Raw genomic sequence first — 288,358 nt, 5'->3', positions numbered from 1 at the left:
TTTTAAAATTTTTTTATTATTTATCCTCTAATTTTTGTCACTTTCTCTCTCCACAAATTTTTTTTTTTTCAATTTTTTTAATTTTTACATTTAACATGTCTCCCCTTTATTTTGGATGCAAGATGCTCCTGCATCAATTAAAAACACGTATTGAATTCATTGAAGATGTGAATTTTTACAAATTAAAAAAGTATATATTGATAGAACTTTATATCAATACTTGAAGTTCTTTTAAGTTTGTTAAAAAACTATCGAATTACATGTATATGTGAGTTTAGAATTTTTCCATTAATTATAATATTAAAGATACATATTCACAAAGAAAAATGGCCTGAGAGTATAAGATCACACCATGAGTTCAAATGACGCAAGGCTAGATTAACAACTATTCATCAAAAAAAAGAATAAGCAATAACTAGAAAAGTCCTCAAGCTGCAAGACCAATGCCAAACAAGTGTGGATCTTTATCACAAAACCCAAAAAGTCCTTTGGGTCAATAGTTGGCTTAGAGGGAGTCCAGCTGTCATCAACAGTAGCATTAACATCTTTATTGCCCTCCTCTCTAGGTAGAGAAATGGCTATGTCTAAAGAATGGAAAGCCCATTTTGGGTTACATTGCGCAAATGAACAACTTGTATTAGGGGTAATAGGAGGAGCCACTGAGGGCCAACCTCAGCCCAACCTTTGTGGAAGCTAGGCCGAGTGGAAATGACCACCAAAACCACTAGGAGAGTGGTGATGGGGCTAAGACTAGGAAATATGTGATTAGTGTGTAGATATACTCCAACCTTGCTGGTAACCATGAGGATGAGTGTAGTCATTGGATAAAGCATTCAAAGGCATGCAGGAAACCACATAGGGTACATTTCCCTACTGAGCTAATAACTCTCATAGGTGAGCCACCTCTAGTGCAATTTTGTCAGTTTGTACTTGAATATGCATCATGACATTAATAGATACATATTTTAGAGTACATAGAAACATGAATATCAAGAAAGTTGTGAGAGAATAAAACAACATTGTGGTCCTTCCAAATAGTAAACAAAATCTTCATTCTAAAAGAATGACAAATCTGGGCATATCTAAAAGGAAGCCAAGGCAGATCTCCTAGAACAACCATATGCCAAGTGAAATCCTCTAGATGATTAGGCTTGAAATAATCATGAATCTAGAGTCAATACTTCTGGGCTCTTCTACAAAACCATAAAATATGTAGGAAGCTCTCAAGCTGGCCACAAAAGGGGCATCTAGGATCTGGGACTCCTAGATCTTAGATTCGAGAGCCCAAAGGAAAGCCTTGGAAGAGGAGGCACTAGGAAAAGTGAGCAATATTCAACTCCATAATGGAATGCCAAATAGTGGTAAATCTATTGCTCCAAGTCTTATAAGAAGAATGCAAATGCTAGTGCTGATTAAGAGTATCAACCATCGAAAGATCGGGCACCGACCATCAATACCCTAGCTTGGGCTTGTAACTAGTCATAGGAGTGGTAGGATACCACTTCCCATCTTTCTACCATGGGTAAGATGAGTAAATACCAAGCTTGTTTAACAAATTGGGAGGCATCAAAGAAACTAGAAGATCAACTATCTATCAATCTAAATGGATAAGCTTGAATTACACCTCCAAGTCCTTCCATGAGTGAAGGCTCATAGCAACCTAGGAAAATAAGTCCTTGGGATCTTTGATACCCCTTCAAGACAAGCACAGAGTGCTAGCTCCTTGTGTCTTAGCTAAAGCAATAGCTTGAGCAGCAAACAAGGGAGACCACTAAAGGTTTTGTTGTTTCATTGAGAGGCCATCTTTGAATCCATTACATGCCCAATGAAGCCAAGCTTTGAGGGATTCCAAGGCTTTCCAAATGCTCTGAACAACAAAAGTGCCATGAATCTAAGCAGGTTTAGGAGTTACAAGAAGGTTTTGAAAGCCAATCCCCTTCCAATTAGGCTAGTTAACCAAAAATCCTAAAGAAATGCAGTGTCATAGTAAAATTTTCTAGGCCTCGTCTTTAGTGAGAACCCAAATGACCCAGTTAGCACAAAGGGAAATCCCCTACTTGTGAGTAGAAATAAGTCCATGTCCACTAGAATCTTTGGGAAAATAACAATAATGCCTGACAACTCTCTGAAAGACATGATGCATAGTAGAAAGTCCCGAAGCAGACACTCGAGCTTGAGGTAAGAAGATTTAGAAGGGGCCCAATAGGAAGAATAGTAGACATGTATAGCAACAAGCAGTTTAGAATAGATTTGAAACTTGCCCGCAAGGGAGAGTGGCTTAGTGATCCAATATTCCAACTTCTTCTCAATTCATGCAAGAACAACATTCCACAACTCCACTAGGTAGGCTTGAAAAGAAAAGGGAATGCCCACAAACTTAAAAATTTCTCCATGTTGTACCCATTTCCACCCATATTGCTACAACCATAGAGGGCCTAGCAAGAAAGATTGTTTGTAATAGAGGATTTTATGCCATTGAATGGTAGACCTAGAGGCAAGACAAAAATTATCCAAACATTGCAAGGCATTGGAAATATTGTCTTCATTTTCCACCAAAGTAAAGAAGGAATCATCTATAAAATTCCCATTAACGAGCTATGTGGAGGAATCAGGAAGAGAGATACTATGCACTAGACCCCAAGAAATGGCATTGGCAAGAAGATAGCCAAAACTCTCAACCGTTAACACATAGAGTGAAGGTGTCAGAGGGAAACCTTGATGAATAGATCTGAAGAGCCTAAAAGCTTTAGATTGCCTTCCATTAATGATGATGCAAGAAGAGGTATCACCAAAAAAAATCTGCACAGACTACAAAAAGACTAGACCAAATCTTAGAGCTTGAAGCATGACTAGGATGAAAGGCCACTCAATCTAGTCATAAGCTTTGGAAAAATCAATCTTTAGAAATAAAGCCTACTTCTTGGATTTTTGAGCCCATTCCATACCTTCCCAAACAACAATAATGTTATCCAAAATATATCAGGACTTGACAAAACTATTTTGTTTAGGGAAAATAATTTAACGGAGCAAGTGCTGAATTTTAAGAGAGAGGGCTTTGGAAATGATCTTATAGGAGACATTCAACAAAGTGATGGGCCTCTAATTGTAGATTTCCTCAAGATCACCAGCTTTAGATATGAACTTAATATTACCCTTGTTTATAATGTTTCCTAGGGAATTAGAGTTGTAATCTTTGTGACACACCTGAAGCAAATCAAGGTCAATATCATCCCATAGGATTTTGTAAAATTCATAAGGAAAACCATCATGGCTAGGGGCTTTGTCCTCAGCCATAGAAATAACAACTTCCTTGAGGTTTGCAAGCATTAAACTTTTCTCACAAAATTCATATTTCTCAGGAGCAAGCCTATTAGGAGTAATAGCAAGGTAATCTTATAAAGCTTGGTGACACATCTCAGATGGCCCTTGAGCCATAAAAACCTACTCATAGTGGTACATTAAACTGTAGAGAAAGTCTAGTAGGTCAGTAAGAACTTGTTGGTCTTCTTAGATGCATTTGATGCCAATTGCAAAATGATGAACCTGCACAACATAAAAAATTTATTTAGAAGCTTGATTGCCAACCTCCAACCAATGGAGATGGGCATGATCTGAGCTCCTTGAGCAACATAATTGTCTACAACTCACTTCTAGTGCTAAAGATTGGCAAGCCGAACCTAGAGATCCATATCAAATGGATTCATGGCGAGCGCTTCCAAGGCCATACACAAATCTTTAGTTGTAGCTTAAGATCTTCTACAGTAGTTAGCCAACTAACCACCATAAATGCAAAGAAACCTCATAGTATAGAGGATGTTGTCATCCCACCATTGAATCCATCCAACCTAGGTGTGGGGTCAAGTGTCTAGATTCCAGACTTGAAGAATGTGCATAATAGTCGATGGATGGGACAACAAAGAAGTATTTAGATAAAACTAAGTTATAGAAAAGATAATGGGGGAATGATCTAATAGTATTACATCTGGCAGAGGTGTGACAGGTAGGGCATAGTTGTGAGAAAATGAAAAAAAGGACTGTGTAGAAATCATAGCCTTGTCAAGTCTCTTTAAGACTCTGTTAGACCCAGCTCAAAAATTGGACCATGTATGCCAAACCCTGTTTGGGTGGTAGTGAGTAGCATTGGGATTTAAAAGTAGCTTGTTTCACATGTAAAACAAGGCCTCTATTTCACTAGCTACCAATTGAAAAGGAAAAAGTCGTTCCTTGTCAGTGGCCAACTCAAACATGTTAAAGTCCGCACAAAAAAATTAGGTCACATGTGGAAAATGATCTACCAACCAGTGCGATAGGTGTGAACGCTCAACAACATCATTAGGGGCATAACTGTTAACAATACCAAAAGAATGATTCTAAAATGACAATAAAATCCAAACCATGCTTTATAGAGGGTCAAATCCATGTGCAATAATAGAAGAAAGTAAATGAGGGGAAAGAAGAGTAACAACTCCACCTCAACCAACCTCATGCTGAGAAGCAAATATGACATTGTCCGGTCAAATAACCTTATAAACTGAGGTAAGGAGAAATCCAACAACTTCAATTTCTTGAAGATAAAGTACATCAAGATTACCAAGCCGATGTTTGGTGTCATGAATAGAATATTTTTTAGGGAGTTATATCAGCCCCTGCACATTCCATGAGAGGAAATTCATGGTAAACTAGCTTGCATGTCATCCTCGTCTCCAAGAGAGGAGAAACTGCTAAAAATGTGGGAGCATCAAACATGGAGTCGTCAAGAGAGATGACCCTCTAAATCTTCTCCCCATTATCATGATACTCATCATGGCCATCTAGGTTGCGAGACTGATATAAGGTTAGCTAAGCAATCATCGATGCCACTTGCGGTGCTCAAATCCATAAAGGATAGGATCAGGAGTATGAACAACCACTGTCCCTTACACTCCAAGGTTTGAAATAGGAGGCAGATTTTATATATTTGAAACAATGACCAAATTAATAGGTAAAATTTTGAAACTTAATTATTAAAGAGAGTTAAAATTAATATTCTAAGTTATATTATTCAATTTAAAAATTATTTCATTAAACTCTTTAAAGACATGATTTCCTATATATTGAAAAAGTTATGAAAATATATTAGTCTACTAGTTTAAAATTAATATTCTAAATTTTTAAATTCACAAAGAAAAAGATCTATTGATTTATTTAAAACTTGAAATAATAAGTATTGAAAAAGCTGTGTGAAGTGATTGCGTTTTTCCAAATTTTATCTATATGATCAAAAGACCAAATTAATAGACTAAATTTGAAATTTTAGTTTAAAATGTTAAAATTTATAACTCTATTGACCCACCTAGAATGAATTTATTTACTTCGCTTTCCATCCACACAAACAAAAACCAAGTTAGATAATCATATTCCTTACAAATACATCTCTAGTCTCCCATGATAATTCTAGCAATAGAGCTAATGAACAGACGTAGCCTACCTTACAATGGAAATATATTGACTAACCTGTTCTCTTTTATTTCTATTCACACAAACAAAAACTAAATTATAGAGCCCAAATCTTACCTCCTCTCTTCTATAAATACCTCCTTAATCAGAAAATGTTGTCAAATGCATAGCAACTCTTGGGTTTTCTAATAGGAAAAGGTATAATTATCTCTCCATTTGAGAAGAAAATCAAAATGGTTATCAAGCTGCTTGGCCCTACCTAAGCCGCCTGCAGCAGAAGGGTTCTTGCATGTTTCATAGAGAAAGATATTGAGTTCGAAATTGTTCCTATTGATATAATTAAAGGGGAGCATAAAAATCCAAAGTTCCTGGCTTTACAAGTGCGGATCGTTTCTTATAATATAATTTTCTTCTTTTGTTGGTTTTATAATAACCCATTTATACAATTATCAGGTTAAGCTTATTGATTTGAAATTTGTATGATATGTGATGCAGCCATTTTAAAAAGTTCCAGTAGTCCAGGATGGAAGTCTCACGCTCTTTGGTAAAGATATTAATTGTGTACTTATTTATGCATATTTCATTTTATTATGATTTAGCCAACATGCAGTATGCTGAATGTTTTAATTCAAAACTTATGTTGGTAGCTAACATAATTGCTTTCTTGTGATTCATCTACTTGTATATGTGCAAATTTTTATGGGTAGTGCATCTACCATTGATATGATCACTGTAAACATATAGATCTGATTTGGGTAGTGTAAATCTGAGTTTATATGCATTGTGTATGTGTAGAATCAAGGGCTATCATAAGATACTATGCTGAGAAATATGCAGGACAGGGTACTCCTTTGTTGGGGAAGACCCTAGAGGAGAGAGCACTGGTTGAACAATGGCTTGAAGTTGAAGGGCAGTACTATAGCCCTCATGCTACTGCATTAGTTTATCAGCTGCTATTTGCCCCAAGGATTGATGTGCCTCAAGACAAGGCCTTGATTGAGAAAAATGCCCAAAAGTTGGGGGAAGTGTTGGATGTGGATGAAGAGAAGCTTTCAAAGAGCAAATACTTGGCAGGGGATTTTTTCAGCCTTGCTGATCTGTCTCATCTTCCATTCACTGATTATATAGTTAATGCTACTGATAAGGGATATCTGATCAGGGATAGAAAACATGTGAATGCATGGTGGGAGGATATTTCCTCTAGGCCTATGTGGAAGAAGGTTTTGGCCATGTGAAACAATGAATCATGTCGCTTAGGTTTCAAAGTTTCATTTTGTGTTTTGTAAAATAATGACACCCTCATCTAAACTATAGATGATGGAATGTTGCATTTCAGGTTTCAAATATTTACTATGGTATGCAAATTAATAAGACCCTCATCTAGAATGATGTCTTTTGTGTTTCAAATTTTGTTCTAATAGCATAGTTTCCAGTTTTGAATTAAGTGTGCCTTTGAATACTGAACCTATGGTGTTCTATCTTCAAAAATGAAATTGGCTTATATATACTTCTATATATATTATGCCGAGAGTAATCATTCTCGAGGCGGCTATTTTCATTTAATCCCAAAGTTATTTTAATCACAGTTGGGATTATGAAAATGAAAATAGGCGCCTCTAGAATGATTACTCTTGGCGTAATATATATAGAGGTATATATAAGCTAGTGGCAATCGTGGCACAACATGAAAAGTATTTTAAAATTTTTTTCTATTTTTTTAAGGTTAGTGTTGAGGTATTTATTTCTTTTTAAATACAATTGTATAAACTTACTATAAAAATGTAATAGTGTAAACTTACAATAAAATTATTCTTGAATTTTTTTTTAAATTCTATATATGGTGTTTATTTGTATCACTTTAATTCAGATTTTTTTAAGCATAGTGTTATGTAAAATGTTATATTGAATAGTAGAGTTATAGTTAGGGTTAGGGTTAGTGTTAGGGTTGGAACTATTGTTAGGGTTTGATTTATGGATAGGGTTAGAGTTATAGTTAGGAATAGAGTTACAATTAGAGCCAGGATTAACATTAGGGTTAGGGCTAGGATTATTTTTAGGATTACAAATCTTGTTAGGGTTATAGTTAGGGTTAGGTTTAGAATTAGAGTTAGAGTTAATGTTAGGATTAGGGTTAGAATTTGGGTTACAAATATAGTTAGGGTTAGAATTAGAGTTAGGGTTAGGGTTAAGGTAAGGGCGAGGGTAAGAATAAGGGTTTAGGTTAAAAATATAGTTAGGGTTAGGATTAGAATTAGAGTTAGGGTTTGAGTTAGAGGTAGAGTTGGAATTGGAGCTCAAATAATGGCTAGAGTTAGAGTTGAAATTAGGGTTATAATTAGGAATAGGGTTAGGGTTAAAATAAGATTTATGGTTGGAATTAGAGAAAGGGGTAGAGAAAGGGTTAGTTTTAGGGTGATGGTTAAGGTTAGGTTAATATTTAGAGTTAGGGTTGTATATAGAGTTACATTAGGGTTAAGGTTAGGGTAAGGGTATGAGTCAGGGTTAAGGTTAGGGTTAGGTTTAGGGCTATGGTTTTTGTCTAGATTAAAGTAAGGGTTAAGGTTAGAGTTAGAGTTTTGAGTCAGGGTTAAGGTTAGAGTTAGGGTTAGGTTACGGTTTTATTGAAGGTTAAACTAAGGATTAGGGTTAGGATTAGAGTAATTATGGTAGAATTAGATTTTTAGTAAGGGTTATATTTAGGGTTAGAATTAGGGGTAGGATTATGGTTTAAAAGAAGTAATTTTCTTTTTGGTATATTGTAATGTAAAATATTATAGTCAAACATAGATATATGGTTAGGGACAAAGTTACCATTATAGTTAATGTTAACCTTAGGGATAGAATAATGGTTAAGCTTAGCATCAAGGTGGTTGTAGTTAGGGTTAGGGTTTGAGGTATGGTTAAGGTTAGGGTTAGAGTTATGGTTACGGTTAAGTTTTGGATTAGAGTTATGTTTATGGTTAAGGTTAGGGTTAGAGTTATGGTCATAGTTAAGATTAGGGTTAGAGTTATGGTTATGGTGAGAGTTCGTGTTATAGTAAGGCTAGGGTTACGGCTTGAGTCAGGGTTAAGGTTAGATTCAAGGTTAGGGTTTGAGTTAGGGTTAAGGTTAGAGTCAGGGTTAGGGTTTGAGTTAGGATTAAAGTAAGGGTTAGGGTTAGAGCCCAATTATGGTAGAGTTAGATTTAGGGTTAGAGTTAAGGGTTAGAGTTATGCTCATTTGGTTAAGGTTAGGGTTAGAGTTATGGTTATGGTTAGGGTTAGGGTTATTATAGGGCTCTATTTAGGGTTATTGTAGGGATAGGGTTAGGGTTTGAGTTAGGATTAAGGTTAGATTTAGGAATAGGGTTAGGTTTTTAGTTACGATTAAAGTTAGGGTTAGGATTAGGCTTAGAGTCTAGTTATGGTAGAGTTAGATTTAGGGTTAGAGTTAGGGATAGAGTAATGTTTATGGTTAAGTTTAGGGTTACAGTTATGCTCATGGTTAAGGTTAGGGTTAGACTTATGGTTATGGTTAGGGTTAGGGTTATAATAGGGCTAGGTTTAGGGTTAGGTTTAGGGTTAAGGATTGAGTAAGGGTTAAGGTTCTAGAGTTACGATTAGCAAAAAGTTTTGAGCCAAGATTAAAGTTAGGGTTAAGGTTTATGGTTATAGTCCAATTATGGTAGATTTAGATTTAGGGTTAGAGTTAGGGACAAATTAATGTTTATGGTTAAGGTTAGTGTTAAGGTTAGGGTTAGGGTTAGAGTTAAAGTTAAGGTTAGAGTTAAGGTTAGAATTAAGGTTAGGGTTAGTGTTAAGGTTAGGGTTAGGGTTAGAGTTAGAGTTAGGGTTAGAATTAGGCATAGGGTCAGAATTAGGGATAAAGTTAGAGTTGGAGTTAGGGTTAGAGTTAGATTTAGAGTTAGATTTAGGGTAAGAATCAAGGTTAGGATTAGAATTAGCATTAGAGTTAGAGCTAGGGTTAGAATTAAGGTTAGGGTTAGGGTTAGGGTAAGAATTAGAGTTAGAGTTATAGTTAGGGTTAGAGTTAGGATCAGAGTTATAGTTAGGGTTAGAGTTATAGATAGGTTTAGAGCTAGAAGTGAGGTTAGGGTTAGAATTAGGGTTAGAGTTAGGGTTATATAGGTTTGGGTTAAGATTAGGGGTAGAATTAGAGTTACAATTAGAGTTAGAGTTAGAATTATGTTAGGGTTAGAATTAGGGTTACAGATTGAGTTAGAGCTAGAGTTAGGGTAAGTGTAAAAATTAGGGTTAGGGCTAGAATTAGGGTTACAAATAAATTTAGGGTTAGAATTAGGGTGAGGGTTAGGGTTAGATTTAGAGGTAGGATTTGAGCTAGAGTTAGAGTTAGAATTAGAAATAGAACAAGAGTTGGAGTTAGAGGTAGGGTTAAAATTAGGGTTAGGATTATGGTTAGCATAAGGGTTATGGTTAGAGTCAGGGTTAGCATTAGGGTCAGGGTTATAATTAGTGTTAGTTTTAGTGTTAGTGTTAGTGTTAGTGCTAGTGTTAGGGTTAGAATTGGGGCTAGAATTGAGGCTAGGGTTAGGGTTAGAATTAAAGTTAGAGTTAGGGATCAAGTTAGAGTTAAAGTTGGAGATAGAGTTGGAGTTAGGGTCAGATTTAGGGTTAGGGCTGGAGTTAGGGTTAGATTTAGGTTTAGAGTTAGAGTTAGGGTTAGAATTAGGATTGGGATGATGATTAGAATTAGGGTTAGGATTAGAGTTAGAGTTACATATAGTGTTAGGGTTAGTATTAGAATTATATATAGTGTTAGGATTAGGATTATGGGTAGGATTAGGGTTAGAGTTAGGGTTAGAGTTAGGGTTAGTGTTAGGGTTACAATTAGAGTTAGAGTTATAATTATAGTGAGGGTTAGAGTTAGAGTTAGAGTTAGAGTTAGGGTTAGAATTAAGGGTAGGGGTAGGGTTAGGGTTAGAGATAGAGTTGGAGTTAGAGTTAAGGTTAGAGTTAGAATATGGGTTTAAATTAGGGTTAGATTTAGGGTTAGAATTAGCATTAGAGTTAGAATTAGAGTTAGGATTAGATTTATAGTAAGGCTTAGGGTTAGGGCTAGAATTAGGTTTAGGTTTATAATTAGTATTAGATTTAGGATTATAAAGGTTAAGGTTAGGGTTAGGGGGAGAATTAAAGTTAGAGATAGAGTTAGAGTTAGAGTTAGGGTTTGTGTTATTATTGCGGTTAAGATAATTTTTGGGTTACTAATCATATTATAGCTAATGGTAGTGCTATTATTACACTTTAACTTAGTGTTAGGATAACTACCAAGTTAAATTTTAATGTGGGTTAGTTCCATTATAGTGCCCATGATTAGTGCTATTGTGATACAACTTTTTAACTTTTTTAATTATGTAATCCCTCCTCCCTCTCTCTCCCCTCTCTCTCTCCCTCTCTCTCTAACTACACCCATTAATATCTCACCCCATTATCTAAATATACCCTCTCTCTATGTAGTCTCTAGTAATGCCCCTCTAATATGTCTCTCTAATCTCTAGATACACCCACTTATCTCTCCCACCCTACTTTCTAGATACTCCTCCTAATCTCTCTCTCCCTTTATGCTCTCTAGATACACCCTCTCTCTCTCTCTCTATGCCTGCTCCCTAGATACACCTCATAATCTCTTTTTCTCTCTCTCTACATAAAACATCCCTCTATCAGAAACATAATATGATCTCCTTCTTGTCTATAGATATGATCTCTCTCTCTCTCTCTCTCTCTCTCTCTCTCTCTCTCTCTCTCTCTCTCTCTCTCTCTCTCTCTCTCTGTCTCTCTCTGGGTCTGTGTATATACATATTATCACTTATAAAAAAATATAATATTATTTCTAGATACTTGTACATATAGGTTTAGACTAAGGTATATAATTTACTAAATGATTAGTACAATCATATATAGAGTAAGAGTTAAAGTTAGGATCCAAGGTTTACAATTTCATTTATATGACACTCAGTGTTATGGTTAGGGTTAATAAGTGGTTAAATGTTACACTAAAATAAGGGACATGGTTAAGGGAAGTATGGGATTTAGGTGTAGTGTTGGAGTATTTGGAGTACAACTACGGTCAAATTTGGGATATATGTTATACAAATGACTTGAATAGTGGAAAACTTAATTCATGAAAGGGAAGTTATAAGTCCCAACACAAAAATTCAAATGATGTTAAAAGTGTGAAGGAATATATAAGAGTCAATTTTATGGAAATTATTTCTCCATGATGATGTGAGAAAATTATATATTGTTGAATTTTTAATAATGCTAATGCAATTTTTATTGCAATGATTAATAATTTTAATCAATAAATCTCCCTATCATTAAGGAATCTATTTAGACTTATGATTTTATTTCTTAATTAATATATTTAGTAGCCACATCCATTGAAGAAATTTTTCATACAACAATAAATTTATTTTGTCTTGTTCTCTTCTCCATGAAAGTTACATTGAAAAATGGGGAAATAAAATTGCCAATACAACCAATTAGAAGTAAAAATTTTAAGCTAAAGACAAAAATGAGCTATATACAAAAAATATATCTGTGATGGTGTAAATACATATCACATTCTTCAATGATTAGGATTCTTTTGTGACCTTTATTTGAACAATGATTGTGAAATACTTCTTTCATCATTGAGGGAAACCCATCCACTTTTGTAGATGTGTCACACAGAAATTTTTATGCATCTTCCATATGCATTTCTTACATTTCCTCAACATAGTCAATTGGAAATATTGCTTCTCTACAACTTTAATTATAGTTGTGTGCATCTCTTTAATTATTTGTAGGCATTTTTAAAACTCAATCTTGAAGAAATCATTTGAGATCATTGAAGTAGTTAGGCTCTAGTATCCAATAATGTTTGATTCTCTATGAGGTATCCATAACTCAAATAGTAACATGCAAACTTATAAAAAAAAATCAACATATGGAAATAATGATAATGAAAAAGTATTAATAGTTAACATAAATTCTTTCAAATGAATAATGTTCAAAATAACATAAATAAAAATCAAAACTATTTCAAATGAAATAGTTAGATTGTAATATTTGAAATATGGTGGCATTGTCTTCCACTTTTCAAATAGTACAAACATAAATATTAATAAAAATCTATATATATTATTAAAAATATTTAAATAAAACACATATATAATCTAATTAAATAATGAAAATATAAACTAAATATATTATTCATTTATTTTAAATTAATCACTAACTTTAATAAAATACAAATTTTATTGATAAGGTAACGTTGTTGTCCACATCAATGATTAAATTTAATTATGAAACATGAAAAATATAAATATTTTGAAACATGCAAATATAAAACTATTATGAAACATATAAATCTATAAACATGAAAACCAAAAGTATTTTGAAATATGCAAATCTAAAACTAATGCAAAACATGCAAATGTAAAACTAAATTGAAACATGCACATTAAAAATCTGCAAATGAAATGTATTATCAAATTTCTAAATCAAAAAGTTTTTGAATCCTAAATCTAAATCAAACATGCAAGACTAAACTATATGAAACTTTAATCTACTCCTGTTCAAAAACTCTAATTGCTCCAATAATCTCCATCCCTTCCTCCCTGCAAAAACACAAAATGAAAATGAAATGAGGAGCATTTGTTTTATAATTTATGACGAAACCCTCATATCCCCCAATAGATGTCTTTTGATATTCCATGAATTTGTTTCAAATTCCCTCAATCCTCACAAAAAATAAGCATGAATGTGCATGCAAAAATATATTTAACAAAAAGAAAATGTTTTATATTTAAAATTTTAATTAAGTTATTTCAGCCCTATTTTCTTGCTTTCTAGTTTTTTTGGCCTTATTTTTTGAGGTTCTACTATTTTGGCATCCATTTGGCTTAATATTTTTTTGGCTAGCTATTATTTCAAGAATTTTATTTTATTTTACAATTCAATAATAATAAAATATATACTAAATATATGATTTATCTACTTTAAATAAATCATTAACTTTAATAAAATATAAATTGTATTGATATGGTGGCATTCTCATCTAGATTAATGATAAAATTATGCTTTGAAACATGAAAATATAAATACTTAGAAACATGCAAATGTGAAACTATTGTGAAACATTCAAATCTAAAACATGCAAACCAAAACTATTTTGAAATATGAAAATCTAAAACTAATATGAAACATGCAAATATAAAACTAATTTGAAACATGCACTTTTAAAATATGTAAATGAAAAGTATTATAAAATATATAAATCAAATAGATTTTGAATACAAATCTAAATCTAAATCAAACATGTAAGACTAAACTATTAAATGAAAGCCTAAATAGTTATGAACAGAATTCTAAATCTAAATGAAATTAATTAAAATTAAAATCTAAATCATAGTAGAATATTATAACTAATTTTGAATTTCAATTTACATCTACATCTAAATCTAAATAAAAAATAGAAATCTCACTGCAAAAATGTTACTCCAAAACTTCAATCTACTCCTATTCAAAAACTCCAATCCAATCCTCCAATAACATGCACCTCTTCCTTCTTCTAAAAATTATAAAGTCTGAGAGGCTCCTCATATCCCCCAATAGACGTCTCTTCACATTCCATGAATTTGTTTCAAATTCCTCCACTTCCCACAAAAAATAAGTATGAATGTGCATGAAAATTAATATTTAACAAAAAAAAATCATATTGAAATTATTTCGCCCCTATTTTTTCGGGCCCTTTTTTTTGGGTCCTACTTTTTCGGACCCTATTATTTCAGGCCTATTATTTTTGCCTCCATTTGGCTTCCTATTCTTTTGGCCAGCTATTATTTCAAAAATTCTTTTTTAATATTTAATTTGGAAGTTTGTAACCACTCCTAATTCTTTTTTTATTGATGGAGAATCTTTTTTAGCAGATTCTTGTTCTGGGTATTTGTTCTGTGATTGTATAGAATGCCTCTCGGCGTAATGAAAATGTAAATAAAAAATAGAAATCTCACTACAAAAATGTTACTCCAAAACTTCAATCTACTCATATTCAAAAACTCTAATCTAATCCTCTAATAACCTCCACCTCTTCCTTCCTGTAAAAATAGTAAATGAAAATGAAATGAGGAGCCTTGATTTTATAACTTTTGAGAGGCTCCTCATATCCCCCAATAGATGTCTCTTCACATTCCATGAATTTGTTTCAAATTCCCCCACTCCCCACAAAAAATAAGTATGAATGTGCATGCAAAATTATATTTAACAAAAAAAAAAATCATATTGAAATTATTTCGCCCCTATTTTTTCGAGCGCTATTTTTTTGGGTCCTACTTTTTCGAGCCCTACTTTTTTTGGCCCTATTATTTCAAGCCTATTATTTCGACCTCCATTTGGTGTCCTATTATTTTGGCCAGCTATTATTTCAAGAATTCTTTTTTAATATTTAATTTGGAAGTTTGTAACCGCTCCCAATTCTTTTTTATTGACAGAGAATCTTTTTTGGCATATTCTCATGTTGGGTATTTGTTCTATGATTGTATAGAATGCCTCTCGGTGTAATTAATCAAGATGACAAAAAATGAGTTTCGCTTTTCATTTGTTTCTTTTTAACAGTTGTTTCTTCTTTGCAGTTGTTTTTGTTGGAGTTACTGTTGCAATAGTAGTAAATAAACAATTGTTGTACATGTGACAAACCTTCTCGAGTTTATCCAACACAAGTTTAGTTTAGGTGTAAGTCAAAGAGTTTTAGATTAAATTAGGTTCTTATTGTGGATGTGTTGAGTTAGGTGTCCATATGTTTCAGTTAGTTGTCAAGTTTATGTGTGTGTTGTCAATCATGAAGTACTTTGTTCTCAATCTCATTTAAGAATGTTGTTGGGTTAATTGTATAAATTTACATCTATTATTCAATAAAATTAAGTTGGAAGTTCTTTCTTTCTCTGTTATATTTCTGTTGTTCTATTGTTTCAATACTTTCTCTTTCATATAGCATTTTGATTATAAAACATGGTAGTATTTAATTTTTATTCACGTTGACTACTCCTTTTTAAAATTGCAATTTATCTAGATGAAAAGAATTATTTTTCATCATTTGTTTCCTCTTGTTCCTTTGTCCAATTTGATCATTCAATGGTAATAAATTAGCCATTAACTTGGTCAATGTCTGTTATATTAAGAGCATTTAACTAGGTTGCATGTGCATCTAAGTATAGGATGTATGGAGTATTCATTGGAGAGCATCATAGTTAAAGATCTTGATTAAGATTTCTAATTTTTTTCTATTTTTTGTTTGTCTATTAGCTTGGTGCTTATTGAGTTTAGTTTAATATGTAATCAATTAACTTATCACTGTTCAAGTCAGAAGTTTATCATATGTTATTGTTATATGATTTATGATCTACTTGTTCATGTTTAAAACCTACATCTTTGATAAACATTTATTATATATTATTATTGCAAACATATAGCAAATCTGAAAATGAAAACAATACATTACATTTGCAAACTTTATCACTGTTCTGGTTTTGAAACTATTGTCATGACTCATAATTTCAGATTTTCTACAACATGTACCCATACACCCTAAATACTATTTAAGGGTCTGTGATGAAATTATAAAAATAGTGCATGGGATAGTGTACTTGTAGTCTTAGTTGTATCCAATTTGATGAACAAACTTACAAATTTTGATTATTTTAACTGCAATCTTTTAGTATTCTAATATTGAACTTCTCTAAAAAGAAGAGTATTTGAAACCAAGCCTTGATAGATAGTTGGAGAAGAGACCTTTCAATAAGGATCTGTTTGGTTGTTGGAATAGGAATAGAAAATTAGGAACATGATTCTATTTTCCATTTACACTAGTTGGAATAGGAAAAAGGAATACATATTCTTATTTTGCCCCTAAAATAAGGTTATGTCCATTCCAAAAATAGTTGTTATTGGAATAACCATCCCTAACATCAATAAGCCTTCGTATTCTCAATTTCTATAACAGAACAAGTAGTATTGACATTTAGTATTTGTATAACTGTAAGAAATTTTATGTTTTTTGAATACAATTACTTAAAATAATTGATAAGAATGATGGCATGAACTATAAAAAGTATATCACCAAAATTTAAATCCTAAGTACATTTGAATTAGATTCAACCTACTATGCACCTGAAAAGATCTTCATAAAAAAATAAAAATTTAAAAAATATTAATGTGAGTGAAATGATAGAAGATCGTTGAGTTTGTAAGGGGAATTTAAAGCCGTGAAAGATGCAACCCTAATCGGCAACATTTTCAAGGATTCATTTATCAACACTCCCCATTTTAGCAAAGGCGTGAAGGATATGATCGCGAAACTTAGCTTCTAAGTCTGTCCTTCGGTCTAAGGCTTATAATGTATCGAGCCTTCTCTGCGCTTCCACATTAAATTTCTCACATTAATAAATATTTAAAGTAAAAATTTAATTTCCAATTTACAGTTTTCACAATACACGAATTCAGAACACAAGGTCTTCCAAGATACTTGGAAAATATGAGGCAAATTTTACATGTTTAAAATGTATAGTCTTTACTTTCATTTTGATGATAATGTTTAATAATTTTACCAAGAAATTTTTTAGCTTGGAATCTATATAACAATCTGTTTAGGTTGACTTTAAATTTTTACATCTTATTATATGTGTACATCTTAATGATGAATCATAGAATGTGGTAGAAATATTTAAATAGATATAAACATAATCAAATCTAAAAGCACTAGGAGATATTTGATAATTCAAAGGGTTAAATTCCACATTGAATATATCAGCAATCTTGAAAGGTGTGTCTCCTATACTTTAGTTTAATGGAAACTTCATCCACTAGAATATGTATTGCATCTTGTTGTTCTAATCGTGCAAATTAGAAATGAAATTGAATGATATCCTAGATGAGTTTTTTTTAGATGAGTGTTTCTAATCATAAGCACTGAGAGAGAATAAAAACATTTGTAATGTCAAGATTTAATTGTAACTCCACATTCATCAATAGGTCTAACATTCTTTTATGAATAGTAATTTAATCAAATTGTGATTTGTTTTAAGTGGTCATGTATGTGTACTTATCTATTAACTAACAAAAGTATTATTCATATTAATTTGATATAAGGTCTATATCATGTAAGAATTATTTATTTGAACATGTTGAGTTTACATGTTTTGGCTAGTACTTTTATGGTATTCTAACTTTCAATAATTTCCCATCTTAACCCACATTATATGATTTATTATTTTAAATGTTTGGACTATCATTTTTTCCTATTAGGTCTGGATGATTCAATTTTCCATTATAACCTAGGGAAATTTTTAGCTCTAAGCCTACTAAAAAAAGTCAACTTTCTTGGATATGCAATACCCTTGGTACCCTATTTATAGGATCTTTCATTCATTTGGTATTAGATTTCCTTAAAATATTGGAAATGGTTGAATATGCCTATGAAGATAAGAGGGAATTAGTTCAAGAGAATAAATATAAAGCAGTAACATGAACTGAGATATATATAATCACTATTTGATCCTATTCAACGTTTCTTAATGATTGCACAAAGGACTCATGTATAGTAGAAACTGGTTATCAATGGTAGAAACCCTTTTTTTTCATACTTTGGAATACAAAAGAAAATTCATTAGACCAAATCTGACTTTTACAATCGAAAAGGATGGAGAGATACAAATCCAAGGTCTTGCCAAAGGGGCTTTAGGGTATTCCTAATGTGGATAGGAAAAAAAATTGTAAGATTTGTATGATAATGACCAAGGACAAGACACAATAGTAGGTTTTTTGACCTAATATATCAAAGTAAATGTGAAATCTAGAAGTAGGAATGTGTGAATCTAAAAATGAAAGAGAATGAATGCACATGAAGGCTGATTTTTTTGTCTAACATAGTCCAAGAATATTCTAATATATGAACTAGAAAATATTCAACTCACAAACATGAGATTTGCAACTCAATGTTATTCTCTAGGTATAGGTCAAGTTACTGTGGCATGTACCTAGGTAAAGGTCAATTTAGTGTGGCAAGTACCTAGGTATAGGTCAAGTTAGTGTGACATAGACCTAGGTATAGGTCAAGTTTACAACATATATACCCAAAACACACAAAATAAAAACTAGTAAACTTCATCTAGGAAAGTCTTATGAATGGCCTTCTCACTCTACTATAAGATCTAAACTCTAAATATCTAGGTATAGGTAAAATTCACAATATATACCCAAAATTATCAAAATCTAAAATAGAAAAATTGATATCAAAAGTTCTCTTGAATAGGTTCCCAAATCTATAGGGGTGTGTGCACCAAGATGGTGTACAATTTAGTGAATAGGTCATCCAAAAAAAATGAAACATTTCAATAACCCAATTAGGTTATGAATAACCGAATCAGGTTATATAAAATTTCAAAAAGCAGCTACGCTTGTGTACCAAGCCTAGCAAAAATATATTAAAAACAAAGCCCGATCAGGTTTCTAGGATGAAAAACTTTTCCAAACTCGATAGGGTTATGCAAAACCTGATCGAGTTATTCAAAACCTGATCTGGTTTTGATGAACTAAAAGCAAGCTTTACTCTGGAGGCCATAACTTTCACAGATGGAGTCTAATTGACTCCATTCAAAATGTGTTATAAATTTATTGAAGAGATCTAAAATATCATGTAGATAAATTAATCCAATGTAATCATAATTTCATTTTCCATCAATTTGAATCAAGTATAATCTAAAATAGGTAGTCATTGTTTTCTAAATGTGTAATCAATAGGTAAACACAAATGTTGATATATTGTTAATTCTCTCCCTCTCAAACACACATAAAATCACTCACAAACAAACAAACTAAATCAAAAGATATCTCTCTTACTAACTCCTAACCTCTCGCATTCTTTTACTAACTCCTAACATCTCTCTCTCTCTCTCTCTCTCTCTCTCTCTCTCTCTCTCTCTCTCTCTCTCTCTCTCTCTCTCTCTCTCTCTCTCTCTCTCTCTCTCTCTCTCTCTCTCTATCTATCTAACTTGTTACCCTTAAGCATTGTCTCTCTCTGTAATCCCTAATCCCCCCCTCACACACACACACACACACACACACACACACACATCACCTCTCTCTCTCTCTCTCTCTCTCTCTCTCTCTCTCTCTCTCTCTCTCTCTCTCTCTCTCTCTATCTATCTATCTAACTTGTTACCCTTAAGCATTATCTCTCTCTGTAATCCCTAATCCCCCCCTCACACACACACACACACACACACACACACACACACACACATAACCTCTCTCTCTCTCTCTCTCTCTCTCTCTCTCTCTCTCTCTTTCTCTCTGTTATCCCATTCTATCCATATTTCTCTCACTCTCTTCATCTCATCCCCTAATCTCTCTCTCTCTCTCTCTACCCCTTATCCCTCTCTCTTTCTCGTCCTCTCTCACCATCTCTCTCTACATGGATAAAGAGAGTGAGAAATATGGAGAGAATGGGATATGATGGAGAGAGACTGAGAAAGAGAGATTAGTAGGGGATAGGAAGAGAGAGATAGATAGAGAGGGATAGGAAGAGGGAGAGGGGATAGGATAAGAGGGAGTGAGAGATAGATGGAGAGAGTGAGAGAGATAAAGTGGTGGAGAGAGAGGGACATAGGGGAGAGAGAGAGAGAGAGAGAGAGAGAGAGAGAGAGAGAGAGAGAGAGAGAGAGAGATTAGGGGATAGTATGGAGAGACTAAAAGAAATATGGAGAAAATGAGATATCATGGAGAGAGAGGGGGATTAGGGATTACTCAAAGAGAGACAATACTTAAGGGTGACAAGTTAGACAAAGAGAGAGACATTAGGAGTTAGTTAAAGAATGTGAGAGGTTAGGAGTTAGTAAGAGAGATATCTTAGGATTTAGTTAGTTAGTTTGTGAGAGTATTTATGTTTTTTTGAGAGAGATATAATTAACATTATGTTATCATTCGTGTTTACCTATTGATTACTATAAGAATTTGGTATAGCTCTGATACCATGTAAGGATTTTCCTAAGGCAATAATTCAACACCAAGATCAAGAAGCTCGGTAGATAGCACAAGATAGAAAAATGACGATTAAATGAGAATGGATATCAGATGATTGGATGAATACATTATAGAAGTGTCTTGTATATAAAGGAAACTAATATGATTAAGACTCGGCAAAGAGATAAGCATAACAACTAAGCACATGTCCACCAAGAGTGGATTATCCTCTATTGTGCATGAATGTGCATACAACAATGAGAGGATAAGACTGCAAACGTGTGTCTCATAAAGAAATGTAGTAGACAACATGTGCTCAATTGGAGTGCAAACTACTGTGTTTTCTACATGAAAACTCATATGAATATGCAAACTCTTAGGGGTCTGCATGATAACTACTATGAATATGCATTATCCTAAATAAACTTAAGTAAAGCGTAATTACTAAATACTTAATTACACCAACACCCCCCCCCCCCCCCTCCCTTAAGTAAAACTTAGGGGAATGCACTTAAGCTCACAAAAGCTAGATGATAATGCAATATGGGTCTTGACTACTAGGCCATGTTAGGTACCCAAGTACATAATTTAAAAAAGAAGGCAAGCTCTAATAAATGGAGAAAGAGAGAAAACCTCATGGGAACCCCCCCACACCCCCTGCCCCTTGCAACATAGATCATGCATATACAATAGAGAAGTATGAGAATGATAAAACCCCATAAGAGGGAAAGGTCCCCTCATAAGAGAGAAGAAGAAAGGAGACATGGTAGCCCCCCCTCAATGTAGCATGCTCATCAGTGATAATTTCTCCAAGATGAATATAGAAGTTGATCCATGACTGCTGAATAATGTTCCTCCCCTTAGGAAGAAACAATGCCATACGTACATATGAGATGCTTCCCCAATGTGTAAAAAGAATCATAAAGATGAATGGTGTCTCTGAAAACTATTCAATTGTCCCTGTGTCAATAGTGATGGTCACCCCTTCCAACAATGTTGAAAATGTTTTTTTTGGATCTAGAAGGATGGATGTAGAACATATCCCATTGAACCAACTGTCTCCTCAAATGATAAAGAGACCTCATACAACTATTGTACGTAAGGATCCACAATCATATTAATATTGTAAGACTAATCATGTAGAGAATGGACAATACAGTTAGAATGTTCCCTCACAACAACTAAAGAAGGATCTTCTTTGTCAAAGAGAAGATGTATATCATCAATAATGTCTCCCAGATCTACTATGTAGGACTCCACAAACAAACCTGATATATTTTTCATGTTGTCATCCCCTGATTCTGGAACTAGAAGATAAGGTGTACTCAACTATACCAAATTACATAGAACTATCATTGCAGCAATGTGTGCATGTGGAATTTGTTGATGTTGTGACCTCATCCTGCATCTATCAAAAGGATCCCCCACAAGTGATGCTTTTGAATCACTATCAATGTTGTCACTATTAGTTTCCACAATGTATGAAGTATGGAGAGGATTAGAGAATAAGCTTAGTGAACTTTCCTCAAAGCGAACATTCCTCTCTATGAATATCTCATGAGCCTCAAGATCCATAAGTCTATATGCCTTAACACTTTCTTCATATCCAATGAAATTACAAGGCCTTGGTGATGGTTCCTTGCATTCCCTTGAAGATATGTGTGCCCATGCTAGACAACAAAAAACTCTAAAGTGGTTAACAATTAGTTTTCTTTTGCACCATGCCTCAAAAGGAGTCATTCCAATACATTATTAGGAGACCTATTAAGGATGTGATTAACACTATTTATAGCTGTTGAGATAATGGATGTTGCACACATTGCATAATATTTCTATATTGTGTTATTTTATATTATCATGTATGTTGTATCTAGGAGCATCTAGATGGGCCTGCAATATGTAAAGATTCCCATGAGATATTCTTGATGAGTTGTATCATAAAATTGCAATAATATTTCATGTAATTATTTAATATTGGGGAAAAGAATTAAAATTCCATTATTAAATGTGGAGTTAGTGGGTTAGGTAGCACATAGTTTTAGCACATGGTTTATGTAATACCACTTAGTGGTTTTGTGGGACTTGCTACTATATAAGCAACCAAAAGGGTAGTTTTTGTTTGTGAGAGTGAGAAAAGGGAAAGAGTCAAGTGGGACAAGGCTTGACAAGTTAGCTAAGGGAGCATTTGTGAAGGTTGGAAACATGGCATGGGATGTATGGATTCATTCTTGTTCACATGGATTGCTCAGTTGTGGTTATGGCTTTGAAGGCTTCCATAGTTGTATTGTAATAGTGCTTTTGCTAAATAATACATGGTGATGGATTCTTTTAGAGGCTGGGTTTTTCCCTCAATGAGGCTTTCTCAGGGTATATCTTGTGTCAAATTTTGTGGATCTATTATGGGTTATGTGGAAATGGTTATATTATTTGTTTCAATTTTCCTTACAAGTGTTATCAGAGTTATGGTTGTGTTGTTGTAACCCTAGATTTAATCCATGGGAATGCATGAGAGGATAAAAGAAAAAGGGAAAGATATATGTGTAATTTTTTACAGATCTGATGGTTTTGGATTTTCTATTGTGAAGGGATGTTGGTAGATTTTGGGCATGTAAATTTGTTGGACAAAAGAATTTTTTGGATGTTTCATTTCAATGAGGTTTTTAGGGGGTAGCTTGCAGAAATGACCTCTTGGGTAAAAATGGACCTCGTTGTTTGATCCAGGTTAATTTTTCCATAAGTTATGATATATAATATGCCTTAATTTGGCCATGTTCAAAGGAAATGAAAGAGTTTTTAGTTTCATTACATGATGGTTGTTAAATTAAATCCCATTGGAATTTTTGTCACAAAAAAAATTTGCAGTGAAAATGGTAAAAAGCCTATCTTTGTAAAATAACCATAAATTTTTCTTAGGATATTAGATTTTAGACTTCTTATAGGCATTGTAAAGATTATTCAAATAATTACAACTTTTTATAGGTTTGGTTCTATGATTTTTATATATTTTTAGGTTTTAAGATCTTCGTTTCACTTAGTTTTGATACTTTGGTTGTATGGGTGTAGACCTAGAGAATCTTCATGTAGGAGATGGATTTTATGATGTCATAGGTGACTTGGTACCATGCTTGAGTGGGAACTTTTGGCATTAATATATTTATTGAGTGTTTGTAGATTTTGGAGGTTTGTCTTAGATCTTGTTGCTATAGAAGCATCTTTGACATTTGCATGGTGCAGTTGGTTATCTTCCTGGTGTGTGAAGATGGTTAAATCTTGATGACTCATGGGGTTCTTGGTTATCTTCATCATGTGTGGTGATGGTTCTTCATGGTAGGTGGAGATAGTTTCTTCATGATGTGTGGATATGGTTGCATCTTAAGGACTTTAGTCCTTTGAAAAGGTGTGGTTTATGCTTTCATTTGACATGTTATCCTTGGTGTGAGGATGGTTTCATTATTATGTCATGGTATACTCTTGATATGCATTTAGAGTTTTTGTATCTTATAGTATGTTTATATGGAGCATGTTATCTCTTTGGTTGAGATGGTTGGATCATGGTGTCATGTTTATGTTCCTGAGGCCATGGTTGGAACTTTGATATTGATCTTGGTTTAGTTTCTTGGTATTCACTACATTGATCATCAGCTGGATATTTCATGATATTACTATGTTGCATTTGGAGTTGGCATGGATTAATTAGTTACAAGTGCTCATGGATACTTAGAGACAATGGTGATGCTGATTTCTCTTGGATTAGAGAAGTGTCAGTTGGAACAGTTGATGGTTTCAGAAGGAAGACTAAGGGGTAGTCACCTAATATGAACTTGAGAGGAAATTTTTCTTAGATGAGTCTTGGTTGGAGACTTGGATGTCTTGATGAGCATTCTCATTCCCCACTCTTGGTCTAATCTGTGGTTTGCTACATGAAAGGTATAGCCCATAATTTTTTATCAAGTGCATTATATTTATGCTTGTCTTTCATGGATATGGATCTTGAATTATGGTACATGAGTTAGTTCTAGAGGTTTCATTCGAGAGATGGTTTAACATTGGTTATCTTCATTTTTATATGTTGTTATGGTGATTAAGTTTGGGAGATGTTTTTATATTGTGCATATTCCTTGGTTTAGGAATAGTTATTCTTTGATTTAGGAATGACTTATGAGTTTGATCTTCTTGTGAGAGGCTTACATCTATGATTAGTTATTTGGTATGGTTTGGGTGTTGTTGAAGCTTCTTTTTGGAATTTTATGGAGGAGATCATACTTGCATAGTTTACATCTAGAGGTGTGTCTAGAAACACATGATACAAGTTATGATTTGCATGGTTTCTCTTTGGTCTTGGTTATTTTCTTGGATGTTTGGTTTTCTTACATTTGATTTGAGATTGGTTAGATATTGTGATCACTAGTTTGTGCTCATATATGTCACGTGAGAGATGGACATGGCTATTTTATCTCTTTCCTTTGTTGGTTGTAGAGAACTTGGAACAGCATTGGAGACTTGTTATGAGAGTTGTTCTTGCAATTTATTGGTTTATGTATTGTGGATATCCTTGATGCTACATGGATTCATTTCTTTGAGATGTTTTTAGTGGATTGGTTATATATTTGACATTATCTGTTTACAATGAGAGCTTCTTGGTATATATAAGGTAGGTATTGCTCTTGAGGCTTGTAATTGTAGGTTACAGATTGGATATGTTGATGATGTGAGATTCTTTTGGTATGCCTTTGGAGGTATGGATTTTTGGATGGGTTTGGCACTTGCTATGGGTGTTATTTCAGCTTTGGATATTTTGACAACTATGAATACATGTGATTACCTAGGTAAAATTACAAAGTTGTGTCACCTTTTAGGCTGACTTATCTGAATGATTGTATTTGAGTATTTCTATCTAAATTTTTTCTTTTCCCAAACATATGATCTTAGATAAATTCATTCTAGAAAACTTCTATATGGTCTCACACTTTTCCAATTGGAAATGTCTATTAAATGCATGTTTTATACTAGTCAATATCCAATTACTACATACATAAAAATATTTCAGAAAAGTGGCATTTTAATAACTCTTACAATTTTTTATGATATTTTTTTAATAACATATAAACACCATTTGATAGAGCTCAGAGTAAAGAATATTCTCAAATAAAGCTTGTAGTGTTTTAATTAAATATAGTATATTTTAATTAAAAAATGCTACAAGCACATATTTTAACACTCAAAAAGATGTTGATATTGAGAAAGAAATAAATACCAAATCATATCAATTTTTTTTAAAAATTATATGATGTTCTAAAAGAGAGAGTCCCTTCTAGAATGTATAATTTTTCTCCTGGTTAGAATAGAATTATTTTGAAAAATGTGGTGGGAGATGAAAACTATCAATTTCAGGTGACTTGAAATTTAAATCATTATTAAAGAGAAAATATAGGTCTAAAGATGATTTTTTATTTTCTATTATTCTAAATATATATGTTATCTATAACATAGACTGAGATCAAAGAGAAATAAGTTTATTTCCATTTAGTTTTGTGGTTGGATCTAGACCCCTAATTTTCAATGTTTTTCAGTAGTTTAAAAATTATCTATAAAAATTAGTAAACTATATCAATTCTTATTCCGAATAGTTATTAAAAATTATATTCCTAAACTTCATCCATTTCTACAGATTTAATTAGTTTACTTCATTTTCAAACTTAAAATAATAATACCAATTTTATGTCATTGAAGGTGAATAGTTATACTTTTGTTAGCCTTTTCCTTTACAAAAGGATGACACAGGTTTATGGTTTTACCCACCTTTGGATTAAGTTTTTTTTGCTTGGCATTTCAGTTGGTATATGATTTTATGATATTCTAATGTGATAGGTTGGGTGGATTTCTCTTTAGATGGCTTCTATATATGTCCAATGGCATTGGCATAATAGAAGGTGAGATCATTCATGTTTGAGATGTTGGATACTTTAATTTTGTCATAGGTGCCAAGATGGAGCACTTTGTGTACTTTGATCCATGATGATGGATGTGTAGGGAGGGATTTTTTTCCCTTGTTCATTTATGTGGCTACAGATTGATCCTATGCAATGCATACAACAACTAAGAGATTGTTGAGATAATGGATGTTGCGCACATTGCATAATATTGTTATATTGTATTATTTTATTTTATTATGTATGTTGTATCTAGGAGCATCTAGATGGACATGCATATGTAAAGATTCCCATGAGATATACTTGATGAGTTATATTTTAACTTTGTGATAATATTTCATGTAATTGTTTAATATTAGGAAAAGAATTAAAATTCCAATAGTAAATGTGGGGTCAGTGGGCTAGGTAGCACATGGTTTTAGCACATGGTTTATGTAATACCACTTGGTGGTTTTGTGGGACTTGCTCCTATATAAGCAGCCATAAGGGTAGTTGTTGTGTGTGAGATGAGAAAGGGAAAGAGTTGAGAAAAACAAGGCTTGAAAAGTTAGCCAAGGGAGAATTTGTGAAGGTTGGAAGCATGGCATGGGAGGTATGGATTCATGCTTGTTCACATGGATTGCTTAGTTGTGGCTATGGATTTGAAAATTTCTATGGTTGTATTGCAATGGTGTTTTTGTTGAATAATACATGGTCATGGATTCTTTTGGAGGCTAGGTTTTCCCCTCAATGATGGTTTCTCAAGGTATATCTTGTGTCACATTTTGTGGATCTATTATGGGTTATGTGAAAATAGTTATATTCTTTGTTGCAAGTTTCCTTACAATAGCTTCTACCTTAAGTGATGGATCAAGAGACTTATCTTGAATCATGTAACTTGCTATTGACTTAAGAGTTTTAATCCTCATTGTTGCAACACTTGTCCTTTGTGGACTAAATGCTATAGAATTCTGAAGATCAATACCCTCAAGTTCACAAAAAATTTTAAGTCTTGAGTTCACATATCCACTTTCATTGTCCATACGAAGAACCTTTATGGCTTTACTTGATTGCTTCTCAACATGACTCTTAAAGGATAGAAAATTATCAAACACTTCATTCTTGTGATCAAGAAAGTAGACCCATGTGTAGTGTGAAAATGGATGTCACTGAAAAAGGGCCTCCTAGAATTGTTTAAACCAACTCAAGAACAACTAATGCTCTTCAAGACTTCCCTTTGTCAAAATTCTCTTCTAAATGCATATCCGTTGAACAAGTTGAATATTTATGCTTGGAAAAGTTGATTTCAGGTAGAGATTTGACCATATTTCTTGAGCTAAGTTGACAAGGATAGTGGAAGGAAAGATTTCCATACTATTCATGCCATAATTTACTTTGTGATTTTGAATGTGTCAACAAGGCATGTGTAGGAGACTTAGGCACAAAGAAGGAGAAATAATAAAGCCTTATGCCATGATTAACTTTACCCACAGTAACCAATGAATCATCGTTACGATTTTGCACCATTACTAAATGAAGAAGGAACTCAACTTTATTTCCACATCCATAGTGAGTGATTTGGTAAATTGAAAAGGGATTAGTGCTAAGGTGAGGAACATAGAGAACATCATTGAACTCTCCATTTTCCATCTTAACTTGTCCTTTCCCTTAAACTTACACTTATGTATCATTCCATACAAATATGTGAGGTACCTTAGATTGCTCCAATGAAGAAAAGTGTCCTTTTGAAGAACCCATATGATGTGAGTGTTGGAAATATTATGACAAGATAAGTTACTAAGAGGGGAGGGGTAAATCAATAACTTCTAAAACTTTTATCCCAATTATCAATTAATTATTTATATGAATTTTGATCTAACTTCATGCATGCGAAACTGAGAAAATAGGAAATCATACATAACACTTTGACACATAGATTTGGTGAACTAGAAACCTTCCAAATATGAAGTAAAACTTGGGTGGTGATGATACCCACAAGCTTTAGTACTGTAGTATAAAGTTGGTCAGTTAAGGCTTAAATTGATCACTTCTAATGATCTACCCTGTTAGGAGTAATAAGGACTACTAGGTCCACCTTGCAAAATGATTTACAAACATACAATGAAGTATGCAATCGGTAAAGAGATTTACATAAGATTGTTAGGTCTACATTGTTAAAGGATTTGACTGATCCACCTATTAGGATGAAGCAATAGTTGATCTTAGATTTGTAACTTGGTTTGCTAAATGAGATTCCTCTATGTGTACAAATCACATTTTGATAGATGAATCTTTGTTTCTCCTTATAGTATTGTAGCCTTTATAATTCACACTTCTATTCTTTTATGATGATTACTTTTCAATACCATACATACTTTGGATGTGATAAAATACATTACATATATATCAATCCAATTACACAATTACAAATTTGGCCACAATAAAATTTTACACAAAATATTACAAATTTGGCCAAAGTTTAGTAACTCAAGCTCTAAAGACTGACTCGGTGAGGTTCTAATACTTGGCATCTATTGTCACTACTCAACATCGTCATGCACTTAGTAGACATAGAAGCTCAATCCGTTTTGATCACTTCCAAGTAGTCTTGAACTTGGTCTACACTGGTGACTTGATGAATACTATGAAACTCATCATATAAACTGAGTCTCTTGGTTACCACTACATAGCTTGGTAAACACTATCACCTTGAGCTCACTATAAACTAAGTCACTTGGTTAACACTGAGTAGCTTAGTTAAAATTGGACTCGTATTGCATCAACTGTGAACTCGGTAAACACTGCATAACTTGGTTTACACTAGCAAACTTGGCATACACTAAAATGCTAAATTTACACTGCTAATCTTCACAATAGTTGTAACTACTCGACATACACTAGAATTTTTCCAAAGGACTCAGTAGGAACTATAGAACTTAGTAACAATTGAAATTCTTGGTTAACACTGTTAATTGTACAATATGCTTGGTATGAACTAATAATCAAAATAAGTGTATGCCACTAATAACAAACATGAATAGAATGTTAACAATCTCCCCCTTTGGCATTAGAAAAAAACACTTATCAATTGAAACTGAATTATTCATCACCTTATATCTCCAACTTGGTAGAGTATACTATTTTTGAGATTTTTCAAAATTGTTTTTGTGAAGGATACATTTCTATGTTAATGCTTCCTCCAAAGATAATATACAATATACTATACATATAATATACAATTTCTTTAAACTTTTGTTACAAACTTCTCCCCCTATCTTCTTACATCTTTCTCCTCATGGCTTCTATAGATCATCTTATATTCTTATATCTCCTCCAATATCTTCTCCCCCATTTTTGACATTAATGCCAAAGATCTATGCTATATTTATTTAAATATTAATGTCAAAATGAGATAAGAAGTCTAAATTTACCTTTATTATTATTTCCAAATTCTTGTCACAGTTCTCTTGCAAGAACCTATTTGTGTGCAATGTCACCTGCACTTCTGCTAAAAGTTCAATCATGTGGTCTGCAATAGAAAAATTATTGTAATGGATCAGAGTTTTTGAATAGTCAATATGATTTTGTAGTGTATCCATTCTAGGGAGTATCATATTTTCAATATCTACCAATGTAGATATGTTTCTAGCCTCTTCTTTAAGCAATTTTTGCCTGCATGTTTTTCAAAAATCTAATCTTCATAAAATGTGTAGCGCTTGAACTTGGGTCAAGTTGCAATTACTGAGCACTTGCTTTGAGATCTCTATCAATCTTAGAAAATTTTTCCTTTATTTTCATAGTAAATCTTTGAATATCACATATTTTACCAAAAAGTAAAGTTACATTTGTACAAGAAATTTCTAGAGAACCCAAAATAGTAGATAATTCTACTTGGTAAATGGAAATTTGTTAGGAAATGTTCTCTAACACTTTATTTTCAAACTTTTTCTATACTTTCTATGATAATTTATACTTTCCATCTATATCTTCATTATACTTCTAGATTGCTTCTACTGACTGAAATAAAATTGGCTGAGAAGAATCAATCTCTATACCTAAAGCCTCTGCTAAAATATTCTTGGCATCCTCAATGATTTTAAATTCTTTATCTCTTTCTTCTCTTAGTCTCTACTACTTGGCTTTCTTTTGGACTAATTCTCTAAAGGTTTACATTTGATCAAAAGTAAGTTTTCAAATATCCCAATTTGGAATCATAATTTCCTCATCAAGAACATCCTCATCAAGTTTTGAAATATCCCAATTTGTAATCACAATCTCCTCATCAACCTCAACATCATCCTCCTTTTCTTTACTTTTAAGCAAAAACTTTGTGCTTGGCTGAGGCTTGGTCTCAACTTTCCTTGCACTTATTTCTTTTGTACTTGGAATGGAAACAATAGTAGAAATAGTGGGGCTTGCTGCAAAAATTGATACTGCACTTATTGTAGAAATACTAGTATAAGTACCTGTTAAAGCCAAAATTGATGTATCTAAAAATGTTGAAGAGGGAAGAGTCTATAGCCTAATAGATGAAGTAGATGACACTTTATTCAATGATGTACTGAGCTATACTAGTGCAAAGATTGATTGGCTATTTGTTCTTGGAGTGCTAGACACAATCAATTCTACAAAGGTTGTCTCTATGCTTGATGTTGTCAATAATTTGCTTGGAGAGTGAGGAAGTGAGGCTATAACTACTGCAACAATCTTAACTAAGTTGGTTTCCTCTATATCCTAAATTTCTTTCTTGGTAGCCTCTTTCTCTTTTTCCTCTTCATTATCAATGTTATCTAAATGTGTTATCTCTTCATCATTTTCCTCTTTGTCTTTCACTTCTTTATCATCATCATCATATTCTTCTTCTTTGTCAATTATGCTGACTAGAAAATCACCCAGTTTATGAAGAAGATATACATTCTTCCATGTATATGTTGCATTATTCACAACATGCTCTATGTCTTTCATCAATACAAGGCAAGTGTTGAATTTCAAGGTTAGTTTTTCTTCATTCTTCTTCATGGATTCCTTCACCTCTTTGTCAATTAGGCTTGGCATAAGCTACCTTAGGGTTTGTTCATATATATTTTTAGCAATTTTTTTTGCAAATTCCCATCTTGTCTTGATGTTATCCATCAAAATGCTAGGATTTGAAGTGTAAGTTGATTAGGTGAGTATTTTCATTTACCCATTTTATCCATCACTAGATCTTATATTTTCTTCTATTTTTCTTCAGTCCTAATCTCATACTTCAATGCCTCGAAGTTGGTTATGTTGGCCTCTAACTACAAATCCTTCAATCTATCCTGGAATGTGGGTGGAGGTTTCTTGAATATTATGTCTTCTCATTCCTTGTCTGATTTCTTCCTAGAGAACCTCCTGGTGAACACTGCAGTGGATGGCTTAGTAGACTTGGTAATTATTGCCTTGCCCTTTTTCTTTAGTGGCTCTTCCTCCTCTAAATTTTCTTCATTCTTTGCTTCTTTGTCCTCACCTTTTCCCTTGGTTAACAAAAGAGTAGAACTTGTTTTCAATTTGGCAATTCTCTTTTTGCCTTTATTTACTACCTAAGGTAGTTTGATCTCCAGTTTGATCTTGTCCTTGTCTTCATCATATGTACCAAAATAGGTTTCCTTAGGATCAATTAGTTCATTTATTAGTGTCTCAATAATATCTCTTGTTTCATCAATATTAACCTCATATCCAAGAGTTTTCACCCATGCAATTCTAAGCCTAACTACTTGAATGTATACTTTATCACTATCTACCATAAAAACATATATCATCCTTGTAATCCTCAACTAGTTTCTTGGGGATTTAGAATCTATCATACATTTTCTCCTTAAATGCATCAAAATAATTATCCATAATACTATTATAATTTTCACCCATCTCAGCAATGTAGTCAATAATTTGATAGAGTACAACCACATCTTTTCTCCATACAATAGTGTCTTTTGAAGGGAAGAATTTTTGAACATAAAAGAATAAGTATGTCAATAGAGAGCCAAAATTAAAAGGATTTTTCTTTGATGTCTTTTTGCTCTCCATGTTCTTGTTGAATTGATTCAAAAACCACTCAGCAAGGTCAAGAGATAAATTGTTCTTGACTATCTTATATGCCAAGTCTACTACCTCACATGATACACTATTCAACTTGCTTGAACTATAGATCTTGTGTAATATGATATAGATGCCAAACTTCAATTTCATATCAGTTATGCTACTTATCTTCATACCTCTTCCATCCCACTATGCTATGGTTTTCTTTTCCAATTCAGCCCAACCTAGGGTTTTGGTCATCTTAGCTTTTGCCAACATGGGGAGATCAATAGTCCTATGAATCATCTTCTTTGTAATCAAAATTGGTTGCTCAAACCATAGATATTGATTGTGCATCTAACTAAGAATAAACCTAATCCATTTCACTTAAAATTCATGGGGCACATGAAGAATATTGGTTAACCCTTTAGCCTAAAGATGTTGATGTTTAGGTTTCAAAATGCCACTCACACATAACCTTTCTAAGGTTTTGTCCTTTTCTAGTGTACCAATTTCTTTAATTGCACATTTAAAATGAGAATAGATGTCATTGATTAATAGTACCTTAGAAGATATTTGAGACTACACTCCACTCAGGGCTAGGGTTTCAATGATTACAAGAGTGAGGTTGAAGTCTGGTGCCTTCCATTCTACACCAGGAACTAGCATATCTAAACCTCACTTTTCCTTGTTGCTACTGGATGCCATCTTCACTCGGTAAGGTTTGAGAGAATTCAAAATCTTTGGTAACAATTTGCTCAAATTTCTTGAATGCTCTTGAAGATTTCTCTACACAATTTTCTTTCAAAATTTCATGGTAAAAATGACTTTGATTTCATTCCTTTTATCAAATTTTTCCATAAATGCTTGGTATGAATGTGCGATTGAATTGATAGATTGTTATCCACTTCCTTTTATTGAACACTAAGAAAAGTCTTCATGACATGGTAACCATACATATCTTAATTACTCCTAACCTTACTTGGTAGAGTCTATAACCCATCCTTGCTTGATAAGATAGTAACCCAACCTTGCTTGGTGATAACATTCATTTATTACTCAATGATCCCTTTTTCATATTGAATACTAGTTTGGATCTTTCATCCTACTTGACTATAATTTATATTTGTTGTCTCATTTAGTATCAAAATTCTAGCACTCCTTTGAGAGATCAAGTAGAAATAGTGGAGTCACTCAATTCTTGAGTGACTTGCTCATCATCGCTTGGACTTGCATTCTTGGTAGACTTTTGAACCCATTGTTGTCTCATTTTTTTTATGATGTTATCAACTTTTTTCTTCTTTTCATCTTCTATTTTTCCAATTTTCATACAATTCTTGGCAAGATGACCAAGTTCTGTACAAATGAAACTTATTTTGGTAGTATCTCTTTTCCTCATGTGATATTTTATGCAATTCATTCCAATGTGTCAAAATTCTCCATTGTAATGACATCTACACTAGTTGTTGTAGTCCCAACCAAATATAACTTTCATAATTTTTTCTACTAAATTCAACATCTTGGTTTTGCATTCTGATGACTTGTGTCCATATTTCTTACATTTGTGACATTTTCCTTCAAATCTTGGTTTTTATTTGCATTCATTAGCCTTATGACTATGCTGATGCAATTATAACACATTCCATTAAATTTTTCCTTCTCATTGCTCCAATATTTATTTGATGTATAACCTATCATACCATAGTGATTGTAAGTAGGTTTTCAAATTTTTTGAGCTCCTTGCTTGAATGTTTCAGCTTCTTTTGTATATCCAATTCTTTCCTTTCCTTTTTTTCTATAGAGATTTTGCTCATTCAACTAATTCATGTTTACTTGGGATTTCAACATTCTTTCATTGGTTTGTATTTTAGAATTTAGATCATTCTGCAATCTTTCATTTTCTGATCTTAGGTTCATGATTTCTTCATTTGCATTTGTGAGTTGATCAATGAAGCTTGGTTACTAAAGGGATAGGTGTTGATTTTCATTATTCTTTCCTTGTATCTCTTCTCTTATCTTTTTTTTTTCTTCCATGACTTCACACAACCTTACTGATTTAATTGCTTGTTCTCTTCTTAGTTTTCTTACTTCTTCTTGCAATGAACCATTCTTTTCTAGAAGTTCCTTAATTGCTTCACTGGCTTCATTTGGACTACTTGAATGGAGGTCTTCAATGTAGAGATGATCATTCATTTGAATTACAAGATCTTTTTTTCTTTTCATGGATTGAGAGAGTTGCTCCTTTGCTTTCTTGAGTTGGGCAATAGCCATTTCCAAATCTAGCTTCTCATTCTCAATGGCTTTGTCAAGTCTAAATATCTCCATGGCCTTTGATCTTTGCTCAAGTTGTTAAAATTTTCTCTAAGAACCACAGTTCTCTAATACAAATTTTTTGAAATATTATGACAAGCTAAGTTATTGAGAGGGGAGAGGTGAATTAGTAATTTCTAAAACTCTTATCCCAATTATGAATTAATGCTTGATATGAATTTTGATTTAACTTCATACATGAGAAAGTGAGGAAACATGAACGCATACATAACACTTTGACACATAGATTTGGTGACCCAAAAACCTTCCAAATAAAAAGTCAAATAATGGGGGGGATGATACCCACAAGCTTTAGTACTACATTATAAAGTTGGCTGATTAAGGCTCACATTGATCACTTATGATAATTTTCCCTATTAGGAGCAATAAGGACTGCTAGGTCTACCTTGCAAAAGGATTTACAAACATACAATGAAGTATGCACTCGGTAAAGAGATTTACATAAGTCTATTAGGTTTACCTTGTTAAATGATTTGATTGATCAACCTATTAGTAGCTAATGTTGGATCTACAACTTAGTTTGCTGAATGAGATTCTTCTAAGTGTACAAATCACCTTATTGTGATAGATGAATCTTTGTTTCTCCTTATACTATTGTAGCCTTTGTAATTCACACTTATATTCTTTTATGATGATTACTTTTTGATACCATACATACTTTGGATTTGATACAATACATTACATATATCAATCCAATTAAACAATTACAAAGTTAGCTACAATAAAAGTTTACACAATATATTACAAACTCGACGAAAGTATAGTAACTCAGGCTCTGAAGACTAACTTGGTGAGGTTCTCATCCTCGAAATCCACTACCACTACTCAACATCATCATGCACTTAGTAGATGTAGAAGCTTGGTCCATACTAGTGACTCGACGAATACTATGAAACTCGTTATATAAACTAAGTCTGTTGGTTACCACTGCATCTCTCAGTAAACACTATCACTTCAAGCTCAGTATAAATTGAGTCACTTGGTTGCCACTGAGTAGCTCAATTAACACTAGACTCACATCACTATTGGATATAATTTTTAATTGTGTATTGTCTTTGATGTCACACAAATGTCATATTAGCCATCAGACAGAGTCTACCAAGCTCATATGGTTAGCAAAGAAATTTATAGTGACTACCAAGCATTCCTAAACTTTACACAGTAAGTTAGCTCTTACCGAGCTCACTCGGGCATCAAAAGATTTTGCAGCAAAAAGTTAATGTTAACCGAGCTCCCAAGGTTAACAAAGGGAAAGTTAGCTTTTACCAAGCTCACTCAGTAAGCAAAGGAAGGTCAGTGTTTACCGAGTTAACTCAATCTCTAAAAGAAGTTGAGAGGTTTACAGTGTTTATCGAGATTCACTAGGTTTACTGAAATTCACTAGGTTAACACTAGAGAAACCATTCTAGAGAAATGGTCATCAAGTTGGGTTGGGCAGTGTAGAATTTTATTATTCTAAAGAATTAGGTTTAATTATTTTGTGCAATGTTTGCAGCTCACTGATTTAATATTTTTTAGTTGTTGTAACTTGTAATTGAGCCGACTTGATAATTTGTAAGGTATATATGAAAGGTCAAGTTGTGAATTCATGAATATGAAGAGTGTGGATGCATAAGAGTGCAAATGTATGGATGTAAATAGAATGAGAAAATATTGAATATATGAGCGAATGTTGTAGAAGGATTAGATATCCTTATGGAGCTGCAAAGTTGTATTCGATTAGTGAGGATATAGTGAAGCAGAACAAAGATCTGTATTCAAAAAAGATAAGTTGCATATATTTCAGATCACTTCATTATTGCTTTCTAATCATTGTAACAGTGATTCAAAATATCTTAACAGAGTTGGTTTAATAGCCATTTTGTAAATCTTCTAACAAGGTGACAATTCAGTTGAATTGTTCTTAAGACCTCCAACCAGACCACTCCTTACAGGGTGATTAAATCCTCTAACAGGGTCACACCTAACAGTGTGTTTTGTAACCTTTGACAGGGTTGGCTCCTAACAGGGCTCACTTTAGAAGAGTGAAGATTGGTGACTAGTTACTTGGTGGTTTTTCCCATATTGAGTTTCCACGTTAAATTTTTTCTCTCTTGTGTTCATGTTATTTCCTTTATGCATGCATGTTAATCACTTTAAATGCTTAATAAGTTAATAGAATATCTATCAAGTTTCAACATTTATTTATGTGGTTACCAAGTGTCAGTAGCAACTATATTTTAAGACATCTAAAGATCTATGGATTTATTTTTGTGGTAACTGATTCACCCCTCCCCTCTTAGTTACTCCATCTCTATTTCCAACAATTGGCATCAGAGATTTTGGTGCTTGCAAGATAAGATTTCAAGGATCTAAGCCAAAGATCAAGATGTCTTATAAAAGAGAAATTTCAAGACATAATAGGAACAACTTCTCAGCATGTCAAGGGTTGATGAGACTTCATCTAGCTTCTATTGGAGACACATGACTAAAATACCTCGATGAAAAATATGTAGAACTAGCTGGTACACTATATGTCAATGATATTGCTAAAAAGAAGACCCACAACATTATGATGATAGATATAGCATTTTATTTGAGTTATGAAGAATTTGATGATATCAAGGACTACAAATCTGCTTTTGAAATGTGGGAAAAGATGAAAGAGATCTATGGAGGAGATGATAATGTTAGAAGACCCAAAGCCTAAGAGGACAATTTGATCAAATGAGAATGAGAGAGGATGAAAACATTGCAAAATATGTTGAAAGAGTCAAACCATGTGTCAATGCAATCAAAGCATCTGAAGGAGATATCAAGGAAGAGATAGTTATAAGTAAGTTCTCAGAACTCTACTTCCCATTTATGCAATCAGAGTTTCTGCAATTCAAGAAAGAAGATGTGAAGAAAATCATAAGATAAACCTAGAAGCCATAGTTGGAAGATTAACTACATTTGAACTAGACCACTTTGACAACTATGTTCCAGCTTCCTAGAACATGGAATCAGAATTTGAAGCCAAGCTTTCACTCAAGGAAAAAGGCAAAAAGAAAAAGTAATCTTAGTCAAAAAGTGAAGATGAATCAGACTAAAGTTTAGACAGTGATCTTGAAGTAATAGAAGCCCTTCTAGCAGAGGAAATATTCTAGAGGCAGAAGAAAATACAAAGGTAAAGTACCTCTAATCTATTTTTCATGTGAAGAAGTTGGTCATATTGCTACTAGGTGTCCAAACAAGCAGAATAAAGATGAGAAGAAAGGATATAAGTTCAATGGCAAGAAAGACTTCAGATCATTCAAGGATAAAGGTAAGAAAACATGTTTAATGGCTAAAGATTCTAATGATTCTAATGATGAAGAAGAAGATGAAATTGTCTACATTGCTGTGAAAGATGAATCTGATAATGATGAGGAAATGGCACTCATTTCTCATGTAAGTAAAAATGATATATGGATTATAGATAGTGGTTTTTCTCATCACATGACTGGCAACAAAACTAAGTTTGAATACTTTGAAGACTGTGATGGTGGCAGTGTAAGATTTGGTAACAATGAACCTTGTTGTATAAAAGGAAGAGGGAGAATCTCTCTAACCAAAGAAATTATATGTGATAATGCCTATTGGGAGAAGGACTAAAGAATAATTTGTTAAGTGTGGCATGACTACACAATAATCGATTCAAAGTAGAATTCATGCATGGTAAAGCAAGACTGCTGGATGGCAAAGGAAAGCTGATTGGATCAGGTACTCAAACTAAAGGTAACTTGTTCTATCTTGAACTAGGTGAATGTTCATGTTTCATTTCTCAAGTTGAAGAATGTTGGTTATGGCATAAAAGGTTGTGTCATGTAAATTTTGATAATTTTGTAAAGATAAGAAAATTCAAGAAAGTAAGAGGCATTCCTAACATAAAGAAACCTGAGGTCAATCTATGCAAAAATTATTAGATTGGTAAAATGTGAAAGACTAGTTTTAAAAGTAAAAATAATCAGTCTGAAGATATATTAGAAATTATGCATACTGATTTATGTGGACCCATTGGAATTGAAAGCTATACTGGAGAAAAGTTCTTCATTCTTTTTGTTGATGATTACTCAAGAATGATGACAGTAATGTATCTAAGAAACAAATCAAAAGCATTTGAAAATTTCAAATGGTATTTGGCCAAAGTAGAAAAGGAAATAGGGAAAATATTAAAATGCTTTAGGTTAGATAGAGGTGGAGAATTCATTTCACATGAGTTTAATAACTTTTGCATTGAAGGAGGAATCAAAAGATAGGTATCAACCCCTGGAACACCCTAGAAAAATGGAATAGTTGAAAGAAGGAATAGATCTATCATGGATTGTTCAAGAACTTTAATGATTGAAAAGAGCATTGCTATCAAATACTGGAAGGAAGCTATCAGCACTGCAGTTCATACTTTGAACTGAGCACAAGTGAAGAAAGACTCATTCAAAACCCTATATGAGTTATGGTATGGCTATAAACCTAATGTAAGTTACCTTAAAGTATTTTGAAGTAAATATTACATTTTGAAAGAATCTAGAAAAGAAAAATTTGATGTGAAAGGTGATGAAGGTATATTCTTTGGATACTCATGCCAAATTAAGGCATATAGTTGTTTGAACTTGTCTACTCACAAAGTCATAGAAAATGCACATGTGAAAGTTGATGAGTTTGTAGAAAGGACTGAAGAAAAAAGAAAAAGGGAATCAGAAGATTATAAAAGGTTTGTCTTCATTGAACCTGATACAGTACTAGTTACATCAGAGAAATAGGAATATTCAACTCCTGAGTCATCTGTAACTGAGTTGTAGGAAGTTCAAATTGAGCCACAGCAAACTGAGTTAAATTTAGTGACTACCGAGCAAGTATCTACTGAGTCTGAAGGACCTGAGCCAACATTTACCGAGCAAATATCTACCAAGCTGGAATAGACAGAACCTAAAGTTGAAATACAAGAGGATAATAATAAAATTCATTCAAAAGGCAAGGAACTTGTATTAGCTAAGTATGTCAGGAGACACCATTCAGCAAATCAGATCATTGCAAATAAATTTGAAGGAACCATGACAAGAAATAAGTTGAAAGGTACTTGTTTACATACTGATTTTGAACCTAGAAATATCAAAGATGCATTGGGAAATGATAGTTGGATTGAAGCTATGAATGAAGAGATAGAACAAATAGAAAAAAAAAGAAGACATGGACTCTTGTACCTTGACCTAAAGACAAAAATGTGATTGGAACTAAGTGGGTATTCAGAAACAAGTTGGATGAAGATGGTAAGGTATCAAGAAACAAAGCTAGACTAGTATGCAAAGGATATGCTCAAGTAGAAGGAATAAACTATGGAGAAACTTTTGCTCCTGTCGCAAGATTGGAAGGAGTCAGAACCTTACTAGCATATGCTACTCACAAAGGATTCAAAGTTTATCAGATAGATGTCAAGTCAACATTCCTCAATGGTATACTAGATGAAGAGGTTTACATTGAAAAACCTGAAGGTTTTGCTGATCCAGATAAGAAGAACATGGTCTGCATATTACACAAGGCATTGTACGGTCTGAAGCAAGCCCCTAGAGCATGGTATGAAAGATTGCATAACTATCTTATTCAAACTAGTTTTCAAAGAACTAATGATAATAGTAGCTTGTATATAAAGGAAGGATCAAATGATAAGATTGTTTTGGTAGAGATATTTGTAAATGACACTATGTTCACAGGAAATGATGATCTTTGCAAAGAGTTCTCAGAACAAATGAACAAGGAATTTGAAATGTCTATGTTTGGTGAAATCAAATTCTTTATTGGTCTTCAAATTCAATAGAATAAAAATAGTATCTATATCACTCAATCAAAATACATCAAGGAGATATTGAAAAAGTTTGGAATGGAAGATTGTAAACCAGTTGGGACTCCTATGTGTACTGGATTAAAACTTACCAAGGAAGATGAATCAAAAGAAGTAGATCAAACATTGTATAGATCTATGATTGGAAAGTTGTAGTATGTAGTTCATACTAGGCCAAATATTGCCCTTGCATTTGGTATTGTAGCAATATTTTCAGCAAAACCAAGAGAAAACCACATAATGGCAATCAAAAGAATAATGAGATATTTGAAAAGAACTAAGGATTATGGTTTATGGAACAAATTTGGAGGTAATCTAGATTTGAAAGTGTTTACTGATGCTAATTAGGCAAGAAACCTTGATGATAGAAAAAGTGCATGTGGAGGTGCATTCTTTCTTGGAAAGAGGTTGGTTTCTTGGACAAGAAAAAGCAGAATTGTACATCCCAATCTACAGCAGCAGCAGAGTATGTTGCTGCAGCAATAAACTATTCTAATATTGTTCGGTTTAAACATTTGTTGGAAGGCATGAAGGTGGAAATCAAAGAACCGGTTGTTATGTTCTATGATAATACAAGTGCAATCAATATATCTAAGAATCTAGTGATGCATTCCAAAACCAAGCACATTGCAATATCATTTTGTTAGAGAATTGGTGCAAGATAAGGAGATCAAATTGGAATATGTTCATACAAATGAACAAATTGCTGACATATTCACAAAACCATTACCTAAGGATGCATTCTTGTATCAAAGAGGTAAGTTAGGGTTCACTCCCGTATCTGACGTTCACTAAAATGAAGTTTTAGTGATGCCTCAACTCATACCAGGTTGAAGATCTATCAGTTGATGTAGCATAATCAGGAAATATTGCATATGAATCAGTACTAAAGATACACTAAAATTCATTTGAGTTGAGTTGTCTTTGGCATGTGTTGTCAAAGAGGGAAAGTTTTACTATCATACCTCTTTGAAATTTTTTTAAGATAAAGAGTTTTCTATGTAATTCTTTCATAGAGGGAGATTATTGTAAGAGGGAGAGTTTTCTATCTCAGAGGGAGAATTTTTATGTTGACATGTTGTGTTGCCATATAAGAGAAAAACTTGTTTTCAAATTTCATTTTTCTATGACATGTTGTGTTGCCATCAATTCCAAAGAGGGAGATTGTTAGGTGCAATTTTTTATTGTTTATTGTCTTTGATGTTACACAAATGTCATATCAGCCATTAGACAGAGTCTACCGAGCTTAGATGGTTAGCAAAGCAATTTATAGTGACTACCGAGCATTCCTGAACATTACACAATAAGTTAGCTCTTACCGAGCTCACTCGGGCATCAAAAGATTTTGTAGCAAAAAGATAATATTAACCAAGCTCCCAAGGTTAACAAAGGGAAAGTCAATGTCTACCAAGTTCACTTAGTCATCGAAGAGAAAGCTAGCTTTCATCAAGCTCACTTAGTAAGCGAAGGAAGGTCAATGTTTATCGAGTTAACTTGGTCTCCGAAGAAAGTTGCAAGGTTTGTAGTGTTTATCGAGATTCACTAGGTTAACACTAGGGAAACTATTCTGGAGTAGTGGTCACCAAGCTAGGTTAGGTAGTGAAGAATTTTATTGTTCTAAAGAATTAAGTTTAATTATTTTATGCAATGTTTGTAGCTGAATGATTTAATGTTTTTAAGTTGTTGTAACTTCTAATTGAGTCGACCTAACAATATGTAAGGTATATATAAAAGGTCAAGTTGTGAATTCATGAATATGAAGAGTGTGGATGCATAAGAGTGCGAATGTATGGATGTAAATAGAATGACCAAATATTGAATATATGAGCAAATGTTGTGGAAGGATTAGATATCTTTATGGAGATGCAAAGTTGTATTCGACCAGTGAGGATCTAGTGAAGCAGAATTGAGATCTATATTCAGCAAAGATAAGTTGCATATATTTTAGATCACTTCATTGTTGCTTTCTAATCATTGTACCAATGATTCAAAATATCTTAACATAGTTGGTTTAAGAGCCATTTTGTGAATCCTCTAAAAGGTGACAATTCAGTTGAATTGTTCTTAAGACCTCCAACCAGACCACTCCTTATAGGGTGATTAAATCCTCTAACAGGGTCACACTTAACAGTGTGTTTTATAACTTTTAACAGGGTTGGCTCCTAACAGGCCTCACTTCAGAAGAGTGAAAATTGGTGACTAGTTAGTTGGTGGTTTTTCCCATATTCGGTTTCCACGTTAAATCTATTGTCTCTTGTGTTCATGTTATTTCCTTTATGCATGCATGTTAATCACTTTAAATGCTTAATAAGTTAACAGAACATCTATCAAGTTTCAACATTTATTTGTGTAGTTACTGAGTGTCAGAAGCAACTATATTTTAAGACATCTAAGAATCTGTGGATTTATTTTTGTGGCAACTGATTCGCCCCTCCCCTCTTAATTACTCCATCTATATTTCCAACACATCACATCAACTATGAACACAATAAATACTTCAAAACTTGGTTCACATTAGTAAAATTGACATACCCTAGAATGCTCAATTTACACTATTGATCTTCACAATAGTTGTAACTGCTTGGCATACACTATAATTTGTCCAAAGGACTCAATAGAAACTGTAGAACTTGGTAACAACTAAAATGCTTGGTTAACTCTCTTAACTATACAATATGCTCAGTATGAACTCATAGTTTAAATAAGTGTATGTCACTAATAAAAAACATGACCAAAATATCAAAAGCAAGGCACCCAAATCAAGAATCCATTCCCCTGAAGAACTTGAACTTGTTGTAAGATATTTCCCTTTTCGCTTTGAAGTGGATGAATTTGAATCCTTGGAAGCATTTGGAACATTGATTTTTTTCTTCCTAAGTTTTCGAACTCATCTATTCTCTTAGTCTTTCAATGATGCTCATCATGATTTGGTTTCCTGCAATATGAACAAAATAGTTTATCCTTCTTGTTGTTGTTTCCCTTCTTGTTGGAAGAAGAATTTCCTTGTTGTGAGGAGGAAGATTGGTGTGTCTTTGATTGTGGTTTTGGCTTCCACTACATTTTCTTGTTGCTAGTGAAACATTTTTTGCCTTGATTTGTGTGGTTCTCTTTACTAGCCATGAATACTTTAGACTTTGATGACTTGAGAATTCCCATATCTATCAACTTAGATTGTTCCAACATCAAAATTTCTACAAATGCATCAAATAAAGGCTTAGTGAAGGCACTTCCCATGGTCAACTTGTGAGTGTTGTAACTCGAAACAAAAGATGCATACTCTAAAGGTAGCCTCTTCAAGATGTGATGAATAAATATATCATCCTTCATGGGATTACCATGATTCTTAAGTAGTGCTCTCAATTCAATGAATTTGTTGAGATAGTCTTGAATTGTGTCAAAATTCTTAGGATCCAATAGTAGTAGATCATCCTCAATTTGGAATCCCTTTTCCTCAACCACCTTACCATACAACCCTTCAAGTCTTTCCCAAGCACCGTTGGCATCCTTAAAGCTAGAAATGTGAAAGAAGAGATCTCTATGAACACAAATCCTAATAATTCCTAAATCCTAGTTATCTTTAATTTTCCAATCAACTTGTGCATGAAAATCAGTGGGTTTTACAATTCTACCATCAACATATAGATTTAAACCTTTTTCCATTAGTCTACTCCATACAATATCTTTCCATGTAGTATAATTATGTGAAATTAAAAGTAGGATTTTAGGTGAACTCATGATGTAAAAATTAAAAAGGCATAAGAGAGAAAGAGAGACACAAGAACACAAGACACCCCCCCCCCAAATTTCACTCAATCAAAGAATCACCCCCAAAGCTGATTCTTTTGGCACTTTATATATAGTGCATATACAATTGGCCACTTGTAAAAATAGACCAAAGTGGACTTCTAATTTTAATGTTTATAATAGAAAAGATGAAGCTATAGTGGACTCAAGTACATAAGATGCTAGATCTCTCAAGGATCTAAATTAATTGCAAGTGCAAATATAGGCCAAAAATGACCAAATTCTGAAAGTACTATGTCTACCAAAAATTACTCCAAACTGATACAACATCTATAAAGTAGACAAAATATTATGCACTTTCAGAAAAAATAGCACCTAAATATGTGTCTATATGAGCCTGAGCGAAGCCTTAGAAGTTGTAAAAATCGAGATTGGCAATTTAAAAAAAAATCAAGAATAGAGATCACAAACAACCTACACTAATGTGTAGATCACAAAACTCTACCCTAAAAGAAAAAGAAAAAAAAAAAAAAAAATTCTTGAAAAACCAAGTCAATATCAGGGAGATATCACTATTTGAAAATCACCTCTATAATTACTTTTTCTAAATCGCCATCTCACCTTAGATGTCCAATTTTGATGAAAAAAAAGTTTGATTTGGGTTTTTTTTAACCTTTTGAAAGTGATACCAATATCTAATTTGCACTAGCAAGCTCCAATCTTGACCTACAAAAAAAATAAAAAATCTTTAATGGCTATGCAATGAAACTCTTATGGCTCTAGTATCATGTAAGAATTTGGCATAGCTCTAATACCATGTAAGAAAATTTTCTAAGGCAATAATTCAATGCCAAGATCAAGAATCCCAGTAGATAGCACAAGAAAAATAAATGATGATCAAATGAGAATGGATATCAGATAATAGGATGAATACATTATAGAAGCTCCTTCTATATAAAGGCAACTGATATGATTAGGAGTCAACAAAGAGATAAGCATAACAACTAAGCACATGTCCACCAAGAGTTTATTATCCTCCATTGTGCATGAATGTACATACAAAAATGAGAGGATAAGAATGCAAAGGTGTATCTCATAAAGAGATGTAGTAGACAAATTGTTCTCAATTGGAGTACAAACTATTGTGTTGTCTACATGATAACTCATATGAATATGCAAAATCCTAGGTGTCTACATGACAAATAATATGAATATACATTATCCTAAATAAACATAAGTAATGTGTAATTAGTAAACATTTAATAAAACCAAAAATTATTGATTTATAAAATAATGATAACTTGTTTTAAATTATACTTAATTCAAATTGATAAAAAATAAAATTTTGATGACATAGAATTGATTTATCTACATGATAACCTGATTGTTTTGCCTCCACCTTTTTTTTGTTCCTTTAGATGTTTTTTCATCTTCTCAGATGAATTATCATCTTTTCCTTCATTAGGTTTTCTAATCATGAACTGTGTATCACTAAAATTACTGCCATAATATTACACGTCTTCTTAGCTTTCTAACCATATAATTTTTTCTATTTTTTGTACAATATAAACAATGCAAACTTTAAATAATTTTACCAATGCCTTGATATTCCTCACAACCATATGTCTACCATTTAAAAAAAAACTTTTGATATACATAACCAAATCAAAATAAATTTTATATTATTTCTCTACACTTGATTCTATACACTTTAAAAAAAAAGTTCCCATTTTCTATTGGTTTGGTGCAAGTTATGCTCAACACATGAACATGTACCAAAATTTTAGGATGTAGTTAGTTCAACAATTCATAAAAAATAAAGTACTCATAAAAAGCTTACAAAAAAATACACAAATTCTAGATATGACCCTTAACTATCATCCTACCAAAGGGTTATGAAAAATAATAAATATAAATATGCTTTTTGTGTTGCAGATGAAAACAACTATGTTATGTTTTCTAAAAAAATTAGGAACTATTTTTCCTATGTGTAGGGTTTGACCCACCTAATTTTATCCATTTTGTAGAGATTGTAATAGTTTAGAAAGTAGATTCAAAGCACTAAAATTTATATATTTAACACATTTTCATTTTGAGTGGATGAACCTCAAATGTCTCCTCCAAGTTTAGATTTACTTGATTTCAGAGAAAAATAAAAATAAAAAATAAAAGTGTCCACTTATACCCCCCTTTTATACACCATCTTGGTGCACTCACCCATAGCCATGTTTATATTTAAACTTGCACCTATACACAAGAGAGAAGGGTAAATTTTTGGGGGAAGGAACTTCTTTTGGTCAAGGCCTTGTATAGGAATTAACCTTAAAATATAATAAAAAGTAATGTTGGTTAAGATAGGGAAAAAAGAAAGATAGTATATGGAACCATAGAGGAGAGATAAATAAAATTATGGATGGCATGAGATAGGAAATTTTATGATGTTTTAGGAAATCCATGAGAGATAAAGAGAAGAGAGAAGAAAAAGAAGAGTTGATGGTCTAGAAGATTGTGTAATAATAGTCAGCTCCACCTTGAGAGTTTTGTGTGTAATGGCGCATTTGTGTGTATATATTCACTTCATAAATGGATACAGATCACTTATATCATGAAGGTTTGTTTGTATATGTGTACTTCATAGATGGATAGAGATCAATTCTATCATGAAGATTATCTTTTCGCGTGCACCCCATGCATGGATATAAATCACTTATAGTAATTAGGGTTGGTTTATATATGTGCAAACCATAGATAGATATGAATATCTTGTACCATGGGTATAAATTTAAAAATATTCTAAAGTTGTACTAGGGATGCCATATGTATGACCCCACTTCAGATGAAAAAAAGGTATTACTTTATAATCTTAAGGAAAAGAAGAACAAGGATGAATCACTTTTAAAAACAAAATAATATCCACAAGAAAAACCCATTATAAGCCAAAGAGGTCACAAGTATTATGAGTTCATGGAAGGGGAAAATACAAAGAGATACCATGCAAGAAATATAAAAGAGATCCTTGTGAAAGAGGAAACATTGTCTAGTCTCCAAGATAGGGAATTTATTTATCATGGAAACCTAATTGCAAAAAATTAATATGGTTACGATTGAAGATGCATGTCCATAATTTAAATGACTATTTATATGTATGATTGGATGTCACTTGACAAAAAAACAAAATTTAACCAAGGAAAAAGTGGATCCTTGAGAGAAGGGGAGAGATTGATAGGACATTTTTTCCCCAAGTATGGAGAGAAGCATAAAGGCGACCTCTTATGTTGTTGATGAACTATACTACATTATGCAAGAAATTGAGTGCCCAAGGAATAGGCTAACAATGTTACATGGTATGAAGCAACATAAGAGGGAAGTGGATATTGTTTAGAAAAAATAGTATTGAAAAGTGACTCGTTGTGAGATGATGTGTACAAATAATAGTATTATCAATGTATTACTGAATTTTATAATGTAAATATCGATATTTATTAGTAGATTGGTCATTCTAGAAGTGATACATGCAAAAAGGAAGAGTCACAAGATGTTGACTATGTTGTTTTTCCTTTTAGGCCTATAATCACCATATCCCAAAGAAGAATAGGAAAAAACCTTTCTGGATTAATGGCATATGTAGATGAAGTGTTTGATGATGAAGGTGAGGATGTAGACAAAGGAGACTCAAAATGAAACTCTTTCATATTTATCTCATGATTCTCAAAATATTTTTGTGCATATCTTGAACTATGTTAGAATCATTATTTATGATAGTGTTAAAGGTAGCTAGTTATGGTTTCTTATAAGGATTAAAGACTCAATGATAAGAATGATCATGCCCCACTCCCCCCCCCCCCCCAAATTTCCTAATGGAACATAAATTACTTGTTTATTTTTACCACATCTATTCCTATTTAATTTGTGTTTCATTAATAAATGATAACCAAGACCATAACAAGAAGCCACATAAAAAAGAGACAATGTAGCCTTGTTAGTCACTATGTCATCACAATCAAGTTTGATAGTTTCTAGAGATTTATTAGGAGTGGAAGAAGTAGCCAAATTTATACTAATCTCTTGAGAAAGAGTTATTTTGCATAACTAAAGGTCTAAAACTTTCTACTCTACAATTTAAGTTGGTGTGAAATCTAAGGATCATCTATCATCATTTGAAAGAGAACTAGAGGAAATACATGACTATCTTTAGGTTGAGAATCAAATTTAGAATTAGGGTCATTTTTTGCTTTGGTAAATACTAGATTATTTCTCAATTCAAAATTTAAACAATGATTTGGTCTATCATCTATTGTAGGAGTGTACATCACATTGTCATAGATGAATTCAAATTTTTGATGAAGAGTTGAAGAAACAAAATGCATATTATGTAACCAAGGTCTACCTAAAGAATATTGCAACTAGGAGGACATGGAATTGCATGCATGAGAGTATCTAGAATAATTGAACATACTTTAATAGGTTAAGTGATGATGCTTTATGTTTTCTTAGTAATATTGTGTAGTTAGGTTTAATGATTGAAATATTAGCCTTGATTTCTTTGAGCATGTCCATTCTAAAATTATTAAGCACACACCCAAATTATCAACTAAGGTCCTAAAAATGAGATTAATATTGATGAGGTTGGATAACATAAGATCATCATATTAATGTTAAACTCCATTAGGAGGTAAATTATCTTTAGTAAACACCATTTGAGGTGGGATAGGGGTAGCATGCATACTTTGTAAAAAGTAATTGATGTTATCTTGATGAGTAGTTGAAGCTATTTTTAAGGCTTCATGATATGTAAGAGAAGTTTGAAGAAGCTCCAAATAGTAGATCTTGGTAGGGGTATTAATTCTCTAACAAATTATACTCCTTTCCAATATTTTGATGAATGTAGGGTGAAGGAGGAAGCATAGGGTGAGAAGATGGGAAATAGTTAGGAATAATTATATTAGTTGGTAAAGGACTATTTCTTGTTCAATAGGTGTAAGCCACAAGATTGTAGTCATGAAAGAACTCCAAAGGATTTCTAGGTTTTCCTTTCACACTTATAATAGGGATTGTTAGAGTTTAAAAGAAAATGTTTTGATGACATCCTTTAACCATAATAACTAGTGTAGTAAAAATTTGAGGGGTATATTATGGATAACCCTTAATTAAGGTGATAGTTCTATTAGGAGTTTGAGACAAAATTGATTGAGGATATCCTTATATAGCTATCTTAGGTTTATTAAGTATTACTGGTTGAACATGAAATAAAGTTAAAGTATAGTTTTCAATTTGATTAAACAAGAAAATTTTCTAAGATAATAAAATATTATTGTTGTACATGGTGGAATTGCATATTCATGAAACCTTAGTGCAAAGTGCAATCAAAATAACAATGAACTAATCTAGACACAAGAAATCAATGTAAAATAAAGACTCCATGAACATATCATGTTTCCCTAACTAAAACTACTAAAATTTCGTTTAGACCAACATCTTAGAGATAGTTCTAGAATGGAGTATGCTATTAATGCAAATTTGGGTAAGTCTATAAGAGATCTATATGAAATTCCAATTATATGAAGATAATAAAACTAAAATGCTATGATATGTGAATGCATGAGACTAGAGAAATGCTAAACAATGCTAAATAGATATCAAAATGATGCTAAAATGTAGCTAACATGGCATTAATTCTCAACAATAATTATTCTAAATGATAACTCTAAATGCCTATAGTATGGATGCCTACAAACTTGGGTCCTTTTGCTCTTGATTTTCTCTCCTATTTATAGAATTTTAAGAGGTGGTTGGGTTAAGCATTATGATTTTATTTTTCACCAGAGGGTAATGGTAAAACTGAAAATATCTCATAAGGCACCAAGAGGAAAAGTCCAACTTAGTTTGTGAGGATAAATGAAGATTTTTCAATTCTTTTAATTTCAAAAAGGAGGATTTTCACTTTTGAGAGAATAAATAGCTTTTGTTGATTTATTAAAATGTTGCATTTACTTTCAACTTTTTTCTTTACCTTTTTCCTTTATTATTTTGTTTTATGATTTTATGAATTGTTTTTCCTCTTTCTAAAGTGATTTTGGTCCTTTTACATTTGATAGGTGATTGATTGATTTATTTGCTCGAATGACTTGATGTTACCATTGATTTGAAAGTTTGTTATCTGATTTTGTCCTTAATTTTCTTTGCTTGATCAAAATTCTCATTTTTTTAGGTCTTTTCCAATTTTAAGGTATCTACAAATGTCCCTCTTTTACCTAATATGCAAAGCATATTAGTTCAAAATATTATCTTGATTTTTTTATTTTTAGCTAGATTTTGTTGTTTGAGTGTCTAATCAAAGATGCTTGCTTGATTGTCGATCATTTGATGTTTGATTTATGATGCTGATATGATATCTAATTTGATGTGGGTACAATGTCTGATTGTTGATAATTTGATGTCTAATTGTTGATGCCTAATTCATTATTGCGATGTTTAAAATTTTTCATTTAGGATAACTTGCTTGGATGCTCCAATTTTTTTTTGATTTGATGTTCAAATTTAGCTAGGGTAGAACATTTTCTATATTTGAACATTTTGACACCCTAGTTTGATGTATGTTACAATGCACCCTCATAAATTAAATTGGAAAAAAATGATCGGCAATATGGGAGATTCTAATTCAATTTCTAGAAAGATAAACTTTGATAGGAGACCAGGGTGGACAAAATTGTGTCAAGTGAAATGGAATAATACCTAGGTCAAAGAAATGGGTTAGAAGGCATGAATTTGGGCATAACATGTCGAAAAATGTTGTAAAGATGCCCCAAGGGAGGGTTAAATAGGTCAAAATACCTTTTACCCATTTCATTGTTACACTCCCTTTTCACCTTTTTGTCCTAGAGCTCTGAGCCAATCAGTATGGTTATCCCATTGTGAGAGCACAAATTTTAGAAAGGTCACCAATACGAGTGTCGTATTGACTATGTTACCTTGGTAAGTCATTAAGATCCTTTATTATTTAAATTCTTTTAAGTTTTGCACGAGTTTCTATATTTTTGTGCAAATTTGCCCCGTAAATGCTTAGATCCAACATTTTAGTGCATTTAAAATATTTGAGTGCAACCATGACTTAGGATAGCACACCTACTAGGTGGAATAACACTTTTATAAGAAACTCTGGTTTTTGAAATAGCGCATATTGTAAAACCGTAGTGCATATGCATGATGGCATAGCTTATTTAAGTCTTTTAGTGCATATCAGAGGCATTTTAGTGCATATACCTGGTAGAACAACACATCTTATAGTTAGGGTTTGTTGATTCAAAATGATGATAAATGACAAGTTGGATGTATTTTTTGTATCGTATATGCTAGTTTTCCTAGTGATTTTGTTTATTGTAGCACATTCATTTAATTACATAGTGCATATGATGAATGGAGTAGTGCCTTTACATGTCATTGCACATCTAGTCTATTTAATAGCACATACACCACTATTAGTAGTGCTTATAACTATGGTATCACATCCATGTTAGGGAATGACACATTTGATCTAAGTAATAACACTTTTGAATTTTGGAATGCATATATGTTTGGTATAGTAGTGCAAAGAATGAATAAAATTGTGCGTAGAATTCCTATGGTGCATCTATCATCTTGGATAGTACATATGGCTTATTTAAGAGTTGGCCACTAGTAGAATGTTTAGATAGGTAGAATAAAATTTGCATAATATTTCTTAAAGTATAGGACTAGATCCTAATATGGAGTTCAAAATTTGGAGTCATTGTAAGGTCTAATTCACATAACGAGGCAAAAAATAGGGAATATGTGGTCACAAAGAAATTTGGAGAATCAATTACGTGATGTATGATAGATAGAAAAGTGCCTCCCTCAGGATACAAAGTAAGGAAAACTAACATGTATGTCTCTACATACAGAGTGAGACAAATAATAGGTTCAAGATAGAACCATTAGCTAGATAGCTAGATGAATTTTTTTTATTGACATAGGATAATCACTTCTGATGAAAATTTGATGAAATAGATGCCAGAATTATCAGTTATGGAAAATGGCTAGAATTATCAGTTATGGAAAATGCCAAAATTATCTGTTTCAATGGCCACAATTTTTAGTTATGGAAAATGTAGATGTAAGATTATCTATATCAAAAGTATCTATGGAAGCCATTAGAAGGGAAAACGAAGAGACAAGGAACAATTATAGATGAAGATTGGGAGATCTTGGATAGGAAGGCATTGGGATCGATTTGATTGTGCCTTGCACCATCTATAACATTCAATGTATCAAGGGTAAAAATGACTATAGATTTGATGGGACACTAGCTAAGTTATATGAGAAATCCTCATCTTCAAATAAGGTATTTCTTATGAAGCATTTATTTAATATGAAAATGGGTGAGGGAGGATCTATAGAGAATCATTTATATGAGTTTAACATAGTCACCAGTCAATTGTCATCCATACAAATTTCATTCAATGAAGAGGTTAGGGCTCTCTTAATTTTATGCTCTTTGCCAAAAAGCTAAATAGCTTGGTTATGGAAATAAGTAACTTTGTCTCTAGTTAAAATACTTTGAAATTTGATGAAGTTGTTGGTGTTATCCTAAGTGAGGAAATGCAACAAAAAAGCACAATTGAAATGTCAACCTCATCAGGTTTTGCATTGAATGTGGAGAATAGAGGAAGAGCAAGTCAAAGAGGAAGAGGTGATTTACATGAGAAGTCACAAGGGAAGTCAAAGAAAGGACATTATTAGTCTAAAGGAAAGAAAGATTGCTAGTACTATGGAAAATCTAGTCACCTAAAGAAAGATTGTTGGTCTTGGAAAAAAAAAAAAGGTTGTTAGTGTTAGTAAAACAAACAAGGAGATGGAAATGAAGATGATAGTAAGGAAGCTAATGTTGCAAGTAATGATTTAAAAGATGCTTTAATCTTATGTTTAGATAATACTAATGATTCTTGGATAATAGGTTCTAGGGACTCATTCCATGCTACACATCATAGGAAATATTTTCAAGATTATGTTCAAAGTGATTTTGGATTGGTATATTTGGGCGATGATGAGCCTTGTCCTATTGTTGGAAAAGAAAAAATCAAAATCAAGTTGCCAAATGAAAATGACTACTTGTTGTAGTAGTTAAGGCATGTCCCTAATTTAAGAAGAAATTTAATTTCTGTAGGACAATTGGGTAGTGAAGGTTGTGTAGTCATGTTTACAAACAATGTCTAGAAGGTAGCTAAAGGTTGTCACAATGTACTTGTGTACTAGGAACACTTATTCCACTTTAGTTGCTACTAATATTTATAATGCAAGGAAAGCTACTATAAATGTTGCAAGAATGGGTTCAATTATTTGGCACCATAGGCTTGGGAACATGAGTGAGAAAGGGATGAAAATCCTTCACTCTAAATTTATGTTGCCGGGGTTGAAAAATATTGATTTAGAGTTCTCTAAAAATTGTGTTTATGGTAAACAGAGAAGAGTTGGATTTCTTAAAGATGGAAAAGAGAAGAAGAGTCAGAAGTTGGAGCTAGTGCACTCAAATGTGTAGGGACCAGCTTAGGCATCATCTCTTGGTGGATGTTGTTACTATATTTTTTTCATTGATGACTCAACTCAGAAGACATGGGTGTATTTTTTGAAGAAAAATATGATTTCTTTGAAACTTTAAAGAAATGAAAAGCTTTGGTTGAAAATGAGATAGGAAAGAAGCTAAAGTGTCTCAGATCAGATAATAGAGCTAAGTATTATAGCAAGTCCTTTGAAGATTTTTTTTTCTTAATGGAGTCAGAAGGTAGAAGACTATTCCAAGAACTCCACAAAAAAATGGTGTGTTTGAGAGGATGAATAGGACAATCATGGAATGTGCAAGGAGCATGAGAATGCATGTTAGGCCACCACTTCATTTTTGGGAAGATGTTGTAAACATTGTTGACTATTTGATAAATAGAGACCTTCAAATCCTTTGGATGGTGGTATTTCAAAGGAAGCATGGACTAGTAAAAAGCTAAATTATTTATTTCTTAAAAAATTTTGGTTGTGAAGCTTTTTTCTATGTTGATAAAGTAAACAGAACCAAGCTTGATGCTAAATCTTAGAAATGTACCTTCATTGGATATGGAATAGATGACTATGGTTATTGGTTATGGGATTTTGAAAATATAAAAATGATTAGAAGTAGAGATGTTATATTCAATGATAAGGTCATGTACAAAGAATAGTTGTAGGAAAAGAAGCATGAACAGGTCAAAGAAAACTATGTGGTTTTGGATGAGACTCCTAAAAAAGAAATGCCACTAGTATTTGATGCTTAGCAACAACAGGTTATCCCAAAAAATCTTGTAAGTGTTAGACATTCTACTCATTTGAGTAGACCTCTTGAAAGGTTTTCTCCTTCTTTATACTCTATTTTTTTAACTAATTCTGGTGAACCAAAGGAGTATAAAGAGGCAATATTGGTAGATGCCAGATAACAATGGAAACTAGGAATAAAAGAGAAGATGGACTTCTTATTAAAAAATAAGACTTGGGACTTAATCCCTTTACCTGAAGGAAAAAGAGCCTTGCCTTACAAATGAGTTTATAGGTTGAAGGAGAAAGATGGAGGAAAGAAAAGGTATAAGGCCAGAGTTGTGGTAAAAGGTTTTGCATAGAAAAAGGGTATAGATTTTGATGAAATATTCTCCCCTGTTGTAAAAATAACTTCAATTAGAACTATACTAAGTGTTGTTGTTGTAGATGACTTGCATCTTTAACAGCTAGATGTGAAAATAACATTTCTCCATGGAAATTTAGAGCAACAAATTTACATGCAACAACTAGAGGGATATGAGATCAAGGATAAGGAAGAGTTTTTATGACCTACAATAGGAACCCTAATAATGGTATTTAAAATTTGATACTTTCATGGCTGAACAACATTACCATAGATGTCATTCTAATCACTGATTATATTTTAAGAGATTGGATAATGGGAGTTACATTATTCTATTACTCTGTGTTGATGACTTGCTTATTGTTGGGTCTAATATGTGACAGATAAATGTATTTAAATAGAAATTAGCAAGGTCATTTTCTATGAAGGATTTGGGTGCTACTAAGAAAATCCTTGGTATAAGGATCACATAGGATAGGAAAAATAGAACCTTGAATTTTTCCCAAAGTAAGTACATAAAGAAGGTGTTGAAAAGATTTAATATGCAGGATGCAAAAGTAGTCAGTACATCTTTGGCTAGTCCTTTTAGATTGACTAAGGAAATGTGCCCAAAGGCATAGGAAGAGGCAGATAAAATGTCTAACATCCCATATAATCAGCAATTGGTAGTCTGATGTATGCACACAACAAGATATTGCTCATGCAGTGAGAGTTGTCAGCAAGTATATGAGTAATCTAGGTATGGAACATTAGATTGTTATCAAATGGATACTTTGATATTTGAGTGGTACTTGTATGCACCCAAAAATGGTCGCCTAGACTATGGGCCCCCATTATTCAATTTATCAATTTATCAAATTTTCTGAATCAATGGTTTGTAATATATTCAAATCAATTTCCTTGATCAAATTTGATTTATTTCATTTCTAAGATTGATCATTTTATTCCAAGTCTTATTTAATTAAAAGAAAATCTTCTCTTTTAATTAAATAAAATAAAATCCCCATTTAATTAAAAGAAAACCTCTCTTTTAATTAAATAGTTCATCCACATTTAATTAATTAAGAAAAAAACCTCTCTTTTAATTTAATTAAATATCTTCTATTTAATTAAAAAGAACTTGCTCTCTTTTAATTAAATAAAAATCCCACTTAAATATCTATTTTGATGAAAAAAGGAAATAAAATAAATTCTTTTTATTTAATTTCTCTACACTTAAAAATGTGATCTAAGTGGGATTTATGTTTCCACTTTCTCCTCAACCACTCCTCTTTTCTAATTGGTGGAATCTTGTGTCACATGGATCACCACTTTCTTCTCAACCACTCCTCTTTTCTCATTGGTGGAATTTTGTCTCACATGGATCAAGCTCTATTATCCCATATTGGTTGTGAGAAGCCTCTCACCTCCATAATTTTCTTTATAAGGGAGAGCCCTCTCCTCATTTTAGACACCCATGATTATGCTATCGTTATGCTGCAGGTTTGAAGACTAATTTTTGAAGGAGTTTGAATACAAAAGCTTTTTGTGGAGAACTTCTATTTTCTTGTCTTTTTCTCTCTTGCACCCATCATGGGCTTTTAGCTTAGATCTTATTTTCATAGCTTAGATTTTGCATTGATAGATTAGATCTTATTTTCATGCATATTTGAAGATCATGGAGACTAGCATTCTTGCTTTTTCTCTTTGAATCTCTCATCTCATGGTGTACTTGCATGGGCACAAAAATAGGTCAAACTGAGAGCCTCCATTGCAAACCCTTGCACTCTATGAGTAGAGAACTATGGATCGATTTGTGAGGGCTCATTCTTGAGTTTTCTTACATGTAATGATTCATAGAAGTGTGACAACATTTTAGCACACATTTTTGGCGCCCACCGTGGGGCTTGAATCAAGTTTCTAGCTCTATTTGCTTTTATTTTTCATCTCTAATTTTTTATAGCAGCCTATTGGATCTAATCAAGTGCTTTTGTAAATTTTTCACTTTGGTTTTAAGGCCAACCCATATATAGATTGATTTGCAGGAAAAAAATCTAGTTGGTTTAAAGATTCAATCATATCTTTTAAACCACTTAGATTTTGGTTCTGAAATTTTTTTTATGGGTTGGTTATGTACCTAACATGTTCCAGATCGATTTTCAGATCATTTTGAAATTATTTTCGTGAGTTATGAATTTTTCTTTATTTTTCATAAAAAGCTGTTTCTGATCGTAAATCAGTGTATTTTTCAGAAAAATTTACATTTTCAGAAAGCTTTTTTAATTTTAAGGGGGGTTCTTTCTTTGTGTTTTTAATGTTGAGGCTGTATTAAAGATCAAAAACTCGATTTGATGAATCTGGTCTATTTTAAAAAATTGGGTCCCTAGGGCACAAATGAAGAAATTTTTTTGAATTTCTTACATTTTTGGAAAGCTCTTTAGTTTTTAGTAGGGGTCTCTTATTTTCATTTCTATTTTCGGATTCAAAATCATAGCAAAAAAAAGGTCTAATCATGTTGACTAGGTTATTCGTATTTTTTTTGCAGGGATTTTCGTGTTTTTGTGGTTTTTTTCTGTTAACTGCTCATTGTTTTGGGTTTTTTTGTGTTTTCTGATTTTTTTGGAATAGCATAGCAGCAAGTTATGATTTCATTGGAAAAAAGTGCTAAAGTTGTTAAAAATAGGTAAGATCTACTAAGCGCGTTGCGAGGACTTCAGGTATTCTTCTTTGGCTGATAAACACTTTGATTTAGAACCTTAAAATGAACCTCTCATGTATCTAGCTTGTGTGTTTTGCTTATGCTTTTAGTTTTCAAACACATGCATAATTGATACTACGTTGTAATCTCCATTTATTTTTATTTAGCAAGCTTGATTATTAGTGATAGATTTAGATAGCTATATTGGGTTATTGGACTCGCTGAATCCGCCAGCCCCTCATTCCACCTCATGGTTGCAAGATCAATGCCACATTAAAGGGGAGGGATCTACAGGATAGAAGCGTTAAGTGCTCCACTTGGCAAACCTCTTGTGCTTTCTAGAATTTACTAATCTTTGAGTTGTGGACTCATTTTGGCTTATGTGAGGGGTTAAGTGTTCCACATCTTTGGACTCACCTTGCATTAGTTAAAGCGTTAAGTGTACCACCTTATGCTTTTTTATTATTCTTAGATAGATTTGCTTTTGGAGAATTAACATCTATACACACATAGTAATTATGCCCCATGAATACTATTCGTGGATCTTGAGGGAGTGAGTTCCTAGTGAAACTCCTCTTAAAGACGGATTCCTTGTGGGTGGGGAGGATACTTTGAGAATCTCTTAGATAGATGGATCTTCAACTTGTTGATTGAGGCATCCTTTCTCCGGAGAGGTTGATAGATCACTAGGGGTTGATATCATAGATCTTCAGATAATCTTAGTTAGTGTGTCAGATTAATCTACTTGCTTTGATTGGGCTAAAAGTGAAAAGGTGTCAAAACCTTGGATCTGAAAGCTAAGTCCCTTTGTGGTCCACTATTGTGAGTCAGTCACCTTTAGAGAGGGTTAACCATAGCAGACAATCCCTATACAGGGCAAACTGCAGACGGAACCTCAAGTAGTAATAGCCACTTCTACCGTGCTTGCAACAATTGCTATATAAATGTCCTCGTGGAAGAAATCTCCATGGGGTATGGTTCATTGTTGGTTGTCAGATCTCCCTAGCAGCTCTTGAAGATTAAGTTCTCAGACTATGTCAAAACTTCGATGCGCCGAGATTGGAGGTCACCCCTGTGAATTATAAAAGTTGCAGAGTCAAACCATTACTAAAAACCTTAGAGAGGCCAACTTTTATTTTTTAGGGATGTATGCAATGATTGTGAAACTCTTTGAGAACATACATGATTAGCTCTCCTAGGGATTAGCATAAACTAGGTCACTTGATTGCTCATGCACAATGTTGCTTTGCCCCTTGGTCATTGTTTGAAGACTGTTTGCTTGAAATCCCTATTTTCTATCTTGCGTGCTTGGTTTATGATAAAGAATCTATTGATACATCTAGTTGGATATTTAAAATGAACAAAATCTGAGTTCTTGAGTTGAGACTTTACGATCGAATAACTCTGTTGTCCCATTATTTTGAGTCTCCCTAGGTTGATCCTATTTGGATTAGGCTACTTAACCCATTGTTAGAAGCCTTTTTGCACCATGGGTTATTGTGCTTTGACCTCTTGAATTAGTAATCATTGATTTCACAAGAGACCTTGTTTAGAGTTGGTAAGTTAGAAACTGTCCTTATTGAGAAAGATATACACTTGGATCCTTTGATATTACACTTGGAGAGTCTTAGTAGTCTCTTGTCCATTCACTTTCATAAAAATTCAATTTTAATTATTTATAATTTGGGTAAATCATCCTCCTGGTCCATATGTGCTAGGGTATTCACCCAAAGTTGTGGGCACCTCTGTGGCAGTGTTGGTTTATGCCTATTGCAAAATTCTATCTCATCACATCTCTTTTGGACAAGTTAGTGCTTTTACTATCCTAGTTTGGTACCAATGTTTCTTAGGGTTATCCTATCAACTAGTACATTTTCTTTCATGTTGATTACAAGTGCTATTACATGTTGCTCAACATTCAAATGATCTCAAATGGTATCAAATTTTCCAAAATGACTCTTGGTCTTCTTTCTTCCTCATCTTTCATGTCTTTCTAATCTCCCATTTCTATTCTTTATTTTCTTCATGTCTTTTTGATTCTTTTCCTCCTATTATCATATAGTCTACCTTCTTCTATTCATTCTTTCTCTTCTTTCATGCTTGATTCTTCTTCTTCTAAAACCATGGATCTTGGATATCTTTTCAGGGATCCTCATTTGAGCTTAGATGAAATCCACCTCCTTCTTGAATTTGAAAAGTGTTGTCACTCCAATAGATGCATGGATGCTAATGTTGCAACAAAAATGATTTAAAAAATGGATAAATCAGACACCTTTTCTAGGATCATGTGCAAGATCAAATCACAATATCCTTCTTCCAAATATTTCCCATCTTCCAAGTCTTATCATGATTCTTCTAAATATCATACAGATTTTCCATCTTCCAAGTCTTTTAATGATTCTTCTAAATATCATACAGATTCTTCATCCTCCAAGTCTTATCATGATTCTTCTAAATATCATTCACATTCTTCATATTCTAAATCTTACCATGACTCTTCTAGATATCATCCATCTAGGTCTTCACCTACCTCTTTATCATTCTTCTTCTACTTCTACCAAGAGTCTTATTCCTCTTATTAAGACATATGATAATGAACAATATGAAAAGTCTTGTGATATGCCTATCTATAATTCTTCTAGTGACAATGATTATGATGGTGATGATTATTACATTCCAACAGTTCCTAAGAGTCCTCCTAATCTTATGCTTGTGCTTAAAGGGGATGAGTCACAGAAAGATATTGATGGTAATTCACATGAATCAAATCTTGAAAACAACATTGATAAATTTTGTGAACAATACCTAAATGATAAATCTGCATTTTTTGATGAAGAGAAAGCATTTTTTTGTGCTGAAATACAACATCAATGGGATAAGAGTTCCTCTTCTAACAACCCTCATGCTGAAAATAAAGATTACACTCTTGAGCAAGATCATGTTAATGTTGAACCTTTGTCTTCTGATGCCCCCCTTCCATCTTCTACTTCCTCCACTATCCATACATCTCTTAAAGATTCAGAGTCTTTCAAATCTCCTACCAATCCTTCATCCAACAAAGATCCTAATGCTTTTGATGCAGTTCCCTATAGTTATCCTCAAGGGCTACCTCTTAAAGAAACTCAAGCTAACCTTCACTTGGCTACAAATACCTTTGACAATGCTAAATCTAAAGATCCTAAGCCTTCATGTGCTATAATGCCTACTTCAGCTAGTCCTTCATCATCTATTCCAAAGTCTTCCATACAATTCCAACATGCTTCCTTCTCCTTAGGAGTGGTTTCATGTCAAGAGGACTCTAAAAATGATAAAGAAAAAAATATAAAAAAAGATCAAGATCAAGAACCTTCCATGTCATCCAATCCTTTTCATAATTTTTCTGATACATTTCAGGGTTCTTTTGATCCCTTACACCCTTTCTCATTCATTCCACCATGTCTTAAGTCTTCTCCTAAGCAAGATCAAGATATTGCTTGCACCACTGAGCTTATTGACAATAAAAATGACCTTAGTACACTTTCTCCTTCCAAAGATGATACTTCCATTAAGGTTATTAAAAATGATGCTATTACTTCCAATGTTGAGCCTATTGAAAATCAAGAGAACAATTCTATGCTTATGTTATCCAAAGATCCTTGTCAAGATCAAAGTCTTCCATCTTATTGTTCTACCACTCCATGTTCTCTTCCACTTTCTACTCTTCCTAAGTCTTCTCAAGCTATAAGTTCTCCTATCAAATAATTTGCTCCTATTAAAGATGTTTATGTTCCTATTGAAAATCCTGATGCTCACTCTAAAGATGTTGATGTCCTTGATTGTCATATAGATGTTAATGAACTTATTGATTATCCTTTTCCATCTTCCGCATCCATCCTTGGACCTCCACCACCAATACTAAATCCTTCACATTTTCCTTCCATCTTGGGTCCTTATGTACCTTCACTTTCCCCTCCCAACTGTCCTAATTCATCATCCATCTTGGGTCCTTATGTCCCTCCCTCCCCTATCTTTCCTCAAGATCAACATAGATGCATATCCTTGAATCCTTTTCATCCACCCACTCACCTAAACCAGTCATATCATCCTTCTTCTTCCACAAGTCCCAAGTCTTTTGGAAGTAACTTGAATGTTCAATACAAGAAAAAGAAGCAATTCAAGAATCCATATAAAAAGGTAGACCACCATGTCTCATCGAATTGACATGGGGGCATAAAGTCAAAAGAGATATCTAAGAAAAAAATTATAAGACAAGTATGGGTTCCAAAATCCATCATTGAAGATATTATCTCTACATCATCAAAAAGAAATATAAAGAGGCCTACGGCTATATGGATTCCAAAGTCTTTCTTGAGAAAGTCTAATGTTGAACAACAATTGAAGTTGACATTCAAGCTTCCAAAGAATTCCGCTTCATCTTCTTCCAAAAGCATTCTTCCATTCCATGTGCCTAAATTGCAACCTTTTCTATCCACTCACCATATTCCTTCACATATTCCTTCATTCACATTTTTTCCATCCTTTTTCCACCCTTCAAGGTGTGTGTTGACATTGATCTTGCCTTCATTTCTATCTTCCAATCTCACTTGCTTTGCATAAAGCCATATCCTCCATTTTTTTGTCTTCCATCTTCCTTTCCCTATCGGCATCTTTGAGCATATCATTTGAATTCCTTTGTATATCATGGTTTAAACATTCAAAGAGCATTATCTCAAAAGCTTGACTTCTTCCAAAAAAAATTGAAAAAGATTGAAAAAAAAAAGAAAGAAAAAAAATGAAAATTTTGAAAATGTGCCTTGGTGAAAACCTGGTAATTAGGCACCTTGGTAGCAAAAGTAAAGAGAAATAAATTCATCCTATGGTGAAAACCACTCCCTTGTGGTGCCTTGGATAAGTACCATGATGAAAACCTAATAAATAGGCATCATGCATAGTTCTTCTACATCGTTCATTCATTTTGTCTTCTCTCTTTGATCTTGACAATGTTAACCTATAGAAAAACATTTGGCTATCTTGTGAGATATCTTATGATGATCTTGTTTTCATTCCTTTCATGTTTAGCCTTCATATCTATTTTCCTCCATTCATTCTAGTCTTTTGCTACCCTTTTCCCATTTACCCCTTTGGTCTTGACCTAATAAAATAGAGTAAAATATGATGCTATAAAGTCTCTTGACATGTCTACTTCTTTGGATTGCATCTTTCCCACTTTTACATTATGCTTTCTTGAATTATCCTATACTGGCCTTTCATTTCTTGTCCAAATGTTTTTTACATGACAAAGTTTCCCTAGTTTGGGTACTCTTGAGGAGTCAGCCTTTGAAGATCACTTTCACTTGCTTCACACACTCTTTGCTTATCCATCATATCCATTAGCTTATTGCTTCATCATGTCCTCCACCTTGTTAGACATTGGGACTGCATGATGTGATCTTGCTTAAGAGTTTAATGCACATTCTGTCTAGGGGTATATTTGTACATATTTATTGATCCTGAAAAAAATCCAATAAAATTGATATATTTAAAAAATCCAAAAAAATGATATATTGTAAAAATTCTAAAAATTGAAAAATGTCCTGAAAAAATGATCATCTTAGTGACAACCTAGCAAAAGGCACTTTGATGTATCTTCAAAAAAATTATATATTCCAAAAATTAAAAAAAAATATAAAATTCAAAAATTCAAAAAAATAGAGAAAAAGTGCCTTGGTGAAAACCTGGAAACAGGTGTCTTGGTAGCAAAAATACAAAAAAAAAAAATTATAAAAAGTCCTGAAAAAAAAATAAAAAAATAAAAATCCAAGTGGTGAAAACTTGGAAACGGGCGCTACTTGAGGCCTTTGCACCCCTGTTCCTTAGCACATGTCCTTGACAATTAGCCTTTCTCCACCATGCCTTGTCCTTGTTACCTTGGTTTGGAATTAGTCTTTGTCTAGGGAGCATAACTATGTTAGCTTTGGTTTCTTAGATGTGTGAGTCTTTAGGACACCTCGCAAATGGTGTTTTTCAACACCCATTGACATCGAGTTTTTTTCAACACTTATTGGTTTGGTCTTACCCAGTATCATCATGTGATCTTACCTTCTTGCAAGCATTTGATCCTTGTCCTCAGAACTCAGTATCAGTTAACACACTTAAATTTTTAAACGCAACACTTAATGCTTGACTTATGTCATGATTTTTTTTCTCTGTGTACTAACTGTTATTGATTTTTGTTGAGTGTCTTTGTCTGATAAGTCTCTCCATGATGCATTGCTAGAAGACTTGGGGCATGGGACATGTTTTTATTTGTTGTTTGCTTGTGCGTGTGGTCTTGAAACTCTAGAGTGTCTCTTGTTGTTCCCTTGAAACACTTAGGAGATTTGAGGTATCATCCTTGATTGTTTTTGCACAACCATTCTTATGGTCATCTTGGCATCTATGCCTTGATGCGAGCATAGTTTTGGTACATTAAATTGGGTAAGCTAATATCTAAGTCATCTTGATCTTTATGTCTTTGATGCTTATGTTAGAATCTTTCCACATTCCAATCCGATATTAATTACATTCATATCTTCATAGTTGCACTTGTGACTAGTGACGATTGTGTGATTTTTTGATGTCCATTAATAATCGCCCAATGATGAAAATAAGTTCTTTTACATTCTCTAATGAATGATGAACACAAAATCCTATGTTACAGTTGCTCTTTTGCAAGTACACCATTGCATTTCATGTAGCTTGCATTATTAGACTTCATGTTAGTTTGCATTTTTAGCCTGCATTATGAGTTTGAGAGGGTTCTCCTTTCATCTTTATTGTGGACATTTTATCAATTGTGGTCACATTTTGATCTTCATTTCCTTATTTTCTTTCATGATCTCAATCAAAATTTCTATCTTAAACAGTTGATTGATTTTTGCAGCATTTTCTTTTCTTATTTCTATTTCTTTCCATATCTTTCAAACTTCTATTTTTCATTTTCTTTTTCCCCACTTCTTTTCTTCTAAATCACCTTTGGGGCATAATATTTCATGCTTGATGATCTACCTTGGTTCTATGATTCTTATATCTTTCATCTTACATCAAGAACCTTATCTTTTGTTCGATTTGATCAAATTTATCAATTTGTTGTTTCTCCTCTATCTCATTTCGATTTCGATCACGAGGGGGCAGTAATTATCAATTTCAATCCTTGATTCAGTCTTATCAATTTTATCCTCAACTTTTTCAAGTTAAAATTTATTTGTATTCTTTGTCCTGATGTGCTCCCGAGTCGACCACACATCTGGGTTGTTTTGTGATCCCAAATTGACCTCACACTTCAATTTCTTTCTTTGACTACATGTGTTTCTGAATCGATCACACATTAGTCAAAGAGGGGCAAATGTATGCACCCAAAAATGGTCGCCTAGACTATGGGCCCCCATTATTCAATTTATCAATTTATCAAATTTTCTGAATCAATGGTTTGTAATATATTCAAATCAATTTCCTTGATCAAATTCGATTTATTTCATTTCTAAGATTGATCATTTTATTCCAAGTCTTATTTAATTAAAAGAAAATCTTCTCTTTTAATTAAATAAAATAAAATCCCCATTTAATTAAAAGAAAACCTCTCTTTTAATTAAACAGTTCATCCACATTTAATTAATTAAGAGAAAAACCTCTCTTTTAATTTAATTAAATATCTTCTATTTAATTAAAAAGAACTTGCTCCCTTTTAATTAAATAAAAATCTCACTTAAATATCTATTTTGATGAAAAAAGGAAATAAAATAAATTCTTTTTATTTAATTTCTCTACACTTAAAAATGTGATCTAAGTGGGATTTATCTTTCCACTTTCTCCTCAACCACTCCTCTTTTCTAATTGGTGGAATATTGTGTCACATGGATCACCACTTTCTTCTCAACCACTCCTCTTTTCTCATTGGTGGAATTTTGTCTCACATGGATCAAGCTCTATTATCTCATATGGGTTGTGAGAAGCCTCTCACCTCCATAATTTTCTTTATAAGGGAGAGCCATCTCCTCATTTTAGACACCCATGATTATGCTATCGTTATGCTGCAGGTTTGAAGACTAATTTTTGAAGGAGTTTGAATACAAAAGCTTTTTGTGGAGAACTTCTATTTTCTTGTCTTTTTCTCTCTTGCACCCATCATGGGCTTTTAGCTTAGATCTTATTTTCATAGCTTAGATTTTGCATTGATAGATTAGATCTTATTTTCATGCATATTTGAAGATCATGGAGACTAGCATTCTTGCTTTTTCTCTTTGAATCTCTCATCTCATGGTGTACTTGCATGGGCACAAAAATAGGTCAAACTAAGAGCCTCCATTGCAAACCCTTGCACTCTATGAGTAGAGAACTATGGATCGATTTGTGAGGGCTCATTCTTGAGTTTTCTTACATGTAATGATTCATAGAAGTGTGACAACATTTTAGCACACAGTACTACTATGAAGGCATTATGTTTCATAGGATCCAATTATGCTCTAAGTGGATTTGTTGACTCTGATCTAGTAGGAGATGTTGATACAAGGAGGAGTACTATAGGGTATGTTTTTACTGTAGGGGGTACTATAATTAGTTGGATTTCTAGATTGCAGAAGGTTAATGCACTTTCAACCATTGAAGCTAAGTATGTAGCTACTATGGAATCTAGCAAGGAGATGATTTGGTTATAATGTTTTCTTGAGGAATTGGGTTAGAAGCAAGAAGATCACCCATTGCATAGTGATAGCCAGAGTGCCATTCATCTTGCAAAGAATTATTCTTTTCATTCAAGGACAAAGCACATATCGTTTAGGTACCATTTTACATGGTCCATTTTGGAGGATGGCCAATTATGGCTTGAAAAGATTCACACAAGTGATAATCTTGTAGACATGTTCATGAAGATAGTCCCCAAGGAGAAGTTAGTTTCATGCTTAGCTTCTATTGGGCTTCTTGACTGATGATCATGGAGTTAATACACAACAAAGGCTTTTATCTAGTGGGAGCCCCATGTGGTAGCGATATTAGTAAGAGATCAATCTCCAAGTGGGAGATTGTTGTCTAGCGTGGAGTATGATTAGTCCCCAAGTGGGAGATTGTTAGTTTTTGGTGACTAATCAGAGAATTACTATACATACTCCATAATTTTTTCCCTGAAATTTTTTTTTCTCCTATTTTATCATTCCTTATTTAGATAGCCATATTGTAACCCTAAAGTGGGAATATATTATATAAGATAGCTTAGGGTTAAGGATTGTTGTAATGGGATGAATAATGAGATAGGTTGTTATTGTAGTGGTATTAAGCTATAAGGGTTTGTACTATAATCATTGGAGAACAAGAAAGGTTGGATGTCTATGTAGGTGGACATAGCCCAAGATTTGGGTCAACCATGTTAAATCTGTGTGTTATATGTGTTCTTATGCTTTTCTTCTTTTGTTTCTACATTTAACTATTTGTTCATATATTGTTCCAGATTTTTTGAATACTAACAAGGAGGGTTTCTTTTGCCAAATAGGTGAGGAAACAAATATCCCATTGGATAGGGTCATATTATTCAAGATATGATCCACTGATAGTGGATATTTTTACGGGGGAGATGTATATTAGCCCACTTATATCATGATTTACATCAAGGAGTGTATTTTAGGGTTGCTTCACTCTCAGCAGGGGTTGTATTATTATAGATATGTACATGGGAGCATCTTCTCATTACGTGAACAATATGTGTGTGAAAATGGCCACATGATATGTTGTATATTTATGTTTATTTAGGTGTGATTGTGCAACCCCATCTAGGCAAGAAAGAGTACTAGTGGTGTACATTGGATGACCTTGATGAGGTCATGTGGAGACCATATAGATTTACAAATCCATGGGTAGAGGATGATGATGAGATGGTCTATTTATTTTCTCCTTGATATTTGCTTGGTAGAATCCCTACAGTGATTGAGAGATTTTGATTTAGCTGGGTAGTCTAATAATTTACTTATTGATAGGGGATGCCCTAAGGAGTGACACATTATGCCTGAGTTTAAGCATAGAGGTCCATATGGGGTCCAAAATTGGAGTATGAGGCATGTTGAGAGGCATTTATGTAGATGATAGAGGCTCCAAAGATATGGGCTTTAAGGGATGGTAAGGTAGATGTAGGGATGGAGGGAGATAATTCTCGATGGTTCAAAGAGCATCCCTTTCCAAGGTACATAGATCTGGCAGTGTCAATACCTAGGATAGAGGATGAGTCTAGTGGGGGAAAGGATGCTAGTGGTGGTGGATGAGGGAGAGGCAGGGTTAGAGGCTAAGCTAGAAGTAGAACTAAAGTGTGGGGGAGGTATGGGGGCCAAGGCATGGTAGTAGCATTGCCACAACAAAGGATTCTTATGGATGTTGGAGTAGATAGACCCAGAGAGGTCTGAGGGAAAGGCAAGGTGGTGATGAGAGGCAACATAGGTAGTGATGCAGGGTCAAGCAAGAGGACAAGTGATTTGTGTACATGTAGGCTAGCTCATACTAGGGCCATTTTATCAAATGATGTTTAGTTTTTTAGGAGATAGAGGCCATGTGTATAGGTTCCCCTCATAGGGGCACATAGCTCATAGTCACAAGTGCATCCACACATTTTTGTAGTCCCAGAGTCACCACTAGTGAAATCAAGTGGGAGAGTAGTTATTGAGACTGATATGAGTGCCATGGAGACATATGTTGGATTGATAGGGACATAGATTACCCATTTGAGTACTATAGTGCAAGCATTTATATCTTTGATGGTACTGAGGCCTCCACCTCCACTAGCAATGAGGATAGATGAGGTGACTATTAGTCAAGTGGCCTCATCTATTCCTTGGACACATGCTATAGGTCCAGTAGATTAGGGTTCACAAGATGGGATGAGTGCCCCCAATGATCAGGCACTGGCTTATTAGACACACATAGATGATGCAAGTGGTGAGACACTGGGATGATCTATGTATCATGTTTTATTGCATGCTATTGGCTTATCATGTGTATCATTTATGATGATGACCTTTTAATTTATGATTCTTTGATCTTTTTTATGTATGATTAGTTGATCTTTTTGAAGTTTAGACTTTCACACTTTTTGTATCATGGAATTTATATATCTAATGTCATGGATGAATTTATGTGGTTGTGTGATTTTATTTATATGATAGTCATAGATGTTGATGTAATGGGGATGATTAATGTAGTGGATAGATGATTACTGTAATTAAATGATATGTGGATTATCAATGTAGAAATGAAGTGTATAAATGAAATGTATGAATGAAATGTGATGTATTGAAATAACATGAAAAAATAGGATAAGGGAATAGATGGTAATAAAAGTATTTTAATAAATAGATGGCCTAGAAATAAGAGAAACTGAAAAAATGATGACCAAAATGAATGAAATGGGTGGATGTAATAAAAAAAATATGTGATGTAAAATGAATAAGTGAAGAGTGAGTGAGAAAAACCATAATGAACATGAGAATGAAAATGAAAATGAACTAATGAAATTAATATGAAATGAAATAAATTGAAGATGATATAAAAAGAAATAAAAATGAAGATGAAATGCAAATGATTGAGGATAAATAAGAAGAAATATAATGAAATGTAATAGATGACATAAGAATGTAATGAGAAAAATCATAGAAAAATGATAATAGAAGATGAGATGAGATGAAGAGATGTAACTCAACATTTCAAATTAGAAGGCCACAAAGGAACTTCAAGGCATCAATAAGTAGTGTGAAGTAGGGAATTCATAGAACATGATTGATAATGATAGAAAGAGAAGTATAAGATGAGGAAATAGTAACCAAAACTTTTGAGATTTGAAGGTCACATAATGCAATAGATGATATGAAAGGTGTGAAGTAATGAGGGAAATAGTGACTAGAAATTTTCAGATTCAAAAGTCACATAGTGAAATAGGTGGAATGGGTATTATGGGCTAATGAAGTGTGATGAATGGTGGTGATTTTGTGATGAAACAAAGAACACAATACTTGAGTGTTAAAAGCTTGCGGTGATAATGATGTTGTTATGTGTCATTTGATAATCGTATCTTAGTTTTGTTACTAATTTGTTAGATGACATTGTGTAGGCATTCTTGTGTATTCTCTGTGTATGTGCCAACCATTTATTTTTGAGGTATCTAAGATGAAATGAAAACTAGATGGATGCAGTTGACTAGCACATTTTGTAAAGAGATGCAAATTAAATATCATCATTGAGCACCTAAATAAAAAGTGACATAGTGCAACCACCACTAGGTCAACTATGGTAATATGAAAAATCTATCATGTCGAGAATCATGACCAAAAATAAATATTGTAATGATAATCATTAAGAACATAAGTTATTACTATAGTAAATGAAAAAAAAACACACAAATAGGCATATGTTAGATAAATAACCTTACCTAAGATGTCATGCAAAATGGGTCAAGGAACACATGGCATTCCAAATGAGAGGAGGTACTTACATGTGGACACACATAATACGTAAAATCAAAGGATCACTTGATCAAATGGTGAAAACTAAAAGAAAATAAAAGATCATGGCTTCACCCCAGTACCTCTAGTCAAATAAATCATCGAGGAACTAGAAGCTCATAACAATTGAAGAGCCATTATCTATGGATTAGTTTTCCTAGGATTATGGTAACAAGTCATAGGATGTGCTAGTGGATATTATATAGTAGAATGCATGGTGAGTGCATTGGAAGATATGTATTGGTGGAAATCAAGGTGTAGTACTGTAAGAGCAGAGTGGAAAGTGTACTTGGTACTAGTGTTGTAGGTTTCATAGAGTGAATGTGTGGCAAGGCTAGTGAAGTGTAGTGTGCATTGAGTGATGGCGATAAATAGATGAGTAATGTGCATACAAAAGGATACACGATGAAGGTATATGTAGTCCAAATGTTAGGAGATTTATTTATTAGAGAAGCAAAGTAAGTGTGCATTTGTAAGCATGGTGAACTCACTAGATGAGTCATAGTAGGAGGCAGAGATGGGCTATGTTAGCTAGGGAGGATGGGTGAGGAAAGGATAGAAGGAAAAGAATGTTAGGAATATGTCAAGTGAACTAGTGTATCAACCTAAGCTCAAAGCACTAGTTTGTGAGTAGGATGACTTGATTCATATAGGGCTAGCACAAACATAGTTGGGGGTTCTGGAGTTGGGGTGGATGAAACTCCTTTATCAGAATTAATGACTTTGTTAAGGAGTACAGTGCAACAAGCATTGCAGGAGGAACTAGGTGACTATCCCATGATGCAAGAAGAAAGTAGTCCTCATGGGATGACAAAAAGCATGTCAAATGCAATGATGGAAGTGGGGGAGATCAACTCTCTAGGAAAGACTGTTGAAAAATGTCAAAGAGTGACTAAGGATGTCAGTTTGGGTGAGGTGACGAGTGTAGAAAGTCATTTGATTAGTCTCAAAATCCTAGAACAAAGGTCAATGGAAGAGGAGATGGGTGTATTGAGAGTAGTGGAGCCATAGAAAAAGGTAGAGGGTGGAGTGCAAGCATCAAGAAAAGTGAGGATTTGCAAAAAATGTTGGCGATAGAGAGAGTATGGGTAGAAAATGTGGAACAAGAAGCTTATTTTTATTGGGTTTGATGGATAAAGCTCGTGAACATGGAGCACAAACAAAAGCTAGATGACTCCCAACTAATGATGAATATAGAACAAGCACGAGTGCGAATGTTGGAAGATGAGTTGTAGGTGGAATGGTCATGAGTGGAGAGGGATGATGCGGGGACTCAAGCTAAGAGAATGTGGGAATAGAGGTTATAGGAGTCACTGAGGATGGCTCAAGAAGGTTTTGAAGCATACAAAATGAACTTGTGTTACTATAGGTGTAGTCAGAGTCATTTAGGAATGTGGTATCAAAAATAAACACGATGTCATTATAGTTACAAGAGTGCTTAGTGGCTAGCGAGTCAAAGGTGAGGTAGCTACAGCATTGGTTGAGTGAGACAAAAGAAAATGTGGAGCACTAGAGAATGGGGACTGTACATATGCAACATGAGTGGGACATGGCTCAATGAGTGATCATTATGTCAAGTATAAATAAGTTGGTGGATAATGTGTTTGTAGATATGCAAAGGACTATGAAAGTACACCAAGAAGCTACTTATAATATGGGGCTATATTATTAGTCAATCCCCCTAGAGCAGTGACAGGAGTCCTAGTTTATGGATAGACAATTTTTGTAACTATTGAATGTTAAACTGCATAGTGGGAGGTTCTTGATACCAATGGATGTTATTTGGTTACAAGGGGGATCTACACCAAGGGCCTCATCTTTTGGGACTAGGCTAGGGGAAAAGCCCCCAATCAGAAATCCCATCCTATTTCCTCCATAAGGGAGGTCAAAATAAGTGGTCTTCTATTGTTGTGGATGTAATATTTCCTTTGTTGTAGTAATAGAATAAAAAAGTCTATTGTTTGTATGGCAATCAAAAAGAGTGACTAGCACTCATTTCCTGTTTATGGAAAATGTGATTAAAAGCATATGATAATTATTGTTAGTTTTGTTTTGATATTTTGGTGATATATTTTGGATGTTTTTTGTATTTTTTGGAAATATTTGGAAGGTTGTCAATATCCACAAATGTTTGAGTGATGGGATATTTAGAGGAAGATTAAGCTTCACTTATGTCTAGTAACCAAATGTTGATGCCGACTCTCAATGAAAGATGAGTAAAAAATTGTGTAACATTTTGAGAGCAGAAATGCACAACATGGAAAAAGTAGGAAGTGTTAAACCATGAGCTGCAAGTAGAATTGGATTGTAAAATTTTGTGTATATTGATAGCCTTTACAAATAATCTTAGGGCCAAAGTTGGGATTTTTCTTGAGGTGTGTGCCAAGATGGATACTTATGGTGCTAGGGAAAAGGAATTTGGGCCTATAAGAAACTCTAATGGCCTAAAATAAAGGTGCTAGGAGACCTGAAAAGGCATTGGAAGGCCTAAAAAGGTGTTATTAGGGCCTTGAAAAAGGTGTTTGGGCCTAAAAAGGCACTTGTCCCCTAAAAAGGCACTAAAGGGTGTTTGGGCCTAAAAAGGCACTAACGGGGCCTTGAAAAAGGTGCCTAGGCCTAAAAAGGTACTAAAGGGGCCTTGAAAAAGGCATTTGGGCCTAAAAAGGTGAAACATGTCTATGAAAAAGGTGTTTGGGCTTAAATGGGGCTATGAGGCCATGAAAAAGGTGAAATAGGGGCATTGTGGTCTTTAATGAAAGAGTGTGATAGATATCTGTGGTAATTCGAATAGTGTCTAGATTACCAATGTGTCCTTAAATTGTAAAGATGAGTCATGAGATCATAAGGACCTTCCAAGATAGCATTGATATATTTTTTGAAGGGTGCTAGATCAATCATTGTCTTTGCAACATAAATAAGGTTGAAAAACCCATTTGATATTGTTGTGAGAGAGATAGAGACGAGAATGCCTTAGTGATCTACATTGTGCCAAATTTTCCAAAGCCCTAAGATATGTTTCAAGACATAACAAAATTTCTTCTTAATCAATTGATGCATTTTTTTATTGTCCTTTCTAGAAGTAATAAGGCAAGGAATCAACCATAAAATATTTCAATATTTTTCAATATAAGGGGCCTCTCCATTGATTTCATATAAAATTGGTCAAGGTACACAAACCTATCCCAAAGGAGTAGCAATTATAGATAGACACCATCACAACATGAAATCAATGGATCATCAGACTGAAAAATACAAAAATAAATTATGTCAAATTAAAGATAGTATTTATGACATGTATGTGATCACTCGTTTGATTTTTTTGATTTTTTTGTTTATAATTGACATTAGATTTCCACAATCCATTGATAATATTCTAGAGTTTTTCTGGAATTTGATTATGTGGCATTTTTTAGCATCAACATTTTAGATCACACACAATGATCCATTTTTTGTAATTTGTTTGTTGATTTTTTCGACTATTTTTTATGAGTTTTGATATTTTTTACTATTTTTGATGATATTTGATCTACTAGTAGTAAAAGGAGGGTAGAAGTGAGATTTATTGGAATATGGAGATCACCTAGGCAATTTCAAAGCACATAAAGAGTTAAGGAAACCAAAAGTGGGTTGTGAAAGCTAAAAGGGATCTCAAAGAGATATATCTAGAATAATGGAGGAGAAATGGACTTTTAAGACTAAAAATGGAATTTATGAAGGCTAAAATGGATTTTGGGAAATTTTCGTAGCAACAAATATTTGAGCTATGCAATAATTTTTCTATTTCATGCCTATAATATCTTAGAAAATAATTAGATTCCATGTTTCCTTTGAGTTGCTTGTCTTCCCTTTGTTTCTATTTTTTTCAGCTATCTCTATTGTGAATTATTTCTAATGCCAAGAAACCACTGAACTATAATCGACATGTGTTTCTCAATTGGTTATGTGTAAAAGTAACTCAATTTTGCCAAGTAGTGTGGCGATATGAAATGAAAAGGCCACAAACAAGAAAAATTTGGCTCAGACAGTGTTGTTGTAGCCATGTCCTATTGCATTTTCACATTGAGGGACTTGTCTTTAGGGTAAACTTTAAGAAAGCTGCCTCCAAAAAAAGATATAAATATTGGTGAATCTTTCGTTATTTTGAAAAACAAAATAATATCTATTCGTGAATCTCTCAATTTTTTATTTTAAATATGATTAATATTAGCGATTATTTTTGAATCATAATTTTTTTGTATAAAATATTGATGAATCTTAATAATAATAGGAAGTTCATTAATCATCGTGGAATATTACAAATCAAAATTAAATTATTTTTACCTCATGGAGTATTATGAAGATCATTACATAGACTTTAAATTAATAATGAAAACTAAATATTGGGGATATATCCCTAAAGTAACTAATACTTATGATAATTATTGGTGAATTCAATTTAATTTCTCCAATAATATATTATATTTAGGTGACTTAAATCTAATCATGTAAACAATATCGTGGTGAATATTTGAGTTTGAGATTTTCAATAAAATAAATTATTGAGTGGTTTTAAATATTCTAGAACTAAATTTTATAAAACTATCATGATTTAGGTTGTATCAATTCTTAAATTATTAGGCAAATTACTAGTCAAAATTTTCTAAAATTAGCCAATTTTTCAATATTAGCCACTAAAAAATACCTTGCTTGTGTTGTTTACAAAAGTGTAAAGGTGTTATCTCTCACTCCTTTTATACCAAAGGTGGTATATCACTTTTATACTAGAGGTGGTATTTCTCATCTCTATTATACAAGATTTTTTATTTTTATTTTTATTTTTAAAAATGTTTTCTATGTTTTTTATTTTTTATTTTTTTTTAGTTTTAGGTATGAGGTAGTTCTTGAAGGCTTTAGACATAGATTTGTTTGAGATGGATATTGTTAATGGGTTGTGCTAATTCTTCTCCATCACAATCAGAAAGTTTGTAGGTACCTGCTCCAAAAGATATTGTGATGATATAAGGGCCAATCCAATTGGCCTCCCACTTTCCTTTCTTTTCTTTTATTGCCTATTTTTTGAGATTTTCTCATAGGACTAAATCTCTATTTTGAAAAACACAAGGCTTCTCCTTTTTGTTTTAGTTTCTGGAGAGTCTATTCTGATACACTTTAAGATGTTCGTGTGATGTGTGTTGATTTTATTCTAGGAATTCTAGTTGTTCTAACCTAGCCACTCTATAGTCCTCATCTAACATGACATCATAGAGGGTGGGTTTTAGAGATGAGATTTCAACCTCTAAAGGGAGAATTACTTCACTGTCATAGACCAAAGAGAAAGATGTTGAACCTAAAGGCATTCAAACACTTGTTTTATATACCCATAGGGTAGGATTTAACTATAAATGAAAATTCCTACCAGTGTCATTGGCAGTTCTTTTGAGTATTTTAATGGTGTTTTTATTGGCGGCCTCTACTTGGCCATTGCGCTAGGGATTGTAAATTGATAATGAATGGTGGATGATGTGAAACTTTTCATATAGTTTGTCAACAATTTAGTTTTTGAAGAACAAGTCATTATGTATTAAGATGGCATAAGGTATGCCAAATCGACAAATGATATGGTTCAAGATAAATGAGGAGATTTGTTTCTCGGTGGAGTCTATGAACAATGTTGCTTTGACCCATTTGGTTCATTTGTGTTCGGTAGAGGAAAGTGGGTGAATTGAACCAATAAATTCAAAAATCCACTAATAAAAGGGCCATGGTGTGGCTAATGGGTTGAATTCTTGGGCTAGAGCATGAATGAGGTTGTTTTGGATGTGACACTTCTTACAAGTTTTAAGATAGTTGATAGAATATTTTTCCATTATGAGGAGTATTTTGGCTAGGGTGAAACCACTAGAATGTGACTTGCAAATATCAATGTGAACCTGTTGTAGAGAAATATTAGACTCATCAATTTCTAGACATCTAAATAAAGTGTCATCTAGACCTTTCCTATACAATCTATCAACCACCAATGTGTAACACAAGGTTTGTTGGATAAGTTTTGGTTTTAGAATAAGTTAGAGGGAAAAATCAAGTATTCACCACTCTTAGGCTTATTGGGTGATTCAACAAACATTTCTACTAATACCTACAATTTCCTTTCCAGAATTTTTACATTAAAAGGCTTTATGTCCTTCTCTACCATACTTGAAATAACTTCCCTTCAACCAAGATCCTATTCTATTTTACTACTATTTTCTTTTCTAGAGTAACTAGTGTAGATACCTCTAGTGTAATTACCTCTCTTACCAACAGATTCCTTTTTCCATTCTCTTTTACCTTTGTCTTGCATTGTATTTCTAGATCTTCTACTTTCTCCTTAGGTTCTACCTCTTCTTCTTTGAAATCTTCTACCTCTTCATTTTTACTTTGAGCATGTTTCTTTGCCAATGACTCCTCCAATTTAATGGCATACTGATATGCTTTTTTCACACTATACGACATAATAAAACTAATCACATTGTAAATTTATGTCCTTAAACCATTTAGATATCTAGCCACTTTGTCACCCTCATCCTCCACATGTCTAGATCTGATGTTTAATTTGTATAATTCCTCAACATATACTTTCACCATAATATTATTTTTTGTCAAATTTTGCATTCTCCAAAATAAATTAACCTTGTAATTTGCAAGAATGAACTTCTTCATTTGGCTAATCATCTTTTCCCATGCCTTCATCTTTTATTTTCCTCATTTCTTCCTTTTAATCTACACAACCCTTCAACATGGTGATTACGGTATTTATTTTTCTATTCTCAGAGGTACATTCATATTCAAAGACTTTATTCATTTTAGAGATCCAATGAAACAAAATATTAGTCTCAAGCCTTCCATCATAGCAAGAAACTTCAGTAGAAGGTCGAGACTTTTCCATAGATAGAACACTTAGAAGTGTCTCCTCATCTTGGTCCACTTCATGTTTAGGATTAGGATTAGGTGCCACTTCTTCAATACCACTAAAATCCTCAAGATGTACGCACCTATTTTCTAGGCTATATCAATAGCTTAAGTCTTATTACAATTTGTCTCAACATATTCATAATGACATTATCTACATTTCATCTTTCATAGAGCATTTGGACAATATTTCCTACAAGATCATAAGCTCATGCCAATTAATAGGTTAGAATTCAGTTGTGCCATATTACAACCAATCTAATTAAGGTTCTCCATGATAAAAAACTCACAAGGAAAGGAAACCTAGCTCTAATAGTACCTGATGCAAGGTAGGTGCGAGAAAGGAATCAATTCTAGCATCCTAACACCTTGCCAAGAGTACAAATGGATGAAAACAAATATGCAATAGAAAAGAAAAACTTAATTCTTGAACAAATATCAATTGAGTAGACAACCGGCATGATAAAAAATATATGTTAGGTTGTAAGCCCTTTTTCCTTATGGCTAGTTTAATGAATTACAATATCTCAGCTCCGTGTTTGTAATATATGTTACCTTACTTTCCCACATCTAATTTAAGTCCTTATACAACCAACAAGAGAACAAGTCAACATGTCACACAATTAATTACAAAATGATCAAATGATAATCAACACTCTTAAGGATAAGTTCATACATAATCCAAGAGAGGTTCCTCAACTACACTCAATGCCACATCATCATAGGAAATTGTACATAAATAAACTCCATGGTACATTGGATAAAATAAGTAGTGAAAAGTGAGTGGGGAAAGAGGTGCCAAACCCCAAGCACAAAGAACATTAGATTTTATACACTTAGGGTGAGGATTCAAAATTAGATCACATTAAGATGCCAACTGCACACAACTTGAAACCATGAGAAGAAATGACTACTCCTTGAATAGGAAATTGTATAAAAACTAAGAAATCTTTTTTGCTGATGCATGATTGCTCGATGACCCAAGATGTCCCTGAATCAAATTTACAAACTCTCTAACAAGCCTCGTAAACATAATACTTTATATAGAGGTTAGTATAACCATAAAAATTCCATGAGAGGAAGTTCACTATGTGAAATCTTTGATGTCATCCTCATCTCCCAAGGAGGACAATCTATTGGGAAAGAAAGGAGCAATAGGAGTGAAGTTGATGGAAGAATCCTTACAATCAACAAGCATGTACTTATTGGAGCCACCATCTACAATCTCCACATGCCTAGAAGGAGTACAAGAGATATACAGAGTGACAAAGATGCTAATAGCTAAAGCTTCTTGAGGTGTAATCACCAAAGAAGACCACAAATATGAAGGAAAATTATTTATCCCTCTAGTAGGGGTCACACTATGTCCAAAAAAGGTCTCCTATTGATTAGGGTTTGAAATAACTATTGGTTGAGAAATGAAATCTTGTGTAGGATGAGAAGCAATAGTCTGCAATGGTCTAGAAGCACCAAAACCATGCTTAACTTGGGAACTGGGGGTTTCTTTCCTTTGCAAATGAGATTTATTCATTCTTCATTTTTTGTTGCATCAACTGGCTGAGAACTGGCATCCTTGATGTCCTTGGTAGGTGGTATAGTTTGAGGGGTGACCATCATAGAACCCTTGATCTTTTTGCCTTCTTATTGAAAATAGTAATAAGTGTTGGGCAAGCTAATATACAAAACCTTCTAAGGGAAAGTCTTGTTACCCAACTAAATCTTGATATTTTTCTTGAGGTCATGTAAAAGTTAAACCTTAAAGAAAACTCTTCTTTGGGCATGAGTGTTAAAAGTGGTCAAGTTCAAGACTAACCACCAACAGAGCAAGGGAAAACCAAAAAACTCAACCTGGACAAGGACATGAAGCTTTTATTCATCAAAGATTGTAAAGTCTCGAGACAAACATGAAAAAGCAACAAGGAAAAAAAATAGGCCATGTTCATTACCAAGAATGACATCCACATACAAGGGATTGAAAAAGAGAAATAGGAAATATCCCTTAGTGAGGCTTTGGATGACCTCAAGGTGAATTCCATGAAATGGCCAAGCTTTGCAAACCCATTCCTATTACATGCATTCATGCGGGATCCTTCCTAAAAAATAACCTATCAAAGTACAAATTTTAAACCTATCACAAGCTTTATGAAAATCTTCAACATGGAGCAAAACATCAAGAGATACACCTTATGAAAAACCTTTGGGATGAACTTGCGAGGATGTTTATTATGAGGCGATGCCATGAGCATCCAAAGCAACAACTTTAACACCATTACCAAAAAATAGGCTAAAGGAGGCTAAAGAAATTATATAACCTAAAAATCCTGCAATAAATGCAATATTATAGGGGATAGACACAAGAGGTAACTTACAGTACAATGAAAACCAAAACCCCTAGGACAATTCCTGTGCAATTGAAAGATGATCTAAGAAAAAGATATTTTATGAATTGAAATTTAATAATTTAATGTTTTGATTTTAATTATTATTCTAGATTAATTAGATTTAATCTATTTATAATCACCATGTCTTGATATGTGATATATAAATTATAATATATTTATCTTTAATTGATAAAATTCTAAATTTATTTTTATGATAAAATAAATTATTTTTTTGCAATTTTATGTTGCGACTTGAAATATTATTCTAGAATATCTAAATTTATTTATGAATGAATTTGGATTTAGAGAGGTTATATCTCACTTTTAACTTGATATTGGAGAAAGTTAGATTAGGGAAAAATTACAATAAAAAGTATTTTTTTTACCATTAGAATGTTGTGTTGTAATTGTATCACTAAGATTATTGAAGAACTAGTTTTTAAACAAGTTTGCAAAGCAACAAAGCTCATGCCAAAAAGTTGATAGAATTGGTTAATATTAATTTTTTTTTAAATATTAACATGAAAAAAATTAAAATTACATATTAATGTTCGGAGAATATTGAAATAAAAAATGTTAAATAATTTGATATTAATTATTATTATTTTATTTTTAAATTTGAATATGTGAAATCATCATATTAACTTAATTATTTAAAAGAGTCAAAGTTTATATAAATTATATTTGATTCTTGTATATTACATTTAAAAAAAATTAATGAAGTGTTTTATTATGTTCTATATATATATAATGTAATTTATAATAACTACTATAATAGTTACAATATAAAAATAAATGTTTTGTAATAAAAAAATGATTCTCTTTTCTATCATAAAAGTATGATGATGTGAAAAATTAAATGAAGATATATTAAATTTTCTGAAATAATTTATAGTTTTAACTTCTTGATGAAAATATAATGAATGTGTTTAAATATTTGTTAATTTATCTAAATTAAAATAATAATTGATGGAATATATGGAATAATAATGAAAATAGTTCATTTTAAATAAAATAGTTAAAATTTAAAAATGTAATTATAAATGTTATATTTTCATTAATTAATTTCAAATTTAAATGTAACATATTTTTATTATCTATTAATTATAAATAAATATTAAAAAGATGTATTTGATAATTGTTTATAAATTATTTTTTTAAAGTATTTCATAATTTAAAAAACTAACACATACCAATCATATTAAAGATAAATACTTTTATAAATTGAAAAACTTAAAAATTGTGCATTTTACTTTATTAAATAGTAAAAATTCAAATGAAGAAAAAAAATTGTGAAAATGATTGGTTGATGTTCATTAGATTAATCAATAGTTAAAAAAAAATCTGCCTATAGTTCTACAGCCTACAACATGAACTAAAAAGATTAGTCTTCTAGGGGACTCTAGCAGACTAATGTTTTGTGCATCTCTTGTCTAAGATATATTTATCCTAAATTGTAACAAAGCATAAATACTATATTGGCTGGCTATGGAAGCTAAGCATAGATGTTTTTAATGGGCTCCCAATTGGGGTGTTGGGATGGCAAATATCCCTTTCTTCACTAGGGACAAATTTAATTATGTTTCATGAAGGATAAATCCATAAACCAGATTTGGATTAAGCCCATCTATCTTTAGTTCTTTTGGTATCAATTTACATGAGGATTCATTGCTTTTCATTCAAGAGTTCCATTCATGTGACATCTGATTATGAATTGGGATCATCAGTCAAACCCTGTAAAAGGCCTTAATTGTAATTTGATTAGGTGCATTGAAATTTCTCTAGCAAAGGGATTGTGGACATGGAACATAAGAAACCCTCCAAGGAAAATAAGCATGGTGATTGTTTGGAAGTGTGACTGCAACAACTTTTAAGGTTAAACGTGCCCTTTTTTGGAAGTTTGTTTTTCTCTTCATGTTTTTAGAACTCTGGATTTTTGGATTTTAGGAGTACTATTTTACACAAAACCATCTTATATGGCAATGAATGGAACACTTAGCACTCATTGGATCTAGGTGATGCTCCTAGACGTGAAGCACTCACACATCCCTAGAGGTCACTTCGTAGTTAAGCCCGCTTGAGCTAGAGTAGTAGTAGGATGGGTGACCTCCTCAAAATTCTCTTGCTTCACCTCTATGAGCATCACATATATCCAATGAGTACTAAGTTTTCCATTTATTCTCATGAAAGATGGTTTTTTTTAAACTACTAGTCACAAAATATGGGTCAATGAATTTGACTCAAAAACTATAAAGTTAAATCCTAATAGCAATATCACAATTTCAATTACTATAGAAAATATCTCCTACTTATAAATAAAATGATAATTTCATAAATTTGATTAGAAAATTTCTATAGAAAATATTGAAGATCAACCTACGTAGTAGTGGTTTTACTATAACAAAAGCTACATACTAACTGCAATAGGACCAATTTAGAATCTTAGAGATATTCTGATTATGTATTTTTTTCTTGTGACGTGCACCAAATATTTCATTTATTTGAAAAAGAGTAGTAATTGGCTCCACCATTCACACTTATAAATAAAGTTGCATATCGATTGAACTTCTAACAAGTACAAGTACATTGACCAAACACATGCATCAACAACTAATCTCTCCAAATTGATCTTGAGATTCATGAAAAAGTAGCCATTCTCCATAATATACATTCTTCAAAACAATAATAGAAAACCTCTCAAAAAAGTAATCTAAATATGCAAAAAGGAATTCATTCACAATATTTACTCTACATCAACTTCCCTATAATTTACCATAACAAAAAATCATTTTTTATAGTGCCCTAAGGATCTATTTGTGGTTTTGTACTATCATTATATTATTTTGTGCTTGTTCTTTTATTTTAATTTATTCCATTTTCCATTATATATTCTTCAATATAAGGAATCTAAAATAAATTTTGGTAACTATTAATTTTTTTATTAGAAGTTTCAGCACATATTTGACTACTAGAGTGTGTTATATTTTTCTTGAAAAATATGTTGTCTTTATATTCCCAAAATTATCATTTCATTCATTTACATCAAGTACAATTATAATTAATCAAATTAAACAACATATTTCTTTTTAGAGTATACATGAAACTCTTTTAAATCTATCAAAATATTATTGATACAATTTAGAAACTATGAGAAAACATTCATTAATTTAGAAAATATCTAGCTGATATAAATTTATCTTTTATGCATGCATTTCTATAGGTGAAAACAAAAGCATCTAAATATTGGGTGCATCAATATATGCTGAATTTTTTTTGACTTTATATATTTGAGGATTCCCCTAGCTTATTTTAAAATTTCAAAAATATTTCTATTTGTCAACTTATTAGGATCTCAAAAATAAAAATGCATATAGCAGCCCTTATTTTCTTTTAACTTAGACACTTTATCAAGGATATGAGCTATAGGATTGATCAGTATTTTTATTATGTCATCCTTACCCTTGGATGGATGTGAAAATCCATCAATATCCCTCCACAAAAAACCTACCCATCTATACATACAATCAAAATACACTCTTTTACAACATTTTGGTATATCTTTCTCATAACACAAGAAATCTCTAGTTAATTCTTCCATGTGTAGTTGAACGGTAACATTTGCATTATCTAAAGCTTGCTCCATTGTAGTTCCAAGGTTATCTACTACATAACAATCTATCCAAGAAACATTTTTTCCTCGATCTTTATCTTCCTTCAAGAGATATTAGTGAAAGGAAGCAAAGGTGTGTGGAATTGCTTCCTACACTAATCTTTGACAGGACGATTATGCAAATCAAAGTGACCATTGCAAAAATCTCAAGAAATTCATAATAACATAATCAAAATAACAAAGAACACACAAAAGAGTGATTATCATGGGGAAACCCTTCCAGGAGAAAAACCCCACCCTCTAAAACTCGCACAATGTATTATCAAACAAAGATGATTACAATACACTTGCAATGCAAGTTCTTATAGGAGCGCATCACCACAAGTTGAACTTAGAGAGACTCCTTCTAGCACCAATCTTGCAAACTAAACTCAATTACACAAACACCTCCCCAAGCCCTCCTTTTATAGTGATTTTACAACATGGAAACCACTTATGGTTTTACAAAACCATGAGCAAAACTACCATGCCAAATGTTACCCATTTTTGACATTTACATTTCCAATATGGAAAAACAACCAGGTTAAAAATAGTAATCCTCTCCACAATTTTGTCTTTTAGTCTAGACCCCCATAAAAGTCACAAAATGAGTCATCAAGGCCCTAAAAATGACCTACCTATATTCTACTATGGACAAAACTCATTTTAAACACTCACTAACCATTTTCCAATGCATAAACAAGCGGAAAACTTCCACAAACAATTTTTGGAATTTTCTAAGAAAGGATTGCAAGGTTGAGACACATGTTTCTCAATATTCTCCCACTTGTCGAACACCTTGCAAGAGTCAGGGGATCCGAAATATCATAGACTTAATTGCTAGGGGCTGAGAGGCCCATAGACTCTAAACACCATCTGAATTTCTTTGTGCTCATTGGCTTAGTTAATGCATTAGCAAAATTCATCAAAGTCTCTACCTTTTCCAGCTTCACCTTGCCATCCTCGGCCATATCTCTCATAAAATGATATTTTACATCAATGTGCTTGGTCCTCACATGAATAGTTGGGTTCTTCGCTAGGTAGATTGCACTCTAGCTATTACTATAATTTGTCACTACACCCTATTTGAACTCTATATCTAAACACAATCTCTTTAGCTAGATGGCTTCTTTGCAAGCATGAGTAGCTACCATATACTCTGCCCCAATAGTAGACAAAGCAACCACAGCCTGTCGCTTACTCATCCGACTGATTGCACCACCAAATAATGTAAACACATATGCACTGGTGGATCTTCTTCTATCAACATCACCAACCTAGTTTGAATCCACATAGCCTCGAATATCCAAGGAATGCTCACTTCCTATTCAATGAAAACATATTGAGTACTCTTAGGTACCCCACAAGTATCTGACAACTCTTTTTACTGCATCCCAATGTGCTCTTCCTGGATTAGACATATAATGGGAAAGTACTCCCACTACTTGGGCAATGTCTAGTCTTGTACACACCATAGCATACGTCAAACTTCCAATAACACTCTAATATGGTACTCGACTCATGTCTTCCATCTCCAATGGGGATGTAGGACACTATGAGCTAGAAAGCTTTTTTCCCATAGTAATCGGAACACTCAATGGTCTTGAATCTTGCATATTGAATCTTTTTAAAATAGTACCAAAATACTTACTTTGGCCTAGCCAAAGCTTTCTGTTTCATCTATCTCTTATAATCTCCATTCCCAGAATGTGCCTAGCTGCACCAAGATCTTTCATTTCAAACTTTATTGAGAGTTGAGATTTTAACTCTACAATCAAACCTTTTCCTTTGCCAATAAACAACATATCATCAACATACAAGGCAATAATCGGGAAACCATCATCATCAAATTTGAAATATATACAATGATTAGATTTAGATCGCACAAATCCCAAACTCAACACATATGTATCAAACTTATGGTACCACATCCTAGGAATCTGTTTTAAACCATACAAGGATTTCTTCAATTTACAGACCAAATGACTTTTACCTTTCACGAAATAGTGCTCTGGCTGTGACATGTAAATTTCTTTCTCCAAATCTCCATGAAGGAAAGTAGTTTTCACATCCATTTGCTTGATCTCTAGGTCATAAGCTGCTGCAATAGAAAGCAAAAATCTAATGCATGTCATTTTGGCTATTAGAGAAAAAATCTCACCATAATCTACTACCTCAACATGAGAGTAATCTTTTGCAACCAAATGTGCTTTATACTTCTCAAAAGTTCCATCTGAATCCATCTTCCTTTTGAACACCCATTTACAACCAACAAGCTTTCATCCTTTAGGCAATGGTACAAGGTCCCACATTTGATTCCTCTTAAGAGTTGCCATTTCTTCATCCATGGCTATTTTCCAGGACTCTGAATCATTCATACCAAGAGCCTCTTCTAGAGATCTCAATTCATCAATGTTAGCATTCAATGCAAATATGCACCTCCAATCATCAGGAGAATACTCATACCTTTCAGGTGGTTTCCTTTGTCTAGTAGATCTTCGAACAAGATTTGGTTTAGGTTTAGGAGGTTTAGGTTCATGATTAGGTTCTCCATCTTCCTCTGATGATTCAGAACTCATAGAGCTCTCTTCAACATATTGTCTTTCTAAAGGCCTTGATTCAACTTTCTCAGGTATAGCAAGAAGTTGAATCACATCTTTCTTTTCTTTAATTTGTTCAGGCTGCACTGTAATAGAAGAAGTCTTAGTTTCTCTAAAAATAACACTTCTCGAATAAAATACCTTTTGTGCAATAGGATCGCAAAGCTTGTATCCTTTCACACCATAACTATATCCGATGAAGATACATTTGACAACTTTGTTGTCCAATTTTGTTCACTTCTCCTTTGGCACATGAGCATATGTCTCACAACCAAACAATCTCAGATGTCTAAGTGAAGGCTTCTAGCCCGACCATGCTTCTATTGGCATCTTATCAACAAGAGCTGATGTAGGAGACCTATTTATCAGGTAGCAGGTAGTGGCTACAACTTCAGCCTAGAACTTTTGTTCTAGTCTAGCACCACTCAGCATACACCTAACCTTCTCCGTCAAGGTCCTGTTCATTCTTTCTGCAACTCCATTCTGCTATGGAGAATATGGAGTTGTCTTCTTTCTTTTAATACAACAATCTTTACAAAATGTGTCAAAAATATTGGGGCAAAATTCACCACCATTATCAGTTCTCAAGCATTTTATTTTCTTTCCAATCTATAGTTCAACCATTGCTTTAAACTCTTTGAAACAACTGAAAACTTCAGCTTTACTCCTAAGGAAATAAACCCATGTTCTTCTACTAAAATCATCAATGAAAGAAACATAATAAACTGATCTACCAATAGAAGGAACATCAACTGGACCAAATATATCTGAATGAATTAGATCCAAAATACATGAAGACTTATGACAACTCGAGTAAAAATGAATATGCTTTTTTTTACCATTGATGCAATGCTCACAAAAATCAAACTCAAGATTGCAATCATTCAACCCATCAACAAGGTTCTTATTTTTCAAGGTCTGTAGGCCCTTCTCACCTATGTGGCCAAGTCTCTGGTGCCATAACATAGTCTTTTTTGCAGGCAACTTTGATTTAGTAGATAGAGCACCCTTGGGTACCCAAAAATCACGACCATCTGTTGAAAGAGAAACTCTCTCCTTCTCCAATTGAGTAGTCTTTTTCACAATCTTATCAAAAGTACTATTGCACTTGACTGTGCATGCATCAAGTTGGTACAATGTACCCAATCTACTTCCTCTTGCTATTACCATAGCACCTATCACCATTTTTACACCTACTTCAAAAAACTGTACATGCACACCCGCATCTATTAGCTTACTAACAAATAATAAATTCCTTGCTAGTCCAGGGATATGTAAGACACCATCAAATCTTCTAATTCTACCATTAGAAAAATTTTCATGAATACTTCCATGCAAAACAATATCAAGTATTGAATTATCACCCAAATACACCTTACTACCATCAAAATTTTCATACTTACTAAAGTAGTTCCTATTAGGAGTCATGTGGAAAGATGCACCTGAATCTATTAACCATGAATTTTCACCTACATGAGTGGCCAAGGCTGCAATGAAAGCATCTCCATCTTCCTTCTTGGACTCAGAATCAGAATCTTGCTTCTTCTTCTTCTTCTTTTTCTTCTCCTCTTTGTAGTCCTTTTGGAAGTGTCGAGGTTTGGCACAATTCCAACAAATTGCCTCTAACTTACTAGGGGATTTGGATCTCCCCTTATTTTTGGACTTAGAATGGCCATGCTACTTTTCATTCTTGCCTCTTTCTTTTCATTTTTCATGAACACTCAAATCCGCTTTGGCATTCAGAGAGACCTTCCTTCTCATCTCCTCAAAAAGTAGAGAACCAACAATGTCCTCCATCTTCAGGACAACTGAAGTGCTCCCTATAGCAATCACAAGACTATCCTATGAGTTTGGCAATGAACATAGCAAGATTTGACACCTTTTTTATTCATCCATTGGCACCCCTACTAAGGTCAACTGAGTCACCAACATATTAAACCTTTCTAGATGCTCAGAAGTCCACCTTCTTCCATTTTCAAGGAATACAACTTCTTCTCAAGAAAATATTAGTCACAAGTGATTTCACTTGATAGATCTCACTAAGCTTTTTCCAAAGCTTCTTCGTGGTAGGTTCTTCATGGACATTAATCAGAATCAAGTCTGCAAGACACAATCTGATGAGACCTTTAGCTTTTCTATCATTCACATCATATTGTGTAGCTAATATCGGATATGTGGGCCTCAGCTTGTTCTCATCAATCACATCCCATAGATCCCGATCAGTCAACAAATCTTTCATCTTCAGCTTCCACATCTCAAAATTTGTGCCAGAAAACTTTTCAACATCAATTCTCCCTAACATGCTTTTCATCTTTTAATCCTGCAACAAAAAAATGAAATGCTCTACACAAGCTCTCACTCAAACCTTGATTAGCTTAAAAAAACCCTTTACCCAACAAATAGAACCAAAACTGGCCAGGCTCTGATACCACTTGAAAGGAAGCAAAGGTGCATTGAATTGCTTCCTACACTAATCTTTGAGAGGACGATTATGCAAATCAAAGTAACTATTGCAAAGATCTCAAGAAATGCATAATAACATAATCAAAATAAAAAAGAACACACAACATAGTGATTACCATGGGGAAACCCTTCCGGGATAAAAACCCCACCCTCTAAAACTCACACAATGTATTATCAAACCAAGATGATTACAATACACTTGCAATGCAAGTTCTTATAGGAGCGCATCACCACAACTTGAACTCAGAGAGACTCCTTCTAGCACCAGTCTTGCAAACTAAACTCAATTACACAAACACCTCCCCAAGCCCTCCTTTTTTAGTGATTTTACAACCTGGAAACCACTTATGGTTTTACAAAACCATGAGAAAAACTACCATGCCACATGTTACCCATTTTTTACATTTACATTTCCAATATGGAAAAACAACCAAGTTAAAAATAGTAATCCCATGCACAATTTTGTCTCTTAGTCTAGACCCCCATTAAAGTCACAAAATGAGTCATCAAGGCTCTAAAAATGACCTACTTATATTCTACTCTGGACAAGACTCATTTTAACAACTCACTAACCATTTTCCAATGCATAAACAAGTGGAAAACTTCCACAAACAAATTATGGAATTTTCCAAGAAAGGATTGCAAGGTTGAGACACATGTTTCTCAACAATTAGAAACTATGCTCATTAAGGAAAATAATACCAACTATCTTTTATTTAAAAGTATGTAATTTATGGATAATAAGAAGATAGTTTTAGGCAAGTTTGGTTGATAGATATCTGATATTTTTTGATATCATTGATTAGTTGAACAGCAATTGATACATCATATTCAAACTTACTAACCCTTTGTAGAATATCATCAGGAAGAACCATGTCAATTGAAATCATTGGAAATAGTGTGACCATGGGTTTCAAAGAATCATTAAGCGCATTCTTTAAAAATTGATCCAAAGTGGGTAGATAGTCTTTCGTATTCCATTCAGAATTTTGACACACTAACATAATAAGCTTTGTCCACTGCAATAGAAAAAGCATGAAATGTGAAATATAAGATTTATACATATTTTAAATAGACACACAGTTTGATAGATGAATTTGGCTAGTGACATACATGTTCTTGTATCCACTTCCGTGCACGTGGACCATGGATTTTCTCTGCTTCATTAGCTAATTCCATGTATATTTCATGGCAAAATGACCAAGTAATTTGCATATATTGGGGAAGACCATCCACCATAGACATATCCGAGCTAAGGAACACAAACACAAAATTCAAGAGTAAATTAATTCATTTGTTAATAAGAAATTATGATTATTTTAAATAATATTGATAATTCATTGCAAGGCATTGCTATTATAAATAGAAATATAAATGTAAACCGCTAGAATTACTTGATTGGGGAAGACTGTCCACCATAGAAATATCCAAGTTAAGGAACACAGAATTCAAGAGTAAAGTAATTCATTTGTTAATAATAAATTATGATTATTTTAAATAATATTGATAATTCATTGCAAGGCATTGCAATCATAAATAGAAATATAAATGTAAACTGCTAGAATTACTTGATCAAGGCTGTCTCAAAAGGTATGAGGTCATTAATAGTTCCATAACTGTCAAAAATGTCATCAACCATGGTAATCATGACACCCAATTTGACATATCCAATTCATGTGTGAGAAAATTCAAATTCGTGCAATCCGCATGAATATGCAAAGTAAAATTCGACCGGTCGATGTCGAAAAAAATCAAGTTTGTTTACACTTGCTTCATTCCACCATCTACATATTTGTATCGCACCATACATGTTCCAATATAATTAATATTACTAGCAATCTAACATTGGCATAAGAAATTATTTTTTATAAAAAGTATTTTTAAAAAAGACAAAGTGAATTTTCATAAGTAAACATATCACTTTCTTGGATACGATTTTGAGATCAATTTGATGTTGGGCTTGTAGTATGTTGAAATCCACTATTGCTGCTTCCAAAATATTTTAACAAACCTCATATGACATCCTAAAAGAAATGTAGTTAGTACAAAAATTTAGCCATCTACCATCATAAATAAGATGGTTCCTTATATAACAAAATAAATTAGCCATAAAAATAGGAGTTGTAAGACAACATAGTTCCTGCTAAGTGTAGGCAGCACATGTTGATTTTGTAGGAATGATCTATCAAATTAGAAAGGAAAGCAATATCAATTATTAAAGAAACCTAAAGAAGAGCAATGTTTCCATCAAGATCAGTAAATTTAATAATTAGTCTCATCTTGCAAACAAATTATATGCCTCCAAATCCTCTTGCTACCTTGTATAGTAAGCTACCTAGGCTTTGTAAGATGATCGACTACTATTATCCTTTGCAAACCTTTGCAATGTTGTACAAATAGGATAATGATTGTTGTTTAGGACTTAATATTCTTTAAATTTTCATAGCAATAAATCCCAATTTGCTCCAATCATGATAAATTTTTTCCATTGCTCAAACTTGTTTTCATAAAATGAATGAAAACATAGAGTCCATCCTAATAAATCTAGTCTTTTCCAAGTACATGTTAGAAATAGTGTACTAGATTAATTCAGTGAACTAGGGAGGTCTAAAATTATCTGATTGTAGTAGTATTTTCTTGTGGACTATTTAGCACTTTGTAGAGTATGCTGGAAGGGCTTTTTGAAAGAGAAAATTCACGAGGGAAAAAAGGTTTAGTTGAACACAAAAACTATGTATAATATTGAAAAAATTATGCTAATCTACTACCCAAAATGATTGAATAAGATTGTGAAATATAATAAGATGACAACCACGAGGCTAATATTGTGGTATTTTTGTCTTGTGTTCTATTCAAGTCTTTGTAGAGTATGCCCAAAGAGCTTTTAGAAAGAGAAACTTTAAGAGGGCAATAAGGGTAGAAATGTCTTATTATAGTGGTCTTGTAATACTCAAATCTACTAAAATTAGTCACATTACATTTTTACTTCATATATGATCATTTCTTTCTTGATTCAACTTCCTTATGCTTTCTAATAATGTTAACATTTATTTTTATTTTTCAAAACATAATTTTTAGAATTTGAGCTCTTTTCCTAGAAGTAAAAGGGACAATCAAGGAGTATTTACAATACTAAGTTAGTAATACGTCCTAATTTAAATTTGTGGACAGCTACACATTCCTCATTAAAAGATAAGAATCTTGTGAAAGAATTTCTCTAACGTAAGTCTAGTAGAGAACCATCTTAGAAAATTTGAAGTCTAATGGTGATGAAATTATTTAAGTAATTTGAAAATCATGTAGTAATTAATAAATTAATCTCACGTTTGTGATAAAACTTGAAGTAGAGTGGTGCTCAAATTATTTGTGTAATTTGATAATGCATACAATGATTAATAAATTTGTCTCACTTCATCAACGCTATCTTTGCTATAGCACACATTATACCTTTCTTGTCAATTTTTTTTTAGATAATTATAATTTCATTGTTTTTTGTTTTGTTTAAAGTGACAGTAAAATGGATCAGCATAAATCATTCAAATACATAGAGAAAAATGACTACAATGTTCAAGGTCCAAAAAAGCTTCCCAAATATTTTTTTTTTCACTTCCAAATTGGACAATTTTGCAATTTATGGAAAGAAACACAAAGTTTCTTCTTTTATTTGAACTTACTATCATGCTAAAAGTACATCACATACTTGTCAATGTTTTTTCAATAGATAAAGATAAACAATAATAAACATTCAAATAAAGATCACTAACATACTAAGACACAATAACTTATCTTGAGAGAATTCTCCAACTCAAAGGGGAAATACCCAAGCACACAAAAATATACCTCTTTCATGAAATAATAGAGGTCCAAATACAATAATTCTAATTGAATTATACACTCGTTACATAAAGAAAACATATATATCATGAATTGAAAGGCTCTTCATATCATAATCAAAAGTCTCTTTAGTTTCCGAATACGAGATCCTTTATAATTTGAAATACATGCTTATTTACATGAAGCATACAAATTAATATTTCTAAATACGTGTATTTTTTGTGTGCATGTATTTTCATATTTTTAAACATTTGCATCCTTTTAGGACACATGTCTTCATATAACAAAGAACAAATGGATCTCAAGAAAACCAGGACATGTGAATCCTAGGTAGGTATTCTCTTACACAATTATAAAACATCAACACTCCCTCTTAGAAAGAGAGAGAATATTCATACTTTTCTATCTCTAATGAAAAACATAGGGATAAAAAACAACAAATTAGTGACAAAATCTCATAAAAGATTTTCTCAATAGAAAATTATCATCTCAACATGATATTCACCATGGCTAGTCCTAAAGGGTGAAATAAAAGAAAACTAATTCATGGAGTTACATGACTTGCAACATGGCTACTCCTAGAGTGTGGAAACACCATAGCTACTCTTAGAAGGTGGAGCAAGGGACCACACTAAGAACTTCTCCCTCTAAAAAGGAACCCATTAACAAGGGATTGCACCTCAAACTTCTCCATCTTAGAGAACTCATTAGCAAGGGATTGCAACTTGAATGTATCCCTCATAGAGAAGAATTCATTAGGAAGGGATCACACATTGAACTTCTCTCTTGTAGAGAAGAAATCAATAGCAAGGGATCACACCTTGAACTTTTCCCTTGTAGAGAATAAATTATAATAGTACATAATAAGAAATTGAATACTTCATTGTATTGTATAAATCCTTTCACAAGGTGGACCTAATAGTCCTTATTGCTCCTAATTGGGAAGATCACTAGAAGTTATCAATCGTAAGCCTTAACAAAGCAACTTTATACAACAATCATAAAGCCTATGGGTATCATCGCCACCTCAACTTTGCCTTCTATTTGGAAGGTTTCTAGGTTACCAAATATTGTGTCAAGTATTATGAATGTTTTATTTCTTTTAGTATTTCATGCATGAAATTAGATTAGATTAGCTTAAAGAGGATTAATTGGTCAATGAAGTAAAAAACATATCCATTCCTCATTCATGCCCCCTCTCAGTCACCTAGCCTACCTTATATTTCCAACAATTGTTATTAGAGAATTTGGTTCTCACTTTAGAATTTTAGTAGCTTGAGAAAAGATTAGAGGCAATGGAAGTGTATAGATTGGACAAATCTATTGAAAATGTAAAGTTGGATCTAGAATTGGCCTTGGATCAATTCAAGAAAATTAAGGAGAAACTCTCAAAATCTTTGCAAAGAAGGAATAACTAGTATTACAAATGAATGAAAATTTATACACAGAAGAAAGAGTTGAATACATTTTCCAAGATAGAAGTTTAGATGAATTTGATGAAGCAATCAAAGATCTACTAGAGAAAAATCTCACTTTACATGAAGAAGTTAGAAAATTAAAAAGAGAGCAAGAAATTTAGTCAATCAGAATGTGTGAAAACATTGAGAAAAAAGACACATCAATAAAAGAGAAAATATTTCTAACTAAAAGGATAGAAGAAAAGGATAATGAAATTCAACACCTATCTCTTCAACAAGAAGATCTGATAAGTCAACTCAATTATGGAAATAAAGATCTTATCAACTTAAGGACAAACAATGAAAGATTGTAGAATGATCTCAGCATGGAAAGGAAACCAATGAAAGCATGATGAAATATCAAGAAAGCATGAATCAATTAAATGATCAAACTCAAGTTTAGACACAAAGGAAAAGAAAAATTAAGCTATATAGATGAAGGTGAATAATCTTAGCGAGGAGCTTAGAAGAACAAAAGGCTTATATGTAATCATTGCATTAAAATATGGCATACATCAAACAAGTGTTGAAGCAATGGTAAATAAAAATTTAGTGAAAAATATTATAGTTGTAACAACCATGGACATAGAGCTAGTGAATGCATAAAGAAAACCAAGTTTTGAGGAAACTATTTCAATTGCAACAAACAAGGACACAAATCTTTAGAATGCAAGACCAAGAAATGGAACCTAGTAGAGCAAATTATCAAAGCTATGTTTGGTTGGGATTATAAGACATAGTGTAGATTTCACTATTGTGGTGAGCATGGGCATATTGGAGAAAATTGCAAAAGAACTTACATGTAGAAGAGAGACCCTAAAAAGAGATGCTTTGTATGCATAGAACTAGGACATCTAGTGAAGAACTATATCAACCAAGGTAAGGTTGAAGATGAAAAGAAAGCAAAGGATAATAATATTAGAAGTCAAATGAGGTACAAATGGATAAAGAAATCTCCAGAGAATTCAAGTCAAAGTCATAAAAGTGTTGACATTCAAACTAGTTCTCAATGGAGATTAATGGAACTATGATTCAAAAGAATACATCTTATACTAGTTCTAGTCAGCAAGCAAGAATATCCAAATCAACATTCAGATGCACTGGGATCACTGAGTTAAGATGACAGTTGAAGAAAAATCATAGACATTACCGATGTTTCCAAAATGTCTAATCAATCAAGTAAGGTGAGATATATGGTTGTCATTTATGTCAATATTTATTTTGCAATTCAATCATATTTGTTTGTGAAGGAAAATTGTCTAAGTATTAGATTGTGTTATAGTAGTATGTCAAGACTTGTCAGTAGTGGAATATTCATTTGGAATATTCTCTTGCACAGTAAACTAGAGATGCATGACAAAATTCTAATGATGCATACTAGTGTTCATGTCTGTATAAGCTATTGAGATCAACTTATGAAGGAAACAATGATGTAGTGATTGCATAGTCTAGAACAGAGCATGTTAGCAGAATAAGTTAATCGACTTCAATAATTGTTTTGATTATTAATTCTTGATGAGTCGACTCTAAAAATGATTTTTGAGATAACTAAGGAAGAATTTATTAATATGTTTGATGTAAGGAAAGACCTTCATTGGTGAAGATAAAGTGTAAGTTTGTGAGTATGGGAATGAGCAAGTGAAAGCAAGTATGCAAAGTATGATATGTGTGATATATATTATATGCGAATGCAAATGTGAACTAAAAGGAAGATTTTCTATAGTCTACCAAGGATTTTATGAAGAACTTGCAATTAGAAGATTTGTGAAGTAAAGCAAGTGATACAATTTTTTATGTATATCTATTCTCTTGAAGAAATCAATTGTATATTTGCATGTTAGGACAATGGACTCTTCTTTCACACATTTGTATATGATCCACCAACTCCTAATAGGGTTGAAGAAACTCCTAACAAGGTTGAGGCTTCTAACAAGGCCTAGTCTCCTAACATGGTCAATATCCTTAACCAAATCCTTTGTATAGTGAATCATCTAGTGGGTTTGATCCTTATTGGGGTTTTCCCTTGGCCAGTGTTTCCCTCGTTAACAAAATATGGTGTTATGATCTCTCTTTATATATGGTTATTTATATTGTTCAGTATTATTGGTTTACTTTCATATGCATATGGTAAAGTAATTAAAAATATCCAGTTGTGGACAAAAAGATTTAGTATACTGGAAGTTGCGCAATTAGCAATACACATTAAACACTCAGAGATCTCTTCAGTGAAGTGCACATAGCTTAATATGGTCTATGTAAAGTTATGTGAGAAGTATAATCTCTCTATTATACAGAGATAGTATTTGGGCTAGTGGAAGATATGCATTCAATGCAAAGTACAATTTGAAAAAGATTTAAAGGACATAAATTGATTTGCAAAACATCATTTGCTTGTGAGAAGTCTTAAGTGCAAGATTGGAGTAAGACCTTGAGTACTAAAGAAATTTTTAGATACATGAATTTAGTGAAGCCCTATTATGCAACTTGAAGGTATTTTCTAAAATTGTTGAACATATTTTTAGAAATGGAAAAACAAGAATTTTATAATGTAAGCAATATACCTAGATGCAATTTCAAGAAACACCCATTTGATTCTTTGCTTGATGACCCAATTGGGGCATTTTTACAAGTTCCAAAAAATGTACTTCATGTTGAGGATATATTCATTGCAAAATTTAAAGCATGGGTGACATAGAAATTCAAAAGGAATTGAAGAAAATGTGCAGCAAAGATTTTTCATTAAAACCTGAACATAGATACCTAGAATGACTTAACCTAGTTAACCATATGTTATACATGGATTTTGAAAATAATGAATAGACAAGGATAATTTCGAGCAGAGTACATGATGATTTTATATGGTTGGGAGACTCTATCATATGTATTGGTAATGACCTAATTCACATGGTCACAAGTTTGAGCAATAATGGATGCAATCTAGTGAACATAGATAATGTGCACAAGCTAGTTGAGACAAATCCCAATACATATTTTAATGGAAGAAATATGAAAGTCAACACGATTCAAGATGATGGAGTGAGATTAATTTGTAAGATTTTTGGATATAAGTACAATCATGGGTCTAGGATAGATTTAATCCCTGTAGGATTTCTTTATGTAGCTTAATTGGAAATAAGAGGTGAAGAGGTTAATATGTGTGACATTATCGGAACACAATTGTTTGATAACATATCTAGAATCAAGAAATCAAGGAGTGCAGTCTTTAGGATTGAATCCCTATTGAAACATATATTTTTCTATGCTACTAAGAAGTATCCTAGTATCACAAATTGGAATGAGAATGAATGCACAATGCATATTATCACTTGAGCATACAAAACCAAACCTGATACAATCAGAGATAGCGATATTGACAAAATAATGAAGTCTTTCCAAGATGAAATGAAGCAAAGGTATAGGATACCTCCTATGCTAGTAGCGAAGTATAAGGATGAATTATGTTTCATGGTTGAAACAAATTTCACATGTATGGAGGTAGTAATCCCTTGAGTTAAGTTCATTGAACCTATGGGTTATGAAATGAGTGAGGAATTGATTAAAGGTTATGCAAAGATAATCTTACAATCTGAAGTTGATTCTAAATGTCTTAAATGGGGCACATACATTGAGAAGATGAGAGAAGTTAAGACAAGTTATATTATTAAGGACTCCAAGAAAAAGGTGGATAAGGTGATTGATTCTATTTTTAAATAATCAAGAATGATAAGAAATGAATTTGATGAGGTGAAAGGGATAGCTATGGAAATGAATGGCAGTGGTCAATCTAAGCTATTGACGCCTACACACATTATAGTGGAAGGACCTACTAAATAGGTCACAATTGCATAGACAAGTGCACAAGCACCTACAAAGCCTTATGCAATAGTTGTGCGACAAAAACCTTTAATGAATCTAGTAAGGACTAAAGAGTTAACAACTACATGGAAGTATACAAGGCTTGAAAGGACCAAAAGCCCTACTAAAAAGAGTCTAAAGTAGACTACAAGTGATCCATGCAAGAAGGGAAGAACCTTGCATATTAGTTCTTCTAGATTTGAAGAAGAAATAGATGACAGACTAGTTGAGCCATTAGATCAAGAAGCAAAGACTTTAGTAGGATGAAAGAATGGAAGTTAAAGGTAGAGAATCATAACATGCAAATCATTAATGACAATAATTTTGCACAATTGAATTAGTACTATGATTTGTATAATAATATGGATAGAAGACAGCTAGAAAATTTTGTAGTTAGGAATACAATCCTAAAAGATTAAAGATTTGATAGTATAAAAGGTCAAATACCTGAAGATTTGCACAATAGATTGCTAAATAGAAAAAGAAGAGTTGTAGAGGAAGATAAGAAAATAAGAATTAATATGGTGAAAAAGTTATGTTCTATAAATAACAAAGAAGAAATAATAGTTATTCTAAAAGGTGTATCACCTTTATTGAGGAATAAGAAGAGATTCATTCTCCTCATGGGAGGAAATTATGAGGAAGTTAATGAGGAAAAAAAAAATGCTATAGTCACATTTATGTCTACTAGGCCTAGGTAAAAGTACAAAGCTATGTCACCTTTCAAGCTGACTAATCAAAACAATTGAATTTGAGTATTTCTTTCTAAAAATTAATCTTGTTCAAAGATATGATCTAGATAAATTTATTCTACCTAAGAAATATATGTTATCTATTGGAATTAAGGTATATTTTTCATTAGTCCAAACACTTATTTGATTCTAAATGCTTACCAAGCTCATCACTCAGTCTACAGTTTATACTGAGCATTCCCTTGGAAACTAAGCATATGGGTAGTTCAGCAATGTTTACCAAGTTCATAATGGTTACTGAGTAGAAAAATGTTCTCCAAGAAGTTAATGGTCACTGAGCTTCGCAGTGTTTACCAAGTGATCAAGGTAAATGAAGGACTTAGTGTTTACTGAGTGATCAAGGTAAATGAAGGACTTAGTGTTTACCGAGTGATCAAGGTAAACGAAGGACTTAGTGTTTATTGAGTGATCAAGGTAAACAAAGGACTTAGTGTTTACCAAGCCATCAACGTAAACAAAGGACTTAGTGTTTACCGAGTGAACAAGGTAAATGAAGGAATCAATGTTTATCAAGTGAACAAGGTTATTAATGGATTTAGTTTTTACCGAGTGACATAATATTCATCGAGTCACCAATGGTTATCGAGTTCCAAGCTACTTAGAGTGATTAGTATGGACCGTGCCTCTACTCCTACCAAGTTCATGATGATGCAGTGTATTGTAGTGGATGCTGAGTATCAGAAGGTCATCAAATCAACTTGAGAATACCGAGTTTTATACTATCTGGCCAACTCAGTAATGTTTTGATTCACTTGTGTTTGGCCGACCTTACCAGTGTAAATATTAGAATGGTATATATGTAATGTATTATATCATTTTTAAAAGGTGAAAAAATGATTTGTATCTTTGAATTGTTATATTTTGAGAAGAATAAAAGAGAATCAATGGAAGAATAGAGGAATAAAACAAGGTCAACATAGATGCAAAAAAGTTATATCTATCACATCAGGTGATCAATGCATAAAGGATCTTATCAGCAATCAGTTGTAACAAAATCCACTGCTTCATCCTAATAGGTGAATTAGTTTGTAAATCCTTTAATAGGGTAGACTTAACAGTCTTTTGTAAATCTCCTAATAGAGTGCATACTTTATTGTATGTTTGTAAATCCTCTATCAAGGTGGATCTAGCAATCCTACTTGCTCCTAATAGGGCAGATCACTAGAAGTGATCATTGTAAGCCTTAACAAGCCAAATTTATACTACAGTATTGAGGTTTTGTGGGCATCATCCCCACCCAAATTTTACTTTCTAATTGGAAGGTTTTTAGGTCATCAAATTAGTGTGTTCATGTGTTATGAATGTTTATCTTTTTATGCATACAGTAGATTAGATGGATGGATGGGGAATATGTTATTATACTGAATTGACTTGAAGTTTTAGAGTTACTGATTCACCCCTCCCCTCTCAGTAACCTTGTTAGTCTTGATTATTTCCAACAATTGGTATCAGAGCATTATGGTTCTCCGGATAAAATTTGACAACTTGAGCAAAGATCAGGACAATGGAGATATTCAGACTTGACAAATCTATTGAGAATGAAAAGCTAGATCTGGAAATAGCCATGGCTCAACTCAAAAAAGCAAAGGAGCATCTTTCTCAATCTCTAAAAAGAAGAAAGGAACTTGCAAGACAAATGAATGATCATCAGTATGTTGAAGAAAATATTGAAGACCTTTTACCATCAAGTAGCTCAAATGAAGCTAATGAAGCAATCAAGGAACTCCTAGCAAAGAATGGTTCTTTATAGGAAGAAGTAAGAAAGCTTAAAAGAGAACAAGAAATCCAATCCATCAAGCTATGTGAAGTTTTGGAATAGAGAAACAAGGAAAATGAAGACTTATAGGTAAGAAATAATCAATCCCTTCAGCATGAAAATCTTATAGGTGAACTATCTAATGCAGATGAAGAAATTGTGAATTTAAGATCTGAGAATGAAAATTTGAGAAATGATTTAATCACTGAAAGACAAATCAATGCAAGCTTACAAAGTGATCTAAGATCTGAAAGACAAATCAATGAAAGTTTGGAAAATGACTTAAATATTGAAAAGCAAGTCAATGAAAGGATGTTAAAATCTCAAACAGACATGGATCAATTGAATCAGCAAAATGAGCAGAATCTTCATAGACAAAAAGGTAAAGCAAGCCTTGGATACAATGAAGAAGGTGAATCTTCCAAACAAGGTACCCAAAGGAATCAAAGACCCACTTGAAATCACTATGGCAAGATAGATCACACATCTAATAGATGTTGGAGCAATGGTAAAGGAAAATTCAATGGTAAATGCTACAATTGCAATCAACATGGTAACAAAGCCAATGAATGCAAAGAGAAACCAAAATTTGAAGGCAAATGTCACAAATGCAAGAAAAAAGGTCACAAGGCATCTAAGTGCAGATCTAAATCATTAAATTCAGTAGAACATATTGTCAAAACATTATTTCGTTGGGACTACAATACTTGGTGCAGATGTCACTATTGTGGAGAATATGGACTCATTGGAGTAAACTACACAAGGCATCACCTAAGGAAGAAAGATACTACCATAGGATTCTATACATGTATCAAACTTGGTCATATATCCAAGAATTGCATGAACATAGGAAGAGTTGAAGATGAAAAGAAAGCCAGAGCTGACAAAATTCAAAAACATATGAGACAATAGTGGATTCCTAAATCTACTGAACCATAAAGTTCAAATGATGGCAATGTCACTCAAGAAATGGGTGACTCCACCATTTCTAATTAGACTCATCAAGGAGGATCAAGGACTACATCTTCAAGCTATATCGTAAGCAGTTCTAGAATGAAGGAGTGCAAATAACAAATTAGTATTTCAGATACAAGACATAGCTCACTGTGATGCATCTACCGAGCAAGGTTGGTCTCAGACTTAATTGAGCTTGGTCAAGAATATAAAAGGTTTTGTTTGTTCACCAAGTTTTAAGGTTTATCGAGTAAGTTGATGACTATCTAAAAAACCCTAAGTCATCTCAGCTACCTTCGTACCTGAGCATTAATGACAAAATTTTCATCAAAAAGGAAGAATTTGATCTCATTTTTTACCATGAAATTAGAATATATAGAGCAAAGAGATTTCTAAGAGCACGCAAGTGAGTTCAAGTGATTTGAAGTGATTTTTGAGTGAAGAATTTATTTTATGAAATCATTCACGCATAGAGCAGCAATGGCATCTGCGAGCACCAGCAGTCGCAAGGTGAAGAGGGGCTCTAAAATGGTTGTGAAGGGAGTCGAATGGAAAGCACCTAGCTTCAAGCTCGTTCCCGCCATAGTTGAATTGCTCAACTCGCATGGAGCTCAAACAAAAATTCCACCAAAGGTACTCCTAGAAAAGAATCTCTAGAAAATTGAATCTAGTTTCTAAATTACTAGGACTTATCTCAAAAAATTAAAAATTGATTGGTCAAATTTTTGAATATTAATGCAATATTATAAAAATTTCAAAACAAAAATACGAAGTAGATGTATTTCTGACCACCTTAATCAAAACCAAATGATAATATTTTTTAATAATATTCTAGATATAAGTAGTAGACTCATGCTTGGATTTGACACATATTTTTGGGTATTTTTGTTATTAATTAATAATTAATAATTAATTTTTTTCTTTAGTATTTTTAGAATAAAAAACTCGTGTCTAACAACCTTAACTAATTGAAAACTCTGTAAAATTCAATTTTTCATTTTTTTCCCTTATAGTAGAAGAAACATAGAATGTGATGCATCTTTTGGATTTAAAAAATGTTGTACCATTTGAAAGTTATAGTTTTTGTGAAGTAGTGTGTTTGTCAAGACTTTTCTACATAACTCCATTAGAAAATAAGTAATAATTATTTACTAAACTCATAATTTGACAAACCTTACATTTATGGAAAGATAAAAACATTCTTAAGAAAGCATTTTTATTTCATCAAATTTTGGTGAAAAAAAAGTCGTTAGATATATGTTTGAAGTAAAAATCATAGAAAAATAGGCCAAAAGCACATTTATAGGATGTTTTTTCATTTAGTATTAGGGTGGGTGTGAAAAAAGTTGGAATAGATTTTGAAATAGTTTGAGATATTTCAAAACTAAATATTTTTTTAGATCACCACTTTTTGGCACACCATGATCATGCACATACCTTGTTCAATATTTAAAGCAGTGGGGACATTATTTAGTAACCAAGGACTTTTTTTTTGTATACCGATCATAAGACTTTACAATATTTGGAAAGTCATCATAAATTAAATTAGAGGCATATCAAGTGGGTTGATTATTTGGAGAATTTCAAATTTGTGATCAAGCATAAGATAGAAGTCACAAATCGATTTGTAGATGCATTGAGTAGACAAATATCTTTGTTGACCAAGATGAAGGTTGAATTTATCGATTTTAATGAGATGAAGGCTTTGTATGAAACTAAGCTTGATTTTTTGAGTAGTGGAAAGCATGCGTATATTGTAAACTTACAATTGAAACAATTATTGTTTTGTCATAGATGCTAAATCTCTTGATAAGACATATTGCTACTGAATCTAAATGGCATATCTATTTGATTGATGGAGAGGATTTGAGAAATCACTCATAACAATAGCACCTAGAGGAAAGGTTGAGTTATGAAAAAGGAGTTACAATGGACATTTAGCTAGATAGACTTTTATAAAGAGAAGTGATTTTTTATGCCAAGAAATCTAACCCATCTCGAACAATAGAGTAAAAGGCTAAGGAATGTCAAGTGATGCTAGTGTAAACTAAGCTACAGTTAGTTCCAAGTAAATCTAGTGTTGATTGAGAATTAATATCGATTGTAAAAGTTAATTGATGTCGAGCAAAAATGTTTACAACAAGTGAGTACTTTAGTGATGACCTAGTGTCAAAATTTAGATATTGTTAGGTGATAGCATGAGAGTAAATTCAAGGAAATCATGTTTCCTAGTCGACTCAATTGATTTCTGTAGAGATGGAAAGTGTGTTGAAGATAAGATTGATGAGTTGGACCATTCAATTCAAGAAGATGATTAGGTAGAGACCTAATATAAATATTCCACAGAATTTTTTAGAGAATGATGATGAAGATGGATAGATACAATGAATCATCATTTCTCTCATCAATTTTATCAATCTTGATATTTATTTGTAGAGTCTTTATTTTACTTTACCTATTATAATGGTACCTTGTCCATTGTATCAAAAGTTTGAAAACTGATTTGTGAACTAGGAGGTCAATTTATCAAGAAAAGTTGGTTATTTAGACTGTTTATATATTAGCTTAGCTAAAAACAAAAAGGGGTTTGGAAAAACTAGGTGCTAGAAAAGAAATGGTTTTGATTTTATGTTTTTGAATGAAATGATTCTCATATTTCTCTGAATATCTCTAAATTAGAATATCTTGTCTACAAACATTGATTGATAAAATTAATAGATAGAAGTGGTTCAAATCTATATATTTGGATTCATCAAATGTATGTTTCTATGAGAACATTTCATTTTATGTCACGTGTTGTTCCAATTCAGAGTGAGGAGGCATGCCATTTTAAGGTGGGTAGTTCAATACTTTAAAATAATTTTATTCTTTGGAATCATAGATAATGAAGAACTTTGATTTTCTAGATTTGTGATCAATCTCCTTGATTTCTAATATTACACTCTTCATCTAGAAATCATGTAAGAGACCTTAAGTGATTTTCACTTAAATTAAATTTCTATATTAATTTAATAATAATTTATTAAAGTTCTTGTGAAGACAGTTGGACCTTTTAGTAAAATTCAAATGGGAGTGATTATCGCACATTTACCAAATCATTGAATAATTATTTGTAACAAAAAATAGGGTGATAGAGTCAATTTAATATTTGTAAACAAAAGCACATCTACTAATCAACAAAACCCAAATTTGAAAACTAATTAAACACTAAGCCATTGAACCATATTTATCAACTTAAATAAACCTAAACTTGAAACTAAAACATATATAACCACTCCTCTATTATCAAAAAAAATTAAACTAAATAGAACCATATAGCTAAACCAAATAGAACAATAAATCAAATCAACCCATAATCCTAAACCAAATTATATCCTAACACTAAAAGTAGTAAAAAATGAACCATGACCCTGATCAAAATTGAATATAAGGCCTTAAGCTAATGGTAACCTTGAATTTTAACCATAACATCAATTGAATCCTAATACTAATCCTAATTAAAGACCAATCACATTAATCACTAATCCCTACTCTTAACACAGTGGAATATTAATCCTTACAATGCATCAAAAGTTACTCTATTCATCAACATAATTCAGCCTTAACCTTAATAATAAAACATGTTTAGCCTTAATCTTGTGGTCATGAACTCAAAGGTACATTAACTTTTAAGGCTAAGAATAAAGGAATAGAACTCTAGTATGAAACCTAATTAAAAACTAAACAACATTTAACCTTAAACCTTGTTAAATTATACTTATAATTCTCCATACAACATCAACTATAATTCTATTTGAATCTCAACCAAAATAATAATCTAAATCAAACTCAAACTATACCACTAATAACTAATTGACTAAGGAGATAATACTTTAGTCATAGTTATAAAACTCGGATGAATAGAACCCTAACAACAAACCAAATTGAACCTAATAGCTAAACATAACCAAATATTAGAAAAACAACAAATTACAGATCCCATAAAAGAAATAATAATATCACTAGAGTAAAAATAAAATATGAGTTTCCTCTAGTAAAAATCTAGAACTATTGATAAGTAAATATAGATGATTAATATTAAAAAGTAAATATATGGTTATCATTTCTCTCATCAATTTTATCAATCTTGATATTGATTTTTAGACTCATTATTTTACTAGACCTATTATAAAGGTACCTTACTCATTGGACCAAAAGTTTAAAACTGATTTGTGAACTAAGGAAAAAAATATGGAGGCTACATAAACTAGAGAATATAATAAAAATCTGTATAAACAAATGTTAGGGTTTTATAATTAGCTATACAATTAAAAACATTAAAAGAAATATTTGAAATCTGAAAAAACAAACTGAAATGATTATTTGAGGACAATTAATCATAAAATATTGGAATAATAATAAAAGAAAATAACTAAAAATATAAATATAAATTGTGATTTCTAAGTATAATGCAAGAATTTAATAACATAAAAATTGAAAACTAAAATTTTCATAATTAAAAATAAATACATTAAAGAAAGTTAGAATCAAATTAAGATTAAGGAAATTTAGAATCAAATTAACATTAAAAAAATTTAGAATAAAATTAGCAGACTCAATGAATAAGAAATCCCCACTAAGTAGACAAGATCTTGTGGAAGTAAAGCTTTCTGAACCACAGGGCAGAAACCATTAATGGAGATTATGCAAGCCTAATGGGAGGATCTACAGAATTTTGTTCCTTGTGCTGGTGGAGAATGTAATTAATGTATTTTACCTTTTGTGGATGCTCTGCACTCAATGTGCCAGAATAATTTTTTCCATTGCACCTACACTGTAAATTACTCACTCCTCTACACAAGTATAAAACAATATAGAAATATAAGTGAGAAATTCATTGTTCTTTGCATGTGAACACAGAAAAAAAAGGTAAAGAGTGCACTCATGATTCAATTACTATGTAGAAAAGGAGGTACCGTGGCAAAAAAATCAATTGTCGATTTGAAGTTGAAAAATGCTTTGGAGAGGAAAATGAAAGTGGTAGAAGAGATGCTTAGGAAATTGCAAGAGAAAATATAGAAGGTTGAACAATGACATAAAATTGTAGAGGAGACTGGGGCAGTCAAGAGGAAAAGGGAACAAAGGAGAAGGAGAGAATGTGAAGAAAAGTGAATGAAGCGACTAGACGAAGTTTGGAAGCAACAGAAGGAAGTTGAGGAGCAATGACATCTAGAGATTAAAGAAAAATAACACAAACATAAAGCTTTGGTATTAGTATTATTATTTATGTTCTTGTAGATTAGAATCAAGATTTCTCAAACAAGAGTTCACAATTACAATTTTATTACAATTTTATCATTATGTTGTATGCAAAGAGTAGAAATAATTAAATAGGTTGAATATGAGCGAAAGAAGAGAGAAATGGAAGAAGAGACAAAGAAGAAGTGACAAATGGAGAAAGAAAAGGAAGCTTCTGAATGTATACACCACATAGCAAAGGATGTCTCCAAGTCTACCAAATTTTTATCAAAGGATTCAAATCGCAGTGATGAAGTTGTAACATTCTCATGAAAAGGTAAAATGCTAACTATTTTTTAATACATGTGATGTAATTTTGTTTGTAATACTGATAAATTAGAGCTATCTGATATCTGCAATCCATCAATTTTATTTTCTTTCTAGATTTGATTGTGTGAACAATTTTTTAACATAACATTTCCAATCACATTCCATGATCCATCATCACAAGAATTCTCTTTTCTCTTTCTTTTCTTTTGCATGCATCCTGATGATGGATCACGGAAAATTTTATTTTAAAAAAATGTTCACACTTTGTGATCCATCATCAGGATTCTCCTTTCTCTTTCTTTTCTTTTACATGCATCCTGATGATAGATCATGAAAAACATTATGTTAAAAGAATGTTCACGCAATCAAATGCAAGAAACAAATAACATTAATGATGACTATTTCTTTTTTCTTTTTAAATATGTTCTCAGATTATTTATATAAACATATTTATAGTATAAAGTTTTATGGTTAGTTAGTTTTGTTTTCTATAGCTATTGGCTTTGGTTATGATCTTTTTCCCTTCGGTCACTACTCGTGATATTTTTGGAATGTCTGGTTTATTAAACTCGATGTTACATTTTTGTTATGAGTTAGAACCCTTCCCACTTTAATTAATCAAAATAATATTAATGATATAATAATTTTTCAAGTTGTTATGTACTACAAGTGTTAACCAGTCAATACTAACCAATGAAACTACTTCATATGAATTGACATCTGATGAAGGTTCCAAGGAGGAGGATAACTATGATGATTTTGATGATTTTTGTCCAGGAAAAGTCATTCAATCATGGACAAGGCATATAAGGAAGGAAAAGCTACTATTTATATTCATTCTAATAGAGAATATTAAATTTCTTGATTTTATTCTTGTAACCTTTGTTTTTTCAGAAAAGAGAATTTAATTCCTCTACTAATGAGTCAACAATATACTGATCTGGATGAGTTATTTGCTGGTTCAAAAACTGTGAATTTAAATGAAGGTACGTCACTACTCATGTTTGATGTAATTTGATTTTATTTCCTCTTTAGGATGTTATACATTATTTTCTCATTTGTACTTTTTATCAATTAAAATGTTTTAATTTGATAGTTTTTGAATCTTGTGGATCAAATGTGACGGGAGATTTCAAATGGTGTAGTTACAATAGAGAATGGATTAATGACTGTTTAATAGAAGAAGAAAAGTATCTATACAAGTTGCAGATGGGATACATCTCAGTAGTGTCATGAACTAGATTGAAATTTCCTTGTTGTTGTATGCTTATCAGCATGTATATACCATAGTTTTACCTCCAATAAAATTTTTATAACATGATTATTGGAATTAAAGATATCATCTTGAAGTGTAACACATGTAAATAACCCACAAGAAAGCTAGCACCAAAAAAGGAAAAAAAGATATTGAGTATTTATTTGATTCTTTTCTATTTAATTTTCATTTACTTGATTTGTTCTGATGTATAAGGTTGACATTTAATGTATAACTAGTTTAAAATTTTGTTGAAGCATGTGACCGTATGTGTTAATATGTTTAATTACTATATTCAATTCATAATTACTTTCAAATTTTATCATCCGTTACTCTGTACAAGGATGATATTCACTACATAATTTGTTCAAAATTTTATGTAATCATCTGTTCTCAACTTTTGTTTAAGCCTTCTAGTCAGTACCATTTGAATTATTAATCTATTATTGGTTGGGTAACAAACTTTTTTAGCCACTTTGGTCGAGATTCCATGTGAATGGTATTATTTTTATACTTTTATAATGATACAAGGGTTGCGGTTCAGTTTTTTTTTTACCTAAAAAAATGTTGCAAGTAATTGATCAAAAAGAAACTATGCCATCAATTATTGTTTTATTGATGAAAATAATTTGCATTTAAATTACCATTTGCATTGAAATATAGCTCGGTAAACCCGACTTAAGACACAACTTGCATAATTCAACATACTGAGATTATATATAGCTTGCCGAGAATTGGAGAAATTCTAGAAACAAAATACATTTTGGTTCCTAGAAGATGACAGGAATTGGCTTTTTCAAAACCCGGATTTAAAAATTTGTGCATTTGTTTCAAAATTTGCAAAATGGAATTAGCATATGGTACTTCCAATTTTACTTCAAAACCAAGTTTTCCAACATCCTACTAGCAAGTAGGAATTGAAAATAAAAACCTAGTTTTGATTTTTAAGGAGTGTATAAACAATAGATTAGGCTACTTTAAAAAAAAAATTCTTTAACTCCAAGCTTACGCACTTCACGTGCATCTTCCAAGTGAAACAAACAATTTCAGTAAAATCTCAAAAATTGGAATGAAGATATGCAAAACTTTGATTTGGCTAAACCAAAGCTTGTACAAATTTTTGTTTTTTTAATTCCACAAACCAAATAGACAATAGACTAGAAAATACTCATGAAATATTACCATGCATAGAAGGCATAGGTCAAAACAATCGGAGAATGGGGTGAAAACTTGTGAAGAAATAGAAGAGGAGAAACAATAACATGATACTAAGTTGATAGTAGGCTAAATCTAATGACATGATAGGGGATCCCTACTCCTATATCAGATGTACTTTTCATTCATGCTTCAACCCAAATATTTTTTTTGAGGAATCTCCATTGGATTTTTTTAAGAAATAGAATCTTCATTAAAAGATCTATTCCACTTGTGGTAGATTTTTTTCCTTAGTTTCAAAGTTTTAGGATTATTGATCAAACTTTCTGGGAAATTCAGATTACTAAATTCAGTAGTTTGTTAAGTTAGGCAGACATCAACACCAAAGTTTGTCATGTTTGAGTAGTGATTACTCCGAGGTGGCTTACTTTTGGCATCTAGTGAATATCTAACATTAAGTGATTCATAGTTATCCTCAATTAGTTGAATGTCACATTTATATATGTTTCCTCAAAGAATTTAGCTCATTTTTTGTAGCCTTTAGGTTTCTCTCACATAACATTAGGTTCCCTCTAATACAACCTTGAATCCCTTTGACGTGGCCTTAACTTCCCTCTAAATAAGTTTGTGTCTATAATCATTGTGTCCATCATTGTCATCAAGTTTTTGCTTGTCATCATTGATTCTTTGCCTATCGTCATCATTGAGTCTATGTCTAGTACGATCGAGTATGTGTTAGTGATTATTGTTGTTCTTTGATGCAAGAGCATCTAGAGGTATAAGGGAAATCCTAAGTCAGCCAAAAAAAAATGTACTTTGACTTAGTTTCTATTTCATGTGTTTTCATTTCTGGATACCCATTTGGGTCAAATAAAGGTTCCAGCTCTTATAGTTATACTATCAGTGTTCTAGGATAGAGTATTTGAACACGTTGGGATAAGTGTAAATGCCAAAAAAAAGGATTATGTAATTGAGCCATCATTTTGGTGCACTAGAAGGTGTAAATTGGTTGGATGAACATAATTGTAATTTAGAGCATTCCAAAAAAATAATCACGTCAAAAGGCCCCACGGTTTGAAAGCTTTTGCAGTTTTTCAATTTTTGGAGACCTCCTAAGAATGCTTCAAAGTCAAGTTAGGGGTATTAAATTACCTCAAATAGGGCCAAAAAATGGGGGATGAGCAAAGATAGTCCATAGGGCTATAGAGTGCTTCAAGAGCTTTTCAAAAATGTAAACAGTTCATCAATCGGAGCTACAGTTCCAAAGTTATGCCTCCCAGAAGTTCGGTTACCATTTTTGGATTCTTCCAGATTTGCACCAACTTCTAACACAACTTTTGGAGCATTCTACTTGGTCGATGGATGCCTACTAGCACTTCCTAGAATGTATTCCTAATCCTTAACCCTCCAGGGTCTATTTAAGGACATTTTTGGCATTGTAAAAGGAAGTTTGGAGTGGAGTCTAAGAGGAGATATAGAAAGAAGAAATTATCTCCTGATTTCTGCTATTGTAAGCCCATAGGGCATGTTTTGAAGTCTATTTTCTCTTTACTGATTGTATTATCTTATTTACAAAGTTAATAAAATTTCCCTTTCCTATTGGGTCCATTCTGTGCTTGGGTTGTGTCCCTATCAAGTGGTATTAGTGCTGGTTTTCTTGAGTGTGTAGACAGAGCACCGACTGTGAGGCAGTTTGCACCAGGACTGTGTGGTTGAGAGTTTGAGTTAAGAAAATGCCTCCATGAAGAGAGTATGGTGGAAGGGTTGGAGCTAGTAATCCTGATGAGGTTAGAGCCCTCCAAAGGCAGGTACAAGCATTGCAAGAGGAGCTCCAAAGAGGAACAAGTGTTTCTACAGGTGACAAAAGTGAGCGCAAAAATCAAGAAGAAGAAATTGGACCAGAAGGGGAATTTGATGGGGAAGTTCTGAATCAGGCAGAGGAAAGGCTTTCTAGGGCCATTACTAAGTTTGGGAAAAGACCTACAATTGATGTGGGTGTATTTATAGGAAATTTGAAACCAGATGAGTTGATTGATTGGATCAATGAACTGGAAGAATACTTTGAGTATGAGAATATGAGGGATCTAGATAGGGTTAAGTTTGCAAATACCAAACTAAAAGGCCAAGCCAAAATCTAGTGTCAAGAGGTCCAATTGGAAAGAAATAGAAGAGGAAAGGAGAAGATCACAAGGTGGGATCGTATGGTGGACAAATTGAAGAAGCAGTTCACTCTTGTTGAATATGAGATCGATTTGTTTAAGAAGATGCATGGGTTAAAGCAAGTAGGGAGATTAGTCCAAGAATATACAGAGGAGTTTTATCGACTTTTGATTAGAGTAGGTCATGCAGAAGCAAATAAGGAGAAGGTTGCTCATTATATCAGTGGGTTGCCACCTAGCATCCAAGAGGAATTAAGTCTGGTAAGAATGACCAGCGTTGAAGAGGCATACCAATTTGCCCTACTAGTTGAAGAGAAGCTGAATAAAAGGTTTGAAGGAAGACAAAGAGGGCATGGTCATGGAGGAAGGGGTTGTGATAGGTCATCTAGAGGCCAAAATGAACCCCAAAAGAAAAATGAAGATGTGGGTACTAGCAGGAACTAGAGGAACAACGGTTTCAACCACTCCCACGATCAAGACTTTGGAAATCAGAGAGGAAGAGGTAGAGGACATGGACAAGGAAGAGGAGGCTTCCATGGTACCTATTTCCATTTCAATGAAAAAGGTAATCATGCCTTTGAATGCCCTCAACAACAAGGAATGACAAATAGGAGAGCTGAGGGTGAAGCTAGGGTTTCTCATGTGGATGAGGATGCACAGTCATCACATTTAGAGGATGCAGAAAGAGGAGAGACTTTAGTAAATGAAAGGGTCCTACTAATTGGTGACATTGAATGAGGACAAAGGAGGAGTTTATTTCGTACCAGGTGCAAGTGTGAGGATAAATGTTGTGATGTGATCATTGATGGTGGTAGCAATGATAACTTAGTATCAGAGGAGATGGTCTCTAAGCTGAAGCTTAAGAGGGAGAAACACCCCCAGCCCTATCGGATTGCTTGGGTGAAGGATTATCATAAGGTCCTAGTAAGTGAAAAATGTTTAGTGAAGTTCAAAATTGGGAGTTACCATGATGAAGTTCTTTGTGATGTTATTCCAATGGATGTTTGCCATCTATTGTTGGGCAGACCATGGCAGTTTGATAGGCATGTAGTACATGATTGTCATGCAAACACATACTCTCTAACAAAGGATGGAGTTTTCCACAAACTGAAGCCCATTAAAAAGGAAGGTGAAAAGGAATGTAGCAGTGCTAGGATTTTTCTTGTTGATGGAAGAAATTTTTTAGATGGAATGAAACATCAGCATATCTGCTATGCTTTGATTCTTAGGAAAGATAAAGAAGGAAGTAGTGAAATACCACTTGAAGTTTCAGATTTACTAGGGGAGTTTGGAGATATTATCTCTGATAATGTTCTAGAAGGATTGCCACCAATAAGGAAAATCAGTCATCAGATAGATTTAATTCCAGGAGCTAGTTTTCCTAACAAGGCTGCTCACAGGATGACTCCTACTAAAATTGAGGAGCTAAATAGACAGGTTCAGGAGCTATTGAGGAAGGGCTTGATTTGAGAGAGCCTAAGTCCATGTGCAGTACCTTCAGTAATGGCACCAAAGAAGGATGGAGAGTGGAGGATGTGTACAGACTCTTAAGCTATAAATAGTATACCATCAAGTACCGGTTTCATTTGCCAAGAATGGATGATCTTATGGATTGTTTAAGTGGAGATCAGTACTTCAAAAAGATAGATCTCAAGAGTGGCTATCATCAGATATAGATACGAGAAGGAGATGAGTGGAAAATAGCCTTCAAGACTAGGGAGGGTCTTTATGAGTGGTTAGTCATGCCCTTTGGATTCACTAATGCCGCAAGCACCTTCATGCGGCTTATGAATGAGGTACTTAAGAAGTTCTTGGGAAATTTTGTTATTTTTTATTTGGATGATATTTTAATTTTTAGGAAGACTTTGGAAGAACATTTATTGCATATTCATAGTGTTCTTGAGAGGTTGAGGGAAGAGAAACTGTTCATTAATTTGAAGAAGTGTATCTTTGCAAAAAGGGAGTTAGTCTATTTGGGGTTTGTTATATCACCTGAAGGTCACAATGGATCAAGAGAAGGTAAAATCCATCTTGGAATGGCCTACTCCAAGGTCTTCTATCGAGGTAATATCATTTCATGGACTGGTTAGTTTTTACAAGAAGTTCATTAAGAATTGTAGTGGTATATGTGCACCCCTAACTGACACAATAAGAGGGGATAGAAAAGAGTTCAAATGGACTACAGCAGCTGCGAGAAGTTTTGAATTGTTAAAGAAGAAGGTGACAGAACAACTTGTGTTGGCACTTCCAGATTTTAGAAAGGTGTTCCAAGTGGATTTTGATGCTAGTGGCTGTGCTATTGGAGCTGTATTAAGCCAAGAAGGTAAACCTATTGCATATTTTAGTGAAAAATTGAATGATGTAAAAAAGAAGTATTTTGTTTATGGTCAATAGTTCTATGCAATAGTTCAAGCCTTAAAGAAATGGAGGCATTATTTATTGCCAAAGGAATTTGTTTTGTATACTGATCATCAGGCATTACAGTACCTAAATAGCCAAGGTAAATTGAATCAGAGGCATATGAAATGAGTAGAGTTCTTGTAGAGCTATACATTTGTGTTGAAGCATAGAAGTGGAAAATCTAGCAGGGTTGCAGATGCATTAAGTAGGAGGCATTTTTTGCTTATAGTAATGCAAGTTTAAGTAGCTGGGTTTGATGAACTCAAGAACCTGTAGCCTGAGGATCTTGATTTTGCTAAAGTGTGGAAAGCTTGTAAAGAGCCTGTTGCTTTAGATAGAACTAAGTGGTTACACTATCTGATTTAAGATGGTATGTTATTCAAGGGTAGTCAATTATGCATTCCAAGGAGTTCCATGAGGGAAAATCTGATTAAGGAGAAACATAGTGGAGGGATGGCAGGACATTTTGGTGGAGATAAGACCATTTCCATTCACAAAGAACATTATTTTATGACCTCAAATGTCACAGGATGTGAAGAAGTTTGTAGAGAGTTTTCACATTTGTCAAGTTGCCAAGGGATTTAGGCACAATACTGGACTATATCATCCATTTTTTGTTCCATCAAAGCCATGGGAGGACATAAGTATGGATTTTATTTTTGGATTGCCGAGGACATAAAGGGGTAATTACTTAGTATTTGTGGTGGTTGATAGGTTCTCCAAAATGGCACATTTCATTCCATGCCACAAAACTCGTGATGCTATCCATATTGTAGACTTGTTTTTTAGAGAGGTGGTGAGACTACGTGGTCTCGTAAGGAGTATAGTTTCTGACAGAGATACTAAATTTGTGGGGTATTTCTGGAGGACATTGTTGAAGAAGTTGAGAACAGACTTGAAATTTAGTTCCACACATCACCTGTAGACTGATGGCGAAACAAAAGTTTGGGTAATTTGTTGAGATGTTTAGTTGAGGATAAGCCCAAGGGATGGGATTTGATTCTACCAAAAGCTGAGTTTTCTTACAATAACTCTATAAATATTAGTACTAGTAGATCACCATTCCAAATTATATATGGAAGTAACCCAAGGACTGCCCCAAAATTGAGGAAGATAAAGCAAGGGGAGAGGACAAGTGCTAAAGCTGAAGAATTTGCTAAACATATCAAGCATCTACATGACGAGGTTCAAGCACACATTACCAAGATGAATCCAGAGTATAAAGCTAGGGCTGATCAAAGGAGAAGACATAAGGAATTCCAAGTAGGGGATCTAGTCATGGTACACTTACAAAAAGAAAGATTTCTAGCTGGTACTTACAACAAGTTGAAAATGAAGAAATTTGGCCCCTACAAAATTTTGAAGAAACATGACCCAGGAAATGCATATGAGGTGGAGTTGCCAGATGGTATTCACATTTATCCTATTTTCAACATTGCAAACTTAACAGAGTATCATGATGATGGTGCAAATGAGGAGCTGATGTTAGAGCCATGTCCAATTCCTACTTCTAAGAAGGAGGAGATAGAAGACATTCTAGATCATTGTGTGGGTAGGAGTACCAGAAATAGGCAGTATGAAGAGTATTTGGTCAAGTGGAAAGGACAACCGATAGAGGAATCAACTTGGATTTCACCAGCTAAGGTTTCCTATTAGGGATTTCCTCTACCATTCATAAAGTGATAGGGTCACTTTTCAATCTACCCTAGGTGTCTGATGCAAGAGCATCCAGAGGTATAAGGGCAATCCTGTGTCACCCAAAAAAAAATGTTCTTAGACTTAGTTTCTATTTCATGTGTTTTCATTTTTGGACACCCATTTGGGTCAAATAAACGTTCCAACTCTGATAGTTCCACTATCAGTGTTCTAGGATAGAGTATTTGAACACCTTGGGATATGTATAAATGCTAAAACAATAGGAGTATGTAATTGAGCCATCATGTTGGTGCACTAGAAGGTGTAAATTGGCTGGATGAATGTAATTGTAATTTAGAGCATTCCAAAAAAAGAATCAGGTCAAAAGGCCCCACAATTTGAAAGTTATTGCAATTTTTCAATTTTTGGAGACCTCCTACAAATGCTTCAAAGTTAGGTTAGGGGCATTAAATGACCTCAAATAGGGCCAAAAAATGGGCTACGAGTGAAGCTGGTCTAGAGGGCTATAGAGCGCTTTGAGAGCTTTCCAAAAATTTAAATGGTTCGTCAATTGAAGCTATGGTTCAAAAGTTATGCCTCCTGAAAGTTTGGTTACCATTTTTGGAGCCTTCTACTTGGTCAGTGGATGCCTACTAGCACTTTCTAGAATGTATTCCTAATCCTTAACCCTTTGGGGTCTATTTAAGGACATTTTTGGCATTGTGAAAGGCAGTTTAGAGTAGAGTCTGAGAGGAGGTACTGAAAGGAGAAATTATCTCCAAATTTATGCTATTGTAAGCCCATAGGGCATGTTTTGAAGTCTATTTTCTCTGTAATAAATGTATTAGCTTATTTAAAAAGTTAATAAAATTTCCCATTCCTATTCTGTCCATTCTGTGCTTGGTTTGTGTCCCCATCATTCTCATTATCATCATTATGGCTATTTCTATCATTGTCAGCATAGTTGTAGTTGTGTCATCATCATAATGGTTGTCTCTATCACCATTGTGTGTCTATCACTATGGCTATGTCCATTATTGTTTCTACTTCTATCATCATGTAAATTACTAAGGAGATGTTAATTGTCAAGGCTCTATTCATCATCAAATTTTTGTGTTCTTCCAAAGCTCTCTTTGTAGCTGAAATTTTGTATGTCATCAACGTTTTTTCTACCACTAAGGTACTCTTTTTTGAGACTTTCTATGTCAAGGTACTCATGGTCGAGGTTCCCTTTGCTAAGTTACTCTTTGTTGAGGTTCCCTTCACTGAGATACTATTCGTTGAGACTCCCATTTTTGAGGAACCCTTCATTGCTCATGTTTCTGAGTTACTTATGACTGAGGACCCCTTCACTAACATAATGTTCACTAAGACTCCCTTTATTGAGGCACATTCGCTAACTGACTATACAACTTGCCTTTTGTATTGTCTGCATACTATCATCAAGTATCTATCCATTGAGGCTCCCTTCAATAGCGTACTCATGATTGTGATATCGTTATATGAGCTACTCACAAACAAGGCTTTATCCATTGTGAATATTCTATAGGGTTTATTTAGACGGCATTTTCCAATAAGGAGTATAATAGTGGTCATAATGGTTGTGTCAATGGCTAAGTTTGTGCTAGCATCAACATCTATGCCTATGACCATACCCAAAGTGATTTTTGAATATCACAACATAAAGGATTTCATTTATTGTCATCATTGGTATCATAGTGAAGAGTACAATAATGTTTATATTAGAGTTGCATAGCAAAATTTGGATGATTATGTTTTGAAAAAGAGATTTGATGTCAATTCACATCATCTACTTGTGCTTTTGATTTGGGATTGAGGAATTGATAGTATGGATTGGATAGAAAATTGCTTGAGGACAAGAAATTTTTGGATGGTGAGGATTTGTAACGTCCCTTATTTTTAATAAAATATTTAATTAGGTCAATTAAATAAATGGTCCTAAGAAAAACATATCAAAAGGACTTATTTAAATAATTGATTTAATTAATAAAGGGACCTACTCTTTATTTTATTTTATTGTAACTTGTCGACCTGTCACCATTTTTGTAATCCTTTTGGGAAGCTTCCTCAAAGCCTTTTATAAGGTCATCTTGTAGGTTATTTTGGACATGTGATTTGGATTATTTTATTGTATGGGAATTCCTTTCGGAGTTCTATGTTGTTTTCCATTTTGGAAGTGAGAGATCTTCCCTATTTGGCTTTTATAGTTTTAGTGAGATTCAACCCCACCCATTTTCATCCTCTATACTACTTGTTTAGGTGTCATCTTTGTCTATAGTACAATTTTGAGAATTTTCTATAATTTATTACATCTCTATATGTGGCTTACTTTTGGTATCTGGTGAATATTAGGCATTAAGTGATTCATAGTTGTCTTTAATTAGTTGAATGTCACATTAATAACTTCTATCCTTGTAGCCTTTGCCTCCCTTTCTGTAGGCTTTGGATTCCTATTGAATGGCATCAGGGTCTCTCAGATGTAGCCTTGTCTCCCTACAATGCAACCTTGGTTCCTTATGACATGGCCTCAAGATACCTCCCGTGTCGTTCCCTTGCATTGTTTTCCCTTGATTGATTTCTTTAAAGAACTTTTCATTAGGTGGCCTATCTCACATACATTCCCTTCAAAACTTTCCCTCATTTGGTTTTCCTTGGGCACTTTTCCCTTAAGTGGTTTCCACTAGGTAGTTATTCTCAAGTGTATCGTCGAGAACATTACAAAAATTATAATACTCGAGCAAAGAAGATGATAACCATTATGGTAGCAAATGATTTGTGGGAGTTTTTGGTCAATGGATTAAATGATGTGACAGAACCATCTCATTATGATTCCCTAATAAATAATCAAAAGACTCAGTGGAAGGGTTCAAGGAGGAAAGATACAAAATCAATAAGATTGATTGACGTAGTCATGGAAGAGATTATTTTTCCAAAACTTGTAGCAGCTAACTATTCAAAAGAAGCATGGGATATCCTTGAGATTAATTTTAAAGGGAATAATAAATTCTATGTGGTGAAGCTATAGATGACTAGAACAGAGTTTGAGAATCTTCAAATGAAAGAACATGAGTATATTACAAAATTTACCTCAAGAATCTTTGGTTTGATAAACTAGTTGAACTCAAATGGAGAAGAATATGAGGAGAAAATAATAGTGGAGAAAATTTTAAGAAGTCTACCCCAAAAGTATGATAATCTTGTGATGACCATTGAAGAGGAAAAAGTCCTAACCACTTTGACTATGGATGAGTTGATGGGTATTCTCCAAACACATGAGCATTAAATTAATAGATCAGGAACATCTTTCTAACATCAAGATTTTAAAGCTCAAGCCAATGCAAGAGGTAGTGGGAGAGGAAGAAATGGCTTTGGTAGAGGTCATGGTAACTCCAAACAAAGAAATGTTGGAGGAGAAGCCTTAGGACAAGAAGGTAGCCAAGAGGGAGCAAGAAACTCTCAAAATCGCTCTAGAGGAAGCAAGAAAAATAAATATCTAACAAGAGAGATGTGGAGTGTTATTAATGCCAATAATTTAGGCATTATGGAAGTGAGTGCTAGAAAAAGAAAACTAAATAGTTAAGGAAAAGTGCAAATGTGGCTGCTATGAATGTTGGTCAAACAAATAATTTTGTGGCCTTCATAATGTGAAACATTGGATAAGAAGGTAGTTCTGAGGTGTGGTATTTGGATAGTGGTTGCAGCAACCACATGAGTGGTATTGAAATTTTATTTTCTTTTATTGATAAAATTTTTTAACTTGAAATTAGAATGGGGAACAATGAAACCATTCCTATTGTGGACAAGGGATCTATCATGATTCACACCAAGCAAGGTGAGAAGAAGAAGATTCAAAATGTTTATTTTTCATCGGGTATGAAGCACAATTTGATGAGTATTAGACAACTCATTCAAAATGGTTATAAAGTGCTGATGGAAAATGAGAATTTTGTCATCCATGAGAATGATGGGAGTAAGAAAATAGTTGTGACTATTCAAATGACAAAGAATTGCATGTTTCCTTGGAGAATAGAGACATGTTTCTCTTCTCAAATCATTGTTGCACCTCCCAAGAATGTATGCACTATAGTACATAAGAAATTAGATCTAAAGAATGTGATTGAAGACTCATTCAAGCTATGCCATCTTAGGTATGTACATCTTGGTTATGTTAGCTTAAATTTATTATCCATGAAAAACATGGTAGATGGTTTGCCAAAAATTGTGGAGTGTTTATAGGCTGAAAAGAAATATCTATGAGTTGAAATAAGCTCCACTGGCATGGTACAACATGATTGACTTATATTTGATGAGAAATAGATTTAGAAAAAACAATGGTGGGCCCACTCTTTACATCAAGGAAACTAATGGAAAAGTTTTAATTATTGTCTTATGTGTAGACAAATTAAATGTTATTGGGAATGATGATTTCCTCATCACTAATTTCAAAAAGACCATGGAAAGTGAGTTTGAAATGACAAATTTGGGTCTCTTGACATATTTTCTAGGCATAGAAGTAAAATAAGTGCATGATGGCATTTGTATTTCTCAAGAAAGATATGGAAATCAGATCTTGGGGAGACTTAAAATGAAAAAAAATAGTAGCTAAATCTAATAAGGAATTAAAACACACTTTATAATTATCATTGATCCTCACCCTTGGACATAAATACTTATGAACCTCGTGAAAATTAAAGCAAGGCTAGAAATTTTTTCCATGAGTAAAAATTTCCCCTAAGGAAAACCTATAGAATTATCATGAATCCCATTTTATCCCAAAATAATCTTGACAAGGTTCACCAACAAAGCTCTCTAGTGTAAAACATCATTTCAATAATTTTGGTCAGAGTCTTAAACAAAAAAAAAACATTACTATAACCAATATTAGTTATAAGTGACCTCAAAGGTAACCATACCATAACTACCCATGTCCATATCTTCAATCATGTAGTAATGGTTGACTACTTCAACTTCATCAATATTTCTAGAAGTATATTCCCTTGAAGAATATATTAAGATAAAATTTAAGTAAACTATTGGTATCTTAAAATTAAAAATTTTGAAACATTATGTGAAAATATGAAATTTTGAGGGATATAGAGCATGAGGAATGCATTCCTCAAAATTTTATTGAATCCTAAAGTCTAATCAAATTTTCATGAAGATCTACAAATTGATAGCACTTCAATATTTTTAGTCAAATATTCATTTGGATCTTCAAATAGACTATAGAATCTAGAGTTTAGTTGATTTTATTTCAAGTTCTATAACCTATCAATGAATTTCAACTAATAAGAGAATTCAAGGTGAATACATGATAAATGTGATTCCAAAGAAATCCTACTATAAATAAAAACCCTCAATATTGAATCAAAGGTTGACACTTTACAAGAGAAGAGAAGATTTAAGAAAAAATGTTTATTCAATTTCTTGGATGAAAAAATTCCATGAGATTAAGTATGAAGAAAAAGGTTCATGAAAAAATTGTAGATTCTATTGGAGGGGTCATACACTGATAGGTATAAATGTTTCAATTTGATGGAAGACAAAGGACTCACTTGGCTCTTTCCATCTAGCTTAGAAGCTCAAAAAATCACAACAAAAATTGAAGGCAATGGAATTTTTCTTAAATACAACAATAAGATTGATATATCTACATCACTAAATGGTAAAATTTAATTAGTAGTTTTTATATATAACTTGTATTCCTCTGGGTAACCACTTAAGGGAATATAACTCTCCATAATTAAATATATGTGATTTCAAATATTAATATAAGTTATAAGATTAATCTAAATTAATTAAAGCTCCAACATTCCCTCCTTTATTATATAAATTTAGACAAGAGTGGAACATTACAAGGGTTTTGAATCTAATCCTTCCAAAGGCTTTTCTAAAGCATGGTCACCAATCCTTGTCACTCACTTAAAAATTACCAAACTTACTACATTAGTTTATTTCCTAATTATAGAACCTAAAACCATTTCACAACATGAAAATTCTCACCTCCCACACACAATGAGAAACATTTTCTTTGAGATTACATATCTCCTCTAAGTGTATCCTGTGCCTCTAATTATGTACACTGAATTCCCCTCTAGTCCTATAAAAGAAGCACTCATCTGCCACACAAATGATCAATCATATTCTTGCACATCACACACATTTCCTCTAAAAATTGACACCTTAACCAAATGTAAATAACACCCCCTCAATTTCAAAATAAAGAATTAATTAGTTATTCCCCATCCATCTACTCCTTAAGGGACAACCATGATGTCAACCTCCCTCTTTCTATCAAAGACAAATGTAGCAAGCCCTCTCTTTCTATAAGGGAAACAAATAGGGTGTTTCTCATATGATGTATCATTCCTAATTAAGAATTTTTCCCAACATGATATAAAACTTCCTATATTCATTTCCTTCATCCTATTATTCACCCTATTAGTTTCTATCTATTTGTTGGCACATTAAACTCTGTAATTTATAAAAAATTTGAAATTTGAATTATTAAGATCCTTAATATTAAAAAAAAAAAAAATGCAAGTAATGTTTAACATGTATGCAAAGATAAAAATACTGACATTAATGATTTTTAAATCTTGCAAAATAATGCATTCATGATAGACGATTTGAAGGCTTACAAGAAACATGTTGTCTCAAACTATGCTATAGGTCGCATAATAATTAAAAATAATAATAATTGGCTCATAAAATAGATAATATTGAGATGAGATTTTTCTTTGAATTTTTATCCCACGTTAGTTTTTAAAACATTGTATTGTTGTTAAAGTTCCAAAATACTCAACATTGACTAATATCTCTTATCTAAGATTTAGAAATATAATATATACAAAATATGACATCAAATATCATTGATTTAGAATCCTTGACCCATATTGGGGTCTTTAATTTATTTTCCTACCTTGTATTATCAACCATTTCAATTATGATTCTTAAATCACTATGAAAGAAGACTTATTCATTTCATTTAATCATCATTTTTTACGTGCACCAGATCTACTCTATATGCCAGTTATCCATTATTATTTAGTATGCACATAAGAAAGCATACAAGTCATCATTTGAAAGAAAGCTTGTAAGTATTATTCAAGGATTCAGTTGTTCAATTATTAAGGAGAATACTCACATCCATTGTTGGATGATTTTCCAATTTTAGATCTACTACATTTGTGGATAAATCCTACATTCTACATTACACATCTATATTCAAGTAGTCATATATCTTTATGGATATTATAACTGAATCCATCCTTATTGATTTGGTAAGTAAGATGAATATTTACATTTAGCTTACCATTTATATGCATTCTCATTTGAAGTTTAATTCCTAACATGTATTGACTAAGGACATTTCTCCTCCTCCTCCCATGAAAAATTCCAAAGTAACAAATTCAAATTTTATAACTAGGGTTTGATATTTTTGTCAAACTTTTAGATTTATGTTTTCTTAAAACACAAGTTAAGGTCGAGCCATATCTCAATCCATGTTAACCTAGACCCTTCAGGTTGACCTTTACCAAAGAATCCTTGATTTTCAAGATCCACAGATCTTAGTTTTAGGGTATTATATTTGTTTTTATTTGAGATTTTGACATAGTTTGATAGCATATTTTTAGACTTGATTTTGCTTCTCCTATGCGACCTCAAGTTTCATTTATTTTTTCGTTTCAAAGAATGTTTCTTTATTTTTATGGATCTAGTCCTTTTATGTTTTTAGCATTATTATATGCTTCTACATTCACTTACAATTTAATTAGTTAGTTTACTCTCACTAATAAAATCAATTAAATACATAAAATTAAAGAGAAATAATATGTTATAGAAAGAGATCTATTGAGTATATATTTGGAAATATAAATACTAGAATTCAACATTGACACCCTTTGCATCCACTAGTTTGGGTAGTGCTAATCAAATTTGCACCCTTTAGAAGGTTATGTTTGAAGGTCTCTCTTTCTCTTTCCCTAATATACATCATTTTTTTTTCTTAATATACACTATATATTAACTTTAAAAAACTTTAGTTATATCAGATTTATGGTGATGTTTCATGTTAAGATCAAGTCTACTTTCAAAGATATTATTTTATTTATTTATTTATTGGAAGAGGGATACAAAAATTTGAGCTCAACTATGAAGGATTTAGAGGCTTTCAAAATAGTTTAAACTTGTGCATGGCTCACACATGACATCTTGAGCTAGTAGATAACTTTGTGCCATTTCTAAAATGTGTTATATTAATAAATCAAGTCAACAAGTGAAGAGTTATAGTCTCCAAAAGTTACTTTTCTTAAAATAAAATAAAAATAGAAAAATTAAAATCTCTCAAAAAGTCATGTGAGTTTTGAAAGATTTTACGGGATTGTTCCAATGGAAGAAAAGATAAATCATCTAACTTTAAGGATGGTTAGCCTCAAAATAGAGGGTTATAATTTCTAGAATCATCTAGGGTGGTTAAAACCCTCCTATATAATGAAGGTCCCTAAGTTTATCTAGGGTAGTTCTAATGATGTATATGGTAGCTCTAGCATGCAAAGTATTGAAATCAAATTGCCCATGTGGTTTTAGCATGTCATATTTCTTAATATTTTAATATCTTCTCATTGATGATAATAGAAAGTAAGCTTCAAAATTTTATAATTTTTTATTTCTTGTAATTTTAGTTTTATTCCTCTATGATGGTGTGCAAATTTTTATGTCAATAATAGGAGTACCCCTTATTAAACCTATATTCATATTTCTACCTCAATAACTAGTGTATCTACTTATGCTCCACCTCTCATAAATACATGCATTCAACACAATTATCCCTTTCCTTCTATCTTTAAATGCTTTTTTAATCCTATTATTTATCCTTCACAAGGTGCACTAGGTTTTCCCCTTTCTAGATGTACAAACCATGGTGCTTAACTTAGTCAGCACAGTAGCATAAGTGTGGTAAGTGTGCTACAAGACAATTGTTTCTTTTGTTAGTTGTTGACCAATTTTATTTATTTATTTTTGTTAGTTGGGCCTAGTTGTTAAGAATTATGTTTACCCCCTAGCACTAGTATATTGATGGTTATCTTCTATGTAGGTCATCATGGCATCCTCATTATCCATAACAATAAAGATTACTATGGTATATTGGATGTTCATATTCAACACATGTGCCTAAGTATTTCAGATAGAATAAGTAGAAGGATTTCAAGTGAATGAAAATGTTTGAGTATAAAAAGGGCTTAAATCATCAAAAATGTTAGGAATAAGTACACTAGACCTAATTTGAGAAAAACCCAAAAATTATTTTCAAATCTTGAAACATTTATATTTTGTAAAATTGAGTACCTTATGCAACTCCTTGAAGATGTGTTAAGTTAGAAGGTGTGCAAGTAGAAAGGTGCACTAACTTTAAAGGTGTGCTAAGTCTTAAGATAAGCTAGTGTATATATCAGAAACATACAGAGGTCTCGAAGATTACCATGGCTTGCTCATCTTCTGTAGTAGCTAAGATCACACTCAAACCCATGACTTTCAAGTTCCAAGGAGCACCGAAGAATTCATATTTCATTGATTTGCACTTGGCAGTGAGAGATACCAAATGTTTTTATATGTTATACAAGATAATAACATAATAAGATTGATGATTAGATTGAGAACATATAGGTCAATTATAAGGTCATGTTATCTATGTATGAGGATATCCAAGATATACAAATAGAGCATGCCCAACTATTAAAAGTGAATAAATAATATAGTTCAACCAGCTTAGTTATATTTGATGATGACTCCAAAACCCAACTATATTATGTGAAAATAGCTGTACAAAAATTCAAGCATTGTTTCAAGAAGTATCCTCTAAAGATGATATTGGATATATTTTTGAAACCAAGGAGACACTAAGGGATTTGAACTCTAAGCTAGATGATTTTATAGTTGTAAGGAAAGAAGTTCATGATTTCCAAAGGGAAGTGATGGAAAAGTATGAATCTTTAGACTTGTCAAATCCTCAAGAAATCATCTCCATCATCCAAAAGTTCAAAGGAGAACATCCAAACATCATTTTGGTTGAACGTCAACAAGACCTAGATGTTGAAAATTAAAAGTTGTGGGATTAGAAAAAATTGCATCACTTTTGGAAAATTGTTGATCTAGAAAAACTTTTGTCACTTTTGGAAAGTTGTGAACTTACAATTTTTTTTGTCACTTTTAGAAAATTGTGGACTTCAAAAAAATTTGTCACTTTTGGAAAATTATGGACTTAGAAAAATTAACTCACTTTTTTAAAATTGTGGACATAGAAAAAATGCAGTCACAATTGCAAAATTGTGCACATAGAAAAAATTCTACCACTTTAAAAAAATGTGAAACTAGAAAAAAAAAATTGTCACTTTAGGAAAATTGTGGACTTCGAAAAAATTCTATCACATTTGGAAAATTGTGGACTTAGAAAAATTCTATCACTTTTCGACAATTATGGACTTAAAAAATTCTATCAGTTTTGGAGAATTGTGAACTAACAAAAAATTGATCACTTTTAGAAAATTGTGGATTTAAAAATTTTTTATCATTTTTGGTCCTTTTATCAAGGTGTACTTTTCACAAAGGTGCACATTTCATAAGGTGCACCAAATATGAAGGTGTATTTTTCACAAAGTGTTCCAGACATAGAGGTGCACTTTTCATCATGTGCACTAAACACAAAGGTGAGCTGATTGTTTTGGATAAGTTGTAGTGCTTTGACAATTAACTACTTGTTCTGGTTTTTCAGCATTCCATGCACTGAAAGTGTGTTTCAATGATAGTTTAACTCCTAAAATATCTTAGAGAAGGATGTTCTTGCAATTTTTGAAGCTCCAATGGTTCCTAAATCATCTCATGGATTCTATTTTCTTATCTTCTTCTTCTTTTACAATTTTTAGTCATGTAAATGATCATGCACACATTAATTGATATAAACAAGGGTCGAGACCTAATTAGCACCATTTAGAGAGTTAGTTTGTATACAATTAGCTTTCTTTTATTAGTTTTTAGGATACTATTTTTTTAAGAACAACTCTCACTCCTAGTATCATATTAAGGAAAGGGAACACTCTAAATACATGAATGTAATATGTATTGAAGGCTAGTATTTTGATGTAATAAAGGATGCTATTGGTTCTCTTATTCTCTATGTAGTATTTCTTGCTAAATCTATGTTTCTTTTTTTGAATTTATGTTCATGAATAGTAATGGAGCCTACGGTTTTATTGTATTATGGTAATTTTGTGATGTTTTAGTTATGGTGTTTCGCATATGTTAAAAAATTGTATTGTTGTGGTGAATTAGAGAAAGGATGACTATTATTCATGCATATTATTTTTCCTCATGTGTGTGCACTTTTCATGGCTGCAAAATTGGATGAATCATGAAGTATATTTTGTTTTCTATCAAATTTCACATCGATGATTGCATCAGTGGAGTTGATGAAGCACTAATCCTAATTTCTTTTTTTTTTCTACTAGGTCCTTCTAATAATTTAATTAAAAAACATGTTGTTGCTTTGGATTGTGTCCATTAGGACTTCCCCTTTTTAGTAATTTAATTCAATCTCTCCTTACCCTATCTTCGTTATTTTCTTTTCAAATTGGTGATTCAAAAAGAAGTTCATACGGTTTCATTGATTAGAAATTCCATTCATCATAAAAATGAAAAATACAAAAATGTGTTGGTTTTGTTAATACATTTTGGTAAAGTTGTGTAGAATTGAAAGATACTAGAAAAGGCCTCTTTGTGAACATTTAAATTTATCTTCAATTGAAATTCCTAGTAGGTTGAAAAATAACCATCTAGAACCTTGGACTTGGTCATTGATCAACTTTTCAAGACAGAGATTCATGATAATTTTTGTCATTAGCATCATGCTAAATGACTGCTCAACAATATCATTAGTGTTGTAATTCCTCAATGCATGGACATCCCTAACTTTGAGACTTATAATTGTAGAGATTTTCCTTTTGAGTCATGTGAAAACTTCCAAAACAAATTTTTAGAGACCTTTCTCATGATAACAGGTTCATGGAATGAATAGTTACCAAAAAAATTTAGTATAAGGCCTTGCAATGGTATTTTTCTTTTCCTCCTTTTCCATTTATTTAAAATGTTGACAAGGTAATATTTCTTAGGCTAAGACTATTTTTTGTTATATTTAAAGCTTGAATAAATAACACAATAATTTATGATTAAGATTTTAGGAAAATTGTGGACTTTGAAAAAATTCTATCACTTTTGAAAAATTGTGGACTTAGAAAAGTTCTATCACTATTGGACAATTATGGACTTACAAAATTCTATCAGTTTTTGAGAATTGTGGACTAACAAAAATTTGATCACTTTTAGAAAATTGTGGATTTAGAAAAATCTTATCATTTTTGGTCTGTTTATCAAGGTGTACTTTTCACAAAGGTGCACTTTTCATAAGGTGCACCAAACACGAAGGTTTATTTTTCAAAAAGTGTTCCAGACATAGAGGTGCACTTTTCATAATGTGCACCAAACACAATTCTGAGCTGATAGTTTTGGATCAATTGTAGTGCATTGACAATTAACTACTTGTTCTGGTTTTTCAGCATTCCATGCACTGAAAGTGTTTTTCAATGATAGTTTAACTCCTAAAATATCTTAGAGAAGGATGTTCTTGCAATTTTTGAAGCTCCAATGGCTCCTAAATCATCTCATGGATTCTCTTTTCATATCTTCTTCTTCTTTTACAATTTTTAGTGAAGTAAATGATCATGCACACATTAATTGATATAAACAAGGGTCGAGACCTAATTAGCACCATTTAGAGAGTTAGTTTGTATACAATTAGCTTTATTTTATTAATTTTTAGGATACTATTTGTCTTAGAAGAACTCTTACTCCTAGTATCATATTAAGGAAAGGGAACACTTTAAATACATGAATGTAATATGTATTGAAGGCTAGTATTTTGATGTAATAAAGGATGATATTGGTTCACTTACTCTCTATGTAGTATTTCTTGCTAAATTTGTGTTTCTTTTTATGAATTTATGTTCATGAATAGTAATGGAACCTATGGTTTTATTGTGTTATGGTAATTTTGTGATGTTTTAGTTATGGTGTTTCACATATGTTAAAAAAATTTATCGTTGTGGTGAATTAGAGAAAGGATGACTATTATTCATGCATATTATTTTTCCTCATGTGTGTGCACTTTTCATGGCTGCAAAATTTGATGAATCATGAAGTATATATTTTTTTTCCATCAAATTTCTCATTGATGATTGCATCAGTGGAATTGATGAAGCACTACTCCTAATTTCATTTTTTTTCTACTAGGTCCTTCTGGTAATTTAATTAATAGATGTGTTGTTGCTTTGACTTGTGTCCATTAGGACTTCCCCTTTTTAGTAATTTACTTTAATCTCTCCTTACCCTATCTTCGTTATTTTCTTTTCAAATTTTTGATTAGAAAAGAAGTTCATATGGTTTGATTGATTAGAAATTCCATTCATCATAAAATGGAAAAATACAAAAATGTGTTGGTTTTGTTAATACATTTTGGTAAAGTTGTGTAGAATTGACAGATACTATAAAACGCCTCTTTGTGAACATTTACATTTATCTTCAATTGAGCTTCCTAATAGGTTGAAAAATAACCATCTAGAACCTTGGAGTTTTTCATTGATCAACTTTTCAAGATAGAGATTCGTGATAATTTTTGTCATTATAATCATGCTAAATGACTACTCAACAATATCATTAATGTTGTAATTCCTCAATGCATTGACATCCCTAACTTTGAGACTTATAACTGTAGAGATGTTCCCTTTGAGTCATGTGAAAACTTCCCAAACAAATTTTTAGAGACCTTTCTCATGATAACAAGTTCATTGAATGAATAGTTACCAAAACATTTTAGTATAAGGCCTTGCAATGGTGTTTTTCTTTTCATCCTTTTCCATTTATTTAAAATGTTGAGAAGGCAATATTGATTAGGCTAAGACTATTTTTTGTTATATTAAAAGCTTGAATAAATAACACAATAATATATGATTAATTCTATCTATTGTAATTTCATTCTATCTCTGGAATTCTAGAAAAGGAGATAATGTTTTTTTTTTTTATTGTAGGGGGGAGAAGATTTAATACTAAGCCCTTCAAAAGATTAGCATTTCGCAATATTTCTTTGTGTGTAACTTTAACCATCTAGATTTTGAGGAACTTTGAAAAAAAAAATTTAGATGACATGCCATTGTAAATGTATTTGAGAATCCTTGTGGTCAAACATGGGAATATTTAAAAAATATAGAAGAAACATAACCTTTCGTTCAAAGCTTTCTAGAGTTTGTTATAAGATGTAATAAAAAAGGGCCAAATAAAGTGAACCGCAAAAATGCTAAAAATTGGTATACCAAATTCCATACTAAGGAAGGTACTTATTTAATCTATGAAAACTTGAGATCCAATGTAGAACTCATTATGGACAAGGTTTCTTAAGATAAGGGTTGAACAACCGATTATGGTAATATTAAAATTATCTAAGTTTTAGGTATTGTTCTAGCTTTCTTTGAGCCCATAGACAAAATAATTAGCATATAATATGCAATTATGAGTCTATGGTTTATTTAATAATTAAAATATATCTAATTAAGCACTCTCTCTAAAGATAAGTTTATTAAATGATGACATTGTAGGTGGCCTTGTAAGACATATTTTTGTGTTATTAAATGATTATCCTATAAGTTGAAGAGGATGTAGATCTATGTTAAATGTATATAAAATATTAAAATTAAAAAAATAAATTTAAACACTATTTATATCAAACTTTAACATGATTGAAACATTATAAATATATTTCACTCAAAATGCAATATTTTCATATATCATATGATTCATATAAATTATTTTCCTCTCGAAAGTAAGAGAATCTTTTAAAATGAATTGTAAAATATTTAAAAGTAATACAATTGTATCAATAAAGATGAACATAATTATAAAACTAATACCAAAAATCAATGTATGAAACTATAACTAATATAGTCCAATACAAACTAATGTCAGACAAAGGGATTCATATCAAGAATAAGGATTATAAATATTATTATTTATTTTTTCATATGATATAATTTAGATCTACCATCATTTAGTAACATTTAAACTAAAACATTAGTGAGATGCTTAGATTTCTTGAGATATTTCAGACATGAGATATCAGTGAACATTGAACTACTATGTTGAGGAAGGAAAAAAATGTCTATTGTTGTCTTTTCTAGTATTTACTCATGAAGTCAACCTAATTATACTTATGTAATTTTGAACATACATACTATATAATTAAGTCTTAAAAATATAACTATAAAAATAAACTTAAAAAGTTTACCATAATGTTTTCTTATCTATTACACTCTGCGATCCCTCTCTTCCTACTCTTTAATTTATCGTATATACATATTCTTGCAATATTGTTCCCTTCACACATACCCAAAATTGCCAAAGTAAAGTATGGATACCCCTCTTTTCAATTTTCTCCTATTTTATTGAATATGCCACAATTTGTAATAGGAGTATGAGTCATGGTCATGTCAAGCATTGAATTCATCTTTCTCAACTCATACACATACATGTATTTTTTAGACATTAGTTTAATAGCAATTTTCTTGTGCTTTAACTATATATTTTTGTCAACTAGAACTTACTTGTAGTTCCATGACTCATTATAATGTTGGTTCAATGCACTTGAAAGGTCATGTGATTGTACAAAATCATAATTGGCTTGGATGGGATAATCTATTATTTTTGTTTCAATCGATGAGAAATAAAATTTTGTGTGATCTAATAATTAAAAGAATTATGACTTTCTCCCAACTTCTCATAATTTTTTTCTTTCTTTGTCTAGTTTGTAGGATAATAAGATTCTAAGTGGATACTTGATATTTTCTACCAAATCCAAAACTGCTTTTGTTGCTCACATTTCCACCTAAAATTTAGTCCAACTCTATGTTCACCCACTTTATCCCAAATTTTTTTTCTTCCTAGCTTTAAATTAGTTCTCTACTTCTAATATATTTCCAAAATTTCATGAATTTACAAGCATTTATTCCCCTTAACTGATAACATCTAATTTGTACAAAGAAGGAGACACTGATTGTAGTAATTTTATGTACAAGACTTCAAAAAAAGATTGTATGAAGATTGTCTAGGTTGTCAAAATTATCTTTTCTAAATGTAGTCCCATCCATTTCTATATGTAGTTTCCTAAAATTATCTTGGCCCAATTACAATGGTTTTATCAAAGTAGGAAAACTCTAGAGTACAATAGTAGGACATTCTTCACTTTTATTATTGAAAACACAAAACTGAACTAAACACATCTAAAAGACTAAACCATGGTCACTTAGAGATTCAAATTCAAGTGGGAAATTGAATTAGGAGCATCCTAGGGTAGTCAAAAAACTAGTATGTAGGAGCACCAAGATTGTATTTGTGGACTTATGTTCATTCAATTGGAGATGTATTCGAGATATATTGCACAAGTTTGTCCTAGTACGCATAATCATTGAAGTAATCATCTTGGAGTTAGTGTAGTACCTACCCCTAGTTTACATTTTAGCTATCATTGTCAAACTATTTTAGTCTAGTTTTATGTTGATGATTATAAGTAACATTATTTTGAGATTATCAGATATTGTTTCAAATTCAATTGGTATATGATGAGATTACTTGGTACTTTATAGTTCATGTATATATAATGATTAGTATGTGATTTAAGCTATTGATGATGATTAGTTAGATGATTTATAATCATATGTGTTTTCTTATGGATACTTACCCCATACTTTCATGTGTATGGTGTGCATGTTTTTTTTCTTTATGTATGGCATTTCTGATGTGGTTAAGTAAAGGAGTCGTAGTCACCTACTGCTCGAGATCTACACGATTCACCACTTACTGCTATTGCTTGTTTAGTTTAGTATATATTGTGCTTGTACATGCATCAGTTTTATGCAGGTTGCAAGTATCGAGTATCAACTTCCCTGAATTGGCAAAATGAGCGTACCCTATCCTATTATCTCAATGATAAGAGGGGGGAGATAAATACTCAAGTTCAAATCCCAACACTTTAAGCCATTTGTCCTAATTGAAAATTAGGATAAGTATCTAAGTTGAGTACCCTTCGAATGCATCGGATGACATAATTTGTGATATTAATTATTTTTCTTTAATTTTGTATTTGTTTTTCCATGAGATTAAGTCTAATTAAAAGATTTAATTAAATGGAAAATTATTATGATATTTTAATATTTATTTTATTTAATTAATTGGGAAATTAATTAAATCAAAAGAATTAATTTGAAGATAAAAGTTATAAGTTTAAGTTTGAAACATAATAAGTTTAAAGTTATAAGTTATATTTATTCTAATAATAATATTGTAGACGCTAAAAAATGGTTTGCATCTACAGTTTCATCACTTCTTCATACTAATTTGTCTCATTTTCTCATTCTACTAACTTTGATCTTTATGCCAAATTGATCATACTTTATCATTTGTATCCTCTTTCACATCAATTTCATATCAACTCATAATCATATCAAATTTTCTTATCTCTTTTGCATGTCCCTATTTGTCTTATTCGTCATATATTCTTAGATTTAAGTGTGTTGAGGTGTCTTATGACGCGTAATAGATTCTCTTCCACATTTAGCTAAGTTTGACTTTCATGTGTCATAGAATCTTACAATTGGCATATTTTGTCATATGCGTCATGGATTCTCAAAGGAATATCTTGCCACATCTCATATCTATGGGTGACAAATCCAATTCTCTCATCCTCCATGTCAATTATAAAATAGATACTCTTTTTCTCATTTTAGATCTGAATGCTTAAGTCTTGAAAATCCAAATTCTTCAGTCTTTGAGTCCCCACTTCTTTGCATTTACACTTCTTTATCTCAAGCTTAAAATCACACTTCTAGTATTCTCATGGCATTATCCATATCATAGGTTTTTTCTTCAATCTTGTGTGCACTATAGGGAAATTGGAGCTACACTCATTTGGAGAAGAAAGAACGACATGGGAGCTACAAACGAAAGAGGGGGTTTCTATTGCTTTCTTTATTAGTTTGGCTTTCATGGTAGACTAGTGGGTGCTAACATATGATTATTGAGTTTCGTGATTTTCTCATAGTGTGTTATGCATTTTAACCCCTTTTTGTGGTCCTACATTTGGTGAACCTGACGTGAACATGCATATCTAACTTGGGTTTTCTTGTTTTGTGCTTGCAGGTGGAAGAAAGGAGCTCACTTGGAAGGGTATAACAACTATCTACTATTCCTTTTGACACCTAGATTAATTAGGGGGTCTAGTCAAATGCTTATATTCTTTTGTTTCATGCTTTCTATTAGCTTGTTGTCCTAGGGTGCACTCTACTTTGTCAGGGCATACTTGGGACCCCTAGGAGCAATTTTAGGAGTCTAGAAGCCACCAAAACCTCTTTCTATTGTTTCTAACTTACCAAATACACCCAATTGGTGCCCAACTACATCATTGATGCAGTCTACACTATTTGGGTGCACTTGGGAGTGTAGCTTTGAAAATTTCAGTTTATGGGTCTTGTCGAGGCACTATTTCCCTACACTTCACACCTGACTTCCCAACTGCACCCAACTAGGCCCAAACTATGTCTTTGACATAGTCTACACTATCTAGGAACACTTGGGGGATTTCTAAGCCATTTTGGCCTTTTGGGGTGCAATCTACTCTGTGAGAGCACACTTGGGTTCACAATAAGCACATGCATCAATTAGAATCTGCATCTAAGGTTCCTATCACTCTCTAGGACATAGATTAGGTGATTTTGTGTTACTGATGGTCTATTATTAGCATGTGACAATCATTGGATGAAGATGTGATCATAAGAAACTACTAATGTGTGCTTTGCAAGACATTGTCGAAGACTTTGTGTGTCTTTCAAAACTATGTGTGTGGATTTCCTAGATTAGCTAACACTTTGTTTGGTGCTTAAAATGAACCTTTTTCTTTTATACCTAATGTGTCTACATTGTTAAATCCCTAGGAGTTGCATTGTACGTATCCTCTCCCCTCACCATTTGTGGATCTTGGGTGTAACAGAAATCCATGTAACTTCTATAGGAGGCCTACCTTGGACCAAGATACTCGATATTGGGTATGCCATGGGATGACCTCAGAGCGATAATGGGCCAAAATCTAGGTCAACATTCCAGCCACTATATAAAATTCAATTAAGATGAAAGCCATGTTGGCAGTATTGCTGCATGATAGTTGTCTTCCAGTACTCTTGTGGTGCATCAAACCTTGGTTCTTGGGGCTAGGAGACCTTCTACGAAAGTTTATCATTCACTTGATAAACATAATTTCCTTACTAAAAATCGTGTTTTAGTGGCCAAAATCCTTTCTATCCACTAGCTTAAGGGGTCATCCATGCCCATGAAGACATCCTACATTCTTGTGGTCCTTAGTAGAGGCAACAGTCCCTTGGGAAGTCATGTCACTTGGGAAGTAGATCTTGGTAGCCCTAAGAAGTGAGTGCACTGTAAGGGGGAGCCTATGGTGCCAATATTCTAGGTTGTCCACTCTAGATAATATAATTGAACTTTGGTTCAAGTAGGAATTTAGTGGATATAGTCCTAAAAGCCTAGGTTGTGGTGTGTTTGTTAACTTTTAACAATAGCTATTCTTGTCTTAATGTGTCTTGCGTGTGTGTAAAACATAATCAAGATAAAAGCCAAAATATTAAATTTACACCTTGGATATCATTTGAACTTGTCAAAAAATTACACATTGTCAAAACATTTTTCCAAACTTTGGTTCAACACACTCAAACCTTGGAAAACATGGTGACTTGTACTCCTAAATGTGCTTGGCAAAACATAGATATTATACTTGCATAGACTTCGTTTCCATTCACCCTAGTATAGGCCTCATTCATGCATTACATATACTTCATATTTCACCTTTTAGTCCTCATTTAGTATCTATTACCTTTCATATTGCATCCTTTTAGGTTAAGTTTACCTCCCTTAGTTTTTGCATTCCCATCTCAAAATCAACACTTTTTCATTCACCACCTTGCATCTTTGCATAACTATTCATCATCTTGATGAATTTATCCATAATTATAGGTGTCCTAACAATCATTTTCAGCATTCATACTAGTCTTAACACTGTCCCCTATTGTTTACCTCTCTATGATATCAATCTACAAACCATAGCTCCCAGAATTGCCTTAGTTTCAGCCTAGTTTACCAACTGCGCCCTAAACTACTGATTGCATCATAAAACTACCAAGTACATAATTGATGTAATCTACACTATTTGGGTACACTTGATGGTCTTGAGACCCAATTTTTGGTTTTGGATAACATTTTGGGGCTTCAATAGTGTCCTTAGGTACCTGGTTAGCTCCCCTTGTACTAGCTTGTCCAGATCTACATTCGGCATCACCTAGTCTTCATCACCTTCACTTAGGACATCATTCTATAGGTAATAACCTCTCTTCTACACTTCCAAACCCATCCTAACATCAACCCTAGCATCGTAGCTTCCTGGCATATTAGTTTGTCAACCATACCTTTCAGGATCAACAAATATTCTTCCTAGCTTACCAACCATGCCCAAACTAGCCCCAACTATGTCATTGACATAGTTGGTACTATTTGAGTACACTTGGAACTATTAGGGTACACTTGGTCACCTATAGGACCATTTTGACCTTTTAGACTACACTTTAGAACCTTAAAACTACATCCAGGAGCCTCTACACCTCCCCATTCTGCACTTGACGCAAAATCGTATCTTGCACCCAAAATCCCTTTTTAAATCATAGGAATTGTCCATTTCACACATCCACTCAACATTACCACCATTTTGAGTCCTCAAAACATCATTTTTAACCCCTAAAACATTTGAATTTAGTCAAAAATCTAGACAAAGTATGAGTCTTAGAGTATCTCCTAGTGTTGACGGATAATGGATCTTGACTAGTCTTTTTATCTTTTCTTATCACTTTCTTGGGTCAAAATCTATCTATGTCTCGATAGATTTGACCTTGTCATCTTTTATCAATTTGATCTTTTCATCTTTTATAAGTTTTTGGTCAAGATCCAAAGTCCTTTATCACAAGGTTAAACTCCTAGACAAAATACTTTCTAAAATGTTTTACCTAAGTTCAAAACTTTCCATATACCCTTTTCATAGCATAATCATATCCCTACCATCCCTAAAAATCATTTTAACTTACCCTAGTGGTATATCCCCTTCATCTGGCATGGTCCAAACCTTAGTATCATTCTCACTACAAAACCCTATCAGATTACCCATCAACCAAATTGCCTTCTTGATCGTTTACCCTCATTTTGCATATCCTAAATGTCATTATCAACCCTTGGAAACCATCCTTTGCATATTATACCTTGCATACACCTACTTTTAGTGTCATTATAAAATTCAAAACATAACCCTAACATTCATTTTGCATACCCTCAAAACATCACCTTGCATTTGCATTTGCATAACATCCCTAGGACATTTCTCTTTGCACATCAAAACCCTAATTTATTTAGCATTTCCTCACATTGTGTAACACTTATAAATCCCAAAAACACTCATATCTTGCATACCTACCACTCTTAATCACCAAAACACTCAAAAATTTCATTGTATCGACATTCTTAAGTATCACGCCAGCACTTACTAGCACATAATCAGCTCAGAGACCCAAGGAACTTTATTAACCTTTGTTTTCTGAGACACAAGCACAACCAAAACCTCATCCAAGATAGAGAAAGAGCAAGAAAATCCAATAAACCTTTGATGAAGACCAAATTGAGGCATCACAACCATTACTAGCAGACCCCTTGAACATGTATCCACAAGATCCTCATAATCAAGCTATGGCACAACAAACCTTGAACAACGCACCTACCATGAGATTTCCCCCAAACACTTCCCCCACACATGGGATTTGTATGTGTTTTTCCATGATGGATTTTTGTATTTTACTTTATGAGTCTTTGGGGTATTTCCTACTAATTAAGTCGAATTAAAAGTTTTAATTAAATGGAAAATTCTTATGATATTTTAATATTTATTTTATTTAATTAATTGGGAAATTAATTAAATAAAAAGAATTAATTTGAAGATAAAAGTTATAATTTTAAATTTGGAACATAATAAGTTTAAATTATAAGTTATATTTATTTTAATAATAATATTGTAGATGCTCAAAAATGGTTCACATCTACGGTTTCATCACTTCTTCATACTAATTTGTCCCATTTTCTCATTCTAATAACTTCGATCTTTTGGTCAAATTGATCATACTTTATCATTTGTATCCTCTTTCACATCAATTTCATATCAACTCGAAATCATATCAAATAAACTCAAAACCATTTCAAATCAACTCAAAAAGACCACAAATCAACCTGGAATCACTCAAAATCATCCTAATAAACCCAAAGCATATCAAACATCCCAAATCAATCATCATTTATCCACTCCTAGGTATTGTAGTGGCTTTCAATGCCTTGGAAACCTATCAACCTATCAATCTCATCAATCTGACCTTAGTATTGTCGTGGCTCTTAGTGCTAGGTTAAACTATCATTCATGTCATCCAATCTTTGAAATTGTTGAGGCTTTCAATGTCGGATCATGGCATCATCAACCATTTTAATAATATTGGCGGTGTTCATCGATGTTATTATGATCAAACTTTTTCAATCAATTTCAATCCTGTAGCATTTATAATTGCAATTAAATGTTACATATCAACTAATTCATGTCATGTGTCCTTGGCATGTTATCAATTTTGATCTATCATTCAATTTGACCATGGCTTTGGTCTATCTATCATCATCTTATTTGATATCCATTATCATTACATTTTTATCAAAGAGTATAGTTGCATTCATTTAATCAATTTGGCCAATCATCTACCAATTTTCTCTATAGGATTAAATAACCCATAACTTAATCCTATTATTCTTTCTAATTATTCTTCCTAATTATCATCCTCAATTAATTAACTATATTAATTAATTAATTCATTATCTGTAAACCATGGAAATTTACAATTTCCTATGTTCCATTTTCTACTAATTCTTATTTTGTGGAATAAGAGGATTTTTAATTTGAATATTCCATATGACACCTCGTTGATTCTCCTTTGACACTTGGATGGGATATATCATAATCAAATATTCTTATCTCTTACACATGTCCCTATTTCACTTATTTGTCATAGATTCTTGCCTTTAAGTGGGTTTAGGTGTCTTATGATGCATCATAGATTCTCTTCCACATTTAGCCAAGTTTGACTTTCATGTGTCATAGAATCTTACAATTGGCATATTTTCTCATATGCGTCATGGATTCTCAAAGGAATCTCTTGTCACATTGCATATCTATGGGTGAAAAATCCAATTCTCTCATCCTCCATGTCAATTATAAAATGGACAGTCTTTCTCTCATTTCAGATCTTAATGCTTAAGTCTTGAATATCATAATTCTTAAGTCTTTGAGTCCCCACTTCTTTGTATGTACACTTTTTGCTCTCAAGCTTAAAATCAAACTTCTAGTATTCTCATGGCATTATCCATATCATAGGCTTTTGCTTCAATCTTGTGTGCACTATAGGAAAATTGGAGCTACAATCATTTGAAGAAGAAAGAAGGACATGGGAGCTACAAACAAAAGAGGGGGTTTCTATTGCTTTATTTATTAGTTTGGCTTTCATGGTAGACTAGTGGGTGCTAACGTATGATTATTGAGTTTTGTGATTTTCTGATACTGTGTTATGCATTTTAACCAGCTTTCTAGTCCTACAAATATATTTAGAGTTCATTTTTAATAAATGCTAAATAATATTATTATATATTTTAGCAATTAAGTTTCAAAAATGAATTTAAAAATGGAAAAGATATTAAAATATATTAAACAAGTGGATTGATAAAAATGAGTGCATGAGATTTAAAATTAATAAATTGTATTGAAAAGAGTAAAGAGAATATTAAATTAATTAATGTGCATTATTTTAATATTTACTCACATAGGAGTTTGCAAATTCTCGAGAGTTGTCATGTAGACAACACAAGAGTTTGCACTCTAATTATGCACAAGTTGTCAACAACACAGGAGTTAGCACACAAATTAAGCACATGATGTCCGCAACCTTATGACTCATCTAGAAGGTTGGAAAAGAGTCATGCTTAGTTGTCAACACCTTCTGGTTCTTTCTAGAGACATTCTAGGTACTTCATGAGAGTTCTATATATATAGACACTCCTAGAAGCTTAGGGAGCACGTTTGGAGGACTTGGGAACATTGGAGAAGAAAGGAGCTTGCTCTGCAGTTTCTGAGGAGAAGTGATTTAGCATTAGTGTCCAAGAAGACACTTGTGATTTTGGCTTATGTTATTTTGCTTCTTGCACTTCCTGTCTTCCTCGTGTCTTCTAAATGCTTGATGAGGATTTTCATATCTTGGTTGTTTGCATTTCATTATGGGTAGTTAATTCTATATAAGAAATTTTCATATGCATAGATCTGAGGCAATTATGGGGCTATGGTTTTCAGATGCCCATGGACAACTTGTTAGAAGGAGCAATAAGGAAAATCTAGAGAACAATAATTAAACAGAAAATTCTTAATTTATAAAATTGAAAAGCCCTATTTGTTTAAAAAAATAATATTATATTTGCAAGCATTATTGTAAATGTTTTCCTTGTTTAAATTATACATATATATTTTTTAATCTGCATACATATATACATATATATATATACACACACACACACACATTTATATATACATACACACACACACACACACACACACACACACACACACACACACACACACACACACACACACAGATATATAAATACATATATTTATGCATATATATATATACATACATACATACATATATATATATATATATATATACATATATATATATATATATATATACATATATATATATACATATATATATACATATATATACATATATGTATACATATATATATATACATATATATATACATATATATATATATATATATACATATATATATATATATATATGTATATATATATATATGTATACATATATGTATATATATATACATATATATATGTATATATATATATGTATATATATATATATATATATTAAAAAATCAAATATTTAATCCTAGCAAAAAATAATAATGTTTAAAATCTGAAATACTCATATGGAAAATGTGTTTTAGAAAATGATTTAAAAATAATAATAATAACAAAGTAATTTAAAGTGGGGCGGGGGGGGGGAAGTTTCACCCCACCCCACTCTTCATATGTATATATATTTGTGCCGACCTAATGGCTCATTGACCTAGTCATACCTATGACTGTGGTCGCAGGGCTGACTACGACAACGACCATTAGTGCACACCACTACCGCTACAACAACAACTTTTTAAAAAATGGGCCATGGGTATAATATACCATTGATTGGCCCTAGTTAATGGCTATGTTATGATTTGAGTTTGTAATTCGATTTCATATGTGACTAATAATATTATAATATATATATATATATATATATATCAATGAAATTTGTATACTCAAGTTAATTAGATTTTAAATAAATAACATAATTTTAATTTAATCATTTTTAATTATAATTTAGTTTAATTATAGTTAATAAGAATGTTATAAATAAAATATTTAAGTTGTTATTTTGGGGATTTTCAAGAGAAGAAATTGAGTTTATTATTTGTTAATCTTTGTTGGGTCTAGCAAATTATTAAGTAAATAATAGTATAAATGGCTTAAGTAGTTAATCCAATTAAAGTTAATTTAGTTGAGACTAATGATTAAAGTTTTGTAAAATATATTAATCAATTTGAATTGGTTAATTATTGGAGGAGTATTAATTAACTGATTTAATTAATCAATGTACATAGGAGGAATTTATTTGAGATATTAATATTGGGGATTTATTATGACTTTTTATTATTAAAAGTATTAATTTGAATATTTATGGAATGAAATATAGTTGACTCTTAATGTAAAAAATTATGATCAGTTGATAATCATGTAGTTATTGACATAGCTACTAGTTAATTTAATCGTAGAATTAATTAAATCTAATTGATAATTAGGTTATACAATGAAATTTTAATTGATCTGATTTAATTGAAATTTGATAAGTCTTATTTTGGATAATGGGTGATGTCCTTTAGGAAGAAGTGTTAATTAATTTGATTAAATTTAATTGAATTGGCACTGGAAAGGGTTGATTTTAAGATAACATGGGGTTAAACCTTAATCGAATGAACTGTATATATGAAATAATTATAGGATAGAAGAAAGCCTTTCACTTGATAATAAACCTAAAAATGAGAGCATTAGTGAATTGGATAATCATTGAGGAATGTAGCCTAATTAATTGTAGGTTTCCTACATGTCTTTTTTGTGCCTCTGGGATTAGATGTCAGTTTGTGTTGGAACCTTTGAGTTAGTATACTTTTAGGATTTCTGAACTTAGAGAGTATTATGCTACGTGATTTTGATAGCCTATTTGAGACTTGAGATTATCTCCTTAGCGCAGTGGTAGTGGACCATTTAGGTACAACATGGTCGAGTGGTAGTGCCTTTCCACTCTTATTATTTGAGATCCATACGAGACACCGTGGTTGACGCATTCTCTTGTTGGCATCTTCTTCTATTCATGGATTATGATGATGGACACGTATCCTTATATTGATAATTAGTATATGACAGATGATGTTGTTTACTTGCCTTATGCTTTATGTTATATGATTAGATTTCTTATGCATATATTGTAGCGTGTTAGATTATTTTTTGCATATGATGTAGTATGATTTAGGTGTGACATTACTACTATGTTAATACTGATGATCTCTTCGGTGATTTGGAATGTTACGCAGAGAGGGATGGCTAGGGCCCACGATGATCTAATGATTCTATTTATGGTTGAGAGGAACCGTGCACTTAGTTAATTATGTTTGATGCTTTATGGTTATCTTCTATGATGATGTATCATGTAGGACATGTGAGTACATTTACTTTATTGCATCATGGATTAGTACGATGATGTAATTTATTTACATGGATGTATATTCTTTTAAGCCTTTCACACCCTGTGGCATCTATAGTGGATGATTGAGCAATCAAAAATGTAATTTAACAATGTTGGACTTTTTAGTATTATTTTATGTGGATGTATTACTAGATGGAATCATTAATAGTTAAATTTAGATGTGATTCAACGTTAAGGGATCCTTAAGAATGAAACCTATTATGTATGTATGTTTATGTTTACTTTCAGTTGGATAATGTTATTGCTTTTGCTACTATGTTATGAATGGTTTAATTTTATTGATTTTATAAAAAAATTTACCAAACATAGTAAAAATTTTAGGTTAATTCTTTTGATCCCTTGGTGGGGTGTTACAGTTAGAGCCTTTTGTAGCACTTACTATAGCTTCTATTGTTTTTTATTCACAAAAAAGGGATATGAATCAAAGAAAGACACTAGAATCAAATATAGATGTATAAAATTCTAAGTTCCTATGCCACAAAGTGTATCACTAAGCACAAGAATTATATATTCAAAAAGAAAGAAGTCAAAAAATTAAGAATAAGAAGAAGGAAGCACAAGAAATCAAGTCTAACCCTGTAACGATAGATAAATTGATCGTTATACCAAACTGCTATCCAAATACTTTGGATGAAGAGAAAATAGAAATATATATTGAGTTATGTGCTAAACAATTTGAGAAAAAAAGAATAAGAAGAGAGCATAAACAAAAAAATAGTTGTAGATGATGTCAAGGACATATTGCTATATATTCCAGATATTCTATTGAATGAGAAGACAATCATTTTTTATCAACTCATAAAAATTGGACAAGCTTAATGCACCAAAAATTGATACACAATCAAAGCTTATGGAGTGAGAAGAGAAGAAATTTGAGAAACAAGTGTTGGAGAACATTGCTAGTGAAATTGCTATACACCAAGTCTCTTTGTCCACCTATGATACTAGATTGGAAAAATTGAGAAGAATGTTTTACTATTATTTCAAAAATTGTGTGGCATTCCCTAGTTAACAAGTGAAGTAAAAAAAAAATCAAAAGGTTAGTGATTATATGAAGGAAAGTGTTAGTGAATTGAAAACAAATCCAAGTATACCATCCCTGCACTATAACCGAGTGATACTTCTTATAGGTCTTCAACATGAATTGTTAAAAGAAGAGAGTAATTTGAGAGAAAAGATCAATAAAATTAAATAATTAATATAGTAAAATTAAATAATTAATATTATCTCATTTTGAGGTGATGGAGGATCATATTAAATTTGCAAAGAATCTCATAGCTTGCTTGAACTTATCTATTATTGATCACGTGATAGATCTCACTACCAAACTAAGGATAGAAAAGAAGATTATTGACCTGATCAAGTCCAATTGGGATAGTACATTGGAAATTATACTGAAGAATCACAAGGATTTTCTCAATCACTTTGGATTGCATCCAATGTAATTATTTCTATGTTTAGATCTATTTTTACATTAGTGTAAAAATAGTGGGGATAGTATATACTTTTTTATATATATTTATTTGTATTATGTTTATTTACAAAGTTATCAAGAGTTGATATAATATAGAAAAAAAAATAGTTTTGAGAAAGATTTTGAAAACTAGATCATGCCAAAATGTATATGCACAAAGGGAGTTGTATTTATTTCTACACAATGTTTTCTCACTAATGTCAAAAGGGGGGAATGTTACTCCCATGTATAATCATAATACCAATTAGTGTCAAAAATACAACTAAAAGTGAGCATAGTGACTAAATTGTGATATTTCGTGAGAAAAGAATAAAGAGATGAATGAGTTTTACAATTATACTTGAGCTTAGTATTTATTGAGCATTTCAATATACATTGAAAAGAAGCATTCACCAAGCTGGATAGAGTGTCCCAAGAAAAGAGATTACTAAGCTACATAGTTATAGATGAGAAGAGATAATATTGAATGACAACACAAATAATATAATATTTACTGGGTGAAATAAAGACTATGTGAAAGTTTGGATTGGTACAAAATCTAATGAGACATGATCATACCAACTGAAAAATATTTTAAACAGTTCAAGGTAAATATTTACAAATATTTCTTGAATAATGTTAATTGAATGTTCTATGATTATAAGGTAGAAAAGACCAATGAAACCTAGGAAAGGGGAGGAATGAAATCATAGCTTATTGTAGACCGTTGATTTCAATCAATGATGGATTTTGGAAAGTTCCTAGACCCTAATTAGGTTAGATTAAAAAGAGGCAAAAGGAAACTATAAAATAACCTATATGGAATAATTTAGAAGCTTTCTATTATTATTGAGAAAAGTATTGAAGGGTGAAAGGAAAGCAGATGATAGAGTAAAGTACATAGTGTATCATACGTTAGATATCAAAGATTTGAGAAGAATTGAGAGGAATTGCAGATCAATCAAGGAAGGTGATATATGAGTGAGGAGAAGATGGATCTAATGAAGAAAAGTAAGTTTCTATTACAAAGTTAACTTTCTCCTACATTCTAATCAGTGTAGCAGTTATAAATCCTTGAAACAGGTCGACCTGACTTTATTTTATGTAAATCTCTTAACTGCATACACAATTAGAGGACTATTCTAAAATCCTTGAGCAAGGTAGATCCTAGTAGATATTACTATATAATCCTAATACAGAAAGTCACTAGAAGTTACAATATATTATTACCCCGATAAGGAACCTTTTTACTGTAGTAGTGACAGATTTTTTGATACCATCCCCACTACAATTTTCCCTATGGCCAAGTATTTTTGTGTAATCAAATGAATGTTTAAAGTGTTATGTTTTATGTTTATGAGTTTATGATTGATGCATGTGTAATTAGTTAAGTTAGTTTCAATTACAATTAATGTGGTAGATGTTATATAGGATTACCGAGTGATAGAGGAATTAAGGTGAATATTGAATTTGTTTAATGGTAAAAGTTTTTTAGAATACTTAATCATCTACCTCTCAACATCCCACCTTTCCTAATATTCCAACATCTTGTTCTTTTTTTCACCAAGGTGTCTATTTGATTCTTGAGAGATGACTTTTGTATGTAATTCATGGTCTAGATTAAATGTATTGGGTCGATCATTGGGAAGTAGGTGGAATTATTTTTGGTCATTTCTTTATCCAATGCAAATTTGGAATCCTTTGAAAGCCATTTTGGAAAGTATAAATAAAGGGGTCAATTCTTAGGTTTAATATGTAGAGAGAATACGTAAAGGCTAGGTAGAGTTATATCTTGGAGTTTGGAAGATCATAGATTGTGTGTGTTACATGAAGAATCTATTCTATAATTGATTTTTCATATTTTGTGGAAACCCAAAAGGCCTTATAGCCTTGCATGTATGGATTAAATTGCTAAATTAATAAAGATCTATCTTTTGTCTCCTTCTAGCATTGTTTCTTCATTATTTTCCTTATGTTGTATTAAATTACTAAGCTTTCATTGTAATTTATTGAGGCTTTGACCCTAGCTATAATTATACCTTGCATCAAGTGGTATCCGAGTGAGGTTTTGTTCATGTGAATTTTATGATTGTGTAGAACCCTAGTTCGATTGGTTGTAGAGTGGAAGATCTAAGTTATGACCTATAACTTGCAAAGGGTTACAATGTTATAGGAACATGTTGTCAAGATTGTTTGAGGTAGAGGAAATGCATAAAATTCTATTATGGAGATGTTGAGACAAATCATAGCCACATTATCTATGTCGTTGAAATATCTCAAAAGAGAGGAGTATATCTTGATGATATCAGTGGTGATGAAGAAGTAGTAGAACCTAATCTTGAACCTTAAATTGAAGAAGATGAAGAGAGCGTTTTAAGGGTTTTATCTAGAGAAAATTATAAACTCATTGTTGAAGCTTCTAATTATGATGGGAAATTGAATACCAATGCCTTCTTGGACTGGATCTTTGAGATGGAGAATTTATTTGAGTGTGATAGAACCTTTGATTAAAGGAAGTTGAAAATAGAAGTTATCAAGTTGAAGGGTCTTGCTTCACTTTCAAGGGAATATTTGCAAATAGATAGACAAATAAGAAGAAAAGAAGAGATTAGAAATTGAATAAAGATGGTAGGTAAATTGAAGAATAATTTCTTCCTTGTAGATTTTTAGGTAAATTTATTGAGGAGAATGCAAAACTTGAGGTAGGAGGTTACAACTACGAAGGCTTATATTAAGGAGTTTTACAAGTTAGATATCAGATCTGGACATGTAGATGATGAAGTTGAGAAAGTTGTTGGAATTAAAATATGAAAGGTAAACTTATTGGGGGGAGGGGGGTGGGGTGAATTAGTAGTTAAAACTTAGATCCATAAAAATTTAACCACACATCCATCTCATAAATTCAATGATTAAACTAAAATAACATGTAAAGCATGTATATCTAGAACATGTAAACAAGTAAAGATTCACACACATATTACACCAGATATGATTACCCAGAAACCCTCCAATGTGAAGGTAAAACTATGGTGGGGATAAAAACCACAAATCTTCACTACTACAGTAATAAAGTGTATCCAATTAAGGTTACAATGTTTTGATCATGAGACATGATCTACCCTATTAGAAGTGTGCCTTGCTAAAGGAATTTAACTCACAATTAAGTAAGCACCTTGTTAGAGAATTTAAATACAACCTATTAGGACTACTCTATTAAGAGATTTTGACTAAAGTCACCTGTTAGAATGTCTCAACATTGATCCTATAGTTAGCACTTGTTCACCTAATAATGAATCTTGTTTTAATTGATGTCTTCTTGATCCTTCTTGATTAGATATATCTTTGTTGTATACTCTTCTCTTTCCTCTATTCTACTCTAATTCATTCTACAATTTTATCTCACTTCATAACTCCTTAGCCACCATGAATGCTCTATGATTACACTAACTTTTTTGTTGTGACTTAACATCTATATCACTCAGCATCGACTATTCCCTCAGCTCCTGAATCACTCAGCATACACTATCTACGTGACACTTGAGTGACTTGAGATATGAGTGGCTCAACACTCACTGTGGACTCAACATGCCCTATAACATACATGGTTGTGCTCGGCATGTACTACTTGTTTGGCATGAACTAAGTAAATAACTTAAGTGTGTTGACACTCACTTGTGAAAAACAAATCTTAGATCAACAAAAGTTTCTAGATAATTGAATGGCTTAAGGACATCAATTAAAGATGAGATCAATCATGTGAAAATAGATAATGTGAAGGAAGCATACTAGTATGCTTTGAGGGATAAAGAGGTTTTGATAAAGAGGTGTGAGAAGAGACAAAGAGGAAGAGGGGGAATATTTCAAAGAGGTAGAGGTAGATCTTATGAAGAAAATATGAGATATGATGGTATAGTAAAAGATATAGACAAATATGAATAGAAAGGAAAAGACAAAGGATAGACCAAGTGGAAAGGTGGTATTTCACATCAAGGAATAAGTAGTTCTTATTGAGGTGGTTACAGTAGAGAAAGATTCTATGGAAATTATTTTTAGTATGGAGATGGTCATAGAGACTTTGAATGTACTTAATTTGAGAAGAAGACTTGGAGTAATAATAGAAATGCATTATCTCAAGAAGAATCTTTGAGTCCACCTAATGAACCTAAAAATTGAAGGAACTTGATGAGAAGGAGATTCTTGTGGAATAAGAAAGATGATAAGGAACTTATTTAAACAAGAATTCTACTCAATACCAAATACATGATTGAAGATAGATGTTTCAAGGTAATCTTTAATAGTGGAAGCTCATAAAACTTGGCATTAGAGGACTTGATCAACACATTGTAAGTGAGTGAATTTTTTCAGCATTAGATTGTGTGATTTGTTTTACCATCACTTGAAGCAAATTTCCCTCCCATGAAGGGTGTCAATTAACACATTGCATTTGAAGAGGTTGAAACATCCTAAACTATACCATATTGTTGAAATCAGCAATGAGCATAAATTATTGGTAAGTGAAAAATCCCTTCTAAAATTTAAGATTCAAGAGATATTTAGGCTAATGGAAAGAGACATGTATTGTTAGCTTTAATAGAGATACCATATGAATATCATTGTACAATAGTTTTGGTTTTCTTGGTGAATGGAAATTAGTTTTTCAAAGATTCGAGGAAACAAAAAGTTTTTTTTTCTTTAATTCTTAATACATCAAGTGATGATAGTGTTGATCGAGTTCTAATAGAAGTTGAAGAATTACTTACCAAGTACAAGGAGAATATTTTGGATAATGTGCCTAATAATTTACCACCTACGAGGAGTATAAGTAATTGTACGGACCTAATTCCTTAGGTTATTTTGTCAACCGAGTAACCTTATAGATTGACCTCAACTAAGAATGAGGAATTTAATATGTAAATTCATGACTTATTGCAAAAAGGTTTGATCAAAGATAGTTTGAGTTTATGTACAATACCTATTGTACTAGCACCTAAAAGTAATGGAGAATGAAGAATGTGTAAAAATTCTAAAGACATTCATATCATCATAGTAAAGGATGACTTTCCTATGTCAAGGATAGATGATACAATGGATTGTTTAACTAGTGAGAAATATTTTACCAAGATATATTTTAAGATTGGCTATCATCAAATTAGAATCAAAGAAGTTGATGAATGTAAAACTACATTCAAGACAAAAGAGGAGTTGTATGAGTTGTTGGTTATTCCTTTTCATTTAAATAATGTGCCATGTCCTTTTATGAGGTTGATAAATCAGGTTTTGAATAAATTCATGGGTAAGTTGGTAATTTTATACCTTTATGATATTCTTATATTCAATAAGTGTAGGGAAGGACATTTATTGCATATTAGCCAAATGTTGGAGAGATTGAAAGAAGAATAGTTGTAAATTAATTTGAAGAAGTGTTCATTCATGAAAGATAAGATTTTGTACCTTGGTTTTTGTAATTTATGATGATGGTTTGAAGATGGATCCTAAGAATGTAAAATAAATTCTTGACTAGCCTCCATTTGAGAATGTTGGTGAAGTTAGATCATTTGATGGATTGGCAAGTTTTGATCATTAGAAATTTTTGTTCAATTTGTAATGTTATGACTAAGACAACTTCAAGTGGACACATGGTATTGATAAGAGATTTGAAATATTTAGGTGGAAGGTTATTTAATTACAAATGTTATCTTTCTCTAATTTCAATAGGGTATTTCAAATGAAATGTGATGCAAGTGATAGTACAATTGGAGTTGTTTTGAGTCAAGATGGTAAACTTATTACATGCTTTAGTGAGAAGTTAAATAATGCTAAAAATAAAGTATTCTATATATAGTCAATATTTATATGTTGTTTTTAGGTATGTGCAAGATGATGGTCAACTAAACTATGCTCTTAAGTGGCAATAAAAAATTAGAAAATAAGGTTTATGTCAACTTGATGTGCAATTTTCTACTTGTTATTAACTTTATATCAAAAAGTTGAGAGAAAATAATCTCTAGAAAATTGAATCTAGTTTCTAAACTACTAGGACTTATCTCAAAAAATTAAAAATTGATTGGTCAAAATTTTTAATCTTAATGCAATATTACAAAAATTTCAAAACAAAAATACAAAATAGACGTGACCACCTTAATCAAAACCAAATAATAATATTCTAGATAAAATTAGTAGACTCATGCTTGGATGTGACACATATTTTTGGGTAATTTTATTCTTAATTAATAATTAATAATTAATTTTTGACTTTAGTATTTTTAGAATAAAAAACTTGTGTCTAACCACCTCAACTAATTGAAAACTCTATAAAATTCAATATTTCATTTTTTTCCCTTATAGTAGAAGAAACATAGAATGTGATGCATCTTTTGGATATAAAAAATGTTGTACCATTTGAAAGTTATAGATTTTTTTCAAGTAGTGTGTTTGTTAAGACTTTATACATAACTCCATTAGAAAATAAGTAATAACTATTTACTAAACTCATAATTTGACAAACCATACATTTATGGAAATATAAGAACATTCTTAAGAAACCATTTTTATTTCATCAAATTTTGGTGAAAAAAAAGTCATTAGCTATATGTTTGAAGTAAAAATCATATAAAAATAGGCCAAAAGAACATTTATAGGATGTTTTTTCATTTAGTATTAGGTTGGGTTTGAAAATGGTTGGAATAGATTTTGAAATGGTTTGAGATATTTCAGAACTAAAGATTTTTTTAGATCGACACTTTTTGGCACACCATGGTCCTGCACATACCTTGTCCAATATTTAAAGCAGTGGGGACATTATTTAGTAACCAAGGACCTTTTTTTGTATACCGATCATAAGACTTTAAAATATTTGGAAAGTCATCATCAATTAGATTAGAGGCATATCAAGTGGGTTGATTATTTGGAGAATTTCACATTTGTGATCAAGCATAAGAGAGAAGTCACAAATCGATTTGTAGATGCATTGAGTAGACAAATATCTTTGTTGACCAAGATGAAGGTTGAATTTATTGATTTTAATGAGATGAAGGCTTTGTATGAAACTGACCTTGATTTTTTTGAGTAGTGGAGAGCATGCATATATTGTAAACTTACAATTCAAACAATTATTGTGTTGTCATAGATGTCAAATCTCTTGATAAGACATATTGCTACCTAATCTAAATGTCATATCTATTTAATTGATGGAGAGGATTTGAGAAATCACTCATAACAATACCACCTAGAGGAAAAGTTGACTTATGAAAAAGGAGTTACAATGGACATTTAGTTAGATAGACTTTTATAAAGAAAAGTGATTTTTTATGCCAAGAAAGCTAACCCATCTCGACCAATAGAGTAAAAGTCTAAGGAATGTCAAGTGATTCTAGTGCCAACTGAGCTATAGTTTGTTCTAATTAAATCTAGTGTGTATTGAGCATCAGTATCAATTGAAAAAGATAACTGATGTTGAGTCAAAATCATTACAACAAATGAGTAATTTAGTGACAACCTAGTGTCGAAATTTAGATATTGTTAGGTGACAGTATGGGAATAAATTCAAGGAAATCATGTTCCCAAGTCGACTCGATTGATTTCTATAGAGATGGAAATTGTGTTGAAGATAAGATTCATGAGTTGGACCATTACATTTAAGGAGATGATTAGGTAAAGACCTAATATACTTATTTCAAAGAAGTTTCTAGATGACGATGAAGAAGATGGATAGATATAATGAATCATCATTTCTCTCATCAATTTTATCGATCTTGATATTGATTTGTAGACTCTCTATTTTACTTTACCTATTATAAAGGTACCTTGTCCATTGTCTCAAAAGTTTGAAAACAGATTCGTGAGCTAGGAGCTCAATTTTTCAAGAAAGATTGGATATTTAGATTGCTTATATATTAGCTTAGCTAAAAACTAATAAGGGTTTGGAAAAAGTAGGTGCTAGAAAAAAAATGGTTTTGATTTTATGTTTATGAATGAAATGATTCCCATATTTGTCTAAATATTTCTGAATTAGAATGTCATGTCTACAAACATTGATTGATAAATTTAATATATGGAAGTGGTTCAAATCTATATTCGGATTCACCGAATGTATGTTTCTATGAGAAAAAAACTTTAAAAGAATTTTATTCTTTGGAAACATAAATAATGAAGAACTTTGATTTTCTAGATTTGTGATCAATCTCCTTGATTTCTAATATTACACTCTTCATCTAGAAATGATCTAAGATACCTTAAGTGATTTTCAGTTAAATTAAATTTCTCTATTAATTTAATAATAATTTATTAAATTTCTTGTGAAGGGAACTAAACACATGTAAAAGACTAAACTATGGTCACTTAGACATTCAATTTCAACTGGGAAATTGAAGTAGGAGCATCCTAGGGTAGTCAGAAAACTAGTATGTAGGAGCACCAAGATTGTACAAGTGGACTTATGTTCATGCAAGTGGAGATGTATTGGAGACATATTGCACAAGTTTTTCCAAGTACACATAATCATTGAAGTAATCATCTTGGAGTTAGTGTAGTGCCTACCACTAGTTTGCATTTTTCTATCATTGTCGAACTCTTTTAGGGCTAGTTTTATGTTGATGATTATTAGTAACATTATTTTGAGATTATCAAATATTGTTTCAAATTCATTTGGTATATGATGAGATTACTTGGTACTTTATACTTCATGTATATATAATGATTATTTAGTGATTTTAGTTATTGATGATGATTAGTTAGATGATTTATTATCATCTATGTTTTCTTATGGATACTTACCCCATACTTGCATGTGTATGGTGTGCATGTTTTTTTCTTTTTGTATGGCATTTATAATGTAGCTAAGGAAGGGAGTCATAGTCACTTGCTGTTCGAGATCTACATGATGCACCACTTCTTGCCATTTCTTGTTTAGTTTAGTATATATTTTGCTTGTAAACACATGGTTTTTATGCATGTTGTAGGTACCGAGTATTGACTTCCCTGAATTGCCATGATGAGCATACCCTATCACATTATCTCAATGGTAAAAGGGGGAGATAAATACCCAAGTCCAAATTCCAAAAATTTAAGACATTTGTCCTTATTGAAAATTAGGACAAGTATGTAAGTTGAGTACCCTTTGAATGCATTGGATGATGTAATTCGTGATATTAACCCTTTCGTTTTAATTTTGTATGTGTTTTGCCATGATGGATTTTTGTATTTTACTTTACGAGTCCTTGGGGTATTTTCTACTAATTAAGTCTAATTAAAATATTTAATTAAATGGAAAATTATTATGATAGTTTAATATTTATTTTATTTAATTAATTGAGCAATTACTTAAATAAAAAGAATTAATTTGAAGATAAAAGTTATAAGTTTAAATTTGGAACATGACAATATTTATTGTAATAATAATATTGTAGATGCTCAAAAATGGTTCGCATCTACAGTTTCATCACTTCTTCATACTGATTTGTCCCATTTTCTCATTCGACTAACTTTGATCTTGATGGCGGGCCACACCACCCGTACCAACTCACAAAAAAAAAAAATGCAACAATATGGAGACAAGAGAGAGATGACAAAAAAAAATGCTTCATAAAGCATCATCCATTAATACTTGAAATTCACTACAAGAGATTACATACAAAGAGCTTTACTACAAGAGCTTACACTTGAAGAGCTTCTATTTCTCCAACTTCCTTTAGAAGAGCTTCCATTCCTTGAACTTCTTGAACTTGATTACAAATGATAATAGGCCTTTCTTAAATAGACACTTCTAACACAAGACATTACAAACACAACCAATGTGGGATAAAAAATATTAAATTCCCACCCAAATACAACTAAGCACCCAACAAATATTAAATACATGATTTAAGGAACTTTCGACAAACTTCTAAGATGCCAGCTACACACCTCGATTAATGGAATGACAACTATTTTTATTATTTTCTATTTATGCCACCCATGCGCCTCGAAAATAGAAATCTCCTTTTCCTTTCTTTTCTCCTTTTTATTTTTTTATTATTTCTCCTCTAATTTTCGTCACTTTCTCTCTCCTCCACAATTTTTTTTTTTTTTTTTTTAAAATTTTTTTTAAAATTTTTTTTTTTTCTTTTTTTTTTTTTCTAATAATTTAATTTTCCCATGTAAGATGCTCCTGCATCAGACTCCCTTGGTAGATAGAAAAGTGTGTCCCACACTTTGATGCCAAAAGAAAGATATACATCCATCTTCATCTTCACTAAAGGCTTCCACATTTTATTTTTTTTGCTGATGCATGATGCTCCTGCATCCGACTCCCATGGTAGGAAAAATTTTGTGAATATGGATTCACAAAATGAAGTAGGCACTGTTGACATTTTTTTCTTTCTCTTCCTCCAACACATAGCTGGAACAAGTATCCGATGCAAATATATTTCCTTCTTTCTTCTTTTCCAACACTTGGCTGGAACAACTATTTGCTGCTGAAAATACTCCTTTGCAATGAAATCTATCCAAGTATAAATCTCATCCTTATTCAATCTTGTTGAATTAATTACAACTATAATAAATCCAACAACACCATACCAATCTTCCTTTGCATACCATACATCATGAACAAGATCCTCATGCAAACCATTATCAATATCTTTTAAACTCATATCAAAGACAACATCCCATGATTCATAAGAATTTACCTATTTGAAATCTTCATCTTTGCTTGCCTCTTTTATGTCATCAACAATGCATGTAACTACTCCACTTGCTTGATCTCCAACTAAGGCACTATACTTCTCCTCCATTGCTGCAATCTTCAAATCATCTTGATCTACTTCAGGTTCATAAATCTTGTCATCTTTATGCTCTTTCTCTTCTCTTTCATCTTCTTCAACTTTAGGTTCACAAATAATTTTCTCTTCATCTGCTTGCTCTTCCACTGGATCATCTTTCTTTTCCACATCCAAGGAATTATCAACATCTCTTTTCTGGTGACATGCTCTTCTCTTCTGCAACTCAGCTTCTAATTCATTCACTTGCTTCTGCAAATCAACTAGCAATGATTGTTGATTTCTTGCTCTAAATTTCTTAAGTCGAGGAATCCTCAGAATCCATCCAATCACAAAAGTCATCTTCTTCTTTCTCTTCTCCATAATCAAGTCTTCAGAAGACAAATCTAGTGCAACACAAGAACCTTGTGTAAACTGCCTCATAGTCGGTGCTCTGTCTACACAATCAAAAAAAAAAATCTTGACAAACTTCACCCAACTCAAGGTCCTAGTGCAAACTGCCTCACGTTCGGCGATCTGTTCGCACACTCAGGAACTCCTGCTCTGATACCACTAATGACGGGCCACACCACCCGTACCAACTCACAAAAAAAAAAATGCAACAATATGGAGACAAGAGAGAGATGACAAAAAAAAATGCTTCATAAAGCATCATCCATTAATACTTGAAATTCACTACAAGAGATTACATACAAAGAGCTTTACTATAAGAGCTTACACTTGAAGAGCTTCTATTTCTCCAACTTCCTTTAGAAGAGCTTCCATTCCTTGAACTTCTTGAACTTGATTACAAATGATAATAGGCCTTTCTTAAATAGGCACTTCTAACACAAGACATTACAAACACAACCAATGTGGGATAAAAAATATTAAATTCCCACCCAAATACAACTAAGCACCCAACAAATATTAAATACATGATTTAAGGAACTTTCCACAAACTTCTAAGATGCCACCTACACACCTTGATTAATGGAATGACAACTATTTTTATTATTTTCTATTTATGCCACCCATGTGACTCGAAAATAGAAATCTCCTTTTCCTTTCTTTTCTCCTTTTTATTTTTTTATTATTTCTCCTCTAATTTTCGTCACTTTCTCTCTCCTCCACTATTTTTTTTTTTTTTTTTCTTTTTTTTTTTCTTTTTTTTTTTTTCTAATAATTTAATTTTCCCATGTAAGATGCTCCTGCATCAGATCGGATGCAGGAGCATCATGCATCAGATCTTTTGGCCAAATTGATCATACTTTATCATTTGTATCCTCTTTCACATCAATTTCATATCAACTCGAAATCATATCAAATATTCTTATCTCTTACACATGTCCCTATTTGTCTTATTCGTCATAGATTCTTGGCTTTAAGTGGGTTGGGGTGTCTTATGACACATCATAGATTCTCTTCCACATTTAGCTAAGTTTGACTTTCATGTGTCATAGAATCTTACAATTGGCATATTTTTTCATATGTGTCATGGATTCTCAAAGGAATCTCTTGCCACATCGCATGTCTATGGGTGACAAATTCTTAAGTCTTTGAGTCCCCACTTCTTTGCATTTACACTTCTTGCTCTCAAGCTCAAAATCACACTTCTATTATTCTCATGGCATTATCCATATCATAGGCTTTTTCTTCAATCTTGTGTGCACTATAGGCAAATTGGAGCTACAATCATTTGGAGAAGAACGAAGGACATGGGAGCTACAAATGAAAGAGGGGGTTTCTATAGCTTTCTTTATTAGTTTGGATTTCATGGTAGAGTAGTGGGTTCTAACATATTATTATTGAGTTTTGTGATTTTCTCATAGTGTGTAATGCATTTTAACCCATTTTTTGGTCCTACATTTGGTGGACCCAATGTGAACATGCATAAATAACTTGGGTTTTCTTGTTTTGTGTTTGCAAGTGCAAGGAAGGAGCTCACTTGGAAGGGTATAATGACTATTTTATATTCCTTTTCACACCTAGATTAATTAGTAGGTCCAATGAAATTCTTGTATGCTCTTGTTTCATGCATTCTGTTAGCTTGTTATCCTAGGGTGCACTTGGGACCCCTGGGAGCAATTTTAAGGGTCTAGAAGCCACCAAAACCTCTTTCTATTGTTTATGACTTATGAATTGCACCCAATTGGCCCCCAACTACATCATTGATGTATTCTACACTATTTGGGTGCACTTGGGAGTGTAGCTTTGAAATTTTCAATTTCTGGGTCTTGTCTAAGCACTAGTTCCCCACACTTTGTACCTAACTTCCCAACTACGTCCTAAAACTACCAGCTACACCCAACTGGGCCCCAACTATTTCTTTGACATAGTCTACACTATCTAGGCACACTTGGGGATGTTCTGAGCCATTTTGGCCTTCTAGGGTGCAATCTGCTCTATCAGAGCACACCTAGGTTCATAGTAAGCACATGCATCAATCAAAATCTACATCTAAGGTTCCTATCACTCTCTAGGGAATAGATTAGGTGATTTTGTGTTACTTATGGTCTATTTGCAGAATGTGGCGATCATTGGATGAATATGTGATCATAAGAAACTACTAATGTGTGCTTTGCAGGACGTTGTCGAAGATTTTGTGTCTTTAAAAACTACGTGTGTGGATTTCCTAGATTAGATAACACTTTGTTTGTTGCTTAAAATGAACCTTTTTCTTTTCTACCTAGTGTGTCTACAATGTTAAATCCCTAGGAGTTGCATTGGACGTATCCTCTCCCCTTACCATTCATGGATCTTGGGTGTAAGAGAAATCTATGTAACTTCTATAGGATGCCTGCCTTGGACCAAGATACTCAATATTAGTTATGCCAGGGGACAAACTCAAAGCAGTAATCGACAAAAAGCAACGTCAACATTCCAGCCACTATATAAAATTTGATTACGGTGAAAGCTGTGTCGACGGTATTACTACATCATAGATCTCCTCCAATACCCTTGTGGTGCATGATAGCTCTCCTCCATTAGCTCAAGGGGCCACCCGTGCTTGTGAAGAAATCCTACATTCTCGCAGTCCTTAGTAGAGATAACAGTCCCTTTGGAAGTCATGCCCCTTGGGAAGAGAATCTTGGCAGCCCCGAGAAGTGAGTGCACTGTAAGCGGGACCCTTTGGTGACAAGATCCTAGGTTTTCCACTTTGGATAAGCATGGCTGAACTTCAGTTCAAGTAGGAATTTAATGGATACAGTCCTAAAAGCCTAGGTTGTGGTGTGTTTTTTAACTTTTAACAATAGCTATTCTTGTCATAATGTGTCTTTTGTGTGTGTAAAACATAATCAAGATAAAAGAAAAACTCTTATATTTACACCTTAGATATCATTTGAACTTGTCAAAACATTAGACATTGTCAAAAAAATTTACCAAAATTTGGTTCAACACACTCAAACCTTGGAAAAAATGGTGACTTGTACTCCTAAACGTGCTTGGCAAAATTTAGATCTTACACTTGCATAGACTTCACTTGCGTTCACCCTAGTATAGGCCTCATTCATGCATCATATAGACTTCATATTCCACCTTTTAGTCCTCATTTAGTATCTTTTACCTTTCATATTGCATCCTTTTAGGTTCTGTTTACCTCCCTTAGTTTTTGCATTCCCATCTAAAAATTTGCACGTTGCATCTTTGCATACCTATTCATCACCTTGACCACTTTATCCATCATTTTGGGTGCCCTAACCATCATTTTGAGCATTCATACTAGTCTTAACACTATCCCCTATTGTTTACCTCTCTGTGATATCAATCTGGAAACCATAGCTCTTATAATTACCTTTGTTTTAGCCTAGTTTACAAACTATGCCCTGAAACTACCAACTACATCATAAAACTACAAACTGCATCATTAACATAGTCTGCACTATCTAGGTGCACTTGTTGGTCCTGAGACCTAGTTTTGGGTTTTGGATAACATTTTGGGGCTTTGACAGTGGCCTTAGGTACCTTGTTAGCTCCCCTTGCACTAGCCTCTCCAGATCTGCATTTGGCATCACCAAGTCTTCATCACCTTCAAATAGGACATCATTCTATAGGTCATAAACTTTTCTCTACACTTCCCAACCCATCCTAACATCAACCCTAGCATCTTAGCTTCCTGGCATATCAGTTTGGCAACCATACCTTTCAAGATCAGCAAACATTCTTCCTATCTTACCAACTGTGCCCAAACTGGCCCCAACTACATCATTGACATAGTTGGTACTGTTTGAGTGTACTTGGCACTGTTAGGGCACACTTGGTCACCTATAGGATGATTTTGGCCTTTCAAACTGCACTTTAGAACCCTAAAACTACATCCAGGAGCCATTACAACTCCCCATTCTGCACTTGACCCAAAACTGTATCTTGTAACCAAAAACCCCTTTTGAATCACATGCATTTTCCATGTCACACATCCACTCAGCATCACCACCATTTTGAGTCCTTGAAACATCATTTTGAACCCCCAAAACGTTTGAATTTAGTCAAAAATCTAGACAAAGTATGAGTCTTAGAGTATCTCCTAGTGTTGATAGATAATGGATCTTGGCTAGTCTTTTTATCTTTTCTTATCACTTTCTTGGGTCAAAATCTATCTATGTCTTGATAGATTTGACCTTGTCATCTTTTATCAATTTGATCTTTTTGTCTTTTGTCAGTTTTTGGTCAAGATCCAAAGTCCTTTACCACAAGGTTGAACTCTTAGACAAAATACTTTCTAAAAGGTTTTACCTAAGTTCAAAACTTTCCATAAACCCTTTTCATAGCATAATCATATCCCTAGCATCCCCAAAGATCATTTTGACTTACCCTAGTGGTATATCCCCTTCATCTGGCATGGTCCAAACCTTAGTATCATTCTCACTACAAAACCCTATCAGATTACCCATCAACCAAATTGCCTTCTTGATCATTTACCCTCATTTTGCATATCCTAAACATTATTATCGACCCTTGGAAACCATCATTTGCATAGTCTACCTTTAGTGTCATTTACAAGTTCAAAACATAACCCTAACCTTCATTTTGCATACCCTAAAAACATCACCTTCCATTTGTATTTACATAACATCCCTGGGATATTTGCACTTTGTACATAAAAACCCTAATTCATTTAGCATTTCCTCACATTGCATAACACTTAAAAATCCCAAAAACACTCATATCTTGCATACCTACCAGTCTTAATCACCAAAACACTCAAAATTTCCATTGTATCTACATTCTTAGATATCATGCCAGCACTTACTAGGACACAATCAGCTCAGAGACTCGAGGAACTTTATCAACCTTTATTTTGTGAGGCACAAGCACAACCAAAACCTTGTCCAAGATAGAGAAAGAGCAAAAAAACCCAATAAACCTTTGACGAAGACCAAATTGAGGTATCACAATCTTTACTAGTAGACCCCTTGAACATGTATCCACAAGATCCTCATAATCAAGCTATGGCACAACAAACTTTGAACAATGCACCTACCATGAGATTTCCCCTAAACACTTCCCCCACACATGGGATGATTCAATGGAGTCCTGACTTTCAACCTATATTCATGCCAATACCACTAGAAGGAGGAAGTGTACCAATGACACCTGAAGATGAACAATCACACTCCTTTGAATTTAGCCAACCTAACACAAGTACCTTCAACTATAACACATCAAACATAAAACAAGGTACTATACACCTCAGTGATGACTCTAACACTGATTATGGAATCACTGATGAAGAAATGGCTAGGGCATGTCAAGTCAAAAGATTTCCCTAGAACTTCAAATGTTTGACAGCCCAAGAAATTGTCAAATTCAACCCAAACGTAGAAGGACCCAAGTCCAAACATCAAACCAACACAACTATTGAAAACATACAACCCATGATCAATTTGCACTTAGATAAGGGAAAAAAACCTTTGGAGTTTTCAAACACGATAATGGCACCTATAAGGTCGCATCAAGAATCAACCATCAAAATCCTTCAAAGTACATTTGAGCATATCAATGGTAACCCTTTGTTTGACGAAATACTACCGGTCCCTAAACAACCCAAAAGGACATTAAGACTTGATTTTAGTCACATGATGCAACAAAAAGATGCATCTAAAGGGACTTGTGCTCTAGGGATGCCAAACATACCTTCTCTGGAGGAAAATCAATAAAGTACACCTTTGCTCCTAACTTGACCAAGTGCTATGACATCAAATGCTATGGAGCCTCTCACAAGTACAACATGTGAAACATCAAGTGCAGCCATCCCTATAGACACACAAAGGAAAAGTCTTATTGACATTATGCCCATTCCCAATAGGGACACATATCATAGTCAAGTCAATATGATGTCACAAGCAAAAACATCTAACACACAAAGGTACCAAAAAAAAAATGCAAACATGACGTTCAGTTCTCAAGGACTTAGTCAACCCCCATGACAACAACAACCTACAGTGTTACAAGGACTCAACACTTCCAAGGCACAACCAAGTCTATATCCACTTAACACACATCCCACATATCAACAACAAAATCAACCACAATGAAAACAACCTCAACTGGGGCAAAAATCCAACATTCATAAAACGCAGTCCCTTGTGAACCCACTTGATTTACACACAATTTATCAACAACAATTTCAGCAGCAATTCCAACAACAACAAATGATGTTTGCTAAACAACAAGAGCAACTCAAGCAACAATTGAAATACCAAAGACACCTTGAGCAAAAAATTGCATACCAAAACCATTTGTTACAACAACAACATGTGCCACAACAACCTCAACAAATACCTCTACAACAACAAGCACGTACATGGTCTCACATACAACCAACAGAGGTATCACAAAAACAACCACAACACCTGGCACAACAACAACACATGGTACAACAAGCGTAGTCAATCCCACAACAAGTGCCACATAAAATGCCACAACAAGTTCCCCAATAATAGGGACCCTTCTATCTTTGAGGTACAAACATACCTCCACACCCTAGTGACACATCATCAGACTCATCAGACATAGAAATGTCAGAACCAAGTAGACATAGTTCGCGCGACAGCAAATGGTCTACTCAAAGACACAAAAGACTTGAAGGAAAGACCATCATGCAAAACCCCAATGAAGAACTCTTAAAAAAATTCAAACAACTTTCCAAACAAGTTGAGGCATTGGATTTAAACAAGGAATCACTAAACCTATCACTACAAAAGGAAAATGTCCTAGTTCGGAGCTTGGATTTAAACCATTATGAATAGGTCCTCCTAGTACCATGGTACCTATGTGTAAGACTATGGACATTTTGAACGATGAAAAGGCATATGAGGATATCCTACCTAAAACCAACAATCCTCTCACTTTTGAGCATAACCCTAATGATACAATAGAATCTAATGCCCATATCCATACTTTCAACCAAAGTCCATTTAATACTGATGATGACATCCCCTCAAGTTATCCTAAACTATTGGATTGGTACCAACGTGGACCACCAATTTTTGATCAATTCGATAATGATGACGCTCTCATAACAGACTTTGAAATCTATGAAGGCATTATGATTGACAAACATAAAGAGGCAATTTCTTCTCAAGAGAACACATTGGCATACTTTGGGGAGCCAAATCCACCTAGTTACAAAGCAAAAAGAGAAAAAAATAGCAAGCATAGGACTCTTGGTGAAAATTGAAAGGTGCCATCAAACCGTAAAAAATCAAAAGCTAAGCAGCTTCTAATGATACAAAATGAAAAATATAATGCCATGAATATCAGTGTTCCAATGTTCAATATGCCACAATGTCTTTTGGAGGTCTCTCGATTAGCATTATTGTGGAAGCTCATTGGTCTCAACCCTCCCAACCCTCCATTATATCTAGTTGTTTATCACCAAATCTAGCTACCTAATTTTCCTAGCACTAAAGATCACATCTCTATCCCACAAGCCTTTATGTATGCCAGCATCAGTTACATCCCACATGACATTTTGTTTTTACCAATTATCCTCAAATGCCTTGATTTGCAAGAGATAGACACTGCCTTACATACGGTACACAGTGGTATATCTCGAGGCCTTTTTGGTATTTTTATTTTAGCTAAAAACTCTAAACAAATCCTCTATAGTTATGGCTAGTCATGGATTCAGAGCTCATCGACTACCAGCACCAACAATAGATATATTCTTAGAATTTGTCTATAACATTCTTGATTCCATCTAAAAGTCTTGAAAAAAAAACATTAAAAAAAAAGAGCAAAAGGTCCTAAAAAAAGTCATGAAAAAATGGATGCCTTGATGAAAACCTGGAAAATAGGCATCTTGGCATGAAAATTTGAGTCAAGAGAAAAAATTCCATCCAAAAGTGAAAACCTGGCAAATAGGCACTTTCGGTAAGTACCATGGTGAAAACCTGGCAAATAGGCACCATGAGTAATTAGTTGTTGTTCCTCCATCTATTAGGATTCCATCTGGTCTTTTTTACCCTCTGTCATTCCTTGATCATATTCTTCCTATTGCAAGACATCCTTAGCTCCTTGACCATGGCTCATGAATTGGTTAATGTCCTTTGTTATCTTACCAAGCATTACCAGTCTATACACACTCTATCATTGGCCTTTGTACATAGTTCGGATCTTATCTAGGGGCATATTACCTACATGGTGAATGAGTTTGAACGTGAACTAGGGGCATATCCCTAAGCACTTTTTATCCATTGGACCTATCACATAATAGATTGAAGCTAACACCTGTATATGCTTTTATGATCCTAAAAAATCCTAAACATTCAAATACGATCCTAAAAAATTCACCAAAAATCACATAATGTCTTGAAAAAATCCTTAAAAATTGAAGTATGGTCCTAAAAAAATCCCTAAAAATCATAAAATGTCCTTAATAAACCCTAAAAAATTATAGAATGACATGAAGAAATTAGTCCCACAAAAAAATCAAATATCCCCAAAAACCCTCAAAATAACAAAACCCATTAAAAAATTGCAATAAACCTTGTACATATTCACTATGGATAACCATCCCTTTTGCATGAACACTTGCACTTTTCAAGCTGAAACTCAAAGCACTACACTTCAATGCCAATCATATTATCTGAGCAACATGAACCAACAATCAATCCAACATATCACTATGAACTTATCAACTAAATCCACAACCAAAAGTATCACATTATGAACATGTCAAACACTATCTATACACCTAAAACATTAAAAAGAATGTAATAATGGACAAGAATAGTTGTTGGCTCATGTTTTTTAGTGACTGATTAATTTTTTCTTTTTTTTTTTCTTTGATCATGTTCCTATGGCACTCAATGATATAAAATTGATCTATGAGAGTGGCCGGGATGGTTCATGGTCATCTTTTTTTATTTTTCTATTACAATGTACCTTTGAGAGTCTGGAGTATGTACATATGACTTAGGAAGGACAAGGTCATTCTCTATCTACATTGTGCTTGTTTATACAAAAGGCTTGCATTTGCGCTCTGGCCCTTTGTGCCATGATGTGTTGCATTCTATTTGCCATATCAAAATAAAGCTCCATTTGACATATAGTGCACTTTCAAGAAGCAAGAGTCTTTCTATGAGACTAACATCTCCTCATCTCATCTTCTTTTTTCATCTCATTCTCCATCACCATAATCATGTCTTCCAATTCACCAAATTATCTTCATCTTCCATTCATGCATTCTTGCATCATCCTTTACTGTCAATCAACTTTCTATGGCTTTCCACCTAGTTCAACCTCAGTTTGACATTTGTCTCATAATATTTGACCAAATATGACCATTTTTTATGATTTCACTCATGCTCTGACATCTTTCCATCATTTTGGGCATGCACACAAAGTTTCAAGGAATTTTGAGTCCAATCGGGCTATTTTTGGCCCCTAGAGCCTTTTAGGGCACAATCTGCACTTTTAGGGCACAATTGGGGTTCCCACCTAAGTAATTGATGAACTTGGTCATGCGAACTACTTCATTGACACACTTGGTAGAGTTTGGGCACACTTGGGGACCTAGGTTATCCAGAATTGCTCCCAAAACCCCTATGTTGCACTCTAGAGGCCATAACTTTTGCATTTCAACTTCGATTTACGAACCGTTAGTTGCGTTGGAATAATATCTTTCTTGTGAAAAAAAAGAACTATCATTTTTATTATTTGGTCACTATATTGAGTTTTAATCCTTGAGATTACTCTTGGCCTCTTGTTTGTCCCTCATCATGTTGATTTTGGCCCTCGAAGCCTTCTTGGGTACATTTTGCACTTTCAGAGACCACTTGGGCTTCCCAAGTGCATCATTGACGCACTTGGTACTGTCATTATTCACTTGGGCTTACCAAGTGCATCAATGATGAACTTGGTTGAGTTTTGGGCACAGTTGGAGACCTAGGATACCCAAAACTGCTACTAGAGCCTCTATGTTGCACTTTGGAGCCCATAACTTTTGCGTTTTGACTCAGATTTGCAATCTGTTAGTTGTGTTGGATTTGTATCTTTTTTTTGGACAACATGAACTATATTTTTCATCATTTTGTTTCATTCTTGATTGGTAACCCATGAAATTACTCTCAGGCTCCTGATTGATCCTATTATGCACTCTGGCCCTCATAACTTTCACATTTTAGCTCTGATTTTCATTCTATCAGTTGCTATGGTTTTATATTCTTTTTGTTGACAAATTGACTTATCATATTCTTATTTTAGTCAATATCTTGAGGGGGCACCCATATATATCATCCCTACTGGGGCATGTTGTCACTTTCTCATTAGTTATTCTTTGAAACAATGCTCGAAATCACATTGTATCAAAGAGGGGGAAAATGTAGATGCTCAAAAATAGTTTGTATCTACTGTTTCATCACTTCTTCATACTAATTTGTTCAATTTTCTCATTCTACTAAATTTGATCTTTTGGCCAAATTGATCATACTTTATCATTTGTATCCTCTTTCACATCAATTTCATATCAACTTAGAATCATATCAAATGAACTAAAAACCATTTCAAATCAACTCAAAATCACCCCAAATCAACCCAGAATCACTTGGAATTAGTCCTAATCAACCCAAAACATATCAAACATCCCGAATCAATCATCATTTATCAATCTCATCAATCTAACATTAGTACTGCCGTGTCTCTCAGTGCCAGGTCAAACTATCATTCATGTCATCCAATCTTTGTCATTGTTGAGGCTTTCAATGTCAGATCATGGCATCATTAACCATTTCAATAATATTGGCAGTGTTTGTCGATGTTATTATGATCAAACCTTTTCAATCAATTTCAATCTTGTAGCATTTACAATGGCAGTTAAATATTACATATCAACCAATTCATGTCATGTGTCCTTGGCATGTTATCAATTTTGATCTATCAATGAATTTGACCATAGCTTTGCTCTATCTATCATCATCTTATTCAATATCCATTATCATTAAAATTTTATCAAAGGCTACAGTTGCATTCATTTAATCAATTTGGCCAATCATCTGCGAATTTTCTCTATAGGATTAAATAAACCATAACTTAATCCTATTTTTCTTTCTAATTATTCTTCCTAATTATCATCATCAATTAATTAATTTTATTAATTAATTGATTCATTATTTGTAAACCATGGAAATTGACAATTTCCTATGTTCCATTTTCCATCATTAATTCCATTTTCTACTTATTCTTATTTTGTGGAATAAGAGGATTTTTAATTCGAATATTCCATAAAATATTGCATCATCATGACACTTCGATATGACACCTCGTGGATTCTCCTTTGATACTTGGATGGGATATATCATAATCAAATATTCTTATCTCTTATGCATATCCCTATTTGGCTTATTCATCATAGATTCTTGGCTTTAACTTGGTTGAGGTGTCTTATGATGCATCATAGATTCTCTTCCACATTTAGCCAAGTTTGACTTTCATGTGTCATAGAATCTTACAATTGGCATATTTGTTCATATGCGTCATAGATTCTCAAAGGAATCTCCTTCCACATTGCATATCTATGGGTGACAAATCCAATTCTCTCATCCTCCATGTCACTTATAAAATGGACACTCTTTCTCTCATTGCGGATCTTAATGCTTAAGTCTTGAAAATCAAAATTCTTAAGTCTTTGAGTCCCCACTTCTTTATATTTACACTTTGCTTTCAAGCTTAAAATCACACTTCTAGTATTCTCATGGCATTATCCATATCATAGGCTTTTTCTTCAATCTTGTGTGCACTATAGGAAAATTTGAGCTACAATCATTTGGACAAGAAAGAAGGACATGAGAGCTACAAACGAAAGAGGGGGTTTCTATTGCTTTCTTTATTAGTTTGGCTTTCATGGTAGACTAGTGGGTGCTAACACATGATTATTGAGTTTTGTGATTTGCTCATAGTGTGTTATGCATTTTAACCCATTTTCTGGTCCTACAAATATATTTAGAGTTCATTTTTAATAAATGCTAAACAATATTATTATATATTTTAGCAATTAAGTTTCAAAAATGAATTTAAAAATGGAAAAGATATTAAAATATATTAAACAAATGGATTTATTAAAGTGAGTGCAAAAGATTTAAAATTAATAAATTATATTGAAAAGAGTAAAGATAATATTAAATTAATTAATGTTAATTATTTTAATATTTTCTCACATAGGAGTTTGCAAATTCTCGGGAGTTGTCATGTAGATATACATATACATATACATATACGTATATATATTCAATAAAATTTGTATACTCAAGTTAATTAGATTTTAAATAAATGAATTAGTTTTAATTTAATCATTTTTAATTAGAATTTAGTTTAATTATAGTTAATAAGAATTTTATAAATAAAATATTTAAGTTGTTATTTTGGGGATTTTCAAGAGAAGAAATTGAGTTTATTATTTATTAATGTTTGTTGGGTCTAGCGAATTATTAAGTAAATAATAGTATAAATGGCTTAAGTAGTTAATCCGATTAAAGTTAATTAGTTGAGAGTAATGATTGAAGTTTTGTAAAATATATTAATCAATTTGAATTTGGTAATTATTGGAGGAGTATTAATTAACTGATTTAATTAATCAACGCACATAGGAGGAATTTATTTGAGATATTAATATTCAAGATTTATTATAAATTGTTATTATTAAAAGTATTAATTTGAATATTGATGGAATGAAACATAGTTGACTCTTAATGTATGAAATTATCATCAGTTGATAATCATGTAGTTATTGACATAGCTACTAGTTAATTTAATCATAGAATTAATTAAATCTAATTGATAATTAGGTTATACAATGAAGTTTTAATTGATTTGACTTAATTGAAAGTTGATAAGTCTTATTTTGAATAATGGGTGATATCCTTTGGGAATTAGTGTTAATGAATTTGATTAAATTTAATTGAATTGGCATTGGAAAGGGTTGATTTTAAGATAGCATAGGGTTAAACCTTAATCGAATCAACTATATATACGAAATAATTATAGGAATAAAGAAGGTCTTTCACTTGATAATAAACCTAGAAATGAGAGCATTACTGAATTTGATAATCACTGAGTTATGTAGCCTAATTAATTGTAAATTATTATATTGAGATTTGATAAGAGATAAAAGGGTTGACTTGGAAGATAAACGCAGAATTTTATACACTTTAAGTATACTTGCAAATAGAAACTGAAACCTTCACACTTAGTTCAACTATGTAATTTTTGTAAACCAAATCATGTGCTTGCATTGTGTTTTCTCTATAGTTCTTGTTTTGGGCTTGGGTTGACTAGATTGTTGACCAATCATTGGTTGTTACTAGAGGCTTAGGAGTTTATGAGATGTGATGGCATGTTATTCTTATTTGGTCTCGATCTTTCAAAACCCAACCATGGTAATGTGATGGTATGCTCTATGTGATGTTTGTATTTATTAATTGTTATTGCTCATCAGTCTTCCTAAATGAAGCTGAGTTATATGTATCTAAGACACTTGACTTAACCATTTTTGAGTCATCGATCGATTATCCTTAGATTACTTTCCAGTCGCCATGATGGGACTGAACTGTTGATTTATTCTTGATGTTTTCATGTTGTGACATGTTTTGACTCAACCATTTGGAGTCTTCAATCAGTATTACTTTGAGATACTTTTTGGTTTCTTGTTGAGAACCAATGGATATTGTGATTATCAGTGATACCTTTAGTTGCCAATACAGAACTATTGTGGTCATGATTATCTATGGATGCTTTTCAGTTGACTCATAGAGATTTGATGTTTATATTTTGGATTATCTTTTGGTATTTTTTTAATTTATGATTCCATGAGCCTAGGGTAGGTTATCTACTTGTAGAGTTGGGAAGTGGCTCGCAATGGGGGTTGGGGCCCTAAGTGGCTTCCAGGGTAACTAATTGTAAGTTTTATTAATAAGTGAAAATATTTACACTAAATGGGGATTAAATGAACCTAAAAAGATAATTTTATGTTCTCACCCATGCTTCAAGTGCTAGTATAGACTAGAATGGGAGTAGAGAGAATGCTTGGTTGTGACTTTGCATTCCGTAGTATGCCTCATCTATTTTAGATGATACTAGTGGCTATACAGGGATCACTAGGGGGTCGGAGTCTATTGAGAGACTGCCAGGGTAACTCTAACATGATCCTTGCGATGACACTTTCCTGCTTGCAGAGTAGGTTTCCTACATGTCTTTGTTGTGCCTCTAGGATTAGATGTCGGTTTGTGTTGGAACCTTTGAGTTAGTATACTTTTAGGATTCCTAGACTTGGAGAGTATTATGCTATGTGATTTTGATAGCCTATTTGAGACTTGAGATTATCTCCTTAGCGTAGTGGGAGTTGACCATTTAGGTATCACACAGTTGGGTGGTAGTGCCTTTCCACTCTTATCATTTGAGATCCATATGAGAGATCGTGGCTGATGCATTCTCTTGTTGGCATCTATCTTCTATTCATGGATTATAATGGTGGACACATATCCTTATATTGATAATTAGTATATAACAGATGATGTTGTTTACTTGCCTTATGCTTTATGTTACATGATTAGATTTCTTATGCATATGTTGTAGCATGTTAGATTACTTTTTTCATATGATGTATTATGATTTAGGAGTAACATTCCTACTATGTTAATACCAATGATCTCTTCGGTGATTTGGAATGTTATGCAAAAAGGGATGGCTAGGGCCCGCGACAGTCTAATGATGCTATTTACGATTTGGAGGAACCGTGCACTTAGTTAATTATGTTTGATCCATTCTGGTTCTCTTCTATGATGATGTATCATGTAGGACATGTGAGTACATTTACTTTATTGCATCATGGATTAGTAGGATGATGTACTTTATTTACATGGATGTATATTCTTTTAAGCCTTTCACACCATGTGGCATGTACAGTGGATGATTGAGCAATCAAAAATGTAATTTAAGAATGTTGGACTTTTTAGTATTATTTTATGTTGATGTAGTACTAGATGGAATCATTAATAGTTAAATTTAGATGTGATTCAACGTTAAGGGATCCTTAAGAATGAAAACTGTTATGTATGTATGTTTATGTTTACTTTCAATTGGATAATGTTATTGCTTTCGCTACTAAGTTATGAATGGTTTAATTTTCATGATTTAAAAAAAAAATGTTACCAAACATAGTGAAAATTTTAGGTTAATTCTTTGGATCCCTTGGTGGGGCATTATAGTTAGAGCCTTTTGTAGCACTTACTATAGTTTCTAGTGTTTTTTATTCACAAAAAAGGGATATGAATCAAAGAAAGATATTGGAATCAAATAGAGATGTCTAAAATTCTAGGTTACTATGCCACAAAGTGTATCACTAAGCACAAGCATTATATATTCAAAAAGAAAGAAGTCAAAAAATTAAGAATAAGAAGAAGGAAGCACAAGAAATCAAGTCTAACCCTGTAACACTAGATAAAGTGATTGTTATACCAAACTACTATCCAAATACATTAGATGAAGAGAAAATAGAAATATATATCGAGTTATGTGCTAAAAAAATATGAGAAAAAAAGACTAAGAAGAGAGCATAAACAAAAAAATGTGGTAGATGATATCAAGGAGATATTGCTAGATATTCTAGATATTCTATTGAATGAGAAGAAAATCATTTTTTATCAACTCATAAAAATTGGACAAACTTAGTGCACCAAAAAATGATACACAATCAAAGCTTATGGAGCAAGAAGAGAAGAAATTTGAGAAACAAGTGTTGGAGAAAATTGCTAGTGAAATTGCTATACACCAAGTCACTTTGTCCACCTATGATACTAGATTGGAAAAAATGAGAAGATTGTTTTACTATTGTTTCAAAAATTGTGTGGCATTCCCTAGTTAAGAAGTGAAGTCAAAAGAAAATTTCAAAAGGTTAGTGATTATATGAAGGAAAGTGCTAGTGAATTGAATACAAATCCAAGTATACCATCCTTGCATTATATCTGAGTGATATTTGTTACAGGTCTTCAACAGGAATTGTTAAAAGAGGAGAGTAATTTGAGAGAAAAGATCAATAGAATTAAATAATTAATATTATCTCATCTTTAGGTAATGGAAGATCATATTAAATTTGCAAAGAATCTCATAGATTCCTTGAACTTATCTATTATTGATCATGTGATAGATCTCACTACCAAACTAAGGATAGAAAAGAAGATTATTGACCTGATCAAGTCCAATTGGGACAGTACATTTGAAGTTATACTGAAGAATCACAAGGATTTTCTCAATCACTCTGGATTGCATCCAATGTAATTTTTTCTATGTTTAGATCTATTTTTACATTAGTGTAAAAATAGGGAGGATAGTATATACTTTTTTCTATATATTTATTTGTATTATGTTTGTTTACAAAGTTATCAAGAGTTGATATAATATAGAAAATAAAAATAGTTTTGAGAAAGATTTTTGAAAACTAGGTCATGCCAAAATGTATATGCACAGAGGGAGTTGTATTTATTTCTATGCATAATGTTTTCTCACTAATGTCAAAAGTGGGGAATGTTACTCCCATGTATAATCATAATACAAATTAGTGTCAAAAATCCAACTAAAAATGAGCATAGTGACTAAGTCATCATATTTCCTGAGAAAAGAATGAAGAGATGAATGAGTTTTACAATTATACTTAAGCTCAGTATTTATTGAGTATTTCAATATACATTGAGAAGAAACATTCACCAAGCTAGATAGAGTGTCCCAAGAAAAGAGATTACCAAGCTACATAGTTATAGATGAGAAGAGATAATATTGAATGATAGCTCAAATAATATATTATTTACTAGGTGAAATAAAGAATATGTGAAAGTTTGGATTGGTACAAAATATAATGAGACAAGATCATACCAAGTGAAAAATAGTTTAGAAAGTTCAAGGTAAATATTTACAAATATTTCCTGAATAATGTTAATTGAATATTCTATGATTATAAGGTAGAAAAGACCAATGAAAACTGGGAAAGGGGAGGAATGAAATCATAGCTTATTGTAGACCATTGATTTCAATCAATGATGGATTTTCGAAAGTTCCTAGACCCTAATTAGGTTAGATTGCAAAGAGGAAAAGGGAAACTATAAAATAACCTATATGGAATAATTTAGAATTTTTTTATTATTATTGAGAAAAGTATTGAAGGGTGAAAGGAAAGAAGATGATAGAGTAAAGTGCATAGTGTATTATATGTTAGATATCAAAGATTTGAGAAGAATTGAGAGGAATTGCAGATCAATCAAGGAAGGTGATATATGAGTGAGAAGAAGAGGGATCTAATGAAGAAAAGTAAGTTTCTATTACAAAGTTAACTTTCTCCTACATTCTAATCAGCATAGTAGTTATAAATCCTTGAGAAAGGTCGACCTAACTTTATTTTATGTAAATCTCTTAACTAAGTACATAATTAGAGGACTATTGTAAAATCCTTGAGCAAGGTAGATCCTAGTAAATATTATTATATAATCCTAATAGAGAAAGTCACTAGAAGTGACAATATATTGTAACCTTAATAAGGAATCCTCTTACTGTAGTAGTGATAGATTTTTTGATACCATCCTCACTAGAATTTTCCCTATGACCAAGTATTTTTGTGTGATCAAATGATTGTGTAAAGTGTTATGTTTTATGTTTATGACTTTATGATTAATTCATGTGTAATTAGTTAAGTTAGTTTCAATTACAATTAATGTGGTAGATGTTATATATGATTACCGAGTGATAGAGGAATTAAGGTGAATATTGAATTTTTGTAATGGTAAAAGTTTTTGAGAATACTAATTCATCCACATCTCAACATCCTACCTTTCATTATATTCCAACATCTTGTTCTTTTTTTCACCAAGGTGTCTGTTTGAATCTTGAGAGATTACTTTTTGAGTGGTGCACTCTATTTGCGTACTCCATATTGCCCATTCCATCTAGCATCTCCTTAATAGAATGAGATGAATGAATGCAGTTGATCCCCATGGTTTGGGGCCTCTCCCTAGATGCATAAAAAATATAAGGATACTTAAGTACTTTTGTTCAAGGGATGGTAGAAGTAGGCCTTTAGGAAGTTTCCTTGTGATTTTTTCCTAACTTCATGTAGCAAAAATTGTCCCTGGTTAAAGTCATACTTAACATGTAGAAAATAACTATTAAAAAAAAAAATTGTTTTTCTTACTCTCAATTTCCTTATATGGACTTGAGAAGCATTTATTTTTGAGGGTATGCACAATATTTAAATTCTTGGGGAAGTATTTTTCCACTGAGAAGCCTTCCACATTGGCTAAGAATTGAAAATCATCCAATATATTGTAATGTTATGGTTTTGTAACATCTTATGCAATTGAAGGTCGCATATAGTACTCAGTATTTAAGATAGTTTTTATAGGGAGATCCTTGATAATTTCTATTTTTATGATGATAATTTATAGGTTGTGTGGAGGAAATATCGTGATTTTTAATTTATTGACACAAAGTATCCAATTGTTCTAAAATATTATTTAAAATAATAGTGAGGGAGAAGAATTTACAGATGAAAGTTAAATGGTATGACTATAAATATTTTATTACATATATATTAAAGTTTGAATGTTAAGATATAAGCAAAAATATAAAAAGCTTTCTTCATAGCTAGACATAATCAAGAATGAAATTTCCATATTTATTTCTAGGAAAAGACACTTTGAAAAACCTTCTAGCACTAGGGTATATTCTTATTTTTCATCCAATATAGGGGGCTATAATATTCACATCTAGAAAATATGCAATTGAAGGTTAGGAAAAAATGTGGATAAAATTTCCATTCAATCCATTCTCAACTTAAAACTCTTCATTATGATGGAGTTCCTTCCCTAATGTGGTAAATTTATATGCATAGATTAAATGGGATAAGTGCACAAAGATGTGGTAACAAAAAGGTGTCACTGTCTATTTTTATCCATGCATAAAATACAATCATAGTTAGAGTGATTGCACTATGGGTTGGATAGCACAAACCTTAGGTTTTTTAAATTTGAAAACAATGTGTAATCACCCTATAGCATGATCACATAGTCAAAAAAATGATAGAAACTCAAACGCATAACCATTTTATCATTTTCAACATTCTAAGCACATTTTCTTCTTATTTCCCTGCTTCTAGTACTAGGAACACACAATAAGCTACAAATTTGTTGATCAATTCTCCTCAAAAGTGTCTCCACGTTAACACCAATCAAAATATAGTGGAAGAAGTAGTTTTTTAAATGATCACTTTTTGAATTAAATTTAAAGTGTTTTAGTTCTCAATCAAACTTAACTATATTCTATTATCTTTTTAAAATAGGATTATTTAACTCCTAGGTATTATGGATAACTCTCCACCCAATCCACCAAAAAACCCTCCACCAAATCCACCACAAAACACTCCACCCAATCCACCATAAAACCCTTCATCACAAAACCCATTGAATGAAGAACGTGAGGCTCAATGACTTCCACCAATTTCACTAATTTTTCTAAAACAAATCCTATTAGGGGTACAACTTACATAGTCACTTGAGTCCATTTTGAGCTATGTAGCCTCAATTACTAGGAAACTTAATGTATGGAATAATAAGAGAGAAGAGAAAAATAATTATTATGAAAATAAGTTATCCTATAGAGATGAATTTTTTTTTATTAAAAAATATGGCATATGTAAATTGTTTTAAAAGTTAGAAGAGAAAATAAAATCCATAGAAATAAAAGAAAGAAGTTCCATATTAATTAATGCATTACTGATGACATAAAAGTAATTTTTGGGGATAGTGGTGGATGGTTTTGTGGTGCTCCTCCCTCTATCAATCACGACGTTTATAAATATTTATTAAGGAAATTTTATTTTAGGTTTATCATGGTGGTGGGTTATGATTTGAGAGGAAAGGGACACATCATGACCCTAATCTACCTATGATGCATGTTGGTAAGCCATAGGTGGAGCATTTTGGTGTTCATTATGTTGTGAAGGAACATGTAGAGGTCGATACACTAGGAAACATTAGTGCTCTAACTTAGAGTATCATTCTTTGTGTCACTCTTTCAATTGATTATGACCCTTTTTAGTCTAGACGAGGTCATATGTATGAGTAATGTTGATCTTTGTCCTTATTTGGCACTATTGACAAAGATGATGATGAAGATGATGTGCCAATGACATTTGACTACATCAATGCAAAATTTGGAATTTAAAAAGAAATTTTATAAGGTATTCTAATGGCTTTAGTGAACTCAACTTTAGGAACATCAACAAATTTTTTTTTGAATTTCATATCGTCAATTGAAGATGATGTGACTTAATAGTGAGATGTGAAAGATTAATTATCACCAACTTCTTATGTTGATTGCATGCATTCAATATGATAGGAGGGAGTATGTACACCGTCGGACATAGAACATGATGTAATGGTTTGACTCTAATATTAGATGATGGTGTACCTTCAAAATGATATGACAGTGTGACTTCAACATGAGAAATCATAGATAAATTTTCACATTTCAATTATCTTGTTGAGTGTAGGAGTCTCATTCATAATTATTATCTTTCTAATTTTAATTCTCTTTTTCTTCCTATTGATGGTTCATATACCTCATCTCAACACATTCTTCATCAACAAAGCACAAATTTTTTTGTTCACAAAATAGTCTCATTCTAGATCCCTTTTATTTTCCAAATCTCTCTCATGTTGCTCGCGTGATAAAGTTTTTATATTTTTACCTTAGTGTTATGATGATTTTTTCATATCATTTAAACATACCAATTATAATTTAACTAGATAATACAATTTTTCATATTATAATTTCAATAGATTACAACATCTAAAATTAGAAATTAGAAATTGTAACATGTCAAATTAGAATAGAAAAGACTCTTTCCTCAAATTTTCCATTGGAAAAAGATTACACTCATCTCAATTGATCAACTTAAATGATGAATAATTGGATTTCACATGTAGAAACATAGTTTAACATTGGAAAGAATGGTGAACAATGATAGAATATTATGCTTTGTGACCTCCTACACCATGAGAAGTAATTTTTTGTCTGATATAGTGCACAAAAGAAAAAGTAAAACATAGAATGTGGACATTCTTCGATAGTAAAGTAGCTTTATTAATTTTTTGTATTTGAAATAGTGTGATTGCACTATAGGAAAATCATGCTATAGAGCTCTCTCTCTCTCTCTCTCTCTCTCTCTCTCTCTCTCTCTCTCTCTCTCTCTCTCTCTCCACCCAGCCATATGGATGTAGTGCTATTAGAATCTAGATGGAAAAAATATTGTTGAAATTTTATTTTGTACTTTAATTTGAAGCATAAGAATAAAATGTATTATTTCTTTGGTATTTATCAAGAAATGGAATTATATCACTATTTCATTGTTGGTGGAGGAAATTGATTCTAGGTTTGTTATCTTGTAAGAGCAGTACTAGTTCAAAAATATTTAGGGGGTGTATATAGTAAAAAAAATACAAGCATAAATTTTCATGTTTTGTTTTATTAGAGCAACCAAACTATTTTCTATATTATTCCCGCCATCAAGATGAATCACATTACTTATAAATCATAGATTTTACATTTGAATAAAATAAAGTATACGTATGGTGTTTGTTAACTTTATGAAATTGTATTAAAAAGAACACTCATTATAGCTCCTATATAGCCTTTTAGAGAAATAAAATAAATTAATGGAATTAAGGTTGATCAAATTATTGGGAAGGTTCATGAAGAACAATCACCTTTGTAAGATTTGTAAATTATTTAGGCTCTCAATATTTACACAATACAAAATTAGATGTGGAAGATATTTGACTGGAACACGACCTATATTCTTTCTAGATATTTCTAGTTTTTTATTGACATTTGGAAGTGTTGGATGATACAGGGGAGCCCCCATAATTCTAAAAATTAGATTCTAGTATTTAAGCTCAAGAGTTTTGATATACAAACTCAAATTGTACCATACAAATATTGGAACCTAATTCCATAGTTATTAGGAGACTCTATGTGTCTTGTATAATATTTATTGAATTGGTTAGTTGCATCTAAGTCCATACCAACTCATAAATGTGGTACAAATGTGTTGGTTAGCTTGTCAACACAATGGATCAAAATATGAGCTAGGGATTAGAGGTATTTAAGGGAATAGTCCTTAGGATTCATAAGAAGATAAATAATTTTGGTATGACTTTATCTTCATATTTAACATCTAGACATGTATCATTAAAAACCACTTTTTCCACAATCTAATTCAAAAATAGATAAAATAAAGTCAATGGGCCATAGGTTTGTAGCAATTTCACATTCAAACATTTACAATGTGAAGACTTGAACATAATAAAGTTAGAATTGCAATTCTTTTTTTGAATTTACAAAGTTGTTTCACTTGAATATTGAGGGTTTAGAAGCATGTGAGAAGCATATCTAGAATGAAGTATGTAACATATTTATAATTAGATAGAGTTGTTAAATGATGACAAGGAGGAATGATAGAAGAAATATTAGCAGAAAATATATATAAATATAAGGATCTCTAATCATATTTAAACTAAAAACTCTACTTTAAACACAAGTCATCATATTGAATAACATCATTAATTTTACACACATAATATACATCTATAAAAAAATTATTAAACTTGTTTTTACCTAAACATATACATATATAATTTGACACCTTTAAATATTATTCAGTAATTTATATGCTCGAATGTATCTACAATATCCTATAATATCATAATTATTAAGAATGTCATTTTAGGCCAAATCAAATAGTTCTTTTGAATACAAATAATTACCAAATATATGCTACAATAAAGGAAACTAGATAGTTTTGCACCCCTCACAGAAAAAGGTGCACAATCAAAAAAGAAGAGTGCAAAATTAGCTACAACATTAAATATTCCTAGCTTAAGTATAAGGCCATTATTGACCATCTATCCTAATGGATGAACAAAAGTAATTTAGATTACATATTTTCCCCTTCCTTAGAGGACCTTAATGTCAATAGATGTTGAATATTATTTTTCTTACTCTCAAGTTGTATCCATCCTTAGTTTTTGAGTGGTGCACTCTATTTGCATACTCCATATTGCCCATTCCATCTAGCATCTACTTAAGAGAATGAGATGAAAGAATGTAGTTGATCCCCATGGTTTGGGGCCTCTGCCTAGATGCATAAAAAATATAAGGATACTTAAATACTTTTGTTGAATGGATGGTAGAAGTAGGCCTCTACGAAGTTTCCTTGTGATTTTTTCCGAACTTCATGTAGCAAAAAATGTCCCCGATTAAAGTCATACTTAACATGTAGAAAATAACTATTAAAAAAATATTTGTTGTTCTTACTCTCAATTTCCTTATATGGACTTGAGAAGCATTTATTTTTGAGGGTACACACAATATTTAAATTCTTGGGGAAGTATTTTTCCACTGAGAAGCCTTCCACATTGGCTAAGAATTGAAAATCATCATATATATTATAATGTTATGATTTTGTAACATCTTATGCAATTGAAGGTTGAATCTAGTACTAAGTATTTAAGATAGTTTTTGTAGGGAGATCCTTGATAATTTCTATTTTTACGATGGGATTTGATAGGTTGCGTGGATGAAGTATCGTGATTTTTAATTTATTGACACAAAGTTTCCAATTGTTCTAAAATATTATTTAAAATAATAGTGAAGGAGAAGAATTTAGATATGAAAGTTAAATGGTATGACTATAAATATTTTATTATATATATATTAAAGTTTGAATGTTAAGATATAAGCAACAATATAAAAAGCTTTCTTCATAGCTAGACATAATCTAGAATGAAATTTCCATATTTATTTCTATGAAAAGCCACTTTGAAAAAGCATCTAGCACTAGCGTATATTCCTATTTTTCTTCCAACATAGGGGGCTATAATATTCATATCTAGAAAATATGCAATTGAAGGTTAGGAAAAAAAGTGGATAAAATTTCCATTCAATCCATTCTCAACTTAAAACTCTTCATTATGATGGAGTTCCTTCCCTAATGTGGTAAATTTATATGCATAGATTAAATGGGATAAGTGCACAAAGATGTGGTAATGAAAAGGTGTCACTGTCTATTTTTATCCATGCATATAATACAATCATAGTTAGAGTGATTGCACTATGGGTTGGATAGCACAAACCTTAGGTTTTTTAAATTTGAAAACAATGTGTAATCAACCTATAGCATGATGACACTGTCAAAAAAATGATAGAAACTCAAACCCATAACCATTTAATCATTTTCAACATTCTAAAAACATTTTCTTCTTATTTCCCTGCTTCTAGTAATAGGAAAACACAATAAGCTACAAATTTGATGGTCAATTCTCCTTAAAAGTGTCTCGACGTCAACGCCAATCAAAATATAGTGGAAGAACTAATTTTTTAAATGATCATTTTTTAAATTAAATTTAAAGTGTTTTAGTTCTCAATGAAACTTAACTATATTCTATTATCTTTTTAAAATAGGATTATTTAACTCCTAGGTATTAAGGATAACTCTCCACCCAATCCACCAAAAAACCCTCCACCAAATCCACCACAAAACTCTCCACCCTATCCACCATAAAACCCTCCATCACAAAACCTGTTGAATGAAGAACGCGAGCCTCAATGACTTCCACCAATTTCACTAATTTTTCTAAAACAAATCCTATTAGCGATACAACTTACATAGTCACTTGAGTCCATTTTGAGCTATGTAGCCTCAATTACTAGAAAACTTAATGTATGGAATAATAAGAGAGTAGAGAAAAATAGTTATTATGAAAATAAGTTATCCTATAGAGATGAATCTTTTTTTAATATAAAATATGGCATATGTAAACTGTTTTAAAAGTTAGAAGAGAAAACAACATCCTTAGAACTAAAAGAAAGAGGTTCCATATTAATTAATGCATTACTGAAGACATAAAAATAAGTTTTGGGGCTAGTGGTGGATGGTTTTTTTGTGCTCCTCCCTCTATCAATCACGAGGTTTATAAATATTTATTAAGGAAATTGTATTGTAGTTTTATCATGGTGGTGGGTTATTATTTGAGAGGAAAGGGACACATCATGACCCTAATCTACCTATGATGCATGTTGGTAAGCCATAGGTGGAGCATTTTGGTGTTCATTATGTTGTGAAGGAACATCTAAAGGTCGATATACTAGGAAACATTAGTGCTCTAACTTAGAGTATCATTCTTTGTGTCACTCTTTCAATTGATTATGACCCTTGTTAGTCTAGACGAGGTCATATGTATGAGTAATGTTGATCTTTGTGCTTATTTGGCACTATTGACAAAGATGATGATGAAGATGATGTGCCAATGACCTTTGACTACATCAATGCAATATTTGGATTTTAAAAAGAAATTGTATACGGTATTCTAATGGCTTTAGTGAACTCAACTTTAGGAACATCAACAAAATTTTGGTTGAATTTCATACCTTCAATTGAAGATGATGTGACTTAATAGTGAGATGTGAAAGATTAATTATCACCAACTTCTAATGTTGATTGCATGCCTTCAATATGTTGGGAGGGAATACATACACCATCGAACATAGAACATGATGTGATGGTTTTACTCCAATATTAGATGATGGTGTACCTTCAAAATGATATGACACTGTGACTTCAACTTGAGAAATCATAGATAAATTTTCACATTTCAATTATCTCATTGAGTGTAGGAGTCTCATTCATGATCATTATCTTTCTAATTTTAATTCTCTTTTTCTTCCTATTGAAGGTTCATATACCTCATCTCAAGACATTCTTCATCAACAAAGCACAAATTTTTTTGTTCACAAAATAGTCTCATTCTAGATCCCTTTTATTTTCCAAATCTCTCTCATGTTGCTCCCGTGATAAAGTTTTTATTTTTTTACCTTAGTGTTATGATGATTTTTTCATATCATTTAAACATACCAATTATAATTTAACTAGATAATACAATTTTTCATATTATAATTTCAATAGATTACAACACCTCAAATTAGAAATTAGAAATTGTAACATGTCAAATTAGAATAGAAAAGACTCTTTCCTCAAATTTTCCATTGGAAAAAGATTACACTTGTCTCAATTGATCAACTTAGATGATGAATAATTGGATTTCACATGTAGCAACAAAGTTTAGCATTGGAAAGAATGGTGAACAATGATAGAATATTGAGCTTTGTGACCTCCTACACCATGAGAAGTAATTTTTTGTCTGATATAGTCCACAAAAGAAAAAGTAAAACATAGAATGTGGACATTCTTCAATAGTAAAGTAGCTTTATTAATTTTTTGTATTTGAAATAGTGTGATTGCACTATAGGAAAATCATGCTATAGAGCTCTCTCTCTCTCTCTCTCTCTCTCTCTCTCTCTCTCTCTCTCTCTCTCTCCCCCCCCCCCTTCCCCCCCACCCCCCCTCCCCCCCCCCCCCCTCTCTCTCTCTCTCCCCAACCACATGGATGTAGTACTATTAGAATCTAGATGGAAAAAATATTGTTGAAATTTTATTTTGTACTTTACTTTGAAGCATAAGAATAAAATGTATTATTTCTTTGGTATTTATCAAGAAATGGAGTTATATCACTATTTCATTGTTGGTGGAGGAAATTGATTCTAGGTTTGTTATCTTGTTAGAGGAGTACTAGTTCAAAAATATTTAGGGGGTGTATATAGTAAAAAAAATACAAGCATAAATTTTCACATTTTTTTTTATTAGAGCAACCAAACTATTTTCTATATTATTCCCACCATCAAGATGAATCACATTACTTATAAATCATAGATTTTACGTTTGAATAGCATCAAGTATACGTATGGTGTTTGTTAACTTTATGAAATTGTAGTAAAAAGAACACTCATTATAGCTCCTAGATAGCCTTTTAGAGAAATAAAATAAATTAATGGAATTAAGGTTGATCAAATTATTGGGAAGGTTCATGAAGAACAATCACCTTTGTAAGATTTGTAAATTATTTAGGCTCTCAATATTTAGACAATACAAAATTAGATGTGGAAGATATTTGACTGGAACATGACTTATATTCTTTTTGGATATTTCTAGTTTTTTGTTGACATTTCGAAGTGTTGGACGATATAGGGGAGCCCCCATAATTCTAAAAATTAGATTCTAGTATTGAAGCTCAAAAGTTTTGATATACAAACTCAAATTCTACCATATAAATATTGGAACCTAATTCCATAGTCATTAGGAGACTCTATGTGCCTTGTATTATATTTATTGAATTGGTTAGTTGCATCTAAGTCAACACAATGGATCAAAATATGAGCTAGGGATTAGAGGTATTTAAGGGAATAGTCCTTAGGATTCATAAGAAGATGAATAATTTTGGTAAGACTTTATCTTCATATTTAACATCTAGACATGTATCATTAAAAACCACTTTTTCCACAATCTAATTCAAAAATAGATAAAATAAAGTCAATGGGCCATAGGTTTGTAAAAATTTCACATTCAAACATTTACAATGTGAAGACTTGAACATAATAGAGTTAGAATTGTAATTCTATTTTTGAATTTACAAAGTTGTTTCACTTGTATATTGAGGGTTTAGAAGCATGTGAGAAGCATATCTAGAATGAAGTATGTAACATATTTATAATTAGACAGAGTTGTTAAATGATGACAAGGAGGAATGGTAGAAGAAATATTAGCAGAAAATATATAAAAATATAAGGATCTCTAATCATATTTAAACTAAAAACTCTACTTTGAACACAAGTCATCATATTGAATAACATCATTAATTTTACACACGTAATATACATCTATAAAACAATTATTAAACTTGTTTTGACCTAAACATATACATATATAATTCGACACCTTTAAATATTATTCAGTAATTTATATGCTTGAATGTTTCTACAATATCCTATAATATCAGAATCATTAAGAATGTGTATAATATTTTGCATAAATGTCTGCTAGTATCGTTGCAACTATCTCTCACAATATTTCTCCATCCTCTATGTTTGCTTTTTGTCCATAACCTACTCCCGTTATACGACAAAGCTTCAACAAATCTATGTAATTATAAATACTATAGTCAGCATGTTCCACCATATTGCTTTGAAGGAATTTCATGAAACTGTTTGCTTGTTTTGTTAATGACTCCAATTTGGCACATCCGCCTACCCTAACAAGGAATTAAATAATTTTCAGAGATATTTTCATCAAACTATTGGTATGCCTTATATACTTACACTTTGTACCTACAGCTGCTGCATGCAGGTGAAGCAGGGCATTTTCAGCTACAAGATCTGAGGGTATATTCTGTTTCATTGCTCCCATTTTCGGACAGGCTGGGCAAAGTATAGCAAAGTATAGAAAAGTTCGGCATTTATACCATGCAATTAAATCAGGTACAAACATTTTAAATCATTTTGGACAAGAACATTTTGTGCATATCTTGCAGTCTACGCATTCCATGAATATCTTGGAGTCACGGGCTCAGATCCGCCACCTCAGCAGTCAATCCAGCGCCGAAAGTTAGAATCAAATTAGCAGACGCAATGAATAAGAAATCCGGGCTCATATCCGCCACCTCAGAAGTCAATCCAGCGCCGAAAGTTAGAATCAAATTAGCAGACGCAATGAATAAGAAATCCGCACTAAATAGAAAAGATCTTGTGCAAGCGAAGCTTTCTGAACCACAGGGCAGAAACCATTAATGGAGGATCTACAGAATTTTGTTTGCTGGAGAATGTAATCAATGTATTTTACCGTTTGTGGATGCTCCGCACTCAATGTGCCAGAATAATTTTGTCCGTTGCACCTGCGCCATAAATTACTCACTCCTCTACACAAGTATAAAACAATATAGAAATAGAAGTGAGAAATTCATTGTTCTTTGCATGTGAACGCAGAAAAAAAAGGTAAAGAGTGCGCTCATAATTCAATTACTAAGTAGAAAAGGAGGTACCATGGCAGAAAAATCAATTGTCGATTTGAAGTTGAAAAATGCTTTGGAGAGGAAAATGAAAGTGGAAGAAGACAGGCTCAGGAAATTGCAGGAGAAAATGCAGAAGGCGGAACAGCGACATAAAATTGCAGAGGAGGCTGCGGCAGTCAAGAGGAAAAGGGAAGAAAGGAAAAGGAGAGAACATGAAGAAAAGCGGATGAAGCGACTAGAAGAAGTTAGGAAGCAACAGAAGGAAGCTGAGGAGCAACGACGTCTACAGATTAAAGAAAAAGAACACAGACACAAAGCTTTGGTATTATTATTTTTATTTATGTTCTTGTAGATTAGAATCGAGATTTCTCAGACAGGAGTTCACAATTACAATTTTATCATTGTGTTGTATGATAAGAGTAGAAATAATTAAACAGGTTGAATATGAGCGAAAGAAGCGAGAAATGGAAGAAGGGTCAAAGAAGAAGCGGCGAATGGAAAAAGAAAAGGAAGCTACTGAACGCAGACGCCACATAGCAGAGGATGTGTCCAAGTCTACCAAATTTGTATCACAAGATTCAAATCACAGTGAGGAAGTTGTAACATTCTCATGCAAAGGTAAAATGCTAACTATTTTTAAATGAATGTGACGTAATTTTGTTTGTAATACTGATAAATTAGAGCTATCCAATATCTACAATCCATCAGTGTTATTTGCTTTCTAGATTTGATTCTGTGAACAATTTTTGAACATAATGTTTCCAATCACACTCCATGAATCATCATCACAAGAATGCTCTTTTCTCTTTCTTTTCTTTTGCATGCATCCTGATGATGGATCACGGAAAATGTTATGTTAAAAAAATGTCCACACTCTGTGATCCATCATTAGGATGCTCCTTTCTCTTTCTTTTCTTTTGCATGCATCTTGATGATGGATCATGGAAAACATTATGTTAAAAGAATGTTCACACAATCAAATCCAAGAAACAAATAAGATTAATGATAACTATTTCTTTTTTCCTTTTAAATATGGTTTGAGATTATTTATACAAACATATTTATAGTATAAAGTTTTATGGTTAGTTGGTTTTGTTTACTGTAGCTATTGGCTTTGGTTATGATCTTTTTCCATTGGGTCACTGCTCGTGATCTTTTTGGAATGTCTGGTTTATTGAACTTGATATTACTTTTTTGTTATGAGTTTGAACCCTTTCCACTTTAATTAATCAAAATAATATTAATGATATATTAATTTTTCAAGCTTTTATGTACTATAGATGTTAAGCAGTCAATACTGAGGAACGAAACTACTTCATATGAATTGACATCTGATGAAGGTTCCGAGGAGGAGGAGAACTATGATGATTTTGATGATTTTGGTCCAGGAAAAGTCATTCAATCATGGACAAGGTATATAAGGAAGGAAAAGCTACTATTTATATTCCTTTTAATAGAGAATATTAAATTTCCTGATTTTATTCTTGTAACCTTTGTTTTTCTAGAAAAGAGAATTTGATTCCTCTACTAATGAGTCAACAATATACTGATCCGGATGAGTTATTCGCTGGTTCAAAAACTGTGAATTTAAATGAAGGTACGTCACTACTCATGTTTGATTGAATTTCATATTTTTTCTCTCTTTAGGATGTTATACATTATTTTCTCATTTGTACTTTTTATCAATTAAAATGTTTTAATTTGACAGTTTTTGAATCTTATGGATCAAATGTGACGGGAGATTTCAAACGGCGTAGTTACAGCGGAGAATGGGTTAATGACCATTTAACAGAAGAAGAAGAGTATCTATACAAGTTGCAGATGGGATACATCTCAGTAGTGTCATGAACTAGATTGAAATTGCCTTGTTGTTGTATGCTTATCAACATGTATATATGATAGTCTTACCTACAATATAAATTTTATAACATGATTATTGGAATTAAAGATATCATCTTGAAGTGTAACACATGTAAATAACCCACAATAAAGCTGGCACCAAAAAAGGAAAGAAACATATTGAGTATTTATTTGATTCTTTTCTAGTTAATTTTCATTTACTTGATTCCTTGTGATGTATAAGGTTGACATTTAATGTATAACTAGTTTAAAATTTTGTTGAAGCATGTGACCGTATGTGTTAATATGTTTAATTACTATATTCGATTCATAATTAGTTTCAAATTTTATCATCCATTACTCTGTACAAGGATGATATTCACTACATAATTTGTTCAAAATTTTATGTAATCATTTGTTCGCAAGTTTTATTTAAGCCTTCTAGTCAGTACCATTTGAATTATTAATCTATTATCGGTTGGGCAACAGACTAATTTAGCAAGGTTGTATTAAAATTATCTAACAAGGTTCTTACTTAATTGTGAGTTACAGTCCTTTAGCAAGGCACACTTCTAACAGGGCATTGAAATCCTCTAACAAGGTGAGGCCTAGCAGTCTTTGTAAGCCTTTAATAGGGTAGACCTTTCACAGGGTAGACCCTTAATTGGATACAATTTATTACTATAGTAGTGAAGATTTGTAGGTGTCATCCCCACCCTAGTTTTACCTTCTCATTGGAGGGTTTATGGGTAATCATATCTGGTGTCATATGTGTGTGAATGTTTACTTCTTTACATGTTCTAGATATACATGCTTTACATGTTATTTTAGTTTACTCATTGAATTTATGAGATGGATGTGTGGTGAAAGTTTTATGGGTCTAAATTTTAACTACTAATTCACCCCACCCCCCTCCCCCTCATAAGTTTACCTTTCCTATTGTAATTCCAACAAATTTCTCAACTTCATCATCTGCACGTCTAGATCTGATAACTAACTTGTAGAACTCAATATAAGCCTTCATAGTTGTAACCTCCTACCTCAAATTTTGCATTCTCCTCAATAAATTAACCTAAAAATCTACAAGGAGGAAATTATTCTTCAATTTACCTACCATCTTTACTCAATTTCTAATCTCTACTTTTCTTCTTATTTGTCTATCTATTTGAAAATGTTCCCTCTAAAGTGAAGCAAGACCCTTCAACTTGATAACTTCTATTTTTACCTTCCTATTATTAGAGGGTCTATCACACTCAAATAAATTCTCCATCTCAAAGATCTAGTCCAAGGATGCATTGGTATTCAATTTCACATCATAATTAGAAACTTCAACAATGAGTTTATAATTTTCTCTAGATAAAACCCTTAAAACCCTCTCTTCATCTTCTTCAATTTAAGGTTCAAGATTAGGTTCTACTACTTCTTCATCACCACTAATATCATCAAGATATACTCCTCTCTTTTGAGATATTTCGACAACAGAGATAATGTGGCTATGATTTGTCTTAACATCTCCATAATATAATTTTATGCATTTCATCTACCTCAAACAATCTTGACAACATGTTCCTATAACATTGTAACCCTTTGCAAGTTATAGGTCATAACCTAGATCTTCAACTCCACAACTAATCAAACTAGGGTTCTCCACAATCCTAAAATTCACATGAACAAAACCCCACTCAGATACCACTTGATGCAAGGTATAATTATAGCTAGGGTCAAAGGCTCAATAAATTACCATGCAACCTTAGTAATTTAGTATAACATAAGAAAAATAATCAGGAAACAATGCTAGAAGGAGACAAAAGATAGATCTTTATTAATTTAGAAATTTAATCCATACATGGAAGGCTATAAGGCCTTGTGGGTTGCCACAAAATATGAAAAATCAATTATAGAATAGATTCTTCATGTAACATGTACAATCTATGATCTTCCAGACTCCAAGATATAAATCTACCTAGCCTTTACGTACTGTCTCTACATATTAAACCTAAGAAATGACCCCTTTATTTATACTTTCCAAAATGGCTTTCAAAAGACTCTAAATTTGCATTGGATAAAGAAACGACCAAAAATAAGTCCACCTACTTCCCAATGATCAACCCCATACATTTAATCTAGACCATGAATTACATACAAAAGTCATCTCTCACGAACCTAACGGACACCTTGGTTAAAAAAAGAACAAGATGTTGGAATATTAGGAAAGGTAGGATGTTGAGAGGTAGATGAATTAGTGTTCTCAAAAACTTTTACCATTTAACAAATTCAATATTCACCTTAATTCCTCTATCACTCGGTAATCCTATATAACATCTAGCACATTAATTGTAATTGAAACTAACTTAACTAATTACACATGCATCAATCATAAACTCATAAACATAAAACATAACACTTTCCACAATCATTTGATCACACAAAAATACTTGGCCATAGGGAAAATTGTAGTGGGGATGGTATCAAAAAATCTATCACTACTATAGTAAGAGGGTTCCTTATCAGGGTTACAATATATCAGGGTTGAAATATACCTTTTGTCATCTATAACTATGTAGCTTGGTAATCTCTTTTCTTGGGACACTCTATCTAGCTTGGTGAATGCTTCTTCTAAATATATATTGAAATACTCAATAAATATTGAGCTCAAGCATAATTGTATAACTCATTCATCTCTTCATTCTTTTCTCAGGAAATATCATGACTTAGTCACTATGCTCATTTTTAGTTTGATTTTTGACACTAATTGGTATTATGATTATACATGGGAGTAACATTCCCCCCTTTTGACATTAGTGAGAAAAAATTATGCGTAGAAATAAATACAAGTCCCTCTATGCATATACATTTTGGCATGACCTAGTTTTCAAAATCTTTCTCAAAACTATTTTTATTTTCTATATTATATCAACTCTTCATAAGTTTGCAAATAAACATAATACAAATAAATATATAGAAAAAAGTATATACTATCCCCCCTATTTTTACACTAATGTAAAAATAGATCTAACCATAGAAATAATTACATTGGATGCAATCCAAAGTGATTGAGAAAATCCTTGTGATTCTTCAATATAACTTCCATTGTACTGTCCCAATTAGACTTGATTAGGTCAATAATCTTCTTTTCTATCCTTAGTTTGGTAGTGAGATCTATCATGTGATCAATAATATATAAGTTCAAGGAAGTTATGAGATTTTTGCAAATTTAATATGATCTTCCATCACCTATATATGAGATAATATTAATTATTTAATTTTATTGATCTTTTCTCTCAAATTACTCTCTTTCTTTTAACAATTCATGTTGAAGACTTGTAAGAAATATCACTCGGTTATAGTGCACGGATGGTATACTTGGATTTGTTTTCAATTCACTAGCACTTTCCTTCATATAATCACTAACCTTTTGAAATTTTCTTTTTACTTCACTTGTTAACTAGGGAATGCCACACAATTTTTGAAATAATAGTAAAACATTCTTCTCATTTTTTGCAATCTAGTATCATAGGTGGACAAAGAGACTTGGTGTATATCAATTTCACTAGCAATTTTCTCCAACACTTGTTTCCCAAATTTCTTCTCTTCTCACTCCATAAGCTTTGATTGTGTATCAATTTTTGGTGCATTAAGCTTGTCCAATTTTTATGAGTTGATAAAAAATGATTGTCTTCTATTTCAATAGAATATCTAGAATATCTAGCAATATGTCCTTGACATTATCTACCACTTTTTTTTTTTGTTTATGTTCTCTTCTTAGTCTTTTTTTCTCAAATTTTCTAGCACATAACTCGATATATATTTCTATTTTCTCTTCATCTAAAGTATTTGGATAGCAGTTTGGTATAACAATCATTTTTTCTAGTGTTACAGGGTTAGACTTGATTTCTTGTGCTTCCATCTTCTTATTCTTAATTTTTTGACTTCTTTCTTTTTGAATATATAATGCTTGTGCTTAGTGATACACTTTGTGTCATAGGAACTTAGAATATAGACAACCTAACAAAGGTACCTTCAACTATAACCCATGAAACATAAAACAAGGTATTGTACACCTTAGTGATGACTCTGACACTGATTATGGAATCATTGATGAAGAAATGGCTACAACATGTTAAGACAAAAGTTTTCACAAGAACTTCAAACATTTGGCAGCCCAAGAAATTATCAAATTCAATCCAAACATGGAAGGACCCAAGTCCAAACATCAAACCAACACAACTATTGAAAACATACAACCCATGATCAATTTGGGCTTAGATAAGGGAAAACAACCTTTGGAGTTTTCAAACATGATAATGGCACCTATAAGTTCCCATCAGAATCAACCATCGAAATCCTTCAAAGTACATTTAAACACATCAATGTTAACCCTTTGTTTGACGAAATACCACCAATCCCTGAACACCCCAAAAGGACATTAAGACTTGATTTTAGTCACATGATGCAAAAACAAGATGCACCTAAGGGGACTCTTTCTCTAGGGATGCAAGACATACCTTCTCTTGAGGAAAATCAACAAAGTACACCTTTGCTCCTAACTTTACCAAGCGCTATGACATCAAATGCTATGGAGCCTCTCATAAGTACAACATGTGAAACATCAAGTGCCACCATCCCTATGGACACACAAAGGAAAAGTCCTATTGACATTACACCCATTCCCAATAGGGACACATCTCATAGTCAAGTCAATATGATGTCACAAGCGGAAACATTTAACACACAAAGGTACCAGAACAACAATCCAAACATGACGTTCAATTCTCAAGGACTTAGTCAACCCCCACAACAACAACAACCTATAGTGGTAGAAGGACTCAACTCTTCCAAGGCACAACCAAGTCTATATCCACTTAACACACATCACACATATCAACAACAACATCAACCACAACAAAAACAACTTCAAGTGGGGCAAACATCCAACATTCCTAAAATGCAGTCCCATGTGAACCCACTTGACTTACACACAATTTATCAACAACAATTCCAACAACAAAAAATGATGTTTGCTAAACAACAAGCGCAACTCAAGCAATAGTTGGAATACCAAACACACCTTGAGCAATAAATTGCATACCAGAACCATTTGTTACAACAATAACATGTGCCACAAAAACCTCAAAAAATACCTCTACAACAAAAAGCATGTACATGGTCTCACATATAACCAAAAGAGGTATCCCAACAACAACCACAACACTTGGCACAACAATCACAGTCAATCCCACAACAACTGCCACATCAAATACTAGAACAAGTTCCCCAATAATAGGGACCCTTCTATCTTCAAGGTACAAACATACCTCCACCCCGTAGCGACACCTAATCAAACTCATCAGACACAGAAATGTCAGAACCAAGTAGACATAGTTCCCACCATAGCAAACGGTCTACTCACAGACACAAAAGACTTGAAGGAAAGATCATCATGCAAAACCCCAGTGAAGAACTCTTACAAAAATTCAAAAAAAATTTCAAACAATTCAAGGCATTGGGAGTCTAGAAGAAACAAGCTCTATACACAGAAAAAGACCTATGTCCTAATCAATTCGATAAAGGTCTGTATATGCCTCTATTCCAAAAACACTTTGAGGCTCCAAGGTTTGAAAAACATAGAGGAAAAGCAAACCCTGTTGATCATATCAGAGAATTTTGTGCTTCCTGTACCAAACTCAGTGATGAGCCCACTTATCTTATGAGATTGTTCCCTCGTTCTCTAGGTGGGCCTGCACTTGAATGGTACTCCAAACTTCCTAGTAATATCAAATCTTGGTCAAAGCTAGTAGAAAATTTTATCTCCCACTTTGCCTTTAACATTGCAAATGAGGTGACACTTTATAATTTGTGCTCAACTAAACAGAAGACGAGAGAACCATTCATCACATTCTTACTCCGTTGGAGAAGCTTAGTTAGTCAATGCTCACTAGACATTCCTGAAGAAGAACAAGTTAACTTGTGCATTGAAAACTTAGTCCCAGACTTAATGTATGAACTCAAAATCAAGAGTCCAAGCACCATTTCTAAACTAATGGAAAATGGGCTAGTATTGAAGATGTTCTTATCCATAAGGGAATCCTCAAGATAAACAAAGAAAACACAAGCACCAACTCATCTAGTGTACTTATTCCTAACATTTTTGATGATTTAAGACCTTTTTATACTCCAACATTTTCATGGACTTGAAATCCTTCTACTTCTTCTATCTGAAATACTTAGGCACATGTGTTGAATATGAACATACAATATACCACAGTAATCTTTATTGTTATGGATAATGAAGATGCCATGATGACCTACATAGAAGATAAACATAAATATACTAGTGCTAGGGGGTAAACATAATTCTTAACAACTAGGCCTGACTAACAAAAATAAATAACAAAAATTGGTAAACAACTAAGAAAAGAAACAATTGTGCACTAGCACACTTGGCACACTTATGCAGGTGTGCTGACTAGGTTAAGCACCACGGTTTGTACATCTAGAAAGGGGAAAACCTAGTGCACCTTGTAAAGGTGCACAAGTGAACATCTACAAAACAAGTTAAGGCAGTGTACATAGCACACCTTGTTAGGGTATGCATGTGCATTGGTTGTGCTTGTGTGCACCTTCAGCTTTCATAAATACTTGATATTCTTGGTTGGTAGATTTTGAATGATGCTAACTTAAAAAAATCCTAAATCTAAACTACAAGAGTTCCACTCCCTAAGGCACCTTGGAAGATAACCTATTCTAAGGAACAACCTTTACGGAGTCAAATTAAAAAAGGACAGTCCCCATTTCCAAAGTCAAAAATGGGGCATGTGTTGTGGAACCATAATAGATATCTAAGGAATAAGGATTGGAATTGTCACACGTATGAATTTTTTCCTTTGATAGAGTCATCGACACAATTTATTATTGCAAGGATTAAGTGATTTGAGAAAGGTTTTCTATAGTGGATTTTGTATAAATATTCATATGAAATATGAGTAAAATATTTGGAGCATTGTGAGAAGCATACGGGATGGTGGAATATGAAAATTGGACATTATTTTAAGTATGAATAAATAATTTTTGTGAAATACCCAAAAAACTTTAAGAACGATAAATAATAGGATTAAAAAAGCATTTAAAGATAGAAGGAAAGGGATAATTGTGTTGAATGCATGTATTTATGAAAGGTGGAGCATAAGTAGATACACTAGTTATTGAGGTAAAAATATGAATATAGGTTTAATGAGGGGTACTCCTGTTATTGACATAAACATTTGCACACCATCATAGAGGAATAAAAATAAAATTACAAGAAATGAAAAATTACAAAATTGTGAAGCTTACTTTCTATTATCATCAATGGAAAGATATTAAAATATTAAGAAATATGACATGCTAAAGCCACATGGGAAATTTGATTTCAATACTTTGCATGCTAGAGCTACCATATACATCATTAGAACTACCCTAGATAAACTTAGGGACCTTCATTATATAGGAGGGTTTTAACCACCCTAGACGATTCTAGAAATTATAACCATCTATTTTGAGGTAACCATCCCTAAAGTTATATGATTTATCTTTTCTTCCATTGGAACAATCCCGTAAAATCTTTCAGAACTCACATGAGTTTTTGGGAGATTTTTATTTTTTATTTTTTATTTTATTTTAAGAAAAGTAACTTTTGGAGACTATAATTCTTCACTTGTTGACCTGATTTATTAATATAACACATTTTAGAAATGGCACAAAGTTATCTACTAGCTCAAGATGTCATGTGTGAGCCATGCAAAAGTTTAAACTATTTTGAATACCTCTAAATCCTTCAAAGTTGAGTTCAAATTTTTGTACCCCTGTTCCAATAAATAAATAAATAAAATAATATCTTTGAAAGTAGACTTGATCTTACCACGAAATATTACCATAAATCTGATATAACTAAAGTAAATCTCTAGAGGAACAGATTAGAACATTATGAGGTTTAATAAATAATTTACTAGTGTAAAAGAAAAATTAAGAAACTTCTTTAAAGTTAATATATAGTGTATATTGAGAAAAAATGATGTATATTAGGGAAAGAGAAAGAGAGACCTTCAAACATAACCTTCTAAAGGGCCCAAATTTGATTAGCACTACCCAAACTAGTGGATACAAAGGGTGTCAATGTTGAATTCTAGTATTTATATTCCCAAATATATGCTCTATAGATCTCTTTCTATAAGATATTATTTCTCTTTAATTTTATGTATTTAATTGATTTGATTAGTGAGAGTAAACTAACTAATTAAATTATAAGTAAATGTAGACGCATATATGAATGCTAAAAACATAAAAGGATCAGATCCATAAAATAAAGAAACATGTCATTAGATTTGGCCTACTGTCAACTTAGTATCACGTTATTGTTTCTCCTCTTCTATTTCTTCACAAGCGTTCACCCCATTCTCCAATTGTTTAGACCTATGCCTTGTACGCATGGTAATATTTCATGAGTATTTTCTAGTCTATTGTTTGTTTGGTTTGTGGAATTTAAAAAACCCAAATTTGTACAAGCTTTGGTTTACACAAATCAAAGTTTTGCATATCTTCATTCCAATTTTTGAGATTTTACTGAAATTGTTTGTTTCACTTGGAAGATGCGTGTGAAGTGCATAAGCTTGGAGTTGAAGAATTCTTTCAAAAAGTAGTCCAATCTATTGTTTATACACTCCTTAAAAATCAAAACCAGGTTTTTATTTTCAATTCCTACTTGCTAGTAGGAGGTTGGAAAACTTGGTTTTGAAGTAAAATTGGAAGTCCCATATGCTAATTCCATTTTGCAAATTTTGAAACAAATCCACAAATTTTCAAATTCGGGTTTTGAAAAAGCCAATTCCTATCATCTTCCAGGAACCAAATGGTATTTTATTTCTAGAATGTCTCCAATGCTCAGCAAACTATATATAATCTCAGTAATTTGAATTATGCAAGTTGTGTCTTGAGTAAATTTTGCTGAGCTATATTTCAATGCAAATGGTAATTTAAATGCAAATTATTTTCATCAATAAATAAATAATTGATGGCATAGTTTCTTTTTGATCAATTACTTGCAACATTTTTTTAGGTTGGAAAATAGTTGAACCGCAACCCTTGTATTATTATAAAAGTATATAAAGAATACCATTCACATGGAATCTCGACCAAAGTGGCTAAATCAGTTTGTTGCCCAACCAATAATAGATTAATAATTCAAATGGTACTGACTAGAAGGCTTAAACAAAAGTTGCGAACAAATGATTACATAAAATTTTGAACAAATTATGTAGTGAATATCATCCTTGTACAAAGTAACAGATGATAAAATTTGAAACTAATCATGAATCGAATATAGTAATTGAACATATTAACACATACGGTCATATGCTTCAACAAAATTTTAAACTAGTTATACATTAAATTTCAACCTTATACATCAGAAGGAATCAAGTAAATGAAAATTAAATATAAAAGAATCAAATAAATACTCAATATTTATTTTCCCTTTTTTGGTGCCAGCTTTCTTGTGGGTTATTTACATGTGTTACACTTCAAGATGATATCTTTAATTGCAATAATCATGTTATAAAATTTATATTGGAGGTAAAACTATCATATATACATGCTGATAAGCATACAACAACAAGGGAATTTCAATCTAGTTGATGACACTACAGAGATGTATCCCATCTGCAACTTGTATAGATACTCTTCTTCTTCTATTAAATGGTCATTAACCCATTCTCCATTGTAACTACGCCATTTGAAATATCCCGTCACATTTGATCCATAAGATTCAAAAATTGTCAAATTAAAACATTTTAATTGATAAAAAGTACAAATGAGAAAATAATGTATAACATCCTAAAGAGAAAAAAAAATACGAAATTTAATCAAACATGAGTAATGACGTACCTTCATTTCAATTAATAGTTTTTAAACCAGTGAATAACTCATCTAGATCAGTATATTGTTGACTCATTAGTAGAGCAATCAAATTCTCTTTTCTGGAAAAACAAATGTTAAAGGAATAAAATCAAGAAATTTAATATTCTCTATTAAAAGGAATATAAATAGTAGCTTTTCCTTCCTTGTATACCTTGTCCATGATTGAATGACTTTTCCTGGACCAAAATCATCAAAATCATCATAGTTCTCCTCCTCCTCGGAACCTTCATCAGATGTCAATTCATATGAAGTACTTTCATTGCTCAGTATTGACTGCTTAACATCTATGGTAAATAACAGCTTGAAAAATTATTATATCATTAATATTATTTTGATTAATTAAAGTGGGAAGGGTTCTAACTCATAACAAAAAAGTGACATCAAGTTTAATAAACCAGACATTCCAAAAAGATCACGAGCAGTGACCCAATGGAAAATGATCATAACCAAAGCCAATAGCTACAGTAAACAAACCAACTAATCATAAAACTTTATACTATAAATATGTTTTTATAAATAATCTCAGAGCATATTTAAAAAGAAAAAAGAAATAGTTATCATTAATGTTATTTGTTTCTTGGATTTGATTGTGTGAACATTCTTTTAACATAATATTTTTCATGATCCATCATCAAGATGCATGCAAAAGAAAAGAAAGAGAAAGGAGCATCCTGATGATGGATCATAGAGTGTGAACATTTATTTAACATAACATTTTTCATGATCCATCATCAGGATGTATGCAAAAGAAAAGAAAGAGAAAAGATCATTCTTGTGATGATGGATCATGGAGTGTGATTGGAAATGTTATGTTAAAAAATTGTTCACACAATCAAATCTAGAAAGAAAATAACACTAATGGATTGCAGATATCAGGTAGCTCTAACTTATCAGTATTGAAAACAAAATTATGTCACATTCATTAAAAAATAGTTAGCATTTTACCTTTGCATGAGAATGTTACAACTTACTCACTGTGATTTGAATCAAGTGATACAAATTTGGTAGACTTGGACACATCCTCTGCTATGTAGCGTCTGCGTTCAGCAGCTTCCTTTTCTTTCTCCATTCGCTGCTTCTTCTTTGTCTCTTCTTTCATTTCTCTCTTTTTTCACTGATATTCAACCTGTTTAATTATTTCTACTCTTATCATACAGCACAATGATAAAATTGTAATAAAATTGTAATTGTGAACTCCTGCCTAAGAAATCTTAGCATACAACACAATGATAAAATTGTAATAAAATTGTAATTGTGAACTCCTGTCTGAGAAATCTTGATTCTAATCTACAAGAACATAAATAATTATAATAATAATAATACCAAATCTTTGTGTCTGTGTTCTTTTTCTTTAATCTCTAGATGTCGTTGCTTCTTAGCTTCCTTCTGTTGCTTCTGAACTTCTTCTAGTCGCTTCATCCACTTTTCTTCATGTTCTCTCCTTTTCCGTTCTTCCCTTTTCCTCTTGACAGCAACAACCTCCTCTGCAATTTTATGTCGCTATTCTGCCTTCTTTATTTTGTCCTGCAATTTCCTGAGCATGTCTTCTTCCACTTTCATTTTCCTCTCGAAAGCATTTTTCAACTTCAAATCGACAATTGATTTTGCTTCGATGGTACCTCCTTTTCTACTTAGTAATTGAATTATGAGTGCACTCTTTACCTTTTTTTTCTAGGTTCACATGCAAAGAACAATGAATTTCTCACTTTTGTTTCTATATTGTTTTTTTACTAGTGCAGAGGAGTGAGTAATTTACGGTGCAGGTGCAATGGACAAACTTATTCTGGCACATTGAGTGCGGAGCATCCACAAATGGTAAAATACATTCATTACATTCTCCACCAGCATAGCAACCAAAATTTTGTACATCCTCCCATCAGGTTTGCATAACCTCCATTAATGGTTTCTGCCTTGTGGTTCAGAAAGCTTCACTTCCACAAGATCTTGTCTACTTAGTGGGGATTTCTTATTCATTGCGTTTGTTAATTTGATTCTAACTTTTGGCCGGCCTTAACGGGCACACTCAAAGATGGATTGACTACTGAGGTGGCAGATGTGAGCCCGTTCATGCTGTCTATGTTTATTTCTTAGCAGGTTGTCGTTACTTTTGAATTCCAACATTTCCCGCCTGATGTCAAACGGATGGAATATTCACATAAATATTTGTTGCTTCACATTCTACCCCAATAATTGTTTAGTATTAAAAAAGATATAAGATCACTCAAAAATTATTTCTTACCATTTTAGTCACCTTAATTTCTCGTTTCGATCTATATTCATGTTTAGAGAATATAATGTAAATCTATTGTAGTTATATTTTTATATTATATTAGGTTTAAGATTTGAGTTTATTGTTTTAGCATATGGCTATCTATTTTCTCATATTTTCTTTTGTAGGTCTATCATTGAGCATATTTTTATTTGAGACCTCATATTATATGTCTTAAATTTGGTCTTATAGTTCATGTTTTGGTTTGTGGAGAGATAGAAAATGTTATGTGATAATAGCTAGAGTTTGTAATTAAGAAATTTATTTAAAAATCTAAATAAATAACGACATGTATTTGGTGGATCTTTAAATCTATATATATAATAAGTATTGCCCCTTAATAATGATGCTTTCATAGTTTTCGTAAATTATAATTTACACATTAGTGATTGATATCTTATGTTGGTCTTATATTAGAAAACAATATGAATAGTATAAATAAATTAAGGAACTATTTAATAAGGGAAAGATGGTTTAGACAACTAATTTTATGTGATGATGGAGGGGTGAATGAAATATAACGATGAAGCCAACATTTTAATGTTTATCAATTCAACTCTTTTTAATAAATTTTGTATATAAGTTCTCTATAGAACATGTAAAATTATTTTTCATGTCTCTCAACTAAAATTTTTATTATTTTTTATTTTTTACTATTTCAAATGATACTTGTGTAGCTTCCTTTCTCAATCCTTTTATCTTTAGTTTATGTTTATGTTTTGATCTTCTTATTAGCTTGTAAGCATCTTTTTAAAGATATATAAAATATGTAATGTCTTAATTGTAGCTATAGTCAATACAATATTTATGTAAATTTCATCATACTATTGATATCAATAGAGAGTGTCCTAATCCTTAATTTGAATCACTTGAAAAGAAAATATGGAGTTCCAAATCTTAATTAATAATGCTAGGTGGGTTATCATCTAGTGGATTATTCTCATCTTCATAGTTTGTAACCAATTTAAATATTTTAAATCTCATCATTATATCCTTGAATATTGTTGATGTATATAGATTAATTGAGACCTTTAGTAGTCATGATATTTTATATAGATTTATTGAGACCTTTAGTAGTCATGATATTTATTTATGGAGTGGGCTCCACTTATTATCTTTTAATTTTTTAATTTTTCTTTACACCCCATGTTGGAAACAATGTCTTCAAATAAGGTGACATTGAGATTGTTGAAAGTTGGTTCCTAATTATTTTGTTGAATATAAAGATGAATTTTTATCCATCAATCCACTCCAATATGCAAAGAAGATAAAAATGAGAGGTGTATCAATGTTCCAATCAAAGGGATACATTATGAAAATAGGTCATTTTAGGCCAAATCAAATAGTTATTTTGAATACAATTAATTACCAAATATATGCTACAATAAAGGAGACTAGATAGTTTTGCACCCCTCAGAGAAAAAGGTGCACGATCAAAAAAGAAGATTGCAAAATTAGCTACAACATTAAATATTCCTAGCCCAAGTATAAGGCCATTATTGACCATCTATCATAATGGATGAAAAATATAATTTAGATTACATATTTTCACCTTTCTTAGAGGACCTTAATGTCATTAGATGTTGAATATTATTTTTCTTACTCTCAACTTGTATCCATCCTTAGTTTTTGAGTGGTGCACTCTATTTGCATACTCCATATTGCCCATTCCATCTAGCATGTCCTTAATAGAATGAGATGAAAGAATGCAGTTGATCCCCATGGTTTGGGGCCTCTCCCTAGATGCATAAAAAATAGAAGGATACTTAAATACTTTTGTTGAATGGATGGTAGAAGTACACCTGCAGGAAGTTTCCTTGTGATTTTTTCCTAACTTCATGTAGCAAAAAATGTCCCCGGTTAAAGTCATACTTAACATGTAGAAAATAACTATTGAAAAAATATTTTTTGTTCTTACTCTCAATTTCCTTATATGGACTTGAGAAGCATTTATTTTTGAGGGTATGCACAATATTTAAATTCTTGGGGAAGTATTTTTCCACTGAGAAGCCTTCCACATTGGCCAAGAATTGAAAATCATCCAATATATTGTAATGTTATGATTTTGTAACATCTTATGCAATTGAAGGTTGAATCTAGTACTAATAATTTAAGATAGTTTTTGTAGGGAGATCCTTGATAATTTATATTTTTACGATGAGATTTGATAGGTTGTGTGGATGAAGTGTCATGATTTTTAATTTATTGACACAAAGTTTCCAATTGTTCTAAAATATTATTTAAAATAATAGTGAAGGAGAAGAATTTAGAGATGAAAGTTAAATGGTATGACTATAAATATTTTATTATATATATATTAAAGTTTGAATGTTAAGATATAAGCAACAATATAAAAAGCTCTCTTCATAGCTAGACATAATAAAGAATGAAATTTCCATATTTATTTCTATGAAAAGCCACTTTGAAAAAGCATCTAGCACTAGGGTATATTCCTATTTTTCTTCCAATATAGGGGGCTATAATATTCATATCTAGCAAATATGCAATTGAAGGTTAGGAAAAAAAAGTGGATAAAATTTCCATTCAATCCATTCTCAACTTAAAACTCTTCATTATGATGGAGTTCCTTCCCTAATGTGGTAAATTTATATGCATAGATTAAATGGGATAAGTGCAAAAAGATGTGGTAACAAAAAGGTGTCATTGTCTATTTTTATCCATGCATATAATAGAATCATAGTTAGAGTGATTGCACTATGGGATAGATAGAACAAACCTTAGGTTTTTTAAATTTGAAAACAATGTGTAATCACCCTACAGCATGATCACACTGTCAAAAAAATGATAGAAACTCAAACCCATAACCATTTTATCATTTTCATCATTCTAAACACATTTTCTTCTTATTTCCCTGCTTCTAGTACTAGGAACACACAATAAGCTACAATTTTTTTGGTCAATTCTCCTCAAAAGTGTCTCCATGTCAACGCCAATCAAAATATAGTGGAAGAAGTCATTTTTTGAATGATCATTTTTTTAATTAAATTTAAAGTGTTTTAGTTCTCAATCAAACTTAACTATATTCTATTATCTTTTTAAAATAGTATTATTTAACTCCTAGGTATTATGGATAACTCTCCACCCAATCCACCAAAAAACCCTCCACCAAATCCACCACAAAACTCTCCACCCTATCCACCATAAAACCCTCCATCACAAAACCTGTTGAATGAAGAACATGTTCCTCAATGACTTCCACCAATTTCACTAATTTTTCTAAAACAAATCCTACTAGGGGTACAACTTACATAGTCACTTGAGTCCATTTTGAGCTATGTAGCCTCAATTACTAGGAAACTTAATGTATGGAATAATAAGAGAGAAGAGAAAAATAGTTATTATGAAAATAAGTTATCCTATAGAGATGAATTTTTTTTAAATATAAAATATGGCATATGTAAACTGTTTTAAAAGTTAGAAGAGAAAACAACATCCTTAGAACTAAAAGAAAGAGGTTCCATATTAATTAATGCATTACTGATGACATAAAAATAATTTTTGGGGCTAGTGGTGGATGGTTTTTTGGTGCTCCTCCCTCTATCAATCACGAGGTTTATAAATATTTATTAAGGAAATTGTATTTTAGTTTTATCATGGTGGTGGATTATTATTTGAGAGGAAAGGGACACATCATGACCCTAATCTACCTATGATGCATGTTGGCAAGCCATAGGTGGAGCATTTTGGTGTTCATTATGTTGTGAAGGAACATGTAAAGGTCGATACTCTAGGAAACATTAATGCTCTAACTTAGAGTATCATTCGTTGTGTCACTCTTTCAATTGATTATGACCCTTGTTAGTCTAGACGAGGTCATATGTATGAGTAATGTTGATCTTTGTGCTTATTTGGCACTATTGACAAAGATGATGATGAAGATGATGTGCCAATGACCTTTGACTACATCAATGCAATATTTGGATTTTAAAAATAAATTGTATAGGGTATTCCAATGGCTTTAGTGAACTCAACTTTAGGAACATCAACAAAATTTTTGTTGAATTTCATACCTTCAATTGAAGATGATGTGACTTAATAGTAAGATGTGAAAGATTAATTATCACCAACTTCTAATGTTGATTGCATGCCTTCAATATGTTAGGAGGGAGTACGTACATCGTCGGACATAGAACATGATGTGATGGTTTGACTCCAATATTAGATGATGGTGTACCTTCAAAATGATATGACAGTGTGACTTCAACTTGAGAAATCATAGATAAATTTTCACATTTCAATTATCAGTCTCATTCAGCATCATTATCTTTCTAATTTTAATTCTCTTTTTCTTCCTATTGAAGGTTCATATACCTCATCTCAAGACATTCTTCATCAACAAAGCAAAAAATATTTTGTTCACAAAATAGTCTCATTCTAGATCCCTTTTATTTTCCAAATCTCTCTCATGTTGTTCCCATGATAAAGTTTTTATTTTTTTTTACCTTAGTGTTATGATGATTTTTTCATATCATTTAAACATACCAATTATAATTTAACTAGATAATATAATTTTTCATATTATAATTTCAATAGATTACAACACCTCAAATTAGAAATTAGAAATTGTAACATGTAAAATTAGAATAGAAAAGACTCTTTCCTCAAATTTTCCATTGGAAAAAGATTACACTTGTCTCAATTGATCAACTTGGATGATGAATAATTGGATTTCACATGTAGCAACATAGTTTAGCATTGGAAAGAATGGTGAACAATGATAGAATATTGTGCTTTGTGACCTCCTACACCATGAGAAGTATTTTTTTGTTTGATATAGTGCACAAAAGAAAAAGTAAAACATAGAATGTGGACATTCTTCAATAGTAAAGTAGCTTTATTAATTTTTTGTATTTGAAATAGTGTGATTGCACTATAGGAAAATCATGCTATAGAGCTCTCTCTCTCTCTCTCTCTCTCTCTCTCTCTCTCTCCCCAACCATATGGATGTACTGCTCTTAGAATCTAGATGGAAAAAATATTGTTGAAATTTTATTTTGTACTTTACTTTGAAGCATAAGAATAAAATGTATTATTTCTTTGGTATTTATCAAGAAATGGAATTATATCATTATTTCATTGTTGGTGGAGGAAATTGATTCTAGGCTTTTTATCTTGTTAGAGGAGTACTAGTTCAAAAATATTTAGGGGGTGTATATAGTAAGAAAATTACAAGCATAAATTTTCACATTTTTTTTTATTAGAGAAACCAAACTATTTTCTATATTATTCCCACCATCAAGATGAATCACATTACTTATAAATCATAGATTTTACGTTTGAATAGCATCAATTATACGTATGGTGTTTGTTAACTTTATGAAATTTTAGTAAAAAGAACACTCATTATAGCTCCTAGATAGCCTTTTAGAGAAATAAAATAAATTAATGGAATTAAGGTTGATCAAGTTATTGGGAAGGTTCATGAAGAACAATCACCTTTGTAAGATTTGTAAATTATTTAGGCTCTAAATATTTAGACAAGAGAAAATTAGATGTGGAAGATATTTGACTGGAACATGACTTATATTCTTTTTGGATATTTCTAGTTTTTTGTTGACATTCGGAAGTGTTGGACGATATAGGCCAGCCCCCATAATTCTAAAAATTAGATTCTAGTATTGAAGCTCAAGAGTTTTGATATAAAAACTCAAATTCTACCATATAAATATTGGAACCTAATTCCATAGTCATTAGGAGACTCTATGTGCCTTGTATTATATTTTTTGAATTGGTTAGTTGCATCTAAGTCCATACCAAATCATGAATGTGGTACAAAAGCGTTGGTTAGCTTGTCAACACAATGGATCAAAATATGAGCTAGGGATTAGAGGTATTTAAGGGAATAGTCCTTAGGATTCATAAGAAGATGAATAATTTTGGTAAGACTTTATCTTCATATTTAACATCTAGACATGTATCATTAAAAACCAGTTTTTCCACAACCTAATTCAAAAATAGATAAAATAAAGTCAATGGGCCATAGGTTTGTAACAATTTCACACTCAAACATTTACAATGTGAAGACTTGAACATAATAGGGTTAGAATTTTAATTCTATTTTTGAATTTACAAAGTTGTTTCACTTGTATATTGAGGGTTTAGAAGCATGTGAGAAGAATATCTAGAATGAAGTATGTAACATATTTATAATTAGACAGAGTTGATAAATGATGACAAGGAGGAATGATAGAAGAAAAAATAGCAAAAAATATATATAAATATAAGGATCTCTAATCATATTTAAACTAAAAACTCTACTTTGAACACAAGTCATAATATTGAATAACATGATTAATTTTACACACATAATATACATCTATAAAACAATTATTAAACTTTTTTTGACCTAAACATATATATATATATATATATATATATATATATATATATATATATATATATATATATATATATATATATATATTATATACATCTATAAAACAATTATTAAACTTTTAAATATTATTCAGTAAATTATATGCTCGAATGTACCTACAATATCCTATAATATCAGAATCATTAAGAATGTGTGATAATATTTTGCATAAATGTCAGCTAGTATCATTGCAACTATCTCTCACAATATTTCTCCATCCTCTATGTTTTCTTTTTGTCCATAACCTACTCCTGTCATACAACAAAGCTTCAAGAAATCTATGTAATTATAAATACTATAGTCAGCATCTTCCACCATATTGCTTTGAAGGATTTTCATGAAACTATTTTGTTGTTTTGTTAATGACTCCAATTTGGCACATCCGCCAACCCTAACAAGGAATTAAATAATTTTTAGAGATATTTTTATCAAACAACTGGTATGCCTTATATACTTACACTTTGTACCTACAGCTGGTGCATGCAGGTGAAGGAGGGCATTTGCAGCTACAAGATCTGATGGTATATTCTGTTTCATTGCTCCCATTTTCGGCTAGGCTGGGCAAAGTATAGAAAAGTATAGCAATGTTCGGCATTTATACTATGCAATTAAATCCAGTACAAACATTTTAAATCATTTTGGACAAGAAAATTTTGTGCATATCTTGCAGTCCACCCATTCCATGAATATCTTGCAGTATTGGACTACCCACCTTACAATGGCATCCCTCCTCACTCTGAATCGGAACAACACGTGACATAAAATGAAATGTTCTCATAGAAACATACATTTGATGAATTTGAATATATAGATTTGAACCACTTCTATATATTAATTTTATCAATCAATGTTTGTAGACAAGACATTCTAATTCAGAGATATTTAGAGAAATATGGGAATAATTTCATTCAGAAACATAAAATCAAAAACATTTCTTTTCTAGCACCTACTTTTCCCAAACCCTTATTAGTTTTCAGCTAAGCTAATATATAAGCAGTTGAAATAACTAGGATTTCTCGAAAAATTGACCTCCTAGTTCAAATATTATTTTTCAAACTTTTGAGACAATGGAAAAGGTACCTTTATAATAGGTAAAGTAAAATAAAGAGTCTACAAATCAATATCAAGATCGATAAAATTGATGAGAGAAATGATGCTTCATTGTATCTATCCATCTTCTTCATCATCCTCTAGAAACTTCTTTGGAATATGTATATTAGGTCTTTACCTAATCATCTCCTTGAATTTAATGGTCCAACTCATCAATCTTATCTTTAACACACTTTCCATCTCTACAGAAATCAACCGAGTCAGCTGGGAAACATGATTTCCTTGAATTTATTCTCATACTATCACCTAACAATATCAAAATTTTGACACTAGGTCATCACTAAACTACTCAGTTGTTGTAAATATTTTCGCTTGACATTAATTATCTTTTGTGATCGATACTAATGCTCAATCAACACTTGATTTAATTGGAACTAACTATAGCTCAATTGACACTAGGATCACTTGACATTCCTTAGCCATTTACTCTATTGGTCGAGATGGGTTAGCTTTCTTGGCATAAAAAATCACTTTTGTTTATAAAAGTCTATCTAACTAAACGTCCATTGTAACTCCTTTTTATAACTCAACCTTTCCTCTACATGCTATTGTTATGAGTGATTTCTCAAATCCTCTCCATCAATAAAATAGATATGACATTTAGATTAGGTAGCAATATGTCTTATCAAGAGATTTGACATCTATGAAAAAACAATAATTGTTTGAATTGTAATTTTACAATATATGCATCAACCTTCATCTTGGTCAACAAAGATATTTTTCTACTCAATGCATCTACAAATCGATATGTGATTTCTCTCTTATGCTTGATCACAAATGTGAAATTCTCCAAATAATCAACCCACTTGATATGCCTGTAATTTAATTTATGATGACTTTCCAAATATTGTAAAGTCTTATGACCGGTATACAAAAAAACCTCCGTGGTTACTAAATAATGTCCCCACTACTTTAAATATTGAACAAGGTATGTGCAGGATCATGGTGTGCCAAAAAGTGACGATCTGAAAAAATCTTTAGTTTTGAAATATCTCAAACCATTTCAAAATCTATTCCAACTTTTTTCACACCCACTCTAATACTAAATTAAGAAAACATCCTATAAATGTGCTTTTGGCCTATTTTTATGTGATTTTTACTTCAAACATATAGCTAATGACTTTTTTTTCACCAAAATTTAATGAAATAAAAATGGTTTCTTAAGAATGTTCTAATCTTTCCATAAATGTAAGGTTTGTCAAATTATGAATTTAGTAAATACTTATTACTTATTTTCTAATGGAGTTATGTATAAAGTGTTGACAAACACACTACTTGAAAAAAATCTATAACTTTCAAATGGTACAACATTTTTTAAATCTAAAAGATGCATCACATTCTGTGTTTCTTCTACTATAAAGGGAAAAAAATAAAAAATTGAATTTTATAAAGTTTTCAATTAGTTAAGGTGGTTAGACACGAGTTTTCTATTCTAAAAATACTAAAGTAAAAAATTAATTATTAATTATTAATTAAGAATAAAAATACCCAAAAATATGTGTCACATCCAAGCATGAATCTACTACTTATATGTAGAATATTATTAAAAAATATTATCATTTGGTTTTGATTAAGGTGGTCAGAAATATGTCTACTTCGTATTTTTGTTTTGAAATTCTTGTAATATTGCATTAAGATTCAAAATTTTGATGAATTAATTTTTAATTTTTTGAGATAAGTCCTAGTAGTTTAGAAACTAGATTCAATTTTCTAGAGATTCTTTTCTCTCAACTTTTTGATATAAAGTTAATAACAAGTAGAAAATTGCACATCAAGTTGACATAACCCTTATTTTCTAATTTTTTACTGCCACTTAAGAGCACAGTTTGGTTGACCATGATCTTGCATATACCTAAAAGCAACATATAAATATTGATTATATATGGAATACCTCATTTTTAGCGTTATTTAACTTCTCACTAAACAATGTAATAGGTTTACCATCTTGACTCAAAACAACTCCAATTGTACTATCACTTGCATCACATTCCATTTGAAATACTCTATTGAAATTAGAGAAAGCTAACATTTGTAATTAAATAACCTTCCACTTAAATATTTCAAATCTCTTATCAATACCATGTGTCCACTTGAAGTCCTTTTCGTATCCTCTCATTGTCTTAGTCAAAACATTACAAATTGAACAAAAATTTGTAATGATCAAAACTTGCCAATCCATCAAATGATATAACTTCACCAACATTCTCAAATGGAGGCTAGTCAAGAATTTATTTTAAATTTGTTGTGATTGCTAGTCACCATCGCCCAAGCCAGGTCCCCCTTTCTGTTTTTAAAATTTTTGTTGCCAGCTTTTTTTTCTTTCTTCTGTAGAGCGCAGTTTTGAAGAAGTCACGGAAAAACTAAAATTCCTCCAATCCTTAAGAATACCGCTTTCCATTAAGGCATGGAGCACAGTTTTGAAGAAGTCACGAAAAAACTAAAATTCCTCCAATCCTTTAGAATCCCGCTTTCCATTAAGGTACGGAGCGCAGTTTTAAAGAATTAATAAAAAAATAAATCCCTCATTCCTTGAAAATTTCGCTTTCTATAAAGCGTGGAGCGTAGACTTGAAGGATTCATGGAAACATTTCATAAAGGAAAATCCTTCACTCCATAAAATTCCCACTCTAGAAATCATGGAGCACAAGTTAGCAGGAGTGGAGGAATAAAGGAAAATCTGCCATTTCATAAAAAGCCCTCTCCGAAAATCATGGAGCGCAAATCTGAAGGAGTAGGGAAATATTGTGCGAAAGAAAAATCATTGATTTCATAGAAAACCTGCTCCTATAAATTGATTGAAGCACTAGAATTTGTTCAAAAATCATGTAAAGCGAAAATTGAAAATTTTGCAAAAAAATCAAAAAATTTAGAAGGATGAATTTTCTTATGAAGTGAAAGTTGGATTCAGAGAGGAAAAGCAAAAAAATGATTTTCCTTCAATTTTTTTTTTTTTTTTTGGATTTACATTAAAAAATTAAATATTAGTTTACTAATATTTAATTTGATTTTTTTTAATAATCCAAAAATAAAAAATGGAGAAAAGTTGCAAATGAATTTGATTTTTCATTTAAAAATGGAAATTAATTAAATATTGATTTTTAAAAAAAAATTATATTTAATTAATAAAACTAAAAAAAAAATCAAAATAGAAATACTTAGCTTCATCATGAAGTTAAGAGCATTAAAGATAGCAACTTTCTGAATCAAGTAGCAAAAAGGCAACAAGTGGCACAATAAATGGAAACCTTAATGGTTAAGTAAAGCAGTTGCCTAATCGTAGTCCGTAGCTTTAAAGGCATCTTTTTGAAGAATGATTTATATAAGATACCCTCTCATTCATTCAGGCTTACACAAAAATTTGAAGAGCAGATCGAGAATAGGAATAAGATTTGAGGAATTCAAGGAAGTAGATTTTTTTTTTGATAAATTTTCTGAAACTGTTGAGGTGTTTTCTAGGAATTCATGACAGAAGAATTTGAATCCTATCAGTAAGGAATTTTCTTCCTAGTGAGTTGTGGAATTTCATTTTTTTTGCGGAAGTGTTGAAAAGTGAATCTTGAAAGGAGTGTGGAAATTTTGACGAAAATCCAAAATCTTTGTCTTATGGACAAGTCATATCTGTTGTTTTTAATGCTTTCCTTGCATAGTCTTATGTATGTACGTTTTCTATTTTGCAGGAAAGGAAAATGGCAGAGCCCAAGGGAACAGGGGAAATGCAAGGACAATGTATAAAGAATGAAAGGAGAGGATTGTATCCTGAATCCAAAATCGTATCAAAGTGGACAGAAATTGGAGATACAAGTCTTGGCGGCCTTGATTTGAAAGATTTTAACTAGAGAATGCTTGGATATAATGATTATCACCCAACACACCTGGCTACAAAAATTGTGAGAAGTGGAATTTTTGCTGCAGCTGGTTTCGCTCCTTCTTTTCAACATCCAGAGTTAATCATGGAATGTACCAAGCATTACAGTCCTAGAGACAAAACCATTCAGGATTCTGAACAAAATATTTTGACAGATTTTTCTGCAGCATCCATTTCTGAAGCATTTGGAATTCCTTCAAATCCAAGGATGGTCACAAAAACACAAGAGAAAACACTAAGAATCTATACATTTGGAATCAATTTTTGTGAAGAAATAATCAACAAAAGATGGTTGAAAAAGAATAGACCACATCATTCCAAGATTCCTAAAGAAATAGTATGGCTCAATTTGCAGAGGGAATATAGTAATATGGTTATGATGTTGAGTCACATATTTGGCATGCCTTATTCTTATAGGTTTGAATCTTGGATGTGGTATTTTTTTTGAGCAGGTAATGGAGGAAGGTGATAGAATAGAATGGGTTGGGCTCATAAGTGATAACCTAAATGAGCAGTTGATGAATCTAGAGCATACAAGAAAATTTTACATGAGGTCCTATGTCATCTACATGCTAGCACGAAGGACAAATTATGATGGACTATGATGCAAAGGACCAATTGGAAGTGGAAGCCAACACCTCAAAATCCATGAATGTTACCCGCAGTTGCATTTGTATTCAAAGGATGATTACATGAGGGTTAATGATATATTTTCCATGCACATAGTAAGAACACTACAAAAGAGGCCACATATAAGAACAACAATGGGTACAATGAAGTTGGTTGAAGAATATGGCTCCTGGTTCATTCAGTTTCCTACCTTTTCATACATCCAAGTTCAAGGATTCTCCATAGAGCCATACAAACTTCCCAAGTATCCAACGGATAAGATGGTCTTGTTAGAGCTTACTCGACAACTTACTGCCTATGACAAGATTCAGAAAGGGAAGAAGAAGTTGGGATTGCAGTTTCCAATTTCCATAGGAGAAGGGAAAACTGAGGTATGCCCATATCTAAAAGCTGCAAAGAAATCATCAGATGAGCTCCACTTCTTTCGCCTTTCACTTTATCCAAATAGGAATGATTTTGATCCTTTCAACAATATCTCATTAGTAGGAGGGTCAAAGTACCAACACAAGGTTCACTTTGAAGACTTTTGGGCAAATGCAGCAGACGAGAACGAGATTAGAAAAAGATTGCATTGAAGACTACCATTGAACATTATTAGAACATGCAACATATTCAAGGTTCCTGATCAAATGGAGGAGGACCCAAATATTATGCAAGAAGGATTCAATCTAGAAACGATAGCTCAACCATTTGATTGGAAGAAGAAAGAAATTACAGATCTCAAAGCCCTTTCAAAACTAGTCTTAGATTTTACAAAGTGGTGGATCGAGCATAAGCTTGAAAAACTAGTTGCACCAGCTAATGGATTCACATATAGGTTGCTTGGCCACAGACCACATGGGGATGAAAGATCAAGACAAATATTTGAAGGGACTATTGAAGAAAGGGGAACTCCATCTGAAGATGTAGGAACCAAGAAAGGGAAGGAGGTACCTCGAGAAAAGCATTCTAGGATTGAGGAAGTCATCCAGGAATCTCAAAATAAGAAGCAAAAACACAGAGATGCTCCCTCTTCTCCAAGTCAAACTTCAAGTGTCCAAGAGATAGAAACTTTTGAAAGGCAGGATGTGGGGACAAGTATAAGGAGATTTGAGCAAGAAGAGAATTTAGATAGGCCAATTCATGATAGGATGAGTATAAATGCTTATGAAAAATCCATGCAAGAAAGAGGGAGAGATCAAGATATTGCTACAGAAGAAAGTCTTGCCATGATCTTAGAGCGAGAAATGATTAATGATGGAGATGGTCCACTAGAGGAAGAAACTCTAGGGGTAGCAATACATCTTCCAAGTGTCGAAGCTATAGTTCCTAAGGTTACAATGGATAGTCCAGGAGGTAAAGAAGAGATTGACATTCAAGCGGTCCAGAGGAAAGAACAATTGGTAATTTTGGGGGACCAAAGCATACCCATTCCGGAATGGTTGAGGTAATGAATTCAATTACATCAACAAAAAGAGGTTGATCCAGCAATTGAATCATAGGAAATTTTTGACCGATCAAACTGATTAGAAGAATAAGGGAAAGCAAAAAGATATACTAACTTCATAGAGGAGAATCAGGATCCAGAATCTTCCAGATTGCAACTCCCATAGTTGACAAAGGGAAAAATCAGATTACTCCAATGAATATCATGTTAGAGAAGTAAATCTTGGTCAGGCCTCCCAAGAGAAAATATTAGAAGAATTTGATGACTCCACATAGGCTTTGAAGGATAGGCCAAAGAAAGTAGAAAAAGGGTATGAAAAGCATAAAAGAGAAATTTGGGCCTTATATCAGTACATCAATAACTTGCCTCATCCAGTAAGAGAGGAAGGTCCATCATTTCTCCCTCCAATAGGTGTTTCCAGTGAAGTGGTAGCTGATATTGATAGAATCAAGTGGATTGCTCAGGGTGCAAAGATTTGGATTGAAGGAACTCAAGAGTTAGCCTTCAAACATGCAAAAGAATCATGGCTGGATGAGCATATTTACCAAGAAGAGGTGATTGCCAACATTCAGAGTCTAATGGATACCCCAAAGAAAGAATTGATTGATGGTCAAGTTATTAGCAAGGGGGATTTCTATGATTTTATTCGATGGTACAGTGCAGTGATCATGGCTAAGGAAATGTTCGAGAGCTTTACTAGGCAATCTAGTTGATCAAAAAAGATTGTTGATAACATCAAGCAAGGAATATCAAATGCAGTTGCATCCTTGTTATCACAAAGATTAGGGGAAGAGGAAATGACAAATGATAATCTGAAAGTCAAGCTAGAGGAATTCTTTTAGCTAAACGTATATGGAAGAGATGATTTTGAGAACTTCTCCATCTTCTCAAATACAATGCACACTACTAAGGACTTACTACCAGATTTGGATGAAAGCTTGGGAAAAGCAAAAAGAGCAATTGCAGTTCTAGAATTCAAGCAAGAATTTGCACCAAGCATCCATATAGAGGAGTTGGAAATAGTGTTAGATTGATTTTAATCTTTTAGGCAAACAAATCAATGATAGATGCATTAAATGTAGAGTGGGTGTGCATAGGGATCATTTATTACACCCCACTCCTTCTTAAAATAGAAGGCATGGTGGGCATTTATTACCGACTACAGTAGTGGATTCCTTATGGCATTAATGTAGATTCCTTTCCATTGCCCTAACCCTAATTAGGGCTAATGTGGTATGATCTCGACCATCGATTATTATGATCATTCGGGCCACCCGTTGTAATCGAGGACCTATATAAAGGCCTCATTTCTCATTTTTAAGAAAGATTTTTTATGAGATTGTCGCTATCAGCTCCTGAGATAATAAAGTTTTCATTGGAGTTTGGTGAATACTTGACGTGTGTTAGCGCTTGCTTGTTCTCCTAAATTTCTTCAAGTATATTAAGTTTAGCATAGTTAGTGTGTGGTGATTACAATGGAGAATATGATGGTGTATTGATGAATTCCTTTGGTTCATGCTTTTGATGTTTTAGTGATTCTAATTCATTCTGTAAAGTTAGCTTGAATCTTTTCATGCATATGCTCAACTTCTATTATTCGTATACATTGTTCTTTATGATGGCATATGCGGTGATATGAAAATCTTTGGCATAACCCTTGAAGATTGCACTGGTTCATGCTTAGTTGTAGTATAACTTGGCAAAGCAGAATTCAGTAAATTGAGAAATTTGTCCACTAGAATACTATTTGTTGTTATCACTACCCTTAGGATTAGAATAGAATTCCTGAACCCCATCCTATTTAATTCTATGAAAAATCCAAAAAAAGTGCTTCATTGCAAAACCTTAAGATAGCTCCCACATCCAGTATGGCTTGAAATGAATATGAATAATCATGTAAGGCCCCTTGTGATCATCAGAAAATCACATCAACCACTGATCTTATCCACAGTAAAGACCTGGCATTAAAGGAACCTTGAAGTCATTGTATGATCTTCTAGCAATCTTAGCATAGACAAGACTTTGTTCAAGAGAGGATAAGATATTTTGGTATTTTCTTCTACTATTTGGTGAGTCATAAAACACACATCAACAAAAACTGGTGCTAGAAGGAGGGCTTTAACTAAAGGATTTCATAACATTTTCACATACTGGAGAACATTAATTCATCCTCACCCAAGGTACATCAAAGATCCTTGAGATTCACCCCAGGAGCGCACGAATTACAACAGTTGAGTTTTGATCCAAAGCCTAGGTGAGGAAATAAAGAAGCATCTATGAGTCAAAATTCACCAAGTGTAGCTGATCTCACAAGGATATTCCAAACTCCACCACCTCAACATCAAGCACAAGGATCAATCCAAGGAGGAGTTCCACCAGGAGCTACACAAATTCAACAGTTATTTGTGCAAATACCTATACAAGTTGTTTCACCTGCAACTGTCCAACAACAAGTTCTAGCAATGGCCCAGCAATGGCGTCCGTAGAATGCATCACCCCTTGCAACATTTGTTGGATACAATAATATGCCAAAGAATCCTGAACAATTTTGTTTTAAATTCTTTGTGAATGATGTGAATTGCAATTCTGATGAACACATTAAAAATTTTGAGGATGTCCTCCAGAATAGAAATGTGCAAGATGAGGATGTTACATGTAGACTATTCCGTTATTCATTGGGTGAGGAAGCATTTTACTGGTATATCAACCTACCTTCAAATTCAATACAGACTTGGCAACAATTGAAGGATGCATTCCTCAGGAAGTTCAGATTACCTATCACCCCTGCAAAATTGTATATAAAATTTATTGAGATAAGGAGACAAGAACGTGAATCAATTGGTGCTTTGAATAATCAATTTCAAAGGGCTTATTCAGGATTGCATGATCCATATCACATAGGAGATGATGCAACATGACCTATCTACTATGCAGCCCTAGACTATTTCACATCTATGTTTGTTCAAAAAACTCATCTGGCTCCTGCAAGTTTGATCCAAGCATATGTTGAGGCAGAGAAAGTTAGGTTACAATCACTAGCGACTATGAATGGAGCACCTTGCTATTTTAGAAATGCAAATACATTGAATCAAGCAGTTTTGAATTATGCTCTGACTATCAATCCAGTTCTTGCCCCTCCAAGCCAGTTGGTGTTGCATCCTGGAGCACCTATGTTGCAGGCAATGGCCACACAACCAATTTATCTCTAGAACACGACAAGTTCTACAAGTACCCAAGAGGAAAAAGATAAAATGAGAGATTTGATTGAACAAGTGAAAAAGTTGTCCACTGAGGTCACTTACCTTAGAAATCAAAATAATCAATTGCAAAATGCGCAAAAGCATTATCAGTCATATCAAGGTAGCAACTGAGGTTATCAAGGGAATACCCCTCCACATCATGATAGTAATCAAGGACACAACCAAGGCTTCAATGAAGGTAATCAAGGATATCGTAATAATAACCAAGGTCATCAAAGAAGATCATGGAACACTAATACAAATAATTGAGGCGTACCATCACCATTGGATAATCCTCCATCAGAGATTGCCTAGCTGATAAAGTTTTCTTAGCAGAAGCTGCACTATTTGGATGGTGTAGATTACATGAGACTAGTCAACATTTTGAATTACAGTGTCATGAATTTCAAAGAGCAGCAGATATTTTCAAGGGAGAAGTGAGGAACACTACCACATCTGAGAATCCTCCTCCCATGAGATATGAGATAGTACCCTCACCAAGATATGACCAGGCATTGGTTTTTGATGATTTTAAGTTTCCTCCTCCTGATTCTCAAGATTACATGACAATACAAGCTAATCAGAAATTTCCACCAGCTTTAGCAAATGGTCCTATAGAGATGCCGTGTTATCAAGTCCCACCAGAAAATCAACCTCCACCAGTATCCCCAAATGAATCACTACATAAGGATGGATTTTTATTCCCTCCTCTATATAATAGTGTCTTGGTGGAAGGGACAAGTGAAGTGCAAGCTTATCAACAAACATCTAGTAATACTCTAATAAAGAAATATCAGAGGAATTATAGGAACCATGAGCCATTAACATCATCAGTTCCTCCAAATAACTTTTCAACTCACCCGCATCCAAATGCTAACAATAATCCTGAGCCTCTCAGAGACTCCCCTGAATATTGACAACTCACAAGCTCTCAAGGAGATAGAGGCCAATCTCCCTTGACAAATTCTTCACAAGGTGATAAAGGAAAGAATAATCTTCAATCCTCTGCTCAACAAGGAGAACAAAGGCAATGTGAAAATCTAGGACAAACACAAAAAGGAAGTCCTTCTAGAGAGGAATTGAAAAGGTTGAGTTCTTATGTACTAGAGGAATTCAAGAAAATTAAAGTAAGTCTTCCACTATATGAATTGATGAAGATTTCAGAAATTAGAGATACATTATTGTTCACATTAGCTATGCATATTTAGAATAGAAGGAATCCCTTGACTATGGATCCAATAGATAGATTTAGAAAGTTATAGTTGTTTCCTACACTTTGTGCTAATAAGAAGTTTGTTAAAGTGTACTATCTTAAATAATCTTCAAATTCGAAATGGAGAAAGTAGCTTAAGAAAATTATTTATGTAAAATTTCAGCAATAAAATAGGTCATTCAATTGTAAGTTATATGATTATAATGTTTAGAATAACAATAAAAGCATATTTGTTCAAATAGGTTGTATTACAAAGGTAGAGAATAGTTTAGAATTAGTAATATTGATAATTTGGATGGATCATATATAAGAGGGCAGGAAAGATTTATCCTAAAAATAATTAGAGAAATTTATCAATTTGAATTATGTTTAAAAATTTTAATGTTTTATTTAGATATTTAGACTTGTAGCTTAAAATGATGAAGGTGATCACTCTTTCACTTAATATTATAGTTAGACAAAAGCATAGAGTCTAAGGAAAAAATCCATTAACAAATAGAACACAAGGAAAATGGTAACTAATTTAAGAGCATTTCTAAGGCTTGCATCATAATTTAAAGATGAATCAAATAAAGTGTTTAAATCCTTTTTTTGATTAAGTGAAAGTATGGATTAAAGAGGCTTTGAAATCCATTCACAAAAAGATGCGTAAAATATAACAAAGCTACACAACAATATAGTTTGTAAAAATCACATAAGCCTGCCAAGAGAAATAAATGACACATGTGAAGGAAATTGAAAGATATAATGCACACTAAAAAGAGACAAAATAGAGTAAGCATGATCAAGAGAAAGAGCATAGTAAACAAGAATTTAACAAGCTCAAAAATTTCTTTCTCCAATTTCTCCATATCCCAAGAAGCCCTCCTAATTTCCTAAATTTCATTAGCAATAGATTGGTCCTTCTTTTTTGTTCTAGTTCTAGTTGTTATTTTAGGACTAGAAGTGATGCCCTTGGGTTTATCTTTCTCCTTCATATATAATCTGAACAATGACCCCATGAATACCTAAGTTCTCCAACTTCTCCACTAGGATTCTCACATGAAGAGTCGAGACCTTTAAGACTTTATAACTTTGATCCCTGATGCCTATAAAGGAAGCCTCAATATTCATGCTCTGATCCTTCAAGGACATAATTATGTCCTCAATATCTTTGAATATTTTAGCTTCATTATCTTTTAATCTACTCAGCCTTCTCATCCATACTTAAACCCATACCTTCAATGGTGTCTTTCCCACTAGGTGTAACCTTCAAAAGATAATTCCTACTTTCTGTCACCTATAGCTTTAAGTTGATATCTTTAATTTCATGGAAAGACCACATAATAAGTCTATAGAAATCCAACACCCCATTTTGGGAATCCTAGAGAATATTAATTCCATGTTCATGGTTAGAATCATTGAGAATGATCATGTACAGTCAATAAAAGACTCAAAGTTGGTACCCATCATATTTACTATAGTACTGACTGCAGAAACCATTTCCAATAGAGGAATCTAAATGGTCTAAGAATTAGCCAAGTTAAGAGGACCCTTGGCTTTCTCAAAAGAAGGTGTGGGTAGGGGATGAGAGGTTATCATTAGATTCCATATTATCATCCATGTCTCTATAGACAATATCTTTAGGCCTAGGAAATGATAGAGGACAGACATAATTTCCTTAGGACTATGAATCCTAAATGAGAGACTATAATTATAACCTAAGATCCTAGAAGTCTTCTTCTTGACTTATCTCAAATCTCCTTTACAAAATCTATATCTTATCTATTTTCATTATGCCTTTCTTTTGAAGAAATGAACCCCTATCTTAGTTTTTCTCTTTTTCTATACTTCTTTTATAATTTTTTGAGTATAGTTTCTATTTGAAGAGGGCTCCAAATACTTTTTTAAAAAAAAATTAATAATTAGGTTTCACATATTCCTCCCTTGATTTAGAGAACCCACTTATGTCAATGTCTAAAAAAGTCCTCCTCATTATGAGACTCAAAGACCTCTTTTCTCCTCAGACTACAAATGTTCTTGAGTATAGGGGATACCAACATTTTCCTTTAAATATTTATAAATAAGGACAATGTGACCATTATGGATGGGGGGATAATGTCTTTTTTTGACCAGATGCCTTTAATATTAGTATTAAAGTAATAATAATGATAATATCACATCTAACATCTTGCTATCATAACTAAAATAATATAGCAATAGGATATTGCATGTACAAACCATAGAGAACTCCCAACAAGGTTCTCATATTGTCATGGCAAAAATATGGGCAAAACACATGAACAATTTTTTTTTTTCTTTTAAATAATTAAATCCACTAAGTTGTCAAGATTAAATCATTTAGGACATAGGTACATTACAAAGAAAACAACATGGTTCCCCTAACAGTGACCTGACATTTCCATTTAAGTTATAACCAATGAGTATGAATAGATTGTTAAAATTGAACATTCGTTGCTAAATTGACTTATTCGATAGAACAATTCAAATTCAATTATATCAAAGATTTAACATATCACTTTTACTTATTTTATTTTATTTTATTTTATTTAAAAAAATTAAGGAACAATCCATTTACATCATTCAGATAACTTTAATCAATTAAACATCAAATATATCAAAATACTTGGTAACAATATAATTGGTTCATTCGAATAATTATAAGCATAATTATTTTGAAATATAAAAATCAACAAACTAACTATTGCTTTAAAAAATCCTTTACAAATCTTACTATTTTGATAATAATTTAAAGAAATTATAGTCCTAATAATAACAATAACTAAATCAAAATGCCACAATAAAACACTAACATTTTCTATAATTCAAACATTTTCAACGAACTAACAAATTTTTAACTCAAATTTTTTTTACTAATCTAAAAATACTTTTAATGAATTAAATTAATACTAACTACAATTCTTCCATGAAAAAATAGGTCAGCCAAAATCTGACTTCCACTATGATGTTGAGAAACACTTTCTCTATTACTTCTAGGTTATATGATCATTTCCACTTTCATGATTTAAAGTTGTTTTAGGGTTCTTAATTAAGTTTTCCCTCAAGGTGGTCATGTTAAATATAATTTCAATTTCTTAATGGGATCATAATATACTTAAATATAACATTTTTGCATCTAATCATTCATTTAGAGTCATTAATACTAGCTTATCAGATATGGTTAACCATTTACATTTGTTAATACTAGTTCAAATTTTTACTTAGGTTCAATTATCGATGTCACAATTTTAGAAGGAATACATTTGCTTATCAAAATTTTGTAAGGGAAAATCCCTATTTCGTAGAGTAAAATTTAAATGTCCATACTTAACATGGACCCATTATTGCCCAAGTGTCACGAAACTGGGCTCTGATACCAAAATCAACACTGTTATTATCAAGTGAAAGTGCCTTGTATCTTTGTTAGTGAAATTTAGTGTTTAAACAGTTGATATAATGTAGTAGTTCCTCAAAAAACTAAGTATTAAACATGGATGTAACAACTACTCTTAATTTCATTAGGACATTCACAACATAAAATATTTCTTCATATTCATTCCAATCTCCTACAATAGACTTAACAGAGAACAAAAATCATATTTAAAAGGTACGTGCAAAGAGGAACCTTACACATACTACATAATGGCCCTAAGCATAATTCTACAAACATGTTTGATAGTATAAGATGGGTAATAGGTGTTGTATACTTTAACGAAAGCACCCTTCTCCTTATCACTCTTAGGAAATTTTGCCACAATTATATCCAATTGTTTCTATCCATATAGAATATTTTAGAAACAAAAATAATACTAGTAACCATTGAAGTGGCCTAATCATCAATAGGAACTTTCCTACTAACTATAACCATTCCACACTCATTCCTCTCCTTATAAAAAAATTGTTGTGGTAGTGTTGTTACCTCCATGAAAATATTGTATAAATTGGGTGACAACTTTCACTTGAAGAATATCTCACACCTTGGTTGTAGCCTTCTAGATATCATAATAACCTTGTTGCCTTCTTCTCCTTAGCTCCACCCCCTCCACCTCCACCCCACCCCCCACAATGCTCCCCATAACCTTAATTAAAAAAGACTCAACTTTGGACTCAATGAAAAATCCCACAATGCAATAGCTATGAATATGGTACACAAAATATATTTTTAACTTTAAACAAAACATACAGATGAAAATTGTATTTAGAAAGAGTGCAAAAAAAGTAGTAATAATTTTCAAACTTGAAAAAAGTACAACTACCTTTCAGTTTTTTTTGAATTGTCAAAATCATCATTAATAATGCCATATTTTCTATGTACCCTATCATAAAGAAGATTAGACCTGAAATCATCTTGGAGATTATAATTAAGTTTCCATGTCATCAAAGTGCTAGTTTTCTTCATGGTGATAGCTAAGGAATTAGTCAAATAATTAGATTCCCTATCAACATGAGAGATATAATGCTTACCAATTGAGTTAAGAATAGCCTTAGCCTTACTTCTCATATTTTATATGGTCCATCAAGGTGGCCTAAAACCTTTTAAACATCTAATGATTTTAATGGAGTCCCCTTCGAGCCAACTTTTAGAGACACCTAATTTCTTAGCAAGAGTATGAACTTGAGGGGTGTCATAAATTTTGAAAGGTGGTTTGTTTGACTACCCATTGGGAGTGCTACCATAACAAGATAATTACCCAAATAATCTTTGAACACTCTCCCACACTTGGCTAGCCCAGGGTTAACTTTAGCCTCACCATGAAAATTCACTTTTACTCAATCTATGGGAAAAGATATCCATCTAATGTCAATTCTTCCAAGACTAGGAGAAGCTAAAAGATAGTTTCAAAAGGAGGTGGAGAAGAAGGATATAGAATGATTCTCCACAAAGGCCATGTTAATCAAGTTGAAGACCAAACCAAAGGAAGAACCTAATCCCCTAAAAGAATTATTGTTCCATCTTTCCAGATACACTAGAGAACATGAGGGAGCGTATAGGACTATAATATTTGAGTATATTTATCCTAGAAGGGGGATTCTATTGGGCAGAAAAATCTTGAATAGTATTCAACAAAATAGTTATGATTGTGAACAAAGATAATTAACAAAATCAATAAAAATAAAAATAATAATAGTTAAAAGTAATCTACAGAATATGGTGAGTTGATGGAAGAGATATGTGAATAGATAGGATAATAAAAATTGATATTGATAGGAAAATTATATCCCTATTGTAAATATTGAAATAAAGAATACTATAATAAGAAATTAAATTTATTAACACTACAAAAAAGCTATATTATTCGTAGATAATGTTGAAATACTATTTATATTTATTAGTGCTTTCTTAGAAGCTTTTGAACAATACCATTACATGTGCATCCACAAAATTTTATAGCTCCATAAGATAAAAATATATAATTACCTATACTCGTACTAGTATTATGCAATATCAAATAAATATATAGAATAATACAATAGTAATTTTGGGTGTTTAGAAAAGTGATTCAAGAATTTTTTGTGTTTGAAGTTTAAATGTATTAAAATCTAGAAACCACCTATATTTTAAGACAATAGGCTTATGTGTTAGAGATTTGCTACCAATTTTTGCAAATTTCTATCAAAAGTTTGTCAACCCTAATGGTTTTTCAATTTTTTGGTGAATTTTCTAGTACAAATTTTTAAAGAAATTTTGAGAAAACAATCTTTAATGTTGTTATAGAAACTTTCTAATTTTTAAGAGATAACAAAGAAAAAAGATAGTTACATATAAGTTTATGTGAACAAAGAACATAGAAATTGTTAGTTTCATATAAGTTCATAGAAATTGTTTCTTTTATGTACAAATTCATCCACATTTGACCATAAATATCTCTATCTCCCTTAAATCCAGTGCTTCTAAATTGATGGTTGGTCATTGTTGTGCAGACCGTTGGGCCTCTTTGTATATTCATCTCTACATAAGAAACAAAAATAGATGTGATTAGGGAAGTTCTTTCTCTTTATGCTAAAGAAGGCCAAAAGCCCTTTTTGAGTATTGATCCCCTTTCTTTTGGGTTGCATTATTCTTAGTTCACTGTTGATTATAAGTTTTCATTTGAAATTATTGTCTTTCTATTTGATTGCAATAATATTTCATTTTAAATTGTTGCTTTGCTATTTGATTGTAGCTATACTTAAAATTATCAAGTTGTGGGAGATGTGTCTCAATCATAGGTTTAAACTATAAGGACAAATTTAAGGATTTGGTTTCTCAAAATTTCTTCATGCATCTTTTGTTCATTTTAGTTTTTTCAAAGATTTCTATGAGCTCGTTCAGTAATGTCACTCATTGATCATAGATGCTGCAATTTTTTCCATTGCTAAGAACCCTTGGTGTAGGTTGTTAATGGTCTACTTTTGCAAGCTGCTATGAATGTTGTTCTAAGTTTATCCAATAAATTTCATATGATTACACCCTATTGAATTTTGAATTTAGGGAAAAACAAATTTAATTTGTATTGAAATAACTGAAATGAATAAAATTTAGAATGTAAATTAGATTTTAATAGTATTTGTGACAACGATGCAAATTTATTGATTTTATAAATTATAATAGAAACTTATATTTTTAAGGTTTTATAATAGAAACATTTGAAATAAAATTTGATTTTTATTGAAATAACTTTATAATACAAAATAGATGTTAATAGTATTGGTGACAATGATGTAAATTTCTTAATTTTATAATAGAAACTCATATTTTTAAGGGTTTATAGTAGAAATTTGTATATGAAATTTGATTTGTATAAAAATATCTTTGCAATAAAAAATAGATTTTAATAGTATTTATGGCAATGATACATGTCTCTTGACTTTATAATAGATACCCATGTTTTTAAGGGTTTATAGTTGAAATATTTCATAAGAAACTTGATTTGTATTAAATTTAATTTGTATTAAAATAAATTTTCCATAGAAAATAGATTTTAATAGAATTTTTTTAAATGATAAAAATATCTTGATTTTATAATAGACAGTTATTTTTTTAAGGGTTTATAATAGAAACAATTGATATGAAATTAGAAACTAGAAACTACACTTTTTAGTAAGATGAAATAATTGAAGAATGTGTTTGATGGAAGAGCATCCTAGCTTGCCTTGTAATCCTAATTTTTTTGTTCATTCTATTAGTTTTTGTTGAGTTCCAGCTGCTACTAAGTGTGGCAGTTTCTAGTTGCTACCAAGTTCTAGTTGTCGAGTGCCAGTTTCTAGCTATTGCCGAGTTCTAGTGTGTGTCAAGTTATCAAGTGTATGCTGAGTTGTCTAGTGTATGGCAAGTTATCTAGTGTGTACTAAGTTATCTAGTGTGTGTTGAGTGAGATTGTTCTTTATTGATGCTCGATTCCATCTTTAGCCAAGTTGTTTTTGTTATTTTTTGGTCAACCTTTCTATTATGTAATGTTTTAGAATCTGTTGTAAGCCATTTTGGCAAGTATAAATAGAGTGCTTAAGCTTAGGTTAAAGGAATAACTTAGAAGGTTTTGAAGGTGGAATGCATATGTGTCTAAAAATGTTAATTTGAATCTAGATCATGGATTTGGAAATTGTATTTTTTATCTGGCCATAATCAAGAAGGCCCTACACTTGGGTATGTGTGCTAATTACTTGATGAATCAATAAAATATTTTGTTCCCTCTCTCTCTGCTTGGTGTTGTTCTTTATTGCTTTATTCCACTATGTTTACTCTACAAGGTGGTTTGGATAGCTAGGTGTGCCCTTGGCCCTTGTTATTTATTTCCTCCATGCACTTGGTGGTATCAAAGCTTGAAGTTCTAGAAATTGGATTTTATAGAACCCTAAGTGAATTTGGTTGTGGGATAGAAGATCTGAGGATTTGATCTACGTCTTTCAAAGGGTTACAACATTGTGGGAACTCGATTTGTAAAGATGGTTTGAGGTAGAGGAAATGTTGATAATGCAATATTGTATACATTGAGATAGATTGTAGCTAGATTAGATGTTGCAGAGACTCCCAAAAGGAGAGGAGCACATCTTGATGATGAGATTTGTGATGAAGTAGTAGCACCAAACCCTAATCTAGAACCTAAAGAAGATTAAGATAAAACAAGATTATTGAGAGTGTTACCTCAAGAAAATTCAAAGGTTGCTATAGAAGTTGTTCCTTATGATGGGAAATCAGACACCAATAATATGTTAGATTGGATCTTTGAAATGGAGAAGTTCTTTGACTATGAAAGCACTCTTGATAATAGGAAGGTGAAGATTATATTTAATAGGTTGAATGGACATGGCTCACTATGGTGGGAGAATTTGCAAATTGATAGACAAAAGAGAGGAAAGGAGAAGATCGGAGCTTGGGTGAAAATGGTGAACAAGGTAAAGAAAAAATTCCCTCCTGCTAATTACCAAGTTATCTTGTTAAGGAAGATGCAAAATTTGAGACAAAGAGACATGAGTATGAAGGAGTATATTGAGGAATTCTATATATTGCACATCAGATTTGGACATGTGGATAATAATATTTAGAAAATTTCTAGGTACATAAATGGATTGAGATCTGGAATTCAAGATTTAATAAGTTTTATGAAATTGGAAAGTGTGGAAGAGGCATACCAACATGCCTTGAAAGTTGAGGAGATCCAAAGAAAAATGAACAAAGACAAAGAGGCAGAGGTGGTAGATTCCAGAGAGGTAGACATAGATCTTATGGAGAAGGTTGTAGATCTAATAATTCTATGCAAGATAAGGAAAAATCTAAATTGGATGAATGATGACAAAGAAGACCAAGTTGAAAGGTGGTAGTTCATATCAAGGATTTACTAGTTCTTATTGAGGAAGAGGTAATTCTTATTGTAGAGGTGGATTTTGAGGTAATTTTTTTAGATGTGGTAAAGAAGGGCATAGTTCCTTTAAATGTAGATCCTTTGAAACTAGGAAAAAATCCATTAACAAATCTAAGAATAGAGTCTAAGAAAAAATCCATTAACAAATAGAACACAAGGAAAATGGTAACTAATTTAAGAGAATTTCTAAGGCTTGCATCATAATTTAAAGATGAATCAAATAAAGTGTTTAAATCTTGTTTTTGATTAAGTGAAAGTATGGATTAAAGAGGCTTTGAAATCCATTCACAAAAAGATGCGTAAAATATAACAAAGCTACACAACAATATAGTTTGTAAAAATCACATAAGCCTGCCAAGAGAAATAAATGACACATGTGAAGGAAATTGAAAGATATAATGCACACTAAAAAGAGACAAAATAGAGTAAGCATGATCAAGAGAAAGAGCATAGTAAACAAGAATTTAACAAGCTCAAAAATTTCTTTCTCCAATTTCTCCATATCCCAAGAAGCCCTCCTAATTTCCTAAATTTCATTAGCAATAGATTGGTCCTTCTTTTTTGTTCTAGTTCTAGTTGTTATTTTAGGACTATAAGTGATGCCCTTGGGTTTATCTTTCTCCTTCATATATAATCTGAACAATGACCCTATCAATACCTAAGTTCTCCAACTTCTCCACTAGGATTCTCACATGAAGAGTCGAGACCTTTAAGACTTTATAACTTTGATCCCTGATGCCTATAAAGGAAGCCTCAATATTCATGCTCTGATCCTTCAAGGACATAATTATGTCCTCAATATCTTTGAATATTTTAGCTTCATTATCTTTTAATCTACTCAGCCTTCTCATCCATACTTAAACCCATACCTTCAATGGTGTCTTTCCCACTAGGTGTAACCTTCAAAAGATAATTCCTACTTTTCGTCACCTATAGCTTTAAGTTGATATCTTTAATTTCATGTAAAGACCACATAATAAGTCTATAGAAATCCAAAACCCCATTTTGGGAATCCTAGAGAATATTAATGCCATGTTCATGGTTAGAATCATTGAGAATGATCATGTAGAGTCAATAAAAGACTCAAAGTTGGCACCCATCATATTTACTATAGTACTGACTGCAGAAACCATTTCCAATAGAGGAATCTAAATGGTCTAAGAATTAGCCAAGTTAAGGGGAGCCTTGGCTTTCTCAAAAGAAGGTGTGGGTAGGGGATGAGAGGTTATCATTAGATTCCATATTATCATCCATGTCTCTATAGACAATATCTTTAGGCCTAGGAAATGATAGAGGACAGACATAATTTCCTTAGGACTATGAATCCTAAATGAGAGACTATAATTATAACCTAAGATCCTAGAAGTCTTCTTCTTGACTTATCTCAAATCTCCTTTACAAAATCTATATCTTATCCATTTTCATTATGCCTTTCTTTTGAAGAAATGAACCCCTATCTTAGTTTTTCTCTTTTTCTATACTTCTTTTATAATTTTATGAGTATAGTTTCTATTTGAAGAGGGCTCCAAATACTTTAAAAAAAATAATTTAATGATTAGGTTTCACATATTCCTCCCTTGATTTAGAGAACCCACTTATGTCAATGTCTAAAACAGTCCTCCTCATTATGAGACTCAAAGACCTCTTTTCTCCTCAGACTACAAATGTTCTTGAGTATAGGGGATACCAACATTTTCCTTTAAATATTTATAAATAAGGACAATGTGACCATTATGGATGGGGGGATAATGTCTTTGTTTTACCCGATGCCTTTAATATTAGTATTAAAGGAATAATAATGATAATATCACATCTAACATCATGCTATCATAACTAAAATAATATAGCAATAGGATATTGCATGTACAAACCATAGAGAACTCCCAACAAGGTTCTCATATTGTCATGCCCAAAATATGGGCAAAACACACCAACAATTTTTCTTTTTCTTTTAAATAATTACATTTACTAAGTTGTCAAGATTAAATCATTTAGGACATAGGTACATTACAAAGAAAACAACATGGTTCCCCTAACAGTGTCCTGACATTTCCATTTAAGTTATAACCGATGAGTACGAATAGATCATTAAAATTGAACATTCGTTGCTAAATTGACTTATTCGATAGAACAATTCAAATTCAATTATATCAAAGATTTAACACATCACTTTTACTTATTTTATTTTATTTTATTTTATTTAAAAAAATTAAGGAACAATCCATTTACATCATTCAGATAACTTTAATCAATTAAACATCAAATATATCAAAATACTTGGTAACAATATAATTGGTTCATTCGAATAATTATAAGCCTAATTATTTTTAAATATAAAAATCAACGAACTAATTATTGCTTTAAAAAATCCTTTACAAATCTTACTATTTTGATAATAATTTAAAGAAATTATAGTCCTAATAATAAAAATAACTAAATCAAAATGCCACAATAAAACACTAACATTTTCTATAATTCAAACATTTTCAACGAACTAACAAATTTTTAACTCAAAATTTTTTTACTAATCTAAAAATACTTTTAATGAATTAAATTAATACTAACTACAATTCTTCCACGAGAAAATAGGTCAGCCAAAATCTGACTTCCACTATGATGTTGAGAAACACTTTCTCTATTACTTCTAGGTTATATGATCATTTCCACTTTCATGATTTAAAGTTGTTTTAGGGTTCTTAATTAAGTTTTCCCTCAAGGTGGTCATGTTAAATATAATTTCAATTTCTTAATGGGATCATAATATACTTAAATATAACATTTTTGCATCTAATCATTCATTTAGAGTCATTAATACTAGCTTATATGATATGGTTAACCATTTACATTTGTTAATACTAGTTCAAATTTTTACTTAGGTTCAATTATTGATGTCACAATTTTAGAAGGAATACATTTTCTTATCAAAATTTTGTAAGGGAAAATCCCTATTTCGTAGAGTAAAATTTAAATTTCCATACTTAACATGGACCCATTATTGCCCAAGTGTCACGAACCTGGGCTCTGATACCAAAATCAGCACTGTTATTATCAAGTGAAAGTGCCCTATATCTTTGTTAGTGAAATTTAGTGTTTAAACAGTTGATATAATGTAGTAGTTCCTCAAAACACTAAGTATTAAACATGGATGTAACAACTACTCTTAATTTCATTAGGACATTCACAACATAAAACATTTCTTCATATTCATTCCAATCTCCTACAATAGACTTAACAGAGAACAAAAATCATATTTAAAAGGTACGTGCAAAGAGGAACCTTACACATACTACATAATGGCCCTAAGCATAATTCTACAAACATTTTTGATAGTATAAGATGGGTAATAGGTGTTGTATACTTTAACGAAAGCACCCTTCTCCTTATCACTCTTAGGAAATTTTGCCACAATTATATCCAATTGTTTCTATCCATATAGAATATTTTAGAAACAAAAATAATACTAGTAACCATTGAAGTAGCCTAATCATCAATAGGAACTTTCCTAATAACTATAACCATTCCACACTCATTCCTCTCCTTATAAAAAAATTGTTGTGGTAGTGTTGTTACCTCCATGAAAATATTGTATAAATTGGGTGACAACTTTCACTTGAATAATATCTCACACCTTGGTTGTAGCCTTCTAGATATCATAATAACCTTGTTGCCTTCTTCTCCTTAGCTCCACCCCCTCCACCTCCACCCCACCCCCCACAATGCTCCCCATAACCTTAATTAAAAAAGACTCAACTTTGGACTCAATGAAAAATCCCACAATGCAATAGGTATGAATATGGTACACAAAATAGATTTTTTACTTTAAATAAAACATACAGATGAAAATTTTATTTAGAAAGAGTGCAAAAAAAGTAGTAATAATTTTCAAACTTGAAAAAAGTACAACTACCTTTCAATTTTTTTTGACTTATCAAAATGATCATTAATAATGCCATATTTTCTATGTACCCTATCATAAAGAAGATTAGACCTGAAATCATCTTGGAGATTATAATTAAGTTTCCATCTCATCAAAGTGCTAGTTTTCTTCATGGTGATAGCTAAGGAATTAGTCCAAGAATTAGATTCCCTATCAACATGAGAGATATAATGCTTACCAATTGAGTTAAGAATAGCCTTAGCCTTACTTCTCATATTTTATATGGTCCATCAAGGTGGCCTAAAACCTTTTAAACATCTAATGATGTTAATGGAGTCCCCTTCGAGCCAAATTTTAGAGACACCTAATTTCTTAGCAAGAGTATGAACTTGAGGGGTGTCATAAATTTTCAAAGGTGGTTTGTCTGACTACCCATTGGGAGTGCTACCATAACAAGATAATGACCCAAATAATCTTTGAACACTCTCCCACACTTGGCTAGCCCAGGGTTAACTTTAGCCTCACCATGAAAATTCACTTTTACCCAATCTATGGGAAAAGATATCCATCTAATGTCAATTCTTCCAAGACTAGGAGAAGCTAAAAGATAGTTTCAAAAGGAGGTGGAGAAGAAGGATATAGAATGATTCTCCACAAAGGCCATGTTAATCAAGTTGAAGACCAAACCAAAGGAAGAACCTAATCTCCTAAAAGAATTATTGTTCCATCTTTCCAGATACACTAGAGAACATGAGGGGGCGTATAGGACTATAATATTTGAGTATATTTATCCTAGAAGGGGGATTCTATTGGGCAAAAAATATTTGAATAGTATTCAACAAAATAGTTATGGTTGTGAACAAAGATAATTAACAAATTCAATAAAAATAAAAATAATAATAATTAAAAGTAATCTACAGAATATGGTGAGTTGATGGAAGAGATATGTGAATAGATAGGATAATAAAAATTGATATTGATAGGAAAATTATATTCCTATTGTAAATATTGAAATAAAGAATACTATAATAAGAAATTAAATTTATTAACACTACAAAAAAGCTATATTATTCGTAGATAATGTTGAAATACTATTTATATTTATTAGTGTTTTCTTAGAAGCTTTTGAACATTACCATTACATGTGCATCCACAAAATTTTATAGCTCCATAAGATAAAAAAATTTAATTACCTATACTCGTACTAGTATTATGCAATATCAAATAAATATATAGAATAATACAATAGTAATTTTGGGTGTTTAGAAAAGTGATTCAAGAATTTTTTGTGTTTGAAGTTTAAATGTATTAAAATCTAGAAACCACCTATATTTTAAGACAATAGGCTTATGTGTTAGATATTTGCTACCAATTTTTGCAAATTTCTATCAAAAGTTTGTCAACCCTAATGGTTTTTCAAATTTTTGGTGAATTTTCTAGTACAAATTTTTAAAGAAATTTTGAGAAAACAATCTTTAATGTTGTTATAGAAACTTTCTAATTTTTAAGAGATAACAAAGAAAAAAGATAGTTACATATAAGTTTATGTGAACAAAGAACATAGAAATTGTTAGTTTCATATAAGTTCATAGAAATTGTTTCTTTTATGTACAAATTCATCCACATTTGACCATAAATATCTCTATCTCCCTTAAATCCAATGCTTCTAAATTGATGGTTGGTCATTGTTGTGCAGACCGTTGGGCCTCTTTGTATATTCATCTCTACATAAGAAACAAAAATCGATGTGATTAGGGAAGTTCTTTCTCTTTATGCTAAAGAAGGCCAAAAGCCCTTTTTGAGTATTGATCCCCTTTCTTTTGGATTGCATTATTCTTAGTTCACTGTTGATTATAAGTTTTCATTTGAAATTATTGTCTTTCTATTTGATTGCAATAATATTTCATTTTAAATTGTTGCTTTGCTATTTTATTATAGCTATACTTAAAATTATCAAGTTGTGGGAGATGTGTCTCAATCATAGGTTTAAACTGTAAGGACAAATTTAAGGATTTGGTTTCTCAAAATTTCTTCATGCATCTTTTGTTCATTTTAGTTTGTTCGAAGATTGCTATGAGCTCGTTCAGTAATGTCACTCATTGATCATAGATGCTGCAATGTTTTCCATTGCTAAGAACCCTTGGTGCAGGTTGTTAATGGTCTACTTTTGCAAGCTGCTATGAATGTTGTTCTAAGTTTATCCAATAAATTTCATATGATTACACCCTATTGAATTTTGAATTTAGGGAAAAACAAATTTGATTTGTATTGAAATAACTGAAATGAATAAAATTTGGAATGTAAATTAGATTTTAATAGTATTTGTGACAACGATGCAAATTTATTGATTTTATAAATTATAATAGAAACTTATATTTTTAAGGTTTTATAATAGAAACATTTGAAATAAAATTTGATTTTTATTGAAATAACTTTATAATACAAAATAGATGTTAATAGTATTTGTGACAATGATGTAAATTTCTTAATTTTATAATAGAAACTCATGTTTTTAAGGGTTTATAGTAGAAATTTGTATATGAAATTTGATTTGTATAAAAATATCTTTGCAATAAAAAATAGATTTTAATAGTATTTTTGGCAATGATACACGTCTCTTGAATTTATAATAGATACCCATGCTTTTAAGGGTTGATAGTTGAAATATTTCATAAGAAACTTGATTTGTATTAAATTTAATTTGTATTAAAATAAATTTTCCATACAAAATAGATTTTAATAGAATTTGTTAAAATGATAAAAATATCTTGATTTTATAATAGAAAGTTATTTTTTTAAGGGTTTATAGTAGAAACATTTGATATGAAATTAGAAACTAGAAACTACACTTTTTAGTAAGATGAAATAATTGAAGAATGTGTTTGATGGAAGAGCGTCCTAGATTTCCTTGTAATCCTAATTTTTTTGTTCATTCTATTAGTTTTTGTTGAGTTCCAGCTGCTACTAAGTGTGGCAGTTTCTAGTTGCTACCAAGTTCTAGTTGTCGAGTGCCAGTTTCTAGCTATTGCCGAGTTCTAGTGTGTGTCAAGTTATCAAGTGTATGCTGAGTTGTCTAGTGTATGGCAAGTTATCTAGTGTGTACTAAGTTATCTAGTGTGTGTCGAGTGAGATTTTTATTTATTGATGCTCGATTCCATCTTTAGCCAAGTTGTTTGTGTTATTTTTTGGTCAACCTTTCTATTATGTAATGTTTTAGAATCTGTTGTAAGCCATTTTGGCAAGTATAAATAGAGTGCTTAAGCTTAGGTTAAAGGAATAACTTAGAAGGTTTTGAAGGTGGAATGCATATGTGTCTAAAAATGTTAATTTGAATCTAGATCATGGATTTGGAAATTGTATTTTTTATCTAGCCATAATCAAGAAGGCCCTACACTTGGGTATGTGTGCTAATTACTTGATGAATCAATAAAATATTTTGTTCCCTCTCTCTCTGCTTGGTGTTGTTCTCTATTGTTTTATTCCACTATGTTTACTCTACAAGGTGGTTTGGATAGCTAGGTGTGCCCTTGGCCCTTGTTATTTATTTCCTCCATGCACTTGGTGGTATCAAAGCTTGAAGTTCTAGAAATTGGATTTTGTAGAACCCTAAGTGAATTTGGTTGTGGGATAGAAGATCTGAGGATTTGATCTACGTCTTTCAAAGGGTTACAACATTGTGGGAACTTGATTTGTAAAGATGGTTTGAGGTAGAGGAAATGTTGATAATGCAATATTGGATACATTGAGATAGATTGCAGCTAGATTAGATGTTGCAGAGACTCCCAAAAGGAGAGGAGCACATCTTGATGATGAAATTTATGATGAAGTAGTAGCACCAAACCCTAATTTAGAACCTAAAGAAGATTAAGATAAAACAAGATTATTGAGAGTGTTACCTCAAGAAAATTCAAAGGTTGCTATAGAAGTTGTTCCTTATGATGGGAAATCAGACACCAATAATATGTTAGATTGGATCTTTGAAATGGAGAAGTTCTTTGACTATGAAAGCACTCTTGATAATAGGAAGGTGAAGATTATATTTACTAGGTTGAAAGGACATGGCTCACTATGGTGGGAGAATTTGTAAATTGATAGACAAAAGAGAGGAAAGGAGAAGATCGGAGCTTGGGTGAAAATGGTCAACAAGGTAAAGAAAAAATTCCCTCCTGCTAATTACCAAGTTATCTTGTTAAGAAAGATGCAAAATTTGAGACAAAGAGAAATGAGTATGAAGGAGTATATTGAGGAATTCTATATATTGCACATCAGATTTGGACATGTGGATGATAATATTTAGAAAATTTCTAGGTACATAAATGGATTGAGATCTGGAATTCAAGATTTAATAAGTTTTATGAAATTGGAAAGTGTGGAAGAAGCATACCAACATGCCTTGAAAGTTGAGGAGATCCAAAGAAAAATGAACAAATACAAAGAGGCAGAGGTGGTAGATTCCAGAGAGGTAGACATAGATCTTATGGAGAAGGTTGTAGATCTAATAATTCTATGCAAGATAAGGGAAAATCTAAATTGGATGAATGATGACAAAGAAGACCAAGTTGAAAGGTGGTAGTTCATATCAAGGATTTACTAGTTCTTATTGAGGAAGAGGTAATTCTTATTGTAGAGGTGGATTTTGAGGTAATTTTTTTAGATGTGGTAAAGAAGGGCATAGTTCTTTTAAATGTAGATCCTTTGAAACTAGGCAAGGTAACAAAAATGATGTTATTCAATGAGACATCAAGGGTTCACCAAGTAGACCTGAGGCTAGAGAAAATTTGATACTAAGAAGAACCATATGTAATAAGTGAAGTGGTGAGGAACCTGTCCTTAGGAGAAGTCATTTCAAAACCTGATGTGAGATGGCTAGAAAATGATGCAAGGTAATCAATGGTAGTGAAAGGTCTAAAAATTTGGATTCCAAAGACTTGGTGACAAAAATTTTTTTGTAGAGGTTGTAGCATCCTAAACCTTATCATATTTCATGGAACAGAGATGAGCATAGTATATTGGTAAGTGAGTAACGTATTGTGAAGTTCAAGATTGGATGTTGCTTTGATGAAGTTATATGTGATATTATGCGTATGGATTGTTGTCATATTTTGTTAGGTAGGCCTTGGGAATATAATAGATATTCTATACATGATGGAAGATTGAATCAATATGCTATTTGGGTGAATGGAAAAAAAGAAATATTGCTACTTTTGATTGAAAGTCTAGATGAGGTTAATTGAATTACTATGAAAATTTTCATGGTGAATAGGAAAAAATTTGAAAAAGAAATGAAAAGGAACTAGGTTTACTTTGCTAAAATTCCTAGAGGACCAAGTTTTTGTAGTAATGACCAAATGATAGTAGAAGTTGGTAATGATTGAGTGATAATAGAATCTAGTAATGGCCAAGTGATAGTAGAAGCTGGTAGAGGCTGAGTACTAGTAGAAATTGACAATTTGTTGAATGAGTATAAAGAGATTTTTGTAGAGAATATACCTAATGGTTTACCTCCAATAAGGAGTATAATTCATTATATGGATCTGATTCATGGAGCTAGTTTTCCAAATAAAGCACCATATAGAGAATGAAAAACTTAATAAAAAAGCACATGAGTTGTTCCAGAAAGGTTTGATTAGAGAAAGTTTGAGTCCATGTGTTGTACCTATCATATTAGCACCTAATAAGAATGGAGAATGGAGAATGTTTATTGATTCTAGAGTTATCAACAAGATCATAGTGAAACATAGGTTTCCTATGCCAAGGATGGATGACATAATGGATTTTCTGAGTGGAGCACACTATTTTATGAATATTGATTTGAAGAGTAGCTATCATCATATCAAAATTATAGAAGGTGATGAATGGAAGACTTCTCTTAAGACAAAAGATGGTTTGTATGAATGGTTGGTTATACCTTTTGCTTTGACTAATGCACCTAGCAATTTCATGAGGTTGATGAATGAAGCTTTGAAAAGATTCTTGGGTAAGTTTTTGTTTTTTTATTTGGATGATATTCTCATATTCTTCTTGAGATAATACATTTCTATTACTACTCCTAGTCTTCTTCTCAAATTAAGTACATTTAAAGGCTCTATGACCTTCTTCATACTAAAAACAATTTCCATAGAATCTTTGTCTACTATAACCACCTCAATAAGAACTACTTCTTCCTCTATGTGAACTACCACGTTTCCACCTTGTCTTAACTTTATCTTTGCCTTTCTATTCATGTATTTTTCTTAATCTTGTACTATACCATCATATCTCATATTTCTTCATAAGATCTACCTCTACCTCTTTGAAATATTCATCCTCTTCCTCTTTGTCTTTTCTTACACTTTTTTGTTAGAACCTCTTCATCCTTCAAGGCATATTGGTATGGTTCCTTCATAGTGTCTATTTTCACATAATTGATCTCATCTTGAGTTGATTTCCTCAAGCCATTCAACCATCTATAAAATTTCTCAATGTCATCATCTACATGTCTATATTAGATATATAACTTGTAGAACTCCTTAATATAAGCCTTCATAGTTGTAACCTCCTACCTTAAGTTTTTCATTCTTCTTAATAAATTAACCTAAAAATTTACAAGGAGGAAATTCTTCTTCAATTTACCTACCATCTTCACCCAAGTTCTTATATTATCTTTTCCCCATCTTTGTCTCTCTGTTTGTAAATGTTTCCACTAAAGTAAAGCATGACCCTTTAACTTGGTAACTTCTATTTTCACCTTCCTATTATCAGAGGTTCTATCATACACAAATAAGCTCTGCATCTCAAAGATCTAGTCTAAGAAGGCATTGGTATTCAATTTCCCATCATAACTAGAAACTTCAACAATGGGTTTAGAATTTTCTCTAGACAAAACCCTTAAAACCTTCTATTGATCTTTTTCAATTTAAGGCTCAAGATTAGGTTATGCTAGTTTTTCATCATCACTAATATCATTAAGATATACTCCTCTCCTTTGAGATATTTTAACAACATCTAATATGGCTATTATTTGTCTGAACATGTCCATAATAGAATTTTATACATTTCCTCTACCTCATAAAATCTTGATAACATGTTCTTGTAAAGATTGTAACCCTCTACATGTTATAGGTCATAACTTAGATCTTCCACCCTATAACCAAATTAGCTAGGGTTCTCCACAATCCAAAAATTCACACAAGCAAAACCTCACTCTGATACCACTTGATGTAAGGTATAATGATAGATAAGGCCAAAGGATCAACCAATTACCATGAAACCATGCTATGTTAATACAACATAAGAAAAACAATGAAGAAACAATGACAGAAGGAGAGAAAAAGAAGATCTTTATTAATTTAGAAATTTAATCCATACATGAAAGAATATAAGTGCTTTTGGGTTGCCACAAAATATGAAAAACTAACTATAGATTAGATTCTTCATGTATCACACATAATCTACAATCTTATAGACTCCAAGCTTCAACTCTACCTAGCCTCTAGATATTCTCTCTGCATATTAAACCCATGACTTGACCCCTTCATTTACACTTTCCAAAATGGATTACAAAAGATTCTAGATTCACATTAGATAGAGAAATTACCAAAAATAAGTCCACATGCTTCTTGATGATCAACACCATACATTTAATCTAGACCATAAATTACATACAAAAGTCATTTCTAAAGGAGAACCAAATAGACACCTTGGTGAACAAAGAAATAAGATGTTGGAATATTAGGAAAGGTAGAATTTTGAGCGGCAAGGGAAATAGTATCCTCAAAAATTTTAATCGTTAAACAAATTCTATATTCACCTTAATTCCTCTATCACTCAGTAATTAGATATAACATCTAACATATTAATTATAATTGAAACTAACTTAACTAATTAAACATGCATCAATCATAAACTCATAAACATAAAACATAACACTCTACAAATCATTTGATCACACAAAAACACTTGGTCAAAGGGGAAAATGTAGTGGGATTGGAATCAAAAAATCTACTACTGAAGTTATGTTGTTGTATTTTGAAGTATAGTAATAAGCTTTGCATCAAGCAAGCTTTGTAATTGGAGTTATAAGGGATGTAATCTTTTTGGATGTAATCTTTTTAAGATATATTATGTTATGTATGTTTATTTACCTTGATTGGTATGGAAACATTTTCGGGACTTAGCCATTGTTTAAAAAATGTTGCTATCAATGCCAAATGGGGATATTGTTGGCAATCTTTCCAATTAGTCAAAGAAGATGAGATATGTGGTTGTCATTTATGGCAAGATATGTTTTATAGTATAGCTATGACTTTTTGTGATGGAAAATTGTCTAAGTATTGGACAATGTTACAATAACATTCAATGAGATTTATTTATAGTGAAATATTCCTTTGGAATATTCTCTTGTGTAGTTGACTATGGATGCATGATGTCAGTGATTGTTTCTGTAGATTTTGATGCAGATTTCAAACTTTGACAGGATTTTTTCCTTTGTTCACACATTTTTCATTGATGTCAAAGGGGGACAAATAAAAAAACTTGTAATTGTAAGTTATATATTTGTATTTTGAAGTATGGTAGTAAGCTATGCTTCAAGCAAGCTTTGTAATCAGAGTTATAAGGGATGTAATATTTTTAAGATATAATACGTTATGTATGTTAATTTACTTTGATTGGTATGACAATATTTTTTGGAAATAGCCATTTTTCCAAAAATGTCATCGTGAATGCAAAAGGGGGAGATTTTTGCCAATATGACCAATCAGTCAACTAAGATGAGATATGTGGTTATCATTTATGGTGACATATGTTTTATAATATAGCTATGATTGTTTGTGATTGAAAATTGTCAAAGTATTGGATAATGTTACAATAGCACGATGAGATTTATTGATAGTGGAATATTCTCTTGCGCAATTGACTATAGATGCATTTATCAGAATCATCTTGATGATGTATACTAGTGCACATGTTTGTATAGACAACAAAGTTGAAGTTATTAAGGAAATATTGATGTAGATACTTCACTGTATAGAATAGAGCAAGTCAATAATTGTGTGCAAAACTTTTGACAATGAGTTTACAATGATTACTAGTGTTGTTATAATGCAAGCACAAACTATGCATGGTGCTAATCTTCTTTATACTATGTGTAAAAATATAAGGAATGAGATACAAATATTAAATATAATTATTAAGGTATTGAGGTAGAGTATGGAAGAGGGGAAGCAACTATATGCTAAGTGCACTTGGCATACCTTCACCTTCACAATTTTGATAAACAAATCGAAGGAAAAACAACTGAGCTACATATGCTTACTGATAACTTTCTAATATGAGTTCAAATGTTAGAAGAATTTGAGAATTCAACGGAAGAAATTCATGATAGCATCCAAGACATACAAGTAGAAAAAGAGAAAGACCTAAAAAGATTTACTCTTTTGAGAGATCATTTATCCCCATAGATTACATTATTATAGAATTAGTTTGAGGAATTCTTGGTAGCTAGAAATTCATATGAAAAGTTTGGGCTACAGACTTGAATGTAGTAGAGTAATGCATATATGCCCTATGTGTGCTAATGAATGTGTCAGATGCATTGAAAGATAGTTGGAAGAAATATGTTGCATAGTTGAAGACTGACTTCAGTGATTATTTCCCTAGATTTTGATGTATCTTTTAGACTTTGATAATATGTTTTGTTTTTTCCTTTGTTGACACCTTTTTCATTGATGTCAAAGGGGGAGAAATAAGGAAAATTATAATTGTAAGTTATATAGTTGTATTTTAAAGCATAGTAGTAAGCTTTGCTTCAAGAAAGCTTTGTAATTAGAGTTATATGGAATGTAATCTTTTAAAGATATACTATATTATGTATGCTTATTTACTTTGATTGGTATGACAATATTTTTGGGTCTTAGCCAATTTTCCCAAAATGTTTCCATCAATGCCAAAGGGGGAGATTGTTGAAAATATGACCAAACAATCAAATAAAATAAGATATGTGGTTGTCACTTATGGAATATATGTTGTATAGTATAGCTATGACTATTTGTGATTGAAAATTGGCTATGTATTAGAAAATTTTATAGGAGCATGATGAGATTTATTAATTATGGAATATTCTCTTGCATAGTTAACTAAAGATGCACAATGTCATCTTGAGGATGTATACCAGTGCACATGTCTATACAGACAACCAAGTTCAAGTTATGAAGGAAATATCAAAGCGACAACTTCATTGTATAGAATAGAGCAAGTCAGCAATTGTGTTCAAAACTTTTGACAATGAGTTTACAAAACTTACCAATGTTGTTACAATGCAAGCATAGACTAAGAATGATGCGAATCTTCTTAATACTATGTACAAATATAGGGAATGATATAGAAACATTAAATATATGCATTCAGGTACTGAGGAAGAGTATGGATGAAGGGAAGAATATATTTACTAAGTGCAACTTGGCATACCTTCACCTTCATAGTTTTGATGAATAGATCAAAGGAAAGATAATTGACCTACAAATTCTTACTAATAAGTTTCTGAAACAAGATCATAAGTTAGAAAAACTTTGAGAATTCAATGGAAAAAAATTTTCGTAGCATCCAAGATATACAAGCCAAAAAAAGAGAAAGCCCTAAAATGGTTTACTCTTTTGAGAGATCATTTTTCCCCATAGATTATATTGTTACAAAATTAGTTGGAGCAATGCTTGGTAGCTAAAACTTTATATGAAAAGTTTGTGGCTATAGACTTGAATGCAACAAAGTTAGATGCATATGCCCTATGTGCACTAATAAGTGCATTAGATGCACTAAAAGATAGTTGGAAGAGACATCTTGCATAGTTGAAGACCGACTTCAGTGATTGTTTCTCTAGATTTTGATGCAACTTTTAGACTCTTAGAGAATTTTTTACTTTGTTGACATCTTTTTCATTGATGTCAAATTGGGAGAAAGAAGGAAAATTATAATTGTAAGCTATATATGTGTTTTTAGAAGTATAGTAGTAAGCTTTGCTTCAAGAAAACTTTATAATCAGAGTTATAAGGGATGTAATCTTTTTAAGATATACTATGTTATGTATGTTTATTTACTTTGATTGGTGTGACAAATTTTTTGGGACTTCACTTATTTTCCTAAAATGTTTCCATCAATGCCAAAGGGGGAGATTGTTGGCAATATGACCAATCCATTAAATAAGATGAGATATGTGGTTTTCATTTATGGAAACATATGTTTTAATGTATAGCTATGATTTTTTGTGATGGAAAGTTGTCTAACTATTGGACAATGTTACAACAACATGATGAGATTTATTGATAGTAGAATATTCCTTAAGAATATTCTCTTACACAATTGAATACAGATGCATGAGGTCATCCTTATGATGTGTACTAGTGTGCATGTCCGTACAGAAGACCAAGTTTGAGTTATGAAGGAAATATCACTATAGATACTTCATTGTATAGAATAGAGGAAGTCAAAAAATTTAGTTGTATGACTTAAAGAATTATTTCAATTATTAATTCTTGATGAGCTGACTCTGAGGATGATATGTGAGCTGACTAAGGATGAATTTATTAATATGATAGATCTAAGTAAAGAACTTCATTTGCAAAATTATGTGTGAATGTTAAGTCATGTTATGTGATATGATAATACAAGATATGATGCAAATTGATATATGCACAGTTACTCCTCGTTTATGATATTGAGAAAATGGAAAGGAAGATCGTCTATAAATTACCAAAGGCTTTTATGAAGAGCTAACAATCAAAAAAATTGTTAAGTACAACAAGTAATCTTGTATTGTATGTATATCTATTCTCTTGAAGAACTTAATTGTATAGTTGCATGCTAGGGTAGTGGGCTCTCCTTGCACACATTTTTATATGATCCAACAACTTCTAATAGGGTTGAGGCTTCTAACAAGGCCTAGTCTCCTAATAGGGACTCAAGACAGTATACATTCTTCATAGACTCCTAATAGGGTAAATATCCTAAAGAAAATTCTTTATATAGTGAATCATCTTGTGTGTTTCATCCCCACCGAGGTTTTCCCTTTGGCCAAGGTTTCCATAGTTAACAAAATATGGTGTTATGAGATCTCTTTATATATGGTTGTTTATATTGTTCAAAATTATTGGTTTACTTTCTTATGCATGTGGAAAAGTAATTAATAATAACTAGTTGTGGGCAAAAGGATTGAAAATACTGATTCAACCCCCACTCTCAGTATTATCTATTTCTAACAATTGGAATCTAAGCTTAGTTATTTAAAAGATGCTTAAAAGTTTCAATAAAATCCCTATAGATATGGAATAGTTAAAGAAGAATCTTGAAGAAGCTTTATAGCAAATTGATGTCCTTATCGATGAAAGAGATGGCCTAAAGGATATCTATACGAAGATGCAAAAGCTTATATTGGTAAACTAAAGGACATGATAGATAACTTGAAGCAAAATAGACCTTTTGAGTAAACTAGTGATGATGATATTGAATATCTAAAGAAAAAAAATGATATCTTGAAACATGAGTTAAAAATAGTAGAACTGAAGCTAAGTCTTAAGAAAAATGGAGGTAAGAATGATTCTCAAATAAAAACTGAAAATATAGATCTAAGATTCCAGTGAAGCAAAGCAACATCTGAATTAGAACCTATCAAGTTGGAACATGTAGAAGTAGAGAAATATAATATTATTGTGAAAGGTGAACTTGTGCAAACCCAACAAAAACTTGATCAATTATATACTAGTAGTGAAAAGATTGAAGAACAAATGTCTATACAAAGACCTAGTTATGATAAGACTGGACTTGGATTCTTTCTTTGCAATCCACCAAGAAATCTATTGAGAGAAAAGAACTTGATCCTCTCAAATTCAAGAAACATTTAAAAATGAGAAAATATGATGATAGATCTAAAGACAAAAAGAATGTTACTCACTTTAAAAAATCTAAAGAATATGATTAAGATGAGGAAAATAGAAGAAAGGAATCTCGTGTTAGATGTGATGAACCTAAACATACTGTAGACAATTGCAAAGGTAAGTCTTCTATAACCTCTTTCAAATTTTTATTGTCATAATATATTAATGATAATGCAAATATGATGTAGGAGCATCTAGAGGTATAAGGGCAATCCTGTGACACCAAAAAAAAATGTACTTAGACTTTTCATTTTTTGGATACCCATTTGGGTCAAATAAAGGTTGGACTCTCACAGTTCAACTATCAGTGTTTTTGAAAATCGCAAAAAAATAGGAGCATGCAATTTGGCCATCATTTTGGTGACCTAGAAGGTGTGAATTGACCAGATGAATGTAATTGTGATTTAGAGTGTTCCAGAAAAAGAATTAGGTCAAAAGGCCTCGCGGTTTGAAAGTTATTGCAGTTTTTCAGGTTTTGGAGACCTCCTAAGAATGCTTCAAAGTTAGGTTAGGGGCATTAAATTACCTCAAAAAGGGTGAAAAAAATGGTGGATGAGTGAAGATCATCCATAGGGCTATAGAGAACTTTGAGAGCTTTCTGAAAATGTAAACGGTTTGTCAATCAGAGCTACAGTTAAAAAGTTATGCCTCCAAGAAGTTTGATTACCGTTTCTGGATTCTTCTAAATTTTCACCAACTTCTAATGCAACTTCTGGAACCTTCTATTTGGTTGGTGGATGCCTAATAGAACTTTCTACAATGTACTCCTAGTCCTTAACCCTCTAGGGTCTATTTAAGGAGATTTCTGGCATTGTAAAAAGCAGTTTGGAGTGGAGTTTGAGAAGAGGTCCTGAAAGGAGAAATTATCTCCAGATTTATGCTATTGTAAGCCCTTAGGGCATGTTCTAAAGTTTATTTTCTTTGTACTGTTTGTACTAGCTTATTTTCTTAGTTAATATAATTTTCCCTTTCTATTGGTTCCATTCTATTCTTGGGTTTTGTTCCCATCAAGTGGTATCAGAGTAGGTTTTCCTGAGTGTGTAGACAGAGCACTGGCTGTGAGGCAGTTTGCACCAGGACTGTGTGGTTGTGGGTTTGAGTTAGAAGATGCCTCCATGAAGAGAGCATGGTGGAAGGGCTAGAGCTATTAATCCTAAGGAGGTTAGAGCCCTCCAAAGGCAGGTGCAGGCATTGCAAGAGGAGCTCATAGAGGAGAAAATGTTGCCGCTGGTGACAATAGTGAGGATGAAAATGAAGAAGAAGTAATGGGACTAGAAGAGGAATTTTATGGAGAAGTTATAAATCATGCAGAGGAAAGGCTTTTTAGGGCAATTACTAAGTTTGGAAAAAGACCCACAATTGAAGTGGGTGTATTTTGAGGAAATCTGAAACCAGATGAGTTGATTGATTGGATCAATGAACTGGAAGAATACTTTGAGTATGAGGATATCAGGGACCCAGATAGGGTTAAGTTTACAAAGGCCATAACAAAATCTAGTGGCAAGAGGTTCAATTGGAAAGAAATAGAAGAGGAAAGGAGAAGATCACAAGATGGGATCGCATGGTGGACAAATTGAAGAAGCAATTCATTCCTATGGACTACTAGCTGGATCTATTTAAGAAGATGCATGTGTTAAATCAAGCAAGAAGCTCAGTCCAAGAATATACAGAGGAGTTTTACTGACTCTTGATTAGAGTGGGGTTATGCAGAAGAAAATAAGGAGAATGTTGCTCATTATATCAGTGGGTTGCGACCAAGCATCCAAGAGGAATTAAGTCTGGTAAGAATGACCAGAGTTGAAGAGGCATACCAGTTTGCCCTACGAGTTGAAGAGAAGTTGAATAAAAGGTTTGAAGGAAGATAAAGAGGGTGCAGTCAAGGAGGAAGGGGAAGTGGTAGATCATCTGGAGCCCGCAATGAAACTCAAAATAAAAATGAAGATGAGGGTACTAGAAGGAACCAGAGGAATGAGGGTTTCAACCACTCCCATGATCAAGACTTTGGAAATCAGAGAGGAAGAGGTAGGGCACATGGACAAGGAAGAGGAGGCTTCTGTGGTACCTGTTTCCATTGCAATGAAAAAGGTCATCATGTCTTTGAATGCCCTCAATGACAAGGAAGGACAGATAGGAGAACTAAGGGCCAAGTTAGGGTTGCTCATGTGGATGAGGATGCACAATCATCACATTCAGAGGATGTAGAAAGAGGAGAGACCTTGGTAAATGAAAGAGTCCTACTAAGTGAGGAGAATGAACTAGGACAACAGAGGATTTTTTTCTGTACCAGATGCAAGTGTGAGGATAAATGTTGTGATGTGATCATTGATGGTGGTAGCACTGATAACTTGGTATCAGAAGAGATGGTCTCTAAGCTAAAGCTCAAGAGGGAGTAACATCCCTAGCCCTATTGGATTTCTTGGGTAAAAGATGATCATAAGGTCTTGGTAAGTGAAAAATGTTTAGTAAAATTCAAAATTGGGAGTTACCATGATGAAGTTCTCTATGATGTTATTTCAATGGATGTTTGCCATCTATTGCTAGGTAGACCATGGCAGTTTGATAGACATGCAATACATCATGGACATGCAAACACATACTCTTTGACAAAGGATGGAGTTTGCCACAAATTGAAGCCCATGAAAAAGGAAGGTGAAAAGGTATGTAGCAGTGCTAGGATTTGTCTTGTTGATGGAAGGAAGTTTTTAGATGGCATGAAACATCAGCATATGTGATATGCTTTGATTCCAAGGAAAGATAAAGAAGGTAGTAGTGAAATACCATTCAAAGTTTCAGATTTGCTAGGGGAATTTGGAGATATTATCTCTGATAATGTTCCAGATGGATTGCCACCAATAAGGAAAATCATTCATCAGATAGATCTGATTCCAGGGGCTAGTTTTCCTAACAAGGCTGCTCATAGGATGACTCCTCTTAAAATAAAGGAGCTAAATACATAGGTTCAGGAGCTGTTGAGGAAGGGCTTGATTCGAGAGAGCCTGAGTCCATGTGCAGTACCTGTAGTACTCACACCAAAGAAGGATGGAGAGTGGAGGATGTGTACAGATTCCTGAGCTATAAATAGGATAACCATCAAGTACCAATTTCCTTTGCCAAGGATGGATGATCTTATGGACTACTTGAGTGGAGCTCAGTACTTCACAAAGATAGATCTGAAGACTGCCTATCACCAGATATGGATTCAAGAAGGAGATGAGTGGAAAATAGCCTTCAAGAGGAAGGAGGGTCTTTATGAGTGGTTAGTCATGCCCTTTGGATTGATGAATGCCCCAAGCACCTTCATGTGGCTCATGAATGAGGTACTTAAGAAGTTCTTGTGAAAATTTCTTATTGTCTATTTGGATGATATTTTAATTTTCAGCAAGACTTTGGAAGAACATTTATTGCATATTCGTAGTGTCCTTGAAAGGCTAAGGGAAGAGAAACTATTAATTAATCTAAAGAAGCGTGTCTTGGCAAAAAGGGAGTTAGTCTATTTGGGTTCTGTTATATCACCTGAAGGTCTCAAAATGGATCCAGAGAAGGTAAAAGCCATATTGGAATGGCCTACTCCAAGGACTGCTACTGAGGTAAGATCATTTCATGGTCTAGTTAGTTTTTACACGAAGTTTATTAAGAATTTCAGTGGCATATGTGCACCCCTAACTGATACAATAAGAGGAGATAGAAAAGAGTTCAAATGGACTGTAGCAGCTGCGAGAAATTTTGAATTGTTGAAGAAGAAGGTGACTGAATAGCCTTTGTTGGCACTTCCAGATTTTAGAAAAGTTTTCCAGGTGGATTGTGATGCTAGTGGTAGCGCTATTGGGGCTGTATTAAGCCAAGAAGGTAAGCCTATTGCATATTTTAGTGAGAAATTGAATGATGCAAAAAAGAAGTATTCTGTTTATGATCAAGAGTTCTATGCAATAGTTCAGGCCTTAAATAAATGGAGGCATTATTTATTGCCAAAGGAATTTGTTTTGCACACTAATCATTAGGCATTACAGTACCTAAATAGCCAAGGTAAATTGAATCAGAGGCATATGAAGTGGGTAGAATTCTTGCAGAGTTATACATTTGTGTTGAAGCATAGAAGTGGAAAATCTAACAAGGTTGCAGATTCACTAAGTAGGAGATAGTCACTACTTATAGTAATGCAAGTTGAAGTAGTTGGGTTTGATGAACTCAAGAATTTGTACCCCGAGGATCCTGATTTTGCTGAAGCATGGAAAGCTTGTAAAGAACCTGTTGCTGTAGATAGAACCAAGTGGTTAGACTATTTGATTCAGGATGGCATGTTGTTCAAAGGTAGTCAATTGTGCATTCGAAGGAGTTCCATGAGGGGAAATTTTATTAAGGAGAAACATAGTGGAGGAATGGTAGGCTATTTTGGTCGAGATAAGACCATTTCCATTCTTAGAGAACATTATTTTTGGCCTCAAATTTCACAGGATGTGAAGAATTTCGTACAAAGTTGCCAGGTTTTTCAAGTTGCGAAGGGGTTTAGTCATAATACTGGTCTATATCAGTCGTTGTCTGTTCCATGAAGGCCATGGGAGGACATAAGTATGGATTTTGTTCTTGGATTGCCAAGGACACAAAGGGGTAATGACTTAGTATTCGTGGTGGTTGATAGGTTCTCCAAAATGGCACATTTCATTCCATGCCACAAAACTCATGATGCTGTCCATATTGCAGACTTGTTTTTCAAAGAGGTGGTAAGTCTACATGGTCTTCCAAGGAGTATAGTTTCTGATAGAGATACTAAATTTGTGGGATATTTATGGAGGACATTGTGGAAGAAGTTGACAACAAACCTAAAATTTAGTTCCACACATCACCCACAGACTGATGGTCAAACAGAAGTGGTAAATAGAAGTTTGGGCAATTTTCTATGATTTTTAGTTGGGGATAAGCCCAAGGGATGGGATTTGATTCTACCATAGGCAGAGTTTGCTTATAATAACTCTGTAAATAGGAGTATTGGAAAATCACCATTCCAAGTTGTATATGGGAGTAGCCCAAGGATTGCACCAGAGCTGAGGAAGATAGAACAAGGGGAGAGGACAAGTGCTAAAGTGAAAGAATTTGCTAAACATATCAAGCATCTACATGAGGAGGTTCAGGAACACATTACCAAGATGAATCAAGAGTATAAAGCTAGGGCTGATCAAAGGAGAAGACATAAGGAATTCCAAGTAGGGGATCTAGTCATGGTGTACTTACGAAAAGAAAAATTTCCAGCTGGTACTTACAACAAGCTGAAAATGAAGAAATTTGGCCCCTGCAAAATTTTGAAGAAACATGACTCAGGAAATGCATATGAAGTGGAGCTACTAGATGGTATTCACATTTCTCCCATTTTCAACATTGCAGATTTAACAGAGTATCATGATGATGGTGCAGATGATGAGCTGGTGTTAGAGCCATGATCAATTCCTACTTCTAACAAGGAGGAGATAGAAGACATTCTAGATCATCGTGTGGGTAGGAGTACCAAAAATAGGCAATATGAAGAGTATTTGGTCAAATGGAAAGGATGACCTATCGAGGACTCAACTTGGATTTCAGCAACTAAGGTTTCCCATTTGGGATTTCCTCTACCATCCATAAAGTGATAGGGTCACTTTTCAATCTACCCTGGTTGTCTGATGTAGGAGCATCGAGAGGTATAAGGGCAATCCTGTGTCACCAAAAAAAAAAATTTACTTAGACTTAGTTTCTGTTTCATGTCTTTTCATTTTTTGGATACCCATTGCAGTCAAATAAAGGTTCCAACTCTCATAGTTCCACTATCCGTGTTTTTCAAAATCTCAAAAAAAAATAGGAGCATGCAATTTGGCCATCATTTTGGTGATCTAGAAGGTGTGAATTGACCAGATGAATGTAATTGTGATTGAGAGCGTTCCAGAAAAAGAATCAGGTCAAAAGGCCCCACGGTTTGAAAGTTATTGCAATTTTTTGGGTTCTGGAGACCTCCTATGAATGCTTCAAAGTTAGGTTAGGGGCATTAAATGACCTCAAAAAGGGCCAAAATGATGGAGGAGATTGAAGCTCATAATAGGGCTATAGAGTGCTTTGACAGATTTTTGAAAATATAAACGGTTCGTCAATCGGAGCTACGGTTAAAAAGTTATGCCTCCCGAAAGTTCGGTTACCATTTTTTGATTCTTCTAAATTTACACCAACTTCTAACATAGCTTCTAGAACCTTCTATTTGGTCAGTGGATGCGTACTAGCACTTTCTAGAATGTACTCCTAGTCCTTAACCCTCTGGGGTCTATTTAAGGAGATTTCTGGCATTGTAAAAAGTAGTTCGGAGTGGAGTTTGAGAAGAGGTCTTGAAAGGAGAAATTATCTCCAGATTTATGCTATTGTAAGCCCTTAGGGCATGTTTTGAAGTTTATTTTCTCTATACTATTTGTACTAGCTTATTTTCTCAGTTAATATAATTTTCCCTTTCTATTGGTTCCATTCTATTCTTGGGTTGTGTCCCCATCAAAATAGTAGAATGTTTAGGAATGCTAACCATGCAAGTGATGCAAGAGCATCCAGAGGTATAAGGGAAATCCTATGTCACCCAAAAAAAATGTACTTAGACTTAGTTTCTGTTTCATGTATTTTCATTTTTGGATACCCATTTGGGCCAAATAAAGGTTCCAGCTCTCACAGTTCAACTATCAGTGTGCTAGAAAATCCCAAAAAAATGGGAGCATGCAAATGGGCCATCATTTTAGTAACCTAGAAGGTGTGAATTGGCTAGATGAATGTAATTGTGATTTAGAGCATTCTAGAAGATCAATCAGGTCAAAAGGCCCCACGGTTTGAAAGTTATTGCAATTTTTTGGGTTTTGGAGACCTCCTAAGAATGCTTCAAAGTCAGGTTAGGGGAATTAAATGACTTCAAAAAGGGCCAAAAAATGGGGGATGAGAAAAAATTGTCCATAGGGCTATAGAGCGCTTTGAGAGCTTTCCAAAAATGTAAATAGATCATCAATCAGAGCTACGGTTCAAAAGTTATGCCTCCCGAAAGTTCGATTACCATTTCTGGATTCTTCTAGATTTGCACCGACTTCTAAAGCAGCTTCTGGAACCTTCTATTTGGTCGGTGGATTCCTACTAGAACTTTCTAGAATGTACTCCTAGTCCTTAACCCTCCAGGGTCCATTTAAGGAGATTTTTGGCATTGTAAAAGGCAGTTTAGAGTGGAGTTTGAGAGGAGGTATTGAAAGGAGAAATTATCTCCAGATTTATGCTATTGTAAGCCCTTAGGGCATGTTTTGAAGTTTATTTTCCTATACTATTTGTAGTAGCTTATTTTCTCAGTTAATATAATTTTCCCTTTCTGTTGTGTCCATTTTTTTCTTGGGTAGTTTCCACATCAGCAAGAAATAGAAGATCTCGTAGCAATGAAAGTGGAGGAAGAAGGCAAATTGTTTGTTACAGATGTAACAATCTTGGACACATCGTGAAGAATTGTAGATCACTTGACAACTAGTATAATGAACAAAGAAGGAATGTACCTATATGTTTGTTATGTGGTAACTTTGGACACATAGAATTTTTTTATAGAATGGATAGAAGAATCCTAAATAGGAATCAAAACTACAGATGGAGCAACAAAAAAAATGATGACAATCTAAAGGAAGAAATGAAGGAGCAAATAGAAAAATTCAAGGAAACATTTGTAAAGGCAAAAGAACTTGGAAGTTCTCATACATTTCAGGAAGAAGTAGATGCTAATGTACATAATAAGATAGTAAAGTCACTTATTGTCTATGACTCATCCTACCTGAATTAAGCATTCTTAGTAAAACAACACGTTAGTTATTAAAAATTGATGTTAGAGAGAATACCACAAGTTGCACAATTAGTAGTATATACTAGAGACTAAGAGAAGTCTACAATAAAGTGCACATTACTTTATATGATTAATATAAAGTTATACAAAAAAATAAATCTCTCTATTACATAGAGACAATATTTTAAATTTTTTGTAGATAAGTATTAAATGTAAAGTATAGATTGTAAAATATTTAAAGGATGGAAATTGATTTATGAGCATCATTCTCTTGTATGGAATCTTTAGTGAAATATTGAAGAGTGATTTGATAGCTATTTGAAGTGCTGAAGAAGCTTGCAGATACACGCGATCATTGAAAGCCCTATAACATGAAATTGAGGTATTTTTTGAATTTTTTGAGCATATTTTGAGCAATGGCAATACAAGAAGTATTAGACATCAGTGATAGAACTAGATATAACTTCAAGAAACACCAATTTATTCCTCTAATTGATGACCCTATTGGAGCATTTTCACAAGTACTAGAAAATGTTCTTCATCTTGAGGACATAAGAAGTTATATTTACAGTAAGATAGAAAGCATAGGACATACTAAGATCCATAAAGAATTGGAGAGAATGTGCAACAATGATTTATCATTGAAACCAGAATATGCATACCTAGAGCAACTTAACCTAGTTAAGTACATTATCTATATGATTTTTAAAAGAATTCATGATGACCTTATATGGTTAGGAGATTCACTTATATGCATTCATAATGACCTAATTCACAAGGTCACTAGTTCATGCAATGAAGGATGAAATCTTGTGAACATAAAGAATGTGCACAAAGTAGTTGAACAAATCTCAACACAAGATTTGATGGTAGAAACATGAAGATTAACAAAATTCAAGATGATGGAGTAAAATTCCCAAGTAAAATTCCTATGTAAAATTTTGGGTTATATGTTCAACCATGGATCTAGGATAGATTCAGTCCTAGCCAAATTTCTTAACGCAACTTATGTGATGGCAGTAAAGGGTAAAAAGTTTAATCTATGTGATATTATCTGAACTCTGTTGTTGGATAACATATCAAAGATCAAGAAGTCTAAGAGTGCAATCTTTAGGTTTGAATCCCTATTGACTCATATATTCTTCTGGGTAGTAAAGAAGTTTCCTGGTATTTCAAATTGGGATGGAAGTGAGTGTGCAATACAAGCTATCACTTGAGTTTATAGATCTAAATAGGAAATAGGTAGGGACAATGATATTGATGGAATAATGAAATCATTCCAAGATACAATAAAGTAGAGTAATAGGATACCACATGCACTGATAGAAAAATATAAGGATGAAATGTGTTTCATGGTAGAAACAGATTTCACATGCATGGAGGCAGTAGTTCCTCAAGTAAAGTTCATTGAAACTATATGTTATTAAATAAAAAATGAACTAATTGAAGGCTATGTGTGGATAATTCTATACTCTAAAGTAGATTCTAGATGCCCTAGATGGGGTACATATACTGATAAGATGAAAGAAGTCAAAACAAATTTAATGGACAAGGACATTAAGAAGAAAGTAGACAAAGTAATTGATTCTATCTTAAAAGAATTAGGGATTTCAAGAAAAGAATTTGAAGAGGTGAAATGGATAGCCTTAGAGATGAAGGCTAGTGGTCAAACTAAACTATTAACTCCTACACCTAGTCCAATGGTAGGACGTACTGTAGAGGTTACAGTTGTAGAGACAAGTTCACAAACACCTATAGTGCCATATGTAGTAGTTGCAAAGTAAGAATTCCTGAGGAACCAAAAGAAGAAAAAAAAAGCATCAGTGCCAAGAAAGTCTACAAGGTTTGAGAAAAAAATACCCATGTAGATCCCCTCTCTATAGAAGAGAATTAAGAAAAAAACAAGTGAAACAAGTAAGAGGAGGAAAACCCTATAGATTAGTTCCTCAAAATCTGAAGAAGAGATTGGTGATAGACTAGTAGAGCATGCAGTTAAGGAATCAAATAATTTAGTAGGAAGGAAAGAATGGAAGCCAAAGGTAAAAAAATATTAAAATGAAATTAATTAATGAAAACAATTTTGTGCAATTGAATAAGCATTATGACTCAAGTACAATAATATGGATAGGAGATAGGTAGAAAATGTTGTAGTTAGAAACGTGATTCTAAAAGTTAAAAGGTTTGATAGCATAAAAGGTCAAAGCCCTAAAGATTTGTACAATAGACTAAGAAACATAAAGAGTAGAGTAATTGAGGAAGATAAACAAATAAGGATGAATATGGTGAAAAAGCTATGTATAGTAAATAATGAGGAAGAGTTAAAGGAAATTTTGAAAGGTATAGTACCCTTGCTAAGGAATAAGAAGAGATCCATTCTTCTTATGGGAGGAAATTATGAAGAGGCAAATATCGAAACTCAAAAGGCAATAGTCACATACATGTCTACTATGCCTAAGGAGAGTGAGAAGAGTGTGCAGTTAGGGGAGACAAGCCCTACTATGGAAGTAGTCAATCCTTCTCATAGTACTCAGTAACTAGCTAAAGCTTCAATTCCAAGTGATTCACCACACATTGCCATTGATAGTGAATCAATGCAAGTAGATAACACTAATGTAACAGTGGATAGAACTAAAGATCCATTCAAAAAATTTGGCTCTGATATTGTTGGCAATATTGTTGACTACAGCAGCTCTACTAAAAGAGAAGAAGAGCAAGAGCAAAAGAAAGATGTTTCTTCTGAGAAGAAATTTGAAACTATGTCAACTAGCACTAAGGTAGCTACTACAGGTGCAGCCATAGCCATAGCAATAGTAAAATGCTCTACACCACCTACACAAGTGAAAATGGACACCATAGTAGTACAGTGAGATGATGAAGATGAAGCACAAAACCTTATATCTTGTTTGAGTAAATTCCTTGAAAAGAAGAAATTAGTTAAGTCAATTGAGAAGACTTCAACTTAAGTTTTGCACAGATTAGAGAAGAGAATAAGTTATTTTGATACATTTGTAGACATTCAGTAGTAAACAAGAATTGTGTGCAAAAATTTTGACAATGAGTTTACAATGCTTACCAATGTTGCTACAATGCAAACACAGATTGAACATGATACTAATCTTCTTAATAATATGTGTACAAATATAAAGAATTATATAGAAACATTAAATATATGCATTAAGGTATTGAGGCAAAGTATGGAGAAACGGAAGTAGATATATGTTGAGTGAAACTTCGCATACCTTCACCTTCATAGTTTTGAGGAATACATCAACAAAAAGATAACTAAGCTATAGATGCTTATTGATAACTTTCTAAAACAAGATCAAAAGTTAGAAAAATTTGAGCATTCAATGGAAGCAATTCATGATAGCATCTTGGATATACAAGTAGAAGAAGAGAAAGAACTAAAAAGATTTACTATTTTGAGAGATCATTTATCCCCATAGATTACATTGTTACAAAATTAGTTGGAGGAATTCTTGGTAGCTAAAAATTCGTATGACAAGTTTGTGGCTACACACCTGAATATAGAAGAGTTAGCCACATATGCCCTATGTGCACTAATAAGTGTGTCAGATTCACTAAGAGACTATTGGAAGAAACATCTTGCATAGTTTAAGATTGATGTTAGTGAATTTTTCTCTAGGTTTTGATGCATCTTTTACTCTTTGATAGGATTTTTTCCTTTTTTGACACCTTTGTCATTGATCTCGAAGGGGGAGAAGTAAGGAAAATTGTAATTGTAAGTTCTATAGTTGTATTTTGAAGTATAATAGTAAGCTTTTCTTCAAGCAAGCTTTGTAATCAAAGTTATAAGGGATGTAATCTTCATGAATGTAATCATTTTAATATATACTATGTTATGCATGTTATTTAATTTGATTAGTATGAAAACATTTTTGGGATTTAGCCAATTTTCCAAAAATGTTGCCATCAATGCCAATGGGTGAGATTGTTGGCAATATGACCAATTAGTCAAATAAGATGAGATATGTGGTTGTCATTTATCACAACATTTATTTTACAATATAGCTATGATTGTTTGTGATGGAAAATTGTCTAAGTATTGGAGGGTAAAAGTACAAAGCTGTGTCACCTTTCAGGTTGACTTATCAAAAAAACTAAAATTGAGTATTTCTATCTATAAAACAATTTTTTTCAAACATATGATCTTGATAAATTTATTCTAGCTAAGTTATATATGGTTTGAAATTTTTCCAATTGGAAATGTCTATTAAATCCATGTTTTATACTAGTTAGTATCCAATTACTAAATAAATACAATTATTTCAGAAAGCTGATGTTTCAATAACTCTTAGTATTTGTTATGATATTTTTTTAATAACATATAGAAACCATTTTATAGAGCTCCAACTCAAGAATATTCTCATATAGAGTTCATAGTGTTTTAATTAGATATAGTATATTATAATAATAAAAAATTACAAGTACATATTTTTACACTCGAGAAGATGTCAATTTTGAGAAAGAAAAAAATACTAAATCATATTTTAAAAAAATTAAAATTATATGGTTTTCTAGAGGAGAGAGTCCTATTCCAAAATCTGTAATTTTTCTTTTGGTTGGAATAGATTTATTTTAGAAAATGTGGTGGGATATGAAAACTATCAATTTAAATAAATTGAAATTTGAATCGTTATAAAAGAGAAAATATAGGTTCAAACCTAATTTTTATTTTTTATTGTTCTAGCTACATATATTACCTATAAAATAATCTAAGATCAAAGGGAAATAACTTTATTTGCATGTTGTTTTGTGGTGGGAACTAGACCCCTAATTTCTAGTATTTTTAAGCAAGTAAAAGTTACCTTTAAAAAATAGGAAAATATACAATTTCTTATTCCAAATAATTATTAAAAAATATAATCCTAAACTTCATCCATTTCTACATATTTTATTTTTTTTACTTCATTTTCAAATTTTAAATAATAATACTAGTTTTATATCATTGAAGGTTAACAACTATACTTTTGTTAACCTTTTCCTTTGTAAAAGGGTGACATAGGCTTGTACTTTTACCCTAGACAATGTTACAATAGTACGATGAGATTTATCAATAGTAGAAGATTCATTAAGAATATTATCTTGTGCATTTGACTATAGATGCATGACATCATCTTGATGATGTATACTAGTGCACATGTCCATATAGACAACCAAGTTCAAGATATGAAGGAAATATCGACGCAGATACTTAATTATACAAAATAGGGCAAGCCAAGAAATTAAGTTGTATGACTTAAAGAATTATTTTGATTACTAATTTTTGATTAGCTAACTCTAAGCATGGTATGCGAGCTGACTAAAGAAGGATTTATTAATATGTTTGATATAAGAAAAGAACATAAAAGAGAAAATATAGGTCTAAGCCCAGTTACTCCTTGTTTATGACATTGAGCGAACATAAAGGAAGATTATCTAATGTCTACCAATGGCTTGTATGAAGAGTTGAAAAGAAGAAGAATTGCAAAGTACAACAAGTGAACCAGTATTGTATGTATATCTATCCTCTTTAAGAACTTAATTGTATAGTTGTATGTTAGGGCACTAGGCTCTTCTTGCACACATTTGTATATGATCCACTAAATGCTAAAAAGGTTTAAGCAACTCCTAACAAGGTTGAGGGTTCTAACAAGGCCTAGTCTCTTAATAGGGACTCAAGATACTATACATTCTTCATAGACTCCTAATAGAATCAATATCCTTAACCAAATTCTTTATATAGTGAATCATCTTGTGGGTTTCATCCCCACCAAAGTTTTCCCTTGGCCAAGGTTTCCATAGTTAAAAAAAGATGTCATTATGAGCTCTCTTTATGTATGGTTGTTTATACTATTCAAAATTATTGGTTTACTTTCTTATGCATGTGGGAAAGTAATTAATAATATCTGGTTGTGGGCAAAAAGATTGAAAGTATTGATTGACCTCCCTTCTGAGTATTATCTATTTCTAACAATCTATATTAGAGCCTAGTTATTCAAAAGAGGCTTAACAACTTGAAAAAAATCCCTATGGATATGGAATAGTTGAAGAAGTGTCTTGAAGAAGCTCTTGAACAAATTGATCTCCTTACTAGTGAACGAGATGGCCTAAAGGATAGATATGAAGATGCAAAAGCTTATATTGGTAAACTAAATGATAAGATAGATAACCTAAAACAAAATGGGCCTCGTGAGAAAACTAGCGATGATGATATTGAAGATCTAAAGAAAGAAAATGAGATCATGAAACATGAGTTAAAATTAGTAGAACTTAAGCTAGGTCTTAAGAAAAATAGATGAAAGAGTGATTCTTAAATAAAAGCTGAAAATGTAGATCTAAATTAGAATCTATCAAGTTGGAACCTGTAGAGTTAGAGAAATACAATATTATTATGAAAGGTGAACTGGTGTAAACCAAATAGAAACTTGAGAAATTATATACCAACAATGAAAATATTGAAGAACAAATGTCTATACAAAGACCTAATTATGATAAAACTAGACTTGGATTCTTTCTTGGACAATCCACCAAGAAATCTATCAAGAAAAAAGAACCTGATCCTCTTGATGTCAACGAAGATTTAAAAATGAGAATATATGATGATACATCTAAAGATAAAGAGAATGTTACTCACTCTAAGAAATCGAAAGATTCTGATCAAGATGATAGAAGAAAGGAATCTCATGCCAGATGTAATGAACCTAAACATACTAGAGGCAATTGCAAAGGTAAGTCTTTTAAACCTATTTCAAATTTTTATTGTCATAATTTTCATGCATATGGACATTATGTAGTAGATTGTAAGAAACCTAAATTTTATAATGATAATGCAAATAGTAGAATGCTTAGGAACACTAACTATGTAGGCAACAAAAGAAGATCTTATAGTAGTGAAAGTGGAGAAAGAAGAAAATTTTCTTGTTACAAATGTAATAAGCTTGGACACATCACAAAGAATTGTATAGCACCTGACAACTAGTATAATCAACAAAGAAGAAATGTACCTGTATGTCAATTATGTAATAAGTTTGGAGACACAACAAAGTTTTGTAGAATGGGTAGAAGAAACCTAAATAGGAATTAGAAATATAGAAGGAACAATAAAAAGAAATGAAGGAGTAGACAAAATAATTCAAGGAAAATTTTGTAAAGGGAAAAGAAATTGTAAATTCTCATATAGTTATGTAAGAAGTAAATTCTAATTTATCTACTAAGATAGTAAGGTCACTTATTGTCTATGACTCATCCTTCCTAGATTAAGCATTCTTAGTAAAATATTGTGTTAGTTAATAAAAATTGATGTTAGAGAGAATAAAAGTTATGTAGCTAGTAGTATATACTAGACACTGAGAGAAGTCTATAGTAAAGTGTGCATTTCATGATATGATCAGTATAAGGTTATGTAGAAAAATAATCTCTCTATTACATAGAGACAATATTTTAAATTTGTGGCAAATACACATTTAACGTGAAGCATAGATTGTAAATAATTTAAAGCACAAAAATTGTTTAATGAGCATCATTCTCTTGTGTGAAATCTTAAGTGGAATATTGAAAAGTGATTTGATAGCTATTTGAAGTGCTGAAGAAGCTTGTAGATACGCATGATCACTAAAAGCCCTAAAACATCAAATTGAGGTATTATTTGATTTTTTTGAGCATATTTTCAGTAATGACAACACAAGAAGTGTTTGATATCAGTCATAGACCTAAATATAACTTCAAGAAACACCTATTTATTTCTCTACTTGATGACCCCATTGGAGCATTTTCACAAGTACCAAAATATGTTCTTCATGTAAAGGACATAAGAAGGTATATTCACTATGAGATAGAAAACATAGTAGATACTGAGATCCATGAAGAATTCGGGTTTAGGAACTTTCCAAAATCCATGATTGATTGAAATCAGTGCTCTACAATAAGCTATTATTTCATTCCTCCCTTTTCCTAGTTTTCATTGACCTTTTCTACCTTATAATCATAGAATATTAAATTCACATTATTAAAGAAATGCTCGCAAATATTTACCTTGAACTGTATAAACTATTTTCACTCCATATGATCATGTATCATTGGATTTTTTACCGGTTTAGACATTCACATAGTCTCTATTTCACCTAGTAAATACTCTATTCTTTGTGCTATCATTCAATGTTATCTCTTCTCATCTATAACTATGTAGCTCAATTTAATATCTTTTCTTCGGACATTGCATCTAGATTGGTAATGCTTCTTCTTAATATATATATTAAAATACTCAATAACTACTAAGCTCAAGTATAATTTTAAATCTCATTCATCTCTTCCTTCTTTTCTTAGGAAATTTTGTGACTTAATTACTATGCTCATTTTTAGTTGGATATTTTTACACTAATTGGTATTATGATTATATATGGGAGTAACATTGTCCCCCTTTAACATTAGAGACAAAAAAATATACACAAAAACAAATACAACTCTCTATATGCATATACTTTTTGGCATGACCTATATTTCAAAATAATTTTCAAAAGTAATTTTATTTTCTCTACTATATCAACTCCTAATAACTTCGTAAATAAACATAATAAAAATAAGCATATAGAAAAAAGTATATACTTTACCCATTTTTTGGATGCCAATGTAAAAATAGGTTGAAACAAAGTAATAATTACATTGGATGCAATCCAAAGTGATCAAGAAAATCATTGTGATTCTTTAGTATTACTTCCAATGTACTATCCCAATTGGACTTGATTAGGTCAATAATCTTCTTTTCTATCCTTAGTTTGGTAGTGAGATCTATCATGCGATAAAAAATAGATAAGTTCAAGGAAGCTACGAGATTCTTTGAAACTTTAATATGATATTGCATACTCTCTTCTTGTAAGAAATATCACTCGGTAAGTTGAAGACCTTATCACTTAGTGAGTTGAAGCTATAGATAAGTTGATGACCTATAGGAAATATCACTTGGTTATAGTGCATGGATGATGTACTTGGATCTATTTCCAATTCACTAGCACTTTCCTTCATATCATCACTAACCTTTTGCAATTTTCTTTTGACTTCACTTATTAACTGGGGAATGCAACAAATTTTTTGAAACAATATTAAAAAATTCTTCACATTTTTTCCAATCTAGTAACATAGGTGGACAGAGGGACTTGGTGTATAGAAATTTCACTAGCAATTTTATCCAACACTTGTTGCTCGAATCTCTTCTCTACTCTCTCCATAAGCTTTGATTGTGTATCAATTTTTGGTGCATTAAGCTTGTCCAATTTTTATGAGTTGATAAAAAATGGTTGTCTTCTCATTCAATAGAATATCTAGAAAAACATCTAGCAATATGTCCTTGACATCATGTAGCACTTTTTTTTGTTTATGCTTCCTTCTTAGTTGTTTTTTCTTAGATTTTTTAGCACATAACTTGGTATATATTTCCATTTTCTCTTCATATAAAGAATTTGGATCTTAGTCTAGTATAAAAACCACTATATGTAGTGTTATAGGGTTAAACATGATTTCTTATGCTTCCTTCTTATTCTTCTTTGACTTCTTTCCCTTTGAATCTATAATTTTTATGCTTAGTGATAATCTTTGTGGCATAGCAACTTAGAATTTTAGATATCTCTATTCAATTCTAGTGTCTTTCTTTAATTCATATCCCTTTTTTTGTGAATAAAAAACAATAGAAACTATAGTAAGTGCTATAGAAGGCTCTAACTCTAAGATGATTATTTCAATCAGTATGCATACTTGGACAAGCTTGTGCAATATTAGTGTAGTTAGTTATTTTATTTTTATTTTAATATTTTGGTTAGTTAGATTTAGATTTGTTAATTTTTTAATAAAGTAATTTAATTATTTTGTTAAATAGTGTTTTGTTTAATTAATATTACATTGGTTAAGTTAATATTATTTTGAATTAGTTTTAGTTTTAATTTATGTTTTAGTAGTTGGCTAGTTTGTAAATTTAGTGTATGGTTATTTAATGTCTGTAATATTTTAGAGGTAAGTAAATTTAATATTATTTTAGATTAATTGAAATTTAAGTTAAAATATATATTATTTTTTCCATGAAATATTTAATTAATATTAGTGACTTTTTAAAAGCAATTGATAACATAAATCTTATTAAAGTTATTTTAGTGAAAATTAAGATTGATTTTGAAAAGGTGAGTTAGTATGCTTAAATCATATATGATTTGAAAGTATAATGCTTAGACATTATAATTAATTGTATTGGGTTGCGTATGTTAAATAATAAATTAAATAATGAATGTTTAAATATAGTGAATTTTGCCTATACAATGGTTATAAACTAAAATGAAATGTCAAGGTATTGTTAGAGGAACTTATATTCACCCTTCAACATACCTATAGTGTAACTTATGAAACATATATATATATATATAATCAAAACCCTTTGAATCATGTAAGTCACAGGCAACCATATATCAAACTTAGTAGATTTAATTAATTTAAGAAAAAAAATTGTGTGCTTTTGCTCTGATATTTTGGGCATGAAAAAGATAAAATAAAGAGGATAGGGTAAGGAGAGATTAAAGTAAATTACTAAAAGGGGAAGTCCTAACAAACACAAGCCCAAGCAACATGTCCATGAATTAAATTATCAAAAGGACTTGGTATAGAATAAATGGAATTAGGAGTAGTGCTTCCTCAATTCCACTGATGTTATAATCGATGGGAACTTTGATGGAAACCAAAAGATGTTTTATGATTCGTCAAATTTTGTAGACATAGAAAGTGCACACACATGAGACAAAATACTATGAATGAATAATAGTTATCCTTTCTCTAATTCATGACAACAAATTTTTTTGTTAATGTAAGTCAAACACCTGAACTAAAAGATCACACAATTACCATAGCAAAATAAAACCATTGGCTCCATTACTCTTCATGAACATAAATTCATAAAAATAAACACACACTCTAGAAAGAAATACTACACAAAGAATAAGAGAACCAGTAACATTCTTTATTGCATCAAAATACCAGCCTTCAATACATATTATATTCATGTATTTATAGTGTTCCCTCTTCTCATATGATACTATGAGTGAGAGTTCTTTTAATACAAACAGTATCCTAAAAACTAATTGTGTCCAAACTAACTCTCTAAATGGTACTAATTAGGTCTATACCCTTGTTTATATCAATTAATGTTTGCATGATCCTTTACATGACTAAAAATAGTAGAAGAAGAAGAAGATAAGAAGAGAGAATCCATGAGATGATCTAGGAGTCACTACAACTTAAAAAAATGCAAGACCATCCTTCTCTAGGAAATTTTAGGAGTTAAACTTTTGTTGAAATGCACTTTTAGTGTGTCGAATACTAGAAAACTAGAACAAGTAGTTAATTGTCAATGAACCAAAACTGATCCAAAACTATCAGCTCACCTTTGGGTCTGGTGCACATTATGAAAAATGCACCTCTATGTTTGGAACAACTTATGAAAAATACACATTCATGTTTGGAGCACCTTATGAAAAGTGCACCTTTATGAAAAGCACACCTTGATGAAAGTTTTCTAAGTCCATAATTTTTTAAAAGTGATAGATTTTTTGTAAGTCAACAATTCTCCAAAAGTGACAAAATTTTGTAAGTCAACAATTCTCCAAAAGTGATAGAATTTTTGTAAGTCCATAATTTTCCAAAAGTGACAAAAAAATTTTGTAGTTCACAATTTTCCAAAAATGGGAAAAAAATTTCTAAGTTCACACCTTTTAAAAGGTGACAGAATTATTTGTATGTACACCATTTTCCAAAAGTGACTGAATTTTTTTTAAGTCCACAATTTTCCAAAAGTGAGATAACTTTTCTAAGTCAACAATTTTCCAAAAGTGACAAAAAAAATTCTAAGTCCACAACTTTCTAGAAAAGTGACAAAAGTTTATCCAGGTCCACAATTTTCGAAAAGTGACAGAATTTCTTCTAAGTTTACAATTTTTAGTTTCCAACATATAGGTCTTGTTGACCTTCAACCAAAATGATGTTTGGATGTACCCTTTGAACTTTTGGATGATGGATATGATTTCTTGAGGATCTAAAAAGTCTAAAGCTTCATACTTTTCTATCACTTCCTTGTGGAAATCATGAACTTCTTGGCTTACTTCTATAAATTCATCTAACTTAGAGTCCAACTCCCTTAGTGTCTCCTTAATTTTAGAGATACATCCAACATCATCCTTAGAGTATACTAGATGAAACAATGTTTGAATTTTTGTACAACTATTTTCACATAGAATAGTTGGGTTTTGGAGTCACCATCAAAAATCTATATCTATTTGAATTATAGTATTTATTTTCTTCTAATAGTTTAGCATGCATTATTCAAATATCTTGGATATCTTCATACATACATAACATGACCTTATAACTAACTTGTATATTCTCAATCTAATCATCAATCTTATATTTTTCTTCTCTTGTATAAAATATATTCAAATTAGGTATCTCTCACTTCCAAGTGCAAATCCATGAAGTGTGACTTCTTGGGAACTTCTTAGAACTTGAAAGTCATGGGTTTGAGTTTGATCTTAGCAGCTATAGAAGATGATGAAGCCATGGTAATCTTTGGGACCTATGTATGTTTTGGATATGTAAACTAACATACCTTAAGACTTAGCACACCTTAGAACTAGAACACATTATAGATTAAGCACACCTTCAAAGTTAGTGTACCTTTGTACTCACACACCTTATCAGTTAGCACATCTTCAAGGAGTTGCACAAGGTTCTCAATTTTATAAAACATAAATATTTCAAGATATGAAAATAATTGATGGGTTTGTCTCAAATGAGGTCTACTATACTTATTAATAATCTCTTGGATGATTTATTCTCTCTTTATTCTCCAAAATTTTAATAGACTTGAACTCCTTATACTTCTTCTATCTAAAATCCTTAGGCACTTGTGTTGAATATGCACACACAATACACCATAGTAATATTTACTTCTATGGACGATGAGGATGCTATAATGAGCTACATAGAGGATAAACATTAGTATGCCAGTGCTAGGGGGTTAAAATGATGCTTAACAACTAGACTTGACTAAGAAAAAAAACTAATAAAAATTAGTCAATAACTAACAAAAGTAACAATTGTGCACTAGCACACTTAGCACACCTATCCAGGTGTGCTAACTAGGTCAAGCACAATGTTCTACACACCTAGCACACCTTTGGAAGGTGCATAAGAGCACACCTACTAAATAAGTCAAGGAAATGTACATGGCACACCTTGTTAGGGTGCACATGTGCGATGGGTGTGCTTGTGTGCACCTTTAGCTTTTATCTAGTACTTGATCGTCTTGGCTAGTAGATTCTAAATGATGCTAACTGACTAGACTCCTACACCTAAACTGCAAAAGTTCCACTACTTGAGGCACCTTGGAGGATAACCTATTCTAAGGAATGAGCTTTAGGGAGTCAAATTAAAAAATGGGGTCCCCATTTTTTAACCACAATAGATATCTAAGGAGGGTAAAAGTACAAAGTTGTGTTACCTTTTAGGTTGACTTGTTAGAATGATTGAATTTGAGTGTTTCTTTCTAAAAATCTATTTTTTTAAAAAATATATTATCTAGATAGACTCATTCTAGCTAAGTTATATATGGTCTCACGCTTTTCCAATTGGAAATGTCTATTAAATGCATTCTTTATACTAGTTTTTGTCTAATTACTAAAGAAATTAAATTATTTTAGAAAAGTGGCATTTTAATAAATCTGGCATTAGATCAGAGACAAGAATATTCTCATATAGATTTTATTGTGTTTTAATTAGATATATTATATTGTAATTAAAAATTTCTACAACCGTGTATTTTAACACTCAAAAATATGTCAGTTTTGAGAAAGGAAAAAAAAAAGATTATATAAAAAAAAAACTAAAAATTATATAACATTCTAGAATAGAGAATCCTCTTCTAGAATGTATAACTTTTCTCTTGGTTATAATAGATTTGTTTTGAAAAATGTGGTGGGAGATGAAAACTATGAATTTCAAGTGAGTTGAGATTTTAATACTTGGAGAAGAGAAAATATAGGTCTGAAGCCAATTTTTATTTTTGATTGTTCTAGATATATATGTTATCTATCACATATTTTGACATCAAAGGGAAATATGTTTATTTCCATATAGTTTTGTGGTGAGAACTAGAACCCTAATTTATGGCATTTTTTTAGCACCTAAAAAATGGTCTATAAAAATTAGAAAAATATATCAATTCTTATTCCAAATAATTAATAAGAATTATAATAGTAAACTTTGTCCATTTATACACATTTCATTAGTTTACTTCATTTTTAAATTCAAACTAATAATACTATATTTATGTCATTGAAGGTGATAAATTATACTTTTGTTAACCTTTTCCTTTACAAAAGGGTGACACAGGTTTGTGCTTTTACCCATGAATAAGGACTAGAATTGTCACAAGAATGAATTTTTTCCTCAAATTGAGTCATGGACACAAGTCATTGTTGCAAGGGGCTAGGGTTTAAATTCACAGCCAAAACCATTAAATGATTTAATGGATAAATTTTGAGGCCAAATTGTTTATAGGAAAATTCTGAAAATTAGAATCTTTAAATAGATTGTCTATATGCTCATTGTAAAATATACATGTTTATATTTTTGTATCTGCATATATATATATATATATATTCGCCGAATTTAATTCTTTAAAAATTATATATGAAAAATCATTATTTGAAACATTTTTCAAAAATATATAATATATTTATAAGTTTGAAATCGTTCATAGTAAACGATTTGTGAAAAATATATTCGTACGCGATACGTATGTGAAATTTTTGTTTTCAAAACATTTGTTTTAAGAAGGGCGAGGGTTTCTATTCCACCCGACCCATTCTTTACAGCCGCGAGCAGTGGGCCTACTGTCGCCGGTACTACGATTGCCGTCACAGGCCCTGCAACAGAGGCAGGCTGCATGGAACTGCTATATATAAATGGTGGTGCGAGTATAAACTCGCCTTTGTTTATAAATACATTCAGCTTTGTTATAAGTCGCTTAAACAAAATTCAGTTTTGTATTAAAATTAAATATTAATTTTTAAATGCATTAGTAAATATTGTTATATGTTATTTATTATATATATATGTAAATATATGTATATATATATATCATATTAATATATATATATATACATATACATATATATATATATATATATATGTATATATATATATATGTATATATATATATATGTATATATATATATATATGTATATATATATATATATATATATGTATATATATGTATATATATGTAATAATAATGAAATTTTAATATTCAAAGTTATTTAGAGTTTTTAAATAAATAATATGGGTTTTAATTAATCAAAATTACTTAATTAGAATTTAGTCTAATTAAGGTAAATTTAAAAGTTATAACATTTAAATTATCAAATATGTTAGCCCTTTTCAATATTATAAATTGAGTTCTGATAACTCAATACCTGAATAACGTATAACATATATTCTTAAAAACATTTAGATAATTCAGTTCTAAGAGTTAGAGGGAAAAACTTTTATCTATCAACAATTACGTGGGCTAGGAAAAACATACAAAATGTTTCTCCATTCATTCCAACTTGGAATGTAAACTAAGACTTTTGCATTTAAGTTGTAAACTTAGCAAAACCAAAACATGTGTTTACATTGTGTATTCTTTTTTCTATTGTTTTGGGTTTTGGGTTGACTAGTGTTGATCAGTATAGGACATCTACCAGAGGCTTGGGGGTTATGTGATTGTGATGCCATGATGATGTTTTAATGTCGACCTTTATAACCCAACCATGGTTATGTGATGGAATGCTCTGTGTATTGGATGTGAATACTGATTGTTATAGTTGAGATTCTTATTTATGAGACACTTGACTTAACCATTATTTTTGGTCATCGATTAGTTATCCTTGGTTATTTCCTAGTTGCCATGATGGGACTGAAATGTGCATTTATTCTTGATGATGTCATGTTGTGACATGTTTGACTCAACCATTTTTGGAGTCTTTGATCAGTGTGTTTGAGATATATTTTTGTAATTGAGAACCATTGGACACTTTTGATTATTTTTGATGATTTTGAGATTAATGATTCCATGAGCATTAGGGTAGGATATCTGCATGTAGTGACGGGAAGTGGCTTGCAATGGGGGCTGGGGCCCTAAGAGGCTGCTAGGGTACCTCATTGTAAGTTGGATTAATAAGTGATAACATTCACACCTAATACTAATTTAATGAACCTAAAAAGATAAGTATTTTTTTCTCGCCCATGCCTTGAGTTCTTGTATAGGCTAGCATGGGAGTAGTGAGAATGCATGGTTGCAGCCTTGCATTCCATAGTATGCCTTGTCAGTATGAGAGGGTAGTAGTGGCCGCATGAGGTCAGTATGGACCCATGGAGTTTAGCTAACTGCCAGGTTAACTTGTACATGATAAATGTGATGACAATTTCCCGCTTGCATAGTAGGTTCCTACATGTCATTGTGTGCCTCTAGGAAGCAGATGTCAGTTTCGTGATTGGAACCTTTGAGTTAGTATACTTTTAGGATTCCTAGACTATAGAGGTTTGTGCTATGTGTTATGGATAGCCTATTTGGGAGTTCAGATTATCTACTTAGCACAGTGGGGGTGGACCATGCGGTCGGGTGGTAGTGTATTTTCCACTCTTATCATTTGAGATTCATTGAGACATCGTGGTTGATGCGTCCTTCGTGATGGTGGATATGTATCCTTTCATTGATGATTAGCATATGTTAGATGATTTTATCTTATGATTATATTTGCATGTTAGATTACTTTCTACATATGATGTTGTATATGTTAGGAGTGATATTCCTACTATGTTAATACTGATGATCTCTTCGATGATTTGGGATGTTACGCACGAAGGGATGGCTAGGGCCCACGATGGTCTAATGATGCTATTAACAGTTGGGAGGAACCGTGCACTTAGTTAGTTATGTTTGATCTTATGATGGATGATGATGTATCATGTGTATCATGTGATTGTCTTTGATGTATCATGGATTAGAATAGTATGATGTACCTTATTTCACATATGTATATTCTTTTAAGCCTTCATACCATGTGACATGTACGGTGGATGATTGAGCATTTGGAAATGTAATGCATGAACATTGGACTTATCATTATTATTTCATGTGGATATTCTACTAGATGGACTCATGTATGTTAGTTAATTGAGATGTAACTCAACGTTAAGGGATTCTTAAAGAATGAAATCGGTTATGTATGTTATGTTTAGTTTTAGATGGACATTGCTATTGCTTCCGTTATTATGTACAAGTTATATGTGGTATTTACTTTCATTTTATTTAAAAAAAAAAAAATGTTACCAAACTTACTGAAATTCTAGGTTAATTCTTTGGATCCCTTAGTGGGGCATTACATTTGGTATCAGAGCTCGAGTTTCTACATTTGGAGCTCTGGGTATTTTGGAACAACTAGAACTATGAAGTATTAAGTGTATCTCTTCAACTTTAAACTAGGTGAACTAAAATAGAACCTGAACTGTTACTTGAATATTTTTCATACTTCAACACTTAGTTTTCAAAACTAGAGATTTTACTTAAACGTAAACATAGAATTGAACTTAATCTATTGCAAACATGTGTCTTTCGATTGTAATAGTACATTGTTCTATTGTAAGATGGTGTCTGGGACTAGGTCTTCTGTTAGAGGCCATGGTAGAGGCCGAGGAAGAGGCCGTGGTCATGGAAGAGCTGTCAGTGCCCATGAGTTTACCCATGAGGGATCGGATTGTGTAGAGAGTAGGGAAGAGCACTCTAATAGGCAGTAGGAAGAGAGCCATAGAGAGGACCAAGCTGAGTCTGAAGAGGTTGGTTTGAGACAGATAATGTAGACTATTTTAGAATGTCTACCTCCTGTTCAAGAATAGCCTAAAGTGCATCAGACAGAACAAGAGCATAGATCTAGATCTAGAAGTCCTTGAAAGAATCATCAGTGGTCCATTGTGTCCACTTAGATGAAGGATCTTTCAAGATCCAAGGTCAAGCCTTTCAATGGGCAAGGTTCTGGTTATGTCGTCGAGCAGTGGCTAATTTCCCTTGATAGGATTTTTGCCATGCAGGATTTTGACAGCAATGTTAAGGCAAGATTTGTGATCACTAATTTAGAGAATTTTGGGGCCACTTGGTGGACGATTGAGGAGAAGAAGCTTGGAATCGATATGAGCAATGTCACGTGGGAACTATTCTTAGAGAGTTTTCATGAATGATTTCTACCAGAGGAATGGAAACTACAAAGGGCAAATGAGTTTCATAATCTCAAGCAATACACTTTGTCAGTGACTGAGTATGAGGGTAAGTTTTATGAGCTTATGCCTTTTTCAGGGTCTAGTGAAAATTCAGCTCAGTTGACACAACACTTTATTAGGGGTTTGAATAACCGTATAATTGGGGGTGTCAAGGTATTTGAGCCAAAAACTCTCAAGGATGCGGTACATTGAGAAATCCTTGTTGAGGAAAGTGTCAACCTTGGTCAAGGTGGTTTTGTAGGAGCACCAGAAGCATCAGGATCTAAAGGCAACTTCAATTCAGGTGGTAACAAGAAGCCTTTCTTTTCTAAGGGGAAATAGTATCAGCAACAGTCTCAGCAAATGCAGCAGCAGAAGGGATCAAATTCTCAGGCTCAAGGTGGTGGCAAAGGTTCTAACTTTAAGAACAAATGCAATGCTCAATGCAATAAATAGAATCAATCCAATCAGCCAGTTCAGAGTAGCCAGTCTTTTGTAAGCAGGAATAGTCGCTAGCAATCTAATGTACCACCTATGGGAAGAGGATCTGGCAGGAATACAGAATGTTTTTCATGTGGTTAGATTGGACATTATGCAGCTCAGTGTCCATAGTGAGCACCTCAGTTTTTAGGACCTAGGCCTACAGCTTCAGAACCCACAGTTGGTGATGCAGGGAGAGCTCATAGAGTTTTTGCAGCAGTTGATCAGTGTCAGGAAGATCATCAGGGAACAGTGGTTGAGACCACAGGTGTTATTCGAGGTATATCTCTTTTAGTATTGTTTGATTCAGGAGCTACAGATTCATTTATTTTGCCATCTATAGTTTCTAAGTGTAAGCTGGATGCGATGAAGCAAGATCATGGTTGACAAGTGGAACTAGCCTCAAGGATTAAGGACTCCACAAATTCTATAGTTCATAAGTGTGGGCTTAGCTTAGGGAGCTTTGATACAGTAGAGGATCTTTGAGTCATACCCCTTGGTTCCTATGATGTGGTTCTAGGCATGGACTGGCTTAGATCTCATAGAGCCAGTATAAATTGTAGGAAGAAGATTATTTTGTGCCAAGATGACCAAGGGAATGATGTGAAGATAGTTGGGATACCGAGGCCTATATCTCTACAGATGATTTTTGCTATGCAATTGAAGCGAAGATTCCATAAGGGATGTCAGATATTTGTTGTTATGGTAAATGATCTTGATGAGGAAGATCCTATGAGGAAGACTTTAGATCACCTGATTTTATAGGAGTACACAGATGTCTTTCCAAGTGAGATTCCAGGCATGCATCCAAAGAGGGACGTTGATTTTAGCATTGATCTAATTCTTGGAGCGGAGCCTATCTCTAAAGCTCCTTATCGTATGACTACTCAGGAACTGGGTGAGCTATGTCTTCAGCTAGAGGAACTCTGGCCAAAGGGAGCATTCAACCTAGTGTATCACCATGGGGAACTCTAGTGCTCTTTGTGAAGAAGAAAGATGATTTGTTGCACCTTTGTATTGACTATAGATAGTTGAACAAGGTGACTATTAAGAACAGGTATCCTTTGCCTAGGATTGATGACTTATTTGATCAGATCAAGGGAGCTACAGTATTCTCCAAGATTGACCTTAAGTCAGGATACCACTAGCTTCAGATTAAGGAAGCAGATATTCACAAGACCACTTTTTGAATGCGCTATGGGCATTATGAGTTCACAGTGGTACCTTTTGGGTTGACTAATGCTCCATCAGTGTCCATGAGTTTGGTGAATGGTGTTTTTCGATCATATCTTGACAAGTTTGTTTTCGTGTTTCTTGATGACATATTGATATTTTCTAAGACTCAAAAGGAGCATGAGGAACACCTACGGTTGGTATTGCAGTGTTTGAGAGGCAATCAACTTTATGCCAATGCCGCTAAGTGTGAATTCTTCAAATCGGAGATTCAATATTTAGCGCATGTTATCTCAAGTGATGGCATTTTAGTGGATCCTGCAATGATTCAGGTGATAATAGATTGGCCTACCCCGACTAATGTATCAGAGATTCATAGTTTCATGGGTTTAGCTAGTTATTATCGCAGATTTGTCCAAAACTTCTCTAGGATAGGACATCCTATCACTTCTCTTCAGAGGAAAGGTAAGAAGTTTGTGTGGACAGAGAAATTTGAGGAAGCATTTTAGAGGCTCAAGGAGCTTTTGACTAGTGCATTGATTTTAGCTGTACCTGAACCAAAAGGTGATTTCATGGTGTGTACAGATGCTTCTCTTGAAGGAATTGGAGCAGTGTTGATGCAGAATGGACAGGTGATTGCGTATGAATCATGCAAGCTCAAGGATCATGTGTTAAATTACCCTACACATGATCTTGAGTTAGTAGCAGTAGTTCATTCTTGACAAGATGGAGACATTTCTTGTTGGGGCATAGATTTGAGCTACATAGTGATCATTGTAGTCTTTAATACATTTTTACTCAGCCTAATTTGAATGCTCACCAGAGACAATGGATGGAATTTTTATGCGAGTATGATTTTGAGGTTAAGTACATTCAGGGTAAGGATAATGTGGTGGCAGATGCTTTGAGTCGTAGGAGACATGTGGTAACATCGATGACTCTTAGTGTGGATTTGAGGAGTCAAATTCTTCAGGCACTTCCTACGGATTCCTGGTATCAGGAAGTGTGTAGAGAGATAGATTCAGGAAGACCCTTGGAAGGTAAGTTTGGAGGTTACGTTTGAGAATCAGATGGTCTTTTGAGACATTTGGGGAGGATTTATGTGCCATTAGCGGATGAGCTTCACACCTTGATTCTGGCAGAAGTCCATTGTACACCTTACTCAACACATCCAGGTGTCAAGAAGATGCATTCTGATTTGAGACGTTTGTTCTTTTGGTCCGGGATGAAGCGAGATATTGCTGATTTTGTGGCTAGGTGTCTTGAGTGTCAAAGAGTCAAGGTAGAACACCAGCACATGGCACAACTATTGTAGCCTAATCTCATTCCTTCTTGGAAATGGGATATCATCTGCATGGATTTTATAGTAGGATTACCTATGATAGTTCGACATCATGATGCTATCATGGTTACCGTTGATCGGTTGACTAAGGTGGTGCATTTTTCACCGATCAGGTCTTCCTACACAACAACTTCTATAGCGAATGTCTTCATGCGTGACATTGTGAGATTACATGGTATTCCTAGAAAGATAATTTTTGACAAGGATCTAGTATTCACATCTGCATTTTGGACATCATTGCAACATGAGCTTGGAGCGTAGCTAGACTTTAGTTTGGCATATCATCCAGAGACTGATGGTTAGACAGAGAGGGTGAATCAATTTTTGGAGGATATGTTACAAATGTATGTGATGGATAGGTAGGCACATTGGGAGGACTATCTCTACCTAGTGGAGTTTGTTTACAACAATGGGTATCATAGTTCTATTGGCATGGCACCTTTTCAGGCATTATACGGATGTCCTTTTCATACACCATTGAGTTGGAACAGCCTCGAGGATCACATTCTATTGGGACCTGAGATGCTTTGTAATATGGACCAACAGGTAGTGCGTATCCGTGAGTATTTGACTATGGCACAGGATAGGTAGAAGAAGTATGCTGATGCCCATAGGATTGATAAGTAATTTTCTATGGGTGATAAGGTTTTGTTGAGAGTGCGACCGTGAAAGACTCCGATCTGGTACAGAAAGGGTTCTAAGCTAGCACCTCACTTTGTGGGACCATTCGAGATTTTGGAGAGGATTGGCCTGGTTGCTTACCATCTTGCTCTACTGCCCAGTCTAGCTCACATTCATGATGTTTTCCATGTTTCAGTGCTTATGTAGTATATTCCTAATATTGTGCATGTTCTTGATTGGAATGCATTGTAGGTACAGGACAAGCAGCAGGCTTTAGAGCCGGTTCGTATTCTAGAGTAGTGGGATTTGACCCTCAGGGGTCGAACCATCGAGCAGGTAAGGGTCCAATGGGACCCTACTGATGATTCTTCAGCTACTTGGGAGGATGCGGCTAGATTGAGAGAGTTATATCCCTATTTTTTTTAGGCTTCCAGGAGTAAGCCTAATTCACGGGGGGGTGGATGTAGTGCCTACCCTCATTCACATCTTTTCTAAACTTATTGTTGCTATTATTATCAAACTATGTAGACTAGTTTTATGTTGAAGGTTTAGTGGTCTTGTTTTGACACTATTAGATATTATTATATGGATTCAATTGATAAATGATGAGATCATTTAGACTTTACATTTCATGTATGTATGAGGATCATTACATTTTTTTCAGTTATTAATGATGATTAGTTAGATGGTTTATTATCTCATATGTTTTATTATGGTTACTTACCCCATACTTGCATGTGTATGGTGTGCGTGTTTTCTTATTCTATGGCGTTACTGATGTGGTTAAGGAAGGGAGTCGTAGTCACCTGCTTAGTCGGGATCTACAGGATGCACCACTTCATGTCATTTCCCATTTAGCTTAGCATTATATATTGTATGTACATGCATGGTTTTTTTGCAGGTTGTAGGTATTGGGTATCGACTTTCCTAAATTGCCAGGATGAGCGTACCCCATTATACTATCTCAATGATAAGAGAAGGGAGATAAATTCTCAAATCCAAATCCCAAACCTAAAAACCATTTGGCCTAGTGAGTTAGGACAAGTATCAGAGTTTAATACCCACCGAATGTGTCGGATGACATATTTCGTGATGTTTAAGCCTTTAGATTTATTTTGTATGATTTGTTCTATGATGGGTTTTCATATTTTATCTTGGAGGTCTATGGTGAATTTTCCATTAATTAAGTCTTAATAAATAGATTTAATTAATTAATTATTTATTTGAGAAAATTAATAAATGGTGGTGCGAGTATAAACTCGCCTTTGTTTATAAATACATTCAGCTTTGTTATAAGTCGCTTAAACAAAATTTGATTTTGTATTAAAATTAAATATTAATTGTTATATGCATTAGTAAATATTGTTATATGTTATTTATTATATATCTATTTATATGTAAATATATGGGTATATATATATATATATATATGTAGATATATGTAATAATAATGAAATTTTAATATTCAAAGCTATTTAGAGTTTTTAAATAAATAATATGGGTTTTAATTAATCAAAATTACTTAATTAGAATTTAGTCTAATTAAGGTAAATTTAAAAGTTATAACATTTAAATTATCAAATATTTTAGCCCTTTTCAATATTATAAATTGAGTTGTGATAACTCAATACTAGAATAACGTATAATGTATATTCTTAAAAACATTTAGATAATTGAGTTCTAAGAGTTAGAGGGAAAAACTTTTATCTATCAACAATTACGTGGGCTAGGAAAAACATACAAAATGTTTCTCCATTCATTAACCAACTTGGAACGTAAACTGAGACTTTTGCATTTAAGTTGTAAACTTAGCAAAACCAAAACATGTGTTTACATTGTGTATTCTTTATGCTATTGTTTTGGGTTTTGGGTTGACTAGTGTTGACCAGTATAGGACGTCTACCAGAGGCTTGGGGGTTATGTGATTGTGATGCCATGATGATGTTTTAATCTCAATCTTTATAACCCAACCATGGTTATGTGATGGAATGCTCTGCATATTGGATGTGAATACTGATTGTTATAGTTGAGATTCTTATTTATGAGACACTTGACTTAACCATTATTTTTGGTCATCGATTAGTTATCCTTGGTTATTTTCTAGTCGCCATGATGGGACTGAAATGTGGATTTATTCTTGATGATGTCATGTTGTGACATGTTTGACTCAACCATTTTTGGATTCTTTGATCAATGTGTTTGAGATATTTTTGGTAATTGAGAACCATTGGATACTTTTGATTATCAGTGATGCTTCAGTTGCCAATAGAGAGTTGTTGTGGTCATGATTTTCTATGGATGTTTTCTCATGGAGATTTGATGCTTTTATTTGATCATTTTATCATGGATTATTTTTTTGATTTTGAGATTTATGATTCCATGAGAATTAGGGTAGGATAACTGCCTGTAGTGATGGGAAGTGGTTTGCAATGGGGGTCGGGGCCCTAAGAGGCTACCGGGGTAACTCATTATAAGTTGGATTAATAAGTGATAACATTCACACCTAATACTAACTAAATGAACCTAAAAAGATAAGTGTTTTGTTCTCGCCCATGCCTTATGTGCTTGTATAGGCTAGGATGGGAGTAGTGAGAATGCATGGTTGTGACCTTGCATTCCATAGTATTCCTTTTAATTATGAGAGGATACTAGTGGACGCATTAGATCAGTATGGACCCGTGGATTTTAGCTAACTGACAGGGTAACTTGTATGTGATAAATGCGATGTCACTTTCCCACTTGCATAGTAGGTTCCTACATGTCATTGTGTGCCTCTGGGAAGTAGATGTCAGTTTTGTGATTGGAACCTTTGAGTTAGTATTCTTTTAGGATTCTTGGACTATAGAGGTTTGTGCTATATGTTATGGATAGCCTGTTTGGGACTTCAGATTATCTCCTCAGCACGGTGGGAGTGGACCACTTAGGTACTACGCGATCGGGTGGTAGTGTATTTTCCACTCTTATCATTTGAGATTCATTGAGACATCATGGTTGATGCATCCTTCAAGATGGTGGATATGTATCCTTTCATTGATGATTAGCATATGTTAGATGATGTTATCATATGCTTATATTTTCATGTTAGATTACTTTCTAGATATGATGTTGTATATGTTAGGAGTGATATTTCTACTATGTTAATACTGATGATCTCTTCAGTGATTTGGGATGTTATGCACAGAGGGATGGTTAGGGCACACAATGGTCTAATGATGCTATTAACGGTTGGGAGGAACCATGCACTTAGTTAGTTATGTTTGATCTTACGACGGATGATGATATATCATGTGTATGATGTGATTGTCTTTGATGTATCATGGATTTGAATAGGATGATGTACCTTATTTCACATATGTATATTCTTTTAAGCCTTCATACCCTGTGACATGTACAGTGGATGATTAAGCATTTGGAAATGTAATGTATGAACATTGGACTTATCATTATTATTTCATGTGGATATTGTACTAGATGGACTCATGTATGTTAGTTAATTTAGATTTAACTCAACCTTAAGGGATTCTTAAAGAATGAAATCGGTTATGTATGTTATGTTTACTTTTAGATGGACATTGCTATTGCTTCCGTTATTATGTACAAGTTATATGTGGTATTTACTTTCATGTTATTTCAAAAAATAAAAAATGTTACCAAACTTAGTGAAATTCTAGGTTAATTCTTTGGATCCCTTGGAAGGGCATTACATACATTGTTAGAAATAACCTAGATAACCTTATAGACCTTCATTATAAAGAAGGGTTTTAACCACCTAGATGATTCTAGGAATTATAACCCTATATTTTGAGGCTAACCATCCCTAAAGTTAGATGATTTATCTTTTCTTCCATTGGAACATGCCCCTAAAATAATTCAAAAATCATATGATTTTTTGGGATATTTTTATTTTTTATTATAAAAAAAGAAACTTTTTGAGACTATAAATGTTAACTTCTTAACCGGATTTATTGTTATAACACATTTTTGAAAAGGCACAAAGTTATCTACTAGCTCAAGCTGTCATATGTGAACCATGCAAATGTTTAAAGTATTTCCAAACCCTCTAAATCCTTCATAGATGAGTTCAATTTTTTGTACCCCTCTTCCCAAAAAACAAAAAAAAAAAAAAAAATCTTTTAGACTAGACTTGATCTTACCATGAAACATTACCATAAATATGATATAACTAAGGCAAACCTCTAGAGGAATAGATTAGAACATTATGAGCATTAATAAATAATTTACTAATGTAAAATATAAATTAAGAAAGTCTTTTTAAGGTAACATATAGTGTATATTAAGAAAAAAAGATATATATTAGGGAAAGGGAAAGAGAGACCTTCAAACATAATCTTCTAAAGGGCCCGAATTTGATTAGCACTACCCAAACTAGAGAATGAAAAAGGTGTCAATGTTGAATTTTAGTATTCTAATTCCCACATATATACAACATAGATCTCTTTCTAAAAGATTTTATTTCTCGTTAATTTTATGTATTTAATTGATTTGATTAGTGAGAGTAAACTGACTAATTAAACTGTAAGTATATGTAGAAGCATATATGAATGCTAAAAACATAAAAGGATTAGATCCATAAAATTAAAAAATTTCTATCAAATGAAAAATAAACTGAACTTGAGGTCGAATAGGAGAAGCCAAATCAAATCTTAAAATAGGCTATCAAACTATGTCAAAATCTAAAATAAAAACAAATCTATAACCCTAAAATTGAGATCTATGGATCTTGAAAATTAAAGATTATTTGGTAAAGATCGACCTAGAGGGACTACATCAACATGGATTGAAGTATAGGTCAACCTTAACTTGTGCTGTATCAAAAAATAAGTCTAAAATTTTGACAAAAATATGAAACCCTAGATATAAAATTTGAATTTGTTTCTTTTGAATTTTTCATGGGGGAGGAGGACAAATTTCCTTAGTCAATACATGTTATAATATAAACTTGAAATGAGAACACATATAAAAGGAAAGATAAATGTAAATATTCACCTTACTTTACAAATATATATGGATTGATTTAGATATACTATCCATAAAGATATATGATTTCTTAAATATAGGTGTGTGATTTAGAATGTAGGATTTATCCATAAATGTAATAGATCTAAAACTAGAAAATGATAGAACCATGGATGTGAGTATTCTTGTTAATAATTGAATAGTTGAATCCTTGAATAACACTTATAATATTTCTCGCAAATGATGGATTGTATGCATTCTTATGTGTGTACTAAATAATAATGGATAAATTTCATATAGAGTAGATCTAGTGCACATAAAAAGAGATTATTAAATGGAATGAATAGGCTTTCTTCTATAGTGATTTAAGAATTATAGTTGAAAGGGTTGATAATAAGAGGTAGGAAAATAAATTAAAGACCCCAAGATGGGTTAGGGATTCTAAATCAATGATATCTAAGGTCATATTAGGTATATATTATATTTTTAAATCTTAGATAAGAGATATTAGTCAGTGTTGACTGTTTTGGAGCCTTAACAACAATTTCATTTTTAGAAAACTAATGTTGGATGATAATTCAAAGAAAAATCTCATCTCAATGCTATCCATTTTATGAGCCAATATTATTTTTTAATTATTTTGGGACTTGTAGCATAGTTTGAGACAATATATTTCTTACAAGTCTTCAAATTGTCTATTGTGAGTGCATTGTTTTGCAAGATTTAAAAATCATTAATGTCACTATTGTTATCCTTGTATATATGATAAACATTACTTGAAATTTTTTTTTAAATATTAAGGATCTTAATATTTTCAAATATATTATAAATTATAGAGTATATTGTGGCATCAAATAGATAGAAACTATTATGATGAAGGAAATGGATATAGGAGGTTTTGTATCATATTGTGAAAAATTCTTATTTAGGAATGATACATCATACGTCAATTTTTAGAGGAAATGTGTGTGATGTGCAAGAAGATGATTGATAATTTGTACAACAGATGGGTGTATTTTTTATAGGACTAGAGGGGAATCCAATGTACATAATTGGAGGCATAGGAAATAGTTAGAGGAGATGTGTAATCTCAAAGAAAATAGCTCTCATTGTGCATGGGAGGTGAGAAAGTTCATTTTGTGAATTTTTTTTAGGTTCTACAATTAAGAGATAAACTAATGTAGTAAGTTTGGTACTTTTTAATTGAGTGACAAGGATTGGTGACCATGCTTCAAAAATTCCTCTAGAAGGATTAGATTCAAAACCCTTGTAATGTTTCGCTCTTGTTTAAATTTATATAATAAAGGAGGGAATGTTGGGGCTTTAATTAAGTTAGATTAATCTTATAGATTATATTAATAATTTTGAACTCAAATATGTTCAATTATGGAGAATTATATTCCCTTAAGTGTTTACCCAGAGGAATACTAGTCTTATATAACCAATACTAATTAAATTTTACCATTTAATGATGTAGATATATCAATTGAAGTGTTGTATTTAAGAAAAATTCTATTGCCTTTAGTTTTTGTTGTGAGTTTTTGAGCTTCTAAGTTAGTTAGCAAGAGGTAAGTAAGTCCTTTGCCATCCATCAAATTGAAATATTTATGTCGATGAGTATACGATCCCTCCAATAGAATCTACAATTTTGTCATCACCTTTTTCTCCATACTTAAGCTCATAGAACTTTTTGATCCAAGAAATTGAATAATTTTTTTTCTTAAATCTTATCTTCACTTGTAATGTGTCAACCTTTGATTCAATATTGAGGGTTTTTCTTTATAGTAGGATTTATTTGGAATCACATTTATCATCTATTCACCTTGAATTCTCTTATTAGTTGAAATTCATTGATAATTGATATAACTTTAAATAAAATTATCTGAACTCTAGATTTTGTAGTCTATTTGAAGACCCAAATAAACATTTGACTAAAAGTATCGAAGTGCTATGAATTTGTAGATATTCATGAAAATTTGATTAGACTTAAAGATTCAAAACAATTTTGAAAGAAGAATTGCACATGCCCTATATCTCTCAAAATTTCATATTTCAACATAACATTTCAAAATTTGTAATTTTAAAATATCAATAGTTTAGTTATAATTAATTTTAATATCTTCTTCAAAAGAATATATCTTCTTCAAGTGAAGCCTTGGCTTGCATTGGCTGAAAAAAAAAAAACTAAAAAAAAATGATCAATAACTAACAAAAGAAACAACTTTACACTAGCACACTTAGCTCACCTATATAGGACAAGCACCATGGTTTTCACATCTAGAGAGGGGAATACCTAGTGCAGCTTGGAAGCTGCACAAGTGCACATCCACAAAACAAGTCAAGGTAGTGTACATGGCACATCTTGTAAGGGTGAGCATGTATGTTGGGTGTGCTTGTGTTTACCTTTATCTTTTACGTAGTACTTGATATTTTTGGTTGGTAGATTTTGAATGATGCTAACTAACCAAAATCCTAGACCTAAACTACAAGAGTTCCACTACTTGAGGCACCTTGGAAGATAACCTATTCTAAGGAATGAGCTCTAGAGAGTCAAATTAAAAAATGGCAATCCCCATTTCCAAAGTTGAAAAGCAAGCATGTATTGTGGAACCACAATAGATATCTAAGGAATAAGGACTAGAATTGTCACAAATATTAATTTTTTGCTTTGATTGATTCACTAACACAATTTATTGTTGCAAGAATGAAGTGATTTTAGAAAGTTTTTCTATAGTGGATTTTGTATAAATATTTATATGAAATAGGAGTAAAATATTTGGAGCATTATGAGTAACATAAGGGATGGTGAAATATGAAAATGGGACATTATTGTAGTTATGCATAAAAATATTTGTGAAATACCCAAAAAACTTTAGGGACAATAAATAATAGGATTACAAAAGCATCTAAATATAGTAGGCAAGGGATAATTGTGTTCAATGCATGTGTTTATGAGAGGTGGAGCATAAGTAGATACACTAGTTATTGAGGTAGACATATGAATATAGGTTTAATGAGGGGTACTCCCCTTATTGACATAAACATTTGCACACCATCATAGAGGAATTTAAAAAAAAAAATACAAGAAATAAAAAATTGCAAGATAGTGAAGCTTACTTTCTATTATCTTCAATGAAAAGATATTAAAATATTGAGAAATATGACATGTTAAAGCTACATGGGCCATTTGCTTTCAATACTCTACAAGCCATAGCTACCATATACAATGGTAGAACTACCTTAGATAACCCTATGGATTTTCATTATATAGGGGGGTTTTAACCACCCTAGATGGTTCTAGAAATGATAACCCTCTATTTTGAGGCTAACCATCCCTAAAGTTAGATGATTTATTTTTCCTTCCATTGGAACAAGCCCCTAAAAAATTTTAAAACTCAAAGTAGTTTTTGGGAGATTTTTTATTTTTAATTTATTTTAGGAAAAGTAACTTTTGGAGACTATAATTCTTCACATTTTAACTTGATTTATTATTATAACATAGTTTAGAAATGGCACAAAGTTATCTGTTAGCTCAAGTTGTCATGTGTGAGCCATGCCAAGGTTTAAGCAATTTCCAAAACCTCTAAATCCTTCATAAATGAGTTCAAAGTTTTGTACTCCTCTTCAAAAACTTAAATAAATAAATAACTAATACCTTTGAAAGTAGACCTGATCTTGCCATGAAACATTGTCATAAATCTAATATAATTGGGGTAAATCTTTAGAGGAATAGATTAGAACATTATGAGACTTAATAAATAATTTACTAATGTAAAATTAAAATTAAGAATTTTTAAAAATGTAATATACAGTGTATATTAAGAAAAAATGATGTGTATCAGAAAAAGAGAAAGAGAGACCTTCAAACATAACCTTTAAAGGGCCTAAATTTGATTAGCACTACCCAAACTAGAGGATACAAAGGGTTTCAATGTTGAATTCTAGTATTTAAATTCCCAAATATATACTCAATAGGTCTCTTTCTACAAGATGCTATTTCTCTTTAATTTTATGTATGTAATGGATTTGATTAGTGAGGGTAAATTATCTAACTAAATTATAAGTAAATGTAGAAGCATATATGAATGCTAAAAACATAAAAGGATCAGATCCATAAAATTAATTTTTTTTCTATGAAATGAAAAATAAATGAAACTTGAGGTCCAATAGGAGAAGCCAAATCAAATCTTAAAATAGGCTATCAAACTATGTTGAAATCTAAAATAAAAACAAATATAAAACCCCAAAACTAAGATTATGGATATTAAAAATCAAGGATTCTTTGGTAAAGATTGACTTGGAGAGTCTAGGTCAACATGGATTGATGTATAAGTCAACCTTAACTTGTGTTCTATGAAAAAATAAATCTAAAAGTCTGACAAAAATATGAAACCCTAGTTATAAAATTTCAATTTACTACTTTGGATTTTTTCATCAGGGTGGAGGAGAAATGTCCTTAGTCAATACATGTTAGGAATAAAACTTGGAATGAGAACACATATAAACGTTAACATAGATGTAAATATTCACCATACTTGCCAAATCAATATGGATGGATCTAGATATACTATTTATAAAGATATATGACTTCTTGAATATAGATGTGTGATGTAGAATGTAGGATTTATCCACAAATGTAATATATGTAAAATTGAAAAATCATGGAACGATGGATGTGAGTACTCTCATTAATAATTGAATAGTTAAATCCTTGAATAATACTTACAAGCTTTCTTGCAAATGATGACTTGTATGCTTTCTTATGTGTGTAGTAGATAATAATGGATAACTTGCATATAGAGTAGATCTGGTGCACATAAAAAAAGATGATCAAATGAAATGAATAAGTCTCCTTTTATTGTGATTAAGGACCCCAAGATGGGTTAGGGGTTTTGAATTAATGATATATGAGGTTATATTTTGTATATATTATATTTCTAAATCTTAGATAAGAGATATTAGTTAGTGTTGGGTGTTTTGGAACCTTAACAACCATTTCATTTTTTGAAAACTAATGTGTGATAACAATTTGAAGAAAAATCCCATCTCACAGCTATCTATTTTGTGAGCCAATAATTATTTTTAATTATTATGGGACTTATAGCATAGTTTGAGATAACATATTTCTTGCAAGTCTTCAAATTTTCTATTGTGAATGCATTATTTTGCAAGATTTCAAAATCATTAATGTTAGTATCATTATCCTTGCATATATGTTGAACATTACTTTCATTTCTTCTTTTTTAATATTAGCAATCTTAATATTTTCTTATATTTCAATTTTTAAAATAAATTATAGAGTTTAATGTGGCATCAAATAGATAGAAACTAATATGATGAACAATAGGATGAAGGAAATAGATATAGGAGGTTGTTTATCACATTTATCATGCGTTCACCTTGAATTCTCTTATTAGTTGAAATTTATTGATAGTTGATATAACTTTAAATAAAATCAACTAAACTCTAGATTCTATAGTGTATTTGAAGATCCAAATGAATATTTGACTAAACATATTAATTGCTATGAATTTGGAGATCTTCATGAAAATTTGATTAGACTTTAGGATTCAATACAATTTTGAGGAATGCATTTCCCATGCCCTATATCCCTCAAAATTTGATATTTCTGCACAACATTTGAAATTTTTTAATTTTAAGATATCAACATTTTACTTACAATTTATCTTAATATCTTCTTCAAGGGAATATACTTCTAAAAATATTGATGAAGTTGAAGCAGTCACCTACTACTACAAGTTTGAAGATATGGACATGGGAAGTTATGGTATGGTTACCCTCGAGCTCATTTATAGCTGATATTAGTTATAGTAATGTTTGTTTTTTCTTAAAACTTTGACCAAAATTATTGAAATGATGTTTTACAATAGAGAAATTTGTTAGTGAACCTTGTCAAGATTATTTTGGTAGAATATGGTATTGATGATAATTTTAAAGGTTTTCCCTAGGGAAAATTGTTACTCATCAATAAAATTTTGAGCCTTGCATTAACTTTCATGAGGTCCAGAAGTATTTGTTTCCCAGGGTGAGTATCAATGAAAATTGTACAGTATGTTTTTATTCCTTATTTGATTTAACTACTATATGATAAAAATTCATAACCAACGTTATAATTAATTACATTTTATATTCAACTATGAAGGCAAGAAAGTCTTTTTTGATTTATATAGCTCAATCAACTTATTTAATTTAACTGCAAAGATGGTATCTTACTAGGGCATCCTATGATAACCATTGAGCACTTAATTTTGATTATTAATTTATCCAATATGTGTTGTACAATATATTGCTGGGGTTTTTCACTAGTCCAATGGGATATTTGTTAAGAAACTAGAGAACATGGGGTTAACTAAATCAACATAGTCTAGCTACATTGCAAAATAACGATAAAGTCACTTGGTCAATAGACAAAATGCTCAGCGGGCTTGTCCCTTTGCTAAAATGGTGGGGCTTCTTTCTTTTAGGGCCTACAAACAAGGTTCAAGTCACCACAGGGCCATTCTCTATTATGGATCTTAATTGAGAATGTTTTCCATTGACCCTTGGTGAAATAGTGGGTCTTGTTTCTTGTAGTGCTTACAACCATGGGTTAGTAACTTTTTGTAAGGAACTAAAGATGACAAGTGAGAGTGGAAGAGGAAGTGAATGGGGAAGCAAATGCAGAAGCACAACTTTTCAAAATTCAAAACTTGTCCTAGGTGGGATTCCTACGGTTGGGTGGGATTGAAAACTTGGCCTAGGGCACAAAACAAAAGGAGGGAATAGAGACTATCAGCGGAATGTAGAGATTAGAGATGTAATAGAGAATGGAGATGGGGACCCACGTGCCCAAGGCAAGGATCTAGTTAAGGATCCAGAAAAGCCTTTTTCATCTTCCAAGGTGGGTCAGCATAGGGCTCTTACTAAAAAATGGTCTTCTCTATTTGGAGTCAAACCAATAGGTAAGGGACTCTTTTCCAAGGGTTAAAATACTCACTAGGTCAAAAAGGGGTTCATATGTGATTGCTATTTCAGATGAGCTAGTAGACCATAGTATTACTTCAATGGCCTCTACACTGGTGGGTAAGTTTATTGGGCAAAGGCTAAATATAGATATTGTCATATCTTTTATGTAGAGGAAATGAAACCTTAAGGGTATCGTCACTATAACTATGATGGCCAAATGTTTTCTCTCTTTTGATTTTTCTTGCAGTGAGGACCTATCAAACATTTTGTGTGAAGGACCTTGGGTTATAGGTCACTCAACTTTGGTCCTCCAGAAGTGGTCTTCGAAGCTAGATTTGAATGATTCATTTTTTGTGCAAGCTTCAGTATGGGTCAGACTCCCAGAGCTACCTTTGGTGTTTTTGAATGAGGATGTGTTTGTGGGAGTGGAAAATTCCTTTGGTGATTTCCTTTCCATAGACACGATAACTACATCTAGAAGAAGACTCATGTATTCTCACATTTGTATTGGAGTTAGGGAGGGGGAAGATATGCCGAAGGTTGTGTGCTTCCATTCAAAACTTGGAATGCATGTCTAGAAGCTAGATTATGAAAGTGTTCCTTTTGCATGTTTTCATTTTTTGAAATTAGGTCATAAGGCTAATCAATTCCCTAAGGCTAAAGTAGATAAGAGCTAGAAAAAAGTAGCTTCAAAATCTAGAAAGGAAAAAAAGAGTTGGAAAAAAAATGAAATCAAGGATGATCTGGTGAATCAGGAGGTGATTTTGGATATTCCTTTTAAAGAAGTGAATGAGCTAGACCATAATGAATCCAAGGTTGGTAAGGAGGATGAACTAGTTTAAATTCCTATTAAAGAAGTGAATGAACCAGACTAGAATGGATCCAAGGTTAATGAGGAGGATCGTGAGCTAGAAAGAGAAGATAATGGACTAGATAAGGAGACTATTAATTCTTCATCCCAAGAGTATATGATATATTGTGTGATTCCCCTTCAAAAAATCAGCTGGATTCCCTCTCTAGGGGAGAGGGGGGATGATGAAGGATTGAATGATGAAGAGGAGGTTGTTAGGTAAACTCAAGAGCTTTAGGGAACCATGGTGGTCCCCTCATATCCTACAAAGGATCATTCCACTTTGTGTAATTTGGAAGAAAGGATTTTGGATATGGTTAAAATTTCTTCCCCTATAAAGATTTCAAGAATGGTGGAATGGCTTGATGAAAACAAGGGGAGGGAGGCAAAGGAAAAAAAGAAGAATAGTAGGGATCCTTCACCTATTTCACCAGCAATGACTAGAAGCCATGTAAGAGAAAATGTGGGGGTTAAACCAAAGTCAATAGGTAGAAAGAATGAGAGCCAAATCATGCAAGAAGAGGCTATAAGGAATTTGGTGGATGGGAGCCAAAGAACCATTTTGGAGTTCTCTAGTAAAAGAAATAAAGATAATATCCTAGAATCCCTTATTATCTATGGTGGATTAGAATGAAATAGTTTCATCTATTCCCCAGTTAATTCAGCCACACCACAATAAAATGTTGCGAGTGATTCCTAAGGCCGAGGAAGTTAAACAAGCTTTGTTCTCTCTTCCAATGGATAAAGCCCTAGGTCCAGATGGTTTTCCTATGTTCTTTTAGGTTTATTGGGAGGTGGTTAAGGAAGATGTTGTCAAGGTAGTGCAGGAATTTTTTGGGGCCAAGACTCTTCTCAAGGAGCTCAACTCTACTTTTTTGGTTCTCAATCCTAAAGTTCTAGGGGTAGATTCAATGGATCAATTTAGACCTATTAGTCTTTGTAATTCTTTCTATAAGATCATTGTGAAGGTGTTGAACTCCAAAATACTTAATGTTTTTCCTCTGATCATATCTTAGTAGTAGCCAAGTTTTGTCCCTAGAAGACAGATCTTGGATTCTATCATGATGGTTCATGAAGTCATTCATTCACTAGAAGTAGGTAAAAGAGAGGGATTTCTAATCAAGATTGATCTTTCCAAAGCCTATGATAGGGTGGATTTGACTTTCTTTTCTTCTATTCTCAAGGGTTTTGGGTTTGATCAGAAGGTATGTAAACTGATATCTCAACTTATCTCTACTTCTTTGCTTTCCATTATGATCAATGGGGCTCCTTTTGATTTCTTCAAAATTTTGAGAGGCTTAATGCAAGGTGATCCCCTATCTCTTATCTCATTTATTATTATGGGTGATTTTATTGGTAGGTTGATTCAATAAAATATATAGGATGGAATTTTAAGAGGACTCAAGCCTTCTTCTAGTCAGGTTTCTTTTAACCATCAATAGTTTGTGGATGATACTATCATGGGAGGGGAAGCTTTGGCCTAGGAGGCTAAAGAGATGAAGAATCTACTGGATTTGTATGTTAGGGGATAAGTATAGCTCATGATTTGTGCAAATAGTTCAGTTTTCTTTATTGATAATCCTTTGGTAAGATAGAGGAAGATTGTTGGGATTCTTTGGTGCAGGATTGTCGACCTTCTAACTAGCTATCTTGCTCTCTTGTTGGGAACTAAACCACCAGACTCTTTCTAGAATGGGATATTGGATCAATTTAATAAGAAGCTAGTGGGATGGAAGGGAAGAACTCTAAGCCATGTGGGAAAATGTCCTTTGGTGAAATCCACACTTTAGAATATTCCAATGTATGCCCTAAGTCTCTTTGGCATACCAGCTAAATTTGTTGATAAAATGGAAAAGATCTAGAGAGATTTTCTATGGTTAGGTCTAGAGGAACACAAAAGATATCATCTTGTGGCCTAGGATAATGTTTTCCTTCCCAAGAGTTATGGAGGTCTTGGAATTAGGAAACTTAGACATCTTAATAAGGCTCTTCTAGCCAAGCAGATCGAGTGCATCTTTAATAGTTTGGGGGAATGAAGAGACATTTTAGTGGAGAAGTATATGAGAAGGCCTTCTCTAAGGTTTTTCCTCATTGATCCAAAAATCCTGAATGGGTTAGTTTTTTGGAATGGTATTCTAAAGGCAAGAGACCTAGCTAATGCTAAGACCAAGTGGAAAGTTGGAAATGGTGAAGATATCCTATTTTGGCATGATAATTGGTTGTTTCAAGGTCCTCTCATTAATAATCCTATGTTTGACAAATAGACAAATATTTGTATCAAGAAATTTGGTTTAAAAGTTAGTGATTATAGAATAGACCAGGGATGGTGGGGGCAAACCAATGGGAAAGGAAGGGGTTCAACCACTTAATGGTGCACCAGAATGCCAATTATGGCCAAATGAAATGAAAGCTGGGGCGGCCGACATTCTATATGTTACATGCCCCCTGGAGAGACCTATCTCTCATCTCGAATGATCTCAAGCTAATAATGGTGATGCTAAACCCAATGATCTTAAACAATAAGAGGGATAAATTAATATGGGAGTATAATTATAATGGTTGCTACTCAGTGGCATCGCGATATAATGCCCTTTAGAGCTTGAAAGAGAAACCTCCTTGGGCTAAGTTCTAATTTTTAGGCCTTACCCCTAAGATTAATATTTTTTTTTGGTTGTTGTTATAGGATAAAATCCCAACTTTTGATAGTTTGGAAAAGAAAGGTCCATATATCCCAAATAGATGTATTCTTTGCAAAAATCAATTGGAATCAGTTAATCATATTTTTATCCATTGTTCCTTTTCCATGGAGGTTTGGGATATGCTCACTAGAAATTATGGAGTAGGTTGGTGCAAGCTAGGTAATGTATTGGATTTCTTCTATCAATGGTATAGTATGTATAAAGGTACTAATTTTCATTCTATTAGCTACTGGACTTTGCCTCACTTCTACTGGCGAGTATGGAAGGAGAGAAACAATTGATTTTTTAGAGACAGGGAGGAACCTACTTTTGTGCTTGTGGATAAGATCAATAGCAATATGAAGGAAAACTACCAAGTAAAAAAGGGGTCGTAATTGAATATGGAGGTAAAAATAAACAAAAGGAAAAGGACAAGAGAACTAAAAGATAGGAGGTGAATTGGAAACTCCCACTTGAGGGTTGGCATAAAGCCAACTTCGATCATGCAGCAAAGGGGAATCTTGGTCCTTTAAGAGGTGGTGGCATAATTAGAAACTATCATGGTGGAGGAATTGCTACTATCCACACTATTAAGTTAGCCCTAGATGTGGGAGTCAAAAAACTATGGTTAGGGGGGACTCTAATAATATTATTAGATGTATAAAAGGGGTTCTCCATCCTACATGGACTATTGCAAATATTATTGAAGAAATCTATATAACGCTTGGTAAATTTGATTGCACCCATGTAAGTCATGAGTATAGGGAGGAAAATTAGGTGGCTGATTGGTTTTCCAAAGAAGAAGTAAAGAAGGATATAGATATGATTTGGTACATTGGCAGGAATATGCTAGTAGATGCAAAAAGCCTAATTGATCAAGAGAGGATCCAAGAAGGTATAGGATAAATCTGAAGTTAATTATGGAAATGAATGTAAGTATGGGTGTAAGCCATTGCAATTATGGTAATTATGAAAGGAATAGGTGGACAATATTTTCTATGTCAAATCAACATGCTATGTGGGTTGTCTATTTTCTTTTGTGGCCACAAACGAAGTGGTTTTGATAAAAGGATTTAGTGGATTGAGATAGGGAACCAAAGAAATATGTTTATGAGAATAGAAAGTGTTTAGCATATAGGGATGGTGGGTGAATGGAGTAGAAAATAACCTATAGGTGAGGTGGATAAGTGGAAGAAAAGAAGCAAAGTTTGAGAGAAACTTGAAAAGGATGGAATTGCAAATTATATTTCCAAGCTTCATGGATATGTGCCAATGATCACCAATCTTATGGTTTATTCATGGATGGATGGTAGGGTCAAAGTGGATAGGATATCATGTTAGGTTACTATGGAGGTCATTTCCCAGGTCACTAAAATCCTAGATGAGGGATTAAAGTTCTATAGAGACAATAAGGTATCTGCAAATGCAGTTAAGGACTCTGCCAAGAACATGATAGAGAAAAAGGAACTAGTGAAATGTGAGATCTACTATAACATGGACTCAATTAAGAAGCTTTGGAGGTATGAGCCGAGGGTCATTATTGAGTATATTTCTCTGGATACAAGATTTGATAGGGTTAGAACCCATCATTTAGTGTTGCTTAATCATTTTGGTTATGGAGTTAAGGTTTCTTTTCCATTTTATTTGTATTCTTCCATGAATAAGGGAATTTATGTGCATTAAAAAAAACCTATAGCTAACCCAACCCTAGATGAGGGTTTAATTCTCTTGATCTATGAGCATTTAAAGGCTCAATCTATGAGTAAATCCCTACCTTAGGTAGTGACTACTTCTAATAAGACAAGGAGCTCTAACTTCTCCTCAGACATAGATGACGTTCAGAGAAAAAGCTCAGAGCAGGAGGAGG

The 288,358-nt window shown here is 32.4% G+C and overlaps 2 pseudogenes; one reads left to right on the top strand and one right to left on the bottom strand.

Moving 5' to 3' along the window:
• Positions 1 to 5,669: 5,669 nt before the first annotated feature.
• Positions 5,670 to 6,707, top strand: LOC149579744 (glutathione S-transferase F9-like; annotated as a pseudogene).
• Positions 6,708 to 82,795: 76,088 nt separating this feature from the next.
• LOC149579743 (sesquiterpene synthase Cad-like) lies at positions 82,796 to 90,178 on the bottom strand (annotated as a pseudogene).
• Positions 90,179 to 288,358: the final 198,180 nt, after the last annotated feature.

This window comes from Cupressus sempervirens, chromosome 1 (assembly GCF_028749045.1).
Source record: "Cupressus sempervirens isolate cs-2001-9-10 chromosome 1, ASM2874904v1, whole genome shotgun sequence".
Classification (NCBI taxonomy): domain Eukaryota; kingdom Viridiplantae; phylum Streptophyta; class Pinopsida; order Cupressales; family Cupressaceae; genus Cupressus; species Cupressus sempervirens.
Note: the sequence above shows the minus strand (reverse complement) of the source record. Positions and strands in the feature narration are given on the sequence as shown.